We start from the raw sequence: 288,358 nt of genomic DNA, 5'->3' as shown, positions 1-288,358 counted from the left end.
TGTGCTTGGGTTAATGAAAATCGAAAAATATCATTTTGATTGACTCCTGAGGTCACTCCACATATAAATGGCCTTGACTAGCTATATAAGGACTCGTTTGCAGGATCATAAGGATGTGTTCTGTATATTGGTTGTATCTAGAATTTACTTCAGAGTCCCATCCTCCAGGATTTTTTGTGCTTGGGTTAATAAAAATCGAAAAAAAATCATTTTGATTGACTCCTGAGGTCACTCCACATATAAATGGCCTTGACTAGCTATATAAGGACTCGTTGGCAGGATCATAAGGATATGTTCTGTATATTGGTTGTATCTAGAATTTACTTCAGAGTCCCATCCTCCAGGATTTTTTGTGCTTGGGTTAATAAAAATCGAAAAAAATCATTTTGATTGACTCCTGAGGTCACTCCACATATAAATGGCCTTGACTAGCTATATAAGGACTCGTTGGCAGGATCATAAGGATCTGTTCTGTATATTGGTTGTATCTAGAATTTATTTCAGAGTCCCATCCTCCAGGATTTTTTGTGCTTGGGTTAATAAAAATCAAAAAAAATCATTTTGATTGACTCCTGAGGTCACTCCACATATAAATGGCCTTGACTAGCTGCGTCAGGACACGTTGCCAGGATCATAAGGATATGTTCTGTATATTGGTTGTATCTAGAATTTATTTCAGAGTCCCATCCTCCAGGATTTTTTGTGCTTGGGTTAACAAAAATCGAAAAAAATCATTTTGATTGACTCCTGAGGTCACTCCACATATAAATGGCCTTGACTAGCTGCATCAGGACACGTTGCCAGGATCATAAGGATATGTTCTGTATATTAATTGTATCTAGAATTTATTTCAGAGTCCCATCCTCCAGGATTTTTTGTGCTTGTGTTAATAAAAATCGAAAAAAATCATTTTGATTGACTCCTGAGGTCACTCCACATATAAATGGCCTTGACTAGCTATATAAGGACTCGTTGGCAGGATCATAAGGATCTGTTCTGTATATTGGTTGTATCTAGAATTTATTTCAGAGTCCCATCCTCCAGGATTTTTTGTGCTTGGGTTAATAAAAATCAAAAAAAATCATTTTGATTGACTCCTGAGGTCACTCCACATATAAATGGCCTTGACTAGCTGCATCAGGACACGTTGCCAGGATCATAAGGATCTGTTCTGTATATTGGTTGTATCTAGAATTTACTTCAGAGTCCCATCCTCCAGGATTTTTTGAGCTTGGGTTAATAAAAATCGAAAAAAAATCATTTTGATTGACTCCTGAGGTCACTCCACATATAAATGGCCTTGACTAGCTGCGTCAGGACACGTTGCCAGGATCATAAGGATATGTTCTGTATATTGGTTGTATCTAGAATTTATTTCAGAGTCCCATCCTCCAGGATTTTTTGTGCTTGGGTTAACAAAAATCGAAAAAAATCATTTTGATTGACTCCTGAGGTCACTCCACATATAAATGGCCTTGACTAGCTGCGTCAGGACACGTTGCCAGGATCATAAGGATGTGTTCTGTATATTGGTTGTATCTAGAATTTACTTCAGAGTCCCATCCTCCAGGATTTTTTGTGCTTGGGTTAATGAAAATCGAAAAATATCATTTTGATTGACTCCTGAGGTCACTCCACATATAAATGGCCTTGACTAGCTATATAAGGACTCGTTGGCAGGATCATAAGGATATGTTCTGTATATTGGTTGTATCTAGAATTTACTTCAGAGTCCCATCCTCCAGGATTTTTTGTGCTTGGGTTAATAAAAATCGAAAAAAATCATTTTGATTGACTCCTGAGGTCACTCCACATATAAATGGCCTTGACTAGCTATATAAGGACTCGTTGGCAGGATCATAAGGATCTGTTCTGTATATTGGTTGTATCTAGAATTTATTTCAGAGTCCCATCCTCCAGGATTTTTTGTGCTTGGGTTAATAAAAATCAAAAAAAATCATTTTGATTGACTCCTGAGGTCACTCCACATATAAATGGCCTTGACTAGCTGCGTCAGGACACGTTGCCAGGATCATAAGGATATGTTCTGTATATTGGTTGTATCTAGAATTTATTTCAGAGTCCCATCCTCCAGGATTTTTTGTGCTTGGGTTAACAAAAATCGAAAAAAAACATTTTGATTGACTCCTGAGGTCACTCCACATATAAATGGCCTTGACTAGCTATATAAGGACTCGTTGGCAGGATCATAAGGATCTGTTCTGTATATTGGTTGTATCTAGAATTTATTTCAGAGTCCCATCCTCCAGGATTTTTTGTGCTTGGGTTAATAAAAATCAAAAAAAAATCATTTTGATTGACTCCTGAGGTCACTCCACATATAAATGGCCTTGACTAGCTGCATCAGGACACGTTGCCAGGATCATAAGGATCTGTTCTGTATATTGGTTGTATCTAGAATTTACTTCAGAGTCCCATCCTCCAGGATTTTTTTTGCTTGGGTTAATAAAAATCGAAAAAAAATCATTTTGATTGACTCCTGAGGTCACTCCACATATAAATGGCCTTGACTAGCTGCGTCAGGACACGTTGCCAGGATCATAAGGATATGTTCTGTATATTGGTTGTATCTAGAATTTATTTCAGAGTCCCATCCTCCAGGATTTTTTGTGCTTGGGTTAACAAAAATCGAAAAAAATCATTTTGATTGACTCCTGAGGTCACTCCACATATAAATGGCCTTGACTAGCTGCATCAGGACACGTTGCCAGGATCATAAGGATATGTTCTGTATATTGGTTGTATCTAGAATTTATTTCAGAGTCCCATCCTCCAGGATTTTTTGTGCTTGTGTTAATAAAAATCGAAAAAAATCATTTTGATTGACTCCTGAGGTCACTCCACATATAAATGGCCTTGACTAGCTATATAAGGACTCGTTGGCAGGATCATAAGGATCTGTTCTGTATATTGGTTGTATCTAGAATTTATTTCAGAGTCCCATCCTCCAGGATTTTTTGTGCTTGGGTTAATAAAAATCGAAAAAAATCATTTTGATTGACTCCTGAGGTCACTCCACATATGAATGGCCTTGACTAGCTGCGTCAGGACACGTTGCCAGGATCATAAGGATATGTTCTGTATATTGGTTGTATCTAGAATTTATTTCAGAGTCCCATCCTCCAGGATTTTTTGTGCTTGGGTTAACAAAAATCGAAAAAAATCATTTTGATTGACTCCTGAGGTCACTCCACATATAAATGGCCTTGACTAGCTGCGTCAGGACACGTTGCCAGGATCATAAGGATATGTTCTGTATATTGGTTGTATCTAGAATTTATTTCAGAGTCCCATCCTCCAGGATTTTTTGTGCTTGTGTTAATAAAAATCGAAAAAAAAATCATTTTGATTGATTCCTGAGGTCACTCCACATATAAATGGCCTTGACTAGCTGCATCAGGATCATAAGGATCTGTTCTGTATATTGGTTGTATCTAGAATTTACTTCAGAGCCCTATCCTCCAGGATTTTTTATGGTTGGGTCGAATCAAATCGAGGTAAAATCACACCAATTCTGTTTTAGTCATAATTCATAATACTGGAGTCACATTTCAAATTTAAATCGAAACGACTTCTCCATATCAGCATTTTTATACAAAAAACGGTTTGTTCCGAGCTACGCAATGTCAGAAATAGATACAACGCCTATAGTTGGGTAGAAGTGATGTCCCTTGGTGGATGGGCCTTGGTGGATAACTAATCGTACTAAAAATTTAGAACAATTTTGCTTGGAGGATGAAACTTGGTGGATAACAAAACCGATCTTCACAAAACCGCTGTCAATCAGCTGTACCATAAAACAGACGACGAATGTAAACAAACAACATAGAACAATAAACAGATAATTAAAAGCAATCAGTGGTGTCGGTCGCAGAAAAATCAATCGAAGTTCGTTTTTATTTCGCGATATCCCAAGTTCCCTACAAACCCGTTATACTCGCGCACGATCTCCAGCGGAAGGTGCAGTGGATGCAGAAGAAAGTCCTGATCCAGCAGGTGAAAATAGGAGAAAAGTGTTTCGAAAAGATCCAAAAGTGAGAAGAGTAGCGAAGTGCGTGAACATAAATTTGGTCCTTCGAGCCGGATCTTGAAGAAAAGTGCCCGCGAGTGAACAGGAAACTGCCCAGAATAGGCAAAAAGTGAACTAAAGGTGCCCAGAAGAGGCAAAAGGTGATTGTAAATTGCCCAGAATAGGCGAAAAAATCGCAAAGAACGGCCCCGCTGAAGACGGGTAAAGCCAGAAAAAGTGCGCGAAAGGTGATTTTCGGTAGCGTCCCCAAGCGGCAAACTAGCCATTTTACGCGGTAGTGCAAACAAAACCGCATAGTGTTCCCTCCAAGAATCCACCATCGCAGAATATTTACATCGTTACAACGAGTAGTGCGTGCGAGACACAGCCAGCTGACGATAGCGTAGGTAGTGTGCATTGTTTACCTACTGCCTGAACGGAGCGCGCCGTGCTGGAACATAAAGATTTCTGAAGGAATATTTTCAAAAAAGTTTTTAAGTTTCGCGGTGAAATTTTTATTTTGCAAATTGACTGTTCGGGTGCATTTTGGATTCTTGGAGGTTGAAAAGTGCGTGAGTGAACGGGAATACGGCGCTACCGAAGAAGAAAATGGCCGACGAGAGGAAATTCAGTGAGTTGGAGCTGACGAAGCAGAATATTGTCGATTCAATGGCTTTGTTGGAATATTATGCGAAGGAGTTCGACAAGGACAGTAAGTTTGCGGGCCAAGTAGAAGCGTGGGCGGAAAAGTTGGAGAAATTTTACGACGAGTTTCACCGGACGGTGGTGAAATTGGAGATGTTTTCCACCGATAAGGAGCCAATCGACCTGAAAAAGGAACGGCAGTTGTTCGACGGTCGCTATTATGCTCTTCGGTCCTTCTACTTGGCCAAACTGGCGAAGAAAACACGTTCTCCCCCTTCTGCCAACCCCGCACCATCGAGACCAATGAACATCAGGCTTCCGGAGCTTAACCTACCCAAGTTTAGCGGTAAGTTGGAAGACTGGTGTGTTTTTCGCGATTCATTTGAATCCGCAGTAGGTTCCCGGAGCGACATCAGTGCGGTCGAGAAGATGCACTATCTGAAGGGCCTCGTTCAAGGAGAGGCAGCGCGCATTCTCGACCCTATCAAAATAAGCGAGCAGGGCTACAAGGACGCTTGGCGAACGTTGCGGCTGCGTTTTGAGAACAACCGGCAGTTAATCAAGTGTCACATTCGGACGCTTTTCGACACTCCAGCGATGCGCAAGGAATCAGCTGAAGATCTGCTTGCGCTGATCGATCGCTTCGAGCAGCAGATCTCCGTTCTGAAGAGCTTGGGTGAACCAGCAGACCGATGGAGCTCTATCCTGGTTTACCAGCTATCTATACGCCTCGATCCTTGTACGCTCCGGGAATGGGAGAACCACTGTAGCAAACTCGATGCTGACAACATCGCTTCGGTTCTGGGAGGAACCGCCGGCACATCAGAGGACACAAGCACTGGTGCGTCAACTTCAATGCCATCATACGTGACGATGGTAAACTTCCTCCAGAACTACGCTCGAGTTTTGCAAGCAGTTTCTTCAGCCACTTCGAACACCGCTCCTCCTCGCAGCAAGCCAAATCCGACATCCAAGCTAGCAGCCTTTCCAGTCGCAGCTACACAGCAAACTGCAGTATCCAGTACACCCTCTTCCAGCGCCAGCAAGCCGAAGCCGTGCGACAAGTGCGGTGAGAGTCACTACCTGTACAGCTGTCCGGAATTTCGGAAACTCAACCTTCGCCAACGGATCGATCTGGTAAGACAGAAAAACCTTTGCATTAACTGTTTGAGATCGAGTTCCCATTATGCCCGGAACTGTTCTGGGTCAAGATGCCGTACATGTACCAAGAAGCACCACACGCTTCTTCATACTGAGCCCTCTGACGACAATCCCGCTTCTGGTCAAGCCACCGGATCAACTTGCTGTGTTGCCCTCCAGCCGACTCTCACCGCAGCATCTGCGCTGCATGCTCCAAACTCACTGTCACCCCAGTCTGTTTCGCAAGCTCCCATCCAGCAACCGTCTACCTCTACCTCAATCGCAAACTTATCCCACATTCATGCGCCTTCCATGAGTTCTCAGACTGCCCTCGTATCACATACTGGTGAAGTGATTCCTGGAACCGTTTTCCTTCCGACTGCGCTAGTGAATATCCGTAACGGTAGAGGTCGCATCGTCACTGCTCGTTGCTTGCTGGACTGTGCTTCCCAACGCAACTTTGTTTCTGGGGCTCTTTGCGAACGACTGCAGCTTCCTCGCATCCGATTGCCGCATGCTATCCCGATAAGCGGAATCGGAAACACTACAACGCTGGTTGAATACCAGGCCACGATAACCATCTCCTCTCGAGTCACTCCCTTCTCCGTACAATGCTCCATGCTCGTTCTGCCTTCCATTACCGTCAAGCTGCCCCAGTCGACGGTAGAAGCCCGCCACTGGCCGATTCCAAAGCACGTGGAGCTTGCAGATCCAACATTCGCTGTTACTGGCGACATCGACATGATTCTGGGTGCCGCCCATTTCTTCCAAATTCTTCGATACGGCAGGATATCACTCGGGGAAGAGTTACCGCTTCTGCAGAACACAGAGTTCGGTTGGGTCGTCTCCGGAGAGTGTTTATTGGAAAACCACGATCACAGCGATCCACGCAAGTGCCAGTTCAGTAATCCCTGCACAATCGATGAATTGGTCAACCGATTCTGGCAGCTCGAAGAAGTCCACGATGCAAAGGGATGGTCTCCGTCGGAACGATACTGTGAGGAACATTTCTTGAAGAACACCACCCGCAACTCCGAAGGCCGCTACGTCGTCAAGCTGCCCAAGCGTGACGAGCTGCTTTGGCAGTTAAAGGACAACAAATACAACGCCACCCGCCGCTTCTTCTCTCTGGAACGATCACTCGGTGCGAGTCCCGATAAGAAGGCGATGTATCAGCAGTTCATCCACGAGTACGTGAGATTGGGACATATGCGGGAGATTGGCCCCGATGAAATCGACGCGCAACCGCAATACTACCTTCCACACCACGCTGTGATGAAACTCGACAGCACCACTACAAAGCTTCGTACCGTATTCGACGCATCATGCCGCTCGAAGTCCGGTATCTCGCTGAACGATGTCCTGCTTCCTGGTCCCACAATCCAGGACACTCTCGTGACGATTGTCCTCCGTTTTCGAATCCACCAGTTCGTGTTATCTGCGGACATTGAAAAAATGTACCGGCAGATTTTGGTCCATCCCACCGACCAACCGCTGCAGCGAATTCTCTGGCGCGACGATCCCGAGGCTCCACTGAAGAGCTACCAGCTCCGCACCGTCACATACGGCACAAGCAGTGCTCCATTTTTGGCAACTAGGGTGCTGCAGAAGCTCGCCGATGATGAAGGGCAACATTTTCCGCTGGCGGAACCCGCTGTCCGCCACGACTTCTACGTCGACAATTTGCTGTCCGGTTCTGACGATGCTGAATCTCTCGCCGTTACCTGCAACCAGCTCATTGCAATGCTCGCATGCGCAGGACTTCCTCTCCGACAATGGTCTTCGAATTGTCAAGCTATTCTTGATACCATTCCGTTGGAGCTCCGAGAGACGAAAACACTACTCGATTTGGACCACGAGTCCTCCGTGACTGCACTTGGCCTCCGCTGGGAACCGTCGACCGATTTTCTTTCGTTCAAGACGCCGAATTGGAAGGAATGCACGGTTCTGAACAAACGAACGATCCTCTCTCAGATCAGCAGTCTTTTCGACCCCTTAGGTTTGATTGGACCGACCATTGCAAAGGCGAAAATCATGCTGCAGAGTCTTTGGAAGCTCCATCTCGACTGGGACACACCCGTGGCTAACGGATTCGCTCACGAATGGCACGAATTTCACCAGAAGTTTTCAGCACTTGCCCACCTTCGAGTTTCTCGCCATGTGTTACGTCCGGGTTACGACCGCTTGGAGATTCACGGGTTCAGCGACGCTTCAGAGTCTGCATATGGCGCATGCATCTATCTCCGGTCAATACCTGCCGAGGGCCCTTGTACAGTTCGCCTGGTGATTTCTAAGTCCAAGGTCGCTCCGATGGGGACTCAAACCATTCCACGCCTCGTGCTATGCGCAGCTCAACTCCTGTCCAGACTTCTTAAACAAGTTCAGGACAGCATCGACATAACCGCCACCACATATCTATGGACCGATTCTTCCATCGTCTTGAACTGGATATCCGCAACTCCATCGACATGGAAGACGTTCGTAGCCAACCGAGTGGCTGAAATCCAAGAGCTGACGTCTCACGCCGTTTGGAATCACGTCCCATCCGAAGACAATCCCGCCGATCTCGTTTCTCGAGGAATGGACCTCGATGAACTCCTCGCTAGTGCACTGTGGTGGAACGGACCGCAGTGGCTAAAACCAATATTCGCTCCTTGGCCAGCGAAGTACGTCGTCGTAGCGACCTCAAACTTAGACCAACCGGAGGTCCGACAGACTATTGCCCTTCCGGTCGTGAGCGTAGAACCGTCAGATATCGTCGATCGCTATTCCAATCTTCGTCAGCTACTTCGGATCGGCACACTTCTTCGGCGTTTCGCCGCTAACTGCCTTCACCGGAAGAATCACCAACCAATTCTTGTCGGCCCGTTGACGGCTCTTGACATTGATCGCACTCTGCTCAATCTGGTCCGTCGCATACAACAGCAGTACTTTGCCAACGAGATACGCCAACTTGAAACCGTCGGAAAAGTAAACCGTAAATCCAAGCTACGGTATCTGCACCCGACACTCGTAGACGGCATTATTCGTGTCGGCGGCCGGCTTCACAATGCTGCAATACCTGTCGACGGAAGACACCCGATCGTCCTCCCCAAACATCGTCTCACCGACATGATCGCCACGAGAGAACACCATAAGACGCTCCATGCCGGTCCCAGCTTACTACTATCCTCGTTGCGCCAAAGATTTTGGCCCCTCGGCGGACGGAACTTGGTTCGCAACATTGTTCACGGCTGCATGGTATGCGCACGTGCCAAACCCAAGCCGTTGCAGCAGCTGATGGGGGATCTGCCATCTGTTCGGGTCAACCAGGCGTACCCGTTTCAGAATGTTGGCGTTGACTTGGCTGGGCCAATGTACGTGAGAACGTCACTCCGAAATAAGAGATCGCCATTCTTCAAAGCCTACATCACCGTATACGTATGTATGGCTACCAAAGCCGTGCACTTGGACCTTGTGTCGGATCTGACCACTGGCACATTCATTGCGAGCCTGCGAAGATTCGTCGGCCGTAGAGGAAAGCCTGCGCATATCTACTGCGATAACGCCACGAACTTTGTTGGAGCACATCGAGAACTGGAAGAACTGCGGAAGCTTTTCCGAACTCAAGTTCACCAAGATGCCGTAGCAAACGAATGCGCAGACAACGGAATACAGTTCCACTTCATCCCACCTCGCTCTCCCACATTCGGTGGAATCTGGGAAGCCTGCGTGAAATCCGTGAAGACCCTGCTTCGCAAAATCCTCGGAAATGCTCACCTAACCGAATCCGAGCTGCAAACCGCATTGATTCAGGTCGAGTCAATGCTAAACTCTCGCCCAATCACGCCGTTGCCGGACAATCCATCCGATGAGCTGGCTCTGACTCCAGGACATTTCCTGATTGGTCGTCCGTTGAATGCGGTACCTGATCCAGATTGCCGTGAAGTTCCTGAATCCAGGTTGTCTCGATGGGAACGAGTACAACAGCTAACTCAGCACTTCTGGAGTCGTTGGCACAAGGAGTATCTCGCCACCCTGCAAAGTCGCTACCGCTGGACAGAAGCCATGGACAATCTAGCCGTTGGTTCCATCGTCGCTCTCAAAGATGAGAGAGCACCGCCGTTGAAATGGCCCCTGGGACGCGTGCTCAGCGTTCATCCCGGCCCTGACGGCCTTGTTCGTGTCGCCACCGTGAAGTCGACCTTCGGCATCGTTCAACGCGCCATCCCGAAGCTCTGCTTACTTCCAGTTGAAGTAGCGCCACCCATCGTAGCACAGAGTCCCGCACCAATTAGCAGCCCTACGTCAACAACGCCAAATGAAGGCCCTTGCTCAGGGAACCGAGCCGCCGGACGAGATCCCGGCCCTTGCTCAGGGAACAGAGCCGCCGGACGAGATCCCGGCCCTTGCTCAGGGTACAGAGCCGCCGGACGAGCTCCCGGCCCCTACTCGGGGAAATGAGTCGCCAGACGAGATCCTGGCCCAAGCTCGGGGGTATCGAGCGGTTCGTGGTTCACCTGTAAAGAACCAAGCCTCGCCGTGTGGGTTCCTAGAACCCCCGGCTGGGACTTGACTCAAGTTAAGTACCCCATCCTAATTTGTCAAACCAACAGTTCGCGTACAGATGTTCCTCCTTTACAGCACACCACTCCCGGACAGTATCTTGCAGTCGGACCCGACGCACCTCGAAAAATCATCCTGGAAGCTGTAAGAAGGCCTGTACCGACAAGACGAATCCAGATCTTCATATCCCGTTGAACGTCAGTCATCGCAAGAAGCTCGAACTTCCGCCGCTAATGCCCGTTGAATTCCTTAAAATTTCATTGGCGGCCGGAATGTTCAATACTCACCTCTAATTCTCCAATACGAACCTGAAATGAAAATGAAATTTTATGTTTTGTATATACTTGTAAATACTTACCTAGATTTAAGAATAAGTGAACTAAACTAACCCTAGAAACAAATGCAATGTAAAGATACTTACCATAAGATTCATACTTCAAACCCGTTGTGCGAGCATAAGGCAGGAATGGATTCTGCATCACAAAACCGCTGTCAATCAGCTGTACCATAAAACAGACGACGAATGTAAACAAACAACATAGAACAATAAACAGATAATTAAAAGCAATCAGTGGTGTCGGTCGCAGAAAAATCAATCGAAGTTCGTTTTTATTTCGCGATATCCCAAGTTCCCTACAAACCCGTTATACTCGCGCGCGATCTCCAGCGGAAGGTGCAGTGGATGCAGAAGAAAGTCCTGATCCAGCAGGTGAAAATAGGAGAAAAGTGTTTCGAAAAGATCCAAAAGTGAGAAGAGTAGCGAAGTGCGTGAACAATGTCCACACTGGATCGTCTCGTGGAACATATGGACCAACAATGAAAGTGAAATTTCTGCAGAATGCTTTCATTTCTGATGCGGTCATTCTTCCGCTAATCGTTTTTCCCTGCTTTTTTCTGTTATATACCTCTTCAAAATCGGGCATTCGACGTAAACCTACATCTGCAGACGTCTTTGCTATAAAGCTAATCCTTGTGTTTAAAGTTGTTTTACTTAGAAATTGTTTTTCATATATAAAATAATGAAGAGCTGAAAATAAACCGTATTTGCACATCCCGTTACTAAATAAATCGTGCATCCCATCAACACTAGGGTTATCGATTACATGGAAAGATACTAGCTGATTGAACGCCGAATCTCCAACAATTCCGGTCTCCGAATGTTTCCCAATGGCGACATCCTCCTCATAATTCACAGGGTTCCGCAAACATTCATCACACTCTACATTATCTTTCTGTAAGTTCAGTCTATGTCTGTGGCAAAAACGACAATAATAATTAGCGTTGAATCCACCCGACAATTGTAAAAGTGTGTGAACTCCAAGGTTATCTCCCTGAATTAAGCATAAAATGAATCGCACTTTGACAAATTTAGAATTTAGTTTGAAAATCAGTCCTTCATTCTCGAGATTCTTGAACGGATCAAGTAACTTTTCCACAAGTTTATTGACACCTGCTAGATTTATAGAAATTTTTCTGGTAAAACCTGCAACCAGTATGTTACAAAGTTTTGATCTAAACATATCAGGAAGAGTCGGAAAGTTGTAATAGATTCCGCATACGGAATCTATCTTATTGTGTGAGCTTTGCGCGTCGTTAACTTCGAACTCGTCAGCATAAAGCCAAACTGGTACGATAAAATTGTTATCGTCTTGAACATAGTTTGATTTAACACGCTTCCATACGGATCCATTCACGAAATGTGCTATTTTATTAGATTTTTCTAAACCATCTGTATATTCAAGTGTCTTTTCGAGAATATCACCTGTTTCGAAAAATGACTTCACTTGAAAACAGATTGGATTTAGCACCAAACACGATGCTCTGCTGCTCTCATTAGTTGAGGGGTGAATCTTGTTTTGTTCGAAAACGAATATTGCAGGTTTTTCAAAAATGTTCAATGTTTTTAAATGAGCAAAAAACTTGTAATCCGTATCAATAAAATTGAAAGCGGTCTTGAATTTTGTTAAATACTTATTCAACTCATACTTTGCTTCAATGCCTAGAGTATCAATATTCAGGTCTTGAATCCTCTCCACAGACCGTGTAAAAAACTCTTTGGTAGCCTTTTGAACATCTCTTACGTCTTGTCTGGTAAAGTTATTCTTTCGGTGCATGTCCAATGTAAACCGTATTGCTGATTGTTCAATGAATCTCAAATTATCGTTATGTACATCATTTTCGGCGGCAGTAGTAGCTGTATTCAGTCTAATTATTTTGGGAGGTACGACAGTCTCTAGTTCTGTTTCCTGCTTTTTGTTTGCTTCGTTAGGTTGTATAATACATTTGTGGTTCCTAACGTGTTTCTTAAAACGAGATATGTTGGTAAAAACTTGAATGCAGTTATCAAAAGGACACTCAAAGCGATTGTTCTCAGGAAGTTTATGAACATTTTCTATGTGGTGTAAAAAACTATCTGTTGAAATATAATTGCTACCGCATCCAAAAACGTTACAAGAAATTATTCTATTGAGTGACATTTTCAAATATGCGATTAACTTATTTACAGCCATATAACTGCCCTGCGATGGCTCTGCTTCGTATACAAATTTCTCTATAAAAATCCAAACCAATTTAGAGAACCGAGAAACTGGTAACCCTAGCACCATTTGCAGTTTGAGTTGCACATCGACTCCACGCATAATAGTAGACAGCTCATAATGAAGTGTTTTATAAACTACGAAACACTGTCCCGAAGCAGTTTCCAATGAAATCCCAATCACGATCAGCTTTGGGGCCACAGGAATCTTTTGGTTCTCGTAAATTTCCAGTGTTTCTTGGAGTTTGATTTGCCCTAAATCTCTGCTGCCAGCCAGCATGAAGGTGTCCGATTGTGCGACCAACACGGTGGGTTTGAACCCCTTTGACGCTTTGACTGGAATAAGCACTGTGCTTAAAGCGTGAAGAAGATACAGTAAACGAATATCTGAAAAAAACAATAGAAGTATTGTAAATGTTTGTAGCAAATCGAGCAACTCTTATTGAAAATCAAACAACAAAGAATAAATAGAAAATCGCGACGATATTGCAGATGCTTAAAAAATGAGTTTCATGCATTTAAGGGTTAAGAACATTAGGCACCTAGAAGTTTAGCGACTTAGTCCGGTCTGACTTAACACCGACCACATGATCGCAGGAAGCATGGTAATGGACACTATTTTCGATGTGATGCGTTTACGTAGAACAAGAGAAACACGATTGTCGCTATTCGAGTATTACAGTAATACAAAAGTAAACAAACTGAGATTATCACTTCCCCACATTCTAAGCCTTTGAATGTATATCCTGACAAACATTCATTTCATTATTCGGTAATGCTGTTGAACAATGTGCGTTTGAATAACGAACAACCAATTGACACATCAACAGTGCATAAAGGCAATTTCATCATTTCATTTTCGTTAATTTTAGTACTGCTGTTACAATTATTTTAACTTAGTCGGCTTTGGTCCTTAACTAATGAATTATACCCTAATCCTTCTGCTAACATGCTCAATACCAGTAATGTTTCGATAAGAGGAACAAGAATATGCAGTTTCTTAATTCTGAACATTGCAGACAAAAAAGTGCAAGTTTATTTTTATCAGAGCGGCGAAGTCAGCTATCTATATACTTAAAGGGTCCGATTGGAACTGGAGTACTTCGATGTAGGAGTCGGTGAAAAGAAATAGCCGAAAAGCCTTCTGTACAAGTTATTTATTTTTAAATAAATTTTTCACTGGAGTCATCATTGCAAAGCAAACTAAGCGATTTTTACCAACTTAAGGCTGTCATCTGTATAGCGCTGGTCAAGATTTCATTACATTATTGAGGACGTTGACCGGCTGATCGTTCTTAAGGATGCGTTGATAAGGACTATATTCACACCACATAGTCCACGGTAAAGCATTGCATTTTGCTTGTTTGTTGTTTCAATGCAAAAGTATTAAATTTTCCGCTCTAGTCGTAGTTTTCCAAAGTACATTTTTCCTATGGAATATTTAGATACCCGGTACGTTGTACCTACATTTATTGATATGACGCAGAACTTGTGTATGTACGTCAGTACTAACAGCAATAAGCGTCTGCATCAATCTTATAGACGGATAGTCTACATCACTTACGGCCGATTTCTTCACCCTCGCTTAACGTTTAATCCAGGTTTAACGCTCTGGAAAACCCGATTTAAATGTTAAGCAAGTGTGAAGAAATCGGCCCTTAAGTATATAATTGTAAATCTACTAACTTTTGTTAACTGAATCATTGGGATTGCCTCGAGCAAGCAGCTCTCCAGGAATTATTTCTTTGGCATCAGGGTACTTTTTAATTAGATTTATCTAAGATAAATTTAAAGATGCATTAGTTATCTTAGATCCACGGATCACCGCACCGTTATCGGATCAGATAACAGGAACAAATCGAACCGTTGATTGGCCCCATCTTATCACCGAGTAGTGTAAACGCTGTCGATCAAGAAATATTTTACTCGTTCGATGGTCTTGTTGGATAGACCTGAAAGAACTCAAACTCGTCCTGATTTTACTGCACGGCGAAAGCAATTCTGCACTGGAAACGACTAGACATTTCCAGTTACGATCACTCGTTTTCTATTTTATAATTCACGCCATCAATAACACACTCCTAGAAACTGGTGTGGAGGGTGTTTGAAATTCCTTCTGAAAATCCAACAAGTTACTAGTTTGTCAATTTAGACATACATACATACCTAACACCAAAGCGAGCGCAGTTGTTTATTGTTGTAATTTATCTAATCAATTTCTAATATGTTCAAAAATCGGGTCCAACTACCAAAATTTGATTCTGAATAATTTTCTCTCTGAATCCCAGTTACAATTAAGCAATCCATGAGATGTTTCTGTTCAGCTGATTATCTTTCTTGTTTATTTCTTCTGACGTTACTCAGGTGGGCGCAACGTCCGACAAAATTGTCGATTCGGTCCAACAACAAACGAATCGGACTAACAAAAGTTGTTCGTCGGACGAGATTTTCTGTTCGCAGTAGCAAAGCAAAACAAACTTGTTGACGAAACCCGATGTATCGTCTAATAAAAGACAGGACAAGTTAAATGTGAGCAGAAATCTAGCAAGCTTATTCAAATGGTCCTATATGGGAAATCCCGTGTCAAAACATCTAGAAATCGGTTCGGAATTCTGAATGATTTGTGAATATCAGTTCATGTGTAACAATGCGAATGTTGCATTAGAATTGAAACCATTCAGAATTCCGAACACACTCTTTACAACTTATTTACTGAGAACTCGGGAGAAGAATCCAGCAGATGGCCCGACGTAGTGTGAATAGTGCTCTATTTGTTTATTGTATAGCGTGTCAGAAGAGTGATTCATGAAATGTTTCAAACTAGTGTCAGTTTCTTACCGGAAGAATTTGCGGTGTTTCTTAAACCTTGCACCAAGCGCTTCGACGAAGAGTCCTTTCCGTTCTTGTTTACGAATTGTGCCACGGGTTCATATAGTGCCTCCCACTTTTGGGAATATTCTGCCGGGTTCCCCAAACCGAGCTTCCAAAAATCAATATCCAACTGAAAGAGAAACAATCTAATTGTGGTACTGATGATTTCTAGATTGCTTTACCAGTTGGTATCCAAACTCTTCTTGCAGCTGTGGATAGTCGTTGATCAACTGCTGCGCATGACCAAATTTCCGCAAAAATTGCTTCCTCGTAGGGAAACTGACTTCCCACAGCGAAAGTACGGTTGGCCAAGGGGATGTATTTAAGCTGAGCCACTGCACTGCTGCTTGTACTTCAGCCGTTTGCTCACAAGATTCGATGTTCCCTTCGATTTCGGGAGCGGTGTGCGTTTTCTCTTTATTGGCTCTTTGACGTTCGGACTGCTTTATATAATTTATTCTGCTAAAGATCTTTCCGCCGGGATTCGTTCGGCCTGATTTTGGTAAATAGTACGTCTCCTAAAATATAAATTTTGTTGAATGTATGTTATATAAAAATTCATTCACTCATTGCAAGGAATTATGTAATATTATCGTTACGTTTTACCTTCGATTCGTGAGTGAAGACGCATACGATCACGTCGCTGAGGTCACTCAATGTTTCGACGGTAGTTTTACGCCCCAGGGATATGAGAAAGCGAGCGACCGTATCGACAACCAGTTTCCGCCCTGCGTCGGAAAGAGTGTGCGTTGTCGCGTGCTTCAGAATCTGTTTTCCAAAATCAGTTTTCTCTAACAGAACGCGTAGATTATGCGGCGAGAGAAAACAAGATTTACCGTGTGTGACAGCTGGGTATTCATCTACTTCCTAAAAAACAAATTACGTAATAATTCGATAGCCATACTATTCGTTTTGTGCGAAGGATTCCAAATATTGGCTTGAAGAGTAAAACTTAAGTACCTTGCAGTCGGCGGTACTAGGGTTAGAGTCCCTAGCGGAACCTAGCGATAGATCCAGTTCATGCGTGGGCGAGTTCCGGTTCACATGTACTTCCGCTTGCTCATCTTCGACGAATACGATGTTTTCCAAATTCTAGGAAAATAAAAAAGTGGCAGTAAAAATGATCGTAATGAAAATGGACGCAAGGGCCTAGTGGTTCAAGTTAGCATTCCGGCTCCAGTGATACAACCGATTATAATTAGAATTGGGTGTCGCTGGAGCCGGAATACTAACTAGAACCAGCATTCCGGCTCATTTCCCGGCTGAACTTATTGGAGAAATTATACTTACATTTTTCTTCCGCCAATTTGTAACCCAGTGCCAAACCAAATCGAATGGAACAGAGTGTTGTTCCGCTATTGACCTGAAATTTTCTTCCTCAAAAGCTATTAAATCTCTTAGTTGCAAATTAGCACTTTGAAAAAATTGCAAACACGCTTCTGACGGTGCGTTTGCTTCGAAATCTGCAACAAGTTGATCTTCGTTTAAAATAATGCTGCCTTCACTTTCCATGGTTACGGTTGAACTGATTTCATGAGGAAAAATTATGACATTTTCACAATAATGAGGTGTATGAAAATCTTAAGTCGCATCTATGAAATGCATACGTCATACCAATGAATTCCATAAGACGTACTTATGAAATCTATATGAGTGTGTATATAAAATATAAGTGTTTTATGAAATCGTTATTAGGTTGATTCATAAGTCGTGACTTATGAAATTCTTAAGTCTTTTTGCTTCAGTGTAGAGTTGGTCAGCTTAATCATCCCTAATTTTGCAAAGGTCGAGTTTTCAAGCAACGGATGACATGTCGTATCCATTATCATTGCGATATCACATCAAAACGTGCGGGAGAAAAAGTACAAGTGGTTGAGACATTAATAGTTACAAGGAGAATGTCTAAGATCCAGAAACCAGATTGTGCCAGATTTCACGACGAATATTAGACTTAGAATTGTATGGTGATTCTCTCGTACATTGTACCGAACGCGATTATGCACATTCGTTTTAAATCTTATATAATAATGAACTTCCTAGGCTCTGACGCACCAATTGTTCTGCAATGTTAATACACACAAATTGTGTTTTGATGTCTCAGGTCATGAAATATCTAAACGATGGCCACTGAGAAGATTACGGATCGCTTCACCAGTGGTTGAAAAGCTACAAACTGTAGCGCACTTTACACATTCAACAACATTTCTCTTTTCAAGATTAGCATATCCCCACCTCCGCTTCAATCTCTTTCGAATTAGGTTTTACACCAACCAACATAACCTCACAAAATAAGCCTGATGAACTTCGTTTGACAATTCTTGGTGGTTAGTTTACATGGAAGTTACGTGAGTTCGAATGCAACAGATGAGCACCCGTTGCACTCACACTCACGCAATTGACAATGTAAACAAACCACCGAGAATTGTCAAACATGAACTTCATTCAGTATGAGTTCATTCGTGTCGTCATCTTGTAGAACTCAATAGCGACGATCAATAAATAACTGCTACCAACTTTACAAGCCAGATAGAAAATGAGATCACTAGATTGGTTGGTTACGGTTGGCACAACTGAAGGGACCGATATACCGATATACTACACAATGTACCGTAGAATTTCGAGTGTTTCGTCGTGAGTTGGTAGTCTCGATTAGTCTCTGCAGTACGCTGGGTCCACTACTTTTTTCATGATGGTCCTTAGTGTTGCAAAATGTTTTGTCATCAGCTATTATTGCTCGAGAAGTATGCTTATCTTCAACTATGCATAACATCGTAGGAAACCAGCTACAACGCGTTTACCACATAAAGGATCTAGGAGTCGCCGCTTAAACGAGTTTGCTGAAATTTTCGACAACGTCGTGTATTCTTCACAGTTTCGTCATCGTGTATTGTCACTATTTTAATTATGTTTAGATTAGTTCATGTAGAAATTTGTCAGTTGGACTTTAAAATAGAAGTACAAATTGCATCACCTTGAAGAAATCTTTTGCAGTAAAGCCAGTCTTTGCTGCCGCGAATTATACATTTCGTTCGCTTAGTTAGACTCACAAAATAGTACTGGCAGATTTAAAAATCTGAAATAGATCTAAAGCTAAAACACTTACATGTAACACCAGGTCTATTTGCAAGTATCACCTGAAAAATTGGCAAACGTCAAGATGACATTTGTCGATTCTGTAACTACCAGCCCGAGAGCTCGGAACATATTTTCTGCCATTGTGCAGTATTGTTGTGTGTTACAATGTATTATCAGATTTTTTTTTATGTTAAATTCCACTCCATGTTGTGGTATTTTCCAAAACCCGATTTCTACTTTCACTTTTTTAAAAGAATTGCACTTTTAAAAAATTATCGAAGTTTCATTTTAAACATTTTCTAAACCATTCCTTCAACTTTTAGAATTTTTTTTTTATTGGTTGAAACTTTGCAAAGTTATAGTAATTTTTGAAAAAGAAAAGTCAAAACCGCGATTTTTTCACATTTTTTGTTTAAACCAATTTATGTATCATTGATTCAATAAATTTCGTGCTTTCACCTACACAGCTGTTTTTGCAATTAAAAACGAGTTTAATCCACCTAACAGTATGATGAGCCTTTCTTATTACTCTTATCACGCTCTTCGGATATTTCATCGATTGAGAACATTTACAGCATGATGTTTCGCGATGTTTTAATAACATGATTTGATACTACATGGGACAGTGGTAGACCTCAGAAAAACGCTTAAATGAAAAAGTGACTTTATAAGTGCTGAAAAAGTGACTTTATAAGTGCTTGACCAAAAAATGCAAAAAAAAAAATATTGCGTATATTAGAAGTTCATATCATTAATAGCGTTTACTCAAATTTTCATGGCGATATGAAATCTAGAACTGAAATTGCAGCTCTTCAAAACACGCTACCTCAACGCGATTACTTCGATATTTTCTGAAAGTAACCTCATAGTAAGCAACATATTTCGACTCACAATAGCTAGTGGTTGAAAAAAGATCTTGATTTGATAATATTTACACAAGTACTTTGTAATATTTACACCCTTATTGACAGACTTCCCATGAACATGGACAATTTTGTACCTATGCACAAAATTTCGTACACGCGTTCAACTTCAAACATGCTTCGTCTCGATGTACAAGTTCGCCTCGAACATCGAACGATGTGCAAACTCTAGTTCAAACATCCGTGTACGTACACCGGGTGCGTACACAAGAACGATTCGCACATGGCAAAAAGGGTCAGCGCTAGTGACGATGAGAGTAAGAAAGAGAAAATTGGTGCCACGAACCGATGTGTACGCACACCGTGTACGTACATGGGGTTCAGTTGTGCACGTGTTTAGGTACGAAACAGCGTGTTTGAGTTCGTACACGAAGTGTGGGTTTAATATGAGCACAGAACCAGAGCGAAAATTGTGTGCGATGTGCATATGGGAAGACTGCTTATTAATAAAAAGTGGAATTTTTTAAAAGAATTTAATTTTTATTCATTTGCCTAAAATATGCATTAGGGTAATGTGTCCAAATATGGACGGCGGCAAAATCATATGAATATTCAAATTTTCAATTTTGCCCCAATGCTTGTTCTTTATACCCTGAGTGTACTAAAAACTTTGATTGTGTTTTTCTCTAAACAACTTTTTTTGCGGTGGCCGAAAATATAACGCAAACAAATATTTTTTATCGTTCTGAAATTTTCACAATGTTTTCGAAATTGCTTTCTCCAGCGACGTACGTAGCATTTCATTTTTATTGCAATTTTTATGAAATAAGCAATTTTGTATGGATTTTTATGAAATGCTTTGACAATATCTCCGATTTCTATCGTTCTAAGGAATCGAAAAAACTTTTGGTTTTGACTCTAGGTCAAAAATTACGGAAGATAGATTTTCGGCAGTGGAGCTTTTTCAAAATAACTAGCTTGTGGGAAAATGTTATCCAATTTTATTTTATGTTGAAAACACTTGACACTTTAAGTTTTTGTACATCAAAACTAGTATTATAACTCGCGTTTTACGGGGTCTCGATTCATCTTTACATTGCATCAAGTAAAATTTCCGAAATATTCCTATGTTTTCGTGTTCTACAGTGTTGTAACCCTTGAATAAAATTTTGCCATCTTGTTTAGAGAAAATAATGTAATTTTCTAATCTTTGTCGAACCGCTACATATATAAACCCTTAACGAGGTTATCTGCTCTACAAGAGCGAAAAAATCGAGTTTTTTACTTATGGCGATAGATAAAACGAAGAATATATCACAATAATATATGTAATTTTCTTAAGATTCTAACAAACATTTTGACATTTGACACGGCTCAATGCGTTACCACAACTGAGTCGTGGATCTTTTAAGTTTTACAATAAGTAAAAATAAAAGAATACTAAGAATGTCTATCTGCCAGATCCTGTTGACGCAGTTTGCTGCTGCGTTTTGGGATCCTTTTACTTGGCGGTGAAGCCGCTTGGGGGTCATTTGGTCGCCTTCTCTCGCGTTTTCGTTCCCGTCCCGTCCTGCTTTCTTGCTGTTGACGATCAGAGTTTCTGTTTTGTTTATTGTTCTTACAGGTCGCTGTTGTAAATCCATCTTCATCGGTATTTGCTTCTTTATTGGTGATGCTAGTTATTGGTTTGGGAGCGGTTGTCGTGGTCGTTGTACCTGCATTATTGGTTAATTGGATCGTTGTTTCTGGTTTATCTGAAGGTGTCGGTGGCTGCTTGTTAGAGTTGGCTGTAGTAGACGACTTTTGAATAGTTGCTTCGGCCCATGTTTTTCCGTAGTGGGCTGTATGGCTACAGAATTGGCATGTTGGTGTCTGCCCGGGATATGTAATTAGCGTTGTTTGCTTATAGGTCACTCCATCCTTCGGAAATTTGCATTCGATAGTCATGTAAGAAGGTATCGATTTAGTCACTCGCATCCTCACGATACGAACGCCGTTGGGAATGCCGGCGAAAAAAATTCTCCAGGTGTCATTCGTAATAGATTCTACTTCTCCATATTGCGACATGATTTGTTTGATGTAATCTTTCTTAGTGCGCGGGGCCAAATCATGGATACGCACGGATACCATGTCGTTTCCCATATGCACGGGGATTTTGATTATGGTGTTATTAAATTCGACCTCGTGTTGCATGTTGTTCTTTTCAATGAAGTTTTCGGCCTGTGCTAAGCTTCTAAACGTGATCAAAACACAGTTTTTACGTGATTTGGCTGAATGTACGTAACTTCAGCGAGATTAAGCTCCATTTTCATTTTAACTAATTGTTCCACTTCCTGAACTGTGGGTCTAACACGAGTTTTATTAAAGTTGATCGAAATAGTGTTATCCCGTAGCACGGGCACTTTTGTTTCCTTTGGCAAACTCGTTTCACTCCGCAGCCGGGGGCAACGATACAATTTGTATGTGCACTGATATAGAACAATAGCTAGCTTAATTCACTGGTGCCTATAGCTTGCTATAGCGTAGCGATTTTTTTGCTTCTGCTTTGTGCGAAGTCAGAAGTTAGACTGATCTACCAGAGTTGTTATGATACGATAAATTTTCAGATCATCTACGTACATCACATTACACGATGTCAATTCGCTGCAAAATTTATTCACAAAGAGCACAAAGAGAATAGGTCCAAGGTGACTCCCTTGAGGTACACCCGATGCGGTGTCAAAAGGGTCTGAAAGTACAGTTCCAAGTCTCACAGATGCACTGCAGTTTGCAAGATACGAGGAGATCCAATTGATCAACCAGTCCGGAAATCCGATTCTCATCAGCTTTTCAACAGCTAGCTGACAAGGAAGACGATCGAAGGCTTTTGAGAAATCTACATACACACCAAACATATTGGTACTGAAGTTGTGCTGGAATCATCCCACGCGAGACTAAATCTGCTGGATTTTCTATACCTGCGGCGTGATTCCGGGTACCTTCCTTCGTGGTGATGTGCTGGATCTCGGAGACTCCATTAGCGACAAATTACTTCCATCTTGGTGGCGATGACGAAAGCCAGCACTTAAAGATCATCGAATCCGTACAAAAGAATGATCTAACGGAGATGCGGAGGCTTTGCAGCACCGTTTCGTACAAGTGAACGAGAAATATTGTTGAAGACAATTCCAAGCGGGGTATGGACTACCTTTTCCTCTTCTTCAGATTTTCAAGTAGAGCATCCCGCGATTTGGATGTCAGCACCCGCACGGATACAGATCCAGTCTCTGTAACTTCCCAATAAAAATACAGGCTCCGTAAGCTGCTTCAGAGGCGTCACAAAACCCATGTATCTCCTCTGCTACAATGTTGCTAGATATTCCAACCCACCGCGAAACAGAGAGGTTATCCAAGCCAGTCAGTTTTCTCCGATACTCTTGCCGGTATTCTTGTAGCTCTGGAAGGAGTGGTTCATCCCAAGAACACTCCTGTTTCCATAACTCTTGGATGAAAATTTCACTATCTCCCGGTGTGTTGAAACGAGTCAGCTATGGTATATTCCACGGATTATAAAATATATTTAAACAACTATTGATAACGGAGCGGTAAGTTCTGACTATTGTGTTATATATCTGATAAAATTTAGTATCATTTTCAAATTTACATCGACAGCTGTTTTTTATGTTCTGTTGGACGGCTAAGACCGATCATGGTCCATCGCCAGAGCTGTTTTTGACAAAATTACTATGCTGAGGCAGCAATGAACCAAACGATTTTGAGTTGTCGCAAAGTATCAAGTCAATGAGAACCCTGGTGGGATGATTTTTGGGGCATGGAAATATTAAACATACAACGAGTCAGTGAAGAGCGAGACATACCATAGTTTGGAATGCTTAATGTATCTCTAGTAAAGGAACCGTTTGACGGGTACCGTTTACAAAATGTCTAAATCGTTAAGGACCATCAAACAGGCCATTCAGAAACAGCGGAAATACTATCGTTCCCTATTTCAATAATTGTTTTATAGAAATTAGAGTAAAATTATCGGAATTGACTATGTATTTATTAAAAGTTTATCGTTGTATTATTAAAAATATATTTATATAATATATTGTAGTTAGAATTGGTTGTGTCACTGGAGCCGGAGTACGAACTGGAACCAGCCAGAATTCCAGTTCATTTCCGGCTGAACTTTACTGGGCAGGCCGTGTCCGTCCTCAAAAAAGCAAATGTTTCGCCTCGATGTTCAAATCTTCGTAGGTCGAATTCGACTCCTGAATGAATCAAGTCCAGTGGCTGTAGACCGTAGGGAGACGGCTGAGAGTATTGTACGTTTGGTGATTACTGCCGCGGAGTTCCAGGCTGGAGTAGTGAATCGAAAGCTGTCGGTACTGGGCTCCCATACAAACGTTTTGATGGTTGGACTAGACGAGTCTAACTCTAAAGGGCAAACACGAAATTATTGCGACACATTCAACAGGGCATAACTTTTTTACCATTGGGTAAAAATCAACCAAATTTTGCACACTTTCTCATTGATGTGTATTGTTTACATGCTGTCAAACTCGAAGTCGTGTTTTTCGATTCAACGAAAATGGAGGTGAACCAACGCGAGTCGAGAGAACAAATTCTTTCCAAACACCTGGAATTTCTTAACCTGTCGCACCGGCAGTTGGGAAAAATGTTGAACATTCACCATTCAACCGTCTCCAGAGTATTGAAGCGGTTCCAGGAGCGGTTGACGTTGGACCACGGCAAAGGAGTTGGAAGAAAACTGGGACCGGAGAACAAAAAGACGGAGGGAAAGGTGAAACGGATGATTAAAGCAAATCCCAACGTCTCAAGCCGGCTAAAAATATGGGCATGTCGCAGAGCTACGTCCAGAATGCAAAGGAGAGAGCTGGACTACATACACACAAGGTACAGAACTTCCCAAACCGCGATGAGCGGCAACAATCGACGGCTAAAACTCGGGCACGGAAGCTCTACGAGAAGATGCTGACAAAATATGGCTGCTGTGTGATGGACGACGAAACGTATATAAAGCCGATTTTAAGCAAATTCCGGGGTTGGAGTTTTTCACCGCCAAGAGCAAGTTCTATGTGGACGACAAATTTAAAAAGAAGAAAATGTCGAAGTTCGCCTCCAAATATCTCATTTGGCAGGCCATCTGCTCTGGCAGACTGAGGAGTGAGCCTTTCGTGACAAAGGGTACAGTAAATGGCGAGATCTACAAATCTGAGTACCTCGAGAAGCGCCTTTTCCATTCTTGCAGCAGCACGACGAAGCTCCGCTATTTTTGCCAGATTTGGCATCATGCCACTATTCTAAAAGTGTCCTGGAGTGGTACGAGGCCAATTCTGTCCATTTTGTTCCAAAGGACATGAATCCGCCAAACTGTCCGGAGCTGCGCCCGGTGGAGCAGTACTGGGCAATGATGAAGCGGGAACTTTGGAAGAGCAAGAAAACAGTCAAAGACGAGAAGGACATGTTAAGAAAATGGAAAAAACTGAGAAACTGGTACCGGATGACACTGTAAAGACTTTAATGGAGGGCATCAAGCGAAAATGCGTTCAATTTTACACTCAAGGCTCCATCGATTAACTTTTCTTTTGATTTTTGAAGTAAATATATGTATAAAACTACCCTAAAATTTTGGTTTGATTTTAAACATTATAAGAAAAGTGGCATGACATTTTCGGTGTCGCAATAATTTCGTGTTCGCCCTTTAGGATCGACCGATCGTCCCTCAACTGCTCAGGCCCGTTCTGTAGGAACTCTTTGCTGTTGGAATTCCACTTGCGAAGTGAAAATCCAGCTGACAGTAAAGGCTAGACCAGCTGTTGGATCAACTTCCTTCCATCGTTCACGTCGTCTACACCTGAGAGCATATCGTCCACGTAGAAGTCCTGCTTGAGCACCTTAGCAGCATCTGGATGCGTATCTTCTCCTTTCTCGGCTAAACTTCGCAGGCATTTTGTGGCCAGATATAGCGCAGACGCGGTACGGTCGTCAATTCGAAAGTACGGATTGGCCCTTCGATAGAATCTCTCCATAAGATCCGTTGTAGAGATTGATCCGTTGCCTGAACTCGGACCATTCGGTACATCTTGGCGATGTCGGCTGCTACTGCAAATCGGTGGATACGGAAGCGTAACGTGATGCTGAGGAGGTCCTCCTGAACAACGGGACAGACCATCAAGCCGTCGTTTAAAGAAATGCCCGTTGATGTTCGACAAGAGCCATCGAAAACTACTCGAAGTCTCGGGGTGGTGCTGTCCGGCTTTAGAACAGCGAAATGGGGTGAAGAAAATGTTTTCCTTGCGGTGGTATCATCGATGACCTCTTTCATATAACCGAGGGTTTGGTATTCGTGGATAAACTCGGAATACGCCGACTTTAGGTCAGGGTTAGCCGCAAAACGTCGCTCTAGTCCCATGAACCGTTTGAGAGCAGTTGCCTTTGAATCGTTCAATTTGCTAATAACATATTCCTTCTTTGGCGGTGCTAGAACAAATCTGCCATTTCGTCTCACACTGAAGAACTGTTCACAGGTAGTTTCTTCGACGGAATTGGTGCCGGCGGTTGGACATTTCTCCAATTCCCAAAATCTGGTGAGCTGCTCTTGGATCTCCGCCGTCGAGCACACGTGAATCAGTGAGCATGGCTCGCTATATATACTGTTGGGAACTCTTTCCAAGACTATCCACCCAAACACCGTATTCTGCAGAGTTGGTCCTGATGGTGTAGCCTTTTGTCGCTCATCTTTCAGCAAGTCCATCTAATATTTAGCTCCAGTAATCAAATCGATCGGGCCAGACTTCTGGAAACTGGAGTCAGCTATCAACGTAGAATCTGGAAGATCCCACTCGGCAGGATTGCAACTCGTCGTCGGAAGTAACACAGTCAGCTTTGACAGAACATGGAACTGAATCTCTTCATTGAATGGTAAAGTGATCCTAGATCTGCACTAATCAATTTGGTGGAAACCGATCGAGCTAATCTAATCCCTTGAACCGACAAATAGGTACTGCATGGAACTGCAACTTGCTTGCAGAACTATAGCGGTCATTAGACAGTGCTGGGAACACGAGTCTATTAGAGCTCACACCAGAGTCGTTCTGCCAGAACGATCCTTGATTGTTACGAGAGCGGTAGACAGAAGTAGGTTGTGTATAGGTGTGATGGGGAGTTCGACATAATTTTGACTTGTAATGGGCGTGTTGGTGGTGTGGTGTTTGTGAGCCGTGAGCTGGCAGTTGTGATATCTTGCGTACCCTCCATCCTCGATTCCTACTCTTTCTCCCCGAGTCCAACCCCCGGTTCTCTCACTCATCTCATCACATCTCACTCACTCTCTCAACTTAAGATACCACATCCTCCCTTTTGCAAACAATTGAAAACCAATTTTATTTCAAAGATTCATCGATTTCTTCGCACAAATTTAGATATCGCTTCGGACACCTTATGTCCCTGACACTACGTCTCTTGCGGCTCGGTTCCTCAACATCAGCGTTTTGTTCGTACGGTATAGACGAAGTTTCTACTTCATGTGAGTTGTGTGTTCCCTGTTGCTCCTTTTCCTTAGCGTGCAATGGTTCAGACTTCTCCACTTCCGTCTGTGTAAGATCTTCGCACCGTTCAACATATTTCTTCAACATCTTGACGTTACGTTCATACACCTTATCGGTAGTCACATCCTTTATCGTAGCTCTTCCAGCTCCTGATAGCTTTACCACTTCATGCTTTGCGTTTTTATAAATTGTGTCAGCCTTGTCCCTCTTTTGCTGCATTACTAGCACCATATCTCCTACCCGGATTTCATTCGCTCGTGCACCTCGTCTCTTATCTTCCCTTGCATTGCGCTCAAATTTAGCAACTCGGTCACGGTCCCGTAGCTCGCCATCTAGGTACTGTGCTGAATTTACTTTGATGTTAGGCAGCATGCCTCTAACCGCTCGCCCGAACATCAATTCTGCGGGAGGTACTTTCGTCACGTGATGGGACCAGGAATTATATGCGGCGACATAATCGGCAAGGGCATCCTTCCAATTCTGTTTAGTAAGCCTGGCTATGGTTGCAACTTTGTTTATTCCTTGCATGCAACGTTCAACCAGACCGTTTTCGGTTGGATTAAGAGGAGTACTATGAATAAGTTTGATACCCCAGATATCCTTCAACCAAGACCGCAATTCAGAGCTATTGAATGGTGGCCCATTATCAGCTTTCAGTGTCTTTGGTAAATGATAAATGTTGAAAATTCGCCGTAGGACCCTTTTCATCGCTTCAGTATCTGTCTTTTCCATAGGTAATGCCACCAGGAACCTCGAATAGTTGTCTGTAAGTACTAACGCCTTCCAGTTCATAGTATCCGAACATGAGGCAAAATCCATGGAAACGTATTCCCACGGATTGTTTGGTAGATCTGTCAATGTAATGGGCATTGGCTTACTGCTCGGAATGACAAGTTGGCATTCAGGGCAACTCTTCACGAATTGTTCCACGTCGCGATCCATATTTGGCCACCACAATCCTTGTCTCAAAAAGTTTTTTATTGTGGACATTCCTGGATGACTGCGATGGGCTATAACAAGAGCTCGTCTACGTAGAGATACCGGAAGCAACAATTTCTCTTGCTTTAATATTACATTCTCTTGGACATACATGTCGTGTTGGAATGGCTGGTATTTGATAATGCTTGGTGGCCATTTATCGGTCTTTTCCAACCATTGAACAACTGTCTGCAACTCCTCGTCTTTCAATGATTCCTCCTGTACCTGTGCTGTGGTTAACGCTAGGAGCTGCTCGTTGATGTTATTGATGTTCGCATCGACTAAACACAGTTCATGGGGTTCTTTTTCCGCTCCGAATTGCATATCGTTGCGCTTCCCTCCAATCCGAGATGCTGCATCAGCAATATTGTCTTTGCCTGATACATGTTCGAAGTCATAGTTAAAATGGTCCATTCTTAAAAACCAACTTTCTGCCCGTGACATAATCCTTTTACCTACATCTTTTCGCTGTTTTGTCTTAACCATAAACATAAGTGCTTCGCTATCCGAACGCAACGTAAATTTACATCCAAGCAGGTAATATGCAAACCGTTCCATGGCCCAGACAATCGCTAGTGCTTCGCGATGCAGCTGCGGGTATCGACTCTCTACTTCCGTTAAACTTTTCGACGCACATGCTATTATTCGACGCTCCCCTGACACAGCATCCTGTTGTGTTAAAACAGCGCCAAGCCCCCAAGGAGATGCATCCGTATATAGTACTGTTCGATCATTTTGATTGAAATATCCTCGTTTTACCAAGTCGTTCTCAGTCGCATTTTTCAAATCATCGAATGCTTTTTGTTGTATCTCGGACCACTCAAACCTAGTATTGTGATGCAGTAGATCACGTAGAGGCTTAGTAATGTGTGAAAATTTTTTGATGAAGGGGCTAATGAAAGTGAGCATACCCAGAAAACTTCTAACTTCAGAAACATCCTTTGGTTTCTCGAACCGCATTATATCTGAAATCTTCTTCTGCGTCGGTAACATGCCCCTTCCGTCCAGAGTAAATCCGACAAACTCAATCGTTCTCTGGTTATACGATGATTTCTCTTCATTTATAGTTAAATTGTGGCTTTGAAGCACACGTTTCACTTCATCCACGTTTTTCTGGAGTTCTTCCAAAGATGGGGCGAATACCAGAACATCGTCAAGGTATACAATGATGCCCTTGCAATTGATCAGCATCATCTCCATAACCCGCTGGAACAGTTCTGGAGCACACGAAAGCCCAAATGGTAATCTTTTAAAGCGCATCAAACCGTTAGCGGTCATAAACGTTGTAACGTGACGAACATCCTCATGCAGTTCTACATGAAAATACGCATCTTTCAAGTCTAATTTAGAAAAGAAAAGAGAACCATTGTTGTGGGGAATGTCTGCCCATATCTTGTCTAGCGATGGCATTGGATATGGATCACGGATTATAGCCTTGTTAACCTCCCGATAATCAATAACAATACGAAAATCTTTAACGCCTTTCGGTACCAACACCATGGGCGACACAAATGTAATTGTGTCAGCTTCCTTATCGGCTCTTTCGATAATCCCCTTCCTTTCCATGTCCGCAAGTCTTTTGTTGATTGCGTCCTCAAATGCTTTGGGAACATTGTAGCGGATTATCTGCTTCGGTATAACAGAATTGTCTATTTTAAATCGAACTCCTCCAACAGGTAACTTTGGAAACTCATTTCGTTCTGTACCGGAGATAGGTTGTGAATCGTGCATGTCATTTTTCGTAGTGTAGGACTCGGCAATAGCGTTAACACTTCCTGCCTTTGGATGTCCTATTTGAATCAAGTTCAACTTTCGGGACGTTGGATATCCGAGTAACGACAATTTTGTTCCATTTACCACGAAAAATTTATCCAGCACTCTGAATTGATTATGGCCTTTGACCGCAATATATGCATTGAACGAACACACAACGTCCAAAGGCCGCTGATTGGCATACCCTCTTAGAACTTCCTCTGGATGAACAATCAAATCTTGAATAACTGTATAACAATTGCGCTTTATCATCTGCCATCCGTGGCTCGTTACTGTATTCACGGTGGCGCCGGAGTCTATCAAGAATACGAAACTCTCGGAGCCAATTACACATTCTACAAGTCGTGGATCATTGTTAACGTGGGAGCCAATGTGTGATGAATGATGGGGCCCAGTGATTAACTACAACATAAAAAAGAAATATAACTATCAGAACAACTCATACAATGTTTATTCTTATTAACCAATGCACCGGAAAATGTAAACATGTAATGGCAAAACTAAATAGTATCTATGACTACCTCATTAATTTTCCCTGCTTTCTTTTTCAAATCGTCAAAATTATCGGGTTTGGAATAATTGCCTGATGAACGACATAACTCTGCGTAATGTCCAATCTTGTTGCATTTGAAGCATCTCACTCGAAATGCTCTGCATAGCTTTGGCTCATGCCGGCGACCACAACGTGAGCAGCACGATATACCGTAATCCTTGTTACCAAAATTGTAGCTGCGCTTTCGAGAAAATCCAGTAGTAACCACGTCTGGGGTAGAACGATAAGGGGCGAAACGAGCCTGCTTGAATCCAGACCTCTTAACTAAAGAGTTAACTGGCTTCCACTCAGATTCATGCAAAATATCTTTTGACGAGTCCGTTAAGTGTTGCTGAGTAGATTCAATACCCGATTCCAGGGCCTCCTTTCTTATATAATCGAGATACTTGCCGTGGCTAATTATTTTCTCGACACTGTTTTCAAAGATATCAGACATTTCGTATAGTTTCCCTGCAATTTCAGGAATTGATCGTCGCAACAATGCTTGGACCAGTTCTTCTTTACATTGTTCCGGTGTAAACTCGCAAAACTGGGTTTGGGACTCCAAACGTAAAACCCAGTCCGCAAACGCCTCATCAGCCCTCATTTTCATTTCGCGAAATTTCATTCGCTCTTTTGTTGTATCGCACATCTCGTTGAAATACTTGTCCAAAGCCAAGATGATTCCCTTGTATACATCTTCCGCTGAATTTTTCTGATCGCTCGTAATTCGCTTCTCTTGAGTCTCAATTATACTGAGGAGATAACTGCCTGCGAAAATCTTCAATCCCGTTAGCCTGGTAGCAGCATTAACCGGAGATTTGCATGACACAATCCGTTCAAATTGGTCTCGGAAACGATACCACTCAGCTTTGCGTTTGTTTGTAGGCAATGATTCGTCAAATTGTCGTAATGGCCACGATCCTGATAACCATTCTGATTTGGTCCTTTTACTGCCAAAATCGCTACAGGCTATTTGTTTCATCGAATCCGGGGCGGCATTCGGGTCAGCTGAAATTTTTCTCGGCCAGGGAACAACGAAATTTTCTGTGACGTCATCACCACCAATATCATCTTCAATCTCCTCTGCGTTTACATCAGTTTCTTGCCAGTATCCGCTCATTACCTGAAATTATGACGAAACAATTAGTTTCAATCTCGCCATTATTTATTTTCAGTACTGAATTGGGCTTACAATATACGCTGAATATTAAAATAGTACACGAAGAAAAACAGTCGGCAATTCGTATAAACACAAAAAAAATCCTGTCTGCAAAATGGCGTCCAACTAATAGGTTCAACAACGAATAACTGAATATCTCTTCTCGTCGGTCTGAGCTGTGATCGTAACAAATACTCAGTACACTATATTAATATAATATCGTCATAACTGGAGACAAAAAAAAGCCCTCAATAGTGTGAGTGGAATGCTTTACATAACACTTGCTATGCGACAACCGTTTTTATATCTATGCTACTCTACTTTGCTCTTTTTAGCATTGTCTATCTTTCGTGAGAACAGGGGTTCCAACAGTACAGCCTTGCGACAGTATTTCAGAGGCTGTCGTCTTCTTTTCGCTTCGACAGTTTGATGACCGAATCAAGCACGACAGCTCTCAGTAAAGGACTATCCGCACTACGACGGGACGGGACGGCACGGCACGACATTTTTAGCTTCGGGTTCGCTCGGGTTGTTGATGTGATGGTGTTAGAATCGGTTGTGTCACTGGAGCCGGAATACGTACTGGAACCAGCCAGAATTCCAGTTTAGTTCCGGCTGAACTTTACTAGGTGAGTTGGCCGTTAACGGTGCGGGAAACGGTGGTTTTCGTTGGGAATAGATTCCACAAAAAATATCTGTACAATCAACGCACAGCCTTCTCCAATGCTCCGTAAACAACCCATTACCTGTCAGAAAAAAAAACACACCAAAAAAAAACAAAGCATCCTCGATTATCAACGCGTTTTCTGTTTACCATTTTGGAGGACCGTCTAGTACTACATGAATAAGTACCTCTTGAGCCATGGAAAACTCGTGAGTCCGCCGTCTCAATTAGTCTCTGGTACTACCTTGAGGAACTCCGGAAGTGTTTAGAAAGGATTTTGAAACAATATCGCCAATTTGAGCAACGACTTCACGGTGTACGAGTTCAGGAATCAGGAATCAGAATATATTGGCTTAAATGGCACGTTCCCCGTATGTAGTCGGGGATTTGCGCCTTGCCCTGTGTTTTCATCATTTCCTGAGCAGAAGGAAAGGATAAGGAGGTGTGGGGAAGTAGAATTAGAAGGGTGGGAAAAATAACAGCACAAAACAAAAATAAACAACAGGTAAGTTAAACTCACAAGTAGTTACCGTAAACCGGGGTGACTTTGATCAGCGGGGTGACTTTGATCACTCGAAACTTTTTCCCTAGATCGCTTATTAAACCAGAATAATCTACCGAATCATTTTAATTTGAACTGATTTTTACTCTAAACTTATAAAATACTGATTTGTTATACTTTTTGAGTATATTGTTCGGTTTTTGGGTACAAACACTACAAAAAACCGAAATTTGACTTTACCTTATTTTTACGAAGCTTCGTAAAGTTTCTATTTTTTATAAAATAAATAAATCTCAGATTTGAGCAAAAGTAATAAATTATAAGCGAGTTTTTATTTTCCTTTAGATTGGTATGTAAAAACTTTATTTTTAAGAATTTGTTTATTTTAAATACATTTTTTGTAAAACTAATTGGCAATTATTTCAAATTATTTTAAGCTAAAATTCGCAACATTTTTTTATTGTTCAATATTCCAACGTGTTAGAATGGATGAAACTTTTTGTGCATCGATAAAGCACTGAAATAAAACAATTTTAGCAGTTTTAAAGGTTTTCAGAATCTTTCATTCTAGTTGGACACGAATTATAGGAATTTTGGTTACTCGAATTTTACAGTACATTGAAATACTTTGTATAATACCAATTAACATCTATTTAACAATGAATATCTTTCCAGAATCAGTTTAAACAAGCATTTCAATGAAAATCATTGACTATGATAACTTAATGTGGGTGAACATGTAGGTTATCAAAGTCACCCCGGAATACGAAACCGGACGTCAACTTGAAATCATTTTTGGAAAAATAGCTGTAAGCGGACAATTTTAGGTAAAACCATCCAATCTTATTCTCCATACATCAGTACATGGTTTAAAAATATTAAACTTGAAAAAAATGTGTTACGTCTAGAAATATGTAATGATTACTTCGAAAAGTGATCAATGTCACCCCGGTTTACGGTAACTTGCCTGCGAATAAGCCTAAAGCTCTTTACCACATTGGATAAGAAACTTTAGTATGTCTCTGAGTTTCAGTCGTCCAAACATGGTTTCGTCTATATAAGGACGGCCGAAAACTCGAAATCGCAATTGCGCTACCGCTGGACAGTTGCATACCAGATGATATGAGGTTCCGTAGTCGGATTCACAAAGATCACATGAAAGACTCAGTGCGCTGAATAGTTCCCATGTGATAATTGAGTTTGCAGTTTGCATCCCTGGTGAGCATGCCGCAGTGGAGCTTCGAAAAATGTAGAAGATTTTTCTAAATCACTGGGCACGGTTGTTCTAGAAATGCCTTTGTTTGGCGACACGTATGTAGATTTCTCCAATAATTGCGGTGTTTGGACAAAGCCAAGGACCGTATTTTTTCCCTTATCCAACTTGTCGAAATTGGCAGCGCGGGCTCAGGACCAACGAAGTGAATCGCTGAACCTGCCCTGGCCAATTCGTCAGCCCACTCATTTCCAGCAATACCGCAATGTCCGGGCACCCAGACAAGGTAGATAGTGTTGACAATGCTTTGTTCTTCGATTTGGGTTCGGCACGCGATCACTAGCTTGGACCGTGATTTGTCTGAGCTAAGGGCCTTGATTGCAGTCTGACTATCGGAGCAGAAGCTTTTAACTTTGCCGGACAAACTCAGTTGAAGGGCCGATTGTACCCCGCACATAATCGCAAATATTTCTGCTTGGAATACAGTACAGTATCTACCTAGTGAGTGAGATTGTTCCAATCTCATTTCACGACAGTAGACACCAGCACCAGCACGTCCCTCCATCAGAGAACCGTCAGTGTAACAGACCACTTGCGTTTGTTGTTGTCTTTCCATAAAGCCAGACAACCACTCCTCTCGAGAAGGAATCTTCACATGGAATGTCCTGTAAGGAAAACTACAAGTGAGTGTAATATCGCTGGGAGCAAAAATATTTACACCCCATGTAACCAGTTGTGACCACAATTGTGTATGACTGGTAGAAAGATCAACATGGTTACTGTTCCAAAGCCCAGTAACCTGCAGTCTGTATGCACATGATAGTGTTTCTTGTTAGAGGTGAATGTGTAATGGTTTGATATTTCGAAGTGCCTCAAAAGTAGCAGTCGGAGTCGTGGTGAAAACACCAGTCAACGCCATGAGCGCCATTCTTTGCAGATGGTTTAGCTTTGACTGGACTGTCATCACATCTCCCCTCTGCCACCACATAAGGTATCCGTATGACACCATTGGACGTACAATTGGTCGGTGTTAAGTCAGACCGGACCAAGTCGCAAAACATCAAAAAATGAGTTAATGATAGCACTGGATAAAGAACTTCTTCATCTACGTTCCACTTTGACCAGATTTGAAATATGAAACAATTAACAAGAATTATGGTAAAAAATATTTTCCAATTATAATGTAAAGGATGCTGCGATTCAAACTTTAAACGCGTTTTTCTCGAAATCAATGCACTGTCACTTAGTCCGGTCTGACCTAACACCGACCAATTGTCGTGTAAATCCAGTAGATGTATTTAGGTTTGAGACCTCAGGTCTTTCAAAAAGTTCGTCTGCACTGTCCGAAGGCCATGCACGCTTTCTTGACTCTGAACTCAATGTGAGCAGACCAATTCAGTTTGGAATCCAATATAACTCCAACGTATTTGACTTGATCTGCACACAGTAGCTCAGAATCAAAGAACTGCAAGGGACGAACCCCGGTTGGTATTCGCTTCTTCGTGAAAAGAACCATTGAAGTTTTGCTTGGGTTAACTGATAATTTCACTTGTCGACACCACTGTTCGACAGCTCTTAATGCCTGTTGCATTAAGTCAATGATGGTTCCGATGCAAAATCCAGTAATTAGTATTTGGTAATCGTCAGCAAACCTGTAGGTTGGAAATCCAAGCTCATTGAGTTTCTTCAACAAGCCGTCAGCTACTAAGTTCCATAACAAAGGTGACAGAACGCCGCCCTGAGGACAACCGCAAATACTCAACTTCCGTATCTCAGCCTGTCGCAGTGACGAGAAAAGTATGCGGTTACTAAGGATTGCGTTTTTCCAACCCGAGATACAAGCAGGTATCCCATGACCGCGCGTCACTTCCAGAATAGACTGGAAGGACACATTGTCAAAAGCAGCCTCAATATCTAGGAATACACCCAAGCTAGATTGCTTGAGCGAGAAGGCTTTCTCAATGTTGTAAACAACATCGTGAAGCAGAGTGATCGTGGATTTCCCACACTGATATGTATGTTGCATTTTGTGCTGTGGATATTCAACTAAACTAACGTTTCTGATGTGATGATCGATTATCCGTTTCAAAGCTTTCAGAAGAAAACAACTTAAGCTGATAGGCCTAAAACTCTTGGCTTCTTCATAGCTTGAGCGCCCCCCTTTGGGAATAAATCTAACAGTTATTTCTCGCCCTGCTTTCGGGATATACCCGGTAGCAAGACTGGAAAGCATAATCTTTTTCAAGGCATGTTTAAGAATATCAAATCCCTTTTGTAGTAGCACGGGAAGTATTCCATCTTTTCCGGGTGATTTGTATGGAGCAAAGCTGTCAACTGCCCACTTGACCGATTCAGTGGAAACCAATGTGCGTGCTAACGCCCATGAGTCCGAATCACCAGAATGAAATCTGTGAACATTGTTCAACTCCGGATCGATACAACCTGGAAAGTGTGTGTCGAAGAGACAATTAAGAACATCTTCTATCAAACTCTGTTATCAGTATCTCATGATTAAGTCTATCAAAAGCTGCATTTAGATCTGTGTAAATAGTATCCACCTGCAATTTCCTGAATATTTGTTCTGTGCAAAATAAAGTGAAGCGACCGAACATCCGGGAAAAAACTGTGCTGAGTTGTACTGATGTAAAGTCGCTGTATCCACAGCATCCAACAACCATGAGTTTCCATTGAAGTACTTCCCGGAGGAAGCGCATCGTGCTCCATATTTTTCTAGACACCATCTAAAAAGCTTCCGGTTTTACTGTAAGTTACAGTGCAACGAAGCAGGGACGTTAGGGTTGTGAGATTTGTTTCATATAAAGGTTTGTCACTCTAGGGCATGAAGGGTTGATAAGTGCTCATAAGTCATCAAAATACCCACGTGGAGACAAATAAGTAACAGGAATGCGTATGGGCAAGGTCCGTTGTGGTTTAGTGGGAATTTAAACTGGTTAAAGACTGTGGTGAAATTAATTATACCGAACAGGGTGAAAGTAGGTCATCTTGAGTAATACATCAGACAATTTTTCAATTTTATCAATTTTATTGGCTTTGTCACTAATTTTACCATCATCACATCTCGCTCTCATCAAGTTTCTGTATCTTACTCTCATACCAGCAAATAGCTTGTATAATTTATCGTTTTGTTTTCTGGCTGTTTTCACTTCCGCTACAATGTCTGCAGATAATCACTATCATCTAATAAAGTAGTAGTACACAATAGATATAATTTCCTTATGTCCCATGTTAGGGATTTCCTTACTTGTTGGCTTATTTGATTTTTGTTTCTTTTTGAACAATTTTTCAATTTCCTCTTGGCCTTTGTTTGATATTTTGCTTCGGCACATTCGACATTCGGCAGAGTGGAGGGGAAAACAAAACGTAAACCTCCCGCGGGATGAAACAGACAGTGGAGACGAAGGGAGAGTGCGGCTGGATGAACTAAGTAACATTAATAATATTACAATACGTACACATGTAAAATTACACAGATCAGAAAAGACTATTTTCTTCGGTGGAAATTAGCCAACCACCCTCCCAGCCCAACAGGGCAGGGAACAGTGATGGCCAGGGGGGTTAACTTTGTTCTGCTTGATTTAATAATCTATGTACATGAACAGCAGAGAAACGGATCAACATTTACACAGTTGTATGTATACAGTATTAGCAGCTCTGCGTTAAATGTAACACAGTCAGTAGTGAGACCTTTTGATTATGGGATTATAAACAAGGGGGTGGAGTGTGTTCGTGCGTGTGGAGAACGCGACGAGAGAATTTCATTTTTCGTGATTCAGTTCCAAGAGTAAATACTAGTTTTGAATTGTTTTGTGTTTGTGTTTTTTTTTGCTTCTCTCACTTCTAAACGCATTTATTATTTACAACCTAACGGTTCTATTAACTACTACTGATCGAACTAAACAGTAAAATAAAGATAAAACAAGAACTTGCTCTTCGTAAAGTGGATCGGATATCTTCCTATTAGGTATAGTAACGAATGTTTCATTTTTTTGGTGGTCAAGTTGTCTTTTTTCGGGGGTACTTAAACTTTCGAGCTTGTCTACAACTAGATTTTTCTTTCGTTCAGCTTGCAGCTTACGGTTTACTACAAATACATTAGTATAATACACTACACGTTTAAGAAGGGATTTGCGTGCCTTATTAAGTATGCTTCAATTTGTTATAGTTTTGGAAATTTTTACACTCTAATTTCAAATTTGATTGGTGGAAAAGTGTGTAGTTTGTATCTTGTTTGCCAACGGACTGAGAATTATTTCCTTCGAAAGCTTGAACAACTACGATTTTCTTTATATACTTTTTTTAATTTATTAAATATTAAATCACTATATGTACACGGAAAATAGATATATCTTTATAATATGAACAGAATGTATCACCTAAGAAAATATTTAAACTATGAACAAAGGCATATAACACTAGTTAAGGTGACAAAATTTACAACTATTCTTTGCTACATTCTACGGGGAAGCTGTACAACAATTGCATTTTACGATACTATGTTTATTTTTCCCTTCCTTTCTCTCCACGTGGAAGAACTAAAACGTAAGTAATATTTCCTACTGGTTCTGGGGGAAGCGTTTCGCTTCGCATGTCTTTTGTTTTGCTTTGTTTGCTTACTAAAAATCAATCCATCAAAGCAACCTTGGAGAAATTGATTGAAAATCAGTGTTTCGAGTTGAATACTAGGTAGGTACAGCTGCGTGCATTTACGGTTGTGAACAGTTAATAGTTAATTTTGTGCTTTCAAATAGTTGAGAGCTGTTGGTGTGGTTATTGTCGTCTTGAACTTTACGGAATTGGGATCCTATCGATTTTGGCTCACACGTCAAGGTAATACTATTCGTAACAAAGAACTATTCGGTAGCGGGTAGAAGCGGTTCCGGTTGCTAGGAGTCAACGGGAAATCAACACGCGAAAATGGATGCTGAGTTAATGCAGTTTTGTGACATTTTTCGGGAAGGGTTTTGTTTTTTCGCGTTGATCACTTTATCGTTTCTCTCACTGATTAATTAGTTTTTTTCTTAATTGAAAACGGGAAAAATACAGTAGTAAACATCTATCTATCTGCGAACGGAATGATTGTGAGATTTTATGGTTCTCTGGTTTTCTTTAATTTACGCATTAGTAATGTGTTTATTTTTTAATATTTTCAATATGTCGTTAGTGGTTTTCTCTTTTTTGTGCTTTACTACAATTGTAATTTGTACCATTGGTTTACTATATATTTTAAAGTATCGCTCGCTCATTCACATTGTTTTTATTTATTCGTTAGTTGCATTTGTTTTTCTCTTTTTAACACGTTCATGAGGATTAGTCGTCAAGATGAAACGTTTTCTTCTGCCCTTGTGGTCTACTTCATTGTGCAGTACGTCATTAGTGTGGATGTGTCTATTTGCTATCAAATGTCTTAAGTTAAATACATGTTTTTCTTTTGAGTATATTTTTGCATTTTTGCGCACCTTTCGCTTATTTGGAAAAGTAGTGCGCCAAATGTTTTCTGTCTAATATTTGGCATGGCTTGATTGGTGGAATACACGAACTTGTTGGTTCCGGAAAACTGTAGACACTACGAACAGCGTGGTCATTTTGGCGTAGGACTACATCTTTGTTCACGATGGGGAAATACACTTTGCAAATTCAACAAACATGATACGTAACCAAGAAAGATGTTCTGAATGTTTATTACTTAGCCAATTCATGATACATGTTCGATATGTTCACTAGACTGGTTCAATTTTTGACTTTTAGCTCCACCAGGCTCTACTGATTCCTTTTATGGCCTTTAGTAATTGTTCAAATTTTGGTACTGATCGGTTGTGTATACGGACCCTCCAAAAAATTCAAAGTTTATATGGAAGTTTGTATGGGAAATCGGTTAACATTGAAAATAAATTCTTAAAAGATCACCTCATCAATCAATTAATCAGAACACTATATATTTCTAAAGGTATTCTTCTACTGAACACATTCGTGGAACATTGTAAGTTTATAAAAATTCGCTGGAAAAAGTTATTAACTAAAGAAGAAGCATGACTTCAAAACAAGTGGATTTTATTATTAATCATAGCAACCCTGTTTGAATAGCTGTATCTGATATACGTGAGCGGTGGGTGGCCCATCTAGTTTGCACTTGTAGAACGAGCTATTCGGCCCTATTCTGCGCGGCGTGTGACGTGAGACGACTAATCTCACCTCACCCTACGTGACTTTTCTCACCCAATTCTGAAGAGTCACTTCGGGTGACGTGAGACGCCCATTTAACCGCAACGGGGAATCTCACCTCACTCGAGTCGACTCTCAGAATCGGGTGAAAAAAGTCACGTAAAGTGAGGTGAGTTTAGTCACCTCACATCACACGCCGCGCAGAATAAGGCTGATTGTTTATTTTTTACTGTTCCGGTGAGTATTGAACTCGGAATTCTTCTCTTAAACACACCGCGAACTTGACAGTCTGCTTACTTCGATGCCAATGCCTTAAGGCCGCACAAAGCAACAGGGAGCACCAGTGATTTGCATAGAATAAGTTTTGTACGTGTCTATAGGCTACTGGGCTATTGAATTTTAGCTGACTATGCAAAGAATGGAAAGTTTAATTCGCAGCCCCAATACACCTTTTTAATAAATTCGTCGACAACCTTGTACCCTACGCTGTCGCTTTCTATTTTGGAACCATTACAGTTCGGACAGTCAGTCGGATTCTCACTGCTTCCCTTTTAAACGGCACAAGCCTCTTAGACTGCTCTGCAATCAACACCAGTGATACCAATGTTATCCACGACGGCAAGTAGCATATAAGATGTCTTGATGGTGGTTCCATTTCTATGCTCATCACTTCTTCGTGTCGCACCTTCGAGCGATCAAGAGATTAGAGAGTGCATCGCCTAACCATCTAATAACGTAACAAAAGAGTTGGATGTCTCTTCTGCTATTTTGACGTTTGATTTTGATCCATCCAGCGTTATACGAAGCAGAGTAATCAGTTTAGTCGGAGAGCCTTACTCAATCATTATCTGTGACAGTTCGTTTCGTTTCATTTAATCATTCGACCCCTTGTAATCCAAAGAACAACTGTGCTTACGAATCTTACGGTGGTGTATTTATTTTTGTTCTTTGCTGTGACATGTAGCCACTGCAAGCATTCGGCTTGTAACCAATTATCCGTCGCTCTTTGGCATGCGGTAACGAAACAGCCTATTCGATGGTTTCCAGTTGTAATACCCAACACTTTTGGATTTTTTGCTACTTGAAAAAGGGACCTTCGCCTGTTTCGATTGCGAGCTATGAAATGCATAGTAAAGCAAAGCACCTCGAAAAGTTTGGTGATATTTGCGTTGCAGACACTCAGCTCGTTGGTTGCAGAATGACGCCGGTCTGCATATAACGCTTACCGGACATCACTCTGAGGTTAGCCAAAGCCTTATTAGGAGTCTTATTTTTTCTGGACAACAATATGTGAATTTCCTGTTTCCTGTGGTTTTCATTCTATTAGACTCCAGCCATTGAAATGAAATAGAGATTTGTTAAAAAATCGTGATTAAAGAGGAAGGAGGATTGACATTTGTGACATTCATTGGAGAAATTTTCAAAACGAAATTTAGAGTCGTTACACCTATCTCGAGTGCAGCGAAATTTCAAAATCAGTTAACTATTTCTACTTGTATTTACCGAAACCAACATTCAGATTCAACGCGTCCCTCATTCATTAACTTTTCAACTGACTGAAATTTCATGTAGAATCGAATGCTTGAGTGCAGAGGAAATAAAATTTCCTTCACCAACCAAAGCATTCATTTGTTATTACGTGAACAGTTTGAAGGCAGAAGTTGGCATTTTCTACATTTTCGAGCATAAGTGAACTGTGCAATCTATATCTGGTGCACTTTTGTTCAATAATTCCTCTCAGAGCTAGCATGGGATCGGATCGTAGCAATCATCGACGGCGCACGCAAACAATTTTTGCTCCCGTCAAAAAATTTAATTTCCTCGCGCTTCCTTAGTGAATTTAAAATATTTATAATATTTGTATTTGTTTCCGATAATACTAAAATAATGTCAATTGCGCATTTCGCTCGGATGGATTCGTAGTAAAAAATCAAGCAGAAAGTGCGCGTTCGGATCGGCTGTACAGCGAGAAAGGAAATCCACTAGGTTGTCCTTGAAACAACACTCAAGTCACAGAACTTCAATCTATACCCCAAAAGTGACATCGAAAGTATTTTTGGAGCGCAGGATGTTGGGCCGGTTTGGCGTTCCGGTTTTTGGTGAGAACGTTTCATATTTTCTAGAATTAAGAATCCTTGCTATCTAGGTATATGTTTTGTGTCTCAACTGGACTCCGCATCGTTCGCATTGATATTTACTTAGTTTTCAGCTCAGTTAATTATTTGTTCATAGCTAGCAGATCCTAGTTTCGAGTACCGTAGCTTTGCGATGTGCCCCGATTAATTGAACTTGACAATCGTAGTTTATTGCTATAGTTAGCTGATTGCGAGTGTTTTTGTTGTTTTGAGCCAAGTGGAAATAGCAATGACCTCTCAGTCAATTTTTAGTATCGGTTTGGTCTATTGCGAAATATACGGTACAGTTATTTGTGTTTTCCATCAATGCTCAACGAACGCGGAAGGTTTCTGTTTTCATGATTCTGTACTGCCAATTAGGACATGGAAGTCCTGTATGGATTTTTGTCAAAGATGAGTTGTCTGTTGGTTTGTATTTTTATGCTTTTTTTATATTACTACTAATTAACCGATTTCGCCAATTTTCTCTATTGTTTCAGAGAGCGAGTAAGGGCGCTATAACCTTGGCTCACTAGCCAGGGCAGGGCTAAATACTTCTGTCCCATCCCAGGAACCTAGGACCAAAGGAGTGACATTAACCCTCTTAGCAAAGTTACTCCCAACGATTTATCAAACCCCCATCAAATTGAAACGGTTGTGTACGGTTGTCCACGTTTCTTCCTTATTCAAGGTTCAAAATAATCCGTTGATTAAATTATTTATTGAATGAATAATTTGATTGCCGTAAAATTTTGAATCATCTTTATTTTGTACGCTGCACAGTTGGCCTGGCCGCTTTAATGCTTGTGTCATATGTAATATATGCCACAAACATTAATAATGACAAGAAAAATTGTGGACGAACGTCTGCAAGTTTCCAGGATCCCCACATGTATTGGCTGTGTATGTGTAGACTAGACTAGACTAGATAATTCCTCTCAGAGCTAGCATGGAAACAAAATTCATTTTGCTTCTGAAACCGAACATATGCGAACTTGAATGTACTGTGTCGGGAGAACGAATGACGAAGGAAACGAACCAAACATTCTTCACGGCGGGCATGAATTGAATTTCGTTTCTCTTTCAAGTTCACACAGGGATGTCAATTTTTTAAGCTCTGCTTATCTTATATTCCACTTGATAGAAAATAGATACAAAATTCTTGTATTAAACTGATTCGCAATAAAGGAAACATTAGTTCGCGAAATTTTGTGAACCAACAAATATCACTTATTCTAATTCCTAAACACCCCGCAACTGTGGGAAGAACCACACAAAGTACATCATGAATGTATAGACGAATACAGTGCGAACATCGATCGCGGTTTTATGAATGATTTACGGCTATATTTGTTTTTCAAAAGTTGCACAGCAATGCAGCATTTAGACTGACCAGACCGGATGACGCGTTTCGTAGCTACTCCAAATAAAGTAAAACTGCATAAGGGAAAAACCTAAGCCTGGGTAATCTTGAAAAGAACAAGGTTTTTTTCCCAAAGTGCTTTTGTTCGAGGACAAACTTGCAAATAACCAATAGTGTTCAGTGCTCGTTACCCAACAAGTCCAAGCTGACAAAGCACGTTTAGGACCAACATTCAGTCACTCTGAGGTTAGCCCCAACTTTTTGGGTACCATTCTGATTCTAGAAAATCTGTTTAAATTCTTAGATCGTTGAAACTATATTTTTGCGCCAACTTTTTAAAAATTTACATGGGATTTCGCATGGAAAAATTGACTTTCACAAATTAAATTCCTCAACGAGTTGTCTCCTAAAAGTAAATCGATATGTGGTGACCTTGTTCGTGGATTGTTGATTGTGGTGCATAGCATTAGATTTGAATTACCAGCCCAATTGCCTTTATAACATTCCGGTTAGGTCTCAGACATATGAAATAAAATTGTTTTTACAATCTATTAGTGACAAACGGTTTTACACATTATTCGTGCCAGTTGTTAAGAAAATCTGTAGCATTCAGTCGAGTGAAGAGTGATGTTCACATTTTTGCTTTGCTATCCTCTGGATTGTATTTCAATTTATTGCATCTCTCGTGATTTCTGTCTTTTCCTTCGCATTCTGTAAGTTTTCACTGCGCGCCGTGCCCTTGCTTAAATAGACTCTCCTGAAAAGACCCAGCAGATGGTACAATGGATATCGTACAGGATTCGTTGTCAAACACTGTAACATCCCGTTTAAAATCATACATACTGAACTCGCTCGGACCATATCGGATGATCTGCTAAGTATTCTGAATACATCGAAAGAACTGACGCAGAAATATTCAGCCTTGATAGAGAGCGTAAGTTCGCCCAGATAAGCTTGTATTTGTGGTATTCTGTCCAAAGCAAGCAAACGACGCTACTAACGACAAGCCTTTTATGAACCACTAACGCGTCTATATGCCCGTTCACAATGTTGAGATCGATGATGTGGTCACCTCTTCTGATTTATCGTGTATGGATCTTCTGATACATATGGTTGGCAATTTCAAGGGCTCCTTACTCCAGTACGCGAATATTTTGAATGATAGTCATAAACCACCTTCTAACTCGTGCCGGGTGATCTTTGATGGATCTACTTTGCGTTTCTTCGACAAGGATCATCTGCCTGTGCGGCTATTTTAACATCACCTCATGCATTGCAGCATGGCGCTAAATAAAAGCAAATGGGTCATTGTAGCGATAAGGCACGGTGCGACAATTGCACAGAGAATCATGATTTTGATTTTTCATAAGAAAGCTCAAAGCGCTCTTATTGTTGAAAGAATCTACATGATCTATAAAAAAATACGCCAACTTACCGGCAATTTTGTGACGATCTTTGCTACATCTTTAAGGATGTGGCTGCTTTACTTCCATTGTCCACATATCTGTCTCACTTGGCGTCATTGCGGTTGAAGTTTTTGTGTTGTGCAACTCATGCACGTTTGTTATTTATTCTTTTATCAACTTTACATGTGAGAACAACATTATTTATTGTTAATAAATTTGAATAGGACTGACAGGGCCGTACCGTGGTCTTGTGGACCTTTGGTGAAGTTGCAGATTTGCGCTATTTGGTGTTTCCATTGGCTTTCTTCTCAGTTCGACTTTCCAACAATAATAATGTACCTGGAAATGGCACACTTAACGCGAATTTTTTCTGACTTATCCTGGCCTACCTGGTAAACCGCATGCTGCGGACCTGGTGTTTATGTTGATCAAAGAAAACCCCAGCTCTCTCGAATCAGGATGACCCCAAAACTACCGTGTTAGCTGTAGTACCGTCGAGCGAATTCATAACTGCTGTCAATCAGCATTCATAAAACTGTTTAAAAAGCCGCATATTTTGCCAAAACCAAACTTCTGAATAGCATTTAAGACTACTTAAATGCGTATCAGGTTAAGACGCATTTTGTTTGCTTATTGGTTGCCTGGGATGTTTTCTCATGAATGTCAAAATCTATGTCAAGATGGATTTCAGACAGTAATCAGTAATTGAAAATTTAGATATCTTTGGATTTTGTGCTCTAGAAGCATATGTGATTTCTGAAATTTCAAGATAACTAGAAATCGGAATAACAAGATTCCAAGAATTCAGCGATTCAGAGAAAAAACTAATCATTATTTATCTTCAAAAATCGTAGAAAAATAGAACTTACAAATTAGATTAAATTGAACAATTAATTCAGTAATCTAGGATTCTTAGAACAAACCATTTCTGATATTTTTCCCAGAAATAAATTACTTTAGTAACTCTGCTTCAAGTAAATCTTGGAATCTCAAAATCTCATTTGGTTACTATAGGTATTTATAATTTGAAAGAATGAAACAATCTGTAATTCATGAGCCAATAATTTCAGTAATTTTGAAATACACAGGTCTATTTCGTGATCTGTCCAGAAATATTTATTGCTGAATTTCAAGAAGTATAATGAAAAAAGAAGTGATTGTTAATAATTTCCAAATCATCTGAAATATTTACACAGAATGTTGCTTGTTTTTATCCTCGCCGATGAAAGATCATTTGCCCTGAAACACATATATGGGACCATTCATTAATTACGTAACGCAAAAATTGCCCAAAATTGACTCCCCCCTCCCCCCATGTAACAAATTGTCACAAATTTCTTCATCCCCCCCTCCCCTGTTACGTAACAAATTCCTAGAAAAAAATTTTTTTTCTTCGGTGAAAACATGTTACGTAACGATCTAGCTAACTCCCCCTCCCCCCTATGTCACAACATGTCACAACTTGTTGTACCCCCTCCCCCCCCTAAAAGCGTTACGTAATTTATGAATGGTCCCTATTAATGTGGCAAAATTTACGTTAAGACGGAACAAATGAATGAAAAAATGAGACAATGCTACACATTTTGACTTAGTTGATTTTCTATTAAGATTCATCACTAAATATAATTTTCAAATGATTTTATTCATTGGTAGAGGCACAGAATTGATCATTAATAAGCGCAAATGTAAATAAAGTCACAAGAAGGATTTTTCTAATTCAGTTGTTTTTCTATAATGCATTCGTCCTGATTGAACGGTTTGCTGATAACTGTTTGTCTTGTGATTCATCAATGAGTTTTTCCCTTCAGCAGTTCATGTCAAATGAGGACACTTGAAACACTGTAACCTCTTTTATATACTTTGCGATGCAGATGAAAGAACCGCATAGCCACAGCCCCATATAGTCGAGTAAAGTATTTGCAATGCTAAAAAATTTCTTTGGGGAAATTTTTTCGACTATCGAATTTTCTAAACTAACTAAACTGCGGAACAGAACAGAACCAAAAATGACCACGGTTGAAGGTTTTTACAAATCCGTTGTGAAGTAGCATGTCCAAATTTAGTATTAAACTGTAAAGCGGCGTACAGTTCTGTTTTTAACTCCGTCACGGGTCTTTAGAGATCTCAAACTTCGGGTAGTTTTCATTTTTATACGGCTTCGAATTTTGGTTTAAAGTTGGTTTCGGGGGAGGCGGTGGTCCCTTCGGATCCTATGGCAGGTTACGTCTTTGGCTCTGTCTGAAAAAGTTGCTTCATGAATGGTAATTTTCCCTTTTTTTGCGAGCTTTTCAATTTTATAGATTTTCAATAGATAACTTTTATTGTACAAATATTAAATTATTGCTATTTCTGAATCGGCTGATGCAGAAATGATTAACAACCATCTACTAATAGTGGAATTATAAGCGTGCAATCCTTACATAGTTCCGTTACGTTTAAGAATTTTTTTTTTATATTTTAGAATGACACCTAGCCCCAGATAGTGGAGTTAGTCATTTTGATGTCAAAAAACAGTTATCAGGTAAACTAGAATCCCGAACTTTTCCGCATTCCATTTTCAGAACTGCAATTGTGAGATTTTTCTTTGCACTTCTCAATTAATTAATCCTTGAGTTTCTAGATGCATAAATCAATTAATTCAAAAGTTCAAAGAGCAATGTAAAAATTTCAGTTCCAACAATGAAGTGCTGAAAAAGTTAGCAATCCAGAATTTTTATATTTGAAAGTGTTAAAATAATAGAAACGCTGGCGGCTCTAGGCGAGCTACGGAGCGGGGGAAGTGTTCCAGTAGAAAACCTTGTGTATTAAATCATTTCATAAATACTTGCTTTTGTAAATCATTATGAAATGTTAAGTTGTTTATTAAGTACATTTTTACTGATTGAACCAATATTATTGATGAATAAAACAAATACGAGAAGTGCTTAGTGCCTTCCTTGCGTAATTCTTTGCCACTGTCCATGCATGTCAGAAAAGGCGTGTCCAAAATTCAAAATTCTATTTCTCATATCGTGCATCAGACGTGCCCCCCTCCTTTACCATTCGGCTGGAGCCGCTTATGAATAAAAACCTATTCATTCCACTAAGTACGAATAAATTCAAATGAAGGGTGGATCTTCAAAGTCGTATAACCACCAATTTTTCAAAATTCGTTTTATTTTAAAATTTGAAACCCTAAGCTAATACCGTCATTTTGGCGAGAAGAGCAAGTAAAAAATTGCATTAGTTTTATTGTGAGGATTTTTCAAAAATTGCATTTTGGTAAGTGGAAGCCTATTTGAAATCCAAAGTCGTACCCGTGGAGTCGTATGTAAATTCCGTGTTCTCACGGACACTTTCGGACTTTTTGAGTAGTAAGCTCCATGAAATGTCCGCATTCTTCGTGGGTCTCCCGTGCATTGAAATGTGGTGTGCTACATAACCTAACCTAACATAAACCTTTTTGACTCAGTGCCAAGCGTCTGTTTGCCCGCATCTCTGTCAAGGTAAAAATTGCGTCATGTTTTTGAAGTAGAAAAAGAAACTAATTGTTGAAAATCGCTACAAAGTGTATTTAATTATATTGTAGCTTTAATTCACAAACACGTTTTTTCACGAAAAACTGTTTTAGGTCCTATATTTCAGGAGAAAATTAGAAATAAAAATATATAGCAAATTTAATATAAAATTTGTATTTGCAATCACAATCAATAACAATAATAAACAAAAAGTAAACAATTATTGAAGCATCTTTATTATGGAATTGCCGAAAATGAATTAAATCCTTTGAGAGGCTTATCTCTTCGACTTTCACTTCGTGACGTAAATGGCTGATGACTTTGAACTACCAAGCCCCACCGACTGATGCATGTTCAAATTTCAAGTGGTCGTATTTTTCACAATTTAAATCGAAATCATTTCAAATTTTAATGAGTGTCGTGTTACTTTGCATTGGACAAATAACTGTGAGTTTTCTTTTTTAATGCCAAAAATGGAAAAATGCGAGCGTGTTTTTGTCCTGCAAACATTGGAAATGGTAGTTATACGATTTTGAATATCCACCGTTCAAATACCAATAGCACCCCAACAATGGGGCGAACACATCGTGGTGGGTAAGACAATTGCCTTACACCCAATTCGCCTGGATTCGACACACAGGGGCCCTATGATTAAAAGTAATAATGTGTAAGTGTAATAGAATAAAAAAAAAACACATTTAAAGGTATAATCCAAGAAGTCTCAAATCTATAAATCATCGATTCCAGTGTGCGAAATCCCAAGATGTTGTATCCTAAATTTAGGGAATTTATAGCCTAAGGCGGATAATTTTATATTTTCAGTGTTCTGTATATAATTTACGTTGAAAAGCGTGCACAATTTGGGGATATATGCAGCACTTTTGATTCTGTAAAATTGCATATTTGAGGATATTAAAGGTGTTCCTATATTACATTTTGAAACGAAATTCGGATCTCAACAATGATTAACCAATTCATATATCAGTATTTCCACATCCAAATGAAAATAAACTCATAAATTCAGAATATTAATAAGTTAGCTGATTTATGAACCACGGATTTCTGAAATATGAAATTACAAGGTGTAATCCAGAATTCAAATGATTCCGAAAACCAAAAGAATCAAGAAAGTAAGATCTAATAATTTAAAGAAACATACCAATCAATTAGGGATGAAGCCGAGAGTTTTGTGATTCTGGAATGCAGGATACAAGAAAGTCCAGGATACAATGAACTCAGGATTCAACAAATTGGCACACTAGACTAAGGTGTCAATTTGCAATGTGGAATATATGTGGAAGCGTCAAAAATCATCTGGGAGTCTAATAATATCTTACAGGATTACGAAATCGCTGAGTTTCAAAGACAATGAGGAAGATATTCTTGTTTCTGGGATTCCTGGAATAGAAATAAAATTGCAAAAATATATTCCGTTAGCTAGTAATTCCATATCTTAGATCTAATTCGAAATGTTCAGAAATCTGCGAATATATAAAAATGTTAGGATCCAATCTAGAAAATGGCCTTTAAACGAAAAATCGGGAATCTGAAAATCCCACAAAAATTTACGTCAAGAATTTATGAATTTATATAGTCTACTAATAATAGAATCCAGTATTTCAATAAGTACAGAAGAATCCACATATCTGTACTACATATTTCATATTTCGAGGACTTCGTACATAGTGTACGTTGAAAACGTTAGACCAGTGATTGTCAACCTAGGGTCCACGGACCCCTAGGGGCCGTGAAGTAATCGTTGCTGGGGACCTGCGAAGAAAAAATATATTTTCTAGGTCATATTGAAATTTTAAGTCTTGTTTCCTAACAAATGACGTAGGTACATTCCACACGGTATCAAGCATGCCATGCCAAACATTAGCCCCGTTAATATTTATTTAAATGTGTCTATTTTCTCGACCAACCAAAGTAGGTCGTTAAACACTCTGTCTACAACTTGAGACCCGCTCGTGAACTTCTGTTAATTTGATTTTGATGTGTATTGGTAAGTAGCTGGGGTATACCCCGAGGTTGATGACCACTATTAAAAATATAGCAAACTGTCCGAGTTGGAGCGAGCTTGATATATTTTGAATAAAGTGCATCCCTCGAGATTAGTGTCTTTCTGCTTAGTTCTGTGTGTTCAAGTGTGTCTGTGTGCTTTTTAGTTACGTGTGAATTGTAATAAATTAATAAGAACAAACGAGGGCTTAACTTAAGTGTGCCGTTCTGTCTATCTGCGTGTACTTTCTGGAGGGTATGGGGTGACTTGTTTCGGTTTCTATTGGTAATCTGCGTTTGCGGTGAGGTTTGTTCGTGTGTATTCTTACATAGCGAATAAGTTACGGCTCCGTTCCTCAATAGAAGACTTAACCCTAGATATTGCTCCTTAGGTGCGCGTGAAGGTGATTTAATTCAACAAATTGTGCGCTCCGCTGTTGTACAGCAAAACATTAATAAACGAATGATAAAATAATAGTAATAATAACAAAAGAACGCTACTCGCAATTTGGAAATGACACCACGCACGGGAAAATAATCTCTCTTTGAGTTATCCCTCAAAGCACATGTCTTTTTGGAACGGTCTTCTGTATGTGTGTGTGTTGGTTCGGGGGTCTATAGTAGGCGTATACTCGAGTATCCAAAAAAAACGAACTATGATGGCGTCTTTTATAGGTTATGTCACAGTAGTTTTTGTTGCATTATAAATTCGAAGCTTACTTGGATGTCACACAGTTCATTGTGTGGTTCATACGAATAGCGTTCCGGCAAAGATTGCAATCCGTATTTCAGAATTCTATCACAAACTTCTATCTTACAAACGGGTGGTGAACATTTCCAACCGATAGCAGTAATAGTAATAATTCAAATCCAGGAGCTGGTATCATTCGTGGAGGTTCTTGCTCAGAAGTAGGTTGTTATGATGCCCGGACAGATGCCGCACCAGCTCCTGCAGGGTCTCGAAGTACAGCGTGCAGAAACAGCAGGTGTACCGTCCACCCGCTTCCGGTGCGTTTATAATATTCCGATGCACCGAACAGAGATGTTTCAGCAGGTGAGCTTTCTGCTTGAACATCGCCACACACAACCGGCAGGCGAACGGTTTCTCTCCGGTGTGAACCCGTAAATGCGTCTTCAGGTTCCAACTCATACCGAACGTCTTCCCACAGTACTCGCAACGGTACTCCCGCACGGTTGTGTTACCACCCATGCTTCCCGCACTGGCGACACCTCCTGGTCCACCACCAACTCCGTTACCGCCGCCACCACAACCACTGCTCCCGGATCGGGCATTCAGCTCGGCTTGGCTGTTCTCGAATTTCTGTATCTGCTGAATCAACTCGGCCGGACTGGGTTCCGCATTGGGACCACCATGAACGTACGATATCCCTAGTAGTTCACCGGGTCCACCGGGTAGCCCGGCGAGAGCAGCCGTTGGCCACGGATACACGAAAGGTGCAACGGCGAGCTTGTTATCGGTGCTCGGCGGACGTATCCGGTTGTTATTGTTGTTATTGCTGCTGCTGTTGTTGTTATTGCTAGCATAGTTACCCGGGTTCGGCATGTCGGTTGGTCGCTGGGACCCGGGGGAACACGGACGGATGTCTGGAAAAGGGAAGAATTCATTATTAATCAGTTCTAAGCGCGCATACAGCGGACAATCAAAATTTCCCTTGATAAAATCCAAATTAACGCTTCAATCTGTTCCGTACATATTTAGAGTGCTCAAGTCTCAATGTGATATTCAACTGACAGGCTGTTTCTCACTCGACTAAGTAAAGCATTTAACCCTCAAAAAGGCAAGGTGTCTCAGAGGCCCGGCTAGTTATAGTCCTCTAGTTTCAATGAACTTGAAGTTGAAATGCAAATGATCGAGCGTTTTCGGGCTTTCGATTTTCTCACTGATAAATCAACAAAAAAGAGGCTAGGGGGTGTGTGTAGCGTAGTTGGTAAATCGATTGCCTTGTACGCCGCGCACCTGGGTTCGTTTCCCGACCCCGCACATAGGGTTAGAAATTTTTCCTAAGAGATTTTTCTAACCCGAAGAGGCGAATGACCTTAAGGTTAAAACCTCTATAATCGAAATAAAAAAAGAGGCTTTTCATTTCATTGGGTCTTAGGAGCGTTGATTTTTGAAGTCATAATTTTAGCTTGCCTTTTTGAGGGTTAAAAAGCTTAAACTCTACTTCCGTTGGGATTTCAACGGACCGATTTGTTTAGTTCATGACCAACGCTAGAACTAGCTTCAACTTACCGGACAGGTACGTGGGCGGAGCGGGCAGGAAACACTTCCGATTCCTGAGATCATCCAGTCCCAGATAGCTCGGTACGAAGGGCGGATTCTGGGCGGGTGAATTGTGGAAACCTGGTCGACGCTTTCGCCACGTCGTCGTCGGCCGTCGCGTCACGACATAATTGTCGGGTGTTTCCGCATCGGGTGTTTCGGCGTCGGGTAGTTCCGCGTCCGGGTGCATGTAGTACGCTTTTCGTTTGGTACGGAACGGGTCCAGGAATCGGGGCGGTAGAAGATTCTGCAACAGTGAAATACCCATTGTTAAATTAAAATTCCGAAACATTTTCTCAAAAGACGGATTACCTTAGTCGGTGCATTTCCTATCGTTTCCACGTCGATGTTGGCGTCATCCGAATCAGCATCCTGCGTTTTGACAATGGACAAATTTACCGGATCCGAAGAACTTCTTCGATTCGCGATTGACTCGTTCAGTCGTTCACGCTGTTCCGCACTGTCATCTCCTTCGCGATCTTCAACGTCCAGTTCGTAGTCTTCGTCATCTTCCGGATCTGGATCACCACTCCCACTCAGTCGGCCACTTCCAGCGCAGCCGCTGATACTGCCGCTCAAATTCGTCGGCGTTGGTCGGTCACCGCTTTCGCCTGCTGCCGAACCTGCTCGTCCTTCCGGCCGTTCACCTCCTCCCGCATCACTACCATCATTCCCACTCCCACCTCCCGCATCCTCGTCCGCGTCGTGTCTGCTGATCTGATGGTGCTGCAGGTTGTTGTTACTCTTGATGATCGCTTCATCCACCTCGTCCATAAACTCGTTTTCGTCGCGATCGCCCTCCTCGGAACTGCCGAAATTCCGCTCGCTTTTGACGCTGATTTTGGGAGTGCTGTTACCGGAAAGTGATTCCTGACTTCGCGATCGCCGCCTCGAGTGGTGACTGGACGCGATACCCTCGTTCCGGTTGATGTCCACGTGGGGTTCGCCTTTGCGGGATTCTAATTAAGAGTAGAAAATATCTTAGAATTTGATCCGACAGTATAACTTTTGACACTCTTACCGTTTTCATTGGAGCCATCACTATTCTTCCATATACTGGCCTTGATCTGTAGCAGCGCTAGCAGATCCTGCAGGTGGTGGTATTCGTCGACGGATCGCACGTACACCTGGCCGGAGTAGAGAAAATCCAGCAGGAGTCGGAAGTAGCACACCTGTACGCCCGGAAAGTACACCGTCGTGATACCATCGAGGACTGGCGTATCCTCTAGAATCATTCTGAAAGAGTTCAGATGGGTGCGATTAGGGCTAGGCTCATCCGGCTCTGACGGGCAGCTGAGACAGTATATACGTACCTGATCAGTGGACTGGCCGCAGCCAGTACCAGTTTGTGGGCGCGAACCGTCTGCTTGCCATCGCAGATCAGCAGAAGGTCTGTTGCATGCTCACCCCGGAATGCTGCACCGATTTCCTGGAGTATGCACTCGCCGTGTTTGTTATAATGCAGCATCAGCATCGTAACTGGAAGGAGGGGAGAGGAAAAAGAACGTTTAAAGACTTGCCGAAGAATCGTTGGGACGTCTCCACTGAAAAATTTCGTTGGAGGTGAAAGTGCATTATTTGGTTGTCATGTTTTTGTCTGAATTCCCCATTAAAAAGATCCGCTTTTATCTCATGCGGATCAAGTTTGTAAATGTACATAAATTTAACTGTTTGATCCCACGCTGTTATAACTGATCACCACTATACAAAGACCAAAAATCACCGTGTTTTGACGCAATTCTCTATTTGATTTTATATCACTGTGTATGGCTAAAGTTTTCTCTCTTATGGAACGAATTTTCGAAAATATGATAACTTTATTACCGTATAAGGCAACAGGGAGTATCAGCACAATATATGTAAAATATGAATATTTTACAGTACTGACAGCTATATGAAGGATTTTAAGTTTTCTATATTACTCCAAAATTAGTAAAGATTGCAAAAGTGAATATCAGTATCTACTATTAGAAGAACGTAGAATATTGTGTTAAAGGGCGAACACGAAATTATTGCGACACAGAAAATGTCATGCCAATTTTCTTAAAATGTTTAAAATCAAACCAAAATTTTAGGGTAGTTTTATACATATATTTACTTCAAAAATCAAAAGAAAAGTTAATCGATGCAGCCTTGAGTGTAAAATTGAACGCATTTTCCCTTGATGTCCTCCATCAAAGTCTTTACAGTGTCATCCGGTACCAGTTTCTCAGTTTTTTTCCATTTTCTTAACATGTCCTTCTCGTCTTTGACTGTCTTCTTGCTCTTTCGAAGTTCCCGCTTCATCATTGCCCAGTACTGCTCCACCGGGCGCAGCTCCGGACAGTTTGGCGGATTCATGTCCTTTGGAACAAAATTGACAGAATTGGCCTCATTCCACTCCAGGACACTTTTAGAATAGTGGCATGATGCCAAATCTGGCCAAAATAGCGGAGCTTCGTCGTGCTGCTGCAAGAACGGCAAAAGGCGCTTCTCGAGGCACTCAGATTTGTAGATCTCGTAATTTACTGTGCCCTTTGTCTCGAAAGGCTCACTCCTCAGTCCGCAAGAGCAGATGACCTGACAAATGAGATATTTGGAGGCGAACTTCGAATTTTCTTCTTCTTAAATTTGTCGTCCACATAGAACTTGCTCTTGCCGGTGAAAAACTCCAACCCCGGAATTTGCTTAAAATCGGCTTTTATATACGTTTCGTCGTTCATCACACAGCAGCCATATTTTATCAGCATCTTCTCGTAGAGCTTCCGTGCCCGAGTTTTAGCCGTCGATTGTTGCCGCTCATCGCGGTTTGGGAAGTTCTGTACCTTGTATGTATGTAGTCCAGCTCTCTTCTTTGCATTCTGGACGTAGCTCTGCGACATGCCGATCTTTTTAGCCAAATCACGGCTTGAGACGTTGGGATTTGCTTTAATCATCCGCTTCACCTTTCCCTCCGTCTTTTTGTTCTCCGGTTCCGGTTTTATTCTAGCTCCTTTGCCGTGGTCCAACGTCAACCGCTCCTGGAACCGCTTCAACACTCTGGAGACGTTTGAATGGTGAATGTTCAACATTTTTCCCAGCTGCCGGTGCGACAGGCCAGGAAATTCCAGGTGTTTGGAAAGAATTTGTTCTCTCGACTCGCGTTGGTTCACCTCCATTTTCGTTGAATCGAAAAACACGACTTTGAGTTTGACAGCATGTAAACAATACACATCAATGAGAAAGTGTGCAAAATTTGGTTGATTTTTACCCAATGGTAAAAAAGTTAAGCCCTGTTGAATGTGTCGCAATAATTTCGTGTTCGCCCTTTACTATCTGCTCCTAAGGTTCCTGAAATTCCGGTCAGGTGTTGACAGAGCCGTAGCGAGGTCTACTGGCGCCCTTGGCGGAGTCTCAGTTTTGCGCCTCTTTGGTGTTTACTTTGGTTCGACCTTCAAACAATAATTTGTGTACATGTGAATGGAACATCTACTCCGTACTTAATTCATGTTTGACTATTGTTCATAAATATTTTGCACTCTACCGAATATCAAGTCAAGGAGACAATTTTAGGAACTAGTTGGTGGATTGTTGATTACGGTGCATATCATTAGATTTTAATTACCAGTCAAAGGGCCGTCACAGCATTTTGGTTATATTCCAGGCTGCACCCACTCATCTTTTTGCACAAGCAAATGAAACAAAGATGCTTTTATGATCCATTACTGATTAAGTTTTTCACATATTCTTCGCTCCAGTTTCTAATAAAATAGGTTGCATCCAGCGTTATTCCTTTACTATCAAATTTAGATTGTTCGTCTAATTATATCCCTCATGATTTCTGTCTTTTCCTTCCTATTCTTCAGTTTTCACTTTGCGTCTGGCTCTAGGTCTGTGCTTAAATAAACTCCCCTGAATTGACCCAAATGATCCTAAAATAGATGTTGAAAAAGATTCGTCGCCAAACACTCCGAGCATTCATTTCAAACGCATTGAACTGGGTTCGACAATATTCGATCTTCATTCGGATTAAAGGTAGTTCTGAAGTATTCTAATATTCCACAAGAAGCAGAAATATTCAACTGCGTCAGATTTTTGCAAGTTCGCCTAGATAAGCTCAAAATTTTTGATATTTTGTCTAAAGCAAACCAATAATGTTACTGGCGACAAGACATTCATGAATAACTAACGGGTTTATATGCCTGCTCACAAAGTTGAGATCGATGGTGTAGTTATCGTTTTGAACTTGGTATGCGTCAATCTACTGAGAAACGGGATTGGATGTTTCAATAACTCCGTGCTCCAGCGAGCGAAGATTTTGAGCGACAATCGCACCGGGCGGGACTGATTTGCGTCTTCCTCGACAAGGATCGTCTGCATGATTGTCTGTAGATGTGCGTGAATAATCGCCATCGCATGTTCTTTTTATGAGGATCATCGCGAAGGACTCGAGCGTTTGTATGTTAATGTGTTCGATCGCGTGTGCTAGAGTGTATGTAACTTCGGATGTATAAATTCGGATTTATAACCGTGAGGCCATTCGCGTATTGGTACGGGTGTTTTTGAATGATCACGGGGACCGTGAATCTGATACTTAATTTTCAATGCACGGTTCAGATGCTCGAAGAGAATGAGTTTCCCCATATCATCAGAGTTCCCGGTCATGACGCCATGTCTTGTCTAGGCTGCTAAGACCGAGGGTAGGGACTTACGGACGGGGTCTATTTATGATCGCCCGTACACGGGCGTTTATAGATCCAAGATTGGGACCGCGTTTATAAGTTGCTACGTGCAAAAACGTCCATTTAATCACCAGAGTACTTATACTTATATATTTGCGAAATTGCGGGCTTTGGTGTGCGGATGATCGCAATGGACTCAAGCCTTTATATGTTTACGTGATCGCGCGCACCGTTAATCTAATGCTTAACTTAAGTGTATCCCTCATATCACTAGTGCTCCCGGTCATGTCACCCTGACACTTGTTGGCTAGTGTATAAGAGCCAACTGGTCCTGGTGGAAGCATGGATATAGGCTACTAGCACCCACGCTAGGGGCTTCCTGACGTGACGGATTCATGATTGCGTGGGAACGCGAGTTTGTACATTCGTACTTGAGATCGCGTTTATAAATTCGCAGGTGCTAAAAACTTCATCACAGTGGCGATTTTATATTTGCAAGATCACAGATGATGATTTGTGTGGAATTTGCATGTTCACGTTTGTGACTAATGTTCTATTATCGCGCAGAGTTCGAGCGTTTGTATGTTCACCAGTTTGATCGCGTAGGCGACTGTGTAGTGTGTATGTAACTTCGCTTGTTTTATATGTTCCGTTTGTATAACCCTGTGCTTTTGAATGTTCGTGCGAACCACGATTTTGAGTGCATGGTTCAGATCAAGAAGGGAGTCAGTTTCTCCATATCACTAGAGTATCCAGTCATTGTGCCCTGAAGCTTCAAGTGTATATAAGATTTTGTGACGAGACTGAAGGCTTTCGAACGTGAACGATTCACAATCAAGTTGGAAGGGCTTTGATATAATGGTATTTGAGACTCCGTTGAAGGATTCGTAAATGCTAACATATTGACTTGATCGCATGTGCCCCCAGATTTGTTGTATCGCGAACGGCACAAGCGATTTTAGGTAAACGTGTTTGATCTCGTGGGTGTTTCGATGAAGCGGATGCTAGTTTGTGAATAACTTTGCGTGTTTGATTTCGTTTATGTAACCGTGCAGGTGTTTCCATATTCGCGTGACCTTTGCAATGTTCGCACGGGTCGTCATTCTGACAGAGTGAGCTCCCCGTTCTCACTGCAGTCCCCAGTTATGATGCCCTGAAACTTGTTATCTAGTGTATATAAGGTCCGTATATTAGAGCTGGAGCTCCCGGACGAGTACGTTCCATGATTTCGTGAGAGTGGGCGTTTGTATGTTGTCGCTTGAGACCGCGTTTATAAATTCGTAAACACAAACACGCTGATTTAATCCTCGGGAGGATTTTATGATTGCGAGATCATGGGCGTAGGTATGAGTGATTGATCGCGTTTACGCTCGAAGTTGTATTACCGCGAAAGGCTCGAGCGTTTGTATGTTGCATTATATAACAATATTTAACCATCAATGATGGGATATTTTACGAAATTTTCGACCAAAAAGGCAACCACTTCTGAGTGCGGCTCGAGGTGTGGCGTCTATCTTTTAAACGAACTGCATTCGGCTTCGGTTCGTTTTGCTATTTAATTCAAGGAATACGTAAAATGCTGATGTCGATCTTTTTACCGTCCGAAGCCACCAACCCAAACACTAGCGGAACGCTTTTTAAGTATACATTTTTGAACTCGACTACCAAATCTTTCACCGGAAGAGAGATTTTGGGACGGCGAACAGGAATCGATGGTAAACATACTCTCGTTTTCACAGCGCTCAACTGGTAACTTTCGGAGTTATCATATGCATTTTTCCATGACCTGGACTTCATCCAGAAATCTTCCTTTACGATCTTCCGTATCGTAAAATAACTGATCTCGTATTCTTTCGTCTCCTCATTGAACGGACTGGATTGACCAGAATCTTCCTGTTGATGACACGAATAACCTTCGGATTTCGAGTGAACCTAGGAAAGATGGATGGTTCCGGGATAGTTCTCCTTTCTTTTCGTATTTCCTATTATTTTTTTTATTTTTTTAAATCTTATTTCAAAATCTTCGGTAATTACCGAAGCGAATTTTATTGGTTTTCTGCGACATTTGCGCTCATTAAAAATCACGAATACGCTAATTTATTTATTTGTTTCTTTGTCTCGTTACATTAACAAGCATATCAAAGCCATTATCCACCATCCCATGATTTCACGGCTTTGTCGTTCGTGAAAATGAGATGCCCTAATACTTCTTCGGGTTCAGATAGGTGCGGTTCGTGCTACACCATTCAGAAAAGTTTTGAAGATCATGTTGTAGAAATATGCCATCTTCAGAGAGAAGAGAGAATATCATGACAGTCGTAGAGCATTTAGCACTAGATGTACATCGTTGAAGTACAGCAAAAACATCAACGATTGCTAGTGGCTTCCTTGAGGAATTCCTGAAGTGGTAATAAATGTAAGTGCCTGGCGACAACGACTACTTCTCGGTCTGTAAAATAGGATCGAAGACATTTCCAAACACTGCTGTTTATTCCAAATCTCCTCTTATCGAAAGGCGATAGATAAATCGGTGCAAACAAGGCCGGTTTGAGCGCTGCGTTCCTAACCTCTGCTATGTTGGCAGTTAAATATAGCAAGTTACACATTGTTGTGCGTCCTGACATGAAGTCATGATAATGGTCACTTAGGTATAGCTTGCAGTGAGCCTGAAGAGCACTAAATGAAGTTATTCAACTATTTTTATTGACGTCTCACTTATTTTCCTTATAAATGGACTGTGAACATGTTTACAGATTTCCAGCAATATCATGTCGGGACAATACGGAGTAAAATATTCAATCGCCCATATGATCGATTCGGTTGTCACAATTCTACGAGTAAATGCCCAAGAATCAGAACTACCTGAAAATAACTCAGGGGTAGTCTTAAGTGATGGCTCCGTACAGTCTGGAAAGTGTATGTCAAAAAGACAGTTGAGGTACTACATCTTCGTCAGACGAGTATTCACCCTTAGCAGTTCTAATCGTCTTTCGATTTCGAAAATAAATTATTGAATCTACTAGTTTCGTTGAGACTTGAGACATTTGTGCAATGGTTTTTCCAACCACTTCGCTCAGAGGATCGAAAGGCATTTCCGTATGCTTTGTGAGCCAACTTAAATGCTTTCGACCCGTCCCTGCGCCTGTGATTCCAAGCATCTCTGCCTCGCTTTCTTATCGATCAAGTTCGATATTCTACCAAGGGGAATAACTCGAAGCCGACAAGCCTCTTGGTACGCTGCTAGTATGCGTGAGTTTGTTTTATCCGCGACCTCATCCAAGTCACTTGAAGATTCAATCGTCGGAAGATACCCATGAAACCTAGTCGCCAAGCCCTCTTCGTAGAGGTCCCAGTTCGTAAATTTGGGATTACGATATGCGACGATATCTAGCGAGACTTTTAAATGATCAAAGAAGATGTGCTTATGAGCAGATAACGAAGGTTCGAGCTACGTTAGGTACGTGTCAGTTTACCAACTCATGCGTAATACTGTGAGAACAGAAGAGTTACATTTAACACCCCTTCTCTGCCAGCTCGTGCAAATGTTGGGCAATTTCCTACCTTAAGTATGTGCAGACGTGTACTGCTTAAGTATTCCATCAATTCGGTACCTCTCAAAATGATATCTGAGCTGCCCTAAATTATATGGTGGGCATTTGCATCAACGCTGATTATGAGGGGAAACCCATTTCTGCTACAGTATGATACAACCCTTTTGAAATCATCAGAAGGTGATGGTTCATTATGCGGCAAATATGCCGTACAATAGAAGTATTTCTTGTTTATCTTATCAACTGAAAATGTCTCTTGATTGTCGAGCTTATTTGTAAAGGGGTACTTTTCGGCTTATCAGTCGTGAATTAGACAGTGAAAACAACAATATTGTTTTTATTTCCAACGTTTCGATGGGTTTAATCCACCTTTATCAAGGATTCTAAAAAGAGTGCGTAGTTACTGGAGTGTACATATATAAATGATTGATTTTATAGATTTTTTATGTTAGATCGGTGTGCAGCCATCCGTGTTTTGAGCTGGTTCGAAGTCATGCCCACATAGGAAGACTCTCAGCTTTTACATGGTACCCTGTAAATAACATTGCTCAGATTTTCCTGGGCTATGTTATCCTTGATCTTGCTAAACAACAGTCATATTGACCGCGACAGCCCGAATATCGCGTGTTGTTAGGTCGGATATAAGATATGCGTCAACAGCAGTATTCGCAAGTATACATGCACGAGGCATTTCACGTGGATTCGTCATGCCAATTTTCTTGAAAGCTACAAATACGGGGTTAAGTAGCTTGCCAACATAGAAGTTTCTTTTATGGAATTATGGTGCTTGAATCAAAGCTATGGAAGCTTTTTCTTCCGGGAAGCACGTTGACTTATAATCACCAGTAGCGAACCCCGAAATGCGTATGCGTAAAAGCGTAAAAGCCAACTGTCAAAATTCTCTTTGAGAAGGAAATTCTAGACAAACCGTTACTGGCCGCACACAGTTCACAGCACTTAATGAAAGAGAAAACTTTTCTCTTTTGTTTACTACCAACATCTGTGATGACCGAGTAACCGTTTGTCGAGAAACGTTCACTGTATCAGAGATGTGCTTAACACAGCAAGGGTACGACCCATGATACTCTGCGTGACTGGCATGTTTTAGTTCTGCCCGCTATTCAGTCCTTGGCATGAAGAAACACCTTGACTTGAGGACTTCTATTTTAAGTCGCCTTTTACGACATGGGAGCAGGAACTCAGTGGATCATTTCTTGGTTGAGAAACTTCAACCCGCCAGATGCCACACGGCTTGTAGGCCTCTTTTGGATTCCAGCCGTCAAAATTAATAAACATGATAATCAGCATGTCGACGCTGACACTGGACACAAAAAGATATAATAGTTTTTAAATATTATATTCTTTTGACATGACTCGATTCGTTAGCTTTACTGAGCCGTGTTTTTTATATATTTACAATATATGTATGTATATGTGTATGTAGTGTATATGTATATAGGATATAAAATATATTTTTACTGAATGTTCGAATCTTGTGCGCGCTACTTACTGTTGAGTGTGGAGATACTTTTACACGGCGGGGAAATATTTGATGCATCATCTGCTGCCACCTGGTGATCTGCCAGTCTGTCTTCTGAGCTGTTTTGGGAGACGTCCATGTTGTCGTCGTCGACAGTGTGATTTTGGTCGGATGTTTCTACCTGCTTCGTGTTTTTGCATATATGTCTGGTGTATTAGTTTTGTTTTTGGTTATATTAGCTGTTGATTTTGTGGTATTGCACACAGTCATGATCATTGGCTGAGTAGGTGTTTGAGTCTTAGCAGAAGATGTCGATGGCTGAACGTTGGTTTTTATTGCAGTTGATGAGTTGTTTTTCGTAGTTTGCCAGTTTTTTGCTGAACTGGCTCGTATTTCCCTGACTCGAATAGGTGCACAGCGTTATTTGATTATGGATAATGCCTTCAAGTTTACCTGTGATGGTCATATAGGAAGGAATAGGCTTTGCCAGCCTCATTTTCAAAGTATCGGATATTATTTCTCCGTATGTCGACATTTGGTGTGTAATGATATGTTCGGTGGTATACGGTGCAAGGTCGTGCAACCGGACTTCGACTGAGTCATCATCCATATAATTGGGGATTTTGAATGTAACGTTGTTCGTTGTTCGCCGACATGTTGCATGTTGTTGCGCTTTCTGTCTTACCTAACTTGTTGAACGTTGTCAAAACCGTACTGCGTACGAAGTGGAATTGCATTTGGGAGACCTCAGGAAGTTTAAGTGCAATGTTCACTTTTAGTAACCGTTCTATCTCACCAATTTAGAGGTCTTACACCAGTTTGTTAAAAGCGGCCCGCCCACAGAAAATTCTCAAGGGTTACGTTTCTTAATAAAGAAGGTATTGAAAATTGCAAACTATGCACTATGGTCCCAAAGCTGTATTTAGGAAGACAAAACTGTTTGCGCCAAAACCGTTGGTTTTAGATATATAGTAGGGTAAAGTGCCTATTTTCACCATACTAAGCAAAGTGCCTCACTAATTCGTTAATTTCTCGCCCTACAATCAATGGGATGCGAAAAAAATTACATCAACAGCTTTGCTTCGTTGTTAAGAACCAATATAATAACACACCATTTGACTCAATGCGTTGAACAAAGATGGCAGACACCGCTCTAACCAACGGCTTCAAATGGGTAGGGTGATAATAGAAACATGGCGCAAATGGGCTCATCACCCTATCTTCGGCAAACTTTGTTAGTACTTTCTTGTCGATTTTTTTATATTAGTTGGATTAGGGTGGTCCTTGTGGTTAGGGTGTTCAAAGTATCAACTTCTTAGATATGTAACATTCAGCTACATAATGTTCTACAAAGTTATAAATCAATCAAATTGAAGCAACTTTTCTTAAGAAACTATGTGGTTATCTCTAATGGTTCATGTGCTATGATTTTTGTAATATTTAAGGTGGGGTGGCTCTTTGAAAATTGGTTTTCTATTAATATCGTTTTATGTGTTAATTTCTCGCTAATACTTTGTTCTAGAGGTTTTTAGAACTTTTGTAAATACACATTTTTGCCGAAGCAATGAAGTTTCTCTCTCTTTTGTTTGCATAGTTACAGGCGATTTTCAAAACAAAAATGATTTTTTTCAAAGAGATTGAACGTTGAAAACGTGACCCCTTGAAATCACTATTTCTCATTTGTCACTTCATACATTGATTTATCGTAAATAGTTTGTTTGCAGCACTTTTAGAACTTTGTATGGCGAATATTTTTGCTGAAGTAGCAAAGTTATTATCTCGTCTATTTGAAAAGTTATGAACGATTTTTGTTGAAAAATACGCCATTTTCAAAAATTAATTATTTATTTTGCAGAAATAACGCTTCCGCAGTTTTTTTACCAAAAACTACAAAAGTTCCAATCTTTCAAATGAAATTAAAAGATTGAAAATCCATTTGCAATGTTGGAAGATATATAACTTTAAAAAAAAAACCATTTTTGGTTTGAAGATCGCCTGTAACTATGCAAACAAAAGAGATAGAAACTTCATTGCTTCGGCAAAAATGTGTATTTACAAAAGTTTTAAAAACCTCTAGAACAAAGTATTAGCGAGAAATTAGCACATAAAAAGATATTAATAGAAAACCAATTTTCAAAGAACCACCCTACCTTAAATATTGCAAAAATCATAGCACATGAACCATAAGAGATAACCACATAGTTTCTTCAGAAAAGTTGCTTCAATTTGATTGATTTATAACTTTGTAGAACACTATGTAGCTGAATTTTACATATCTAAGAAGTTGATACTTTGAACACCCTAACCACAAGGACCACCCTAATTCAACTAATATAAAAAAACGGCAGAAAAGTTCTAAGAAAGTTTGCCGAAGATACTATATATCTAAAACCAACGGTTTTGGCGCAAACAGTTTTGTCTTCCTAAATACAGCTCTGGGACCATAGTGCTATGAGATTTCTTTCGGAAGCCTGCAGGGTCAAGTCTTGTCGACTTAGCTGAACAAATTGGGACAATATCTGTTATCGAGAAGGAATCTTCAAAAGACCTTACTATCTGCTGGTTCTTGGTAGTGGCGGATTCTTGTTGCAGTGGTTTGTATAACTGTCCTGCTCAGGTCTGCCGAAAATATCGCCACCTGCCGAGACGCGAAGCGAACCAGAGGTGCCGGCCATAATGACTTACATCTCTTTATAACCACCTACGCAGGGTTGCTTATACTTCTTGGAGTTACTCGTTCCTACTTATCTGCTAGTTGGTTTCCCGACGGCGGAATTTCACTCGATACAGAAATGCCCGTTTTCCAGAACCATTTAGCACTCGGCCACTCCGATGGAGAGATTACCAACGCTGATATTTCAACGATATCCCGATTTCCTTCGACTTTATGTTGTTCGATCTTTGTTTTTCTCCTTAGTTACTGTTGCTAGCTCGCTAATCGACCTTTGCGATGTGACTGATCTACTCACAACTTTAGCTAATATGGAAAGACGTGTCAAGCAAGACGTGAACCGATCCGGAAATGCCGATGAATTTGACTAACATCCCATTACAGCCATCCTCGTAGGGTTTAACGGTTTGTTTTTAGAGTCACTGAACTCAAATGACATTTTATGTATCAAAACGGCATGCAGAATATTTTAATGTAGAATACATTTAAGGTTTCAATATAGGGGTCCCGTTTCAAAATATCGGCTGCGGCGCCGCGTCAGATTTTGAACGTTAATAACTTTTATCATACTTAACAGAATGATTTGATTTTTAGGCCAATTTGTTGAAAATTTGTTCCTCTATGCTGTATTAAAATTTGAAGTATGTATAACATGTACTAATAACAAAAAAAATGTGTTTTGAAAAATCTTTCGAAAACGACTCGGAAAAGTGAAAATTTTCAGCCCATCCCGCACAGAGCCGTCGTTATGGTAGACCAACCGAACAATAAAATAATGAAAAGTTTATATATAGGTCCACTACATGTTTGTTCGTATGGTTATTCGCATTGGGTTGCTTGACGAGAGCACTTGGTGGGGGAAAGACGGCATATTCCTTTGGTTAGGCCATTAGAAGCCGGACGGAAAGGAAAGGCTCATGCACGGCACGAGAACGAGGGAGAAAGCGATAGTAGTGCTTATTAGCGCGATTATATAAATATCTGTCGGTCGGTTTTTCTCATCATTCGTATTCGTTCAAGCACTAGCAAGCAGCCAGTCCACCGAAGAAAAGCAGTCGGCGATGACGACGGCGGAAAAAGTGCCCTAGCTACTGGTGACTCATCGCAACCCGATCAGGAACTGTCGACCTGCAAGAATTTCGCCCCAACTAAAGGGCAACAGAGTAGGCTATCGTTCCAGCGTCTGGGTCGTGAGATTGTGCAGGACTGCAAAGTCGAGCTACGCTTACAAAGCTCAGTCGTAATGATGCCCCGAGAAGCCAACGATGCCTACTTGGTCGGTTTGTTCGAGAATGCAAAACAGTGCTTTCTAGCTCACCGTGTCCGCGGGGAGTGCGTCTGAATTATGCTCCCGCAATAAAACAATAAACGGTTCTTTACAGGACCAATTAATTGTGTTCTAATAAGAGTTAAACTGAAATTTACATTTTATGGTGTATAACAAATAATTTTCAGAAAGCAATATATGAAATACGATGTGTGGAAAGAAAGAAAGAGAATTTAAATTATCCTCTCGCTCGTTTTCGTGCACTGCTTTTCCATTCCTTTCTGCTGCTACTACCATCATAACTAAAACGAATGTGCGTGTTCCCCCCTAAGAGAAGAGACGACAACAGGCTTCTTGCTCTTCTTAATTTTCTCGACTTGGCCCTGCCGTAAATCGGAAGACAACAAGCGTTCATCGTTGCCAGATTCCCTTTGAATGTTTATTACAATTGCCGAAAATAATTCAATATCAATTCTTCAAAAGGGCTAATGAGATTTTTGTAAACAAACTTATTTCGCTCATTATTCCGTTGTCGAGTTGAATTTCATGAAACATTCACATGAATCAACATCTTTACCCTTGGTAGAAACAATTTCAAATATCTTCTGTGTTGAAATTATAATAAATTAAGAGAAATCAGCAAAACAAAAGTTTGTTTACAAATCTTATTAGCCCTATTCAAATGTTGATATGGAATTGTACCTAAAAGATCGCACCTCTACCAAGAATTTACAATGCTAGCTGCATTTAAAAATTAAATTAAATATTTATTCATGTCTCTCTTAACTATATACGTAACTATATCGTCATTCAGGTCTTTTATTCAATTTGCACGAAATGTTGATGCGTATGAAAAATAGCCAGAATAGATTCAGCAGCACTGTTTTTCATCCTGATTGTAAATATAATGAACGCTCTTGATTGGCAAAATGACCAATCAGAAGCTGGTTCAATATTGAGGTTAGGACTGGATCAAATTGGCTACGCGATTGTCTTCTCTTCTCTTAGGTTCCCCCACTATCTCATGACCAGTGTTGCCACAATTGCATGTCGCTATTACAATTTGAATTATTTTATTGATCCTCTCTAGTATTGATAAAATATAGAACGTGCAAAGTACACTAGTCGCATGCTTTTATTCGAACTTTTTGGCAGCCTCCGTTGATTAACTGCATAAATCGATTTGTTTGTGCAGCTCCTTGCTAGTAGCAAACTAAATAGCCTTTATCAGCGCTAACAAATAACACGAAAGAATTTAAATTTGTGAAAATCTTTTCCTTCCTTCTTTTCAAATCTGCAACATTCTTTGAAAATATTGTTTGAATGTTGTTATTGAAAAACTGAACATGCAAGTTTGCTAGCACTGGCCACTAGATTGAAGGCGATGGAAAGACAGAATATTCGTTTTGGTTATGCTAGTATTGGTAGCCGAACGGAAAGGAAAGGCACAGGAATGGCACGAAAACGAGCGAGAGAGCGATAGTAGCGCTTTCTCGTGTGTTCATATATGAATATTGGTCGGTCGGTTTTTCTCATCATTCGTATTCGTTCAAGCACTAGCAAGCAGCCAGTCCACCGGAGGAAAGAAGTTGGCGATGACGACGGTCGGAAAAAGTGCCCCAGCTACTGGTGACTCATCGCAACCCGATCAGGAACTGTCGCCCTGCAAGAATTTCGCCCCAACTAAAGGGCAACAGAGAAACTAATCTGTGTTCTAATAAGAGTTAAACGGGCTCACCGTGTCCGCGGGGAGTGCGTCTGAATTATGCTCCCGCAATAAAACAATAAACGGTTCTTTACAGGACCAATTAATTGTGTTCTAATAAGAGTTAAACTGAAATTTACATTTTATGGTGTATAACAAATAATTTTCAGAAAGCTATATAAGAAATACGATGTGTGGAAAGAAAGAAAGAGAATTTAAATTATCCTCTCTCGCTCGTTTTCGTGCACTGCTTTTCCATTCCTTTCTGCTGCTACTACCATCATAACTAAAACGAATGTGCGTGTTCTCCCACCATCTCATGGCCAGTGTTGCCACAATTGCATGTCGCTATAACAATTTGAATTATTTTATTGATCCTCTCTAGTATTGATAAAATATAGAACATGCAAAGTACACTAGTCGCATGCTTTTATTCGAACTTTTTGGCAGCCTCCGTTGATTAACTGCATAAATCGATTTGTTTGTGCAGCTCCTTGCTAGTAGCAAACTAAATAGCCTTTATCAGCGCTAACAAATAAAACAAAAGAATTTAAATTTGTGAAAATCTTCTCTTTCCTTCTTTTCAAATCTGCAACATTCTTTGAAAATATTGTTGGAATGTTGTTATTGAAAAACTGAACATGCAAGTTTGCTAGCACTGGCCACTAGATTGAAGGCGATGGAAAGACAGAATATTCGTTTTGGTTATGCTAGTATTGGTAGCCGAACGGAAAGGAAAGGCACAGGAATGGCACGAAAACGAGCGGGAGAGCGATAGTAGTGCTTTCTTGTGTTTTCATATATGAATATTGGTCGGTCGGTTTTTCTCATCATTCGTATTCGTTCAAGCACTAGCAAGCAGCCAGTCCACCGGAGGAAAGCAGTTGGCGATGATGACGGTCCGCAAAAGTGCCCCAGCTACTGGTGGCCCATCGCAACCAACTACCGATCAGGAACTGTCGCCATGCTAGTATTTCGCCCCAACTAAAGGGCAACGGAGCAACTAATCCGCTGGCTAACATTCCAGCGTCTGGTTCGTAAGGTTGTGTATTACTTCAAAGTCGAGCTACGCTTACAAAACTCAGCCGTAATGAAGCCACTGATGCCTACTTGGTCGGTTTGTGGGAGTGGGCGTAAATTACAATAAAAGCAACGGTTCTTTTCAGGACCAATCAATTGTGTTCTAGTGAGAGTTAAACTGAAACTTTTATTTTAAGGTGTGTAGCAAATTTTCAACAAGCAACATAATACGTTGGGTGGAAAGAAGTAGCTTGCACACGGAACAAAAATTTAAATTATCCTCTCGCTCGTTTCGTGCACTGCTTTTCCATTCCTTTCTACTGTTATTATCAGCATTACCAAAACGAATGTGTTGTTGCATGTGTTTAAGAGAAACGTTGAAGTCGCATGCTTCTATTCAAGCTTTTTGGCAGCCCCCGTGAACTAACTGCATTAAATGATTTTTTGTGCAGCTCCGTGCTAGTAGCAAACAAAATGGCCCTACCAGTGTCTGATTCGTGAGATTGTGCAGGATTTCAAAGTCGAGCTAAGCTTATAAAGTTCAGCCGTAATGGTACCCGAAGAAGCCAGTCTTGTCGTTTTGTTCGAGGCTACAAAACAGTTCGCCAGGCACGTAACTATCATGCCAAAAATATCCAACGATCCAGCGCATCACCATCAACACCAACGCCGATACCAAAGGTTCTTTTCAGAACCACCATTATTACCATAGAGAATTATTTGAAAATTTCCCATTCAAACGTGATTCTGTTGAATATTATTAGATTTAAATTAACGTCTCGAATTGAAATCACGACGCTCCGGTTATGTGACAGACATTACCCACCCATCTTTTTTTATTGTGAACACGACACCCCATTTCAATATTTCTGAATGAACAGAAGGTCGAGTTTGGAAAGTTTGTAACTTTCATTGTACGTAACCAAATTACACAATGTTCGCACTAATGATTCAGAAATATGATCAGGAATCTTCTGTTAGATTTGTAAGTATGTATAATTTACATGAATAAAGAAAAATTGATTTTCAGGAATCAATTATTATCTGTTCTTCCATTGGCCAGTACTACGCGACTTCCTCATGCTAACAATTAATTTCATCGTTAGCCATCTCCCTCACCAAGGCCAACAACGCCAACAAAACCGGTCCTTTTCAGGACCACCATCATTTTTGTAAAGAATAATTTGAAATATTCCTCGCCCAAATCAGCTTTTGTCCGAAAATCCTAATGAGTATCAACATATTTGAAGAACGTGTTCCTTATGTATTCTACATCTCTCCGGTTATGTCGCAGACATTACCCACCCATCTTTTTTTCTTAACAGGAAGTTAGTAAGTAATAACTTAAGAGGTAGAGTGTTTTCAGCAAAGTTGATGCTTAGACCTCATGTAGTTGCCTCAATGTAATTCGGAATAATACCGCTAGGGTGGCACTTCCCTTAACTTTTTAACGGGACATGATAGAAAGATGGTATCTTTGAAGAAGTTTTATAAAATTCTATTTCAAGCAACTCTTCTGAAGGTACTAACTGTGTAGGTTCTAAAAGTTTTGAGTTGAGCGGCATTTCTTGAAAGATAATATCAATAGTTGATTTTTACCCAAAACATTTAGTTTCAGTACAATAGTATAGCTTTGTTCTACATTGTTTCTTGCTATATTCTAGGAATCAATTAACTATGATATTAACTGCCCATGAGCGCAAATCAATCCCATGAAGATAGGAAATCCCATAGAAAATGGGACGAATATGCGGTTAAATCGGAAACAAGTGGACTAAAAACATATTTTTTTAAAAGAATGTATCAGAAAAGAAGAAGAAAATCAGGTATTTTTACACCAGCTTCAACTTGCCCACTTTATTGTATCGATTTTGTTGGCTATTTTCGGCAAATTTGAGACTAAGAGAAACGAAAGCAATGAAATTGAAAGACGGATAGGTATTCTAGAGCGAATCAATTATAAACTTAGAACGGAAAACTAGAACTAGGCAGGCTCATATGGGCATGATCGAAAGGAAATGTGAAGAATTCTTTGCCTTATGCAGAGTAGGAGTTGGGCGTTGCACCCAAGTCTACCGCATGGTCTATGGTAGAACATAACTCATCAACATAACTCATCATCATAAAACATGATGATGAGTTATGTTCTACCATAGACCATGCGGTAGACTTGGGTGCAACGCCCAACTCCTACTCTGCATAAGGCAAAGAATTCTTCACATTTCCTTTCGATCATGCCCATATGAGCCTGCCTAGTTCTAGTTTTCCGTTCTAAGTTTATAACTGATTCGCTCTAGAATACCTATCCGTCTTTCAATTTCATTGCTTTCGTTTCTCTTAGTCTCAAATTTGCCGAAAATAGCCAACAAAATCGATACAGTACAACTTTGCGGCAATTAAAACATAGCAACATACTTGCCCACTTTATGTTTGGGGTAGCATTTTTGAGCTTGGTAGCAACTCACTAAGATATATTTGCCAGCGGTAACTTGCGGTATCCCCTGTACAGCACTCTAAATGTAGAATATGTTTAAAAACCTTTTTGCAGGTCATTTCATACAGTTCTATCATCAAGCGGCTACAAATAAGTGTAGTGTTGCCAATTTTGGACTAGCGTTAGCCTGGTTCAGTAGTCCAGTGCCATGTTTCTGAAGAGACTAAGTCGAAACCCCTGGACATATATTGACTAATTATTACTTTATTCTATACTATTAAAGAAGGATACTGAATTATTTGACAGCTACAAGTAATACTTTCAAGTTCATGTTTTATAGTAAAAGCAGTACAGCATTATTGGGGAAAAAATTGGTAAGTAAATCCTTTCTTGATCATATTTTTCTTATCTCAAAGATGCAAATACCTTTTTTTAAATTGTGCACTGAAAGACCTCGGTTAAGAAAAATTAATGTAAATAATCAGAAAGGCTTAAGAGTCTATGTCTAGGGACAAAAGGATTACATTTTAAACATAGCTGTTTTTTAAAGAAAGAAAAAAAATATGTCCCGATTTTGCCAATATCCCCATTTTGTTAGCCTAAAATACGTTAAGAGTCTGATAAAAACGGGTCTTTACTATAAAAATTAATCTCATGAATAACGAATAGAAAATAAGAGATCTGTTCATTCTGTTCATAACTTGAACAACATATTTTCAATTTTTAATAATTAGTCAAGGCACTGTGTCAAAATGCACGATTCATTTTTGAAAACTACCGCTACTGAATTTTATCAATATTCACTCTGAACGGTGCAGTCTAGCCGATAATTTATTTACATAAACAATCTCGCTAAAGCTAAACATCCTCTGACCGCTGTAGAAGGTTTCCCGCTTTCGAAGCTGTTGAAATCGTTCGGTCAACCGTCGGCAGCACTTCAAACGCGCCCGCCAGAAAGTGGGTGGTATTTCTAGAACGACCGACGTGTAAAATAGCGAAAGCTTCACTCTCATTCCACCTCTGCCCTGTTTAAATCTCTTGCTCTGTCGCACCCACTGGCATCATCCTTATCGCGCAACTACATACCTAGGCGTAATATACGCGGCACATGCTCAGAAGGCAACCGAACAACCAACCAAAGCAAGCTTTGCTCGTACGAACGTGTTGATAGATGTTGTCCTCAGCTGGTTGGTTGGTTGGTTGGTTGGCTAGTGGCAGACGAAATCATCAGTGATTCCATCGGCGCAGCAACGGTGACTTGGTCCAAGGTTTCGATCGAAAATCGAAACCCTCACTTCACCACCCGGTGAAATCTAATTAACAATTCGTCCAGTGATCCGATTTTACTGCCGTCGACTGATCGTCTATTTAGAAGCTCATTGTTTCGAGCTTTTATTTTCGGTTGATTGGTAACACTAAAAAAGAGCACTCACATCGAAAGATCGCACCACCGTGATGTCCTTGCGGTCACACCGTAGAAAGAATTCGATTAAAATTCGAAAGCCGATTCCGACTCGACTATTGCGCGAACGCAGTGTTAAGATTTATTTCCTTGTCGGTGAACAAAGCGCCATGCGTCTCCACCGAACAGTTCGATCAACAGCAGAGCGAACAGGCAAGACCTCGCGCCACGCTTCGTGATTTAGCGAAAGTCACCGTCAATGTGCGGCAATCGACTATAGGTAGGTACCTAACCTGCTGCTATTATTACCGAAGCTGGTTTGTACAGAAACAGATTGGAACGCTCAGATTGCACAACCTTTCAGCGACTCCACGATCCTCACGTCCTACGTGGTGTGGCAGGTACCTACATATACGTTTTTTTTTCTTCAAAACGGGAAGGAGAGTGACTCACGGTCTGCGGTATACGCACATACAAACACGCATACATACCCGGGGAGACAAGCGAAAACAGTAGGTATCTAAGAAGAGCTGAGTCAAGTCCAAGGTCAGCCAATCCAAGCGCGGTCTCTTTCTATATGTGTGATTTAATGTTCGTCAAGTGGTAATGGCTGTGACTACACAATCGATGCTGTGGGGGGGGGGGGATTCGATCGTTGGAAGGGGAAGTGGAATAGAGTATGTGCCGAAGCGTGGATGGTAGCCTAGAAGAAAGGAATTTGTGGTGGGAATTACGTGTGAATTCGACAAGCACGAGGCGCAATACGCTCTTCGACTGGGCTACACTAATGAGATCGATATTATTGTTTTTGCGTCGATGTTTTTTTGGATGCCGAAAAAAAAATTACTGGGAAACGGATTTCAAAACCCGAAAAACACGACTGGAAGCTGGATGGCGAAGATTTGGCTGGCAGATTATCCGAATGGGAATGAATAGTCAATATGTTGCTTCTGTTTGAGATTGATTTGGGTAACGGGGAAAGGAGTACATATACTCATTCTGCGATCAAATTGAAATTGAAGAATATAGGGGAACTGGTTATTTGTATGTGTGTGTCTGTATGTTTTCTGTTGACATGTGATTATCTCAGCAATAGCTTAACCGATCCTAATGCTCATGCAAAACGTCATATTTGATTAAAACAAATGCGTTTGAACTCTACGTAACTTCAAAATTTTTCGAGCGTTTTGAAAAAGTTAATTTCATGCATTTCATTCGAAAAATATGGAAAAATGAATTTTTAATATAAAACTTCAATCTCTTAAGGGCACGTGTTACTATAGTTAATTTCGCAAAATATTTTTATGACTTAATTGATTTTATGACCGCAATTCCAAGATCGCAAAAGTAACTGTCATCCAATCAATACGTTTTGCACAAAATAAAAGTTGATAATATCCCAAATCAAAGAACGTTCGGATAGATATCCAGAAATTTTGGATTTAATTTGATTCCTTGCTGATACCTATGGATTATTATGTTTCTGTGCATTTTTATTTCAATGCGGATTTTTTTAATCATGATTGTTTTCAATAGAATTTTCATAAATTGCCAGATTTTTGATTGCAAATGCTTGTATGAGCAATTCCTTGTAGGACAGCGAATGCCTTACCTAGGTTGAAATGTGATTGATGGTATTGCAAACATTATCAAGCCACAGCAGATAATTTGAGTTAAATTTATTTTTCTAAACTCCTTTTATACTTCTAGAGTATTTGCTCTTTCATAATGCGTGATCTTTTGAAATTTCCGATCTCTGATGGTTTATGAACACACAGATTATCAAATAATCCACTTTGCCGTGAGAGAATAACTTATTCGAAATGGTACGATTCATACTGTACAAATATCAATCTATTTATATTATACATAAGCCATCATTTCGCACCGAGATGTAACATCCTGTTTGATTCACATTTGAACTGTTACTAATTTAAAAAACTTAAACTTAAACCCTAGTTTGATCTGAAGGTTAAGAAAAATCCCTTTCGAAACGTTAACCATTGATGGCGAAATAAATATTGTTCCAAGATATCTGTCAAGTCAGATGATTGTAAGCCTTGTTCTAAGTCAAGTTTCAGAAAATGATTTTTCATTCGTATTGCAGAGCTTTTTAAAATGATAACTTTCAAATGTGTTTTTTCTTATCCATTATGATTTTATTGCGATCATATAGAGATTGGCCAATAACTCGATGCGAATGCACTTTGCAACATCTCCCCCTGAAGAACCACGAAATTTGAACCGTCTATCTTCTCATCTCGCACTGTACAGAAGCTGAAAATCGCTCCACCATAACTATATAGCAGTAGAGTAAGCGATCCTTTCTACCTACCGAATTGTTACTTATCCAGTGCACAAACAGTATACTATCGTTGCCTTCGGCAGCAGCGAACTAAACTAGCAACAGTGAATGAGTTGAGTAATTTGTAGGTTCTAAATGAAACTGAACTATCTCCATCCGACAATAAATATTTATTTTTTATATCCTTCTTAATTCGTTCGAGCTCAACCCTACACCAGAGATCGATTTAGCACCACGAAGTTGATAAGCTTCTTCGTATAATGTTACTATGAACGAGTTTGTAGTATACACGAATTCATCCAAGTCGTTTAGTTGGCCAATTGTTGGAAAATAACCATGAAATTTAGTGTAGCTACACAAATTCAAACTTGTATTTGTATGTATTTTTTGCCTTACTCCGGTATAGCACCAGGTAAAAGCGAAAAACGCTATTAGATGATAATTCGCGACTGCAGGATTGTTACTTTCAAAATTTTCTGCAGAGAGGAATTGTGATAGATCGTCTTTACAACCACCACTTTGAATTTTTCCAAGAATTTTTTATGAGATCAAATATTTATCAAAATATATGCAAGAAACAACAATTTAATTCATTTGAGATAGACAAAAAACGTTCTCCATTTTTTTTATCATATTGTAGACAAAAGTACAACCTTTCAAATGCAAACAAAATTATCCGTTTTTGTTTGACCACTTTCGATGTTTCAACTTTTGAAAAACGGAAAATTTTTCTGTGATAATCATGTGTATATTTTGAACCACACAAGTTTAAAGTTTCCTTCTCCCAGCAAATGCTCAAGTGCTCATAACATCACTTTTATGAGAAAAATTACATTAAAAAAGTTACTGTTGGCGCCCTCTATGCGGCCACATGTGGAACTGAAATATTTTAATCTAAAAATGACTCGTATTATTTACTATAATTCTTCTGAATATGCTATTAAGCTAAACCTAACCATTATTTCACAAAAATGTATAGTTCGTGGGAATCGACTACTGATACACAACCACGCACTGCTAGGCCCCATGCAAAACTGACTCAGACATCACTTCGTTAAAAGTTTCATAGCTTTTTTTAACGAAGCCGGATTGACTAGCAGTCTTCAACAAAGTTGTAGACAATTAAATTATTCTTCTTATTTTCGCTTACAGTGATAAAATGATGCATTCAGTGCCACCTAACGGCGAAAATGTGAGCTGGTGGGTTTTCTCCATGTAAATTGTCGAAAAATCCCTCACAAACTTCAGACACGTTGGTCCGGTAGCTAGACTTGTCCGATTTGCTTCAAAGTAAATTCAAAGCTGTTTGTCGGATAAATTAAATTTCTTTTTTTTTTTTCACGTTATCGGAATTGATTAGGACCATAAATTGTAGCCGATATAAATTGCAATCATTTTTTTGTTAAAAATATATAGATCATCGCAATGAACACAAAGTTTTTGCGAACTAAGCGAAATTTCTGTATTTTTACGTAATTTCGTGATTTTTATAGATGATATAAAATTGTGTTCGTCTAAAAATTGGAGCTGATATCAATTGTAATCCATTTGGGTATAAAAATGGTTTACATAGCTTTGAGTTCAAAGTTATTTCCTAAACAATAATTTTTTGTACTTTTACGAAGCTTTTAATATTTTTAGAAGATATTGCTTCTTCCAGAAGTTATAGCTGAAAAAAAAGATGGGTGGGTAATGTCTGCGACATAACCGGAGAGATGTAGAATACATAAGGAACACGTTCTTCAAATATGTTGATACTCATTAGGATTTTCGGACAAAAGCTGATTTGGGCGAGGAATATTTCAAATTATTCTTTACAAAAATGATGGTGGTCCTGAAAAGGACCGGTTTTGTTGGCGTTGTTGGCCTTGGTGAGGGAGATGGCTAACGATGAAATTAATTGTTAGCATGAGGAAGTCGCGTAGTACTGGCCAATGGAAGAACAGATAATAATTGATTCCTGAAAATCAATTTTTCTTTATTCATGTAAATTATACATACTTACAAATCTAACAGAAGATTCCTGATCATATTTCTGAATCATTAGTGCGAACATTGTGTAATTTGGTTACGTACAATGAAAGTTACAAACTTTCCAAACTCGACCTTCTGTTCATTCAGAAATATTGAAATGGGGTGTCGTGTTCACAATAAAAAAAGATGGGTGGGTAATGTCTGTCACATAACCGGAGCGTCGTGATTTCAATTCGAGACGTTAATTTAAATCTAATAATATTCAACAGAATCACGTTTGAATGGGAAATTTTCAAATAATTCTCTATGGTAATAATGGTGGTTCTGAAAAGAACCTTTGGTATCGGCGTTGGTGTTGATGGTGATGCGCTGGATCGTTGGATATTTTTGGCATGATAGTTACGTGCCTGGCGAACTGTTTTGTAGCCTCGAACAAAACGACAAGACTGGCTTCTTCGGGTACCATTACGGCTGAACTTTATAAGCTTAGCTCGACTTTGAAATCCTGCACAATCTCACGAATCAGACACTGGTAGGGCCATTTTGTTTGCTACTAGCACGGAGCTGCACAAAAAATCATTTAATGCAGTTAGTTCACGGGGGCTGCCAAAAAGCTTGAATAGAAGCATGCGACTTCAACGTTTCTCTTAAACACATGCAACAACACATTCGTTTTGGTAATGCTGATAATAACAGTAGAAAGGAATGGAAAAGCAGTGCACGAAACGAGCGAGAGGATAATTTAAATTTTTGTTCCGTGTGCAAGCTACTTCTTTCCACCCAACGTATTATGTTGCTTGTTGAAAATTTGCTACACACCTTAAAATAAAAGTTTCAGTTTAACTCTCACTAGAACACAATTGATTGGTCCTGAAAAGAACCGTTGCTTTTATTGTAATTTACGCCCACTCCCACAAACCGACCAAGTAGGCATCAGTGGCTTCATTACGGCTGAGTTTTGTAAGCGTAGCTCGACTTTGAAGTAATACACAACCTTACGAACCAGACGCTGGAATGTTAGCCAGCGGATTAGTTGCTCCGTTGCCCTTTAGTTGGGGCGAAATACTAGCATGGCGACAGTTCCTGATCGGTAGTTGGTTGCGATGGGCCACCAGTAGCTGGGGCACTTTTGCGGACCGTCATCATCGCCAACTGCTTTCCTCCGGTGGACTGGCTGCTTGCTAGTGCTTGAACGAATACGAATGATGAGAAAAACCGACCGACCAATATTCATATATGAAAACACAAGAAAGCACTACTATCGCTCTCCCGCTCGTTTTCGTGCCATTCCTGTGCCTTTCCTTTCCGTTCGGCTACCAATACTAGCATAACCAAAACGAATATTCTGTCTTTCCATCGCCTTCAATCTAGTGGCCAGTGCTAGCAAACTTGCATGTTCAGTTTTTCAATAACAACATTCCAACAATATTTTCAAAGAATGTTGCAGATTTGAAAAGAAGGAAAGAGAAGATTTTCACAAATTTAAATTCTTTTGTTTTATTTGTTAGCGCTGATAAAGGCTATTTAGTTTGCTACTAGCAAGGAGCTGCACAAACAAATCGATTTATGCAGTTAATCAACGGAGGCTGCCAAAAAGTTCGAATAAAAGCATGCGACTAGTGTACTTTGCATGTTCTATATTTTATCAATACTAGAGAGGATCAATAAAATAATTCAAATTGTTATAGCGACATGCAATTGTGGCAACACTGGCCATGAGATGGTGGGAGAACACGCACATTCGTTTTAGTTATGATGGTAGTAGCAGCAGAAAGGAATGGAAAAGCAGTGCACGAAAACGAGCGAGAGAGGATAATTTAAATTCTCTTTCTTTCTTTCCACACATCGTATTTCTTATATAGCTTTCTGAAAATTATTTGTTATACACCATAAAATGTAAATTTCAGTTTAACTCTTATTAGAACACAATTAATTGGTCCTGTAAAGAACCGTTTATTGTTTTATTGCGGGAGCATAATTCAGACGCACTCCCCGCGGACACGGTGAGCCCGTTTAACTCTTATTAGAACACAGATTAGTTTCTCTGTTGCCCTTTAGTTGGGGCGAAATTCTTGCAGGGCGACAGTTCCTGATCGGGTTGCGATGAGTCACCAGTAGCTGGGGCACTTTTTCCGACCGTCGTCATCGCCAACTTCTTTCCTCCGGTGGACTGGCTGCTTGCTAGTGCTTGAACGAATACGAATGATGAGAAAAACCGACCGACCAATATTCATATATGAACACACGAGAAAGCGCTACTATCGCTCTCTCGCTCGTTTTCGTGCCATTCCTGTGCCTTTCCTTTCCGTTCGGCTACCAATACTAGCATAACCAAAACGAATATTCTGTCTTTCCATCGCCTTCAATCTAGTGGCCAGTGCTAGCAAACTTGCATGTTCAGTTTTTCAATAACAACATTCAAACAATATTTTCAAAGAATGTTGCAGATTTGAAAAGAAGGAAGGAAAAGATTTTCACAAATTTAAATTCTTTCGTGTTATTTGTTAGCGCTGATAAAGGCTATTTAGTTTGCTACTAGCAAGGAGCTGCACAAACAAATCGATTTATGCAGTTAATCAACGGAGGCTGCCAAAAAGTTCGAATAAAAGCATGCGACTAGTGTACTTTGCACGTTCTATATTTTATCAATACTAGAGAGGATCAATAAAATAATTCAAATTGTAATAGCGACATGCAATTGTGGCAACACTGGTCATGAGATAGTGGGGGAACCTAAGAGAAGAGAAGACAATCGCGTAGCCAATTTGATCCAGTCCTAACCTCAATATTGAACCAGCTTCTGATTGGTCATTTTGCCAATCAAGAGCGTTCATTATATTTACAATCAGGATGAAAAACAGTGCTGCTGAATCTATTCTGGCTATTTTTCATACGCATCAACATTTCGTGCAAATTGAATAAAAGACCTGAATGACGATATAGTTACGTATATAGTTAAGAGAGACATGAATAAATATTTAATTTAATTTTTAAATGCAGCTAGCATTGTAAATTCTTGGTAGAGGTGCGATCTTTTAGGTACAATTCCATATCAACATTTGAATAGGGCTAATAAGATTTGTAAACAAACTTTTGTTTTGCTGATTTCTCTTAATTTATTATAATTTCAACACAGAAGATATTTGAAATTGTTTCTACCAAGGGTAAAGATGTTGATTCATGTGAATGTTTCATGAAATTCAACTCGACAACGGAATAATGAGCGAAATAAGTTTGTTTACAAAAATCTCATTAGCCCTTTTGAAGAATTGATATTGAATTATTTTCGGCAATTGTAATAAACATTCAAAGGGAATCTGGCAACGATGAACGCTTGTTGTCTTCCGATTTACGGCAGGGCCAAGTCGAGAAAATTAAGAAGAGCAAGAAGCCTGTTGTCGTCTCTTCTCTTAGGGGGGAACACGCACATTCGTTTTAGTTATGATGGTAGTAGCAGCAGAAAGGAATGGAAAAGCAGTGCACGAAAACGAGCGAGAGGATAATTTAAATTCTCTTTCTTTCTTTCCACACATCGTATTTCATATATTGCTTTCTGAAAATTATTTGTTATACACCATAAAATGTAAATTTCAGTTTAACTCTTATTAGAACACAATTAATTGGTCCTGTAAAGAACCGTTTATTGTTTTATTGCGGGAGCATAATTCAGACGCACTCCCCGCGGACACGGTGAGCTAGAAAGCACTGTTTTGCATTCTCGAACAAACCGACCAAGTAGGCATCGTTGGCTTCTCGGGGCATCATTACGACTGAGCTTTGTAAGCGTAGCTCGACTTTGCAGTCCTGCACAATCTCACGACCCAGACGCTGGAACGATAGCCTACTCTGTTGCCCTTTAGTTGGGGCGAAATTCTTGCAGGTCGACAGTTCCTGATCGGGTTGCGATGAGTCACCAGTAGCTAGGGCACTTTTTCCGCCGTCGTCATCGCCGACTGCTTTTCTTCGGTGGACTGGCTGCTTGCTAGTGCTTGAACGAATACGAATGATGAGAAAAACCGACCGACAGATATTTATATAATCGCGCTAATAAGCACTACTATCGCTTTCTCCCTCGTTCTCGTGCCGTGCATGAGCCTTTCCTTTCCGTCCGGCTTCTAATGGCCTAACCAAAGGAATATGCCGTCTTTCCCCCACCAAGTGCTCTCGTCAAGCAACCCAATGCGAATAACCATACGAACAAACATGTAGTGGACCTATATATAAACTTTTCATTATTTTATTGTTCGGTTGGTCTACCATAACGACGGCTCTGTGCGGGATGGGCTGAAAATTTTCACTTTTCCGAGTCGTTTTCGAAAGATTTTTCAAAACACATTTTTTTTGTTATTAGTACATGTTATACATACTTCAAATTTTAATACAGCATAGAGGAACAAATTTTCAACAAATTGGCCTAAAAATCAAATCATTCTGTTAAGTATGATAAAAGTTATTAACGTTCAAAATCTGACGCGGCGCCGCAGCCGATATTTTGAAACGGGACCCCTATATTGAAACCTTAAATGTATTCTACATTAAAATAAAAAGATGCGTAATGTAGATGTTTCAATAATCGAGTCAATGTCGGATTACTGTAATCGGACTATGGATAATTTATTTCGTCAATCAAGTGTAGACTACATTATACAAATATTAATTGCTTATATACTATCCTGTAAACTATTTCTATGTACTATGATGCCGTAAAGAGTTGAAAAACTGTTTTAAACTTGTTCGGGGCATGGTAAGGTCAATACTTTCACAATGCTCGTTATGCACAGCCATCATCTGGTTTAGTGGTCCGAATTTAGCATAGTCTGTACGGTGATGACCTATCGCGAACAAATTTCTATTGCGTAATTGACGAGTAGGAGCATATAAATTTAATTTTGACAATATGTAAGATGAGTCAATACGCTGCATGACGATATCGTTTAGAAACGAGATCATAGCATAGTCCCGACGTTCTTTCAATGTTTGAATATCTATCAACATACAACGTGCTTCATAAGATGGAAGAGGGAATACTGTCCATCTTAACTTGCGTAGTGCATATAATAGAAACTGTTTTTGGATTGACTCAATTCTCACTTCGTGTTTTTTTTTATGAATGGTGACCAAACAATACTACAATATTCTAAAATAGACCGAACATATGCTACGTAAAGAGTTTTAATTGTGTAAGGATCTTGAAAGTGATATCCGAAGCGTTTTATAAAATTAAGCATATTACTAGCTCTATGAACAATTGTGTTGAAATGTTCCACAAATTTTAATTTTTTATCTAAGATAACTCCTAAATCTCTTATTTTATCGCATTTCTGAACGGTTTGATTACCTAATGTAATTGACACGGAAACCGTGATTTGTTTTCTGCTAAAAGTCATGAGATTACATTTTTTAACATTTAACTCCAGTAAACATTTACAACACCATGTATAAAAGATTTGTGTTTCATTGTGAAAAACATTATAGTCATTGAGTCATTGAGCCATTTTCCAATCGAATCTGGCCTGTATTCAATTTAGGACAATCAAATCTATTTTTTTCTTTATCGCGGTTAGTCAGTTAAGTAACATTGGAATTTTGTTAGTACAGTGAAGACCCGAAAATTGATAGTAGTTTGATGGGCGCTAGTAGACGAACCGAGTTGAATTCGAGTAAATTCTTTCGTGAGCATATTTTTCTTATCTTAAAGATCCGAAATATGCAAAAAAAAATATTTTTTTACTTTGCACTGTTAGACCCCCTTAAGGGAAATTTAAGCTAGATAATCAGAAAAGGTTATGAGGCTATATCGAAGGACTAAAGAACAATATTTTAAGATCTTCGGTTTATTAAAAAGAAACAAAAATATATATCCCAATTTTATCAATGTCCCTGTTTTATCAGCCTGAAATTCTTCAAGGGGCTGATAAAAACGGGTCTTCACTGTATTACTTTCGACCAAACAACTCTTGCATCAAAACCAGTCGGGTCAATAACAGTTGGCATTCGACCAAATGACCCGTTCGGTCAAATGACCCGTTCGGCCATATGACCCATTCGGTCATATGACCCGTTCGGCCAAATAACCCGTTCGGCAAATAATCTGTTCGGCCGAATGATCCGATTGGCCAAATGATCCGTTCGGCCAAATAACCCGTTCGGCCAAATAACCCGGTCAACCAAATGACCCGTTCGGCCAAATGATCCGTTCAGCCAAATTATTCGTTCGGCCAAATGATCCGCTCGGCCAAATGATTCGTTCGGCCAAATGATTGGTTCAGCCAAATAACCCGTTCGGCCAAATAACCAGTTCGGCCAAATAACCCGTTCGGCCAAATAACCCGTCCGGCCAAATAACCCGTTCGGCCAAATAACCCGTTCGGCCAAATAACCAGTTCGGCCAAATAACCCGTTCGGCCAAATAACCCGTTCGGCCAAATAACCCGTTCGGCCAAATAACCCGTTCGGCCAAATAACCCGTTCGGCCAAATAACCCGTTCGGCCAAATAACCCGTTCGGCCAAATAACCCGTTCGGCCAAATGAACCCTTTGGCCAAATAACCCGTTCGGCAAAATAACCCGTTCTGCCAAATAACCCGTTCGGCCAAATAACCCGTTCAGCCAAATAACACGTTCGGCCAAATGACACGGCCAAAACGGCATTCGGCATAGTGTTAGTCGGTCAAACAGCATTCGGCTAGATGGCTTTCAGTCAAATGACTGGACACCATAGTGTATAGAATGGTTCTAGTGGCTATAGTGCAAATAATTAATGCAGTTTATAAAATAGTAAAATTAATTAACATACGCTTATGTCAAATATATTAAAAAAAGATAACACAATGGTTATATTGAGCATAAAAAATAAAATGCATAAATGTAATATATCCAAAGCAGAGTTAAAAATATTCAAATTCATTGAATGAAAATTGATCACATTCAGCCGCATTCATTTTCAATATTCTGTGACGCATCTGAAAACGTCAAACGAACAAACCGCCCATTCATCCATGCACATTTGCATTCGTCTCCGATTATTACACGAAGCGATTGTGCAGCAACGAATCAAACGCATCAAAGTAGGCCCCTGGCATAATGTAAGCGATGATGATTGTTGTTTGATATGCTTTACCGGCATTTTGAAACATTTTCCTAGATAATCAGTCAAATGAATAAATTGTTCGATACTCAACTGAATGAATACTATGGATATTTGAATGAATGTTTTTTCTATGCACCGTGAGTCGCAGCAGGTTCATTTTTAGCCGTCAAAAAGATCTTCGATTATTTTTAACTCTGATCCAAAGCATTAGTGAAATTGAGTAACACGATTAAAATGGAAATAGTGCACCCAGGCAAAACGATAAGATTTATCTTATGCTGCATAGAAAAGTAACAAAACTATGTTTTCATAAGATTAACATGAAAAACATGCGGCTTTTATGATTATCTTTACATTTTATAAGGTATTGCATATGCCAGTCATTTGAATTTCATAAGAGTATCTTAAGATTCTCATAAACATAAGAGAAATGTTTAATACTGTCTTATGAAAAATCAAAGATGCTTTATGGAACATGAAGTCATAGCAAACCGTTTTGACAAAATAAATGCCGTTTCATAAGATAATTTAATGATTTACATAGCTGCTACTTGTGGCTAAAAAATATACGATATTCCTGTGAAATTCGCTGTAGTTTTTGCCTGAGTGTATATATACTGTTAAAGGCTAATATAACGATTGAGACGAATATTTTTTAAAAAATTCAATACCATCCCTAACAAAAAATCGTTCACAGACTATTAACTACAAATATTATAGATATTAGAATGATCCGGTCCAACAGCATTCGATCAAACGACCTTTTCGGCCAAATAACACTCACGTAAACAACATAAGGCTAAACGGCATTGAAAAGAACGGTATTCGGCTAAATGACCTTGGGACGACTGATATTCAGCCAATTCACTCTTTCGGCTAAATAGGAATCTCTGAACCGACTTTATATTGAACACTCAGTTGAGCTCAACAAGTGGCAGCACGGCCGTGTAGTCAGTAATCTTTGTAAAACATATCTCGATGGAGTATCGTTTGTTTACTGATTTCTAGCTAAAGATTTTCCAAGTTGCAGTTGACACTTCTGCCTGCATAGCTCTCAGAAGACATAAATTTTAGTTAAGTGCTCGATTGAGTAAATTGTGAGACACCATCAACGTGAATAAACTTTAAATTAAGATTTCACTGAGAAAGCGCCTCAAGCAGCAGTCATCTTTGAAACCGAAAAAAGCCGAAATTAAAAAAGTGATTTTCACTTGAGATGGTCGGGTATAATTTTTTTTGAACCCGACCCCGACCCGAACCTGAGAGCTTGAAAATTGAAAAACCCGAATCCGACCCGAACACGAGAATAAAAATTTTGTAAAACCCAAACCCTTCCCGAACCCGAGAATTTTAAAATTCTAAAACCCGAACCCGGCCGAACCAGATTTTTTTAAATTTTGATTATAGAGGTTTTAATCTTGGGGTCATTCGCCTCCTTTTCGGGTTAGAGAAATCTCCTTAAAAAAGTCTCTAACGCTAACGAGGTTGGGAATTGAACCCAGGTGAGCTGCGTACAAGGCAATCGATTTACCAACTACGCTACGCCCTCCCCCAAACAGAAAATGAAAAATTTTAGAAATCCGAACCCGACTTGTCTATACGGAGGATCAACCAAAGATTCCGAAGATTTTTAATTTTAGACGCTCGAGCTGGGTATTACAGGCTCAGCTAAGAATAATAGAATCCTTCGAACTTGAAGTAGCACCGTCCGTGTGGAGTTATATCTGCGTATGGCAAAACAAATTACTGGCGAGCGGAATTCGCATTTACTCTTGTTGAACGTCGAATTTGTAATGTTCTGAGAAACTTATAAATCGTCGACATCTTAACTAGAAAGTAGAATAGATCGGCGGCCAACTCATGGGGAAACAAAAAGCTTAATGATGACAGTTTGGAACAACCTTGCCCGTCGTATTTACCCATCCATCTACATAATCTACAGGAAAGTCATTTCTCTTTTCATGAATATTTTATGCCAACGGTGTGCAAGAAACGGCCTTTTTCAGTTTTTCCTGATAAATTTAGTAAAAACTGTTTGTGCACAAGGACACAAAACCTTAACCAAACTATCTTAGTTGAATCTTAAGTAACAATAAAATAAAACTAACATATTTCAAATTTAAGGGGTGTGGTATAAATATATCAAATCTTTGGTGAAAAAATCTACAAATGTATTCTATGAAGCCCGACAACTTTCGTACAGGTGTGTAGTTAGGAAACTTAGAAAAAGATATTTCAGTAAAGTGGCACTTGTTTACCGGTCTGATACAGAAAAATCTTACTTATAACGCAGCCACAGTAATGATAGTTAGCGTATCTCCACCCTGCTACAAATAAATGATTTATATGATTTCAACAGGCAAATTGTTGGTAAAAATAAAACCACAAGGGGCAGCTCTATGGGGTTGCACGAACTGTAGACGTAGGCCTATACTACGTAATGTAAAATATTTATTTTCTTAATACATTTAGAGTAATTATAAATCAAATATATTTCTAACGTATAGTTTAAGCACAACCAATTAACATCGAATGTTACATATTGAACCAAACCTTCTTGGTTATCAGGTCACTTCATTTGTAATAGATGATCGAATCCGATTAAACTTATTTAAGAAGATCTGAAGAAAGAAGACAGAAAATGGTGACCGAACTAATATCTGGAACTTAATCTTTGTAAAAACTTTTCGATTGTATGTGGTAAAAAAGCTGGACCAGTGAAGAAAAATCAAATTTTAGAAAATATAAGCACATTTCATGTAAAGACCAAGCTTTTTAGTTATATTTTGCCATTAATGTAACTTTCCTTAGGAAGCATAGCAATGTAGCGAATGCACAGTGTTTTAAAACGTCGTTTTCGTGCTCAAAATTAATAGCGTCTAAACCGTTGACTTTAGAGATATAGTTTGTTCAGAGAAGTTGTTGTTCTTATGATTGCGCATCCACAGGAGTATACCGTTCAGTGATTAATTCACCTATAAGTGATATACGAAATTTATTTTCCGAACTAATTAAGATAGAGACTTTGTGTCTTCGGCAAAGTTGTAGAAAATGTTATTACAAAAAAAAATTGCTGAAGACATCATATATCTATCTTTAGTAGTTTACGAGTTATGGAACATATTATATGGAAGACCCCTTGAAATTAGTTTTTTCATGATAACTTTTTTGACATTCTCGTATCTACTTGGAATCTTCCACAAAGTTATTTGCGGTATCGAAACACATATTTTTGCCGAACATAGTCACTTCTTATCTGTTGAATTTAAAAATATATTCCAAATTTTATGATTTTTTGGGGGTAGCTTCCACCTTAAATAATTCGTTAAGGAGCAAAAAGGAGCAAACAACATTATAACATACTGAAAGTACTAGCTTTTTACTTTCATATAGTGGCCCGATTGTTAGTCGACGCGATTCTCCCCGAGTGTTACGTTCAATACAATATGCCATCGTAGTGGTATAAAATGAAATATTCAAGCGCACTGCGACAAACAGCTTCATGTTTTATGGTAAATTGCATGGCATAGTGTTTGAACGGATAAGCTCATTCACGTGCAGGACGGCACTGGCTAGCGTACCTCCACAGTCAGCGTACCTCCACAGCCAGTAACTCAGCTATACTGGTTGTGAAAACACAAAGCGCTGTGATTTGCTCCGCCTGCCGTTCATCAGGCAACTGAGCTTGTCCGGCCAAATCCGTTCTTTAAAAGTCGATGATGACGTCATTCACAAAAGCGTAGCGCGCTAGGTACACAAAACTGTCGTGCCGGACGTGGGGAGCTATCTTCTGTGTGTAAATGCACGATATTTTGACTAGGTTGTACATTATTTAAACTTTTAATGTCATGATATCAAAAATCTTTGGGTTTATCTATTGGAATCTATTCATAGAAGTATTTCCGGTTTAAAATTGGACCGCTTTTCGTTACATACCATTTTTGTTGAATTTGCCAAGTGACCCCCATATCGAAAAGAAAGACGTAGTCCTACGTCAAAAAATATGATATTCCATGACTAACGCTGGTGAAATATTTCACGTACAACATCCAGAATTCAACAAGCCAAACAACAGACCGCACGAAATGCGCAGCACGTAACAAATTGTCATAATTTTCCATGAGCTTTCAGGTAGCGAGAATCAGCGTGTTTACCTCACGCACCAACACAGATGCTCCACTCTACCGACCGTGGGAGACTTGTGAGTGATGATGAGTAACTTTCGAATTCCATCGAATTTGATTCTTAGAACATCAACAACAATTTATCTGTAGCTTTCAGTTGGAATGGTTTCACTTCCGCTTGGATCACGGTTTCACTGGAATTGAGCTGATAAATATTTCTTCTAATATGTTACATACTAAAAACAAAACTAGTCGTATCCGTTTATGTCACCCCCACACCTTACACTGAATGAAGAGTGATGAAACATTTTGCTTCTGAGCTACTATAATGTAGTCATCCTCTAGGGAGAGATATGCGAAGACGAAGATATTGAGCCAGTAAAACTGTCAAATTTTTGAGCCAGCCGATACAAACCCGCCATTATTTGGTAGCACTGTTAGCTTTTAACAATGGAATGAAAGGTTCCCACTTTGTCAGTTCTTTCCTCCGCACATCTCTGACTATAAGGATAACTACTATATTGTAGATTTTAAATGCTGGTCGTAGTTCCTATACCGGAAGGACTTCACATGTGTTAAAATGAAAACTGTTTCTGTCCTTGTATGTGAGGCTGTTCTTTCTGCGGTAGCTACGACGTCACCGTTACCATGTTTTATAGGCTATCTTTATTCACCATCACGGACAGTTTTGACGTTTTTTTTTGTTTAGAAGTCCTTTCGATGTGAGTTCAATAGACGGAACCTAGTGACCACATTAAACTATCGCGGAACAGCAAAGTGTCAACATAAACGCAAACCGGACCGACCGACTGACAGGCTGTATGAACTTGAACCTGACGCGGTTAAGTTTGTGGATGAATCACCGACCCGAGCGACGGGGGGCGGCGCCGACCACGGTTGTGGATATGTGAAATTTCTTTCACCTCTACTGGAAGGACACAGCCCAGCGGATTTGGCAGTAAATCTTCAACACGCTCCGACTAAATTCACAAACCGTTGCCGAAAGGTTGTGTTCCTTTCATATGGAAATTGCATATCGTATAGTAGTGTGGTAAAAATAATAATAATAACAGCATTAATAACGGTAAAAAGGAACACGCGAAATAGGGTGAAACATGTAAAGTACTTCACTGTTCGAAGCACTGCTAAAACAAACCGGGAGAAAGGAGTTATTGCGATGCTCAAGGTCATCGAACACTGTTTTATGTACATACTTCCCTGTTTATTCTCCGCTCGCTTTCAATGCACTCGGCATCCTCATCAGCGTATGAGCTGTACCCACTCTCGCGCAGATGCCTTCCTCCCTAGTGCAAAATATTTCACCGGAGGCGGTATGGGGTCTGGTGCGATTCACGATGATGTGCTGGGAAAGCGGATGCGACAATCGTTTAGGGTAAGTTGGAAGTTATTTCATCTCAGAGATTTTTTCTTTGAAAGAACTAAAAAATAGCATTTGAAGGTCACTGTCAAAATGGTTCAAAAACTAGATTGTTCGGTTTGTAAATTGTAATGACACCTAAAAAGCATTTAATCAGCATGTGTCGTTCTTAGGGATCATCCGAAAATTGTGTCACACATTTAGTGAGTAAGTTAAAACGTGTGTTTTAGATTCACACATTTTTGAACTCACGTAATTTGGACTTCTGCTTTGACGGTGTAGAAGGTAAAGTTCTGATCTCATAAACCAGCCCCAAACCAGAAGGATTTTTTACTGTCAGTAGCATCGTAGCACTAGGTCTGGAATTATCCTATACACTAAATATCGACTGCAAATTTATCGAAACAGATGGTCAAGTTCTGCAGCTTCGCTTTCAGTTCTTACCGGGTTTGTGTTGGCTCAACTTGTTCGTAATTGAACACTAATTCACATCGTGTTTTGATACATTAACCTTTGACACTTTCCCGTTTTTCATACGAATTAGAATTTGGATAAGCGGATACGATAGTCCCCTAGCAGCTACGATACTCGGTAAATTATGAATACATAATTATAATTACAAGCAGCTCTGATGCTGCGGCCGCTGGAAGGGTAGGTGGGGCAAACTCAATTTGTTGCGCACTTCAAAAAATCATAATGCAAGTAACGAAAGGTAAGGGGTGCCGAATTCCCTCTTTGCAAAACTACCACAACTGGAAATATTGCACCCTAGCTTGACCAGCGGTCATTACCGTGCAAATTTTCGCATTTCCCGGAAGATTTTCCGGGGAAGGAATCGGTTCAAATTATTACATTTTTACGGTCAGTTTTTGGGTGTGCCAAGGCGATTAACAAAATCGACCAGCAGGAGATCACTTAATTTAAAGTTTTTATACTACGTAGAAAAGGGTTTCATTCTTTCGCAGTAAAGTCGTTGGAAGTAGAACCAAAAAAAACTCTTGATCTGCCATAAATGCAACAAATGAATAATCATCAAAATACACCAAACCAGTTGGGAATAGAAGGCTCTGCTTTAAAGGCGCACAAAAAATCCTAAGCATGACGTTTCACGCTCCGATCCTTTCAATCACCCGTCAACTTTCGGTGCCCGTTTCGCTCGTCGTCGACGCATTGAACATGTGCGCGATGCGACGCGACCCGAACCGACTTTCACGTTGTTCCCCCACCGATCAAATTTCTACACAAAACCCATCGCGGGAAACGGGTGTGCCGGCCGCGTCTCCTGCTGCCGCTCCTCCAGGTTACGTACTTCACTCTGGGTCCCCATCCACCACTTATCGCGCCGGTTGCGTCGTCGGTCACACATTGCAAAAATTTTCAAGGCCATGCACTCCTTTTTTACGTGCCATTCACTTTTCGCGCTTCATCCATCCGGCGGTGGTGCCTGCCTTCTCTCTTTCTCTCTTTCATTCGAGTCGTCTAACCTTCATTGCCTGATGGTAGCCATATATATGTCTGTATAATACCCGGACTCTCTTCGGCATTTTTGCTTCTTGTTATTCTCTTTTCTTCCTGTTCCTCCTCCATCATCTTTCTTTATTCCATTTCTTCCACTTTCTGTCTGGCGCAGCTTGTGCAGATCTGCTCGCTCGCGAAACCGATCCGATCCTGGCAGGCAGCGCGGACGGACGGACGGACGGAAGGAGCTGCAGTCTGCTGAACCCCGCGCGTTCATGGTCGCGCAGCCCGTTTTTTTTCCCCCGCTGCTCGTTTATCCCCTTGGATCCGAAGGGATTTTGGTGCGGAATATGTGAGCATTTTGCAAACTAAAAACAGAAGAAAAAATCAAGAGGAAAAAAGCAACAGACGGAAACCGGTTTGTTCGCTGCCGCGCGCGCGTTTAGATTCTTTTTTTTTCTGCGCTAGCAGAATCGGCTGATGAAGGAGGTAAAAGTGCTCTCTTTGTTGGCGGGGCGAGTTTTTTTTCTCGTTGGCAGTGGAAATGGAGAGGAAAAATTTTAGTTGGTTGCTATTCTTCTGCGAAAAATTTGAAGGATCGATTTTGAATGTTGAATTTTGTGCGAAATTGAGTGGTTTACATGGTGAAAAAACTAATAATGCTTTTCGAAGCTAGTGTGTAAAGTATGCAACGATAAATGTAATGACCCGTCAAAAAAGATTTCAGACAATTCAATATATTTCAATTCCATTTCCATTGAAACGGGAAAGGATCATAGCTAAGAGCTTGTTCAGCATGTACTGTTAGAAAAAATCAAAACTTCATTTGACGTAAACAATAACTACGTATAGCGTACTGCGTAGGATAATAGGATTTTACATGTCCTGAAGTGACAATTTTTTATATTGTGTAAAGTTGCATGCGATAGGTGTAGTGTTACCATCGTACACTAAGAATTGTGGTAAAATTTGGTGTGTATCTCGGCATACTTCTCCATTAGCTCCTTTACCCACCGAAGTCCGATGGGCAATGAATTAAAATCGGGCACCAGTCGCAGTTCTACCTGGGACGTCAGCATAGCCCAGGGATTGCATAAGGATGTGAGCATTGGGCCGGAGTCCCAAGGGTTGCGGGTTCGAATCCTGCCTCTGGGATGTTTTTTTTTACCATAAGAACAGCACAAACATTATCCGGATCTAACGAATTGGTCTATTTAACTACTAGGAACCAGCGTGTACCTCCAGTTTTCTGGTGGTTCATCTTAGCTGAAAAACATTAAATGCGATGCTTTCGCCAACGGTACTAAATCCGAGTTTTACGTCTGATGGCTTAGCCGACTTTAACAACTTAATAGAATGAAAAGGCAATTACGAAGCATGGTAAGTGTTTCGGCTTCTATTTTCGGTTGTTTATATACAGTTGTAATTCCTTAGTTTTACCTTCGCAATTTTACCTGACAGATGATGATTCTACTGACGAACACCAAAAAACTTGGGAGGCCTAGAATGCCGTTATTAATACCTTCACCATATATTTACGATTGTTTGTTTCAAGGGAGCCCGTCATTCGAACACTTATCACTAGTTTATAAGACAACCGCTTAAAATTTTTCCTACTGGTCAAAGTTCTTTCTTCATTCTGTATGATGCATTTAAACGGGCTTAGCTTTTTAGACCATAAAGACCGGTGTTTCGTCAAATTTATCAAATCCGATCAAAATTGTCGATTGTTCAAACGCCTCTTCAGAGAAAGCAGCCTGGCTTTTCCATTAACTTCGCTTTGGGAAATAACGTTTCGCTTATCAGTCCGCAGCTACAAATTGCTTGTCGAACAATGTAAATCTTTAAGTCGGTCAAATCATACGAATCTTCGATTTCTACTGATATTTTGGCCGAAGCTTGTAGATTAGAGTAATACGAAAATAATCATCGCTGAGTCTAGTTCCTCCAGCGTAATCTGCTCTAAATTTAAGGCAAATCGAGGAAGTCTAGCTACCAGACCAACGTGTTCGTTATTTGTATGGGATTTTTTGACAATTTACATGGCGAATGCGCACTATGTTGCAATTTCACAGCTAGGAAGCACTGTATGAATCAATTTATCACTGAAAGTGAAAATAAGAAAAAAACAATTTTATTTTCTACAGCTTTGCCGAAGACTGCAAATCAATCCAACGTTCTTGGTAGAAGTTATTAAATTTTTAATGGAGAGCTGTCTGACTCAGTTTTGCTGGTGATGAATCAGTAATAGATTTCCGCGAATTTTGTTTATTTGAAATAATTAGTTCTACAATTCACCACATAGGAAGCGCTAACGTCTCAACAGAAAGAGATTGAAATTTTTTGTCTTCTACAAAGTTGCAGAATAAGCTTTTTCCAGTAATCCCTGTGAGGATGTCCATATTCTATCTCTCTTGCTTGAAAAGTTACTATGCGGTGAAATATGGAACTCTAAAGTTTTTAGCCAGAAGATGCCAAATGCACTCAGCAGTGCGAAATCCTATCCAATGCAAGCAAATGATATTACTGATGAAAAGTAATTTATAAAGGGCTACTGTGTCTACATCCTCGCATACAAAGTAGAGCTCGACGGAGTGATCACCAACCAGTTTTTAATGCTCCTTAAAAGCTGCTGTTAGCAAAATATGGCTACATTACTACATGTTCATAAAAAAATCCACTGCTGTTTTACCTTTAAAGTATTGTTTACTAACACGACTTTTTAAATAGATTTTTGAATGCTGGTTAAGAACAGTAAAGCATGCAGAATACTTATGCACCCTTTTGTAGAAAAACCGAAGAGAGCCACACTATTCACCACGATAAAACATTATGAGCTTTTGGCTGTACAATACCAGAACTCTCTTCGGTATATTTGCTCGGTATATTCCTCCTTCACCTCCTTCTTTATTGCATTTCTTCCACATTCCCTCTGGCACAACTTGTGCAGATTTACTCGCGAAACCGATCCACCCAGAGGACGAGTGCGACTCTGGACATCATTTTATTACTGCAAAAAAAAGGCTAAAAATATTCTCTTTGTTGCCTACCAAATATAACGACTCGAGGAAGTGCTGATACAAAGCCTAAGAATCCCGCCTCTGATCCTGGTAATTCTAGATCAAACGAGGTGCTTCCAGGAACACCAAAAATGTAAAATGGTTCAAAATTTCAACAAGAGATAAAGTTGAATCTCTGGGATGGACTGGGTGGGCTTAGGTTAGGCACCGTCCAGTTTATGTTATTGCGGAACTTCTACCGACACCGAGGAGAGACTTCAATTTCCATGGTATGACATGAAGCTGCCTTTTCGATTTTTTAAAATTTCAATTATAGAAGTTTGGACGCCTGTTTTTTCGGGTTAAAAAGTATGTGCGAACTCAGATAAACTGCGTACAAGGTTATCGATTTACGAACTACGCCGTGCCCGCGTCCTGTCTTCTCAATGATAATCAATTTAGCTCACTATGTTCTTACTATTTCTATGAAATTAGGGCGATAGTTTGCAATAATTTTCGCTTATTTTCCAATTTGAAATTCTCGTGTCGCACAACTCAAACAACTTATTTATTTTTTTACACTTTAAATTGGAGAACAACACCATTTATTTTGAATAAATCTGGATCGGGCTAACAGCGCGGTAGCGTAGTCTTCTGGAGTTTTTCGTGAAATCTCGGTTTTGTACCCCTTTGGTTTTTGCACTGGCTTCCATTTTCAGTTCGACTTGCGAACAATAATTTAGTGTGTACCTAAAACTGATTTTGACTTATTTTATGACTTATTCCAATTATTTTATGAAATAGTTCAAGATTTCAGCCCCTCCCGCACCCATAGGGTTGAAGCCCTTGGCGGGGGCCAACCGCACGCTACGGGTCTATTTAGGTGTTCGGAAGCCACCTTTATCTAGCTCGATCATGTGTGACATTCAGTGCGGAAACGTTCAACAGTTTAGCACAGAGGTAAAGAATCAAGCTGCATAACAACCAGGGTGGCCAGATAGAATTCCTTAATATCGGTAGGGTCACTAAAGTTTATCGGTTGTTATCGGTAGGCCGGGTTGTTGTCCCAAAAACTTAGTGTTGACATCGTTGACATAGAATTGTAAAATACTGAAAACACAGATCTCAGACCAAATCCAACCCAAAAAAAGGAAAGTTGAGTAGGATGTGTCCAAAATCAATAAAAATCGGTAGTTTTCGGTAGGTATAACAAAATATCGGTAGTTTTGCCGTGGTCGTCTGTGAATCGGTAGGGAAGACCAAAATCGGAAGGACTACCGATAAATCGGTAAGTTTGGCCACCCTGATAACAACATAAATTACGTGGTTGTGTGCGACAAGACTAAAATCAAGATGCACATATATATATAGAGGGTGGGATAATCGAGAGTCGACTACATGATCTGGCACCACTCTTTTGCAATCGATACAATTATTATCAGAGACAATTCTGAGTCAGACATTTCATGCCTGTAGGTTTCGTTCAATTTGATTTTTTTACTTCTAAAAAGTTTAAAGCCCATTTTATGAAAACAAAGTTTTTAAAAATTTCGTGCACCATTACAAAAAACTATAAATGATATGTATACAAGTAAAACACTGTTTAGATAATTTACTTGTGCACAGAACTAAAAAAAATATTAAAAATCTAGAACTTTATTTAAAAAAATGACTAAACTTCTTTAAATTTCTACGCCGCTCACCGGGGTTCAATTCCCAACCCCGCACATAGGGTTAGATTTTTCTATAGAGATTTCTCTAACCCGACAAAGAGGCGAATGACTCTAAGGTTAAAACCTCTATATTAAAAATAAAAAAAATGCCTTAAATTTCAGTCTACAATCACTATAATAGTCTATCTTGTCCAGAAAAGCCTTCTAAATAAGGAACTAATACACTTTTTTTTGTTTCAGGTAACAATTACGAGCTGAACTGCTACGCGAGATTGTTTATAAATCTGCCATTTTTGATAAAGAATACGCAAAAGACAATTTGTTTCTCTTGTTGTTTCTATGATCAAAAACAAAGCCTAAGAAACTACTTTTTTATGAGCCACTGATAAGGAGGTGCTCTTAAGAGATTCGTGTCCTATTTCGGCAAAGTAGAAACCATTACAAAGGACGCATTAAAAACTACTTCCCAGGTATTTTAAATTGTGTTTTTGTGGTGAGCATGTGGGTTAATAAACTTATTATACAGAGTGTACGCATCATACAGAGTGCACAAATCAAAGATAAATCAATATGTATCAGTTCTGTGAACAAACAGCACATTGCAGATAATCCTGCTCAGAAACCGCCGAGGAGTCTTCAATAACATTTGTGGCTGGCTTTCAGACAATAACGACATCTTCAAAAGCTGCGCCAAGTACCTCAATATCGACAGCCAGTACCATTAGTGAGGAAGTTACTACCAAAAACGGAAGGTTTATAGTCATGAACCAGATGGGGTAAGAAGCAAGGGAGAATTTCTAATCGTGAATATCAAGGTAGAAATCACGATAATTGCACGGATGTGTACAATAGCGAGAGATAAACGAACGACCTTGCTGCTGTGTGTGCGCGAATGTTACCGCGCCGCATAAAAAAGTCTTCAGGGAGATACCCATTTCTATGTTAACTGTTCGTGGCGAACCTAGAAGAAAACTTGATGAATAAATTAGTGTTAGCATATACGTCGATATTTATTTTTAATAAAATAAAATTTAACGGAGACTTTGAAACCCACCAAAAGAAAAAGATGTGTGAGTAAAATCGGGAACATAGCCGGAGAGTGTCGTGATTGCACATAAGTCTGCCCAGTCAGGTCGTATCTGCTAAATTCCAAATTGTAAATTCTTCCCAGTATACCGAAGTAGAATTTCGAAGCAGAGCAGATGCTCCATTGCGTTCAAGCATTTACCTATTAGGGGGGCAGTTATTTTTTCGATGTTGGAATTTTGTTCAACGCCGGTCAAAAAGTGAATCAAGATATCAAAATAAAATGGGCGACATTTGAGCGACATTGAACCATAATAACACTTGTCCCAAAGAGATTGAAGTTTTATATGAAGACTACATGTAATTTTTTATATTTTTTTAGTAACGTTTTATATTAAAATTCATAACTTTTTTCAAAGTGATCGAAAAACTTTGAAACTTGGTAGAGTTCGAGCAAATTATGAAAGGTTTCAAAAAATTGTTTAAATTAAAGAAAGAAATCCAGAACAACTCGAAATTTGAGTATTTCTATAACACAGCATTTAAAAAAAAAATAAGAATCCGAAAACTATCTGCTTGAAATCTTGCACCATGTGCTCAATCATTCTTTCGAGCATTTTACGAAGGAACATTGTGTCTATTTACCAGCCCACAAAGTAGACATAGATGGCGTGTTCAATGATGAGATTGTGACAGATGCGAATACATGCTGGAATATGGGGTTGGGAATGATAAGCGATTGAAAATTCAGTCTTATTCGTGGGGGACAGAACCAGTATGCCTGTTTGTTTGTTTATATCGCGGAACATGAACCGCCTTTTTTGCAAAAAATTGGATCACATAGTCACACTCATTGTAGAAATAAGGCTGCGAGAAGCATAAGGATAATTCTTATAGTAGGAATGCTGTGAAGTCCCACGTACAAACTACGCAGAGGTAAACTGAAACGTTGCCCTAAGGAACGGGCTAAGCGATCTTTCGCTGAATTACTAAAGAAAGCTAGGCCATCTACTCTAACGAACGTCATTGCTCTCTTGGTATCTGATGACCAACAAGAGGGAACATCTACTGTACTGGAGTGCCTATAGATCCCCTCTTCACATTTCTTTTCCTAAACTTCTTTGTAAAGATTATAAGGTGTCCCTTGGGGGAATTCCAAGGGAGGCTCTTGAAATAATATCTTTTGGAAGCGGTCAACACGAAAATCCGTTTACTTTCCAAATTTTAAAAAATCGTCAGCATTTCTGAGGCATTCAGCACTTATCGAGAAAAAAAATCAAATGTAACTTGTTGAAAAATCTGCCAAACTCTGCTAAAAACTCTTGTTGTATTTATTTAATAATTTTGTTGAGTGTGTATCCGCCATCCAAAAACCAGGAAAAGTCTCCGATCACAACTCACATCGGCCGAATGAAATGCTCTCCTGTGCCGGACGTTGTTCCGGAAAATTATCCTGTTCCATCGCGACTATTGGCTTACTGTCAGATACGCAACTTGAATTCCGCAACGGCCAAGAAACAAACTTTGAACCACTTTTTGTTGAATTTGTTGCCCGGAAGCACATGTACATCTCGCATGGCGATTCGTTTCAGCTACATGGGTCTCCCCCAGAGCTCATGTTTGGGCTCCCTCTCATACAATTTTCAAGTCAACGGTATTGATGAATGTCTTGACGACTCCTGCACGTTAAGGTAACTTGCTTACGATGGTGTGGTTTCTTTTCACGAACCCAAATCTGTCGCAGCCATTGCAGAATGCCTTGTACAATTAGTCTACGCGCTGGGTATCGAATTCTCCACGCATAATGCTGAGCTACCTGTATTTTATAGAAAGCGTGAACCAGGACAACTCCAATTTTTGGGTCAAACTATCGCTCAGGTCCTCACAGTAAAATATGTAGGAGTCTCGACTGGAAAGACACGTAGGGATGCCATATTAAGCATCTGAAACAGAAGTGCCGGTAATATGGTGGAGTGCCATCCCAGAACACCAAGCCTTAGTTCTATCAAGGTCAATACCTTTGATTAAACATGGAAAGCTCTCGTTGTGTTTTCTGGGGGAAAATACGGGAGCTCCTGAGACTTTTTCTGAAAAATCTTTCTAGATTACCTTGGCTTGGGCTACTCCATTCTGAGCAACAAGAGAACGGGCTCAACATCTAGGAAAGACCAATTAGTTTCAACAAATTACTCAGTATTAATCATCAGAAGTCTCTCGAAAGTTGACACACTTCGAGGGGATGGATGTAGGACGTGATTTTATTTTTTATCATTACACGCTGGACGTATATCCCCGACGTGTTGGGATCGTGAATAGTGGTATCTGCGCATGTGGTGACGGCTACCACGATATCGACCATATTGTCTGGGCGTACGCCAAGTATCGTTCCACCAGGCTTTGGTTAATAGATAGGACTTTTTGTCATCCGTAGCTGACATTGACTCTAGCGCCAAGTAGATGATAAATCGAAAAGGAAAACACTACTTGTGTTTCAAAAATTAAAAGAAATAGAATATTGGTTCGGTTCAGTAAACTAAGACCTCGGGCTATATGTAATAATTCTCCTTTGGGAGAAAAAATGATGTTTGTAATATCCATAGCTTAAGTATGTTCAGGATTCTTCGTTTGGAGTGTTCTGTTTCTATTCTATTCTAACCCTTACACAGTTAGTATTGAAAAGCATCCAGGAAAACACTGCAGTTATTCTGTAGTGTTTTTCTTGTCAATATTAATATTTGAAGCATATTTTCATATATCGCAAATATTAAAGCGGCCAGGCCTACTGTGCAGAGTTGGGTTTGAAGATGTTTCAAAATTAGACGGTAATTAAATTATTCATTTAATGAATAATCAAATTAACGATTTGTTTTGAATCTTAAAGGAGGAAGAAACAAGGACAACTGTACCGACCGTTTCAGTTTAAAATGGATATAATAAATCGTTGGGAGTGACTTGGCTAAGAAGGTTAATGTCACTCCATTGGTCCTTTGAGATGGGACAGAGGTATTTACACTTTGCCCTGGATAATGAGCCTAGGTTAAAGCGCCTTTACTCGCTTTCATTATTTTGAATGTTGTGTTACCGAACAAAAAGCTACTGACAGAGTGGTTATTTGTTCGGTAAGGATAACGGTTCTTTTAAGTACTGGTAGAAAATTCACGATCGTTCAATATGGAAAATTAAATTTAACCGTCCAAAATTGCCAATGTGACCAGGACCACATATTACAGTCTTTATCGCAGGTTGATTCGCCAAACAATTTTTTATATATTTCAACTACCAATATTTCTTTTCCATTGTTTCGATGGGTGTGGCGAAGTACACCGGATACAGGTAGTTACATTTTAAAATTAGGGTAACAATACTTATATTTTGTCTTCCATTGCTAACCACCCTCTAGACGCCGAAAGCCAATACGAACCACACCTCTATTCTATCCCACTAGATCCTGTAGGAAAACTGTTGATCTTGATCCTGGAATCGGGATATCCAACTCTTTTATATCGTTGATCCCATGATCCAATCCAAACGGCCATCCTGCCTCACAGAAGGACCGCGACACACCGGTCCTGGGAATCGTTTTAAAATTTCAACCATCCTATTTTCCAGCAATTGATGTCCAATCGATCGAAATAGACTTAATAGCGGGTATCGATATGAGCATCCATTTTTCAACGGAACCATGCGGCTAGTTAGGCGTTGACCTCTGTATCACTTTGCTCCATAAAACTTCACTCCAAGCGCCTTTAATATGCACACACAAAAAATTGCGGAAACTAATAGCGACGGAACAATTTGCCACTGCCACTTTATCCGGATTCTAATGCTGTTCGCCGTTCACGGTACAATCAAAAATTTACAGATGCTACTAAACCGAAGGGAAATTTCACCAACATTTTGAACCACAAAAATTTTTACGTCAGATTCAGACAAGGCCTACTATCTAATCGTTCAGGATTCTTCGTTTGGACTTCGTATAATCAGCACCTCACACTAACTTAGCGCCAGATGTTTTTCTATATTCTGAATAGTATCAATATTTTTCCCTTAGTTTCAACAAAATTCAATAACATATTTTTTGTTATTGAAAAACTGCACATCTGCCTCAAAAATATTTCAAAAGGCTTTCCATTGTTTTAATAAAATTCAATTTTACATCGAACTGTTTTAAGCTTTAAGATAGTCATAGAATTGTTCTTCTTAGTAAAAAAACTATAAATCTAATTTAAAAATAATAGCCGTAGTTTAAAGAAATCTTAAATCTTAAAAAATGGCACCTTCAGGCCTAATGAAATTTTTCTCTTTTAATTAATTTCTGAACCTTCCGGGTCGGAACTTAAATTTTCTAGATAATCTTGCTTCTATTATTTCAATATGAATCTTTAGAAAAAAAAGCAAATCAGTAGAATACAATAAAGGTATTGCATTTATTTAAAAATATATAAAGATTCCCTAAGCCGCAGGACAAGACACTTAACAGCAATAAACTATTTTGGATTTGAAAATGACATTTTCTGAGTATAGGGAGAAAAATACATTGCTGTCCACTCAGACATAACAATGCGTATTTACCTCGCGGAGTACACTAAGTACCATATATAAGGAAATCAGAGTCATGTTTTGTAAAATAGTTTTGAGTTTTGTGTCGTTCGGTATACGGCTCCACTGATTAATAAAATTAATCGAATGTAGAGTAATATCTACACCGATTCTCATTTAGAAGGTTTAGTTGAGGTTTCCGTACGTTTATACAAAGTATTACTTTAAACCCGCTCATCGTTACAATCGGGTTGATACAGACAGTCACGCAAATACCTTTCACCTTCTACCGTTCTCTCCACCGAGAAGTTATCACCTCCAATTCAACCAAGACACGAATTACTACCAAAATTCAGACAGAAAGTCAGTTAGTCAGTCAGCGCCTTCAATCCAAAATCCCGACGACCGAAGCCGTTGTTGATTGACTGAACAGGCTGACTACTGGCTGGCTGGCTGTCTGACTGTCTGCAGATTGGGCGTCACCGGACACGCAAAACTAGAGCTCAGTTCTGACGTGCGGCCGGAGTAAGTTCCTACCAGAAGACAACCGGAGGGAAAAATCAGATCCGAAAACAATGCCGTCATCACGCAATGGAGCTCGTCCGTTGCGATGTCGTCTTCGTCGGAACAGAATATGAAATAGAACTTTGCAATGCAGTGAGTGATTTGTACCTAAACGAGGTAGAATGGGTGTTTAGGAGAATGTTGGAAAATTAGTGACGATTTGAACGTATTGTGTTGTTTCATTGTCGTCACAGACTTTTTATCGTTTATCTGTCAAAACTCCTCGCGAATTCTCCCCTTGTCATTGCTTTCATTTCGAAAAACATTTAAAGAAATTGTGTTCCAATTTATTACTTGCTCGTTAACTTTGAGAACTAAAACAGCACTAAGAATAGTTTCTCAAAAGTCAAATTTAGACACTCTTGGGTTTTGCACTCACTCTATTATTTTTTGTCAAAAACAAAATGTCATATCCGGCTCAGTAAGGATAAGGTAATTTTGAGTGCGTTGAGGTACTCCACGAAATAAATAAATTTCTATTAAACTTGAGTATGCTCAACCCAAGGTTGAGTATAATAAACCATCATTGTTGCATATCTATTCTACTTGAATAAACTCCCAAGGGAACGAGTCCAAAAATATTTTTTATCGTTTTCCTGTCAAAACTCACAACCAAATAGCTATCTCAAAAAAAAAACATGTGCAGCGAAAGGGAACACTGCATGAAGGCTGCCCAAATCGAATAAATTTGCGCACAGCAGAAATCAGAACAAACTGTACAAAAAGAAATGTGCAAAATTATGTGATCGGTAAAGAAAACATGATTATTACGAACAACCGTCTGTCTGCCAAGAAGAGTATCAAGCAGAATCGAGCCCAATATATTCCGAAAAAAAAAACTTCTTCCCGTTCCTTCTTTCGCCGTCCACGTCCCCATCATCGTTGGTTCGCCAAAATGTGAAAGGAAAACATTAGAACGAGTTAGAAAAGAAAGAAGTAAACAACGATTCGTGAGGGGGGAAACCAACACGCGGTTCGAATCGAAGAAAGAGAGAAAGATAAAAGTATGAAAGATAAGGGAAAGGTGGACCGGGCGGCGGCGGCTGCGAAGCGAAACGGCCAAACAGGTAGCTAGCCTTGTTCTTTTGACGTTCCGAGGAGAATTTCGTTCGTGGCGGCGGTTGCCGTCGTCGTCTCGGAATAATTTTCGCGAAACATTCGTGGAACCGGTTTCGCATGAAAGTAAAAGTAGAGAAGAAATAAAGAACATGAATAACTAGTTTTTTTTCTTTTCATTCGGTACGTGGTGGAAGATTCTTTCGGATGTTCTTACCGCCTGCTGTCTGATGGGTGATGGGAACGAGTATATTTGCGTTCGAATGTTGTTGTTTTTTCCATCCTCTGCTGGACGCTTGATATTCAAATTTTTTGACTAATGGTAAACCAATTCTTGGAAAAACAGATCGCTGAAGCGTAAAGCAGTCGGGTGTTTTGAGAGATAACTTCACGCATTACGTCAGAAAAAACGATACTGTTTGACAGTTAAACGCTCTAGTCTCAGTTTCGAGCACGACTGCCCGAAGAAGCATAATTAATTATGACATCATTGCCCTAATTTACAACGAGCTATTCATAACCTCTATTGCTGGCTGCTGCTCAACACAATGGCCAGTGTCCTTCACATAGTTTACCGGTTTTCTTTTGCTGTATTATTTCTATTATTTATGATCGTTTTTTAGGTAACGTGATACCGATCGCCCTTTTCGGAATCAAGTTTCGTGCCCGCTCGCTCGTCCGTCGCCGCCGTGGAAAGAGTTGACACCGCTGAAGGTGAAAGACGCGACTAAATTGACACACGAAAAAAAAAAAAAATGAAAAGAAATAATTATGTAATATGGCTGCTGCAAGCCCGATGAATGCGTAAACCTAAGCGACCGTCGCATTGTTGTCGTTGTTGGTTGTTGGTTTTTGTTTCGCTACCGACAGTGTGATTGTCATTCCGTGCGGTGGCAAGAAACCGGGCCGGGCAATTGACCCTGAAATTTTCGTAGAGTTCGCTTTGGAGGTTTTCATTGACGCGTTTCTGGATGCTCGCGGACGAAGGAGGGGTGCGGCAAGGGCATTCGCGCCGGACAATTATGGACACCGCGGTGATATGGGAAATGTGTGTGATCGGATTTCGAAACGAGAAGTTATCGGCGGGGGACACACCTTGCAAGCGCAGCATGTGTTGCAATCTATGGCCGCTAATAATCAATTGGATCTAAGCGCGTGACTATTGCTACATCCTTGATTAGTATACTCATTAACGATGAAGAAAAAGTTCGTATATAAATGAGGTATATTAGTTGGTTTTTTAGGCTTGCAAATGTAATAAATCAAAACTGATCGTTTTAATGTCAAATACCTTGACTAGTCTCCGAAATACTTTCAACTCAAACCGGTGAAGGGTTAACTAACTGTAACAAAAAAGCTATTATTCATGGATTTTTCTCAATACAATTAATCGAACCAACAGGAATTCCCATTCTTACCGAGAAACCACCCTTTCCCTAACAGAAAACCATTACAGTTTATCGTTTTTTTGCGCATTTTAATTTGCATCTAATCGCCGGCAGTGGCAAATCATCGAGCGGCGCTGGCAGGCTCATGTCCGGCCGTTCATTCGGCAGTAAGTGTGGGAAAAAGAAAGGGCAAATAATCCAAGTGATTGTTGTTTAGAACACATCAGCCGCAGCAGCTGTCTATGATTCTATTCTATAGCTGAAACTGTACAGCGTGTGCCTCTGTGTGTGTGAAGAAGGGATTGAAGCGAAGAAAACACGAAATGGGGGAGATATCATTCCCCGCGCCTACCAACCTACCCTCCTCCTAGCGAAAACTCGTGCAGTATTGAGATCAATCGAAACGGCTCGTGCATCGATTCCGGATATTCAACAAACGTCACTTAGAACTCGCGAGCACCCCACCCCGCGGGGGGGGGGGGGGGGGTACTTAGTTGGTGGATATGCAAATTTATATAATATATACAAGATCGCAGATAATCCAGTGGCGACCATTTGACGGTTTGTGTAACCTACGATCTAAGGAAAATTGTGGGAAAAGAAAACAATATGGCAAAAAATGGCGTCGGGATAATTTCTATTATTTTCTACTGAAACACGATGTGATCTTAGTAGGCAGGAATGTAAGGTTCACATAATATCTGCTAGTAGAATGGCTATTCAGCCGGCCCACGAAGATTTTTATCGTTTTGCAGTCATTAAATTTCGTTTCCATGTTGAAGCTTTTCAATCAAGTAGTGATAGATCTGATTTAGTTAACCCTTTCATGCCCAACTTTTTTCTAGTGCATGTAGGGTTTCAAAACTATTTTTCCTTTGAAACGGTGGGGTCAAGAAACACGAAAAACCTTTTTTAATAAAGGTAGGTGCTTTCCTTGCAGTGCTAGAAGCAGCTCAATTTTTACCTTTCAATGCTCACTACAATTTTCCTAGATTACTTACAATAGTCCAACTGCATGGAAAACGTAGCCAAAAACAGTCTAAATTGATAAGTTTTATCAGTTTTCATTAATATTGCAACATAACGAAGATATATGAAAAATTCATTTTCCGTCGTCAACGTAAACGGTCCCTGGCAGCACTGCTCCATCGGAGTTCAATCAGACTAATTGCAATAACTTCAGTTCTAGAGCTGATCCTTGTAACTGTTAATACTCAAATGAAAGCCAAAAGTCACATTTATTAGCCTTACTTGTTTTTGGGAGCAAATCCTGCCTCAATCAAAAGTTATAGCTGTTTAAAAACGTTGTTGTCCACAAACAACATGGGCATGAATGGGTTAATATAGTAACAAGATCACGTTTATATGTGAGGAACGTGATTTAACCTACAAATATGCGATTACTGTTGTTGAAACAACGACAACTGGCAGCTATGAATAGATTCCATCATTCTCCATCTCAATAGAATATGATAATCGTGAAACTACTTCCATTTATTCCGATCGGTGCTTATATAACCCACCGGGAGAAGGTTGGCTTCTAAAGCGCAGTCACACGCGTGTTCAATGCAAACTTGACGCCTCCGCAGCAGATCTTTAGAGCTCCGAATAGAATTCAAGAATTGCTGTAATCGTTTATAGCAGAAGGTGGAGGAGGAGGCACTCCCACTCTAGGTGCATCATTGTCATTGCTTGTTTTTCCTCGGTTCGCAAATACGATAGAAGGAAATTTGTGTAGGCCAACAGTATCCATCAGCAATTAAGAATACACTAAGGCAGTTTATAGTTTTGCGTCTTAATTTTTGAATCACGGTTGGTGATTTAATTGATAAATTAGTAATCAGTCAACTTACTGGTTAAATTGGAACCAACTGAAAGTCTAATTTTAATTAAGCGGAGGTTCTCATTCGAAACCTCCAAAAAATGATTTTTTCTTTGCATTTAGTGTCTATTATATTGAGTTACACGGGTTTTTCGATCCGCGCATCGAAACAGTTTCTACAGGCTATTGGTCGATTGGGACGCTCTCGGCTCGACACGCGTGCCTCAGGTAAAAGCCTTTTCATGACATCGAATAATTTTCGTTGTTCGAAAAGAAGTCATAATATTTTCATACTACATTATCGGAAATGTTCGCAGCTGTTCGGAATTTTTCAATCCGTAAAATGTGTGAGTACTAGATATAAATAACGAAAATAATGGATTTTATGAAAGAAGAAATTATCTGCGCAATGATTGGTCCGTGGCTATTCGATTATAGCTCATACGTATTAAAGCGTTTTATCAACGCCAATAACACAGCATAAATAAACACAAAATGCGACAGCATAGTTTTTATTTCGATCGTGAACCGACAAATGGGTCTAAATAACAAATGGGCCTAAATAACAATTTGAAAAATATCTTAAAGAGGAGTAAAAATACTTTATAATGAATATAAAAACTCATTTATAAATGTTTCACACCTAATGAAAATCAATAAAAAACAAAACGGCGAATCCGACTTTCAACTGTAAACAAACCGCCAGGCCTCTGCATTTCTAATGTAGTGTATACAGGCGAAATTGACAGCATCATTGTTTACAAGGTCCGTAAACAGAATCGCCCTAAACAAAAACCAAATGCTTGTTACGCCCCGGGAGAATAACAAATTTTCCCCTCAGACGAGCACGGCGAAAACCACATTTGATTTTTGTTTTCTGGCGACACTGAGAGTCGTCAAAACAAGAGGGCGACTCGAAAATGGCCTAATCAACATTTCATAACAACACTCGGCGAAATATTTTTTTTTCAATTTTATCAACGAAAACGTTATTATATTAAACATTTTAGTTATGCTTCCGAAAACTAGTATTGTTTTAAAGTGTTTCAATACATTTGAAAGCGCAGTATGCAAACACTGCTAAAATACGATTTAGTTTTCTGAAGCAAATTTTCAAAGCAATTTTTCTCGATTAGATATCATTGCGACTACGGCCCTTTAGTCGATTCGTGATGGATTTGTCTGCGATTCTCCAATCCACGTTGAACACTATGAATTGTTTGGAGACAGGATATTTAGAAGTGACAGGATGCTTGTTTAAGATATATTGTGACAGAAGCGCAAGTAATTAACGTATCGTGTACAAAAATTCTTTCAAACATACTACAGTGAAGACATGATTTTATCAGCCCACGATTTTGTCTACCATCGATTTTATCAAATGATGAAAATTGATAGTTGGTAGTTTGATGGACTCTAGCAGACGAACCAAGTTGAATTCGAGTAAATCCTTTCTTGAGCATATTTTTCTTATCTTGGAGATCCGAAATATGCAAAAATAAAAAATCTTATTTTCTTCGAAATTTTGCACTGTCACAAATTTTGTTTGTGTAACTGTAGGATCTTACTTTCTTCTAGCCTCTAAACCGTACACTGAAAATTAAGTATCAGATTCACGGTTCGCGCGCGATTATCCAGGAAAACACGCGAATATGCGAAAGGCGCACGGCTATTAAATCGAATTTATACACGCGAAGTTACATACACGTAAGCACACGCCACGCACACGCGAATAAACACTTTAGCATACAAATGCTCGAGCCCTTCGCGATGATACACGGGATCGCGCACATATCCGAACCGTATAATGAATATCGCATTTAGAATCACGGCCCGCTGCAATTAGCCTTAAGCAGTGTTTTAGTGGGCAACGTTGCCTGTCTCGTTTTCAATTGTAGTGTGTGATTCTGACGGGGAGCCCTTTCGAGAACCTTGCTCTACAAATCCAGTAGGACAACTCTCGAAAAAAATAAGATTTTTAAACATTTTAGTGCCACAAGATTTTAAATATTTCAGTTCCACAAAATTGTTACCATCATAGAAATACACCATTTTATTGAACCGAATAATTTGATATATTGAACAGTTCTTGAGTTATTCTCATTTATTGTTTTAAGTAAGGCCTACCTTGTATTCCCCCCCCCCCCTAGGTTGAGGGGTTTAACGGTATTGCAGACATCATCAAGCATATTGCGTGCATCAGTGCTAAAGAACCTCTGACAGACAATTGTTTTAAGATGGTTATTGCATTACGCCTCGAAAGTAATGCATCGAAGAGGCCGACAGAGCCTATGGGCCTTTTTCATGTGTGGAGTTTTTTCATATTCCGCCCCTGCTCAAACAAATGGCCACTGGTCTGTACGCAGGTCGATGTGAATTGATTTTTGCTGTGGGTCGTGTTTGCAAACATTATTCCACAGCTTGATGGCGAGGTTGTTGGACACGGCTCGCAGTGTTGGTCATTGTGTGTCGATTTATCGGTCGATTTCGTCATCGTGCTAATTATTTGCAAAAATATAAAAGTAGAAGCCTATTAGTGTTAATAAATTATTGTGCTCATTTGAAAGTTTACATTCAAGTTTGTTATGAATATATTCATACCAAATTCGTTACTGATACTTTTAGCACGTACCAGGCCACTATTAGTTGGGTAATTGGAGTCTGAGATGATTATGACTTAGATTGGTTTAGTTTTCGATACAAATATACTGAATAAAAATTCAGTTTGGACAAGGAAAAGTTTTTTCAAATAACTTTTTTTTCCTTGAAAGTGCCCAACTTGACGGTAGGTACGGAACATAATTACCTATCTTGGATCAAAATTTCATCCAAATCAAAAATGGGGTTTTTTAGTAAATCGACTTTAAATTTTTAAGATCGATTTTTTTCAGTGCAGGAGCCGATGGAGAATTTTTTAATATTTTTATTAAAAAAATTGACTAATTTTGTGAAAATCACTCCTACAACATTTGTTGTAGGATTTGTCATTAATAGACTATAGCCATTTGAAAAAAATGGTAAAACAAGTTTGACCCTTTTTAAAAGACAGTGTAGTTCATTTTTGGAACAACAAAATATGCAAAGTGGCTTTTTGTGACAAAGTCTTCATGTAGAGAAAGTTTCATTGACATCTGAGAGGGTGCCGCCAACATTTGTTCGAGTTGGCGCGAAATTGGTCATTTCAAAAAATTACCTAAGTGCTAGAGGTTTTGTCTTGCTAATTTCCCTTTTTGGTCCACTGTACATTGGTCCAGTAGCTGGATTTGTCCGATGTGATTTAAATTTGTAGCAAACATTCCTAACGGGACTAGACATCGATTCATGGGGAATTGAGAGCTTTATTTATAAAATGTTTATTTGACCAACTAGAGAACTGATCCACATGGCCTTTAATGTGCGTGGGGAATACGCATGGTCTTGTCGGAGTGGAACGATAACTGTTGAAGCATGTATGAGTGTTGAGAATTGACAATTCGCGGAAAAAATCGAAAACCAGTTGCCAATTTGCTACAGTCATATCAGCACGAAGAACAAATATTTTATTGTCATATTCATTGATTTGCTTCTAGTCCATGAAATCGTCAATCAAATATATTCATTATTCTCATAATAGTGAGAACTTTCATATAGTTTGGAGTAGTATATTAGTGTGCCCAGAAAAAAATAATTCTGGAAAACTCAATCAGCCCACCCCTGAGTCAATTCCTAGTCCCACCAGGAGTACTTGTACCAAATTTGAAGCAAATCGGACAAGTCTAGCTACCGGACCAACGTGCCTGAAGTTGGGGATGGGATTTTTCGACAATTTATATGTAAAAAAAAACCTCTAGCTTGCATTTTCGCCGCTAGGTAGCACTGTATGCATCGTATTATCACTGTAAGTGAAAATAAAAAAAGATAATTTAATAGTCTACAACTTTGACGAAGACTGCTAGTCAAGCCAGCATTGTTGAAAGAAGTTATTCAACTTTTACCGAAGTGATGTCTGAGTCAGTTTTGCATGGGACCTAGCAGTGCATGGTTGTGTATTAGTACTCGATTCCCACGAACTATACAATTTTTTGAAATAATTGATAGATTAAACTGAATAGTATGTTCAGAAGAATTGTAGTACATGATACGAGTTATGCTTTGGTTGGAAAATTTTAGTTCCACATGTGATCGCATAGAGGGCGCCAACACTAACTTTTTATAGAAGAGAGATAGAATATCAAGATGTTCAGAAGAATTATTACAAAATGCCTGTTCTACAACTTTGTAGAAGACACCTAATTTCTATCTCTCTCCGTTGAAAAGCTAGTGTTGGCGTCCTCTATGCGGTCACAGGAGGAACTAAAATTTTCCAGTGTGCGCTAAAATCTTGATCTTTTATCTTTTTAAAATAAGTGAGGTTAAGTCATGAAATAAGTCAGGATAAGAGTATCATTCCCAGGTACACACAAAATTATTGTTTGATAGTCAAACTGAAAAAGAAAACCAAAGCAGATAGCAAAAAGGAGCATAACTGAGACTCTACCAAAGGCGTCAGAAGACTACGCAACTGACTTCAAATTTCAACAAAAATAGTGAAAAATATTGCGAACTTTTTCCGCTCGTTTATCAGTTTCATAGGAATAAGGAGAACGGAAATGTGGTCATGGTCAGTAAAGCAGGCCGCCTTTTCAACCCTCCGGAAGTCGCGTCAATGGCCTACTGAACGAGCAGCCGCAGGTGCTCTAAGATGATTTCGCTAAGTTTTCAGAGCAGCATGCACTTAGTGCACTAGCGCGACTGCAGGAAGGTTAAAGCTGTAGCAAGGATCGTGGAGTAAACTAGATTATTATTATTATTAAATCTTCGATACATATCGTACAGATTACACTATTGCTAATGTCAATGTTAAAAAATAGATCAATTATCATCGAGAAGATAACCCCATGCCGCACACCAACTGAAGTCTTCTCGATGCCGGGACGAGTTCCGTAATATCACAAAGTTGTTGGTTCCCAACCTAGGTCTAACCAAACCTGCACTAAGTTGAATCTCTGGTGGGAATGTCACATGGTTTTTGGTGTTCCTGGAACCGTAGGAAACACTTTGTTTCTTCTGAATTGACCAGGTGTTGCTGGCTTCGGATTTGTGGCAGAGTTTTTTCTTGCTGATATATTTAGCGGCCTTTGAAAAGAGAAAAAATATTGTTGCGAGGACTCATTTGTTTCTAATAAGTGTAATACTGCATGCAGGACGCGCGCAAATAGTCATGACAGGCTCGAATCGATAACTACACCATCTATCTCAACTTTATGAGCGGGCATGTAAACGCGTTAGTTTTTCATGAAAGTTTTGTCACCAGTAACGTTATTTGTTGGCTTTAGACAAAATATCACAATCCTGAGCTTATCTAGGCGAACTTTCGAGATATCTGGCACCACTGTATTCTGATTCTCAATCTTGCTTTCGAATGACGTTAAAGGTTGTATCAATTCTGATTCGCGCGGAATATTACAATACTTCGCGGACCATCTTTGATCCGAAAGAAGATTGGATACGGTCGAATCCAGTTCAATATGTTTGTTTTTAAATGTAAGTTCGGATCTTTGGCGACGAATCCATTTTAGGATCATTTGGGTCAATTGAGGAGTACACTTAATATACGGTAGAGTGCCGATATTTATGATCTTCCTGAAATTTCAAATCGGACACATCTCTGAAGTATTGGTACCTTGAAAAAAGTCCCCAAGCAAAATTTTAGCGCAATCAAAAAAGAATGTCATGAAGCGTCGAGATCTAGTATAATGTTGAAAAAATGTCTTTGTGGTACAAAGAATATTTTTGAATTGAGATGGGACTTGAGTTTGGAAATGCAGTTTTTATTTGTTTTAGAAATCAATGAAATGTCGAAATCTGATGTCAATTCGAAAAGAAACATAATTTTTTTATTTGAAAATTTCAGTTTAAAAATTAAAAATACCAGAACATTTTTTTATGAGAAGATACAAGATCCGTTGTTTCATGCAGTTCTATGACATTTGGCATAGAAAATAAATTGGAAGCAACCTTTTCAAATCCCAGTATCAACTCAAATCCAGGATTTACAAGCCTCATAAAGGCTATTTTAAAACTAAATTCAGGGGGACAGTAGATTTCGACGTTTCATCACATCCTAGGCCATTTAGCATAAATAATTCGAATTCAGTTCTAGAATAATCTAAGAGTCCTTTTGGGTTTTTTTCATGGGTAAAATTTTTTGCAATTTGGCCGGCTTGCGCAACCCCTTAATCGCGTTCAATTGAGCTAAACTTCTTTTTTGTTGTGGTGCGTCCGGTTATTAAATTCGATGATCACCCATTTTACATACATGCCATTGGCACTCTAAAAAACAGTCGTCCGAATAGATGCTCCCTCCGTCGCCTTCAAACACCTAGCGCCAACTGATTTCCTAAATATACAGTAAAAGATTTGTGGCTGGAATTTACATGACATTAACGACAGTTAAGCATGAATGAAGCAGGGAGTAGGTGGGCCATTTCCATGTACACAAATTATTATTTGAAGGTCGAGCTGAAAAAGAAAGCCAAAGTAAACACCAAAGGGGCGCAAAACTGAAACTCCGCCAAGGACGCCAGAAGACCACGCCACGGCTTTGGTGACAGTTTCAAGTGTAACCTCGGAATAAGTATATTCGGCCTAAGTTTGAATTTTCTATTACGACTTTCAATAGCTTGGGGGACATCACGCTAGACAATGGGTTCCGTCGATCCGGCGCTAGCTTAGTCCTGTCACTAAGTTAGTGTCGGATGGTGATGAGACGAAGTCGTAATTCCATAACTAATTTGACTTTCAACAAGCCTACTGCCGCCATAACTACAAATTACTTCCATTGATCAGCAATCGCCCAAGGCTAAACGAACAAGCCGTATTGGTACCTCAGGTTCGAACCGAAATCATCCACCCTGCAATTAAACCCTGGATGGAACCCGGGTGATGTCACGCAACGTGCGATTGTATCGAAGACACTGTACTTTTACCCCCTCACTTTCACGGGCGGGAGTGTGTATGAGTGTGTGACAACAACTGCCACTGCCGTCACCACCGGCGCTCGTCACAATCTCCCAGAGTGGCAATTATTACATTCAGCATCAAGATCAAGGTCAGGAGTGGAAAAGTAACATCGAGAGAAGTGTGTTATATAACAGCACCGAGGATGACTGGGCCGGAGCTACGGGAAACGGGAAGACAGACCCGAAGTTATCTCCATCATGTAGCATCGCGAAAAGTTGCTCAGCTCGTCGCGCACACCGGGACCGGACCGCCCCTCGGACAAGTGAAAGGAAACTGCTGCTCAGGGTCCGCGGGGTGGTAGGTTACGAAACGGTTGGAAATGAAACGAATTCCACGTGGGAACTGAGCGGTCGCGAGAGGGCTGGGGGTTGTAATTTTGAAAGTACATTCTACTGTTGTTTTCGCTGCGATTGTCTTTACATTCGCTATTTTATTTATATAACACATTTCCTCAATTTCCCACCACGGCTACGGCAGCGGTGTTTTGCGGGGTACGGTCATCATCTTGCAAAACAACTCCGGAGGCTCTGGAGGGCCCACTGCATGCGGGTTCTGGTGTGGCGGGGGGGGGGGGGGGGGGCTGAGATTCGCTTGAGCTCATCGATGGAGTCGGGGAAGAGATGAAAAAGTAAGATATAGAATTACTCATTTCCATTCACTTCCATGTATACCTACATAGAGAGCGCGAGATACGCCGAGACTCACTGTTCGTGACGGGAGGTGGGCGGCGAGACGGGTTTGTAATGCGGCTTGTTTGTACCTTTTTTGCATCTAATTACTCATTCTATCCGAGCGAATGGTTTGGTTGTTTTGCGTATGTATACACAGCTCTCTCACATGTGTTTATTTTTTTGTTGCAACAGCTTCGGTAAGAAGCAAGAGGTGGCAACAGAAACAACAAGTGCATTTAGCGTGATTTGTTATGGAAAACGATTACACCAGGAAAAGTGGCTTGCACGGGTAGGAATCGATCCGATAGAGATCTCGACGCCACCACGAAGGGAGCTTTGGGACAAACCGTGCGGACCAGTTGCTGGTGATTAGTGCATGCTTGATTAATGATGATCACATTTAATTTAGCATTTCAATTAATATTTTAGGTTGCTGTGGGACGAGTTGAGGCTCTGGAAGCATTACATTGTATGTGTTGTAGGTATATGAATATAAACATTTTCATTCTCAAGATATACATCGTATAGTACTGGGGAATTCAATAAATCAATCCGAAATAGGTGACTTTGTCTCCCGTAATATTATAAGTATTAGGGTGGGGTAAAATGATCATTTTTTCAGCACCGCACTTTTTTGGCTCCATTTGGGGTCCCAAGTAACTGTGCAAAATTTGGAGTTGATTGGTTTTGACCCGGCGTAGCGCATTGCGTTTGATATTTGTATGGAAACTAGAATGGGAAAACCTACTTTTTTTGGCATTTTCTATTCTACAGACTACAATTCTCCCTGCAGTATGCAACTAATTAGATAGAAGTATAGTCCAGGATATGCTGAACTACTTTGCCGAAGGATGTATCGTGTTAGAATGTCTCTAAAACAAGTTATAGTTGTTCAAAATTCGATAGCTCGAATTAATTGCCAAAAATCGTTTTCTTTGCCAACACTGCCAGTGAACAACTATAACTTGTTTTAGAGACGTTCTAACACCATATATCCTTCGGCAAAGTTGTTCAGCATATCCTGGACTATACTTCTATCTAATTAGTTGCATACTGCAGGGAGAATTGTAGTCTGTAGAAATGAAAATGCAAAAAGTAGGTTTTCCCATACTAATTTCCATACAAATTTCAAACGCAATGCGCTACGCTGGGTCAAAACAAATCGACTCCAAATTTTGCACAGTTACTTGGGACCCCAAATGGAACCAAAACAGTGTTGTGCTCGGTTCATATGGTTACGATTACGTTTTTGCCTTTCTCATATAGAAAGGTTATGCAATCACTCTGAAAAACGTCAACCTAATCCCGGCCCGGAGGGCCGAGTGTCATATCCCATTCGACTCAGTTCGTCGAGATCGGAAAAAGTCTGTATGTGTGTGTGTATGTATGTATGTGTGTGTATGTGTGTGTGTGTGTGTGTATGTATGTGCGTATGTGTCAAATAATGTCACTCATTTTTCTCAGAGATGGCTGGACCGATTTGCCCAAACTTAGTCTCAAATGAAAGGTGCAACCTTCCCATCGGCTGCTATTGAATTTTGGATCGATCGGAATTCTGGTTCCGGAATTACGGGTTTCAGAGTGCGGCCACACAGAAATTTCTCATATAAACTATAGGAAAAATTAAAAACTGAATTTTTATTTTTGATGCTAAATGTGTTCAAGGTGCATGAAACGTCGAGATTTGATGTAAACTCGAAAAAAAAATTTGACTACGATTCACTTTTTTGGATTTTGGCACATTTTTGCCTTTCTCATATAGAAAGGTTATGCAATCACTCTGAAAAACGTCAACCTAATCCCGGCCTAATTTTTTTTCAACTCGTTTAGGGTTTCTGGATTTTAACAGGAGCGTAGTTGATGGTTTACGGAGAGGGGTTACACCCCCCTCTACTGTTCGCGCCCCTCCTTTAAAAATCTCCTTAAATCACCCCTCAGACCACCACCCCATCCAGCCCTCATACCCCTCCCTTTCAACCCCATCATCTTTAAACCACCACTATATCACAAAGCATACCAATTTAAGCTGGGAAGTCGTTCGTTCATGGGACTTTCGCCCTCCTCACATACCCACCCCCGCATGACAAAATGAGTTAGCAAGCAGATAACATTGATCTAATGCTGATTAGGCTAATGAAGTATGATATTTTTTGTTTCAAGTGTTTCACCGTCGACACGTAGCTCATCAAGTTCGTGGCTGGCATGCCATTGTGTAAAGGTGCAAAGTGTACTAAGAATGTAATGGACATTTCCACAATTATGTTGAACATAAAAAGCCTCCGTGCCATAGTTTAGAGAAATGAGAAAGGCACAATTGCACCTCTAGGTGGATTAAAACAGGTTTTTCCATATAACAATGCCCCACCCTAATAAGTATGTGAGTAAGAAGGGTGCGTAAAGGGGTTAAATAGACGTTTCATGTGTTCCAGAAATCAAAAGATGTTCAATCACAAAAAAGCGTTTTTGTCAAGTCGATAGTTATGTTTTTATGAAGATTGATCGGCTTCACTTTAGCAATACTCTGAATATGATGCTCGATTCGCATGAACAGTTTTTTTTTTCAACCTGTTGGTTTTACGGAGTTTCAGCATCGTTGCCAATCTTTTTTTCTTATATGCCAAATTATAAGTAAAATGTCAAATGTTTTCTATATGCTAAATTATACGCAAAATGTCAAAAATGGAGTCGAAGGAAGAATGCACAAAAAACAAATGTGTGCGACCGAAATGAAAATCCAGAGTTATCCATTAGAGAGAGCCTGCAAAAAAAGCTCGGATTTCAAAAAGTATTGTATATTGCGTTCTAACATCCTTCTATTCTCACTATTAACTACACATAAAAAATATTTTGTAATTTTAAGTTTATTTTTATGCACATATTTGGAGCAGGTAAAAATAAGTTCCACCAGAAATACACACGACTTGTCGTGCTTTCCTTAACGAATTTTATTATAATTTTACACGTGGATTGAAAATTGCAGTTTCTTTAAACGGAAAACCACTTCAACGTATTTTTACTCGAATACTGCTGTAAAATGAATGACATGTAATATTACACGAATGAAAGTGTAGAGTTGTATGCTGTTTGATGCTCCAATTGATTTTAACGTAATTTTCAATCAAATTTTGGATTAAATCTTTGTATGTATGTATTCGTATTGATTTACATGTCGTTTAATTTTTTTTTGTGTGTATCACCTGAAAACCGAAATCTGAAAGCAAATTTGCATTGCGGAATTACAGTATGGATGTGATAAAAGTCCACCCCTTTCTGCTCGTATCGTCGCTCTGGAATCATCGACAAGGAATAAACAAATAACTACTACTCGCCATGATAAGCAAAACATAACGGATAAATAGCTGGTCCGTAAACTGCTTCGTGATTATTTGACAAAATATTAATGTGTCGTATTATCTACGAAATATTTTTAAAGATTTTAAGCAGTTGCTAGTTTTAAACGTCCATGCAAAGAAATAAGGTTGTTTACTATTTTTGAACAAAACGGAAGTCAAATCATCCGAAAAAAATATTGAGTGTGGCAGGTCATTTGCAGGTGTAGATAAAAACAATGCTTTGTAACAATCTGAACTATAAACAAGCATATCTACCAAAATTAATAACGGAAGAAGCATCCGTTGGCGTCTCTAAGCGTTCACAATTCGCCACCATTGTTTTAGCCGAATTTATCATCTTGTTACTACACCACTGAACTGAAGAGGCCAACACTTGGACGGCACACGAATTGACTTTTTTCGGAACATTTCTTAATCGAAAGGTGATAAGCTCCATAAGCCTTATGCCAACTATGAACTTGAAAGGTTACTTGCAGTTTACTTACTAGAATGTTTAGGTTTGTATACAGAAATATATGAAAAATCGGCAAAGGGAAACAATAAATTCAGAAAAACAACCAACATTGCCTAAGACTGCAAATTGATTCGATTTTTCAGTAAACAAATATTCTTACATAAAGTTATATATTGCCTCTCTTTCTTGCATATGCTCTTGCACGTGCTTTCAATAGGATATTTAAAAAATAAATGTTGTTTTTGTTACCAAATTTCCACAGATATTGCTATATAAATTTGAAAACTCTGAGTGCAGTAGAGCTATCGGTAAAGGATCATATTTGGCATTGGATTTGCGAGGGTTATTACCATTTACATTAGCAGTTTTCCGAAAAAAGGTCAAAATTGTTGCCGATCTAGGCCAATATTCCTAACTGGCCGAAGCTGCGTGTTATCGAAAGATAGTGGGCTCTAGTGAAAAAGGGAACTGTGCAATTAGCTAGCTAAAGCTGTAGAAGATTTTCGGGAAATGGGAAACAAGGTAGCAAACATCGTTACAACAAGGTTAAACTTTGTAAGTTTGAGTAAAATCGCCAGTCCGCAAATTTAGTTTGGATTCTCAGCAATAATTTTATGATTTGGCTTTTTAAAGAAGTGATTTGCTTATACTTATCTATATTAAAAAAAATTCAAATGTAAATATTGCATTAAAGTAATAAATTCTTGGTTGTACGGATTTGATCACGAACATGTCTCAAAGGAAGTCACATGAACACAAAACACTACATGAAAAACCTGTTTTAACCCACCTAGTGGTGCACTTGTGCCTTTCTCATTTGTCCAAACTACGATTCCATTGCTGGTTATGTTAAATACAATGGTGGAAATTTATATTACATATTCAGTATGATTTGCACATACATATAATGGATCGACAGCCACGAACTTGAGATGTTATGAGGAAAAAGAAGAAAAATACGAAAAGTTACTGAGAAAAACTAGTAAAATGAGTGAAAATAGTGAAAGGTATGAAGGGTTAGAAAAGTAAAGAGTACAAAAATCAGAATAGAAAAAAATAGTAAATAGAATGCAAGAGTAAAAGTATTAAACAGAATAAAAAAATAAGTAAGAATATAAAAATGGAGAATAACGGAGTAAAATTAAGCCGAGAAATGAAACAGAGGTATAGAGAATAAAGAAAGTCGAGAGAGTGTGACTGGTAAAAATTGTAAAAACACCATGGAGGGTACAGAGTAAAAAATGGAACAAGCTAAAAGAGTCAAAAGAATATGAAAAGTAAAAAAAAAGAAAAAAAGGAGTAATATTACTAAAAATAGTAAAATGTGCAAAAAAATGGTAACAATAGTAAAGAAATAAAATTAGTATGCCGAGTAAAAAATAGTGGATTGAGTAAATGGAGTTAAAAGAGTAAAAAAGAGTAGATAAATAGTAAAATAAATACAACGAATTGAAAGAGGAAAAAGAGTCAAAGAGTAAAAAAGTGAAAAAAATATAAATACTATCTAGCTTTTGGCTTCCTATGATCACTCGTTCCAACTTACTAAAAAGTCGTGAAGGTTGTTATATAATTTTTTTAGATATTTCCAAAATTATTCCCATATTTTTTTTAATTTTTTGAGAATGAAAATGACATCGTGTTCGCTAATATGCTAATATTTTTTTCCTTGTAATGTTTTAATAAATTTGTTCAAATGAGGAACATGCTGACTTCAAATATACAATAATCTTAAAAATTTGAAATGGTCACTATTTTTTAAGTGAGTTTTTTCATGATTAGTTAACTGTACCGTCAAGTCACCAGTCACCGTGCGTTTAAGCGGATTTGGCGTGACTTCAAGCCCTGTTTTTTTTTTATCAAAATGATAACCGCTCTCATAGTCACTGTAAAAATATCTTCATAATACGTCACAATTTAGAAATAATACAGAACTATTAGCAACAAAACGAGAATAAGGAGTTGAGGAAATTTCTTTGGAACATGTTATAGTCACCAGTCACCGTTATATGTCTCCATGAAGTGTGTATGAAGGGATCCATTTACCGTGCATTTAAAATTTTGATTCAACTTTATTTAGAATGTTTGAATAAAACGATGAAATGAGAGGATCTGTGGTTTCAGGGAACTAGTTTTGTCGATTTCGTGGTTTTGAAACTGCACTGCGAATGGAGCACGTACGGCAACTGGCGACTTGACGGTATTACCTTTTAACAACCATTCAAAAATTATTGCTGACCAAGCCAGAGTTTTATGACAATGAATGGTCATGTGCAATCGATTTACGAGTGGACATGTAATAGCTCAAAGAGTAAAGAATTTCAAATGGGTGAACGAGCGAAAACATAAAAAAGGGTTGACAAAGCAAAAAGATAGTAAACGCAGGGAAAGAGTAAAACGAATAAAAAAAATTAAGAACAGCGGAAATGCAATAAAAAAGCAAAAATAGGTAAGAGAGTAAGAAAAGTAAAATGAACAGATAAAGTAAAAAGAGTAATAAGAGTAAGAAGAGTGTGTAATTTGAAAATAGGAAAACGAATAACAAGAGAATAAAAAGAAAAAAGCAAAAAGAGTACAAGGATTACAAAGAGTAAATTGAGTAAAAGAAGTGTGAGAGTCAAATTAATAAAATGTGTGAAAAGAGAAAACCGATTTGCGAGTTGGCGTGGAATTGCTCGATTAGAGAAAAACGAGTAAAGAGAGCGAGAGAGAGCAAAGTGTTCCAAGAAATAACAAAGAAAGAGCAAAAAGGGTAGTAATCAGAGCAAAAAGACTAAAAAGTGCGACAGTATTAAAAAAGAGTAGACATAAAGAGAACAGAGTAAAAATAAGGTATAAGCCAAAGATAAAACGAGTAGGTAATGTAAAGAGAGTATAAATAGGAAACAGAATAGCAGTGGTATAAAGAGAAAAAGGATAAACAAGTAAAACGGGAAATGAGCAAAACAAACTTGAAAGACTAGAGTAAAATGAGTGAAAAGAGTAAAATTAGTAAAAAGTGCAAATCTATTTGCGAGATGGCATGTAATTGCTCAATTAGAGTAAAACGAGTAAAGAGGTTCAGGGGGTAAACGTCCAAACAGTGAAAGTAAAAGTAAAAGAGGTAGTAAACAGGTACATACAGTAAAATAAGCAACAAAAATAAAAATAAATAAATTTACGTCTTTAAGAACAAAAATTAAAAATAGAGAAAATCTAGAAAGCAAACTGATTTGCGAATTACAACGGAATTTGTTCAATTAGATAGAAATGAAATAAGCAAGTCAAGGTGAATTGAAATAATTGAAATAATTGAAAAAATAGAGTAAAACGAGAAAAAATAGTAAGAGCAAAAAAGCAACAATAGTAATAAGAGTAAAAAGAGCAAAAAAGGTAATAACGGTATAAAAAAATGAAATAGGAAAAAAGTAAGAAGAGCAGAAATACAGTGAAACCCCGTTTTTATCAGCCCCTAATTTTGTCAGCTTTTCGACCCGATTTCGTTAACCAGCCAAAGTTATGAGACTATGTATACGGAATAATGTTAAATATTTTCACAGCTTCGGTTTAAAAAAGAAAATAAATAAATATGTTTTGTCATTGCCCCTATTTTGTCAACCAAAGTTACACCAAAGGGGCTAATAAAAACGGGTCTTCGATGTAGTAACAATCGGGAAAAGATTTTTTTTAAATAATAATTAAATGAATCAAGAGCAATAAGAACTAAAAGAAACGAAGATGTGTCCAACCGATTTGTGACCTAACAGGAAATCGTTTTAAGATAGTAAAGATTAAATAGAGTATAGACGGGGAAAATTGTACCCAAAATCGTGAATAAACTGCCATGAATTCTGGAACCACCACATTTTTACGTTATGAAAACAGGACTATGAACAAAAATCATGAATTTTATAGTTATGTTCAACTTACCGTCAGTAACGCTGTAGGCATTTTTGTCAGTGGAGACATTTGTTTTTGTTTAGTGAACTTCAATCACGTTTTCCACCATATCATTACCAAATCGAATTTCTGTACGTGAACCAGTTCACAACTTTATGAAAAATATTCACGATCGTGAATTATTTTACAAAATCAAAACATATTTTCTCGTGAGCTATTTCACGAAACTCGGAATATTATTCAATAATTCTTTCATTTATCGTCAATGATTTCGAATATGTTAAACACGAATAAATATCCATGCTTGTAAAATAGTTCACAACATCATAAATGATATTCATTTATACGTGAACTAGTGCATGATTCATAGTATAATAGTCACGACGAACCATTCATGCTCGTGAAATAGTGCAGAAAATCGCAAAATATGACCATCGTCGATTCGAACGAAACTTTGCAGGTGTGTTCGCTGTATGAATCTCCATGATATACTCTGGCAATTGGAATATTTTGATACAAGAGTAATTTTTCAAAAGGGCGTAAACGTTTCTACGTGCATGAATTTCAAATTTTTTTGCTCGATTACTGTATTTTATACAGCAAAACTATCTGAGGGACAGGAAATGAATACTTCTGTCCGAAAAAAATATACACTGAAAAAAATGTTGTCATTATTCAAAAAAATAATAATTTATGATAAAAATTTAAATTGCGAAAAAAACCCATTTTTTAAAATTTTTTATATTTTGTTACCAAAAACCTAAAGAGAAAAGAAACATTTTGATTGTGATTGCATGATGGAGAAAAAATTGGTAAAAAAGTTTTTCTAACAATAACTTCGTACTTGTTTTTAAATTTCATACTAATTGACATACAAAAGTGTAATTTTATTACAGAATATAATTCTAAGCATCATTTAAAATCAAAATGCATTTAACAAAAATCTTCCAAAATGCGATAGTTTTCGAGATATTTGAAATTTTGCTACTTCAAAAACAATTAATTCGTGTAATTATGCTCTTTTTAAAAGTTATTCGCGTTACCCCATCAAAAAATGTCAAAAATTTAATGTTTATCGTTTTAAAGGCGTAAAAGCAACCTTTTTAGTGTATTTGGATCCTGGAGAAGCTTTCAATAAAAAAGTTTTCCTAACAACAACTTTTGACATTTTTTATAATTCTTACTATTTGCAGTCAAAAATACAATTTTCTTTTTGAATATGATTCTAAACGCCATTTTAAATCGAAATGCTCTTAACAAAAATTTTATTTTAGTTCTCGAGATATTTTAACTTTTGTTTTAACAACACAATTATTTTGTTTTATTACGACCTTTTCATAAGTTAGTGGCGTTTCTCCATCAACAATAATAGGTTTTTCAAAAGGCCCGTAAACTTTCGTGCAACATTCTCTTTGACATCAAGGCGATATTGTAAACCATTTGAAAGTTACATGAAAGTAACCAAAATATATTTCAACCATAGGGTCTGTTGATTAAATTATATAGCTGAATCATATGTTGGTTGTTTTCATGTAATTTTAAAATGTTTTGAAAAATGACACAAGATTTTTTTCAGTGTATATTTTTTTCAGACAGAAGTATTCATTCCCTGTAACTCGTTCTCAGATAGTTTTGCTGTATAAATACAGTAATCGAACAAAAAAAATTGAAATTCATGCACGTAGAAACGTTTACGCCCTTTTGAAAAGTTGCTCTTGAGTCAAAATAATCTTATTACCTGTGGAAAATATTTAGTCTTGCATGACGGTGAAACGTGTAGTTTCATTGGAATCTAAGATGGTCGGTCACGATTTTAAAGATTTTCGGACGGATCTTCGTGGAATTCCTCATATGCTTTATATGTGAATTTAGTGCTATTATAGGGCAAATATAGAACCAATATAATGTTAATGTAATGCGTATACCATTGGGGATGGGTATGGTGTTAAGCATTGAAATGTATCATTTGGATGGTTGTAATCTGTTGGTACAAAAGATGAGGAGGTTCCTTGCCTGCTGGAGTGTGAGTTGGATAGTACCTAAGGTCCAATGAAATATTCCCTGCTGGAAAAGACATAATGGTCAAACGACTATTTGCTATACATTTGAACACGATAGGTAAAAAGAACACGAAAGAATCCAGTGCTGAATTTTGAATTTTGCTGAAATTGGGATTTTTTGAGCGTCATATTTAAATAAGTAGCTTTCCAGTTGATATGAGTCATCGGCAGCCCGTTTTAATCTCATCAAATTCTCGCATTTAAACTAATGAATTGACACTATCACCAATTTCATTTGAATATACAAGCGATGCTTGGTGATATTAGTTACTTTTTATATGTTTGCATGAAGAGGGATACAAACTCTTGGTTCAATATCGATTCCTCAAATAACTAAGCGACGAATCCCTTCTTAGAACAAAGTTGGCAAAAAACCTATCTCGTGTTTAGATTTCGACAACTTAACCCGCAGTTCTGACCACTATCAAACAGAGCTCCTCATTCTATCGGAATTGCCACGGATTGTCTGAATATTAGCCGCATATAAAAATTAAATTTAAAAATTCAACGTCCCCTCTCATTATAGCTCTGAGAAGACCGTATAAACCTCCTACCCAATTACATACATTCAATGACACAATCCCTCCTGCAGCATTGCCTTTGAATTAAGACCCTCTCCCTCCGCCAATCACGTCAACAGCAATCAAAACATCACGACTTGAAAGTATGTACGATTCTCATCAGAAGCGAATCACGTCATCGCCTCTCACTACATCGATCGTGAGCTCGCATTCCTGTTCTTGTGTTGCGCCTCGCGCCAATCGGATAATTGCTGTTATTTCCTCGGTTCTTAGTTTCCTTTGCTGCATGTCCCATCGGAAAAATCTGAATCATTTAAACTGGCTGCTGCTGCTGTTGCTGCAGAAACGCTCTGGTTACCCTCGGGAACCTTATCCAGATCGGGAGTGGGCTCAAACCATTAATAATGCAACAGTGATCGAGATGCAAATTTGTAACAAACACAAACCCCCTTCTATTCAGCATTGACATTTAGTGGTTACATTCCAACCAAATCGCACAGAATGATTAATTATTAGGTACCTACCTCCAAGCATTTACACGGTTGCGTTTTGCGTACTGCCCAGCTGTATCCAAGTATCCAAGAAGTCGAGCACGGAAAATGGCTGGACGGACGATGCTGGTACCCCGACGACACACACGCTGAGATCTGTGTTCTGGTACGGCTAGGATCGTGGGGGGGGGATCTAAATACAATCGGGGTTTTGGATTTGGTTACTGCTTTTCTCCGGCTGGCCACCGCGCAGGACGAAGAGGGTTTTTTTTGTTGGTTGGTTGGTATGTGTGTGTGTGTTCAGGGTTCGGGGAATGTTTCTACAACTGCCGGTGATGGGTTCTCGGATACAGTTCCGGGTTGAAGGGTCCTGTAGGGTAACGTGGCCAACGCGGATGTGATACGGGGACGCTGTAATTAGAGAAGCAGAAACGAGAAATACGGATTAGTTGTAATTATTGCCGGTTTTGTATAGATAGTTGCTGTATGTAGAATGAGCGGCTTGGCAGGTGAATGCTGATTTGAAATAAATATTCTTCTAAAGGTAATGTGTTTGCCACCTGATGCCTGCGCTGATGGGTGGGGACGGTGGGTATGGGAGTTGGGGATGTTAGAAACTGGTATCGTTGCACATTTCACCGTGTCAGGTTTGTTCCTATATTCTTGCCAACAATCTAGTCAGTCACGTTGCAGTTGAAAGTTTGCCGCAAGATCGTGGTTGTGAAAGGGAATGCTGTGAGTGATGATATCACATTACGATGCTACAACTAATTGCGGCTTCGTCTAAGCTATGCTATGATAGAGCGCAGCGGGGCTAGAGGATTGGTTAGCTGTGAGGTTCGATAGCAGGTTTGGTTCAGGTATAGATTAAATGTTCGGTTCTCGCGAAGCAATAGTTGAGACGGATTAATGTAGAGAACAAAAACCGCCACCAAAAAACCCGAAATATTTTTTTGGTTAATGATTTCTGAACCAATACCTATCTTAATCTAGAAGCTGATTGTCCCTGAAAGGATGATTTTAATTAAATCTTATTTGGTCGGTGTTAAGTCAGACCGGACTAAGTGACAAAATATTGATTTCGAGAAAAACGAGTTTAAAGTTTGAATCGTAACATCCTTTACATTATAATTGAAAATTAATTTTTGTCATAATTGTTCATTATTGTTACATATTCAAAATCTGGCAAAAGTCGAATGTAGCTGACGAAATTTCCTATCCAGTGACATCATTATCTCATTTTTTATGTTTTGCGACTTAGTCCGGTCTGACTTAACACCGACCATTTGTGTATGAAAAGCACAACAACCAACTCAAGTAAATAAGGTTGGATTTAGCAATTCGAATTTATCTCATCAGTAACTGGCATTGTCTTGGCAACCAGTTAGATACTGAATAAAAAAATAAACTTCATTACTTTCAGTTAGGTATTATGCCCTTGACTTACGAATTTGGTTTAATAACAAAGAATTTTCCTTCAGTGAGTAACTTTGCATAGTTCCAGTCGCTTAGTTTGCATTACAAAAATAAGATCTTGTTTTCTCATCTGTTAACCAGAGCTTCTGCATGCTTTTTGCATGCTTCCTGAGAAATCACTCGGAACAAGTCAGTTGTTTAGTCGTTCACGTGACTTTTTTGATTTAGTAGCTAACTGATTGCCAAGACGGTTACTGCCAGTTACTGATGAGATGAATTCGCATCGCTAAATCCAACTTTATTCATCTACTTCAAATGTTTCTATATTTTGCCTTGCAGGGACCGAACTAATGTTCATAAAAGGTCGGTACGCTTCAAAGTTGGCAGTTCTGAATTTGCACTTCGGCCTCGCTCCATTAGTATCGTTGCAGGCCAACTTGACCACCAGATAGACGCTAAATCCAAAAATGAAAATACTACATGTGCTCGCAACTAAACAACTGGTCACGAGTGACGTCCCGGAAGTACATAAGCTCTGTTTTCTCATGAGAAATTTAGCGAACTTGAAACTTGATTTCGTCTAGCAAGCTCTTGCGTAGAACTGTGGTATATTTTTCCATTTGTTGGTCAAGTCGGTCCGCCACGGTACTGATGAGATGAAGTCGGTAGATTTTGTCACTCATCCACAAAATTGTTTAATCCAATTTTCTCCTTAGGAGAATATAGTGTAGTGCTACACATTGGCAAGCTAGCCATCGCCAGGTTTCGATTTCACTATATTTCTTATCAGCAAACTACGGAACGTTACTCGTGTTCAATAATTTGGTGGAGAACACAAGTAGTGTTTTATTTCTGCAGTTAGCGTATATCCGGCGATCAAGTCGTTCTCAGAGGAAGTCGACATTCGAAATAATAAGCAGGCGTTTCGTTTCGAAAACACAGTATTTTTGTTCGCGGCCCTGCTTTCGTAATGTAAATATGTGATTTTTCATGAATTCATGGCAATTTTTTTACGAAATTGGAAATAAATTTTTGCCGTATAAGATTATGAAAGTCTGGAAAAATCTGAAAAAATTTAAAAAATCAGCCAATGTGTATGGTTTGACTTGTCCAGTTGCAGTGGCGGATCCAGGGGGAGGGTATTGGGGTCCGGAATTGTTAACTTCTTGAGAAATTTTAAAATAGTTACTATTTCAAATTCATTCTAAGTTCAAAATCCTTCCGAACCCGATCCGACTACCAAAACTGATTTTAATTAAATGATACCCTATTGCGTATTGTACAATCTACAATGAACATTTCAAAGTTGATATTTTGGACCTCCGTTTTTTTCTGGATCCGCTCCTGTTCAGTTGCGAAAAAGTTGGAAGAATCTAGATACACCTGGTGGATCAGGCACATAGCCGGAGATTTTGAAAATTTAATTTAAGAAAAAACACGTTTTCCGATGACTCTAACAAATTTGTATCTCGTTTGGTTTGAACAAATTATAGAGAAAATGTTGAGGTAGATTTCTATTTCATACCACCAAAGACACCGTTCAATGTGTAGCTTTCTGCTTCTGCCCGAGCCAGTGGGATGCGAAACACAAATACAGTTCCTTTCATATTGTGTTCCTTTTCGAAAGAACACAAGAAACTTACTTTAATTCTTGCTGTGATGATCTGTCGAGATGAGTGAGTCGCAGAAGCAATTAGTGGTGCTCCTGCCAAATACGGAAGCTATTGACTTCCGACTTATTGTGTAAGACCGAACATTCGTGATATGAAACATTTGCTGATGATGAACATCGAGGTTAGGCTTACGGAAGTCGCCGCTGTGGATTCGAGGGAAAACGTCAAAAAATCTGATGTTTTTGAATTTTACCGGTAACGAATCTATTTTTATTTCCAACAAAGTGTATTTTTTTCAAAATTGATTGAAGAATAGTATAGATATATGTACGAGAAAATGATAAAATTTAATATGAATGACAAAAAGCCCTATAACTCCAACTTCTCGTATTCGAACAAAGGTCTCCAAGGTTTCGTTCGATTTCTGTTTCTCATCAGCTTAAAATGAGCTCCTGCGGGTCATCATGCTTGACTAGGGGTTTGCTGAGGAATACAAGTTGCGTCTTCGTTTTCCGGTGCTAGCGTAGTCCTGTCACTAAGTTAGTGTCGGATTCTGATGAGACGATGTCGAAACGCAAATGCCATAACTAACATACTCCAATATCATCACTTGAACCACAAACAATTACTAAATTTATGGCAGCTGTTCAGGTAATATTGACGGCAAAAGCTGCGTCAAGTACCTCAAAATCAACAGCAAGCAGCATCATTGAGAATGTTCACACTCGTGACCCGTAAGGGCCAGAACCAAAGAAGAAGTCAGAACAAGTTCGCGAACATGAAGGTAGTAGCCACGATGATGACATGGAAGTGTAGGCGATAGAAATGAACGACTGTCTAGACGTCTTTGAAGAAAAAATATTTTCCTGCCTAGTAGCCTATTACTTGATCTAGGGAATCTCACACAGTCCCAGTGGTTTTGCAAGATTATTCAAAGTCAATAAAGCTAACTTTCGAGGAGACTGGGAAATATTCCAGAATATAACAATGAAAATTACTGGTCTGCTTTTTGCCATTATTTGAAGGTTCTAGAAATTCTTCTGAACTAGGAAAATCAGTCTGTTATATTTTTAATTCGTGAGTTCAACGATATAAAAAGAATCAATTTCATTAAAAAATTAGTAGACATAGAAGAATTTGAATATTTGAACAGATAACTAAATTGTTGTTTTCGGTTCTGGGTCATTTGGCTGAAAACCATCTGGCGGAATGCAGCGTGGACGAATGCCATTTGGACGAATGGGGCATTTAACCGAATGCCGTTTGACCGAAAGGGTGATTTGACCGAAAACATAATTTGTCCGAAAGGGTAATTTTGCCAAAAGGGTAATTTGGCCGAAAGGGTAATTTGGCCGAAAGGCTATTTTAGCCAAAAGGGTAACTTTGTCGAAAAGGTAATTTGGCCGAAAGGGAAATTTGGCCGAAAGGAAAATTTGGCCGAAAGGGAAATTTGGCCGAAAGGGTAATTTGGCCGAAAGGGTAATTTGGTCGAAAAGGTAATTTGGCCGAAACGGTAATTTGGCCGAAAGGAAAATTTGGCCGAAAGGAAAATTTGGCCGAAAGGAAAATTTGGCCGAAAGAAAAATTTGGCCGAAAGGGAAATTTGGCCGAAAAGGTATTTTGGCCGAAAGGGTAATTTGGCCGAAAGCCTATTTTGGCCGAAAGGCTATTTTGACCGAAAGGGTAATTTGGCCGAAAGGGAAATTTGGTCGAAAGGGTAATTTGACCGAAAGAGTAATTTGGCCGAAATGGTAATTTATCCGAAAGGGTATTTTGGTCGAAAGGGTAATTTGGCCGAAAGGGTAATTTGGCCGAAAGAGTCATTTGACCGAAAGGGTCATTTGGCCAACGGGGTCATTTGTTCAAAAGTGTCATATATCCAAAAGGACTAGCCGAAAGGGTCATTTGTCCAAAAGGGTAATTTAGCCGAAAGGGTAATTTGGCCGAAAGGATAATTTGGCTGAAAGGGTAATTTGGCCGAAATGGTAATTTAGCCGAAAAGGTAATTTGGCCGAAAGGTTAATTTGGCCGAAAGGGTAATTTGGCCGAAAGGGAAATTTGGCCGAAAGGGAAATTTGGCCGAAAGGGAAATTTAACCGAAAGGGTAATTTGGCCGAAAGGGTATTTTGACCGAAAGGGTATTTTGGTCAAAAGGGTAATTTGGCCGAAAGGGTAATTTGACCGAAAGGGTAATTTGGCCGAAAGAGTAGTTTGTCCGTAAGGGTAATTTGGCCGAAAGGGTAATTTGTCCGAAAGAATAATTTGACCGAAAGAGCAATTTTGCCGAAAGGATAATTTGGACGAGAGGGTAATTTGGCCGAAAGGGAAATTTGACCGAAAGGGAAATTTGACCGAAAGGGTAATTTGGCCCAAAGAGTCATTTGACCGAAAGGGTCATTTGGCTGAAAGAGTCATTTGAGCGAAAAGCCCCAACGGGTCATTTGGCCAAAAGGGTCATTTGTTCAAAAGGGTCATATATCCAAAAGGACCGGCCGAAAGGGTAATTTGTACAAAAGCGTCATTTGTCCAAAAGCGTCATTTGTCCAAAAGGGTAATTTGGTCGAAAGGGAAATTTGGCCGAAAGGGTAATTTGGCCGAAAGGGTGATTTGGCCGAAAATGTAATTTAGCCGAAAGGGTGATTTGGCCGACAAGGGTAATTTGATCGAAAGGGAAATTTGGCCGAAAGGGAATTTGGCCGAAAGGGCAATTTGGCCGAAAGGGAAATTTGGCCGAAAGGGCATTTTGACCGAAAGGGTGATTTGGCCGAAAGGGTCATTTGAGCGAAAAGGTGATTTGGCCGAAACAGTCATTTGACCGAAAGGGTCATTTGGCTGAAAGGGTCATTTGAGCGAAAAGGTGATTTGGCCAAAAGGGTGATTGGCGGGTCATTTGGCAAAAAGGGTCATTTGTTCAAAAGGGTCATATACACAAAATGGTCATTTGTTCAAAAGGGTTATATATCCAAAAGGGTCGTTTGGCCGAAAGGGTCATTTGTCCAAAAGAGTCATTTGTCCAAAAGGGTAATTTGGCCGAAAGGGTAATTTGACCGAAAGGGTGATTTGGTCGAAAAGGGTAATTTGGCCGAAAGGGTAATTTGGCCGAAAGGGTAATTTGGCCGAAAGGGTAATTTGGCCGAAAGGGTAATTTGGCCGAAAGGGTAATTTGACCGAAAGGGTAATTTGGCCGAAAGGGTAATTTGGCCGAAAGGGTAATTTGGCCGAAAGGGTAATTTGGCCGAAAGGGTAATTTGGCCGAAAGGGTAATTTGGTCGAAAGGGTAATTTAGCCGAAAGGGTAATTTGGCCGAAAGGGTAATTTGACCGAAAGGATAATTTGGTCGAGAGAGCAATTTGCCCGTAAGGGTAATTTGGCCGAAAAGGTAATTTGGTCGAAAGGGTAATTTGTCCGAAAGGGCAATTTGACCGAAAGAGTCATTTGACCGAAAGGGTCATTTGGCCAAAAGGGTCATTTGTTCAAAAGTGTCAAATATCCAAAAGGACCAGCCGAAAGGGTCATTTGTCCAAAAAGGTAATTTGGCCGAAAGGATAATTTGGCTGAAAGGGTAATTTGGCCGAAATGGTAATTTAGCCGAAAGGGTAATTTGGCCGAAAGGTTAATTTGGCCGAAAGGGTAATTTGGCCGAAAGGGAAATTTGGCCGAAAGGGAAATTTGGCCGAAAGGGTAATTTGGCCGAAAGGGTAATTTGGCCGAAAGGGTAATTTGGCCGAAAGGGTAATTTGGCCGAAAGGGTAATTTGGCCGAAAGGGTAATTTGGCCGAAAGGGTAATTTGGCCGAAAGGGTAATTTGGCCGAAAGGGTAATTTGGCCGAAAGGGTAATTTGGCCGAAAGGGTAATTTAACCGAAAGGGTAATTTGGCCGAAAGGGTAATTTAGCCGAAAGGGTAATTTAGCCGAAAGGGTAATTTAGCCGAAAGGGTAATTTAGCCGAAATGGTAATTTGGCCGAAAAGGGTAATTTGGCCGAAAGCATGATTTGGCCGAGGGTAATTTGGTCGAAAGGGTAATTTGGCCGAAAGGGAAATTTTACCGAAAGGGTGATTTGGCCGAAAGAGTCATTTGACCGAAAGGGTCATTTGGCTGAAAGGGTCATTTGAGCGAAAAGCCCCAACGGGTCGTTTGGCCAAAAGGGTCATTTGTTCAAAAGGGTCATATATTCAAAAGGACCGGCCGAAAGGGCCATTTGTCCAAAATCGTCATTCGTCCAAAAGGGTAATTTGGTCAAAAGGTGATTTGGCTGAAAAGGGTAATTTGGTCGAAAGGGAAATTTGGCCGAAAGGGTAATTTGGCCGAAAGGGTAATTTGGCCGAAAGGGCAATTTGACCGAAAGGGTGATTTGACCGAAAGGGTAATTTTGCCGAAAGGGTAATTGGCCGAAAGAATCATTTTGCAATAAGGTCACTTGGTCGGGCGGATCATCTGGCCAACAAAGGGTCATGTGGCCAAAAGGATCATTTTGCTGTAAGGGTCATTTGTTCTAAATGGTCATTTGACCACAAGAGTCTTTTGGCTGAAAGGGTCATTTGGCCGAAATGGTCATTTGGGCATAATGTTCAAGTCATACTTTTTCAATAAAAACTCCTAACTTTGAAATGAAAAAAGTTTAGTAGTTGGTGTTTTAAAGCAAATGATACGCCCTAAAGAAATCTTTAAGTTGTTCAAAGGGTACTTTAGTATAAAATAAAAACTATAAAAGTTACAGAAATAAAACCGTTTTTTTAAGGAACACCCTAAAGCATACATTTGGATTTATCGTGCAATGGAAAGTATAAAAGCTAGAGCTTGCATATCTTCAGTAAATTTATCTAAAGTGTGCTGCTCTACAACTTCAGCGAAAACAGTAAAGCTCTATCTCGAACGTTAAAAAGTTCAATTTTATTTATTGCTAAAATTAGAACCACTATAGCATCTGTTTAAACAAAAAGAAGGGCCTAGCAAAGTACAACAACTTTGCCAAACATATTGCAAGGCTAATTCATTTCATTTTAGCAAAAAAGTTAAAATTCCTGCTAAATTCACATTCTGGACCACTGTGCAATGTATATATTCCTATATACAATATATACATTCAACAACAAAAAAGAAAAATATCAATAAAATTGTGACATTGGATTAAATTACTTTTGGCCAACTTGCATTCGGCCAAACGACGTTCGGTCAAACGGCATACGGCCATACGGAAACTTCCCCTTCGGCCAACTGGCGTTCGGCTAAATGATCCCTTCGGTCAAATGACCTATTCGGCCAAGTGGCAGTCGGCCAAATAGCGTTCAGTCAAACAGCATTCGGCTAATCGGCTTTCGGCCAAATGACCTGACATCGTTGTTTTCGCTTGTCGGGTCGAATATACTGCGTAAAAGTTTTTAATGTCAAAGAGCAAAACAATGTACAGGGCAATTGTGGAGCAAGGTATCAAGGTTGGACAGAGAATGGGCGAAAATCGAAAACGAAAAGAAGCAGTTTTTTCCACACCGTGTGTTAGATCTTCATAAAAATCAATCAGCTTATGTAGAATGTTGTTACAGTACTGCTGAAGGATTTTTATGAGGATCTAACACACGGTATGGAAAAAAACTGCTTTTTCGTTTTCGATTTTTGCTACTTCTCTGTTCAACCTTCAGATCCGGTTGAGCACCAAGACTCCTTCCTAGCTGGATCTCTGATCTGCCAGGCTAGAGCCAGGATCTTGAAAATAGTATCGTTTGAATAGAAAATATCACAAAATTGTGTTAGTGTCATGCCACAGCACTGGTAATGGTGGAAATAGGCCCAGATCAAGAAAATAGAAGTTGAACTGTTTCTCCGCATCTACAAATCGCTTGCCCGATCAAAATGGTTAGAACTAATTTAGACATTCTGTTCGTTCGAACATTCAATAGATATTTTTCTACTGATTTTGAATTAGCGTCTTCCAGGGGCCGATCGAGAAAAAAAAATCAGTGGGGATCTAAAATTTCGATTTTTAAGTTCAAAAATAAAAATTAAAAATTAAAAGGTATTGGTGGAAATGTTCCATTGTAGTACCGACCATAGCCAATTCGATACGGAATATGAAACTGTTTTCCTTTTTTGCTTTCAGATGATTCATTTCCAAGAAATAATGACACTCAACAAACAAATCGGACGAGTTTGAGCAGCTGTTGTCAGAAACGCCATGATAAAAAAATAAAAAAATAAATGTTTTTAAGTAGTTTAATATATGTACCTGTAAAAAGTTTAATTTTGAAATATTTTTGGAACAATAATTGGAATTTAAAAAAAACACGTTTTTTTTGGAGACCTGGCCTTAAATGTTCATTGTAAAATGCGTAATATGTAATAATCTCATTTAATTAAACTCAATATTGGTGGGTGAATCAGGTTTGGAATGGAAATTTTAAGCTTAGAACGAATTGAAATAAATCTTAAGTTAAAAAAATTCGGGGGTTCCCCTGGATGCGCCACTGGTGTCTTCTACACATTGTAAACGTGTAGCCTAGAACACCTTCAATTTTCTAGCACCGTCAGGGATTGTCATATTCCGTTAGCGCATAAATACTTTGAACTCTTCAATTTCCATTGTTGTAACTAGAGTACTTGTGAAGAAATATAAAAAAAAATCAAATTCAGAATCAATAATTCGTCGTTGTACTATTATAGCCTTTCTTGTATCAGAGAACATATGTTTATTGTCTTAGGTTTGATATTGTTTTGAGTAGGATTTTTTTAAAATTTTAATCAATTTCTAGTGACTATCTCAACTTATCATAATTAATACATTTAGGCAAGAGTTGTTTAAACCACTTCCGAAACAAAATCTTGGCTGTGGGCTTGCATTGCACACACGTGTACGGTAAAGCGACTGATGTTCCCGTAGTACAGAAGCTCTGAAATGGCCTAAACTGAATCGAAAAATATTATAGTTGAATTAAGCGGAAGACATTTGTCTTAAGAGGGTTAATCGAAAAGTTTTTGGTTGTGCAAAGAAACTCGAACTACAATATTCTGACTTTTTATAATAAGTATCTGCCCTTCAGCTACAATTCGGCTTCCCATGGAGAAATAGTTGATTAAAACAGAATGTTGATTTAATGAGCACAAAACATAAGAGCCTTTTATAATACTAATCAAAGATTCTTATGCTCTTCTGAGTACATATCATACAAATAACATAATGAGATAAAAATGATCAGGCCCAATAATTTTGATAGCTTTCTGTAATGACCTTCCGATCGGGTACCGATCGCAGCGCTCCATCTTTCCCACAACAATCTCCCAACAGCGAAGACTGCGGCACGCTCTGCTCCGCGTCAGAGGCTACAGCGGAGAGCGGGAAAATAGCGTCGCAACTCTCTGACACACGGTGGTAATTATTTCATCAAGATTCAATTTCCTTACAATCAAAACAAGCGGCACGATTTTCGTTGTTTCGCGTCGCTTTTTTGCCTTCTCTGCCGGCGCTCGGATGGGAATGGCTGCTGCATTAGCAACATCAACAGCAGCTACAGCAACTCGGCTCAATTACTATCATTACGATCAGTGCCACCCGTTTTGGACAGCAGCAGTGATGGAACCCAACAGTTTGGCGAGTGGGTGCTCTTACACGGTTGCGGTGTCGTCGGGGAATCGGGCACGGAAGCCGCACGGCCGCGCAGTGTCCTTGGAGGAATCTCTGGTTTACCTCCTCCTCCGGAATGAGCCCCCGTGAGTAAACATGGAAGCAGAACAGATGTGTCAGGCAACATTAATTTCGTCGAATGATCTTGGGGAATCTACTGCGCGCACTGTTCTCTTCGCCGCTGTTGAGTGCGCTGCTGAGCCTGGCAGTTTTGTGGTGAGCGGGAAATCATGGGCAGTGCTTTTTTTTTATTTTCAACGTCTCTTGCGATCGGAGCACGAAGTGATCGTTGTTTACCGGTGTTGCATTCACGGATGAGACAGATGATTTATTCCTTCCGAAGGAATGTGGAAGTCGAGCTAAGGAGTGTTTGCTAGCGGTGAAGGTTAGGTTTGAATGTTCCTATGTGTTTACATAATGGGATATGATGCTTGGCTGGAATTTCGATTTGATCGAAATCAATATTTTTGTTTTTATTATAGAGGTTTTAACTGTAAGCTCATTCGCCTTTTCGGGTTAGAGAAATTTCTTAAGAAAAATCTCTAACGCTTTGTGCGGGGTTGGGACTTGAACCCAGGTGAGCAGCGTACAAAGCAATCGATTTACCAACTACGCTGTGCCCGTCCCTTACTATCAATTAAATATACTAAATCGATATACAAGTTTTAACACCCCAGAGGAAATATTTACACTTATAAATTACATTACACAATGATATGAAGATTTGAAGCGTAAACCCAAATGAAATGAAATCTGCAATGGAGATAAAAAAGTCTGTCTTAAACGGTCTTACAAAATGACATTATTCACCAAAACAAATCAGAACACTTGTTCTCACAGCCGCGATTTATGTAAATATCACTTTCTCTCGTAACACAAGTACCCCCAGCTATTTTCCCAACATGTGTAATCGCTGCTCCACAGAAAAGCGTTGTAGCATCTCATTCAGCTAAAGCAAACACCTAAACGTCTTACGCAATTTGGAACAAATTTTATCTCTCAGTAGGCAAACAATGGGCTGCAACACGGCTTGCTTGAAATTTGAAATGCGCTGTGAAACCTCTAGTTGAGTGCGCAGTTGGCCATATCTGCAGCCTGCCAACCGATCGCTGCTACGTTGCTTGTAGGCTCCCATCCAATCTCCATTGCCTAGCCTACCAAAGTAGCAACCAGGTGTGCGGGAAGAGAGACCAAACCAAAAAAGAAGCAGGAAACCACCACCACCTCAGCTCGGCAGCAAATGTCGCAATTTTTACACGCATTCACGCATGTCTTATCATCGGCTACGCGTTGGAGTGGGCTCTCGGATATCGGACGGCAAACGTGTCTTTCGAGTGGTGCGCTAGGTGTTTTGTGCATGTCTCGAATGAACCACAGCCGGGTTCAGATTAGGGTACGCACAAATGGCCAGTGTGGCTGCACAAATCGTCGCACTTTTTTGCGGGTTGATTTATTCGACGACTTCCGAAAGTTTGGTTTCCTGATGAAGAATGCGCACGTGCGTGTTGGATACTGTTCTTGTTTATGCAAAACCGTTGCATGATAATTGTTGCTGGGCAGTAGGTACAATTGGCACGTGGAATGTACTTTGCAATTTAAAGTCGCTCGGAAAAACAATTCCATTAGCCCTTCACTTGCTGGGTGGGTATGTTAATCGGCCCGGTTGTGAGGTATTGGGGTATTGACTTTTCGATCTTTGGCTCCCACTAGACGTTGTACAGATTCAACTAAAAAAATAGCTTTTTTCGAATTTATCTCATCAGTAACTGACACCAACTTGGGACCAGTTAGTCAATAAATTCTAACTAGCATCAAATTGGTGCTAGTTAGACACTAAACTTAAACGGTTCACACAATATATGTGAACGCCTAAAGCTGCAGCTGGTCCCAATTGAAGTATCGGCTAAAGGGTGTCCCACATCAAATTGCATCACGGAAAAGACTATCGAAAATCATCTAGTGGACCCACTAGTAACCTTTTGGCATATTTATTTCATTCAACTTCAATACCATAACCGCAAGCTCGTATCTTACGCTTAACTCCACTCAATAGGTTCTTTTTTTATTTTGATTATAGAGGTTTTAACCTTAGTGTCATTCGCCTCTTATGCATTAGGTTCTGTACAACATCTGGCTACAACTTCTTTTGTACAGACACTCACTTTTTCTTCATGTCTTCCTCAGATTTGACCTCCTTAGTTCATGTTCTTGGGTACGAAAGTGACTCCGTTGGCTTCGTACCACTCAAGGACAACATATGAATAGGAGCACGAAGCAAGATCCGGTCACAAGATCGTAAGGCCCTCGTATTGCTTCAAAAGAAGAAGCCGGCGATTCTGTAGACACTGCTTGAGGTAGATCTCCCCGTTTACAGTCACGAACGGCGCACTTAGTTTGCCACATGAGCAGATCGCTTGCCAAATCATGTATTAATTGACAAACTTTGAATGTTTCGGCTTCCTTTTTTCCTTCGGAACATCAAACTTATGCTGGGCGATGAAGAAGAGTAGCCCCAAAAGCTGTCAGTAGTCCCCCTTGAAGTAAGTCTCATTATCTGTGACGAGACAACGAGGCTTCCTCAGAATCTGGGTGTATAGTTTCCGGGCTCGTGATTTTCCCACCGTATTTTGCCGTTCGTCACGATTTGGAGCCTTCTGCACTTTGCACGTATGCGGTCCCTTCCGGTCCCTGGCTGTCTGAACGAAAGACTTGGACAGATTCAACTTATTAGCCTGACCGAAGCACTGGGATTCCGCTTAAATGCTTTTATTACACGATTGCGATCCTGATCGATAATAGAAAATCCATTCTGACCGCATTTCTCCTTCCGTTCGATGCTCAGAGTTTGGTAGTAACGTTTAATAACACGACTTGTCGTTGACTGTACGATTCCGAGTTGTTTTCCGATGTTCCGATGAGAGAGTTGAGGGTTTCCCAGGCTCTGGCTCAAAATCAATTCGCGACGTTGCTTTTCGGGTGACCCCAATTTTTCTAATTTTCGAAAAATTGACAGCGATCAAAATACAGTACAACCAATACACTCTAAACTACATCTACCCAATTTTTCAAGAGAAAATACCCAATGGGCTGTTTTCCGCAGCGTTTTTTTTTTCGTGATGCAATTTGATGTGGGACACCCTTTAATATAGCACCGCAGCTCCGCACAGGGGTTTCTTTTCGCTAAAACCGAAATTATTCAGAAGAAAAAGATAAAATGTACATCAATGATGTCTTCTGCGATATTTAATGATGATTCAAGACCTTAATGTTTGTGTTATGGTCATAGTGATTAATCCCTATAGAAGTGAGATATTTGTAAAAAAAATTCAAGGTACGAAAAACCAGATTAAGTCTTCAGAAAACTTTAAAAACTTGTTTTTGCGAACAACTTTACTGAAGACCGAAACTCTCGATTTATAGTACACTCGAAGTTATAGACCGTTCAGCATGTTTCAGAAAGTTATTTGTTTTTGTAAGATACGAATCTTTCCAGAAGAGATTATTGGTCTATCTCTTGCGACTAGAAGTTATTGGGTAATGTTTGATAAAATTAGCCAAAGTTTTAAGATTGATAACGAGTAAGACGGGTAGCCAGTTGCAATTAGAAATGCTACATCAACTCTATAAAACTTAATAAATTTCGCTCGTCTCTCGTTGTCTCTATTGCACACATGTGTACTCTAAAGCGATTGATGTCCCGGTGGGGCACAAGTTTTGATTTTTACAGAAAAGGTTCCAGTAGAATTACATATGATTTGAAAAAATTAATATTTTTCAAAAAATGGCCAATATCTTCGAAAATACTCGAGATAGGTGCATGAATAAAAGTTGTGTATTTTGACGATTGGAAGAACTTCATGAAATATATAAAACTTGCAGGAATGATAATAGACAAGATACTTAAAAAAAATCTTTTGGAGGTCATCCAAATATAATGAGCGTTTAAAGAATATACTTAGTGTGTTCAGCAAATATATTCGTGAAAGCAATCTCAACAACTTTTCCGAAGACATCAGATCCTTTCTACAAACAAAAAAAAATATTGAAAAATCTCACTTTTAGGGGGATTAGTCAAAAAAGCCATAGTACCAAATAATAGACCTTGCTATTTTTTATACGTATTCCGAAAACCCTACTGGCGTAAACATAGCCGTTTCGAAGTAAATATCCAATCAATATTTGAAACACATTTTTTTTTAAATTGTTGAATTGCTTCGAAAATACACGAGATCAACCAATGGTGTGATATAGATCCATGTTGATATTTCAAATTTTTTTATGGAACATACCCAACTTGTCTGGATGATATTTCAAAAGTTAAAATAATGAATTAAGTTTGCGGGTCATCCACAAACAACAAGCAATAATGATGAAGATATTAAAAATAAAGACTTTGTGTCTTCAGCAAAGTTGTTGGAAAAAGCTGCTTGCACAGTAGACTGCCCAGAAAAATAATGAATTTTTGGAAACTCAATCGGCCTACCCCTGAGTCGATTTCTAGTCTCACCAGGATTCCGATTTGCTCCAAATTTGAAGCAAATCGGACAAGTCTAGCTATCGGACCAACATGCCTGAAGTTTGTATGGGATTTTTCGACAATTTGCATGGAAAAAACCCCACCGCTAGGTGGCACTGTATGCATCGTATTATCACTATAAGTGAAATTATGATAGATAATTTTTTTTGTCTACAACTTTGTTGAAGACTGCAAGTCAATCCGGCTTTGCTAAAAGAAGTTATTAGACTTTTAACGCAGTGAGGTCCGAGTCAGTTTTGCATGGGGCCTAGCAGTGCATGGTTGTGTATCAGCACTCGATTCCAACGAACTATACATTTTTGTGAAATAATGGTTAGATTTAGCTGAATAGTATGTTCAGAAGAATTGTAATACATAATACGAATTACGTTTTTATTAGAAAATTTTAGTTTCACTTGTGGCCGCATAGAGGGCGCTAACACTAACTTTTCATAGAAGAGAGATAGAATATCAAGATGTTCGGAAAAATTGTTACAAAATACCTGGTCTTCAACTTTGTAGAAGACACCTAGTTTCTATCTCTCTTCGTTGAAAAGTTAGCGTTGGCGCCCTCCATGTGGTCACAGGTGGTTTTTTCTTACGGAAAATTGATGCTGAGCACGAGCATTGTGTTGGTTTTTTGATATTTTCATTTTTGGAAAAAAAAAAATGCGAGCATCAACATGAAACATACGCTTGGGGGCACGATAGGTCAGCCGTTTGGGGGCACTTTAGGATACTACGATAATGTAAATTTGAACTATTTATACAGGGAAATTGTGCTTAATTTCGTGCGAAAACGCCAAAACCGAAGTGAAGAGGACGCAAAGAACGCAATTGCTCCTGCACAAGATGGCGCCTGTATTCGATCAGGCTCTAAACAACTCAAGGTTCCGTCCGAAACATTACGTGCTCGGGTGAAAGGAAAGTACTCGTCATCAATGAAAGCGAGTCAAATATTTAGCGTGAAGTAACAATATAAAAATTTGAGGTGTTGTTGAAGTAGATTGTCGAAAAAACATGATTGAAAAAGAGAAGGAAAAGGAATCAAAAAAATGCTCCACAGCGAAAACGTGATTCGTCGCACAGCTAAGCAACCACGTTAGCCGGAATGCACAACTTCAATTCCACACTCTAGCGACGACGAGGACATCTAAGAAAATATTTGCAAGTATAAGACCAGAAACAGGTGCTGAAAAAACACGCCTTTTCAGCATTTCCTTCTGCGGTTTCAAGATTAATCACCTCATTTGCCACAGCCTCATTTTCTGACCTGAATGACGTCAATGGATTGCATTTATTATGTGTTATTAGTTTTTAAATGATCTGCAGTATTCATACTCTTCAAATAAAAATTTTCTAGGTTTGTACATTGTTTTATTTAACCTGGAATATAGTGACCTATCGTACCCCAAGATTTTGAAAACTTCGTACCTTCGCCTTAGTGGATTTAGATCGAAAAATATTTAGCCATGTATAAAATCATTATTTCCAAAACGTTGCCAGATGTATAACCTTTCCAACGAGTGCTTGTTTGTCAAAATCAGTGCAAAATTACCATCGCACGAGCTCGCCAAAAAACTGACCTACTTCACCCCAATCTACTCTACTTGCAAAAAATTTGACAAATATATTCCACTTTTAGAGGACGAGGTACAGTCAGGCTAAAAGACCGGCAAACCACAAATCTGTCTAAAAAGTGACAGTTGACGTTATTGAAGTCAGTTGAGGTTAATTTCCTGGTTGTAATTCCGAATGTGACATAAATCTGACTTCGTTTGACACATGTGGTGCACACAGTAAAAAAATATTGGTAAAAGTAAGAGTGTTCCGCTCTTAGCAAAAAACAACCAACGCCAACAATTAGGTTGAAAGTAAAACTTTTAAATTAATCAAGAATAATAATCAAAGTAAAAGTTTTCCTTTTAAGCAAATGAAGAATAGTACTCAAAACAAAAGTTTTATTTTTAAACTAAGAGTATACGTTGGTTGTTTTTTGCTAAGAGTGAAACACTCTTATTTTTTCCAACATTTTTTTTCTGTGTGTGGGCATTTGACCCATATTATTCGGAGATTTGTGCTTTGCCTTGTCGTCTCACCACTTTTCTGATGGGAAGGGAAATGAAAAAAAGTAGGGAATTGACAAAAGGACAGCACAGTTCAAGCTCATCACGAAACAGTAAACAGCATGGATTTTTTACTCCTGAAGGAATAATGAACCCTACTGGTAAAGCCTATAGCTCTTTACCACACTGGGTTAAGAACAATAGCATATGCTTGAGTTCTAAGTCCCCGTACATGGGATCATCTATGTATGCGAACCAAAATCCGGTTACGAAATTGTATGGCAGTTATATATCAAATGGTATGAATTTCCGTAATATGACTCACAAAGATCATACGAATAATACTCAGCACGCTGAATAGTAGCCATTTGATAATTGAGTGTGCAATGTCCAGTTAGTGTCCTAACTAGAATACTGAAATTGTGCTTGGAAAAATGCAACATATTCTTTGACATTTTGGGACTCACCTCCGGCAGAAAAGTTTTTGTATGAACGCAAGTTTGGAAGCTACTATTCTACAAGCAAAAGCCCAAGAATTAGAACCACGTGACTCAGGGGCAGTTATCTGTGATGGCTCAGTGCAGCTAACTTTTCGAGTCTAAAAATTTCGGCATCTTTTTCTAGAAGTACGCATAACTCGAAGCGAACAAACCTCATAAATACTATTACTATGGGTGAGTTTGTTTTATCAATGATCGCATCCAAGTCCCTTGGAACTTCCATCGTTCAAAGTACCCGTAAAACCAATTCACCAAGCCCTGTAGATTTGGGATTACGTTATGCACGACTAGGGAGATGTTCAAATGATAAAAGATGATGGATTTATGATCAAATAACGACAATTCGATATCGTTCGGACGAGCTAGTTTGCCAATGCATGCGTAATACTATCAGAGCAGAGAGTTACATCTAACATCTTTTCTATAATGTTTCAAAGATTTTCTTCCATTTAATTCCATTATGTTTTGGAAGAAAATCTTTGAAACATTACGTACATTCCACTAAGACCTCCGTTCGCGTATATATTGTATATCTTTTCTATGCTAGACCGAGCAAATGTTGGCCCATTTCTTCTATCGAGTATATGCAGATTTGTACTACTTAATTATTCCATCAATTAAGTGCCTCTCAATTTCATATTTGAGCTATCCTTAATTATGTGGTGGGCATTTGACCACTACTGACTATGAGTCGAAGCCCATTTCGCCCACAGTATGATACAACCAATTTGAAATCATCGGAAGTTTATGGATAATTATGCGGCAAATATACCGAACAACAGACGAATTTCATGTTTAACAGTCATATCGACCGTGATAGCGTCAATAGCACTATTCGCAAATATACATGCAAGAGGTATTTCACGTAGATTTGTCATGCCATTTATGTCAAAAGCAACAAAGACGAGGTTAAGTAGCTTTCCAACACAGAAGTTTCCTTTATGGAAATATGGTTCTTGAACCAAAGCTATGGCATGGCAGCTTTTCCTTTCTGCACAAGGCGGGATATGTTGCTGTACGTTTAAAGAGGAACGAACAATGGGGTGAAAATCGAAAACGAAAAGAGCAGATTATTTTCCACACCGTGTATCAGATCTTCATGAAAATCAATCAGGTTATGTAGAATATTGGTAGTTTTTGTGAAGATCTTGTGCACGGAGTAGAAAAAAAACCATTTTCTATTTTCGCGCCATTGTTCTTTCGTCCTTAAGCTGAAGATAGCTTTGTACTACTAACCATGGTCGATCAGAGCCCTGGACATTTCATCACCAGCACTTAGAAGATACCAAACACGTTGCGCAATAATCGCCTATAGCAAAACCCGCAATGCGTATTATGGGTTTGTGACATAGACCTTGCTGAAACTGCAGACTGCTTGCCAAATTCGAGATTTTGTTTGTTTGAATTTATCTCTAGCGGGACAATATCAGGCACTCTCGAAACCGTTGTGTGCACTACCTTCTGTCGGTTTCTAACTTTGGGTTGGAATAATGTCAGACTGAATTTTTTTACGTTTGTTTGTCTGAATTGTCTAGCTCAAATTTATTGTTTTTTATTCAATTATTTGATAAGGCACGTTTGCGTTAGCTTAAAGGTGCCATTTTTTCTTTGTTTTACATTTTGAATTTCTTAAAACGATGAGGTTACACATTTAAACAAATTTGTTTTGTTTTTATATAATAAAACTAAAGAAATTTTACAGCTAACTAATACATATACAAGAGGGGATAATATAATATTCGTAAGATGAGGGGAAGGGGTCATTTTGCGTGTTTTTGTATAATAGTGCCTTTAGAATTTTTAGAAGGGACATTATTGGAGCAATTAATTATTAGCTAAGCGAAACATTTTACAAGCATATTAAAGCCAGAAATAACGTTAATTTTATTAAGATTAGGGGGACTAATTAGGGCTATTTTTAGGTAGTGGTACTGTTCGGCGTTTCTTAAGGTGAAGATATGTGGAAGCCACGTTGCTAGGCACCGGCTCGCTTGTTTACATTGAGAAAAACTGAAATCTGAAGTGAAAATTCAAACGCACAAATGAGAGTTTCCACACATTTTCCTTTGATCATCTGCACATTGGCAGAAAGTTTGAAGTTTTGTTAGTAAACGATTAAAGTTTCGCGAGTGTTTTTGCAGTGGTGTGTGCATAAAGTGCATTTGAAAAAGTGCAATGAAAACGAGAAGAAGAAAAATAAGAGTGTTTCGAAAAGAAACCCCAAGTGAAGAGGGGTGATATTTTCGCACAAAATAGGAGCTACAGATGGCATTGCGTCATAAACTCGGATTGATTGTATAGGAAAATGTTCTAGCTTCCTTAAGTAGCAGTTTCGTGGCACACCAGCAAGGTTAGTGTGTTGAAAAACGTATTTTTATATTTGCTCATGTCAGATACATGGTTAGGAAGGGGAGAGGGGTATGTGCGGCGTAGCAGCTATGTTGTGGCTCACATGTATAATGTCCTTAACGAGATTATATATTGGCCAACTAAAACTAGAAGACAGGGAGACACATAAGTTTGGGGAAGTTATTCAAGGGGGGGGGGGGGGGGATGAAGTCCTACATCTGTGTATCTGATAGCGTTTTCGTTTTTACCTGGTGCTACACCGGTGTAGTGAAAAAAAAGAGATAGACTGATTACACCCAAGTTTGAATGAGTGTAGCACCGCCTACACCGCGTGTAGTGCACGTCAAAAAACGAAGACGCCATGAGATAGTGGAGAGAGGGTGGACAAGGCTGACAGGGGGTGAAGATACAGATTCGGGGGGTCTTCCTAGAGCCGGCAGGGGTTCCTCTAAATGATTTCGTAGTACGGCTCAGATGCGGATCGGCAACACACCGTGTTGCGCGTGTGATGTTGTGCTATAGGTCTCGTGTTTGTTGGGTCATTCGTGGTTCAAGTCTATGTTCTAATCACCAAATCAACAAAATATAAACATTACAATGTAAATCGTATTTCAGTGAGCTTTGGTTATTCTGCGTCGTTTAGAGAAGAATTTAAGAATATAAATGATCATTTATCGTGGATAGCATCGAGAGCTTGAGCTTGAGCTTGTGCAACCACCCCTGCCTGCTACTCCGTTATCGATCGGGACTAGCTGAAGTTGCACAGGGAATCAGTAGATAATTATGCTTGGGATTAGCGAAACACCTTTCAATGTGCAACTCCTGGTAATCCTAAAGTGTTTCTGATCAATACCGGCGCCGGCCAGGCCCGAACGTAGATCGCGGAAGGAAAGGGGAAGGAATTGTTAGTCCGATACTTGCTTTTGCTAGAGGCCGTATATACTACTGCGCACTCCACAAGTAACACGGGAGGAGGATATTTTTGTTAGTAGAGTATAGAAGTTGGATTACTTCTTCTTTACCGACGCCAGAGAAGTGATTCCACTACCTGGACTAGATATCGATCCACCAAATTCGTGGACCGGGAACCAACGGCTTTACTTCCCTTCCGAAGGAAGACGTGACCACAGATTTTTTCACCTCAGAAAAATTTCAACGACCTCGGCTGGAATTGAACCCAGACCAACTGGAATGAGTGGCGGTCACGCTTACCACTCAAACACCGGCGCCGTCTCATTTATCGTGGATAGCATCGAGACTGGAAATTCTTAAAATATCTGATGGTAGTGTGAACGAACGTCAATCAAAACAGAATATTTATTAATTATTCTTGTATTTTGTTCGCATTGTATGTATCAAAAGGTATGATACTTCACACATAGACTTTTGAAATAGTTGCCGTTGTTTGTTTTTTTGTGGTGCATTCGTGTCGTATTCTGAAATATTAATGTTCGCCCATCTGTCAATGAAAACTGACATCTATTGACTTATAATAGAATATAATAGATGTTATAGTATTTAAAAGGATAGCCGTGCACATTCCTTGGAACATAATATGAAGCACGAAGTTTTTTTTTGTAGGCCTGAACAAGGGAGTTCTCACACTACTCCATCGTTCCTCTTTATCGGTCAAGAAACTCTTCATCCCCAAACAACGCAAGGTTCCTATGAAAGACAGATTCCTATTTTTCATTCTGTCAGTATGCTGCAAACTGCTCATACGGATATTTCTAACCTTCAAATGTTTTCCTATTCTTTCTATTTCCATTACTTACAATAAGTTTTATGTGACATAATAATATTGATCGAATGTAGCTTTTTTCTGTTGTGAAGCTTAGTTCAGTAGTATCCAAGGACCCGAGTAGTTTTACGACGGCCCAGCAACTGGTTGATCTCTAGTGATGTTTCTGGAAGCAAGCTCCAGTTGGCTGATGATTAGAAGGCACGGAACACTTGCTTTTGTGTCTTAGTAACCAAACACCTGGAATTAGGTAAAATCCGGGTTTTTTTTTCTTTTTTTAATGGATCTCAGAGACTCGTCTGGTTACAATTCTCTAGTTTGAATGAACTTTTAATTAGACACAGAAAAGACCGAGTATTTTCGGGCTTCAAATTCTCTCACTGATAAAACAACCAAAAAAAGGCTTATAGTTTCACTGGTTTTTAGGAGCGATGTTTCTTGAAGTCCCGCGATTAGCTTCCTTTTTTTAAGATTCAGCAGAAATTGAATAATTTAGATCATAATGTGCAAGAAACGTGCAATGCTGGAGACCAAGTTGGTCTGTCAGATACTGATGAGACAAAGCCGAAAAGCAAGAACATGCAGAAAATCATGTATTTTCGTTGTAGGGTATAGGTTATAGACCCTACAACGAAAATACATGATTTTGCACATGTTCTTGCTTTTCGGCTTTGTCTCATCAGTATCTGACAGACCAACTTGGTCCCCAGCTAGACTGTAAATTGAAAACGGAAAACTACTTGTGTCTACGTGCAAATGACTACAGTTTTGATTGCTGATGACGGTGCGCAAAATAAGATAAAGTTTGGTGCAGGTGCAAATTCCTTGCCAGACCAGCAGTTTCCGACCAAATAAAACTTCTGTCCGGGATCCTGCCAAGAAATCCGTCTTAGTATAGAAGATCCACCGGAAGGTGTTCTCTGTACTTCGTCTGAACCCATTCGTACAACTTCCGGGAGCGAGTTATGCTCACTAGATTCTGCCTCATCGTCGTGTTTAGTTGCTTGGATGCACGGAAACAATGTTAACCTATCTTCAAACGAAATATTTCTACTTCGTAAACGATTCAAATTTGTCCTAGAATTTACTCCAACTAGTAATAAGCTGCTGCTTGAGTCGACAGAAAATATCTGTTTATGCTCCACTTTTTACCAGTAAGCAGCGGATATGAAATATATACAATAAAGAAGGTAAATACTATTTCCGACAAGGTGTAAACAGTACAATCTTTAGATTAACTCTCGCTATGAGGTTGTTAGAGGCACAAACAACAATGTAATTATTTCGGTTCAAACTTGAAACAGTAAAAAAGAGAAATCACTCAAAAATCCAATTTTCCAAATCAGAATAGTCACTAAAATCGAAAGAAATGTTCCATCTCTAACGTTCTGCGACGAATAAAAGTATTGAACAGAAAAAAAAACAAGCGAGGCCTACACAAAAAGCCAATAAATAACATCCATCCCGTCTGGATTACGCAAACAGCGCACAAACTAGGTAGTGCCGATTTCGAACATAGAAAAAAACTAATCTCACATTCCAGCATCGATTGCAACCTTCTCGCGCCCTCGATAACCCCTTTCCACTGACAATTTAGCGAAAAATTTCGATTATTCGTGCCTATTGGACCGTAACAGGGTGTGGTGATAGTTCTCGCTGTTCTAGGTGGCATCCCCCCTCCACAATACTCTTCCATTTCGGCCTCGTCATCGTCGTCATCGTCGTCCATGGCGGAAAAGTGAATGCGATCTCCAGCGCTCGGCTGTTAGCCTCCGCCGTGCCGCGCAGCTTCTAGATAATAACAATAATAGTTAAATCTTTTGTTTTATTGTGTTCCACGAGATGACAATATCTCGATAGCCGGAAGATTGGCCGAGAGGGCGGGGCAGGCGGGAGGGAGATAGAATTGCTTAGCTCTGTCAGCCAAAGTGGCAATCTTCTCTCTTCGGGGCCCCCCTGGCTGCTGCCCCCGTGTGACCGTTCTGTTGTTGCACTGAGCGGTGCTGATGTTGTTGTACTGAGGCTGGTCGTTATTGCCTCAGTTCCGAGCTAGAAGAATGACAATTGGATCATGAATGGCGGCTGGCTGTGCCCTTCTCGCCGCGGAGAAGAGAGGTTATGTAATATCGCTTCGAAAACGAGTTTCGCGTGCTTATTTGTTGGATATGGAGCTAAGCTAGTAAATCTTTGCGCGGGTATAGAGCTAGTTTTATTGTAACTCCAGTTCATCAGCTAGTTCGTCCGTTCGTCCGTCCGTTCATCCGTCCGTTCGTCTATCAACCGACAATGGAGAATGGGACAGTTAGTGGTTAGAAGGTTGGCTCTACATCATACATTTATTTTGTGGTTGAAAGGGTTGCTCTTGAAAGAAGGAAAAAATGTCGAAATGCTTTCAGAGTGTGCTGGTATTGTTACGTTAAACTTTTGTCTACGATCTGAGCGTTGTAAACCATTTATTCTTGGATAGAATAAATACTGAATCTGAGATTTTCCACATTAGCCGATGCGAAAAATCTGTTTTATTTTTACCACATTGTCAATTCATTTTTATTCACTCCAAGTTTCGTCCAAGTAGTACTCTTGTCGCCATATTGAATTTTTAATGAATTATGAAGCTCATTGAGTAAGTCGATGAAATTCTATTTTGCAGAAAAGGATACATTATTCGTATGTTGTGCAAAATACATTGCCATGATTTCTGATCCTCAATCTAATTCCTTTACAGATTAAAAGTAACAACTGTTAAATACTGTTCGCTGCATGAAAAAATGTGTGCAATTAGTAACGTGTAGGTATTTGTCTGGATTCGTGCGTTAAAATACACAAAGCGGAGGAATCTTGCTTGCACTGCTTCAATTCTGTTACTCCAAATGCTCGTATAAGGACAGAAAATGGCTTCTGAAGCTCCCAGTACAGACCGAACAAGTGAAAAATGCAGTGCCCGCAGACAATATGGATCAGTAAACTCGTTGGCGATTCTTATTATGAAGCCAAGGTTTCTATTTCCCTGTGCTATAACGTGAGAGTAATGGTTTCTGAATGTCAGTTGCGGGTCCAGGAGTACACCAAGGTCTCTGACAACTGACACTCTCTCTAGCAGTTGGCCAGCAATGTTGTAGTTCCAGAGAATTGGATTTTTTCTGCGCGAGATGTTATAGAGCATTTGGACGCACTGAGAGCTAACCAGTTACAGAAAGCATCTAGATGTCGCTGGAGTTCGATACAGTCCTCTGTTGACCGCACAATGAGAAAGAGTTTAAGATCATCAGCGTATATAAGTTTGCACCCTGGGGATACAGCATAGCAAACGTCATTGAAGAATAAAGAAAAAAGCAACGGTCCGAGATTGCTCCCTTGAGGTACACCCGATAACTTGACGAAGCTATATGACACATTACTTCCTAATTGCACAGACAGAGAACGATCTACGAGATATGATTTAAGCCACCCTGTAAAATTTGATGGGGCACCCAGCCGCTCGATCTTTGCCAGAAGAATCAAAAGCAGCTTTAAGATCAGTGTATATGGTGTCTTCTTGTGATCCATCTTCGATGTTTTTAATGCAGTATGATGTGAATTGGGTTAGATTGGTAGTTGTTGATCTGCCTGCAAAAAAGCCATGTTGGTTCTTAGATATGTATGCTTTGGTCTCACGAAAGAGCATATTTACTCCTAACTCAAACAACTTTTGCTTATCACTTTTTTTTTCAAACGGGAAACATTACTGATTTTTTTCCAACACAGGGAAAACACTGATTGCGACAGTGATCGGTTGAAGATTAGTCGTAAAGGTGTACACAATGCACTTAAGCATCTTTTCAGTATGATGGAAGGAATCCCATCTTGCCCCACTGCACAGTGGATCCACTCCATACAAAAACTGCACATAACCTCAAAAGTAGTTTAAAATGACTGAAAATATCATCTAAGGGTAATTTTAGTGCGCTGAACTCGATTTTGATTAAACTAAAAAGAAAATTAGACAGCCTAAAAGTTTTTTTTTTAATTTCGCGAAAGTGAATTTAGTTAACTTCTCAAAACAGATACTTTGTAAGTGAACTGAAACATTTTGATTTCCTAGGGTAGTCCTTAGTAACGATTTAGTTCAAAATCTGGCGAATAAAAAATTATGTTATTTTATACATTTGTTTGTACATCCAATCTGAATACCATTGTAAAAAATTCATCCCTTCATAGCTCTTTAAGAGATAATTCTGATGTACTAATTGATGAACGTATGCTTTTAGAACGGTTATAAAAGATAGTATATCTTAAGGTGGTTGATAGAATGCTTTAATTTCTTGTTTTAACGGTTCATTTATTTATAGTTATCGCCAAAGCTATTAAAAGGTGACTGGTTTATCTGATTTTGATGAAGATCTCAAATCATGTCCTACTTTGCTCTAGTCACAGTTGCTCATACGATGCATACTGCAGCTAAATCGCTTAATATATCTCCATTGATTTTCAATTCCAATGATGATATGAATATCTCTCCATCAGTGGCGTAGCCAAGGGGGGGTTTTGGGGGTTAAAACCCCCTCCAAACCAAAATATTTGAATTGAAGAAAAAAGTTTGATGCTGACTAGTTTATTAAATATTCAAATAATAATTTTGAAAGTTTGTTATCTGTTCATTACATTGAGAGCCTAATGTTTTAAACGTTATGGGGACTTTTTGTAAATTGTGAGAATGGGATCTTGTAACTAATATTTTAGTGAGGATCCTCCTATAGTTGATAAATCATGTAAATATCAAGCAAAATAGCTCAATAAAAACGCCTACATAGGAACTGATGAAAAATAGCGTTTTATGCTTGTCTCTAACAGGTCAGAATCGGTTTTTATGTGCATTTATATAAAGTGCCACTAGCTAAGATTGGTAATGAAAAAATTGAAATTTTTTCACGTTTTTCGCTATTTATTATGTACATTTGGGTTTCGAATTTAATAGCGCCAAGATTCCATAATTTGGAAACTCTCAGCTTTTTGAGGTTTAGTATTTAACAGCATAATTTTGTTGATTAATTTATCCAGTTGGATGCATTACTAATCCCAATCAAATTTAGTTCGAGAATCGAGACTTAGTGTCTTCAGCAAAGTTTTCAAGAATGTTTTTGCAAATAGCTTGGTTGAAGATATGAATGCAACCCGTATTTGTGAATTATAGGCCATATTGCACTACGAATTCCCTTACTAACGGTTGTAGGCGGCAACAAAGAATTTTAGAGAACACCTTGTAGATGACGTTTACTATCCTAGTATGCAAAAGTGACTTCAACGCCTCTTTGGTCAAATTTAACTTTTTCATATTTTTAAGTTCACTACGAAAATTCGCAGCTTTCAGTGCAAACGACTTCAAATGAAAAAAAAATTACCTGTTGAAATGCGAGAAGCAAAGTGGCAAAAGCATACTTTTACGCGCACCATGCAAGATTGTAAATTAATTTCCTGAAAAATATACTGGATGTCGTTTACGTCACCTTTGCATACAAGAGCAGTTCAGTAATGTGATTAATCGGTAATTAGTTGCAAAAATCCCGCTTAACACCATTTTTATAGATGGGACATACTGCCCTACATCCTATACTTCGGTGAAATCTCCTCCTTCCAGATCTTCAAAGGCACCCAGTGGAGTGCTCTAGCCAATTCCTCTACTCTGTGTTTGAGTAGCTCACATGACAGTTGATCATTGCCAGCGGTTCAACCGTCCTATTTTTTCATGAATCTTAGGTAGATCCGGAATCTGTCGTCGACTGCGCGCGTCTCCAAGCTGATTCTTGCAATACTCTTGTCGTCTACTGCTTCGCTATTTAGGTGTTCATCATAATATACTTATCAATCGTGAGAATTTCTGCACATTATTTATAAAGTGTACAGACTATCCTGTGCAATAACCGGTTTATACAATGCCCCCGGTCTATCAGGATGTTTATGTCACCGATGACGAGCTTATCATTCCGCCATAGGCAGCTATCATAGACATGCTCCAGCTGCGCATAAAATGCATCTTTCTCGGCTTCATGAGGTCAGTGCACATTGATAATGCTCTAGTTGATGAAATGGCCTTTGATCCACACTACACACATCCATTCGCTGATCGTCTGCCACTTGATCACGCGTTGGCGTATTTTGCCTAGCTCTTGTGCCGTCGCTCGATCCCCGCATTTCCACACCTTCTGCCCCGTCTATTAAAGCTCCTCCAATGCTACGGTTTCGAAGTTGCGAGTTTTAGCATGAGCTTGTTAGTGAAGTGGTGTTTTGGGCCACTCGTTGAACTTGACCTAAACTGTCTCGTAGTCCGCCACCCAACATAACTGACACCTGCGACAGGTACTAAGTTCTGCCTACGGTAGGGTTATAGCGCCCATGCCCGTTCACACCATCCCATTTCGCTATTACTGCAGAACACGGTAGTACCCAGTCGATCGCGGCCTACAGATTAAATGTCATCAATAGACCCGCCAACATTTTTGAAAAATCTAAGATTTTCGTCAAAACCCCCTCCAAACCAAATTTCTGGCTACGCCACTGTCTCTCCTTATGGGTACTGACTTGATTTTTCGTGCAAAAATATCCTGAGCATACTTTGCACTGTTTGTGAATGCTTTGAAATAGGGGCCTGAGCGTTTTTGCATAAAACTCTCGTCAATTTTGGAGCGAATTATTAAGGGAGGTTTTGAATTTGATTGCTGATTGTGATAGATTCAATAGGAAATTTGCACTTGAAAATAAATGTTGCATCACTGGCCAATAACTAAAAATCGGGTAGAAAAGAACACTTTACACGCTCACGACCAATACCTACCAAAGAGATAGGATTCATGGAATGATAATTATAGTTTCAGTTAGTTTGCATCGTTGGCTTCTATTTATTTGAATTTTTCTATACTGCAGAAACACGAGCCATAGTTACAAGACGGATAAGGCACACTTATATTTGTATCAAGGAAATCGCCCCAAACCCTGAATTTTACAAGCAGCGTTCAGAAAAAGAAATCCACCAGTGAATAATACCAAACTTCATGAAATCAAAAAATACCGTGCGTCTCTATAAAAAAAATAATTTTACCAACGACCAACTGTCAACCTTCGGCGCAAAACGGTGCAAGATCACATTATGATTTTTGAAAACTCGATAAAATTCTACGTCGCTTTTACCGATAAAGAGATGACACTCTGAATGTAAATAAGTCCGCGTTAAACAACATAGTTATATTGATTTCTTTGGTAACTTTTTACATACTCATTAGTTCTCAAATCGAAGTGCACCATTGAATTCCTGAAATGATTTTTTATTAGAAACGTATATATGTGTTGTTAAATTATCATTGTAGTGCCCATTAAAATGAGATGAATTAGAATAAACAAAAACTCTTTGTCACTCTTGCAGATTTCCAAGACCCTACATGATTTTAAAAAAAAATGTAGCACTTATATTTTTCAATCGACTGACTCAAAAATTTGGCGAATACAGCTTTAGGTAGAGTACATTCAGGAAAAATTATAAAATGTATGACAATCGACAACACATTTTGGGGGTCTTGTCCAGCCCGGCTCCACTGTGCACAGTGGTCGGAAACGCCAAAAACGTGAACTTAATTCACTAGAGGCCAAACCATCGAATATATTCACAGGGTGTCTGGAGGAATTGTTCGTATGAATATTCCCCACAATCTGATAACACTTGAAATTAGGCATGGCTTACTATGATCGAACTAAAAAAAATAACTTTTTATACTGACGAGGTAGAAAGTTGTTGTCTTCGACAAAGTTTTAGAAATGCTCATAGTGAAGAATTTTGTTGAAGAACTTGAGCTTGTAGGACTAAAGGTTATCGATTTATAATGCGTTTTTTATAGCAACCCCCTTAAATCTAGATTTTTTAATATAACTTTTTTCATTGTGTCTTTTTGTGCAAACTATGTTCAAGACAAATGTGTAGGTATTAAAACTACATAATATTGTCGCCGACTGTATGTAAAAATACTCATTCGTTTCAAAGTTATGGAAGATTTTTACATTTTTTTAAACCAACTTCAACTACGTATAAGAAAGAAAGGTGCAAACCAAAATGCACGAACAGGCACTTTTTGCACTATCCAAACTATGCACAATAAAGGTAAGAAGGTGTGGTGCGTGGCACTTTAGAACCCTATGAATAGGGTAAGTTTACTTTATCATGTTTTTTTACTTTTTTCATACAAAGATCAGCAAAACATTTTTTTTATGTTTTTTTGCCCCAATTTTTGAAATTCTTGGTTTGATATTCAATTACAATTATACGAGCATAAAAAATGACATAGTTTTACATTTGATTTTAATTTTAATTATATTCGTTGAATTTTGCGAGTCACGTAATTTTGCTCCACATATGGCGTTTGTTTAAAATGTTGAAGGGTGTAATTTAATAGCACTGCGCATGGAAAGTACACTTTTCATGTAAAATTAAACAGAACACGGTTATATTTCGTCATGTTCTCAATTACGGCTTGTTAGATTGTGGCAAATTTGGAATTACGTCAACGATAAATTTCAGATTTTTTTGGTGTATAATCATCGGAAGGTTAAAATTGGGCAGCTGAGTTTTTTGTGTTTCATGGCCTCAACCAGTATTAGGGAAAAATCGTCATGGGGAGACTTGACCAGGTTTTTAGTTAAACCTACCTAAATCCCTAAAAAAAAATCTATCTTCGAAAACTCATTTAAATGTAATGTGCAAAAGTATTGTGCGTATTCATGATTTTTTGTTAATTTACTTTTTCAAAAGTTATAAAAGTTTTTCTGTGATCGTTTCTTCTGGTCAAGTCTCCAATCAGTGGGCACGACTTGACCAAGAGAATTTTGAAGTATCAGAACAAAAAATAATGACATAAAACACGCTTTAATCATTTTTTTCCACATTGTCGACGTTCTTAGTACCAGTAAAGAATAAAAAAATACATATTTCAAGAATTTTGAATTTTAATGCAATTCCATTTGCGGATCAGCTGGTCGGTGTTAAGTCAAACCGGACTAAGTGGCATTGCATCGGGTTCGAGTTTGAAGTTTTAATCGCAGCATTCTTTAAGTTATATATTAAAATTATGTTTTGTTATAACTCTTGCTTATTGTAACATATTGCAAATCTGGTAAAAGTCGAATGTAACTGAAGAAATTCTTTATCCAGTGCTATGATTTTCTCATTTTTAGGGTTTTGGAACTTAGTCCGGTCTGACTTAACACACGAACAACTGTACTGATAACATTCCATGTTCCCACGTCACGAACTCAGCCATATAACCACAAACTTTGTTGACTAGTACTACAAAGATACAGACTGGTGCTTAAGGTGGGATTTTTTGTGACGTGATTAACATTAACAGTAGGTACCACAAAATAGTAAATATCAGAACTTGTATATTTTCCTTCAGCTTACTGCCACTTGGTCAAGTCTCCCCATAAAGTAAACAAACTTCGAACGGAAGTCAGCAGAAAGAATAAGTGGGGCCGATGTCGGACCAATGTAGAGCCACCGCCGAACTAATGTTGGACAAAATTTGCGAGTAGCTCTGTCGATTGACACTACATAGAATCATTGCCCGTAATACTCGTCTCCAAAATAGCCTCGGATTGTACCTAGAGGATCTCATTCGTATGAAGGCTAGTATCCCGAGCAAATTCTTGTGGGTTCAAAAAAGAAAAAATACCATTCATATGGTTCGTTAGAAATTTTACAATCATCAAAACACCATAAAATAGTCTCAATAACCCATAAATATACCAAAATATGATTTTTAAATGGAATCTACCAGACCATGGCGATGTTTACGACGCGGTCGTTGACTTTAAATTTTGTTCAATAAGACCGAGTTTTTGTGAATACCTTCTGAAGGTAACAATGCAACTTAGGCTTACGGAAGTTGAATAACTTTAGTATCATCATCTTCGCAATGCAGTATTAATATCATTCAACACGTTAGCGCAAGCCGGAAGATTAGTTTACAACTTAAAAAACGTGGTTGAATGTGACAACGTTGGAATTAAGGTTGAAAATAATTATATAGATGTATGGCTTCATGACCTATCACCCCGTACTCCTCCTAAACCAATTTCAAAGTACATTTCGCAATTCGTAGAATTAGAATCCGTTACACCTGATACTTGGAGAAAATTCACCTATCAGCGTTTTTGCAGTGAGGATGCGTGTCGAAGAACCTGTTCCCTCCTGCTTGACTAAAAAACTTAAAACTCACGGAACTACAATTAAACAAACTACACTACGCACCCATGAGGGCAAACTTTCACGTGCAAGTTCTGAAATCAAACAGCACATCATGGAAAACCTTGCGCGGAACCAGCCAAAAACAGAGTTTTCAGTACCAATGCCTGAACCATAAACGGTGGCCAAATTTGTGGCAGCTGATAAGACCGTAATGATAACCGCAAAAGAAGCATCCAGCACCCCAAAATGAACTGTAAGCCACTGTAAGGCAAGGAAGATAATAACAATGACTATGGGTTTACACTGGTCTACTACGAGTGCAAGAAGCAGGGAAGAACATCTGATCGCGGGCACGAAGACAGCTTCAACGATGATGAGCTGGACGTGAAAAACAAGAGAGAATTAAATGACCCCCCTGACGCAGTACACCAGCAGACAAATGTTTCCCCCCGCGAAAGAAGTACTCCGTTTGCAATAAAAAGTTTCGCGCAAGGCGTACAATATTTGTACAATAATATTTGTTTGTATTTTTCATTTTACATATTGTAAACGTATAAAAGGTCCACGGCTCCGTTAATGTACCCTATGAGCCATGTCAAATAAACGAATTAAAAAAAACCTTTAATTTTATTTTTAAAATAAGGAACGTGAAGATCGAAAATAACGGAATGCCACAGAATCAACACAGTATTGATTGATTTCAAGCATTGTGAGTTTCGGTCGTCTATCTGCGAAATTGCACTGAAATTTCTCATGATTTTCGCCGAAGGTGGAACATTACAAAACATTACATCATTACGTTGGTCGTATTCAGGAAGTTAACAACATCGTTAAACTTAATGGGTCGGAACAATGACACCACGTACTATTGTCAAATACTTAGCATAAAATACTGAATGTCGTTAAACAAACAAGCTCCAGTTTATCGTGAATTGATTCCAAGACAGTTTTTTGTCATCCTAACATCCTCTTTAACATCCTAAATAAAAAGACAATCGGTTTTTTTCAAATTTCTACACTGGTGTAACCCCTTAAATACTCGTGACTAAAATATCACGATAACGCGAATTAAACTTACAAAAATCGTTGCTTAAATCCGGAAATCATGAACATAAATCATACAACTCGTGACTAAAATATCACAAATAGAAATTACGAAAATAGTGCCCAAGATCCTGGAATCAAGAACACCGTCTAGTTGTCGGCTCTTTCAGTTTATATAGTTCATACAAACCAGTGTATCCTCAAGAATCATAACAAAAACTAAACATGTCCAGAAAACAATCAAAGTAACCCAACCAAACCTTGGAATGTAAGGCCATGTATAAATTTGGGGTGAACTAGTTTTTTTTGGAATTTCAGGAACTTGGTTACGGTTTTTGTAAATTGTTTGGTTCACGAAATCGTGATCTTCGTTTCATGAATTTATGAACGGGTTGTTTTTCTACGTGTGGTGTCATAAATATGAACAGGCCCGTAGTCAGAATTTTATTTCGGGAGGTGAGGAATTCCACGAAGATTCGTCCGAAAATCTCTAAAATTGAGGTCGACCATCTTAGATTCCGATGAAACTTTACAGGTTTAACCGGCACGGAAGACTAAACATTTTCCACAATCAATAAGATTATTTTGACTCAAGCGCAATTTTGCAAAAGGGCGCAGACGTTTCTACGTGCAATAATTTCAATTTTTTCTTTGTTCGATTACGCTATTTCATACAGTAAAACTATCTGAGAACGAGTTACAGGTAATGAACACTTCTGCATGAAAACAATATGCACTGAAAATTTTTTGTGTCATTTCTCATAAAAACAAAAATTTATGATAAAAATTCAAATTGCAAAAAAATCCATTTTTTTATATTTTGTCAACAAAAACCTAAAGAGAAAAGAAACATTTCAAATGTGATTTCATGATGGAGAAATTATTAGCAAAAAAGCTTTCCTAACAATAACTTTATACATGTTTTTAATTTTCATACTAATTGACATACAAAGCTATATTTTTTTTACAGAATATAATTCTAAGTATCAATTTAAGTCAAAATGAATTTAAGAAATATCTTCCAAAATGCGATAGTTTTCGAGATATTTGTATTTTGTTCCAACAAAAATAATTAATTAATGTAATTACATCCTTTTTAAAAGTTATTCGCGTTACCTCATCATAAATTGTCAAAAGTCTAATGTTTATCGTTTTAAAGGCATAAAAGAAACTTTTTCTGTGTATTTGGATCATGGAGAAGCTTTTAGGAAAAAAGTTTTCCTAGCAACTTTTATTAATTTTTATAATTCATACTATTTGCAGTCAAAAGTAGAATTTTATTTTTGAATATGATTCTAAACGCCATTTTAAATCAAAATGCTTATAACAAAATTTTTCTGAAATGTGGTAGTTCTCGAAATATTTAAAATTTTGTTTTAACGACCCAATTATTTTACGACCTTTTCAGAAGTTATTCGCGTTTCTCCATCAACAACAATTAGTTTTTCGTAAGGCCCATAATATTTGTTACAACTTTTCCATTGATATTAATGCGATATTGTAAGCCATTTGAAAGCTACATGAAAACAACCAAAATATAATTCAACTGTATAGTTTAGTCATCAGATCCTATGGTTGAATAATATTTTTATTGTTCTTGTATAGCTTTCAAACGGTTTACAACATCGCCTTGATGTCAATGGAAAAGTTACAGGAGATGTTATGGGCCTTACGAAAAACGAATTGTTGTTGTTCAAGAAACACGAATAACTTCTGAAAAGGTCGTATTAAAAACAAAATAATTGTATTGTTAAAACAAAACTCAAAATATCTCGAGAATTACTACATTTCAGAAATTTTTTGTTATTAGCATTTTAATTTAAAATGACGTTTAGAATCATATTCAATAATAACACTCTACTTTTGACTGCAATTAGTATGAATTATAAAAATTTGTCAAAAATTGTTGATAGGAAAACTTTTTCATTAAAAGCTTCTCCATGATCCAAATACACTGAAAAAGCTTCTTTTATGTCTTTAAAACGATAAACGTTTGACAATTTATGATGGGGTAATGCGAATTACTTTTAAAAAGGACTAAATTACATGAATTAATTGTTTTTGTTGAAGCAAAATCCAAATATCTCGAAAACTATCGCATTTTGGAAGATATTTGTTAAATTCATTTTGATTTAAAATGATACTTAGAATTATATTCTGTAAAAAACACTGTTTTGTATGTCAATTAGTATGAAATTTAAAAGCATGGTTAAAAAAACTTTTTTGTTGATAATTTCTCCATCATGAGATCACATTCAAAATGTTTCTTTTCTCTTTAGGTTTTTGTTGACAAAATATAAAAAATTGGAAAAATGGGTTTTTTTGCAATTTGAATTTTTAGCATGAAGTTTTGTTCACTCCCTGTAACTCGTTCTCAGATAGTATAACTGTATAAAATAGTGTAATCGAATAAATTTTTTTTCGAAATTATTGCACGTAGAAACGTCTACATCCTTTTGAAGAATTGCCCTTGTATCAGAATATTGCAATTGCCAGAGAAAATCATGGAGATTCATAAACCGAACACAAATGTAAAGTTTCGTTCGAATCGACGATGGTCATATTTTGTGGCCGGCCGGTTTCTCATGGAATCCCTCAGGTGCCTTAAATGTAATGCATACATAAATTATTAAAAATTAATTGACTTGAGATAGAAGCTTTGAAAGTTTTTAGTTTTCAAACTCATAAAATCCAAAAACCCTAAAAATATGTTCTCAGATATATGTAAGGCTGTAGTAAAGAGTAGGAATATTTAGTTTTAATGTGATTTCTTTTATTTATTTACGCGTGTTATAACAATGGATATTCACAAATTCAACGAATGTCGGAAAATGCCCAAAGTTCTGGTCTGACAAGCGATTTCTGGATGTGGCAAAACAGTTAAACTCAGTTTTGGCCTAATTCTAATGTCACTAGATCTATGGAATCACGCGAATATGATGCTAATCATATTTCATGATGTTATAAATTTGAAAACCAAACTGCATTCAAGGTGTGTACTTTGTGTACAATATAAGAGAAATAAGGGAAAATGTGATGAATCTCTTCGACTTCGACATGCTATTGGAAGAAACGATTAGCAAGGTATTTAAATATCATATCACAGATTTTTTTTGCATGAAAATGCTACTTTGAAGCTTATGAATTGAAAATATCGGGCGCTGGTAAAATCGTGTCTTTGCTGTATTTCGTGCTCGGCAAATAGGAATAACTTTTTTGTCGAGCACACTTACGTTCGAAGCTTGGTATATTTATTAAGCACACAGGACACTAACTTACAACAGAAAAGGTAAGCTGTACAGTTTTTTAATCTTTGCCAGATTATTCAATAATAATTAAACTGCTGTCAAATAAATCATGTCTAAATTCGCAGATAGCGCAAAGAAAAAAAAGCAATTGCGTTGTACATTACTTCACTTGATCCTATGTAAATACTCAGGCTCAAAGAGTGTGATAATATACCTGAAAATACAAGAAGAAAGCGTAAATTAGTGACAAACATTAAAATTCATTTTTTCTAAATTTCATTTATACAGATGAATAAAAGACCCCTAGTATCTTCAACAAAGTTTTTTTATAGGAAATTTTCTAAAACTTTACCGAAGAACCCGTTCTGAATATAAACATTTCGAAAAAAAGAAATATTAGAAGTCGTTAGATAGTGAACGAACCATTGATGTGACAAAGTAAAAACCAGTGTTCCGAAACATTACTGAAGACACTACATTATTGAAATGCAATGTTCTTGAGCTTTTCGCCGATCTGTACCTAATCAAATTAAAAATAAAACTTATCCTAGTCAGTTGCTTGAGGTTTGTTTTGTACACTCACTGGTAGTTTGCCGAAAAATTACGAGTTTTATCTATTACAGTTGTCGTCTCTAATAACACACGCACACACCACACCTTTCATCGGTTCGTTGAACCAGTCTGAAGCTGATTCTAAATTGGCCTGCATTGGCGTAAAATCTCACCTTTCTCTTATCTTTGCAAGTGTAAGCGCGTGGTATGACAAAAGCACAAAACTAAGTCGAGAAATTGGCGGAAAAAAAATTTTTCGTCCACTGTTTGTACAACCCGAGCTGATAAGCGCCTATCGGCTTAGATACGTCACGCCAGAAGAAAAGCACGTGCTGAAACGCTGTTTTTTCAACATCGTCTTTCTCTTTCGGGACATCTAGACTTTAACGATTTTTTTCCGATTAAACGTAATTGAATGCGTAATCAATGATGTCACACCAATCGAAAAAAGATTCGCTATTTAACGCAACTAAAGAGTCCTGATTCCATGGTCGTAAAACCGAGCCAAAAAACAATTAGTCAAAGTGTCAGGGAAGCTCACATGTCTCGCCCCATTACCTTTTGTTTAATCGAATCAAACGACGCCCAGCTGTTTGACCGACGTAATGTGGTGTGTATTTCGCTTTTTTTCCTGTTGTTTTCCCGAGTGGAGTCCCACGGTCGATCGTACATCATATTCTCACAACCATTTATCAACCAAACGATGACAATTCGGCATTTGGCTAAGCCGAAACGCCTTGTAGGAACAATGTGCATTACGTGACACGATCGCATACGGCCAATGCATTTTCTCCGCCCTGTCGCCGCGCTCGCGCGCTGGTGGCACTTTGGAGCGCGAGGGAACCAGGAAAAGAAAACATTATTCAGGTTAAATATGTTGGGAGTAATTACTCAAATAATAATTCACAAAGCAGCCCCATCATCATCAATTGGACCGAGTGAGATGGATAGTCCAAGCGGTAGGCAGCTCGCTAGAGATAGCCAATAGTACATAGGGTGCAGCGAAAGGCACTCACCCGACCGTCCCCGATGGACGGACGACGCGCTGTCGGGTGGTTGGTTTGACGAACAAGCAGATTGCACATTCCGCGTGTGAAAATCATCAGAAATAATAATTTATAATTAAATCATTTTCTTCTGCCTTAAAATTTGTCACCAGAATAGTGGTCTACCTACCTACCCAGCGGCGATGGGCGAGGAGGGCTGGCGACGGATAAATCATGCCAAATCACGTCTTTTCTCCCGTCCGTGGCTGATGGGGGGGGGGGGGGATTACGACGGTATTGCGCGCGAGAAGCGACTACTGACATGATGGGATGAGTTTTGCGTGGACAATTTATGATTTTAGTTCTCTAATTAATAATAAGACGGCTTGCCTTATTCTTGATCCCACCATGCCCGGTAGCGGCAGTTACCGAATGGCACGATTTCACAATATCAGCCGAGAGGGTAAGGTAATACATACACTCGAACACCCGGTGGTTGTCACGATGCATACTCGATTAAGTTGGCGATGGTGTTTGGGGAGAGCGGGTCATGGTACGAGAAGCAGCGGCTTCTGGCCCCGTTATGGAACCTGCTCTTATCTGACGAGAATGGTGACGGTGTACGTGGAGTAGGGGAGGGATGTTTAATTTTTCATTTCACTCTCAGTGAAGCGTGCGCCTTTCATTTCGGTAGCGTAGCTAACTGGAGTCGGTGGGGTGTCGTACAAATATTGGTGTCGGGAAAAAATTATTTCTATTAAATTTGGAAGGCAGAAGCGGTTAAAAAAATAATCGAAACATTTGGGCTAGTATATATTAAGAAATGAGCCTTCTATTTGATAATATTTGAATTCCTTCAATTTTTTAGTTCTCAGTTCCATCAATTTTTCACTTCCATCGCAAAGAAAACCTTTGCATTTTACGAATCAACTTTGTTTCGGTCAGCTTTCTCCAACGAATCAGGAAAGAATTTGGGTGGGAAGCTAGAAGTAAGAGCAATGCTACTAAAAGCAATTAATAATTTTGCCGACGAAAACTAAAGTTGGTCTCTTTCCGCAGTGGGTGCCTATCACCTACGCCAATTATATCATCTGGACCTTAGATATCGGTCTTACAACACACGAATCGGGACCAACGGGTCTACTTACCTCCTGACGGAAGGTGTGACGACAAATTTTGCACCAGAGTAAACCCCAACGACCTCGGCTGTGATTGAACCTAGACCACTGAGGTGATCGAACCCTTCTTATGTTTCCCTTCCAGTATGATAAACAAAAGGGGAGGAAAATTAAAATAACGTTTACAACTGTAATTGACACTTTTTTATGACACAAGATGAATACTTTCATCTCAACCTTTTAATGCCCATGTTGTTTATAAACAACAACGTTTTTAAACAGCTCTAACTGTTGATTTGGGCAAGATTTCCTCACAAAAACAAGTATGTTTAATAACTCAGAATACCACCTTTCTTTTGAGCACTAACAGTTATAAGTATTACCACCACTACTATAGTTACTGCAATTAGTCTGATTGGATTACGCTGGAGCAGTGCTGCCAGCGATAGCTTTGATTAATGAAGAAAAATTAAATTTCGATATTTTTTTGTTGTCTTAAAATATTGCATGGAATTAAACTATTGGAAAAATCCCAGGAGTAGTTTATTGAGCATCGTAAGGTAAAAATTGAGCAGCTTCTAGCACTTCGAGAAAAGCACATATCATGAACGAAACAGGTTTTCCGTGATTCTTGACTCCAACGGTTCTAATGAAGTTTAGTCTTTTAATTATATATGGGCTAGTAAAAAAAATTGTAAATGAAAAGGTCAACGGAATTTAGTTTTAACACGACATCAACGTTTTATCAACATTAGTATAAATCTGAGTCTCGAACAGATGTACCCTGCATCGTCAAGTGTGATCGTTAGCTGCCTAGACAATACTGGATATGTTAGAATACAATGAATCAAGTCGAATGATAAAGCTCAAGAGCAGTAAATTAGCATTTTTGGGGTTTTATATTAGCACACTTTTACGGTGAAGTGTACGGAAGCAAATTGGTGTTTTTTCCAGGGTTTTCGCTGTTTATTTTGGTGCTTGCTGACGTATCTGATAAATTAGTTTTTTTTTTCAAAATACATTAGACAGCCGGTCGGTGTTAAGTCAGAACGGACTAAATGTTATTGCATTGATTTCGATAGACGCAGCATCCCTTGCGCTATACTTTGAAATGAATTTTTGCCGTGAGTCTTGCTTATTGTAACCTATTTTAAATATGGTAAAGTCGAATGTAGCTGAAGAAATTCTTTATCCAGTGCTACAATTATTTCATTTTTTAAGATTTATTTACTCGGTCTGACTTAACATCGGTTGAGCTTCAAATACTAAATTTGTGTGCCAATTTGCGTGTTGATTATTCAACCTTGTTTTTAACACTTGGCAGTAAAGGTATTATCATTTTTTTGAATTCACAGAGTTCCTCCCTTCATATGTGACAAGTTTCAAAGTAAGCACTGAAGCCTGATGTTTTTGACTTTGGTACTATGGGAAAATATGAGGAAAATTATATTCAATGCTTTAACTTTTGAAGTACTCCTCGGCGAATTGCAGATCATATCTTCTAAGGAAACAATCTTAATAAGTAAAGTAGAGAAAGTTAAGGTTTTGGGATATTTTGTTAACAAAATCTCCTATTTTTACCACACCCTTTTAAAAACTTGCTCTTGAGTCAAAATGATCTGCTGTCCTGTAGAAAATGTTTAGTCTCCCGTACCGGTAAACTGTCTAAAGTTTCATCGGAATCGATAATTGTTGGTCACGATTTTAAAAATCTTCGACCTTGATGATATTGTTATTGGTTCGCATAACTGTTGTTAGAACGATGGATTGTTTTGTTCTGAAAAAAGTACGTACAATTGTTGTTGAAACTACAAACTGTACAGCAAAGCACATATCATTTGATAATAATAGATTTAATAATTATTTCTACGACATACATCGAACAACTCATGTTGTCAATAAGGAAATAGATATTTTCAATAAAATTCTATTTCGTTGAATGTATACTAGGGTGACAGGAAAAAAATGACCCCTATCGGCCTACCTCTAAATCGATTCCTAGTCTCACCAGGAGTACTTGCACCAAATTTGAAGCAAATCGGACAAGTCTAAATACCGGACCAACGTGGCTGAAGTTTGTATGGTAATTTTCAACAATTTACATGGAGAAAACCCACCAGCTCTCATTTTCGCCGCAAGGTGGCTCTGTATGCATCGTATTATCACATTAAGTGAAAATAAGGAAGCTAATTTAATTGTCTACAACTTTGTCGAAGACTGCTAGTCAATCCGGCTTTGTTAAAAGAAGTTATTAAACGAAGTGATGTCTGAGTCAGTTTTGCATGGGGCCTGTTGTGTATCAGTACTCGATTCACACGAACTAAACATTTTTGTGAAATAATCGTTAAGTTTAGCTCAATGGTACGTTTACAAGAATTATAGTAAATAATACGAGTCATGCTTTGGTTAGAAAATTTTAGTTCCTCCTGTTATCGCATAGAGGGCGCCAACACTAGCTTTTCAACGGAGAGAGATAGAAATTGGGTGTCTTCTACAAAGTTATAGAGCAGGTATTTTTCAGTATTTCATCCGAACATCTTGATTCTCTATCTCTCTTCTATGAAAAGTTAGTGGTGGCGCCCTCTATGCGGTCACAGGTAGAACTAAAATTTTCTAACCAAAACATAGCTTGTATTATTTAATACAATTATTGTAAACATACTATTCAGCTAAATCTAACCATTATTTCACAAAAATGATTAGTTCGCGGGACTCGAGTACTGATACACAACCATGCACTGTTAGGCCCCATGCAAAACTGACTCAGACATCACTTCGTTAAAAGTTTAATAGCTTCTTTTAACAAAGCCGGATTGACTAGCAGTCTTCGACAAAGTTGTAGACAATTAAATTATCTTTCTTATGTTCACTTACAGTGATAATACGATGTATACAGTGCCACCTAGTGGCGAAAATACGAACTAGGGAGTTTTCTCTATGTAAATTGCTGAAAAATTCCATGCAAACTTCAGGCACGTTGGTCCGGTAGTAAGACTTGTTCGATTTGCTTCAAATTTGGTGCAAGTACTCCTGGTGGGACTAGGAATCGACTCAGGGGTGGGCCGATTGAGTTTTCAAAAATGCATCATTTTTCTGGTAGTCTAATGTATTCATACTGTTTAGTTCGCCATTAAGAAGTGGTATTAGAGGATTATTTTTGGAGTAAAAATTCATTGTACACATATTGTTAAATCTTAACCGTTACGGAAATAAAAAATTTTTTCCTGTAAATTGCATGTTTGTTTTAATATGCGATTTACTCGCAAAGTATACTTTGTATTTCTATGATTTTGAAGCCATTAGAAAACTGATTAAATTGCTACCAATGACGGTCCATTTATATTTCAGCTAGGAGAATTTAGTAACCTTTTAGAAGTACGTAATTTGTTTGTTTATTGACTTTTCGTTAATTTTCCCAAAAAAACTAAATAATGCACAGAACAGTTGCGATAATGAGACAATGTAATTCTTAACGATCTGTTATTCGTTCTGCAACATCATATCTTATTTCCTTTTTCTCTAAATTCATACCTGAACGTTTTCTGTAGTTTGCCGTTAAATGTTATACTCCATATTTTTATAAATATTTATAGATTTCTCTATTACAAACAATCAATCATATCACAAGATTCGTTCAAAAAGTATTCGGCCCAATAGCGTTCTACCAAATGACTTATTCGACTAAACGACCCTTTCGGCCAAATTGGCGGACACTTTTTTGTTGTTACTATACCAATCACCAAGTGTTGCCTTATTTACAAATTAATTGTTAACGCATGGCACTTTTCTTAGAACAAACATTCCAACGCAATATACAAACCGTTGCCATGTAAGTGCAGCTGAATGTTAACGCACAATAGTTTACTGATGACGAATTTGTTCACAATTATCCGTTCCTTTTCGTGGAATCACCGAAGCTAGTTACGCGAGTAAATCCTTACTATATCGCTACAGGTACAGGCATAACCGCAAAACCCTTTTGGATTTAGTATAACTTTCCCGTAAGGGGGTCTTCCAGCGTAAAATTTAAAAAATGACATTTTTCTTTCTCCATATTTTGCATCTTTAGGAATAAGAAAAATGTGCTAATGTGTGGATTTACTAGAGTTTGGTTTGATTCGTCTGATAGAGCCCATCAAACGAATTTTCAAGTAAGACTGACAAAATCTTGGTAAAAAGCTGATAAAATCGGGGCGGATTTGCGGACTGACAAAATCGTGTTATCACCGTACTACCGAAGCATGGTGATGATGTTTGAATGCACCCAAACTGTGTTAATTTTAAAATATAAGGTATCTTCGAAAATTTCTTAGCATTTCTTTTTGGCTTTTTCTCATTGTAGTTAAATTGGGGTGGTCCTTGTGGTTTAAGGGCTTAAGCTACAGGGAAGACCCGTTTTTATCAGCCCCTTGTTGAATTGTGGGTTGACAAGACGGGGAAATTGACAAAAACGGGCCATATATTTTTCTTTGTTTTTAATTAACCTAAGCTCTTAAAATATTGTTCTTTAGTCCGTAGACGTAGTCTCATAACCTTTTCTGATTATTTAGTAAAAAATTCCCTTAAGTGGGTCTGACAGTGCAAAATTTAAAAATAGAATCAAAATTTTAATTTTTTGCATATTTTGGATCTCCAAGATAAGAAAAATATGTTCAAGAAAGGATTTACTCGAATTTAACTTGGTTCGTCTGCTAAAGCCTACCAAATAGATTTTCGTATCAGGCTGGCAAAATTGGGTGCTGATAAAATCGGGTTTTTACTGTATTTACATTTTAGATAGGCTAAATTAATGGTCTACAATGTTCTACAAAGTTAAAACAAAACAACAAATTAAAGTAACTTAGCTGATGAAATCGGATGGCTATGTCCAATGGTTCATGTGTTATGATTTTTTGAAAGTAAATGTTAGAGTGGTTCGTAAAAACTTAAAGTTCTTTTTAATGCTTGCATTTGTTGCAAATGGTTTGTTCTAGAGATTTTAGAACTTATTATGCTCAATAATAGCGTTAGTAATATAGAAAGGGCTAAAATACCAAGCTGAAATTATTCTACTAAATTCAAAGTTTTCGTTAAATCTTACAAACTAGCGAATTAAGTGCTAAAATACCAAACTCATTGGATTCCTGACAATTTTGCAATGCAAATAATTCCATTTAATTAAAAAAATTTCACAAGTACTAGAATTATTTAACATTCAAACGATTTTCCGTATTTTCTCGGTGTGCACCGGTTGTCCAATCAGTACACATTTAACGAGTGCTGCACCTAGCACCTTCAAACTAAAAGCCAGCATCAAAAGAAAAAAAATCATGTGAATACACAAGCAGATCCCGTAAGCCTCAGAAGCAAAAAAGAACTTTCGGCCATGTTACAGCGATGATGACATGGATGTACCTACGACAAAAAAGGAAATGACAGCCTAAATGACCCCCAAGTGTTTAATTACCAAAACAACAGATGATTTTCGTCGAGAGAAAGTGATCACCACGTACAGTGAAAAACCTGCTTGTATCAGATCCAACACAATCTAATTTCTGCTTCTTTTTTCAATTTTATAAATTGTAAATATACCCACGACTCAGTACGACTAACGCATACGGCCAGTCAAAGGTGGATTGAAATTGACTGTGTACGGACATATTAATGAACATTGTATATATACACTAAAACCTTCATTTACAAACTCTTTTTAACGTAATATTCGATTTGCGTAGTTTTTATACGAGTTGAATACGAAATAACAAACCCTTTTTTTACGAACCACTTCGTAAAAAAGGTTTAAGTACGTGCAGTACCGTATGAACTTGTATACAGGTTAACATATTCATAGCTAACTAGTACTAATAAAAGCTGAGTATTTTCGAAATGGGGTTGATGAGTACATGACGGAAATAGATGCATGAAGCCATTTTGGGAGCCGCAGGCGATATTTCGGTTTTGATTAATTCTCTATAACCTCAGCAATTCGGGTATTGTTGGAAGGGGGACGAAAAGTAGATGATGGATAGCGATGTCGGACGCCATTTTGAAAACCAAAATGGTGACATCTGTATACGAGTAATTCTTTATAACCTCATCAATATAGCCATTTTTGGAATAGAGTTGACGAGTACACGACGGACGGAAATCTAAGTATGAAGCCATTTTGAAAACCAAGATGGCGACTTCTGGTTTGGATAAATTTACTATAAGTAAAGGTGGAAAAGTAGATGATGGATAGCGATGTCGGACGCCACTTTGAAAACCAAAATGGTGACTTTCGGATACGATTAATTCTTTGTAACCTCATCAATATAGCTATTTTTGGAATGTAATTGACTAGTACATGACAGAAATCGAAGTATGAAGCTTTTGACTTCTGGTTTGGATAAATTTACTATAACCTTAGCAATAAGGATATTTTCGGAATGCGATTGACGAGTGCCTGACGGAAATCGTTGTCGGACGTCATTTCGAAAGCCAAACTGGGGGCTTGCGGGTTAGATAAATTTTCTATAACCTCAATGATGACAATATTTTCAGAATGGGATTAACGAGTAGATGGCTGAAATCGATGCCGGAAGCCAGTTTGTAAATGACATCCGGTTTAGATAAATTATTTATGACCTCCAAATATGAGTATTTTTAGAATACAAGAATTATGTAATAGATGTATAGGTCTAGATATAATGATGATAGGGCATCTCAATCGGAAGTCGTTATCGTGGTCTTTAAAATGAGGTCACTTATCGATTTCCATCATATAGTTGTCAAGTTGATTTAAAAAAGTGCTCTGATGGTTACGATTATAGAGAATTTGGCAAACCCGTCAAGGCCATTCCAAAAATAACCATGTTGTTAGGGTTACCAAAAAAAATTTGTAAACCAAAAATCGCACTCGGATCTCAAAATGGTGTCAAACATCCATTTTCATCATCTACTTCTCAAGACCGTTACAAAAATACCCACATGGTTATGTTATATTCATTAATATTTGTGAACTGCTTTGACTAAACGATTTGAAATAAGAATGTAAAGCAAAATTTTTTACGAACGAAATCCCAAATAACGAACACTTTTTTTATAAACTAATCCAATTTACAAACCCCCGGTTTGGTTCGTAAATGGTGGTTCCAGTGTACTACATTTGTTGCGTTTTTCGTTAAATTTTCTAATAAATCGCTCTTCTAAAATTTATCAGCTTATCAGAAAGGATTGCCGGTTTCGGTAGGATCGTTGCAGTATTTTTGCAATAGTCCTATACGCAATAAAATCTTACTAAATGCAATACTAATTTTCACATCGGAATCAAGACAACTTGCTTTGCTGGTTTTTTGCCACCGCTGCAAATTATTTTGTTCAGAAATGTAATTTAATCTCAGAAAATTTGCTTCGCTCAATTTCTTAATGTTTCCGCAATTGAACAAATAAACCTAACGCCAAGAAAAGTTGGATTTTAATGTTTCGTGCTACACACGTCAGTAACTGATACCAACTTGCTGCCAGTTAAACGATATATTCAAATCAAGTTAGACACTAAATACAAACAGTTGATACAATGTGTGTGAACGTCTAAAGCAACTGACTGGTACCGAGTGCTAAGCACAGAAGCTCTGGATCGCTGACGAGTATAGGAAAACGAATTTTCTTTTGACATGAGAGCCAAAGCCTGCGAAAATGCAACCTTTTTTCCCTACGGAAAAAGTGGTTTAACCAATTTACGAATAAGGGGACAATACATGTGAACTGTTTGGATTTAGTGTCTAGCTGGCGCCAATTTGATGTTGGTTTGGATATGTCTAACTACCAACAGCAAGTTGTTGTCAGTTACTGACGAGTGGTATACGAAACATTAAAATCTAACTTTTTAAAGATAGATCATGTGCGCTAATTGGTTAATCCGTTTTTTGTCCTTGGGAAAAAAGGTCACATACTTACGTCAAGCTTTACGCGAGTGTATTATGATGCTAACAAGACTCCGATTCATTTCTAAAAGATTAGCTTCTAGATCTCGAAATCTCAAAAACATTCTTAGAGAAAAACACAAACTACTTCTACTAAACGACCTTCTGACTTGATAGGGGGAGGTGGGAGGGGCACGTGGCCCTTAGTGCCCTCGCCTGGAGCCGCCAGTGGATGTGTTGAAGACAAAATCAGTGCAGAGTCTACGCCAGTTGCAGCAGTTGCTTTCATCAGGAAAGTTGAAATTGTTACAGTGAATATTTTCACAGATCGCTGTTTGATGGACCAAAAATAATTGGATCCATAAGCAGAGATTCTTATGCGCACTCCACAGCGACAGTCTCAAGGGACTAAAAATCTCCTTCAGATATTTGAATGGCGCAATTGGAAGTACTGGTTAAGGTACTGCCTAGTGGCATGTTTCAGAAGAGCTCGTAGAACTTGCCGTGTTGTGACAGATAGGTATAATAACAAATTTTACAAATATGAGCAAAAAATTGACAGATCGCCGAATTTACCAAACCATCAAAAAGTGATTTTGTTATAAGAAGACAAAAACTTACGTATCAAAACTCAAATTAAAAATATAGTACCAACTGTATTATCCAGGATTTCTTAACAAACAATACACCAATAACTTTAGGAATTCGTTAACCTAGAATATGTGCGAAGTCTCTTCAGATGTGTTTTATTTCTGTTATTTAAAATTACGTTAATCAATGATTACGTCATCCAGAAATCATACACTATTCTATATTTCTCCTTAATGGAGAAATTTTTTGCCAAAAACAGTTTTTTCTCCATTAAGGAGAAAATTGTTTAAAACTTCCTTTAAGTCCTGCCACTAAATTAGTGTCGGATTCTGATGAGACGAAGTTGAAACGCAAATTCCATAACAAATTTAGTTATAGGTTTTGTGCTCTTTAAGCGCAAAGATGGTTTTGAACAATTTTCTTCTTAATGGAGATTACCTAAAACTTTCTTTTCATCAGCTTAATCAGAACACCTTTTCTTGCGGGACATCATGTAGGACTAGCGGTTTGTTCAGAAACACAAATAGTGTTTTAGTTTTTTTTTTGAGCTAGCGTCAATCCGGTGCTGGTTCAGTTCTGTCACTAAGTTAGTGTCGAATTCTGATGAGACGAAGTCGAAACGAAAACTGCATAACTAATTCAGAAATCATTAATGATATTTACGAAGCCACAAATCTTTGCTGTGCTTTTTTCTAATGTTTGAGTAGTTATCATTGTTGTCATGTTTTTACTTTTTTTTGCTATCACAGTTCCGATGGACCGACTAAACCCAAAAGCAGAAACCCTAACTTCGCCACCGCTCACACACCCGGCAGCAAAGCAACTGGACCAAACTTTTGAGCGAATATCTACCTTCCTACGTACATACAACATCGCCGGCAGGTGGCATCAGTTTGTCCGGGAGACGACGCGGGATGTTGTTTCGTTTGCACTTGCCTACTGCGGCGATTATGGTTTACAGAGGGCAACGCAAATGCATTGCAGCGCACTATACAACACAACAGCAGCAGCAGTAGTAGTACAGTGAAGACCCGTTTTTATCAGCCCCTTGGCGAATTTTAAGCTGATAAAACAGGGACATATATTTTTCTGTCTTTTTAACAAACCGAAACTCTTAAAATATTCTTCTTTGGTTCTTAGATATAGCCTCGCTACCTTTTCTGATGATTTACATTAAGTAACCTTAAGCGAGTCTGACAGCGTAAAATTAAAAAAAAACATCTTTTTATTTTTGCATCTTTTGGATCTCTAAGATAAGAAATATATGCCCAAGAAAGGATTTACTCGAATTCAACTTGGTTCGACAGCTAGAGCCCATCAAACTACCAACTATCAATTTTCATATGAATCTGATAAAATCGGGTCTCCACTGTAGTAGTTAGTAACGGCGGAGCAGGCGCTTGGACAAACAAACGTGGCTTTGCTTCTTCCGCCTCTTCGCCAAAACGAAACGTGCGAGTTCCATAATGTGATGATGATGCTAACATCACTGGCTGAGCTGTGCTGATGCTGTTTACTGGAGATTGGGTTGAGAAAGCCCCGCGGTAGGGGCGATGAAAAGGGAAGAAAAGATTTACCCTAGCAAATGCGGAGGCAGCAGTAGCAGCAGCAGCAGCAGTAACGATTATGTCAGCGCTTGGTGTGAATTTTGTAATAATTAAGGTCTTTGTTTTCCTTAGCTGGTTGCACTCGAGCTCTCGTTCCGTCACTCGATGCACTCGCTGCGGCGACTTTGGAGTGTTTTTCTTTATCTCCTGCCACCCACCCTCCATCGGCAGTGCGATGATGTTTGTGCAATGATTCGCAAAAAGTGGGCTAGTTCGTGAGGGGGAGAGTATAAGTAGATCGACTTGATTGTTTATGGAGCGCTTGGGTGAGACTGTGAGCGAATGAAAATATGTATGCCAGTTTCTTGTTAGGGTTAGGAAATATAGAGTCGACCCTAGTTCTAAGAAAGGGCCGGAATGTTCTGCCGATTGTGTCCGCTTGTTCTTTGTGATTCACATAGGATCGATCAGAATGAGAAGCTTCATTTTCTAAATAGCGTTTGGTTCCACATCCTTTCTAACAAAAAACGGCCAAAAAGCTGTGGCAACACATTGTAGTGCTAGAAAGTCTCAACATTCTATTCGTCGTTATGATTACTAAAAAGACAGCACAACAATAAAATTGATATTTATCATACCACTCGGATCGCAGCCAGCTGGGCTCCGATAAGCGATCTTGCGCGCACGAGAGAGAGAGAGAGAGAGAGAGAGAGAGAGAGAGAGAGAGAGAGAGAGAGAGAGAGAGAGAGAGAGGGAGAGAGAACAGATAAACCACCAAGCTAATTTCGCACGTTCCACGAGACGTAATTCAACGCAGCAAGCCAGCCAAGTGCCGGCCAACTGCGCTGAGTGACAGCAGTGGATACAGCACCCGGGGGAAATTTGTAAACAATACGCGAAAGGCGAAAGCAAACGGGGGTGAAACTTCATCATCAGGTAGTCGAACAGCAATCACGACTTGGCGCGAAATGTTACCTCATTTGGCACAACGAACTGTTTGCTTGCATGCGGCAACATCAACAACGGCCGCGGCGGCGGCGGCATTCCGGTGAAGTGGCGTTACACAAAAGCGCGGGAAAAGACCCCCCGCCTCTCCGGCGAATCGGCGGCAGTAACGAAAAGAATTACCCAATGGGCTGAGACATTTCCCTCTAATTGATTGCAGAGCGATGTGATTGTTCTTATTTCATAATCAGTCGAATGGGTCCAAACGCATGGGCATTGAGGGAGGGGTACAGCAAGGTACTAAAGCGGCTACTTCTTCGTCAAGCATGGAAAGACATCAACTCCCGACTAGTCGACAAGAAGTGTCTATCAATTTTCCAAAAAAAGTACTGATTCTTTCGAAACAATAGCAAAAACACTGACACGCCAAAGTTAACGACTCCCAGGAGGGGGTAGAGGCGACCGAGAACCAACACGGTCACATCGGAAATCGTACAATTTATGACTGTTTTCGCTGGATGATGACTGACTGACATTCGCGTTGAATGCAGAGCCTGGCGAGAAACACTAAGCAAGAAAGATAGTTTAAGCAAGTCAGCCAGTCGTCGTCGTCGTCGTCAGTGTCAGTGGGTGTGAAATCGACTAAGTAAATGACTAAGTACGGGGGACTGGGGTTCAGCGAAGAGCACCCTCTTGAAAGCGTGTTTCGTTTTTCCAACTGCTCCGATACGGCATGGTTCGGGGGGAGCTATTCGTTTTTGTAAGTACTCTAACCCATAGAAGATAGAAGTAAACAGAAGCGCACAGACAACGAGCAAAATACTCGGCTCTGTTTCGACCTAATTTTTTGGACCGAGAGAATCGGCGCTTCATCGTCGTCGTTCGCCGTCGAGTGGAGTGGAGTGTGTATTGCCACCGTTCAGTAAAGCGTGTCCAATAATGCGGAATCCACCACCCATCGAATGACTTGCTGTGGGCCACTTTGCCAATGTTCTGATTATGATGGGTCCGATTTTGGGCCTGGCTGGGGAAGGGATTGCAAGAAATTTCGGGTGGGTGTTATTCTAGGTGGCGTTGATGGTATTGGAATTGAGTGAAATTTTTATGATAAATAGAGCTATGAGCGTGATCTGAGATCGATAGATATTGTTGGATCTGCAGTGAAAATTTACATTCATCTTACATTAGGGATTACAGCTCTATTCGTAACTTGCAGACTATCAATTGCCTTGCTGTTCGGATGTGAGGATTAACAATCCTTAGAGCAGCCTTTTTTAGTTGGCAGCTTAAAGCTAGAATAGTATATTTTATTAAATTTTAATTTAATTGTGTAATATATAGTCTTACAAATTTTGTTTTTCCTCCTGCAGCCCCAAAAAGGCTCTTAAAAACGGTCAGCAAATCGCGTTCGCCGGGTTTTTGCTAATCTGCGGTTAGAAGTTTCAAGAACACTGTTAACTTCTTTAAGTTTTAAGCATGTATGTCTACACTAACCTTATTCTCAATTATCTTTAAACGGTCTACACCACGTGGAGGTGTTCCGATATTCAATCACCTGTACATATCATTTGCATGTTAGATTAAGGCGATATTTGTATATTTAAGTTTACTTATGTATCTTAAGATAGTTTTAAGCGATCCTGTGATACCGAAATAGCGTTAAGATTAGCATTAAGAAATTATTAATATTTAGTAGATTTAACAAATTGTAGGTTTAATTTAGGTATTCCAATTGTTAGCCTTTCTTCACCTTCTATCTGTTCAGAAATGACAGCTTGTCCCGTCATCAATTTTCTCTACACCGTAAACTGCTTGTACGTATTGCTGTGTATAACCTACCCAGTCCTACAAACCAGGGGGCTGGCTACCACAACAATCCCCGACCCGTAATCCTGTTCCGGCTCCTTTCACCGGATCAGCGTTACCCTCAGCAATCTCCAGAACCGCCAGTTTTGCGACCGGACGTTTATAGGTACCGCTGTTTGTTCGCACGATCGCCTGTCTCACTCGTCCGTCGCTGGACATAATCGGTTTCTCTATGACACCCCGCATCCAAGATTTCCGTCGATCTCCTTCTACCACGTACACTAGATCACCTTTCTGCAGCGGGCGAGTTTCTGTAAACCACTTCGTCCGACTATTGATGCTGGGAACATATTCCCTTATCCACCGCTTCCACATTTCATCTGCTAGTAGCTGAGATCGCTTATATGAATCTCGCAGAGCATGTGCGACGTTCGTTGGTACAACAACCTCCTGTGGCTCGTTGGGAGATGATCCCCGAAGGAAAGTATTTGGTGTTAGTGCAGGCAAAGGAGACTCCTGCGGAGCGAATACCAGCGGCCGACTGTTGATCATATCCTCAGCTTCACACAATGTAGTTTGAAGAATTTCTTCGGTTAATCTCCTCCCGTCGTTCAGAGCGCTCATCACCTCTTTCACCGTCCGAACCATTCTCTCCCACACTCCCCCCATATGGGGAGCAGCAGGGGGGTTAAAATGCCACTGCGTCCTCGCATCCGTCAGCTCTTCAGCGCACGCCTTCTGCACGTCACGGTACAGCTGCTGGATTTCTTTGCTCGCCGCACGAAAATTGGTCCCGTTGTCCGAGAAGTATTCTGCAACCGATCCTCGGCGACAATTAAAGCGCCTGATGGCCATCAAGCACGACTGGGTATTGAGGCTGTGAGCCACCTCTAAGTGAATGGCACGAACGACCAAGCACGTGAAAACGACAATCCACCTTTTTTCCGCGCGCCGTCCGATCGTTACTTCTACTGACCCCAAATAGTCGACCCCCACGAATGTAAACGGTCGCTGGTATGGTGTGAGCCTTTGAATTGGTAGCGCAGCCATTCGTGGTACGCTTGGTCTATTCTTGTGGACCTTACACCAAACACAATGTTTCTCCACATTAGCGACGACGGAGCTGAGCTTTGGAATCACGAACCGTTGTTTAATTTCACTCTTTACCGTCTCCCTGAAGGCATGACCACACTTTGCATGAAAATATTGTACCAGTCTTGCCGTCACTGCGTTATCTTTGGGTAATACTACAGGGAATCGCAGATCGAACGGCAAAAACTCGGCATTTGCGGTTCGTCCCTCGAGCCGTAGAACTTCGGAAGAGTCCAACAGTAGCGTCATCTTGTGGAGTGGACTCGATCTCTCCAAGGGTATCCATTGGTCTTGTTCCAATTCCTGATTTTTTCGGAGAGTTTTTATTTCGTCTCCGAACGCGTCACTTTGAGCCATCCGGAACAGAGCTTCTTCGGCTCTCCGATATTCTCCCTGCTGTAGTCCAACTCTGGTTGCCGTTAGCGCTCCCCGGATCAGCTTTTCTTGATTCGCCGTAGGCTCAAGGGTTTCGATAGATTGACCACGGCATTTTCTTCGGCAATTGGAGATGAAACGGTATAGACAAGCTACCGTTCTGATGAGGACATTCCATTTGGAAATTCGATTGGTGTCGATGAAAGGTCCGGTCAGCACTATGTCGTGGAAGAGAAAAACCGCCCGCATTTCTGTCGTCGTGTTTGCTGGAGGTAAGACTTGCTGTGGCCACGTTTCCGGTGCTTGGTAAATGAATTCTTGTCCTCTGAACCAGGAACTTCCAGGCTCCATGGAGGGCATACGTCCCCACTTGGTCAAGCAGTCAGCGATGTTCAGTTTCGACGGAATCCATCTCCAATCTGACAGGTTTGACAAGCTCAGTATTTCCCCGATCCGAAAACCGACGAACTGTTTATACTTTCGTTGATCCGACTGTATCCACGACAGAACTGTCTGCGAGTCACTCCAAATGAAAACTCGATGTATTTCAAGTGAGTGGTTTTGTCGAATCGCCTTTATCATTTGTGCTGCTAGCACTGCGGCCTGCAGCTCCAGTCGCGGTATCGTTAGCTGCCTTAGTGGAGCAACTTTAGATCGAGCCATTACTAAAGAACAGCTCACCTCTTGGTTGACGACAATTCGCAGATAACCTACGCAACCATACGCATTCTCACCAGCGTCACAAAACACGTGCAACTGGATTTGGCCGTAACTGTCTGAGTGAAGATTCCCAAAATAAGACCGGGGTATTCGCACTCGTTCTATTTCCGGTAGCATCTCAGTCCACTGTTGCCATTTGGCATTAGAATCATCGTCGATAGGCTCATCCCAATCACACCCGGTCCGCCAAAGAGCTTGAACCAACATTTTGCCCAGCACGGTGAATGGAGTAAGCAAACCCAACGGGTCGAAAAGAGACATGACGATGCTCAGGATTTGACGCTTGGTCGGGCGCATTCCGGAACTTATGACTTCGTCCTGAGCCGGAATTGAGAAAGACAGCACATCCCATTTCGTGTCCCAGATGAGACCCAGTACTCGCTCCCGATCGGTGACCTTGTCCTGGTGAAAGTGTATCGTTCGCTCCTGGTTCGGTTCTTTTAATTCCCGTAGAACCTTCTCCGAATTCGATGCCCAATTCCTGATTTCGAACCCTTCGAGTGGATGAAACGGCCTTCGAGTGGATGAAATGCACCTCTTTGGCACGCTTTACGGCTTCTTCTTCTGAGTCGACGCTGTCGTAATAGTCGTCGACATAATGGCGTTCCACGATAGCCTTCGCTGCATCTGGAAACTGTCCTGCATACTCCTCGGCATTTAAATTTTTGACAAATTGTGCCGAGCACGCAGCGATGCCACATGTTTTTTGAAATGTCTGTAGAAGAATAACTAAAATGTCTGTAAAAGTCTGTAGATGGTTGTGTAAATCCTAGTTACACAAAAATTTTACTTTAAAAATAGATTGAAAGTAGAATTCTATTGTGAAGGAATCACTCGTATTCGAAAACAGTTATTCTAGTGCAATTTTACTAAACACTATTACCCTTTTAAAAGTCTGTAGATGTCTGGCTACGTCTGTAGGAGACTTTAAAAGTCTGTAAAATGCAGACATGTCTGTAAATCTGGCATCGCTGCGAGCACGGAGAGCTGGTTGACCCGAACGTTGCTACGTCCATTACGTAAACCTCGGGAGGACGACTGGACTCAAAACGAAACAGAAAGCGCTGAGCCTGTTTATCCGCCTCTCGTATGCGCAGCTGGTGGTACATTTCGCGCACGTCACCGCCGAAGGCAACACTCTTTTCCCTAAATTTGCATATCACTGCTGGCAGCGAAGTAAGTAGATCGGGACCTTTCAATAAGTTAGAGTTTAGTGATGTCCCATTGACTGCGGCAGCAGCGTCCCACACCAACCGGACTTTATCAGGCTTCTTTGGATGAAGCACCACGTTCAGCGGTAAATACCACACCTTGTTCGTCGCTGTCTCGCCCAACTCTGCTTTTGTTGCCTTGTGGCAGTACTCTTTGCGTTGATACTCCACGATTTGCTGGAAAACGTTTTGCTGTAGTTCCGGATTTCTGGAAAGCCGCCTCTCCAACGCCTTCAAGCGACGCACCGCCATCGGGTAACTGTCTGGAAAGTCAGGAACATCGTTTTTCCATAGCAGTCCCGTCTCAAAACGATCCCCTACTCGAACGGTTGTTTTCTGCAGAATATCACGCGCCCGTTTATCTTCGTTGGATTCAGCAAGGGGTACCATCGATGTAGAGAGCTCTTCCAATGCATATTGTGCTCCAAGCATCTCATGCAACTCTTGGTTGCTCACGGTATGAGTGATGTGGTGGTTCACGAACGCTTTTGCCGATGACACCGGTTTATCTGGTCCGTACACTGTCCAGCCTAGCGCGGATCGGACGGCAATCGGTTCTCCTACTCCACCTACTCGTGACTCCAATGGCGCGAACAAGTGTAAATTGTCCAGGCCAATAATTATTTGCGGTGCATCGGCGTCGTAATCGTTTGCAGACAAGCCTTTCAGATGCTCGAAACGATTCGCCAGGTCTTGAATCTTGATGCTCTGTATTGGCAGCATCAAATTCTTTACCGTACGAACACCCTTCAGCTGGTGTTTAGTGTTTGATCCTCTCGGGGAGATCAACAAATCCAACCGTCGAGATTGGTCCTCATGCCGCTTCACATTCGCTGTCCAGTGAACCACCAATGGTTCTGGAACACCGTCAGCATTCAACTTGTCTGCTATTGTGCTCTCCAGCAATGTTGCAGATGCGCCTTCGTCCAAGAAAGCGATCAAATTTACAGACGACTTGCCATTATGCAAAGTTATCGGCAATATGCGAAAAAGGACTGAACGGTTTGAGCGAAGATGAGTGTTGCATTCGACATCAGCCACCTGAACGAGCTCTTCAGTGCGATGGAGCAATGGATGATGCCCACCTTTGCAATGGTCTATGTTACACCGAACATTGAACGTGCAGCGAGTTCGGCCGTGGTCACACAGGCATAATGAACAGAGCTTATACTTCTCTACTAACTTCAGTCGATCTCGTAGTGTTAGTTTCTCAAAGTCGTCACAAAATCGCACTTTGTGGTCCGTTCTCTTGCAAACGACACACGGTCTTTTTCCTTTGGGAGCCGACGTGGAATGAGCTACGTACGGCTGGACGTTTTGTGCTGAATGGGTGTGCACAAACTCCTTCTTTCCCTTAGGTTTTCCGACCTCTCTCTGCCCCTTTGTTTCTAGGCCACTAAATTCGGCTACTTCCGATACTTCTGATACGATTTCGTTGGTAAAATCAGTAAACAGCCTAAGCGGAGTCCCTCTCTTGCCCCGCTTGAAGCGTACCCAGTCCAGTTTATACTCGGATGGTAGCTTACTAACCAGCTCCTGCGCTAGCATCGGATTACTCAGATGATCATGTAGTCCAGCGGCTTCGAGATGATCACATAACTGTTTAACAGTGATCCCGAAGTAGAGGAAACTTTCAAGTCTATCCAGACTTGGTCCTGGAACTCTACGGACTTTAGCTACCAGCGATTTCAGTAGCTTTTCCGGATTGCCGAATAACTAGCGGAGATCCTCGATTACCTCGGGAACCGACTCTGGCAGTAATAAGCGACTCTGCACAGCTTCTTTCGCCAGACCCTGAAGGCTGTCCTGGAGTCTCTTCAGGTTGTCTGTATTGGTGAATCCACAAGCTGCTGTAGTAGTTTCATAGCAACTTATGAAGAGCGGCCAAACTTCCGCTTCCCCTTTGAAGATAGGAAGATGTTTTGACACTGCATGTCGCGCGGCTAGCTGTTCCGGAGTTTGTCCTCTAGCTGGCCCTGCTCGCTGAAACCCCGTTCGGTTCTGTCTTCGGCGATTTACAAGATTCCGAAGAACGGTTTCTTCCTCCTCCGTTAATTCCTGCTGCAATATTGAGTCTTGTTCCTCTTCCTCATCTTGCTCCTCGTTTTCTTCGTTGTCCAGCAACAACGACCGTAGAAATGCGTTCCCCTTTTGATTATGGGAAAACTTGCTTTGGTGGGAATTGCCAGTTGAATTCAACCCCGACCCGTTTAGCATTAGCGTTGGTTGCTTACGATCAACTGTGCCCGATTTCCGACCGCACAAATCCCCGGGCGCTTGCTTGGGTATTGGAAATTCTACTTTATTTTTCTTTACGTCATTTGCTTCGGTTTCTGATGGATTGCATCCGGCCCGTCGCAGGTCCTTTGAATAAGCCCCTCGTGGATCCGTTGGAATGGACTCCATCCACATCCGCACCTTGTCGGAGGTTCCTTCTCTTTCGATAGCGCCTTCTTCTTGGTCGCCTTCGGGCAGGCAAAATAGCTCTTCACGAGCTCGCTGGAAGTTAACTCGGAGTTTTTTTCTGTTGCTCCAAGAACTCCCGTTCGTCTGCTAACTGCTGCTCCATCAGTTTCTTCTCCTTCGCCAGCATTTCCTTTCGCTGTGCCTTTCGCTTTTCTAAAATTAAGCGCTCCATTTCGAGTCGCTTTTCATGGATGATTTTCTTCTCTTCTAACTCTGATTCCAGAGCTTTCTGCTGCAACTCCATCTGTTGGAGGGAAATTTCCAAATTCGCACCTCTACCGGATTCTGAGCCACCATCGCTCTTTGTGCCGATCTTCTTCGTCGGCCCCTTCTTACTGGGCGCCTTCTTGTCGGTACGAATCGGTACTTGCAGCAGGGTGCTGCATTTCGAACAGTTCCACGACGCATCCTTCACCGCTTCGGTCACACCGGCACAGCGAAAATGGGCCCACGAGTCGCAGCGGTCGCACTGGACCATATCGTCAGCGTAATCATCATCGTCGCAGTGGATGCAGCTTCGACCAACAGCTTCCGCTGATTCCTTCTCATCAGCCATATTTGAGGTTAGATCCGAAAATTCACCAAAATTTCTTTAAGTTTGTTCGGATGTGAGGATTAACAATCCTTAGAGCAGCCTTTTTTAGTTGGCAGCTTAAAGCTAGAATAGTATATTTTATTAAATTTTAATTTAATTGTGTAATATATAGTCTTACAAATTTTGTTTTTCCTCCTGCCCCAAAAAGGCTCTTAAAAACGGTCAGCAAATCGCGTTCGCCGAGTTTTTGCTAATCTGCGGTTAGAAGTTTCAAGAACACTGTTAACTTCTTTAAGTTTTAAGCATGTATGTCTACACTAACCTTATTCTCAATTATCTTTAAACGGTCTACACCACGTGGAGGTGTTCCGATATTCAATCACCTGTACATATCATTTGCATGTTAGATTAAGGCGATATTTGTATATTTAAGTTTACTTACGTATCTTAAGATAGTTTTAAGCGATCCTGTGATACCGAAATAGCGTTAAGATTAGCATTAAGAAATTATTAATATTTAGTAGATTTAACAAATTGTAGGTTTACTTTAGGTATTCCAATTGTTAGCCTTTCTTCACCTTCTATCTGTTCAGAAATGACAGCTTGTCCCGTCATCAATTTTCTCTACACCGTAAACTGCTTGTACGTACTGTGTATAACCTACCCAGTCCTACAAACCAGGGGGCTTAATACCACAACACTTGCCTTCCTACAGATTACCTAACTCCGACCGATTGTTTGAACAACGTTTGTCAATGGACGCCCAATAAACCGATTACAAGAGAATCATCGCGACCACCTTTAACGATATATAAAGAACAGGATGGATAATGTTCAAGAGCTTACTGAACGGATGGCCACCGACTCATCCATTCTTCTAACAGTATTACAGAGTTGGATCAAGTAGACGGTATTGGTCTGGGGTTTGCCACAAACGTGAAATTCCAGCAATAATACACATTTGATTGCACTTTCCTAAGTTTCTCCCTAGAAATAAAACTAGAATAAAAGCAGTTTGTACTTGATGAAAACAGTACCTTTAACTTTAGTAAGTCAAGAATTTGCGTGTCGACTTCATCTCATCGGTATTTGGTAGATCGACTTGACGACCAGAAATAAACTAAATCCAAAAAGGTGATAGGTGATGAAGCCACTATATTTGTTTTAGTTTCTTAGAAGGTTTGGTTTTCGGTAATTCCGTGCAGGGTTTGCCGTAGTTTGCAGTACTAACAAGCGGCAGACTAATTGTCATAAGTACACAGCGTGGTCTGAGCACAAGAATAGCCAGGTCGCAGGGTTACGAAGGCAGGAATAGGGTGCTTCAGCTGCATGTTTAAAATTTGAAAAGCGTTGTCAATGCTTGGGAAGAAGCTCCTCCATGGGGGTGGGCGTAGCGTACTTGGTAAATCGATTGCCTTGTACGCAGCGCACCTGGGTTCGAGTCAGACCCCACCCATAGGGTTAGAAATTTTTCATAAGAGATTTTTTTAACCCGAAGAGGCGAATGACCTTAAGGTTAAAACCTCTATAATCGAGGTAAAAAAAGTTCCTCCATTTATCATCTCTAATTGAAAGAACTTCTCCATACTGTGACATGAACCGACGAATAGTGCTACCGAGTGTATGTGGAGACAGATAGTATAGTCGTACCTCGATTGTGTTATCTTCATAATACACGGGGATCATGACCACTCTAATAGTGCCACACTCGACATAAAAGCATATGTAGTTAAGAAAAATAAACTATTTGGCTAAGGAGTTACTTTCGAATCCTATCAGTACAACATTACGTACATGGTGAAACTGGATAGAAAGAGAACATCGGTTTGTTTGAGACACATTTTATCTTTTAGCAAGTGCTCCATTTATCGGTCTGGTCTAACTTTAGAAGCACGGCAGTGCAATGACGTCGCATAGAAATCTTCTCACTATTACTGAAGGTCACTTCGATCGATTCGATCTTCACTGTCGGAACGAGAATAGCGATACTTTTCTCCGGTTTGCTATTCGTAACAAATGTCTTCGCTGTATGAAAACAGACTGATATTTTATAATTTTCCGTCAACTCAAAAAAAAATTAATTTTGCGCTATTGAAAAAGAATTTAGTTATTTTTTAAATATACTTTATTTGTAAATGGCATTCGAATTCTTTGCGGTATGTAGAAACATGGTTTCGGAGTAGTGGCGAATTTAAATGCTCGATATGAATTTTCTTCTTGGGCAAAAAACTAGATGATATTGACGAACAACCTTCAGTCGAAGAAAATGTACCAGTCCAGAGTGGTTAGATAGTCTGAATATGTTTCAATACATTACTTTCGTTTACTAAGGAGGCATTTTAAGTACATTACTCCACCAAGGTTCCTGACTTAGATTACCGGGTTCGTTTATACATAGTTTTCGTTGAAAACTACTTTCGCAAGCTGCTCTTACAGGACTTACAAGGGAAAGAATGAGATGAAATTTAAAATGCTGCCCCTATTAATAGAATCGAGTAATTCTGACGTTTCTTTCGAGTTTTCGAGATTGTATAAACCATTTTGTCAAGTAGAGGTTACAGTGTACCATAAAGTGAATGAACCATTTTTTTGCGAAAAAAATCTAATCAACGGTGACCGACAAAAAAACAAAAAAGAGATAAATAAGAAAAGAAAAACGAAATAAGAACAAATGAAAATAAATAAAAAAGAAAAAGGTTAAGGAAAAACCAACGAGGTAAAAGAAAAAAAAAGGAAAATAGTCAAAATTAGACAAAAGAAAAAAGAGGGAAAGAAGAAGTTAAACGGGAAAGTGTGAAAAGTAAAAAAAATTAAGAAAATTAAGGGTATAATTAAATTGAAAAAATGCCGGAAGCAGAAGAAAATAAGATGGAAAGAGGAAAAAATGTTAAAATGAAACAAACCAATAAACATGATACTCAAAGAGAGGAGGTTGAAGCAAGAAGAATTTAGAAGGGAAATGCCAGTAGGAAACGAGTAAAATTGAAATAATGAAAAAAATAAGTAAACAATTCGAAGAAAGGAAATAAATACCAGAAGAAAAGCAAGCAATATGAGAGACGGCAACGAAACAACGACGAAACAAATCATGAGAAAACGTAGAACATGTAAAAACAAATGAATGAAAAAGTGAAAAAGAAAGAAGATAAGGAAAGAATGAAAGAACAAATGATAAAATCAAGTAAGAGAAAGGAGAAAACTAAATAAAGGTGAATAGAAAGTAGAACGGGAAAGTAGAGAAAAGGGGAAAAATGCGACGAAATCCGGAAGCAGAAGAAAAAGGAGAAACTAAAACAGAGAAAAACAGCAAAATGTCAACGAGACAAAATAGGAGGGAAAAGGAAACAAAGGAAAGAAGCAAGAATAAGTTAAGGGGAAACATGCACGAACTGAGAGAGGAAGAAGTCGTACAAAGAAAAAAAACAGAAGAGAAAAAAAGAACAGACAAAAGGTAAAATATGAAAAGTAGAAAAAAGAAAATGTGAAAAAAAATAAAAGATAAAAGCAAGAAAAGAAAACGGAAAGAGAACTAAGGACAAATAATAAGAAAAAAGGTATAAACTCAAAAATAAAACTGTTGGAAAAGATCGAAGGAAAAAAGACGAAAAGAGTAAAGAAAGAACAGAAATAAACGAAAAGTACAACATAACAAAAAGAAAAAATGAGAAAAACTTAAAGAAAATGTCAAGAAGACTAATGGAACAAGGAAAAGAAAACAAGTCAAACAAGAAAATAAGAAAGAAAGCAAGAGAAAAGAAGGCAATCAAGAAAAATCAGAAGATGGAGAGAAAGAGAAAAAAGAAAATAGAAAGTAATGAAAGACATAAAATATAGAAAGATGGGAAATAAAAAGTGATAATGGAAAAATAAACAAGTATGATGGGAAAAAGCAGAATATAAAGTGAAAAAATACGAGGATGAAAAATGCAAAAAGGAAGCAAAAATAAAACGGACTGCAAAAACAGAAGAGAAATAATGAAAAGCATAATAAAACGGATTAATAGAAGCACGAAAAAACGCGAAAGGAAACATGGTTAAGGAAAGGAGGAAGAGAGGATAAAATGTAAATACGGACAAATATAATTGAAAAAAGCAAACAAATATATTAAAGGTAAATGGGAAAGAAGACAAAAAGTAAAAAAAAAGAATCCGAAGCAGGCGAAATATGAAGTTAGAAAAAGTGAACAAAATCTGGAACAAAGTAGAAATGCTCAACTGAAAAAACGAAAAAGAATTAAAAAGTAAATAAAAAATGTAAGTAGTCAATAAAAGGGAAAGGAAGTAAGACAGGAAAAAGGGAAAAAAGAAAAGAAGATGAATAGAAAAGGTAAAAAATACAAAACAAAAACAAAAGAAAAACCACAGGCAGAAGTTAAAAAAGGAAAAATGAAACTTGAGAAAATTGAAGTAAGGAAATTCCACAAAATGTTGATAATAAATCAAGAGTGCGAAAATATAGAATATAGAAGAAAAACAACAACGAAAAATTAGATTTTTACATAGGTAAAGACAATAAACGTAAAAGGTGTAAGAGTACAAATGGCGCACAAATAAATTATAAGGGATATGAAAATTAAAAACATCAAAAAATAAAGTAAAAAATGCAAAATGATTCTTTTGCAAAAAAATGAACGAGAAAAAAATGGAAACAAAGAAGAAAACGATATAAAGACAAACAAAAGGTAAAAATAAAACAAAAATGGAACAGTTAAAAAACAGTAGGAAGTAGAGAAATAAGAATAGTAGAAAAAGGGATAGAAGTAAAAGCAAAATTGCAACAAAAAGACAAATGGAAAACGAGAGGAAGAAATACAGATTTTTGAAACGGCAAAATTGAAAAAGTAAACAAGTAAAGCAAAAAATCAAAAGAATCAAAAACAAAAGAAGAAAAAAGAAACAGCTAAAATAAGTAAAAGGACAAAAAGAAAAAAAGAAAACTGGAATGAATAAAAACACCAAATAGTGAAACAAAATGAAATAAAAGATGAAAGGAAATTAGACAAAGCAAGAAATATAAAGCAGATAAACATGAAACAAAAAAGCGCTAAAGAGGTGTTAGAATGAAATAAAAAAAGTTCTGAAAACCAAAAAAAAAACAAATAAGGAAAATATGCGAAAAGAAGAGAGAAATGTACGTAATAGAAAAATAAAATAGACGAAGAAGGAAGAAAGGAGATAAAAAAAAATACAATGAAAATATAGAAAAAGGAAACAGATAAAATATAAAAAAATGGAAAGAATAAATTCAAAGAAATTTAAGGTGAAGAATGAAATTCAAGACGGAAGCAAAAAAGGGAGTTAAAGGAAGAAAGCCAAAGTGTGACCAAAAACCGTAAAAACCGAAATAATAGAAACGTGCAAAAATAAGAAAAGAAGGAAGGCAAATAAAACAAAAAAAAAACAAAATGGAAAGAAAGAACTTAATACAGACAAAGTAAATGGCATAGGGCAAAAATAATAAAGAGAAACGAGAAAGAAGTGAAGTAAGTGAAAACTGAGGAAACCGAAATCGGCAAAAAAACGAGTAACATAGGAATAAATAGGAAAAACGCTAATTTAAAGTATACGAAACTAATGAAAATGATAATAGAACAAGGTAGAAAAATGTGCTATCTCAAAAATGCAAATGACACATTCCTTCGTGACGTTTACAAAGATTTGACGAAACTTCATTCGACAAATATGTTATTACTTTGTCACATGAACGCCTACATCAAAACTACAGATTCGGAAAGTAGACCAAATTTCACGAAAGATTCAATCAACATGAACAAAAATGTGAACTAAATATAAATATATTAATGAAGTAAATAGAAGAAAAAAATTAAGGAATAGGAAAAATGAAAAATAAAACATGTGGAACAAAAATTTAAAAAATTTAGACAAATAAAAAATCCATTGTTTTCTACAATAATAAGAAGATATACAAACAGAAAACAAAAATTATAAAGAAAAAAAGTAAAAAGAAAAAAAACAGATTAAGGTAAATCGGGGAAAAAAGAAAGGAGAATAAGGCACCCATTATCTAAACAAAGAAAAGAGAAAAGAAAAAGTGACAGAGGAAAAATGGAAAAATACTAAAAATAGGAAAAAATTGTATTAAAAAACAGGAAAAAAATACAATAGATGTTAAAAACGGGGACTATGATGTGCAATTGGATGGGAAATAAACACGAATAGGGTAAAATAGGAAAAATTAAAACAGAGTGTGAGTAAACGAAGGAAGTACGAAATAGGAAAAGATTAAATAAAAACAAGAAGAAATAAAAAATGAAACAGTAAAATGAAAACAGTTGAAAGATGCAAGGCAAAAAGAAAATCAACAATCCATCAAGAAAACAATAAAAATTAAAAAGAAAAAAGAAATAGTGTCAAATAAGGGTTCAATACTTGTATTTCACCGAATAAAACCAAATTACAAACATTAATTTGTGTAGATATTGTTATGCAAGATTTGACAATATAGAAAGTACCAGTTAGGTAAACAGCGGATGGGAGCGTAGACATTATAAATGTATTGGTTGATCCCAATCAATCACTTCAATCCCCATAATCCATTCTGCACTAGCCACATCAAGCATTATTACTGCAATGGGTAGCTGTATGGCCCGATTCCCTGTATGGTATCTGAATGGATGCAAATTCTTGCAATCAAAATTCTACACTCGCTTGAGTTACGGGTCCGACTGTCTACAGTTCGGTTCTCCAGCACCGTCGATCTCAACTTTGTAAGGGGATACATACACGCGGTAATCCTGCGCAAAAGATTCGTTGCAATTTGACTGCGTTAGACAGGACACTCCAACCCAAAGGATGAACTTATGAAATTTCGAACGCGATTGAAAATCTTTGCTTCTGGTCTTTCTAGTGTTCTAGTTTCGGAATAGTATGTTTTTTATAGTCCGCGATTCTTCAATAGAAACCTTCTTGAGCAGATTCTAGTTTTTCTTCATGGCCGGAACAATCACCATTCAGTGGAAATTCACCCATCAAAAGTCACTTGGTATACCCATTCAAATGCTTACCCATGCAACGGCCTTGCAGATTCCATAGGAGTTTTAGGCAGGCAGGCATTTAGGCCCTGTTTTATTTGTTTCGCACGTAGATATTTTCGTAATTCCCGAAAAACTGTGTCTTCCTTTATACTGACGATATTAATCTTAATCCTGAGGAGATCAATTTTGGAATAAATGAAGAAATTCTTCACGCAGAATTAAAAAAGCCAGAAAAAACTTAATGTAAAAGCATCTGGCTAGGTCTTTAAACTAAGTGACGCTATTTCTAAACAGATTTGTAAACTGATTCGAGATTTGAGTGTTGTCTGCATACTTACGAATAAAGGTGATTTAAGATTATGCAACCTTACCTGAAAATAAGAAGAAAGATTTTTGTTAGCGAAGTCAAACTATAGTCTAGTAAATATTTTAGACTTCGTCTCATCAGTACCTCGCAAACCGACTTAGCTAAACCTTATATGGATAGAATACTTATGTTAACAAGCAAACAACTGGTGACGGATGATGTCCCGAAAGCACAGAAACTTTGATTACTGATGAGATCATACCGAAATTAAAACATGGTTCGACTATAGCGATCCAATGTTTTGCATTTTGCTATATTACATCCTAAGAAGTAAATTAGATTTACATCAGTTTTTGCATGAAGGATACAGAACCTGTAACTTATTTGTTAATCAAATTTATCTTAAACATAAATTTGCATGCATTGTAAGTAAAAGTCACCTTTGAAGTACTAGTAGTAAAATTGATTTTTAGTTATCTCTTGCATCTTTTGCACATGGAATTTACATTTAAGTGATGTAGCTCGTACTTTTCAACTTTGATATAAATATGTTCTTAATATTTTTTTAAATTTCAATTTACATTGGTGGTGGTATTCTTTACCGATTTTACGGAATTATGTTTTGAAATGATTGCACCTTCTTATATAAAAATGAAACATTCCCTGATGATTACGCTGTTCCAATTATTTCTGCCCGCCTGCTTACCGAATCCATTCTAATCTAACAAATCATTTTTTCTTCTCGGTAAAAACGCATTGTCAGTAACAATTGAAACCATCGTTCGTACTCTCCTCAATCGAAATCGTGCCAAACCTCACGCGCCCGTTCGACAATCGAAGCGCAATTACCTACCACACCGTAGAGGTGCTCTGTCAGATGCTGTCGGAAATCGCAACATTTCATCATCGATGTACCAGGTATAAAATATTTACCTCTCAATATTATCAGAATGAATGACACACCGAATGTGTCAGATTGGGTTTTGATTCTTGTTTTTTTTCTCTCTCTAACCTAATCATCGTCGTCGTCGTGGGTGTGATTGGATGCAGTTGGTGCACTTTACCTTCCGCCACGCTTTGGTGTTATTATTCTGATTGTTTTTTTTTCTACGATTACTTCTTGTCCTGATGTCAGATCTACGTAAGAACTGTTGCGGCAATCATTAGTAGGAACTCTCGGCAGCTGCTCACTATGACTTTAGATTGCGAAATTCATACTCGGTGAGTCGAGTGTTGTGTGCTGCGCACCGTGTCGAAGGAGGACCTTTCCAATCCAATTCAATGGTTAATTGAGTTATTCTGTATGACTCCCACTCAACACGAGAGTTCACCATTCGCTGCCGTTTTGCCCTTTGCAAAACCGCGTGGATGTGGTTTGTTTTTATCGGAGACGGTGGTGGCGGTGGCGGTTGCCGTAATCGAAATTGATGGTGATGGTGATGATGCGTCGAAGATGCAGCTGGACCGGGTTTGAAGATGGAACTGGCACAGCATACTCGTACTAGAGCAACTCATTTTTGAATAGTTTAATCACAATCGTGGATATACTATACTAGCAAATTGTATGCAATTAAGTTTTTTAAATCGATAACTGGACATATTTCGTCAGGATGATGTACCCTTTTTTTGCCAACGGGCTGGATGGATTTATGCTAACTTAAATAAGAGAAATTGCACTACTAGCTGCCCTTCAAAACATTATTACTTATAAATTTCATTTAATATCAGTTCAATTGATTTAACTTGGTAATACTGGATAATATTGGTACGACTTCATACTCTGTCGTATTTTCGATAACTATTCAGATCTTGTTATTGGGTATTAATTATCGAATCCATACCAGTACAAACACAATCGTAGTATTGCATCTCAAAGAGAGTTTCAAAGAGTAGGCGGAAAAGATCTCCCGCTCGTATTTACCCCGATGAAACAAATGCGGTACTTTTCCTCGTTCCGAAAATCAGCTGTCGCCGCAGTCGTAGGCCTTCAAACCGCATCACATGGCACTGCTCGCCGCGCGCGCTATCTCCACAGAACGCCTTGAAAAGCAGCAAAGATAGTAAAAATTTGTTTGTTTTCAAAATTTGACCCACCACCACTCTCCACTTGTTAACCAACTCCACACCCCCATCGCACAGCGATGTCGTCGAATCGTGCGTGCTATGTATGTAAAGTGTGAAAACTTCCACGCACTATGTATGTACCTACTATCGTTCCCTAGCTAGCGCCGATGATGGCCTTGCAGACCCCTACCCTCCCATTGTCTGCCTTTTGCCACCTTCCCGCGCGGCAACGTTCCTTTACATAAATAGTAAATAGTGCGTTTGATAGCCATCGGAACACACATGTGTTTGTAGTACTAGATCTAGGAGTTTGGCGGTGGTGCTTCACATAATAATATGTGTCACCGCTGTCAAGCCGGGCCGTGGTAGTTAACTATTTACTGTACTCTACTCGAACTCTGTAGGGCAGCAGCACACTTCATAGAAAGCGGTTTGACCATGAAAGTTCGAAACACAATTGACACTGCGCAATCGGCTGAGTGTGTTTGTGTGTTTGTTTTGTTTCAATAACGAGCTGGGACCGAAGAAGAAGAAGACGACGACTATTATTAGGCATGTGGGTAGAAAAAATGATGGTTTAGGTTTAGTAATAGCTAGTAATCGGCCCTGCCCTTTTCGATTTTGGAGGGATTGTGCAATTTTGACGCTCTTGTGAGATTTTCGATACATTTCGGAGGCGTTAAGCATCTGTTGAAAGTACTGGAAACGTTGTATATAAGATTAACATAAGCATTGGGTTTAACTATTGATTTCGTTAAATAAACGTAGGCCTATGATAATGACCGATATTTTTAAAATCTGTGGATCCAGCGACTATATAATTTTCCTGAGTTTTATTGACGGTCGCTATATTTTGGGACAATGTCCTTATTAGCTTCGATGATTAAATTTAATTTTTTTAACCATTAGGCACTGTTAATTTAGTAGAGCTATCGATGTTTCTGTACAAATCGGTCAGAAATCGATAGTTTACTCCGGAGAGAAGCAAGATATTAGTGCTATTTCTCAATGATAGATGCTACATCTTCCGATAAGGAGATCGTCTTAACACTGCAGGACCCACAGCAACCTTCTTTCACAGTGCTAAATTGATCAAGTAGGACTCGAGAAACGAATTCTGAATAATTCCACAAATCAAGAAACATGAAAATCCATAAAGGAAACGATCCATAGTAATTTTTCGTGTTAAATTGAAAAATATTATAAATATAAGAACCCGAAAGTTTTCTCATCTTTAACTAACTTTCTCAATTTAAATTAAAAAATCGGTTTTTTGGCATTTCGTCGCAGAAATTCTATATTCTCTATATCATCAATAGTTTCTGTTGCTTCTATTTTTTCGAATTTTGTATTATTTTATATTTTTTTATTCAGTTCGTTTATTCAATAGTCACAAATGCGTTAGCTTGGTGGTGCCAAATTCTTTTTTTTTACATTTTGAATATCTTAAAACTGAAAGGCTACAATGCACAAATATTTTTTAAATATTGAGAGGAACATTTTTTACAACTATCTTAAACTAAAAATACGATTCGGTATACAAGATTGAACAATAAATATTTTTACCAACAAAAATTTTTACGGCTATGTTAAGACTAGGAATATAGATTAATATAAAAGAAGGGGAACAAATTTTTATGAGAAATTTCACAGCTATCTTAAAACTAGAAATACAATTAGATATACAAGATGGGAAACGAAAAAAAAAATTAAAAGGTTAAAACTAGTAATATAATACAAATTGGTTTTTGTAACAGCAGCAGGAGTTGAATCAGGAACAGGGGGAGTAGGCGAGCAGGATGACGGGGAAAGAAGAACAAAACGTGCAAATTTTCAGGCAAAGAACAGTGGCATGAGTTAGAGCCTCAGACTGGTAGATGCCTAGGATCGGGTTAACGGCGGAGAATCCTTCAAGAGTGATCAGACCATCGACCTGCTCTCGCTTTGACTTCATTTTTGCAGGTGTGGTAAAGGTGCCGGCAGTCACATAGTGGCACTCTGGTGCTCCGAAAGGAAGGACAGGGAACTTCTAAAAACGAGAAATGAAGGATATGGGCTAGATTAGGATATTTGTCAATTTAATAAAAAGGTAGATAAGAGACTTATAGGGAAAAACGCGACTTACCATGTTATCCCGAATTGGAACATCGGGTGGTCTACCTTGGGCCCGGAGGGAATCCTTTAACTGAGACCTGGCGACACAATACCCGGCGCACACCCAGACAACGTGTTCGATGTCGTGATAGCCCTCGTCACAAACGCACAGACTGCTCTCTGCAAGCCCAATACGCCGCAAATGCGCATTCAACGTGTAGTGGTTGGACATACGCCGGGACATTGCACGTATGAAATCTCGACCCACATCCATACCCCTGAACCAAGGCTTCGTTGATACCTTTGGGATGAAGGAATGTAGCCATCGTCCAAGTTCACCACGAGGTGTGCCAACTGTTGAGCGTCCTCTGACGACAAATACTAAAAAATTCGTTGAAGCAGATTGTTCTTTCGTATATGTCACCATTTAATGCGCCCACCTTTGCTAATGAGTCGGCCTTTTCATTGCCCGGGATAGAACAATGAGAGGGGACCCAAACAAAGGTAATCTGATAAGATTTTTCAGATAACGTACACACGGACTCCTGTATCTTCCCCAAAAAATACGGGAATTGCTTTTTAGGTTTCACCGCACGAAGAGCCTCGATAGAGCTGAGGCTGTCCGAAACGATGAAGTAGTGATCTGTGGGCAGAGTGTCGATGATCCCAAGGGTATACTGAATAGCAGCTAATTCGGCAACGTAAACTGAAGCAGGATCATCGAGCTTGAATGAAGCGGTGACATTATCATTGAAGATACCGAATCCAGTGGACCCATCGAGATTTGATCCGTCAGTGTAAAACATTTTGTCGCAGTCGACTTCTCGAAATTTATTATAAAATACATTGGGGATCACTGGCGGGCGTATATTGTCCGGGATTCCACGAACCTCTTCCTTCATGGATCTGTCGAAGAATACAGTAGAATCAGAAGTATCTAGGAGACGGACGTGGTTGGGAGTATACGAAGAAGGAATGATGCTCTGTGCCATGTAGTCGAAGTACAAAGTCATAAATCGGGTTTAAGAATTAAGCTCGACTAGCCTCTCGAAGTTTTCAATCACCAACGGGTTCAAGATGTCGCATCGGATGAGTAATCGATATGGGAGTTCCCAAAATCGATTTTCAGCTGTAGAACGCCCGCCAGCACTTCGAGACTCATCGTATAGGTCGAGTGCATGCAACCCAAGGCAATGCGCAAACAACGATACTGGATTCTCTCCAGTTTGATGAAGTGTATGTTCGCAGCGGAGCGGAAACAGAACCACCCGTACTCCATCATCGACAATATCGTTGTTTGGTATAACCTGATCAGGTCTCCTGGGTGGGCACCCCTCCAAGTTCCAGTTATTGTCCGGAGAAAATTGATCCTTTGTTGGCATTTTTGTTTCAGATACCTAATGTGACATCCCCAGGTACCTTTAGAGTCGAACCATACCCCGAGATATTTGAATGTAAAAACCTGATTGATCGTTACACCCGTTAATAGAAGCTGGAGTTGTGCCGGCTCACGCTTCCTAGAAAAGACAATCAATTTAATTTTCTCCGTGGAGAACTCGAAACCCAGCTGAAGAGCCCAAGCAGACAAATTGTCCAAGGTATCTTGCAATGGTCCTTGCAAATCGGCAGCATTTGGGCCCTGTAACAGAAACCACCCCGTCATCTGCAAGTTGCCTTAGCGTGCATGAATTGGCAAGACAATCGTCAATGTCATTCACGTAAAAATTGTAGAGTAGGGGACTTAAACATGAGCCCTGGGGAAGACCCATGTAGCTAAATCGCGATGTTGTTAAATCGCCATGCGAAAAGTGCATGTGCTTTTCAGACAACAGGTTTAGCAAAAAGTTATTTAAAATCGGTGAAAGACCATGCCGGTGCAGCTTCTCCGACAGAATGTTGATAGAAACTGAGTCAAAAGCCCCCTTAATATCCAAGAAGACTGATGTCATCTGCTCTTTGCTAGCATAGGGCATTTGGATTTCTGTAGAAAGCAACGCAAGGCAATCATTCGTCCCTTTGCCTTTGCGGAAGCCAAATTGTGTATCTGACAGTAAGCCATTTGCTTCGACCCAATTGTCGAGCCGAAACAGGATCATTTTCTCCAACGTCTTCCGAATACAGGACAGCATTGCAATCGGTCGATACGAGTTGTGGTCGGAGGCTGGTTTTCCTGGTTTTTGGATGGCGATGACCTTCACTTGCCTCCAGTCATGAGGGACAATGTTACCCGCAAGAAACTTGTTAAATAAGTTCAACAAGCGCCTTTTTGATGTATCAAGCAGATTCTTCAACAAGTTGAATTTGATTCTGTCTAACCCTGGGGCGTTATTGCTGCATGACAAGAGAGCAAGTGAGAACTCCACCATCGAAAACGGTGTTTCGTTCGCGGTATCGTGAGGAGACGCGGCGCGGTACGTTTTCTGTACCAGGACAAAGTCCGGACAGATCTTCTTGGCAAAAGCGAATATCCAGCGGTTTGAATATCCCACGTTCTCGTTGGTACTGTTTCGGTTACGCATACGTCAAGCCGTACCCCAAAGAGTTCTCATCGTTGTTTCTCTCGTTAACCCGCCGACGAACCGGCGCCAATAACTGCGTTTTTTTGGCTTTCATTAGACTCTTCATTCGCCTTTCTAACGACGCGTACTGTTGATAGATAGCGGGTTAAGTCGTCTTCCTGGAGGGCCTTATATGCAGTGGACTTCTCCGCGTACAACTCTGAGCACTCTTTATCCCACCACAGGGTGGTAGACCGTCCATGGGTATTCGCGCTGGGTACTGGTTTAGTCTGAGCTTGATTCGCACTGTCGAGAATCAAGCCAGCCAAAAACCAGTACTCTTCCTCCGGAGGAAGCTCTTGAGTGGATTTGATTTTAACGGATATCGCGGTCGCGTAACTCTTCCAATCAATGTTCCGTGTGAGGTCATACGAGACATTGATAGTTTCCGATGGTCTTGAATCGTTAGCAATTGAAATCACGATAGGCAAATGATCGCTTCTTGTTTTAAATTTGACCTTCTGTTTTTTTTTCTATTTCATCCAGGTTTTCAAATTCTTTCTATATTTCAATTTATTCTTATTTTTCATTTTTTATTGCATTTTGCTACATATTTTCCTTTTCTTATTTTACAATTATTGTTTTTTCTTTAAATTCATCTTATTTTTATTCGCTCCATGTTTTTTAATTCGTTTCATTTTTTCATGTTTTTTCGTTCTATCGTTTTATTTGTTTGTTTCTCATCCGTTTGCTCAATTAATCTCATTAAATTGATTTACTGTTTACACTAAACTTTTATTATCCATCTTTTTTTTTCTAATATTCTAATCAACCTATTTCAGAATTTTCTCTTTCCGTCCTTTTTATATATCTTTCATTTTTAGATTTTTTGCATTTTCTTAAGAAATTTTGCTTTCTATTTTTTCATTTTAATTTTTTTCGTGTTGTGAATTTTCTATTCTAACTCCTTTCTAACCCTTTTATGTTTTCTATTTTGTTTATTTTTGCATTTGAATATTTTTCCATTTCATCAAATTTTAAATTTTTCCTCTTTTTTACTTTATTATTTATTATTTTATCTATTTGTCATTTTAAATTTTCTTTTATTTTTAATTATTGTAATAATCTTATTCGCTAACATTTACCTTATCACCCATTCAAAACCATTTTGATTTCACATGTTTTCTATGATTTCACTTTTGTTAGTTTTTGGGCTATTTACACTTTTTGTTTTCTGTTTTATTTTTCTTCAATGTATTCCGTCCAATTGCTCCCATTTATTTCTATTTTCATATTATTCCATTGCATTTACCAATTCTGAATTAGTTAATTAAAAACAATTTGTTGACTTTTTGATTTTTCATAGATATTTAATTTTTATCTACATATTGAATCCATTTTTCTTCTTTATCATTTCTGCAATTTTGAAACTCTTTTTTTAACATTTTTCCCATTTTGCTGTTTTCATTCTTACTAAATTTCAAACGTTTTGTATTATTGCTATTTCTACTTCTAACTTATTGGAACCAATTTTTCATTTCTATATTTATTTGATTTTTTGTAACAATGTTTTTTTTATATTTTTCTTTCTATATTCATTTTTCTTCTTTCGGCCGTTTTTCTGTTTCCCATGATTATGATATTTTATTTTTCATTTCGACGTTTGCCATTTTACAATAATTTTTCTTTCTTCACTTTTTATCTAATTTCATTTTCTTCATTTCATTTGATTCAATTATTCAAGCTGTTTCATTTTGCTACTTCTTCAAATTTTTTACGCATTTTTTAATTTTAACTTTTACATTGTATTAAAGTTGTCCATTTTCTGTTGTTTCTCCGCTTGGGGTCTTCTTTATTTTTTTTATTTTGGTAGGTTTTTGACTATTTACTTATTATTAATATTTTTCCATTATTTAAAACAAAATTTGTTCAGCTCTCTTATCTTGTTCAATTTCGTCTATTTATTATTTTTTCCTCGTTTGTTCCTTGTTTATTGTTTTAGTTTCGCTGTCGTTAAATTCTACCTCCATTGAATTCTTTCTATTTTTGGTTTAATTGTCTTTTTCCCAATGGAAAAAATGGATTAACAAATTTGCGCATATGGACACAAGACCTATCTTTGAAAAGTTGGGTTTTAATTTTAATCCACTCGTCAGTAACTAACATCAACTTACTGTCAGACGATGTATCAAAACTAACACCAAATTGGCGTCAGTTACACACTGAATCCGGTGTCAGTTACTGATGAATGGAGCACGAAACATTAAAATTTTAATTTTGCATAGTTAGGTCTTATACTCTTATGCATTTTTTCCTTCAAGAAAAAGACCGGTTGCATACTCGCAGGCGTTTGGCTCTCATGCCAAAAGACAGTTCGTTTCCCTCAGCGACCCAGAGCTCCTGTGTTTGGCTAACCGGAACATCACTCGATACCGGTAAGTTGCTTTAGGCGTTCACACATGTTTTGTGAACTGTTTGGATTTAGTGTCTAACTGACGCCAAGTTGGTATTAGTTTTGATACATCGTCTAACTGACAGCAAGTTGGTGTCAGTTACTGACGAGGGGAACTATTGAATATTTGAAAAGTTTAACGATCAAAATTTGGTCGGTATAAACTTGACGCATGTCTTTGCACAATATTCAAAAAACTGAAAAACCCTCATTTTCCTATGTGCAGAAAGATGCTTTTTTGATTTTGACATTGGATCTTCAGTTATAAAAGTGTAGTCCAACTAAGAGGAGCAGCACAGTGAAATTTTGTTGCGTATCGCCTGAATCCAAACTACGTGCACGTCTAGTTAACGGGATCGTTTAAAATTGCCAAAACAACTGTCACCAGCGTAATGGTAACCGGAAGGGAAAAGTGACCTATTTATTTTCAAGCATATGAAGCTATCGGAGTTCACACAGAAATATTTGCTTTGGCAGGCTTTCTGTACCTGTGGTTTGAAAAGCGTAATTTTTATTGCGATCGAAATCGCCAACCAGGAAATTTACCCGAAACAGGGCACGAAAAACCGTCTGCTACCTTTCATGAAGTAACACGATTGTTCCATGCTAAAGGGTGTCCCACATCAAATTGAATCATGGAGAAAACGCTGTAGAAAATCATACAATGAAATATAACCCATTAGTAAGCTTTTGGCGTATTTCATTCAACTTCAATACCTTAACCGTACGCTCGCACCTTACGCTTAACTCCACTATATGTACAACATCTGGTTGCTGCTTCTGTACGGAAACCCACTTTTTCTTCATTTTTTCTTCAGATTTGACCTCTTTGGGATCCTTCCGTAGTGCCTGCTTCATAACTGACAAGTATTTATCGATTGGCCATAGTTCCAGTTCGTTGAGGAGGGGTGCATGACCACGAAAGTGACCCCGTTCACTACTTTCCACTTCAGAACAACGTTGAAATAGTGGCACGAAGATAGATTTGGGCAGAAAATCGGTGCGCCCTTGTGTTGCTTCAACAAAGGAAGCTGGCGCTTCTACAGACACTCATTGGGGAAGATCTTCCCGTTTACAGTCCCGGTAATCATGAACGGCACACTCCATTTGCCATATGAGCAGATCGCTTGCCAAATCATGTATTTATGACAAACTTTGAATGTTTCTGCTTCCTTACTTCCTCCGGAACATCAAACTTGTGCCAAGTGCTTAAGAACAATCGAGAAAAATCCAGTGTAAACAATTCACTCCAAACTGATTCTACCCAAATTTCCAAGAGAAAATCCCCAATGGGATATTTTCTACAGCCTTTTTTCCGTAATGCAATTTGAAGCGGGACACCCTTTATGTATCTTGCGCACAAAATGCATGCGTCTTCTCGATGAACGACAATTTAATTTTTTTATTCAGATACAAATTTTTGTACTTTATAATTAAATTCTTGAAAATATGGTTTAAAAATTAGGATTTAATATTAAAACTTATTTTTTCTATTAATACTATAGGGGGATTACATTTTGACACACCTACAACTTAACAAAGAATTCAGATCCATGTGCAAAAAAAAATGTTAATGCAATTATATTCAGACTAAAGGATGTAGTTACGAATATTTTCAAAGACTATATATGTAATTTGATATTTTTTGAAAGAAGAACTATTATTTAATCAACAATTGAAACAAGCACATCAACCAAATGAGAAGAGCTAACTAAATTTGAATATCTATCGTGTTCAAAAATATGTATATGAGAGACATATAGGAAAATCGAGGATAATCAGCACATTTCGGACTAGAACAAGACGGAAGAGATTCGTCGGAGATCTGGCGCAAGGGTACTAGTCGCACGACCAGAAAACATGTTTAATGTCACGATAACCGTCACCATAAGCGCAGAGCGCTCTCCATGACCCGACTACACCGTATAGTGACTGGACATGACCGGAGATATCACCCGAATAAAGTCACGAGCCTTATCCATCCTGTTGAACCAAGGTTTGTTGATCCCTTCGGGATTCCTAAACATTCATTGTTCCACGAAATTTGTCAGTTTTTGAGCGTCCTCTGACAACAAATACTCAAAAACTCGTTAAAGCTACGCGATCTTTCGCAAATATCACCTTCTAATGCCTAATTGTACACCTTCTCATTACCCGGAATGGAGCAATGCGAAAGAACTCAAGCTAAGGTAATCTGGTATTATTGTTCAGATCAAGAACGCAGGAACTCGCAAATACAAGGAGTGCTTTCCATGCTTCATCGAACGGAGAACCTCCCTGGAACTGTAACGTTGGGTCGTTGATAGGTAAATATGAAACCATCAGTTTTGTGGGGAAAATATTTGCATCTTTGCTGTCAGATGAATTTGTGTGTTTAAAGAACAATCTTTTCATTTATATACGGTATTCATCGCGAAACGTCTGTTGTTTGAATATGGATCTACATGGAATGCTATTGTCGCCTAAAAATATAAACAACGTAGGGCCTAGCCACCAGATAAAACATTGTTTCTCTCGTTAATCCGTCGACGAACCGGTGCCAATAACCGCGTTTTTCAGCTTTCATCAAGTTGTTCATTTGCATTTCTCACGTCGGGTATATTCGATTTAAAATTTAAAATTTAAAGGGTAAATTCGAGCGATCCGACATTCAAAAAGTCCTAATAATTTTCACGTACCAATTCAGAGCACCGTCCACTTTTGTTCGCGCCGGGTACTCGTTTTGTCTGATCTTTAATCGCAGCACAGAGGAGTAACTGGGGTCGAATCCTGGCCAAAACTATTTATTGCGGCTATTGCTGTTATTATGCCTTAATATGAACTACAAATGGAAAATAACTGGTTTTTGGGACTATTTGGCATCTATCCACTTACCAGTGCAGGGGTCAATTTTCTAGATCCTCCCGAATACTAGTATTTTCGAGGTGATCTTTGTGAATACATTTGTTTTTTCCGCTGCATGATTAGTTGGTCAGTGGAAAAGGAAGAAGAAAAGGGATACCTGTGCACATATTCATAAAGATTCATTTTGCTAAACATAGTTTTTGACCTTACAGCATTTTGGCGTACCTCAAATTAGTAAAAATATCAATATTTTCAAATCGCTTGGAATTTGTGGATCGGAAAAGATCGGAAGAGATTGAATGTTTTTTGAATAGCCGGAATCTTGTTTTGTAATGTAGTTTCAGCAACTTTGCCGGATCTTGCCGTATAATGTAACTTTTTTATCATTCAAATTTGGAATAACTTGTTTAAAAAAGGTGTTTTTAAAGCTGGTCCAACAAACAGCAACACTACTATTTTTGGTTATTTTTAAGCGGAGGTTATACAAATAGTTGTGTTCTATTACGTTTGTTCTAATATTGCCTTATTTAATACAGTCATCATAATTTGAAAGCGATTTTGCTGGATATATAATAAAAAATGATTAAAAACCCTTAAAATATCACCATTTTGCATCCATGCAAAAAATCTTTAGCAATTTTTGGCATACTCTTTATTTTGTCACAATATGCAGTATGCTTTTAAGTATCTAAAAAAATATAACTAAATCGAAAATTTTTTTTTTGTTATTGGCCAAGAATTTGTTCTAGTTACTCCTCTGTGCGCAGTGTCCATAATCAAGGGGAAAATGTACTTTTGCATATAAAATATTTAAAATAATCCATAAAGAATTGTAAGACGATCCATAAAAAAGTTGTCCATGTTTCATAAAAAAAACTGAAAATCCATAAAACAGTGTGAATGATCCATAAAAAAGGGTGATTTGATCCATAGATTATGTAAAATTGAACCATAAAATGGTCGCAAAAGAGCACTAAAATAGTAATAAAAGAGCAATTAAAATCAACCAATGCCCCATAAAAATATTGGAAATGTTCCATAAAATGATACATTTTGCGCCATAAATTAACTGACATTGATCCATAGAATATTAACAATGTACATTAAAACACGTCGATATGTTCCATAATATCGACAAAAATGTTCCACGGTATTACAAAATGGAGCAATAAAATGTCAGAAAAAGTTCCATAAATTTGATGAAAATGTTTACTAAATAATTTTTCTTGGTACATAGAAGATGTAAAAATGAACATTAGAAATGATTCATATATCGAACGTTAAATTATTGTTCATGGATATTTACAAAACGATCCGTAAGAAAATAAGTTGTGCTTAATAATTCTCATAACAGTAACAGTGTTTTAACTAGTGAGCTTATACTGGGAGGTAGCGTGATGCGGCTTGGCCGCATATCCGAGGCCAAGGATCCGAAGCGGCGCAAAGTCGCTGAGGATCCGTTGGACGAGGCATTGACTAACCCGTAGCTGGAATTGCAAGCAAACCTGTGGTCCTCTCGTTTGCCCGGTTTACTTAAACATAGGGGCTATAGATAGTTAAAAGCCGACTGAGCGGCAGCGAAGTCGGACAGTGCACTAGAAAGCGATGTGGCGTAGCCACATTAGTCAGTGTTCGTGTATAAAGTGTCCGTTTTCGCTTCAGATAGTTATTCAGATAGTATTTGCGACTTATGCCAGCCCGTATCAGTGGTCTAAAACCTCTCAGCGCTCTAATATTATAAATACCCTGACGTTTAAAGAGTTGCCATAATGATTTCAGGTTAGCTAAGGTCAGTTAGCTGACTAGTGGGATACGGAAGCTGAAGTTTAACTGTAATGTATGCATTGTTTGTTGTAGTTTGACATTACAACCAAATGTAATAAACTTTATTATTAGTTCGAATATCAAAAATTTCGCATGAATTCATTAAATTTAATTTTTTTTCTAGTGCATAAGCACATATTAATGGATCGTTTTACATTTTCGTTTCTATGGATCGTTTTGTAAATATCCATGAACAATAATTTAACGTTCGATATATGAATCATTTCTAATATTCATTTTTACATCTTCTATGGACCAAGAAAAAATATTTAGCAAACATTTTCATCAAATTTATGGAACTTTTTCTGACAATTTATTGCTCCATTTTGTAATACCGTGGAACATTTTTGTCGATATTATGGAACAAATCGACGTGTTTTAATGTACATTGTTAATATTCTATGGATCAATGTCAGTTAATTTATGGCGCAAAATGTATCATTTTATGGAACATTTCCAATATTTTTATGGGGCATTGGTTGATTTTAATGGCTCTTTTATTACTATTTTAGTGCTCTTTTGCGATCATTTTATGGTTCAATTTTACATAATCTATGGATCAAATCACCCCTTTTTATGGATCATTCACACTGTTTTAAGGATTTTCAGTTTTGTTTTATGGAACATGGACAACTTTTTAATGGATCGTTTTTCAATTTTTTATGGAATATTTTTGTTGTTTTAGCGGCGCAAACTTAGGGCTGCCATAATCAAGCTAGTCAAAACCTTGTACGCCTCCGTCGGAGGAATTTCTTGTTTTGATTCGATTGACCAGATGAACAACCCCATGGCATACCGTGGGAGTTGAAGTCTTCTAGATCCAACTGAGGTGCGATGTATAGCAGGGGCGGCGAAACACTTTACGCCCGAGTGGGTAGAAATAATAGGATGAGGGGTCCATTAGTAAGGATTGTTTCCCTTTTCGCAATGCACACGCTTACATTACATTCACATTAAATCACGTTCGTTTATGCAAATGGAATTGTGGTACATCGATGTTTTCAAATGTGTGTAGTGCGAGACACATGCGTTGCGCATCTAAATTTTTTTAAATGGTTCAAAATTTCGAGCGGGTAATTACCCACTCGGTTATTTTCGAGTGGGTAGTACTACCCATACTACTCACGCTTTCCGCCGGCCCTGATGTATAGGGAAACAATGTCATGAACAACAATATCTGGTACCGAGGATTTACTATTGAAATAATAGCGCATGTTGATCGCCAAAAATGTTCCTTCATAGTGTTTTCTCCGCCCTGGCGAATATTGTCAAAATTGTGGAAGATCTACGGCGGAAGTTAACCAAACCTGGGAAAATGATGGGACTGAAATATAGGGACACTTGGGGTTTTTTGATGTTTCCTGTGGAAATTCCTGCTAGTTTTTAAGATTTCCGAGATCACAAGGAGCCACTTACTTTGGTTTTGTAATAGCATCCATCAAGAGAGACTCTCAGGTCTTTACGAGGAAGCTTAGGAGAGGAAATGATTTTCCTCTTATGAAAATTTATAGTCATGTGCCTAGATGTTCCCTCAATAGGGATTGTTAGACTCTCGCTCTTTAGTGCACAAGGGAGCGAAGAAATTGGTCGTGGGCGGCGGCGTAGATCTCCTCTTCCTGGAGCAATCCTTAAATGAATGCTTCAGTTTTCCCCAGCATAATTTGTACTCGGGATATGTCGGGAGTTAATGCGGAGTCTTTCCACAAAAGGATTTTTTTTAAATTCTCTCCGCATTTTTCACACCGTGCCTTTCTACAATGAGTAGCTGTATGGCTCGATTGTTTGCAATGACGGTACAAAAAGGCGAACAGGTAGACGAGCCCCGCTCGAAAGAACAGATCCGGCGAAATGCTCGGAATGAGACTGATTAAAAATAAGTTTTATTATACTTCTCGATTTTTGCTTAATCTCATTGCTTGCAAACCAGAACTATCACTGACTGAAGCAAAGGGGTTCTGGAACCACCCCACATTTCGCAATAAAGACCCCTGTCAGATATTACACCATTAATCTCTACTTCCCAGGCGGGTACGTATACAAGATAAATGTTAAATGGTTGGCTTCGGTCCGGAAGTGTTGTATTAGATAAATGTAATTCCTTATTAAGGCCAATTGCAGTGGGCCGTGATTCTGATAATCAGATTATAAGTACTATAGCCAAAGATAAACTCAAGATTATTAGGTCCTATACCAACCATTAATAAAAGATGGTTCAGTAACCGTGAACCGGTGAAAAGATGGTTCAGTAACCGTGAACCGGTGGTTCAGTAACCGTGAACCGGTGAAATGAACAATATGTATTCTGTTTGTTGATTTTTCTCGGCGAAATTAAATTTTTAATTTCACCGAGAAAAATCAACAAACAGAAAACATAACAATTTTGCGGTGACCAATAAACCCTAGAACTTAACAATAGTATGCTTTTGCTGCCCCTTCGTTTATAGGCGTCGATAATATTTAGAATGCGTCAACAAAATGCTATGGTTACGAATCAAATCAATGTAATAAACAATCTTTTTAAAAGAGAAACACGTTTTGTATATCGGCGTGTAAAATTATTATTACAGCTATGCTTACATCCCAAGGCCGGGACGCCCTCAAGAAACTCCATAAAGATGTACGTTTCCCAAGTATTTGCACAACTTGTGCTGGACCTGGCTCTTATTAGAAGTCGAAAAGGGACTCGTGGCAATCAGAATAAATCGGCTCATTTTTCACATTTCTCACGTAGTTCGGGAATCAGGCTGCGCGGTCCAAAACTTTTATGAGAGTTTGGAACAATGCTAATGGGTATTTTGGTGTGAAAAGCAGGATTTTGGTAAATGAGGTGCACTTTGCGGTGCATTTAACCATGAGGGGCAAGATCCTGAAATCCGGGACTGTTCAGTCTATTACGGGACGCCTGGTCACTTAAACAGAGAGTGACTCGAATCTCAAAACGAAATCGGCATTAGTCACATCAACTAATTACCGAACATTAAAAACCTCAAAGTTTGTTTATTTTCCTACCGAAAGTTTGCTTGTTATTTTCGTGATAACTAATTGTCATATGTGCGATATTTGCCATAATTATTTATTGGTTGTGTATACGACTGTCGGATTTTTGGGGGATCCCTGAGGAAAACAAAAATACATTGTCGAAACGTAGGAGAGAAGGTAAAAATCTGTCCACAGTATTTTAAAGACTGCATGCCAAAAACCCTTATATATAAAAATCCGACAGTCGTATACACAACTAATAGTCATAGATACGACGCAAATATCGACGTTGTTTCGTTGTTGCAAAGTTTCGCTTCAATTTATTTTTGAGCTGTCACACTGACGGTGAACCAGGTTCATCGAGGGGTCGAATTTTGATGGTACATGGGAATCATTCGACCACTCTATCTTGAGTTTTTGTTTGCTATACCATTCACTAAAGCAACCGGGGTGGAGATTACACCATCAATCTCTACTTCCCAGGCGGGTACATAGACAAATTAAATGTTAAATGGCTTGTCTTCGGTCCGGAAGGGTTGTATTAGATGTATATAATTTCTATCGAAAAAGAGACTTATCGGCATTATTTTTGCCATCGGAGAAACATTCAAATCGATCTCCATTGAGCCAGAAGGGATGTCGGTGGTCGGAGATACCTTCCCATTAGTTAACACTATTATGCGGACTTCAGTACCCACGAAATGAAGGTTTTATCGGAGGGAACAGAAAATTAATGCAACAAAATTTGAAAAAATGGAGTAATTGGTACTTAGCTATGGAAATTTTGTAGCATCAGTAATCAACAAATACATTTTCGCTGAGCCGTCGCTCAACAAAGATTGCCACCAGCAATTATCAGGAAATTTTCATTTTCACTTACACACGCCATGTCTGAACTTTCGACACTACGGGTAGAAATCACTCCAAATCTTACTACCCACTCGGGAAAAAAGTGTTCCACCGGCCCTGATCATTAGGCACTGTTAATTTAATACAACTATCGATATGCTTCTGTAAAAATCGGCCAGAAATCGACCGTTAATTCCGGAGGGAAGTAAGCTTAGACCGCTGATCTCAGGGCTGTTTGCCAATGATTGATGCTACATCTTCCGCTAAAAAAATGCCTCAACACTGAACGATCCATGGCAAAGAATAAAAATTTGACGACGCAGTTAGATTCTGTCAGTAAGCATGACTGTGGAAATGTATCCCAGACTCGATTCAAAATTTTACTACGTTTCAGTTCGACTCATTAAACCTTGTCAGGTGTCAGGTCAATCTAAAAACGCCACGGGTGCATCGTACTTGCGTTGTAGTCTAGACTTTTTAGCTGTCACTTTCAAGAAACAAACGGAATTACGTCAAAGACTCGCACGGTCCAAACGATCCACCCATTACGTCATAGCAGTCAAATTACAAATGATAATTTCGCTCGCCGGTTACCTCCAGATATCGGTGGCGAAAACAAACCCCCGCCGGGCATACTCCCAATTTGGATGCGCAAATAGCTTGGTGTTCCAAAAAGCTCAGAAAAACCTCTGCAACCCCCGGTCCGCGACCGGCCCTCGAACGATAAGATTTTCCCAAACCAAACGAGACGCGTGTCCAGCTGATAACTAGTCGAGGAAAAGAAGAAGTGTCGAAACAGTGCTCCAACAGCAGTAATCAACAACAACGCATATCTCCTGTTGCCCCAAAACCGCCCCCAGAGCGAATCACGTGCTCGGGTGGTGGCGTTAGGTGTTTGCGATGATGTATGGTGGTCAGGGCAGGGTACTCCGTGACCCAAGCGTTCGAAAACTGCGACCATAGGAGAGGGCTGCGTTATCTTTACTACCATTCAACTGCGCCTTTCACACCCGAGGTGGCGGGCTGAGGGGTGTTGAGCAATAAGTTCGCGGCGCATAGAGGAGTAGTTGGGTCCAAATTCGGGTCAGAATCGAGTAAAATGTACTTGGCTATTTCTTTTAGTATTTTGAAGCCTCTTTTACCATTTTATCCGTTGTGTGCCCTTCAAACGGCTTTACAAGACCAACAGAGTACCTAGGTACCTGCTACTTGGTAAACTTAATAGATTTGGGCGCTTTTGGATGTCTTGGATTCAGCAATTCATCCACTTTCAACCTCTGTGGTAAGGATTTGGAAGAATTCATCGGGAATCCCGTTTTCCGGATGTATTGTCCAGTACTGGTATTCAATTCAATTGCATTCTCGTAATATAAGGTAGCATTTTTTTAATTATCTCAGAAGTTTGATTCTTATCAATACGAGACCTTGTGAGGTTTTGACCTTATAACGGTTCCTGCACCAGAAGAACGATTTCCGAGTCAAACCATCAAATGGTCTTATAACGATGACATTCAATCTTCGGATGCACTTGGAAGAATTTTGGCCATCCAACAAATCTGATTCTCCCAGTGAACGCTGCCTGAGTAAAAATTCTAATCGCTGAATTTTGACCAAGACTTCGATCCAGTTACTCCACTGTGTGCCACAATCGTCGTCGTTATACCTGAGTGAAATTAGCCAGAAGAAATTTCGGCGGCAATCTTTGCGCCCGCCGATAAGGTGTAAAGCTGTATTGCAGAACGGTGAACACGAGCCTGCGGTGAACTAAGCGGGCATATCACCGGAACAGGGCGCCTTTCTTTCAATTGATACCCCTCGTCGTGGGTGAGGTGGGCTAATGTTTCTGGCTTTCGATCGACGACGGAGGGTGCACCCGCGCGGTAGGCAGCGTTGAAATTCTTATCATTCTCGATGGTGTGTTTTTTTGTTGTATGTCGCACTTTCAAGCTGCGGTATTGTTTTGATATCTATTCGGCGATTCGGTAATCCGTGCCAGATTGAAAGTATACAGGAATTTTTTAATATGGGAAAAACCCATTTTTAACGTCGTCAGTGCAGGTTTGTTCTTCGAAATGGATTTGAACTGATCTATTGATAGAAGTGAAATTATTTCGGCTTTAAAGTTGATTACCCTTTTTTGTTGCTGAGTTCTTCGTTGCAATCGATAGTTACCTGCAAGGAAAAAAGAGAAACAAAACCATCCATTAATCAATCATAATTAAGTCAATAGTTTATTTGGACAAGTTTTATAACCCAACTATCTCACACACCAGCTCGCCACTATCTAATTAACCTTCGCGCATGCTCAATTGTATGGTGAGATAAACTTGAAATTTCGAAAATTGAATGTCCCACACGCCATAGGGAGGCCTCTGATAGGAAGAAAACCTTTACCGCTCAGGGCCGCACCTTCGTAGTTCTTGATAAGGAATAAATAGTAATGAAAAGAGTCGAACCTTCAAAAATGCGTACACGTTACAGTGAACCGAAAGTAATCCAAGGAAATCGAAATCTCTATCTCTTTCTCTCTCTCTCTCTCTCTCTCTCTCTCTCGATCTAGGTTGGACCGGCTTTATCAGTGGTAGCGCAGCAGCTAGTGGCTATTTCACAATATGCGATTGATGGCGGTCGGCGTTTCACTGAGCTTTTGGAGTACTACTCAGGGTTAAATATTTTCGATTATGACACACTATTGTTTCATAACTGTGGTGGATGGTAGTATTTCAAATTACGTTCCAGGTTAACAGAAGAGACACCGATCTGATATGTTATGATGATCAAAGTTCCAGTTGAACTACTGTCGATGGCTTCTTATGGCACGGAAACTTGAAATGGAGGTGAATAAATATGACACAATTGTATTTTTTTTTATTGCATACCATTTTCGAAAACAGCTACAGCCTTAATCCTTAATAATTGTTTGAATAATTTTGAAAAACCTCGAATTTTTTTTTTCAAGAGTTGTCCTACTGGAGCTGCAGAGCTAGGTTCTCGGAAGGGCTCCCCGTCAGAATCACACACTACAATTGCAGACGAGACAGGCAATGGCGCGCACTAAAACACTGCTTTAGACCAATTGTAGCGGGCCGTGATTCTGAATGTGATATTTATTGTACGGTTCAGGTATTTGCGGGTGTAGGGACTTCGCGATCACGTGTATCATCGTGAAGGGCTCGAGTATTTGTACGTTAACGTGTTTGATCACGCGTGCGTTTGTATGTCGCGTGTGCTAACGTGTAGGTAACTTCTATATTAAAACCGTTTGCCATTCGTATATTTAACGTGAATCTAATACTTAATTTTTCGTATACGGTTCAGATTGTTGAACAAAGTGAGTTCTTCCATATCACATCACCATGGAACGTGTTGTCTAGTGGATGAGCTTTTGATTGGTATAACTGAATGTATGGACCTAAGTTGCTACAATGGAGGGTAAAAATTTCCGGACGTGACCGATTCATGATCGCGCGCGTTTGCGGGTTCGCGTTTCAGACCGCGTTTCTAACTTCGTAAGTACTAAAAATTTCACATTGTTACCGGAGTGTTATAAAGTTTGCTCGATCGCGAACGTAGTTGTGCGTAGATGATCACAAAGAACTTAAGCCTTCGTATGTTGACGTGTTTGTCGCGTGTGTGTGACTTCGCGTGAATAAATTCGATTTTGTAAACTTGTGACCATTCACATATTCGCGTGTGTTCTTGGATGGCCACGCGGACCGTCATTCTGATATTTAGTTTTCGGTGTACGCATCGTATTCTGACAGGGAGTGAGTTACCCCATATCACTAGAGTTCCCAGTCATGTCGCCATGGAACGTGTTGTCTAGTGGAAATGGCAGTTATTTTTTTCTTAATTTTTCAATTTTATTTTTTCTTGTTCTTTTTTTATTATTTGACATGAGCCTTGACTGATGGAACCGAGGATAGAGACTTCCGGACGTGCCCGATTCATGATCGCGCGATCGCGGAAGTTTGTAGTTTGACGCTTGCGATCGCGTTTGTAAGTTCCAGTGCTAAGACGTCCCCCTTATCACCGGGGTGTTATCATATTTGCGAGATCGTGGGCGTAGGTTGCTTGGAAAATCGCGAGGGGCTCAACCGTTTGTATGCTAATGTGATTTTGTAACATATTTGCATGTGTTCTTGAATGGTCGCGCGAACCGTGAGTCTGATATTAAATTTTTGGAGCACGGTTCGGATTCTAGCAGAGACTGGGTTCCCTTATATCGCTAGGGTTTCTTTTCATGTCGCCATGAGACGTGTTATCTAATAGATATGAGTGTATTTTCTTAATTGGTCTAGCTGAAGGCATGGACCTGGGTTTCTAGGATCGAGGACAGACTACCGAACATGACCGATTCATGATCGCCTGCGCGAGTGCATTTTTGTAGGTTCCGGCTTGAGACCGCGTTTGAGAATTTTTGAGTGTTAAGACGTTCACTATCACCGAGGTGTAATCATGTTTGCGAGATCGCGAATGTAGGTATGCGTGGGCGGTCGCGAATAGCTCAAGCGTTTGTATGTTAACGTGTTTTTCGCGTGTGATAGCGTATATGTGACATCGCGTGTATACCCTTGATTCTGTGACCGTGGTACCATTCACATATTTGCGTGTGGTCCTGTGAGCCGTGAATCTGATACCAAATTTCAATATGCGGTTCAGATGCTAGAAGGGAGTGAGTTCTCTCATATCAATTGTAGTTCCCATGTCATGTCGCCATGAAACGTGTTATCTGGTGGATATGAGCGTCATCTTTGACTGATCCAGCTGAAGGCGGGTGTAGAATGGTAGTATAGGAATCGAAAAGAAGAGATAAAAGACAATAGATGTAAGACGTAATAGATTAGACAGGTACAAGATACATCATTACATGACAAATATACATTAGTACTTCCAACACTACTAATACTTGAGAAACCGACCAGCACACATAGCACATCCTTTCTCAATTATCTATTTCTTTTTGGTTGATTGTAGGTTGTTGGTTGTGAGCTGGTAACTAGAGCAAAAGTATAGGACAGAAAAAAGGCTCACATCAACCCTCCCGGCCTCCTCGATACACCACTATCGAGGCGTATTGTAATCAACATCTTGAAGCGGGCTTCTTATATAAATCAAATCCTTGATAGTCATGATGATTGCTGGATTATTAAAATGAAAACTAATTGACCTATAGTAGTAGAACTTGGTGCAAATAGAAATGGTGAAGGAGAGAAAGGAGCCGCGTTGAACAAAAAAAAAGGGGAAGGTACCGTCAGAGACATAATCGAAGTGAAGTAGAATACACTTTTGGTTGTTAATTCGAATGCTGCAATTTTTACTATCTTCTAAATGGTTTTATTAGAACCGGTTATTTCGGTATTTCTTGAGGGAATAATGAAATAACGGTACACGAATATCGAATTTTCTTCTGTGGCCAAATAAATTGTTTCACTATCATTAAATGCCCTTTTCAAGATTACCATATTTTCGAATATGTGTGAATATTTTAGATTTCGATGTACGTGTACCGATATTTCTGTATTTTCATTAGAAAACTGAAATAACTGCTTTTAATATAACCTTTCAGAAGATACTAAAAATTGCTGCATTCGCATTAACAGCCTAAAATGTGTTATACTTCACTTTGGTTATATCTCTGACATTGCCCACCCATCTTTTTTGCATTTCGCCTACAACTACCTGCTCAAAACATGCATCCAAATATACCCAAGTAGAAGAAAATCGATAGCCTGGTCGTATAAGCCAGTCGTCGTATGTTGGAGTCCCAGTCAGAAGGGATTCTTAATGTAAGTAGCCACTGCCATCTGCCTATAAACAGTCTTTCCAAATGAACATTGAACACCATGTTCGCTCTAGTTCTGCGCTCATCTTAAACCCACATTTCGTGTGCAAACTCGAACCCACTAATGCGTACCAAAACACGTGTACATGTTCGTCTGCACAACTAAAACCCCATGTACGTAGACGGTGTTCGTACACACAGGATCGTGACACTAGTTTTCTTTTTCTCGCACTCATCATCACTAGCGTTGACTTATTCTGTTTTGTGTGTGCCTTTCTTGTGCATGCACCCGGTGTACGTACACCGTGTTTGAACCTAAGTTTGCACATTCGTTCCGTATTCGAGACAAACCGGTACACAAAGGCAAATCATGTTTGAGGTTGAACGCGTGCATAACATTTTGTACACAGGTGCAAACTTGTCGATGTTCATGGGAAGAAAGCTTATAAAACATAACAGCCTCCATATGTGTTATTGTCGATCACCTTAAAATTGCAATGCGTTATTGAAACTAACCGATTTGTTAAGATAATGCAACTAAAAATACTAAATCTTCAACAGCGTTTTTCTCAGCTTGCAGAAATAGAGCACAACATATATGCCTTAAAATGCAGAAATGTCTTGTACACCAAGAATCCGCTGCAAAGTCTGTCGATAAAGAAGAACAAGAACAAGTTTCGCTACGGAAAAAAATGAAATAAAAAAATTAATAACAAGACAAATTTTGTTTGTTTTGTAATAAGGTACACTAAACCGTCGTCGCTGATTGAGAATGCCAACAGTTCGTTGGCTGTAGGAAAAACACTCAGCCGTTTATGATTTTATCATTCTTTGCATAAAATGATAGATTGCCGCCATTGCTGGTTCAGCACAATTCAACGGAACAATCATTTTCAGAATTACTCTTAAAACAATAGTCTGTATTATTACCCGCTGAAGAACGTTCCATGCCAATTTTCAGAAGGTTTAGAATTAACTCGTATCACATGTTCAATTCTTTATTATGTTTCAGGAATCGTACACCCTGATGAAGGGTGGCAGTTTTAACATTTCTGTTACGACCAAGAGTTAAAAGCTACAATTTTCATAATATATGTAATTATACAAACGAAACCATCGGTAGTTACTACAACGTCCTAGCGTGTATGACGAAGCGGTTTGGTCGCATAATCGAGGTCAAGAAATCGAAGCGGCGTGAAGTGGACGAGGTGGCTGCCGACCCGCCGTCGGAAACACCGGCCCCTTGCAAGCAAACCTGGGATCCACTCGTTTGTCTGGTTTACTCAAACTTAGGGACTTTGAACTGGTTTAGGTCCGACTAAACGGAGCGACGTTGGACAGCACATAAAAAAGCCTTCTGGCCTAGTCACATTAGGCGATACTGTTTATTTTTTTATTTCTTTTCATCACCTTTTTTCGAGAATTGTCCTACTGGAGCTATAGAGCTAGGGTCTCGGAACGGCTCCCCCTTAGAAACATTCAATACAATTGCAGACGAGAAGGGAAATGTCACCCACTAAAACACTGTTTAAGCAAAATTGCATCGAACTATGATTCTGATTGGGATATTAAGTATACGGTTCCGATGTGCGGGAGTAGGGACTTTACGATCGCATGGGAATGAGCGTTTATTTGTGCTCGCTTGAGACCCTGTGTATGAGATAAGAATTTTGAATAGAAAGATTATAAGTACTATAGCGTCCCATATAATCGGGACGTTTTTGTGTACGCGAAATCTTGGGCGTAGCGCTGCGTGGACGATCGCGTTTGCATGTTAGTCTTTGTGTATCGTCGCGAAAAGCGCGAGCGTTTGTATGCAAACGTGTTCGATCGCGTGAACGTTTGTATGCTTGTAATAACCATCTATAGACAATTGTCTATCAGAAGTTTTTTAAAACTGTAGCAAGAAATATGCTTGATGATGTTTGCAATATTGTCAAATCCGTCAACCTAGCGGAGGAAAATTTGTAGGTTAGAAGTATTTGATGTACATATCGGAAAGTGGGATATTTTTTATGTGGTCTGCTATGGAGATCCGCTCTTCACTATGCCTTGCGACAAAATAAAAATATCTGCATGCCCCACTGATCTGGAAATCTCGTGATGATAGCTTCGTTCCTTAGCACATAAGATCTTAGTATCGCACCTTCGAAAGCAATTTTAAACAATAGATTAGAGAGTGAATCATCCTGTTTCAATCCATCTAACACTACAAACGAGTTGGATATTTCTCTGGCTATCTTACCGCTTGATTTTGACCCATCCAGCACTATAGAAACATTATATAAATCAGCTTAATTTTGTCGGAAAACCTCGTTCAAACATTATCTGCCACAAATCGTTTCGTTTCACTGAATCGTACGCCGCCTTAATATCCACAAACAGATGATGAGTCCGCAAGTTGTATTCCCGGAATTTATCCTAAATGTGTCGTAGGGTAAACATTTGGTCCGTCGTTTATCGTCCTTCTCGAAACCCTCGCGAGGCCCCGCTGACAAAGAATTCAACCAACGGGTGCAGTCTGCTAAACAGAACACGAAAGAGTACCTTCTAGGCGGTATTGAGGATCCACAAACAGTTTCGATTCAATGTGGTCCTCGTTAGTAAAATAAGAACTTATGTGAAAACCGGGACATTAGTCTCGATCACTCGTTTACTGTACACATAAGTTGTGTCATTTTTTGGATCTTGTGTCTAGCTAGCGGCCCAGTCAGCTGTTAGCTACTGACGAGGAGAATCCAAAACATGAAAATATGACTTAATTTCATTACACTCGAGTTTGCGGCCCCTCTTGAAGATAGTGCATATGAAGCCATCCAAGCAGTCCTATCTTCCACCCATAACATCCCCATCTCGGAGTAGACTGCTTCTTACAGCCGTTCACTCCTGACTTTTAAAAATTCAGCTGGAATTATGTCCTTCTCAGCGGCCTAACCGTTATCAGTTCTAGGATAATTTTCCGCACTTTCCTTAGTCTGGATGAATCCAAATCTTACCCATCATCCCAAATCTTCATTCGGTTTGTGCTTCTTCTCTGCTAGTTTGTCCATTCAATAGTAACTCACAGTGCTCCTTCCATCTGGTTGTTGATCGCTTTGTAGAACTTCCCCGAATCATTACTCGTAAAGCTTCGCTCTGCCTCAGCGAGCATCATTTCGTCGTGCCCACGTTTCTTACACCGATGAAGATTTCTCTCAGCAGCCCTCAGCTCACTATATCGTTCCCTGACGTGTAGCCGCTGCAAACATTCGGCTTCTAGCTTGGTTATTTCGTCGTCGCTCTTCGGCACTCAGTGTCGAACCAGTCTTTCCACTGCGGTACCCAACGCTTCTGTGGCTGTTGCACTAATCGTCTCACGGACCTGTTGTTACGCAGCGTTCAAATTGTCTCTTGTTGGTCGATTTTCGATTCGTTTATCGAGGTTTCTCTACCATAACCCCCGAAAACACCCTCAGCCAATAGTCGCATGGTTCTCTCACGTCTAAAGCCGGTTATCCTGGACAGTCTTGCGTGAATCCAACACGCCACTGGGCAATGGTCATACTGAACGTTCGGTTTGGTTCCCGACGTCAATGACATCGGAGATATGTCGACCGTCTATAAAGAGAAGTTTTGCCATCCGGGTGCCTACAGGTCCGAACATTCTTCTGTGTAGAATAGGTGCTACAAGTAACCATGCCCCAGGCTGCGGCCATACGCCGTTGTCGTTGATGGTTGTCACCATGTCAATAGCTAAACGAATGAATTCTTCCTATCCGATATGTGCATTTGTATCCCTGATTATGAGTTTTACGTCATGTTTTGGACATTCCGTAGGTCTTGTCTAGACCCTCATAGAATTTATATTGAAAATCAACGGATTTTTCGTTGGTAGGCGCGTAGGTATCGAACAAGATATAGTTGAAGAACTTGGGCTTTATCCTCAACACGCAGATACGATCACTCACCGGTCTCCACCTAATGACCCGTTGCTGCTGCTTACCAAGCACTACAAAACCCATTCTGTGTTCTGTCTTCTCGCTACCACTGTGGTTGATATGGTATTCGAACGAGGCTTTATTTGGTGGAATTCTATGCGACCTTCACCTTTACTTTTTGCAGTTTCCGAGCAAGTAGGGCGGCTTTCGCAGATTCAAATATAGTTCTAACGTTCCAAGTACCATGTTTCAAATCAGATTTAAACATGGCGGTGTCCTTCACCGATTGTTCTGTCTTGTATCTTCATTTAGAATTTTCTGGGTTGTTAGGCTGTTTATTCGGCATGCTATCTTACAACGGCAGCAACACTTAGCCTCGTAATGGAACTGTCTTGTTGAAAATGGCTGACAATGTACCGCATTTCTATTTCAACCCCCCGTTCCGGCACAGACGCTGTTTAGGGCCGCTCCTAATATGGAGAACGTCGATGTCCTCCTTCCCTGTCAGTATACGACCGGGGTTTGCTACCCGATCTTCATTAAGGTTGCTCGTACCTCGGTTAACGTTAACACCCAGCTACCAGTACTTCAACAGCGGGATCAGGTAGGAATTTACTACCAGAACGTGCAAGGTCTCCGTACCAAAATTGACAAACTTTTTGTAGCGGTCTACGACGAATGTTATGTCGTCTTCGTTTTGACCGAGACATGGTTGAACGATAAAATAAATTCTCTGCAATTATTTGGCCCGAACTACACCGTTTACCGCAACGATAGAGGTTCAGCTAAAACAGGTAAAAGGTGAGGTGGTGTTCTTATCGCTGTGACTAATTGGTTGGCATCTAAAATAATGGATGGCAATGACAGTTATCTTGAACAACTGTTGGTGACCGTTATCAGTGAAAACCGCATGATCTGTATAGGAACTTGATCATGATCTCAACGTTATTGAGCTACATATCGAGACAGTGCTGACTACGTGTAGTAAGCTCAAATCACACGACTTTTTCTTGATGTTCGGTGATTATAACCGACCTGGACTTGTCTGGGAGAAAGCTCCCGCGGGATTCGTTTACCCTGATCCGGCTGACTCAACATTCTCAAGATCTTGTTCCACTCTTTTAGATGGCATGTCGTTGCTGAATATAAGGCAGATAAGCACTGAAACCAACAAGAAACATTACCATCCCCTGCTGTTTGCTGTTGTAGATTGTCCGCAGCAGGTGCAATTTATCGAAGTGCCTGACGATAGAGCATTCCTTTTCTAAAGGTGATTTTAACGCACTTAGCAGTTCTCTGCGAAACATCGATTGGTCACCGGCACTCAAGGATGCAACCGACATTAACGCTGCAGTGGATACATTCACAAGGATCCTGAAGAATTTATTCAGCCTACACATTCCTGCATCGCTACCACGCCCTAAGTCGCTCACAAATTGATACCGTATATACAGACCTCAAAGCAGCTTTCGATTGCGTCGACCACACGTTACTATTGGCAAAAGTGGAACGACTTGGTATGGCTTCCAATTATGTGGATTGGATGAATTCGTATCTCGCATCCCGCTCCCTGTTTGTGAAATTGGGAATCAATGAATCATACTGTTTCGTAAATACGTCCGGCGTACCACAAGGCAGCAACCTCGGCCCGCTGCTTTTTTCCATATTTTTCAATGATGCGTGATATGTAATTCCTCCAGGTTGTAACTTAATTTTCGTCAAAGATCTGAAATTTTTCTTGTAGTCAGATCAGTTCAAGGCTGTTTGGAGGTATAGAGATACATAGATCTTTTCGAAGAATGATGCGCAAGAAATTCGCTGATACTCAGTGTGTCAAAATGTAGCGTGATCACTTTCACTCGGAAGAAGCATCCAATTGTTTGGGACTACAACGTGTCCGGTGAAATTCTGTGCAGAACGACAGTAGTGAAGGACCTTGGAATGCTGTTGGATACAAAAATGACCTTCAGAAACCATTGCTCCAGTATCGTGACAAAAGCTAACAGGAATCTCGGGTTCACTTTTAGAATTGCCAACGAATTTCGTGATCCGTATTGCTTGAGAGCACTTTATTTTTCACTCGTACGGTCTATTCTTGAAGCGACGGCTGTAGTTTGGAGTCCTCGCACCGAAATCTGAAGCAGCAGAATAGAAGCAGTACAAAGAAAATTCATGATACCATGTATAAGTCACAACTTACCATTCGTTTTCGTGAAATAGTTCACGAAATCATAAAAAATTCATGTATTCGTGAACTGGTTCATGATTCCTAACATATTAGTCACGATCGATCCGTACTCGTGAAACAGTTCACGAAATCATGAAATATTATTAATATATTCGTGAACTGGTTCATGATATCTAGTATAGTAGTCACAACTTATTCGTTTTCAAGAAAAAGTTCACGAAATCATAAAATATTATTCGTGTATTCGTGAACTGGTTCATGATTCTTAGTACATGATTTACGATATATCTAGTATCCATCTGCGTGCTTGTGGTATTTAGAAGATATTCCTAATCATTTACAACTTCATGCAACATGGGTATGAAATTTTTAAGTGAACTTTTTCACAAAATTTGGAGTATAATTCATGAATTAATTTTTGTTCCATGCACTTTTCCATGAAATACCTAGCTGCTAGCGACCAGTAATAGGTACGAGCAGTTGATATAAAAAAACTATTAGAACCTCGAACATCGTTATTCATTTGATAAGGTTCATTGTGATGTCCGGACAAAAAAAAACGAAAACTGCACTGAGAACCCCAAATAGTGTGCGTGATATAGTTCACAGAACCAGATATCGCGAATGAGTCTTATTTTAATTATCCAGCTTATATTGTCACGTTATTCCGTTATTAAAAAACCGTTAGTAACCAAAAAGTAATAGATCACGACAAGGCGAAGAGAATTTACGAATACCATGATAAAACTGCTGATATCAAGAACATTAGTTACATTACTCTTTGAAAGTGAGCTCTAAAATAAAATATCATGATAACATGAACAGAAATTACGAAAATCGTGACTAAGATACAGAAATCATGAACACAAATCACACAATTAGTGACAAAATATCTAAAATCATGACTAAGATCTTGAAATCATGAACATGAATTGCTCTATTCATGACCAAAATTTCACGATGACAGAAACAGAAGTTACTATAATCTCGACTAAGATCCTGAAATCATGAACATGAATCACTCTAGTGATGACTAAAATATCCCGATAACGTGAATAGAAATTACGAACATTGCAACTAAGATCTTGAAATCATGAAGTTTAATCCCGCTAACATCATGAGAATTCACAAGAATCGCGAATAAGCTCTTGAAATTATGAACAATGTTTTACTGTCGGCTGTATATTCCCAAATCATGAACAAGAATCACAATAAAAACTAAACATGTCCAGAGAATAACATCCAACCAGTAACCCAACCAAATATTCTAATGTAACGCCATCTATATATTCGGGCGAACTGGTTTTTAGAAAACACAAATAGTTTCATGAATACGAGGTTTATTATTCATAATTTCAGGAACTTGGTCACGGTTTTCGTAAATCGTTTAGTTCACGAAATCGTGACCTTTTGTTCATGAATCTATGAACGGATTTTTTTTCCGTGTGTGAGATCTCTTAATGATAGCTCTGTCCATTTGCTGTATGATCAGCATCAAATTTTCAACAAACGATGATTGTACTCTAGACTGCCCAAGAAAAACTTTTTTTTAAAACGCAATCGGCCTACCTCTGAGTTGATTTGTAGTCCCACCAGTAGTCCTAATTTGAGCCAATTCAACAATTTACATAGCCCAATAGCTTGTATTTTCAACGCTAGGTAAGTCTGTATGCATTAATTTATGAAATTTTTAATGTAGCGATTAAGTTTTGCATGGGGCCTAGTAGCACATGGTGGTGAATCAGTATTCGATTCCCACGAACTTTATTTTTACTCAAATAATGGTTGGGTTTGACTGAATAGTATGTTTGGAACTATTTTAGTACATGATATGAGTCATCTTTTGACTACAAAATTTTAGTTCCACATTTCACCGCATAGGGGCGTCAAAACTAACTTTTAAAGGAAGAAAGATAGATTGCGAATATGTTCACAAACATTAATGGAAAAGGCTTGTTCTACAACTTTGTAGAAGACACCTTATTGTTATCTCTTTCTGTTGAGAAAAGAGTGTTGACGTCCTCTGGTGAAATGAAGAACTCAAATTTTCAAGTTGAGGGATGACTCATATCATGTACTAATATTCTTTCAAATATATTATTCAGCTAAATTCAACCATTATTTCGCAAAAAATCGTGGGAATTAACTACTGATTTACCACCATGTGATGTTAGGCCCCTCGAAAAACGGACTCAGACATTACTTAATTAAAAGTTTAATACCTTATCCCAAGGAAATTGAATTGTTTTTCAGTCTTCTACAAAGTTGTATACGCAGAAATTATCTTTCTTATTTTCGCTTGTAGTGATAAACATTACTTTTTTGATAGTTCGGAGACTTGGATCGAGTCGCTTTTAAATGCTAACACGTTGTAAATAAATTCCCTGAACTGTATTTTTTTCATCCGATGGCTTCATGTTCAATTTCTGAAAAACTATGCCAAGGATTTCAAATCGCTGGAATGTAAGATTAACGAGCGAATCATTTTGTCTTGCAAGATTCTTCTGCTCTGCAAGATTCCCTGGTCAATATGCATTGATATCTACTTAGGCTATAAAACGATTGCGATTGTGTCCCGGGATCATATAAATAACACAGTGAGAAATATTTTCATATCATTTTGATAACTTTCGGTTACACTACTGTGTTCGGGTGTCACTAGTATTCAGATCGATGTCGCCAAATTGTGCTTGAACTGAACTTGAAAAACATAAATAGATTCACCACGCAATATTTGTAATAAAAATAACAATGTCCAAATTGATTACTTTAACATTGAAAGAGATATTAATAGTGAGTGCCAATAATATGATTTATCAACTATTTGTCACTCTCTACACATGAACCATGAAAGCGGATTTCAAAATTTTTCAAGCCATAATAAGACATATTTTGTTAGGCAGACGAACTGAATCCGCCTATGCATCACAGTTCCACGCCAGATCAGCTGGCATCCCTGATATTAGTTGAAAGTTGATGACCATCACTCGATCATGCACTCCGATAGTTGACAGTTGTGCGACCGACTCAGGAAGGAAACGATACACACATGGTCAACACGCAAAACACGCTCGCGCCTACTAACAAACACATACAGATCGCATCGCTCGCGGTCATACGCGATCGGTCGATCAATCATGATTGTGGAACACGGTGCGTGTCGGTTTCCATGGTGATTGTGGTGGTGGTGGTCAGCTCCACCAGGGGAACTAATAAATATACGTAACACTCGTCATCATCGCTGACTGGTCGGCGAAGTTCTCCGCACGTATCATATCTACCCTACACTAGTTTTGACGCTGCTGTTGCGACTTTGAGCTTTCAAGGTCGCCGCCGCTGCCGCCATCACACATTGGCTCACAAATTAGAGAGTGGCGCGCGCGAACGACGATCACCTTCCTCCACACCTCACCAAGTGCCTTTCTCTTCCTGAGCACCTTGGTCGCGTACGGCTACCGACCGACCGCCGGTAAAAATTGTTTATTATTAGTTTTTGATATTGATATTGAATAACATATCCGCTGGCTGTGGCTGGCGCTGCGACACGACTAACATACAGAGCCGCGATCGACGACGCTGGCTAGCTACCGCCGATATTCGTTGGGTCACAGTTGGAGTGGCCTCTGCGATCGCGATCTGCGTGTTGCCGAGTTTCCCTTCCGTTTCGCTTTCCAGTTTTGGCCTGTCTAGGTTATGCAATTCCCCCGCGATCGGTAGTCGCTCTTGCCGTCGAAGCGCTGTGGTAAGACCCATCGCGGGGCATTACGCGGCGAAGAGAATTTTCCTTTCCACGAGCCGGGCTCAACGGCGGCAGTGAAGAGATGTTGAAACACGCATCCAACCATTAAAGCTTCTTAAAGGTTGGATGTTTGCTTTTGGAAAGTTGACCGTTGCTCGAAAGTGACAGTTTTACTTTAGAGCGACCAACCGACGGACTGACCGATCGACCCTGTTGGCCGTTAATGGCAGCTCAGGCAAAAGTTCGAAGTTGATCGCATCGAAGCTGTTGGTTGGCTGTCTGGTTGGTTAGTTGGTTGGCCGTTTGTAGGTTTATGGGTGTGTGTGTGTGTGGCCGGCGGGGCTTACATCAGCTGCTCGTATTTCACGTGTCAGCGCGCGCTAGTCGCTAGTGCGAAGCGCAAACGCTGAAATGGAAAGTGATTACATGACCGAAATTAGGCCAAGTGAAAGTAGTTCTCGCTGTTACTGTTACTGGTGCTGTTATTGGTACCACAGTTGCTCTATTGAACGCTATGGCGGTATGTAATTCGAAAGGTTAGCTTGTAGTGAGCTGGGCAGGGAAATGCTCGTGCATATAAATTTTAAATTACTTGAATTGCCGACTGGTTAAATGGTTTTTTGACACTTTGTTATGAAGTTGTTTGAGAAACGGACATGATTAACGATGTCTGTAAACTGTTCAGACCAATTGTGAATTCAAAACTGGATATATTTCACAAGTTAACAACTGTATGTCAATAAATTGAAATATAGTACCTTCAATTAAAACAGTTTTTTTTTTCTGATATCTGATTATAAGTTTACTATTAGAACTACTAGGCGAAAAACCCTCGAGTGATAAAATTCATTCACATTTCTGTGATCTTCAAATCACGATGTCGTGACATAGTTTGGTTATGAAAATTAGGATGTCGCCGGAAAAAAAATCCATTAATCATGAAAGAATTCCACAATTAAATACAGGCCGTTTATTACGAACAATTCCTAGTTTGTAATTTGGTTGTTGTCCCGGCTATCTCAGGTCCATGAATTGGGATTGCTTTCATATCGTGATTCTAAACCAAAATTGGAGCACTCGTGCTAAAATTCTACTAACCACTAATAATCCTTCCTGACAGGGGTTCGAACATATGAAGATTGGCTTATGAGACCAGAGCGCCTGATCATCCAAACTGCCAGGCCAGAACTTTATGCAATTCAGAAACATTTCATTCCGCGCGAAATAACCCGAAAAATATGTCCCCCCTTAATCGACATTTATGAATTTGAACCGATTTTGGTGGAATCAGTTATCTAATTCAACCATGTGATACGTGTCGATTGAATTACTCTTCGGTTTATCAGACCGCTCCCTGCTCTGAAGATTTACCGAAAACTTGCATTTTCCTTCGTAAGTCAAGCATTTGGGTCTCCTCAATACCTGGCAGAACCGATTCAGGCGACAAAAGAGAAATTCAAAAAACGAGGCATTCGAAAGCAAAGAGTTGGTCATGGATGAAGTCCCACAAGCACAAAAGTTCTGATTACTGATTAGACTACCCATAAAAACATAAGAACCCCATATGGGTTTTTGTCGAAAATGAGTTATCTGTTGGATTGTGACGGCACCGGTGGTTGAGTGGTAAGCGTGACCGCCACTCATTCCAATTTGCCTGGGTTCAATTCCAGCCGAGGTCGTTGAGATTTTTCTGAGGTGACGTCTTCCTTCGGAAGGGAAGTAAAGCCGTTGGTCCCCGGTCTATGAGTTTGGTGGATAGATATCTAGTCCAGATAGTGAAGTCACCTCTCTGGGGTCGGTAAAGAAGAAGTGATCCAACTTCTATACTGTTACTAACAAAAATATCCTCTATGCTATATTTTTTATTTGTGTCTCATCGGCATAAACAGAACTTCTGCTCGAACGGGACATCACGTTTGATCAGTCGTTTGATTGAAACACATAGTGTGTTTTAGTTTTAAGGGATTTGCGTCAAGCCGGCGCTAATCTATTCCGACAATGTGTTAGTGTCGGTTTCTGATGAGGCGAAGCCGAAACGCAACATAGTATGAAAAATATCCTCCTTCTGTGATACTTGTGGAGTGCGCAGTAGTATATACGGCCTCTAGCAAAAGCAAGTATCACTAAGCACTAACCATTCCTTCCCTTTCCTTCCGCGATCTACATTCGGGCCTGGCCGGCGCCGGTATTGATCAATACTTTAGGATTACCAGGAGTTGCACATTGAAAGATGTTTCGCTCTTCCCAAGCATAATTATCTACTTATTCTCTGTGCAACTTCAGCTAGTCCAGATCAATAACAGAGTAGCAGTCAGGGGTGGTCGCACAAGCTCAAGCTCAATGAGTTATCTGTTGGATTGGATTCTGTATCACCACCGAATCACAATGCACAAATAAGATTACCAAGTTTGTTTAGAAAATATCGAAAAAAAAATCAATATGGGATTATTATTTTTAGGCTTTCATGGGCAGTAGAGTACAGTGAAATTTTCGTTTGCGCATTAGCTCTGGTAATATTTAGTTTAAAACAGATTGTTTTCTTATTTAGATTAACGGCACTAAGTTCAAATGCGGATGAGACAAAATTATAAGGAAGTAGTCTTCTTAGATTTTACATCAAGCATTAACACGTCAAGCACGTACCAAAATATTCCCACGTTTCTAGATTAAAAAGTAAAAAGTGTCTTTCTCAGCCGGAGCTCGATTTGCTCTTATTCGAGGCATAGTTAGAATGCTATTGATTGATTTTCATGATAATTTTATCAACGATGTACAATAAAACAGATTTTTTCGATTACGATCGCTTTTCAAGGCTTTCTCAGTTAAAACTTAAATTGGCGTCATACATGGATTTCTGGAATTTACTCGACAAACTTGTTCGGGAAATACCCCATTGCACAGTGGTCGAAAATGCAAATTTAGTAGAAATTTTAACGTTTTGCTAAACCTGAAATTCTGAGATTTATTGTGGGTTTGGGAGAGTTTTCGTAGTTTGTGAGTCCATTTTTTGTTTAAACAGCAGTTAGGAAGATTCTAATTTGACAGATATCATACAACTTCAATAACAATTCAATCATTCTAGATAGCTTCATACAACCTTCAGCAAAGTTGTAGAACGACTAATTTTAGAAAAGTTTGCTACTTTTCATTTTACATGAAAATTGAAATCATATTTTAGAAAGTTTCTTTTAAAAACCGATTTGTATGTATAATTTTTATAGTATAGATTTAAAACTAAAGTGACCTTCAGTCAACTTCAAGATGGTTTCAGAACGCATAATAATTTGTTTCAAGCCTAATGCCAAGTCTAATTATTATGGTTTAACAGTTGAACACTTTTTCGTTAAAAATGTTCAATTTGGAATTCCCATATCACAAACTGGGGCAAACGAAAGAAAATTTGAAATTTCATGATCCCGGAGGAAAAAGTTATGATGACGATTTTTTTAAATTTTACAAAGCATGCAATTTTCAGAATTGAAAGTACCTATATCTTGGGTCAAAAATATCGTAGTTGGTAAAACCATTACCTTGTACACAGCTCAACTGGGTTCGAGTCTCAACCCCGCACATGGGGCTAGAAATTTTTTTAAAGAGATTTTTCTCATCCGAAAAAAGAGGCGAATGGACGTAAGGTTAAATCTCCTAGCAATGAAACAAAAAATAAATACTTATATATTTTCAAAAATAGGAACTAGAATTTATTGTGTTAGAAGGAAATGTTTGTCTTCAAAAACAATGAAAGTCATATAAATAACATGTGTTATGTAACCCTAAATATAAATATGTATAAATAACATGTTAGCAAAAAACTGTAAAAGTAATGACAAAAATAGAGTTTTACCTAAATTAACCCTTAATAATATGTTTAAATTGTTTTTGCGATGGACAACATGAAATGTATAGTTGCATTCTCATGAAAAAATGTTGCGCTGTACAAGACTTTTCCATTAATTTAAATAGTGTGAGGGTGGTTCTAAGTTTGCTAAAGTCTGCAAATTAACGTTTTAATAGTTCGAACACTACACTGTCTTACACAAAATTTCAGAAAATCATATTGCAAGAAAAACCTTGTCGAAGGCACTGGAGCTCTATGTCTAGTACTGTTCATTTTGCAAAAAATACACCAAACAACAAAAAAGTATGTTAAAAATGGTTTAATTTATACAACTTTTGCTTGTTTGATTTTTTGTTCGGCTGTAGAAATACTTTCAGATATTTTAAAGGATAGCAATTTGTTTCAAAACATCAAACCTCTAGCTTCATTCGTTAGAAAGTTATAAACTTTTTTTTACAAAAAAAAAAACAAGTAAATATTACTAGATATAAAAAAATATCGTGGTGATGTATATTGAAAAGTATGGTGGTAGTATGGTAGAAACGATATTTAATATTTAGTATCCTAATCGAAGATATTTGAGAAAGTTAGGGCAATCCGGGGCTATTCGGAGCTACCTAAGCAAATCGCCCTTTTAGGTGGGTAGATGTGAAAGAATTTATCAGTCAAAGATCCTAATTGTTAGTTTGAAACCTCAGCTCCATTTGGAGTCATAAAAAACAATTTTCATCGCTCCTTGGCAGCGCTAGGCAACGATTAGAAAAACTTCACGTTTTTCCAACCTTTTACAATCTAGGGAGGAATAAGTCGGACCGCCCTGCGGGGCAATTCAGATCGTTAATTTGTTTTAGTTATTTTTACAATGGAATTGTGTTTACGTATGAATCTTTTATTTGAGAAACCCTTTAAGAAGCAAAAAAAAATGCTTTCAAAAAAATAATGTGGTTAGTCAAAGTTGTCGATCGGCGCATCATGTATTTTCTTTGCTGTGGTTTGTGCAATTGTGTGTGCAGCCGCAAGCCGCTGAACGGTGGTTGATGGGATAGAGGGTCCGAATAGTCCCATACGCTCAATTCGCACAAAAGTGGTGAGCGTCATGAAAATATCTGTGTTTTCACCCAACAAACATCATTCCATAAAATAGCAGTAAATTTTTCCATAATGATTTTTGTTTTGAAAATGGCAAAAAAAATAAACGCGAAGTATTTTGTTTCTAAAAAAACTGCAGAATGAGAATCATCTGTCAAAAACTATGTTTCAAAATGGCGCTTTCACGAATATGTACGACAGTCAAGAAGTCTTACGGTTTTCTGAGAAATCGAGGGGGTCTGATTACCCCCACGGTTTGAATAGCCCCGGGTCCCCCTATATTTTTATGTCAAAATTCTCACTGTGGAACAAAAATAGTTTAATAGTTGTTGTATTGGAACAAATTATGTGCCCTAAAATAATCTTGAAGTTGTCCAAAAGATACTTTTTAGTGTGTAATAAAAACTATACAAGTTAAAAGAATAAACTTGTTTTTAAGCAACACCCTAAAGTTTGCTGGAGTGGAGTGGAAAGTATGAAAGATAGAGCAGGTAAGTCTTCAGCGAATTTGTCTAAAATGTGTTATTCCACAACTTAATCGACCAATATACGACTAATGGTAGACCAATGTCGAAACAAAGTCAGAGCAATATCGGACTAACGTTGGGATCAATGTTAAATCAATATCCGATCAATGTCGAACCAATGTAGGACCAATGGCGGACTGCAGTTGGATTAGTGTTAGATCTACGTCGATCTAATATCGGACCAATGTTAGACCATGCTCTATCTCAAAGCGTTAAAGAGTACAATTTTAAATATAGCCACAATTAGAACCATCCTAACCGCTGCATAATCGAAAAGTAGTTCTTTGCAAAGTACAACTTTTCTAAATATATTATAAGGCTAATTTTTTAGCTTTAGATAAAACTTAAAATTTCTGCTAAATTCACATTCTGGACCACTGTCGAATTTGTCGGACCAATGTTGAACCAATGATGAGTCAATGTTCGACCAATGCTAGACCAATGTCCGATCAATCCTGAAACAATGTTGGATCCATCTCGGATTTACTTCGGATACATGGACTAATATCGGATTAATGATAGATCGACGTTGGATCAATGTCAGGCCATTGGACTAATGTTGGACCATTTTCGGATCAATGTCGGACTGGTTGGACTAATGGTGGACCAATATACGACTTACGATAGATCAATGTCGAAACAAAGTCAGAGCAATATCGGACTAACGTTCGATCAAAGTCGAACTAAGATAACTGAAGGACAAATCTTATATCAATATCGAACCTTCGTCGGATCAACGTCGGACCAATTTGGGATCAATGTTAAATCTATATCTGTTTTGTGTCGAACCAATGTAGGACCAATGTCGGACTGCAGTTAGAGCAGTGTTAGATCTACGTTGATCTAATATCAGACCAATGTTAGCCCAATTTCGTACTAATAATGAACTATCAATTATGGACCAATGGCGGATCAATGTCGAACCATTCTTGGACCAACGTCGGGGCAAAGCTGGATCAATGATGGATTAATGTCGTGCCAATATCGGATTTCTGAACTAAGGACCAAGAACGGAGCACCAATTTTGCACCAACGTATGACCAATATCGGACCAAAGTTGGATCAATTTCGGACGAATTTTGGACAAATGTCGGACTAATTTTAATCCAATGTAGGACCATTATTGGGTTTATGCTGAATCAGTGTTAGATGAACGTCGGGCTAATATTGAACCATCGTCGAATCAGTGTTGGACCAACGTAGGACTAATATGGACTACCAATGATGAACCAATGTGGAATCAATGTCGGATAAATGTCCTACCAATGTTGTACCGACGTCGGGCCAATGTTGAATCAATGAAGAGCTAACTCCGGGCCAATGACGGACCAATATCGGATTAATGTTAAGTTAAAGACGGAGTAATGTCGAACCAATTTAGGACTATCGTCCGGCCAATTTTGGATGCTCAATTTAAGACGAATTTTAAACCAATGTTGGACCAACGTCGGACCAATGATGTGACCAATGTTAGCCCAATGTTGAATCAATGTCGGGCCAATGACAGACCAATGTCGGACTAATGTTGGTTCAATGCCAAATCGATATTGGACCAATATTGGATTAATGTTGGATCAACGTAGGACCAATCTAGACGAATGTCGAACAAATGTCGAATCAATGTAGAACAAATGTCGAACTGATGTGCAATATTTTCATATTTTTTTTTGTTCGATTACTGTATTTTATACAGCAACACTTTCTGAGAGCGAGTTTCAGGGAATGAATATTTATATGCGAAAGAAATATACACTGAAAAAAATGTTGTGTTATTTTTTACAAAAACAAAAAAATTGTGTTAAAATTTAAATTGTAAAAAACCTATTTTTTCTAATTTTTTATATTTTAGAATCAAAAACCTAAAGAGAAAAAAAAATATTTTGAATGTTATTGTATGATGGAGAACTTATCCGTAAAAAAGTTTTTCTAACAATAACTTTATACATTTTTTAAATTTCATGCTAATTGACATACAAAACTGTAATTTATTACAGAATATAATTCTTAGTCTCATTTTAAATAAAAATGTATATAACAAAAATCTTCCAAAATGCCATAGTTTTCGAGATATTTGGAATTTTGTTCCAACAAAAACAGTTAATTCGTGTGATTATGCCCTTTTTAAAAGTTATTCGCGTTACCCCATCATAAAATGTCAAAAATCTAATGTTTATCTTTTTAAAGACGTAAAAAAAACTTTTTCAGTGTATTTAGATTATGGAGAAGCTTTCAATAAAAATGTTTTCCTAACAACAACTTTTGACATATTTTTATAATTCGTACTATTTGCAGTAAAAAATACAATGTTCTTTTTGAATGTGATTTTTAACGCTATTTTAATTCAAAATGTTAATAACAAAAAAAATCTGAAATGTACTAGTTCTCGAGATATTTAAAATTTCGTTTTAACAACACAATTCTTTTGTTTTCTTATGATCTTTTCAGAAGTTATTCGCATTTCTCCATCAACAATAATAACTTTTTCAAAAGGCCCATAACATTTGCTGTAACTTTCTCTTTGACATCAAGGTGATATTGTAAACCATTTGAAAGCTATACGAAAACAACCAAAACATGATCGAACTATTTAGTTTAATCATAAAACCCTATGGTTGAATAGTATTTTGATTGTTTTCGTATAGCTTTCAAATGGTTTACAATATCACCTTGATGTCAAAGAGAAAGTTACAGCAAATGTTATGGGCCTTTTGAAAAAGTTATTATTGTTGATGGAGAAACGCGAATAATTTCTGAAAAAGTCGTAATAAAACAAAACAATTGTGTTGTTAATAAAAAATTTGGAATATCTCAAGAACTAATACATTTCAGAAAATTTTTGTTATTATCATTTTTATTTAAAATAGTGTTTAGAATCATATTCAAAAAGAAAATTGTATTTTTGACTGCAAATAGTAAGAATTATAAAAAATATGTCAAAAGTTGTTAGACAAAAAAAAATTGTTGAAAGCTTCTCCTTGATTCAAATACACTGAAAAGGTTTCTTTTACGTCTTTAAAAAGATAGATTTTTGATATTTTATAACTGGGTAACGCGAATAACTTTTGAAAAGAGCATAATCACACGAAATAATTGTTTTTGTTGGAACAAAATTTCAAATATCTCGAAAACTATCGCATTTTGGAAGATTTTTGTTAAATACATTTTGATTTAAAATGAGAGTTAGAATTATATTCTGTAATAAAATTACAGTTTTGTATGTCAATTAGCATGAAATTTAAAAACATGTATAAAGTTATTGTTAGAAAAAAATTACCGATAAGTTCTCCATCATACAATCACATTCAAAATGTTTCTTTTCTCTTGAGGTTTTTATTGACAAAATACAAAAAATTAGAAAAAATGGGTTCTTTACAATTTAAATTTTTAACACAAATTTTAGATTTTGTGAAAAATGACACAAATTTTTTTTCAGTGTATATTTTTTTCGCACATAAATATTCATTCCCTGAAACTCGTTCTCAGAAAGTTTTGCTGTATAAAATACAGTAATCGAACAAAAAAAAATTAATATTAATGCACGTAGAAATGTTTACGCCCATTTGAAAAATTGCTCTTGAGTCAAAATAATCTTACTGATTGTGGTAAATGCGTAATCTTTCATGCCGATGAAACGTGTAAAGTTTCATAGGAATCCAAGATGGTGGATCAGGATTTTAATTATTTTCGGACGGATCTTCGAGGAATTTCTCCTATGTTACACCTATGTCTCTCCAATGCACTATGGTCCCAAAGCTGTATTTAGGAAGACAAAACTGTTTGCGCCTAAACCGTTGGTTTTAGATATATAGTATCTTCGGCAAACTTTCTTAAAACTTTCTTGTCGATTTTTTTATCTTAGTTGAATTAGGGTGGTCCTTGTGGTTAGGATGTTCAACGTATCAACTTCTTAGATATGTAAAATTCAGCTACATAATGTTCTACAAAGTTATAAATCAGTCAAATTGAAGCAACTTTTCTGAAGAAACTATGTGGCTATCTCTAATGGTTCATGTGATATGACTTTTTCATATTTAAGGTAGGGTGGCTCATTAAAAATTGGTTTTCTATTAATATCTTTTTATGTGATAATTTCTCGCTAATACTATGTTCTAGAGGTTTTTAGAACTTTTGTAAATGCACATTTTTGCCGAAGCAATGAAGTTTCTATTTCTTTTGTTTGCATAGTTACAGGCGATTTTCAAAACAAAAATGGTGTTTTCAAAGCTATATATCTTCCAACATTGCAAATGGATTTTCAATCTTTTAATTTCATTTGAAAGATCGGAACTTTTCTAATTTTTGGTGAAAAAACTGCGGGAGCGATATTTCTGTAAAATAAATAATTATTTTTTTGAAAATGGTGTATTTTTCAAAAAAATCGTTCATAACTTTTCAAATAGACGAGATAATAACTTTGTTACTTCAGCAAAAATATTCGCCATACAAAGTTCTAAAAGTGCTGGAAACAAAGTATTTACGATAAATCAATGTATGAAGTAACAAATGAGAAATAGTGATTTTAAGGGGTCACGTTTTCATCGCTCAGTCTCTTATGGTAAAATCAACAAATTTCTCTCACTTCATACATTGATTTATCGTAAACACTTTGTTTGCAGCACTTTTAGAACTTTGTATGGCGAATATTTTTGCTGAAGTAACAAAGTTATTATCTCGTCTATTTGAAACGTTATGAACGATTTTTTTGAAAAATATACCATTTTCAAAAAAAAAATATTTATTTTACAGAAACAACGCTCCCGCAGTTTTTTCACCAACAGCTAGAAAAGTTCCGATCTTTCAAAGGTTTTTAAAAGATTGAAAATCCATTTGCAATGTTGGAAGATATATAGCTTTGAAAAACACCATTTTTGTTTTGAAAATCGCCTGTAAATATGCAAACAAAAGAGATAAAAACTTCATTGCTTGAGCAAAAATGTGTATTTACAAAAGTTCTGAAAACCTCTAGAACAAAGTATTAGCGAGAAATTAACACATAAAAGGATATTAATGGAAAACCAATTTTTAACGAGCCACCCTACCTTAAATATTGCAAAAATCATATCACATGAACCATTAGAGATAGCCACATAGTTTCTTCAGAAAAGTTGCTTCAATTTGATTGATTTATAACTTTGTAGAACATTATGTAGCTGAATTTTACATATCTAAGAAGTTGATACGTTGAACACCCTAACCACAAGGACCACCCTAATTCAACTGAGATAAAAAATCGGCAAGAAAGTTCCATGAAAGTTTGCCGAAGATACTATATATCTAAAACCAACGGTTTAGGCGCAAACAGTTTTGTCTTCCTAAATACAGCTTTGGGACCATAGTGCAATGTCAGACTAACGTTGAACAAAAATCGGAGTAATGTTTAAACCTATAAGGAATTCCACTAAGGTCCGCCCGAAAATCATTATAATCGTGACCGATCATTTTTTATTCCGATGAAACTTTACATATTTTTTTTTAAATCTTTGTTTACTTTGTTTCAACGAAAACAATTATTTCTGTTGATTACAACATTTTCATAAGCTATTCGCGTTTCTGCATCAAGATCAATAAATTTCTCAAAATGCTCGTTTAATTTCCTGTAACTTTCCTTTTGACATCATGGCGATATTGGAAACTATTGCTATACGATAACGATGCATATATTATTCAACTATAAGGTCTGATGCTCAAGCAATATAGTTGTATATTTTTATTGTTTTCAAATGGTTTACAATATAGCTATCATATCCAAAAAAAAAGTTACAGGAAACTTTGTAAGCATTTTCATAAATCATTTTCATTTGATGGAGAAACGCGCATAACTTGTGAAAAGGTCGTAATCGAACGAAATAATTGTTTTTGTTGAAACAAAATTTTAAAAATATCACCAAAACTACTTGATTTTCGAAATTTTTGTTAGAAGCAGGAGTTAGGAGTGTTTTTGATTGCAAATAGCATGTATTTTAAAAATATAATTAAAGTGGTTGTTGGGAAAACTTTCCTAATGGTAGCTTTTCCTTGATCCAAATATACAGAAAAAAATTCTTTTTTATGCTTAAAGCGATAAACATTTGACTGGTGAAAATTCATGATGGAGAAACGCGAATAGCTTTTAAAAAGGGTATAATTTCGCGAATCTATTGGTATTGTTGAAACAAAATTCCAAATATCTCGAAAACTGTCGCGTTTTGGAAGATTTTCGTGAAATGCATTTTGATTTGAAATGACATTGAGAATTATTTTCATAATAAAACAATAGTTTTATACGTCAATTGGTATAAAATTTAAAAATGAGTTTTAAATTATCGTTAGAAAAACTTGAAGATTAATGTAAAGAATGATTGTCACATTTTTCTCGTCATTGTTTAACAGGAAATTTAACACAAAGTCAGCGCATGATGATATTTTCCTAGTTTTTGGCAGGCAATTTCTTCAAATTTAGTACTTTTTACTTCCTAGAGCATAAAACTAGATTCTAAGAATAGGGCAGGATCAGATAGTTAATCCAATTTGATCCCTGAGGAGATATTGTAAAAATATCCCTCTGGTGCATACGAAGTTTGCCATGTTAATTTCTCGAGTAACACATGATTAGGGCCCAAAATGCAACTGTTACAATACGATTTGAGTAAAAATACCGGACCATCAAACACAGCTGTCGAAAGATAATAACAAAGAAAAGTTTTCTTCTTGTACTAATGTTGTATATAATCAGCAACTGGCCTTTTATCCGGAATTCTCTTCAAGGTGAATTTTGCCAGTTCACCGTAACGCTCTAATCATATGTTACTCTAGAGTTATATTTCATTTCTGCAAATCAAACGCAAAAAAAAAACAAAAAATCCTCCAGGTGACCAACTCTATGATACATGTAATTAAAAATAAAATCAAACCTTCTTGGATGTCGGCGTTGTGGGTAATGGTGGCTTGATACAGTGATGCTCAAAATTTGTAGAGAAACTAGGTCACCTAAACATTCTACTGTGTTTGCTTATCTTCTTATCTTATTCCCCCAAAATAAGTACCTTAATCCGAATCGAACCGACGAAAACCAGTTCAACTACAGAAGTTTCAAGTGAGTCTCGAATAAACCAACACCTTACTTGAATTGCTTTTCTGATTAGACAAAACCTAACCAATGCATGTAAGAGAGAAAAAAAAACGGCCCCCTTAACATGTGGAGGCTGTAAATATCAATGTTTACTTTTTCTCCAAAGATAACCACCAAAAGCGCGTGCGTGACAACTAGTTTGCGACATTTCCCCAATTTTAATTGTCCAAAACATCACACGAAACTTTGTCCCTCGTGCTGTGTTTTGTACTTTTAAGGTATCGGTATCTCTGTTAGGTACCACCTCAAGGTGGACCAGTACATTTTCCGGCCTGCTTTGTTTCACGGATTCTCAAAGTCGCTATCTATTTGGCAGGCACCACCACCATCGACGAAAACTGAAAGCTACGTTTAGCCTAACTACACGTACTAGCTAAGCTAGCAGCAGTTCCTTCGCCGTCACCTAATTGAGCCCTCATCATTAATAGAGCATAATTCCGCGGGCGCTGCGCGTGTGTATTATCGCTGCTGCTTAGGTAACGCTATCGAGCGTCACGTCGTCGTCGTCGTTGTCGTTGAGCTCGGCGATCGCGATGGTGTGGTGTGGTGTGCCTCGAAAGGTGCCATACAAGCCGATAATTGGTTGAGGAAATAAGCTCCGCTGATTGGGGTGAACTTGAAAGTGCCTTCAAGGAGAGGGTCAACCTGTTGCTGTATCGTATAGTAGCTAACGCGCCGCGCGGTGTTAATTAATAGTTAGTTGACTGATACCCAGCGATGGCGGGCGTCAAGTGTGCTGCTATAGTCAGGTGAAACTGTTTCGAAAGGCAGCAACAGAATGCTCCGTTTCCTGATGGAACGTTAGTTGGTACAATTGGAAAGGTTTGAAAACTGTCGGGGCAATACACAGAAAGCAATGCATGATTAGATAGCTTTTCCGGTCTGTGTTTTGACGCAATCGAGGACAGAGCATTCTGTTTGGCCCATTAGTTCCTTGAGGAATCTAATTTTGTCAAAGTGTAATACTGTCGTCGAAGCACTGTTTGAAAAGTCTACCAAAACAAGGATTGCCTGTTGTTGCGAGCGACAGAATGTTGTGACGACAACTTTGAAACTTTTCTAATTAGGCCAGACGCAGTGTCAGTGCCGCAACATTCTGTTTGACCTTAAAGCACTCTATGCTATATTTATCCCTACCCTAGCGGAGGAAAATTTATGTGCAACGTATTACAGGTAAAAAATGTCTCCGCTAAGGAGAAATATGGCATAGTGCATATTACATTAGCAATTCTAGTCAAACCAAGTTTCGAATTCATTAATTCTCATCAGCTTAATCAGAACTCCATTCCTTGCGGGATATCACCCAGGAATAGGGGTTTGCTCAGAAACACAAATAGTGTTTTCGTTTTTGGAGCTAGCGTCAATCCGGTGCTAGCTTAGTTCTGTCATTAAGCTAGTGTCGGATTCTGATCAGACGAAGTCGAAACGCAAATTCCATAACTAATTTAGACATAAGGCGTGCTGCTTCAAATCAAAAAAATGTGTTGATGCAAATTCCGGTAATATTTATTAGATAATCGTTGGCGAAATCATATGTCGGAAACCCAAGCTCATGAAGTTTCCTCAACAAGCCATTGGCGACAAGGTTTCATAAAAGTGGTGCCAGCACATCATCTTGAGGGCATCCATAGACACTCAGTTTCCTTATCTCTACTTATTTAAACGATGAACACAGATGTCGGTTGCTAAGCATTGCGGTGTATCCAGAACAACTCTGCTCAGAAACCGCTGGGGAAAGCTCATCTACGAAAAACATCCAATTCACGGTCTACGATATCACTACCTTAACCGCGACTATTTGTGAACGCTGTTCAGGCGACAAAGACAACTGTAAAAGCTGCATCAAGTATCTCAAAATCATCAAAGCACGAACCAAGAACGGGGACGGCTCACACTAGTGACCCAAAAAGGTGCGAAGCAAGGAAGACCAGCTGATCGTGAGCATCAAGGCAGCAAGCTCGAGAGAGAAATGAACGGCCCCCATGACGCCATTGTGCGATGAATCAAATGTTTACTCGCCGCGTGAAAAGCTCTCCACGCGCAATGTCATGTTGCGCGCGCAAGATCTAACGGAAAGCCATTAATACTAATTTTATGGTTATCGTTTCTAACATTATGTAAATATTTAAAAGACCCACGGCTTGGTTTAGTTAACGCACTGAAGCGTGTCAAATATACGAAATATAAAAAAATGCTACGCTATATTTCACCCTAAGGAGGAAAATTTGGTAAAAACCAAAATTTCTCACTAGGGTGAAAATTTGTTGGTAAAAACCAGTCTTTGTACAAGCCGGCACTAATCTATTCCGACAATAAGTTAGTGTCGGGTTCTGATGAGGCGAAGCCGAAACGCAACTAAGTATGAAATAAGGATTTGTGCCCTCCTGTACAAAGACTGGTTTTTACCAACAAATTTTCACCCTAGTGAGAAATTTTGGTTTTTACCAAATTTTCCTCCTTAGGGTGAAATATAGCGTAGTGCTTTCGCATAGGCCTGCTAAGCCAAGACAAGTTTCGGCTTCACTGTGTCTCATCGGCATAAACAGAACTTCTGGTCGAACGGGACATCACGTTTGATCAGTCGTTCGATTGAAACACAAAGTGTGTTTTAGTTTTAAGAGATTTGCGTCAAGCCGGCGCTAATCTATTCCGACAATAAGTTAGTGTCGGTTTCTGATGAGGCGAAGCCGAAACGCAACTAAGTATAAAAAAATGATTGGAACTGAGAACAGGGTTAGCATATTTATACATTGTACCGTAATGTCACTATTAGTATAGCAACTTTTGACCACAGCTATTATTTCACAGAAGACCGATTTTTGGCTGTTTTTGGAAAATTTGATATATTTATACATGTTTTTGTAAATATTATGAACGGTATTGTTATGACACAAAGAAAACTAAATTTGAACATATTAAGCATTTCTCGGGACCTGACGGTATGCTATGCATTCGAGTCTGAACGAGATCAGCCTCGTTCGGTCTAGCCGAAGGTGCGAAAGAGATTGCTTGCAATAGTTGCTTCATGATAATGTACCACATCTACGTCTCCGCTCGTGACGTGGAAATAGACTGCGCACAGACGATCAAAAGTATTTACTGGCTTTCAGTGATGTTTTCCTGCTTAGATGTCTTTAGCAAAGTTTCATAAAACTTGATAACGCATCTAACCCAATTAGCTTCTTAGTTTTTCCAAAGGTGGTACTCTCATTTTGGGAAATCGATTTTGTCATTAAGCAATAGATTTTTTCCTTTAGCAACCTTATATAGTAGTTTTTTAGAGTACTTTGCTAAAGAGACTATTTGCCTTTATATTTAAACGAGCAATGTACTTTGATATATTGGTAGTGATACCCCAAAATCAGTTTTTTGATGTTTTATCTACCCAATTTCTGCCACTTAGATTTATTCTAGAGATTTTTAAAACTATGCGTTGGTAGGGATACCTTAAAAATAGTGTTTTGACATTGTAATTGTATTTTTTCAATTTTTTGTTTATCGCAAATAGAAACCTTCAGACAGTAGCGAATTACCCTTTTTTGCTGAACACACGTATTTATTTTGATGTCAAATTTAGGATATTACAGAATTTTTATTTCTAAAAAGAAAACTAAAAAGTTCGAATCGTTGCTTTTTACCTACTTTTATAACACATGATTAAAAAATTAAAAGCCTTTAATATTGGTTTACACAGCTTTACAATTTTGCAAGAAATCATTTTGAAAAAAGAAACCATTTTTAACTAAATTTTTCTTTTATTTTCCAAATTTTATATCAAAATATATAGTCATGTAATTCGCTAATGTCCAAAATTTTGTGAAATTAACATTATCGATGGAAATTTATTGAATGGATAAAATGGAAAAAAAACTTATTTTTAAGCGCTCTCCGGTAAAAATGTATAGGCATACAGCATCTCTAGCAAAGTTACTCCAAATCAACTGATATTTAAGGTTGTGGAGGAAAAAATATTGTCAATCGTTGAATGAAGAAAAGGTTTTCAGAAATGGTAATACACCATTAAGAAAAGCTAAAGTGTTTATTTAGATGCGTTATTAAATGTTAGGATGCTTTGGTAAAGATCCTCAATCAAGAAAACGTCATCTAAAGCTAATAAATACTTTTGACCATTTTTTGAGGGTTTTGGTTCACTGTGCGGCGTGGTCACTGTCATGGTTCTCACTTGTTCAGGGACGGGATTAATCGATTTAAAAATCCCTTTCTTCAGTACCAGTAAAAATATTCGAATGCAAGTAACTGAATTCAGTCTCGATAAACAAAGACAAAAAGAATTAAGCTAAGTCAGACTCGTTCCACGGAAGCTTCACAGGATCGGCTGTACCTATCCACGAAATAATGGGAAGGCTTCATATACAATTCCGCTTGTGTCAACCGCGCGTCATACCCAAACAGCTGGACCATATGTTCAGCTACTGTAATAATAAATAACGACTTGGTGAACGTGGTGAAGAACATGATGATTATCCCCACCGAAAAAAAAATACTGAAAAAAGCATTTACTGTGGGAAGAGTCCTCATGAAATGATCTCACATTCTGTGCACAAGCTGCACTGGGGGGAACTCAAACGTTTATTTTACCCTCCGGAAGTCACGCAGTGCACTGAGTGCAAAATGCTCTGTAATTCGGGAGAAATCGTCTTCAAGCTTCAGGCGGTCGCCTAAATGTAGACAATGATGTGACTGTCGGGAGGTTAATAAAAGCTCACTCTTTTATGAAAATATTGATCGGTGATTCGCTACTTGTTTTTTTTTCATGAACCTTCCATCTTCAAATTTTATTCTCAATTGACAAGAACTGTACAAATATGCTTTGGCCCACGCAACACTCTGGAGCTTGATGAGAACTTGAACTCGAAATATGTGTGTTGTAATGTTTGTTTCCCCAATTACTTCAATCTATTGCTAAATCAGAATTTTAAAAAATTCATGAGCAAATGAATAGTAAAGAAAGACAAGTCTGTCTTTACCAGGAGGTAAGCTGGTGGACTTGAGTGATTCGTAGTTATGCTGCCTAAGCTGGACCCCATCAACAGAAGACAGAAGTTAAGTCCGCAAGATATTAAGCCTGTTCTAATGACCTTATCACTTCCAGTTTTCCGATCTGTATACTTCACATCCTTGCTCTCACTTGAGTACTATGGCTCTAAATTTTCATAACTTTCCCTACTCAGTAATCTGTAGCTAATTGAGTGTCGTTAAAATGTAAAATATGCATAAATGAATTTCCCAAATAAAAATCGACTTCCCAAAATGGGAGTACTTCCTTAAGGAAAGTGAAGGTTCTGATTGATTTATATGCGTTATCAAGTGTCATGAAACTTTGCTGAAGACAGTTAAGCAATATAACGTCATCTAAAGCTAGTAAATGCTTTTGACCGTTTTTTCTTGAGTTTGGGACCACTGTGCGGCGCGGTCCCCGCGACGGATTTCACTAACTGAGCGGACAAGATTAATCAATTCAAAAATTTCTTTCTTTTGTCAATAATAATCAGACTTCCCATAAACATCGACAGTTTGTGTCTGTGTATGAAATTTCGCACACGCGTTCAAACTCAAACATGCTTCGTCTCGATGTACAGATTCGCCTCGAACGATGCGCAAACTGTAGTTCAAACATCCGTGTCCGTACACCGGGTGCGTACACGAGAACGATTCGCACAAGGCAAAAAGAATCAACGCTAGCGGTGATGAGAGTGAGAAAGAGAAAACTGGTGCCACGAACCTTTGTGTACGCACACCGTGTACGTACATGGGGTTCGGTTGTTTGGGCGAACATGTGCACGTGTTTTGGTACGAAATAGAGCGTTTGGGTTCGTACACGAAGTGTAGATTTAATATAAGCACAGAACCAGAGCGAACATTGTGTACGATGTTCATTTGGGAAGACTGAATATTCGAATGCAAGTAACTGAATTCAGTTAAGGATAATGTAAAAACAAAAAGAACTACGCTAAGTCAGAATAGTTTCAAATAAGCTTCACTGGATCAGTTCTACCTAACCACGACATTTTAGTAAGATTTCGTCTATATGCCCACTTCTGTATGTGTTCAATGTATCAATAAACCACAATGTGTAAAGCATGAGAAGGAACATGAGGTTAATTCTTGCTAAAATAATACTGAAAAATGCATTGATTATGGGAAGAGTCCTCATACAATAACTGTCGGAAGTCGCGCAGTGTACTACGCAGTACCTACTTTTATAACACATGATAAAAAAATTAAACGCGTTGAATAATGGTTTACCCAGCTCCACAATTTTGAAAGAAATCATTTTGGAAAAACCATTTTTAACTAAATTTTTCGTTTTTGTTCCAAAATTTACATCAGAATATATTGATGTGTTACGTAATTCTCGTAATTCTAATATCTACAACTTTGAAATTAACAAAATTTGTTGGAAATTTATTGTATGGATAAAATGGCACGCCTCCGGTAAAAATGTATGGGCATTTTGCATCCTTAGTAAAGTTACTCCAAATTAACTGTTATTTAAGGTGGTGGATGAAAAAAATGTCAATCATTGAATGAAGAAAAGGTTTTCAAGAATGGTAATACATCCTTAAGAAGAGCTAAAGCGATAACCGATTTAGATGCGTTACTAAATCTTAGGATACTTCGGTAAAGACACCCAAGCAAGAAAACGTCATCTAAAGCCAGTAAATACTTTTGACCGCGACGGATTTCACTCGCTATGGGAACAGGATTAATTGATTTAAAAATTTCTTTCTTCTGTCAATAACAATCGAACTTCACATGAACATCGACAAGTTTGTACCTGTATACAAAATTTCGTGCACGCGTTCAACCTCAAACATGTTTCGTCTCGATGTACAGGTTCGCCTTGAACTCAAGCGAACGATGTGCAAACTCTAGTTCAAACATCCGTGTACGTACACAGGCTTCGTACACGAGAACGATTCGCACAAGGCACAAAGAATCAACGCTAGCGGGGATGAGAGTGAGAAAACTGGTGCCATGAACCTTTGTGTACGCACACCGGGTACGTACATGGGGTTCGGTTGTTCAGATGAACATGTGCACGTGTTTTGGCACGAAATAGCGAGTTTGAGTTCGTACACGTAGTGTAGATTTAATATAAGCACAGAACCAGAGCGAACATTGTGTACGATGTTCATTTGGGAAGACTGAATATTCGAATGCAAGTAACTGAGGATAAGGATAATTTTTTTATATTGTAACGACATATAATTAGCAAGGGATTGGAAGGTGAAGTATTTTTCAAATATTAAGAGCCATAGTACTCAAGGAAGAGCAAGGATTTGAAGTAAGAACCGACAGCAAAGGTCATTAAATTGACTATACGCTTGTCCGGACATGCCGCAGACTCGGGTAATTCGCATTTAATGCCAAAAGATCCTGACTCCTGCGTTGCAGAAGACAAAGAGTTAAGTAGCCGGGAAACTCTAAGCTTCTTTATTGACCCTACTCCACGATTTTCTAAACTTTCTTACTTCAAATCCTTGCTCTTCCTTGAGTACTATGGCTCTTAATATTTGAAAAATACTTCACCTTCCAGTCCCTTGCTAATTATATGTCGTTACAATATAAAAAAGGAAAAAGATTGACTCACTATATGTCTTTAATAAAAAAAGGAAAAAAAGTTAAGTATAATGAAAAAACAAAAAGAACTACGCTAAGTCAGAATAGTTTCACATAAGCTCCCCTGGATCAGTTCTACCTAACCGCGACATTATGGGAAGATTTCTTCTATATGCCCACTTCTGTATGTGTTCAATGTATCAATAAACCACCAAATTCTTGCTAATACGAATACTGAAAAATGCATTGATTAAGGGAAAAGTCCTCATAAAATAACTGTCGGAAGTCGCGCAGTGTACTGAGTGCACAATGCTGTGGTAATCAGGCAAAATCATTTTCGCGTTCTGACGGTCGCCTAAAAGTAGATAATGATGCGACTGTCGGAGGGTTACTGAATGCTCAAAGCGCTCCTCTACGGAAATATTGAATAATGCAACAGCTCTTCAAATTTTTCACGAATATAAGTTATGTGCTCAATTCAGATGTACTGTAGAAAAAAAAAACAAATTATTAATCCAAGAAAACCCTCGAAGATTAATGAAAATTTGAGCTCCGCGGAATTATTACATATTTTTAATATGTTTCCCCGAGCACTAAAATCTACTGCCAAATTAGAATGTTGCTAAAACCATAATAAATCAATTCATCGCTCAGAAAATCTTTCACCGGTTAAACAGCAACTCACGTTTGCAACAAGGAAGCCATCTGGAGCCTTTGAGTTGTGTGGCGTATTTTAATGGCATCCATGTTTCAACTGTGTTTCGTGTCCTGATTGCCTTCTCCATTTTGCGAATACTGTGGAACGAACTTAACTGTGCCACACATAATAAAACTGTATTACAGAAAGTACAATACTGAGAGACAAGAGCTTGTCATCGAAACAACCAGTTTATGTAGAGTAATGTGTGCAATTCTAGTTTGAATAAGTCTAAAATAGAATAATTATCTGCGACCATCTCCGACTCAGATAAAAAATTCTAAAGCTCGCGAGGTTTTTTTTTATTTCATTATTCTCATTTCGAGTGTATCATAATTTTTAATCATTTGTCCTAGAAGAGCCTTCGAAAATTGACGAAAACTTGAGATGGCGCTAGTTGTGTACGTATTCGTTAGTAAAATGTGTAAAAGTTTGTTGAATGCTTCAATACACTACCAAATTGAAATTTTACTCAATTGATATAACCTCGAGCCTTCTGTGCTGTTTGCAAATGATATCTTCGATCGAATCGGACGAGGTAAAGTATTATTAGAAGTTTCTATGAAAATGTAAGGAGTGTATCATTACCGAGTACACTTTTATTATAATATTAATCACTATGTCATAGTTCTCCTTAGCGTAGAAATTTTTTGGTAAAACAATTTTTTCGTTGCTAAGGAGACAACATTTTTAAAACAACATTTACGCGTTAAGAGCACATATCCTATAACTAAATTAGTGGAATTTGTGCTTCGACTTCGTCTCATCAGAATTCGATACTAACTTAGTGTCAGTACTAAGCTAGCTCCGAATTGACGCTCTGTGCAAGCAGCAGCTTGTTGAGCCAAACCAAGTTTCGATTTCATTAATTCTCATCAGCTTAATCAGTTCTTGCAGGACATCACGCAAGCATTTGCTCTGAAATACAAATGGTGTTCTCGTTTTTTGGAGCTAGCGTCAATTCGGCACTAGTTTAGTCCTGTCACTAAGTTAGTGTTGAATTCTGATGAGACGAAGTTGAAGCGCAAATTCCATAACTAGTTTCATAATATTTATGTTCTACCGCAACAAACCCCACTTAGACACCCAACAAAAACATTGCAGACGTCGACCTAGATCACCAATCTGAACATTAGCTGACAATCTAATTTAACAAACGCCCGCATTCCAAGCATCTTCCACCGGCAAAACAGCGGTTCAAAGGCCACTTGCATGCACTCTATCTTTGATCTAATTTCACACCTCAACTGATTCAGCACACACACACACAGGGTTCGACCGGTCCAGCTGCATTTGTGCAAATGCCACGTGTTGCTTCGCAGATATTGCGCATAAATCATCGCACGTACGACGACGTCCAGCCTCTTACTCCTTCGACACCCGCGAGATTGCATTGCACATATGTACAAATGTGTACCTATCTAGTATCTCGATGCGTCAGAGCAGACTCTCACTCTCGTTCGGCTTTACCAACCCGGGCGCAGACTGTGTGTGAATCACATCTCGTCATTATTCAGTGCTGTTGCCACCAGGTTTGCCACGGACCGACTGCCGCGCCACGCCGCCCGGAGTTTCCCAGTCTGAAACTGTGCCACCCCAACAACGTATGGAAAGATCAGTTCATCTCTTTCCGCAATCCGTGACACACAGCGAAAACTGGCTCCGCTTGCCTGCTCGGTTTACAACATATACACACACTTTTATTACGTTGAATGAAAAATAACAACATGGAACAGTCTGAAAAGGCAACAGCATAATATGCGTCCCTCCCGAGCAGAGCTCCCTGGCCAAACACTCCCAGGGTAACATAGTGCAGTACTTACTATAGTTTTACGATTTTTCCTTTGGCCGGCGTTCAATCTCTCGCATTGTTCCAGCATCTAGGTCTACGAGCACCCTTTCGAAGGAACGGGCGGCGTACTGGTGGGTGGTGGTGACCGGCGAGGCACTTCCCGCTTATACCCATCCACAACCAACCCAGGCCCAGCCCGAAAAGTTACGCTCCAACGAGTTGGAAGTGAACGAAAGCGAAATGAGCGAAACGAGATTATGCAACAAGCATAAATTTTGTACCACTACTCAACCACCACCAACATCATCATCGAGCGGAGCAGATCTACTTCACGGCTCGACTTCATAATAAATGCCATTTACGCGAGACCAACCACCACCACAATCAATCCGAAGAAAAGGCAACAACATCAACCGAGTAGAGTTGGCATCGGAGAGTTTGGAGCACTGCCTCTCACTTCCTCCTTTCACCATCATCTCACATCGGTTAACGACGGCGCGGTACTGGTGAAGCAGCGGTCACTGTGACGATGAGTGACGATCGAGCACCGGCTGACCGACCGACCGATCACAATACTTATCCCAGCCGACGACGCTGGACGATGATCAAGCCACAGACGGGTGCCGCGTTGTGTTTGTAAATATATGGCACCCAGCAGGAGGAAGGAGGCAGCGCCACTCCCGCTGGACGACCGACTCTTTTGGTCGATCTGTATAGTAGGCTGACAAAAAGTACTACGTAGTGAGGGGGGATAGTTACAGAGGTTGCCTCACTGAGTGGTAGTAGTAGGCGAATTGGGACGATAGTTCACCGCATTCTTGTCTGACCGCACAGCCGCGGTTCGATTCGTTTTTTTTGCGCGGCCCATTTCACACGTTTGATCTAGTTTTCGTTTTCTTTCAGTTGGATTGGATCTATTGTGTTTTTCTTCTCTGTGTGACTTGGTCATTGATCACTGCATGTTGGTCGCAAAGCCGTAATTAGGAGGACAGAAAAATTTACGCCTGAATAGTCCATTTTGAAGCTGTGTCTTCGGGAAAATTTCTTCATATATTTGGAAGCTATATATCACTGTCCGGCGGAGAAAAGTCAACCTGAATGTGATAAAACAACATATTGCTTTTCGAAAAGTAGTAGAAAATGAACTTCAAAAATCTATTGTTAGAAATTTGGTGTCTTCAACAAAATTATTGAAAATTCTGTTACAAACAATTTTGTTGAAGACATAATTACTTTATGTGTTGATGGTATCGAAATATTAGATTATTAGCTTTTAAAACAAGTTAATTTCATATTATTGTTCGCGTAATTGTTTGAATTTGTTATATCAAAAAATCTAGAAAGTGCATTCCCACACTGAAAACAAAAATGTATTTTTTTGTAATTTTATGCAGCAATGGGTAGTACGGAAACTGACAATCTGCTCAAGATAGACTATTCGGTTGCCTACTTGATGAAATCTCATTGTCGCATCTCTTTGCTGTTTACTTTGGCTTTCTTTTCCAGTTAGTTTGTGTTTATATTTTTTAGAAAATCTTTCGAAAGCAACGTGAAAAACCGATATTTCCCAACCTATTTCGAGCAATATCATCAATAGGGATCACCAACAGCACACAAAAGTTTTGTGAAATATTAAATATAAGTGCAGATCTGTCTGTAATTTTTTTTCAAAGTCATCAGTCAGTTTGAAAGTGATGGACGAAGCATTTTTTAGATGCGGTAAAATCTGTTTTCTATGTATTAAAAGGCGACGGACGAAGAATTCACCCCGCCTCTTACTCACAACAATCCGAAGAATTCATTTGAATATTTCTCCCTTCACAAACCGTTAAATGCATTTCCGGGGGTTGGAAACTTAAAAAATACTGGAAAATCTGATTTCCAAAAGATTCGACCGGAGTTCGTTTGTGCTTGGCTGTCGCCCATTTCATGGACCAATATATTCTCGAAAGTTCCCTCTGATAAGCTCAAAAATTGCGATATTCCGTATAATGCATATCCCGCTTCTACATACCGACTCGCAAAGTTGAGATCGACAGTGTTCTCACCGACCCGAGTTCGCTGGTTATAGGATGGCTCGCTCCAGTGAGCGAAGATTTTAAATGTCAATCGCATTGAACGAAACAGAATTCTCTGTCCCTTCAAACTTGTATCGAGGTACCTTTGGTGGGACTGCTACATCTAACTACATCTTGTTTGCCAAGGTTTGTGTGCTTGTTGTGTTATTTGTACAGCACGTCATGCACAGGCGGATTAACCATCGTAGCAATAAGGTCCGCTGTGGTAAGTGGGATTAGAACGGCTCTTGCATTGTGAATGCTGAAAAGTATGCCTATTGTGGGGAGAGTTCACTTCATCTATACCTTACCCCGCATACAAACAACACCCGGACAATCTCAAGCGTTCTTTTAGAAGACGCTCTAAGCACTCTTTGGCACAATTACTAAAGAGAGCTACGTCGCTCACTATGATAAATCGATTTGCTATTTTGGCTCAAGACTGTGACTCTTACGATTTCCTTCCCAACAAACCATCAATCGTATAACAAAGTAGAAAAAGACTCATAAAGATGTCTACAAAGAGTCGAAATCGTTATGACAGTCGATTTTAGTTTGCAGAAATTGATTTTTGATCGCATTTTACTAAAAACATGATTTGAATACGACCTTTCATACAAAATCGCATTGATGTTCTAGTTAAACCATGGAGGGTGGGCGTAGCGTATTGGTAAATCGATTGCCTTGTACGCAGCGCACCTGGGTTCGAGTCCCGACCCCGTACATAGGGTTAGAAATTTTTCCTAAGAGATTTTTCTAACCCGAAGAGGCGAATGACCTTAAGGTTAAAACCTCTATAATTGAAATAAAAAAAAACAAATAGTTAAACCATGTTCGATCGGAGCTGGTCGAACAGTACTGACAACTTATATGCATAGAGCTGCAAATATTTAAATCATCAAAAATCGTATTTTTGCTCATATCTGATCGTGTTTTATTTCTTAATAAAATCATTATGGTCATTCATATGTGTAGGAATAGTCAGTAAGTAACATAAACATATGTGCGACTTCGATATACATCACAATGACTTCAAAAAGTTATATACGACTTAATATATCACATCATATAAGAAAAACGATTTCGCGAAATTACTTATAACCAATATCATATCTTTGAAATAAGAATGCTGCATATATGGCGAATGTTCATCGGAATAGAGTTTCTCTACTTGAAGACAGCATATGATTGCGAAATATTGCTCCGCTTGTAATAACTAAAATAGTTCCGAGCAGTCAGTCCTGCTATACAAACCAAACGTCGCAAGTTCGAATTCGATCTTAATAGCAAGGAAGAGGGGTACTACGGCATCGGTTCGTTTTTTCTTCCCAGAGCACGCTTTTACGTATTTTTGTTAAGTTTGAGATGATTGATGTGCCCAATTACTGTTTTTAACATTTGATCTTCTTTGCCGACGAATCAGAGTTAATCGTATATAGTGTTCCGGAATCGTATACGAGTTATGGATATCGCATATAATCTGAGATTGTTTCGCATATCCAATCGTAAATACATCCTCTGAAATCACTTTCATACTAGAAATAATCGCGCTTAACGTGTATATTGTTTTCAGAAATCGGCAATTCTAATAGCTATGTACGTATATCGCCTCCAGTTTGGTACGCATATGCCGATTTTGTGCATTTAGTGCGACTTTTTTGGTGGTATATAAACACGTATTATTCAGTTGCAACTTGGATATACCTTCAAAATGGCTGTAATGACAGCTGTTATTGCTCCTAAAACTATACTGCCTATGATCGTAAATCAGACCCATAAAGATAGGAAATCCTATTGAAAATGGGACAAATATGCGATCATGGGCAGTATATTATTGTCAAAAGAAAAGTTACAGGAAATTTCATGCGCATTCTGAAAAACCTATTGTTCTTGATGGAGAAACACGAATAACTTATCGAAAGGTCGCAATTAAACAAAATAATTATTTTTGTTGAAACAAATTTCAATCATGAAATCACGAAAACTACTACATTTTTTAAGTTTTTTTGTTATGAGCCTTTTTATTTGAAATTGCATTGAAAAAAATAGTATTTTTACTGCAGCATTAATTTTCAAAATATATTCAAAGTTGTTGTTAAAAAAACGTTCTTGTTGATAGTTTCCCCATGATCCAATTAAGTAAAAGAATTTTTTTCATGTTTAAAACATTTGATTGTTGATGGTTTACGACGGAGCACCGCGAATAACAGATTACCTTTTCGGCCAGATGGCCTACTTTTCGGCCAGATGGCCTGCTTTTCGGGAAGATGGTCTGCTTTTCGGTTAGATAGCCTGCTGTTCGATCAGATGGCCTGATTTTCGGCCAGATGGCTTGATTTTAGGCCAGATGGGCTGCTCTTCGGCCAGATGGTCTTCTCTTCAGCCAGATGGCCTACTCTTCGGCCAGATGGCTTGCTCTTAGGTCAGATGGCTTGCCCTTCGGCCAGATGGCCTTCTCTTCGGCCAGATGATCTGCTGTTCGATCAGATGGCCTGATTTTCGGCCAGATGGCTTGATTTTCGGTCAGATGGGCTGCTCTTCGGCCAGATGGCCTTCTCTTCAGTGAGATGGCCTACTCTTCGGCCAGATGGCCTGCTCTTCGGCCAGATGTCCTGCTTTTCGGCCAGATGGTCTGCTCTTCGGTCAGATGGTCTGATTTTCGGCTAGATGGTCAGTTTTCGGTAGTTGGCTTGCTTTTCGGCCAGATGGCTTGCTCGCGGCCAGAAGGCCTGCTTTTCGGCTAGATAGCTTGCTTTTCGGCTAGATGCCCGAGAAAGTAACCATGGGTTGAAACACCACATAGCCCCATGAAAAGACCTTAAACATGGTCCGTGACAAAATTCACAACCATCAAGGCACCATAAAATGGTCTCGATAACCCATAAATACACCAACATATGGTATTTTATATGGGATCTACCGGACCATGGTGATGGTGTTTTCATGGTTTGAACCCATTTCAAACACCCATGTCAAACCCCATGACCATATGGGTATTATTGGCTATTCGTTTGCTCGGGTGGCCTGCTTTTCGGATAGATGGTCTGTTTGACCAAACAATTTTTTCAGCCAGATGACCTTTTCGGCCTAATGGCCCTTTCGGCCATTTTTTTGGGATTTTTTTTTTGGCTATTTACATGGAGAAACCTACCAGCTCGAAGTCTTCTACAAAATTGTTGAACCAATATTTTTCAGTAATTTATCTGTACATGTTCATATTTTTTCCCTAGCATGGAACTAAAAATTTCCAGCCAACAGATGACACATATTATTTACAAAAATTTCTCGGAGCGTACTGTTTAGCTAAACTCAACCGTTGTTTCGCAAACAAAAATGTTCGTGGAATACTGCGACTCAGGCGTCACTTCGTTAAAATTTTGATAACTAAAGCTGGATTTATTCGCAGTTTTTACGCAGTTGTAACCAATAAGTTTATCTTCCTTATTTTCACTTGTAGGAATAAACGGATTCATACAGTGCCACCTAGCGATGAAAATGCGTACTAGTGGGTTTTCTCCACGTAAACTGTTAAAAACCCCGCACAGTGTTCAAGTATGTTTGTTCAGTAGTTAGACTTGTCCGATTTGGCTCAAATTCGAAACACCTGGTGGACGTGGGTAGCGACCCTGGGGTGGGCTGTTTGGGTTTTCCAAAATCCTCTTTTTACTGGCCAGTCTATTGAACACTAACGAATCATTTGACAGCTCGCTCGCTTACAGTTCGAGAGTAGGAAGAAACAGATCCATTTACGCTCCCGATGATTCGTTTCGGGTGTATGGACACACAAATTTGGAAAATTATTTGGCCTAAATGAATAATTTCCACAAATTCCGAGTGTATGCCAAATATTTTTTTTAAGATAGAGGGTATGCCAATTGCATGACTTCAAAAGATAAACCGCGGAAAGATTTTCAAAATAGTGAACTTTACAAAACCAAATACTTTTACGTCCTGTAATAGCGCGTAGATTTGAATATTTGTTGTGTTTCATAATCGGAAAACATATATCTTGTTCGGCAAGCATAATAAAATTGTCAGCGTGATGACTTTTTTTACCTGAAATCGGTGGCGCGGTGCACACTTCTAAAAAATAAAATGTGTATCGACAAACAGAAAGTGCCTATAATTTAGTTCCATCATATACGAAATGTAGTACAAATAATAACCTTTCAAAAGCGATTACTTTTAGGTTTTGTAATAGCGCGTACCTATCATGTTTGCTAAAAACCTGCTGGGTAGTTACTCGAAACAGTAGATTAAAATTCGGCAACGCAGTTTTAGACAAAAATTGTACTAGGTTGTTGCATTTCAAAATCCAAAGAAAAACTATATTTTGTTCGGCAAGCAATATGTAACTGCAGATTCAAATGGAATGCTTTAATCAATTTTGGATCTATAAGTTGAAATAACGTTTATTGTAATAAAAGCGTAAGTCTTTTTTCGCACGGTGGGGCAGGATACTACTTTCAACGATCAAAACTTCTAGCGCTCTGGGTATTTATCATGGAGATTTGGTACCTTTGAAAAAGTGGTCATTATTTTGATATATTTGTTTTTGATCTAGAAAAGTAAAAATTCGTCTAGATGGTTTCGAACTTTTTATAGTCATCCTAGCAAAAAACTTTATTCTGCAAAGTTACTGATGGTCATCGCATTTTTTATATAAAATTAGATGATGCATATAATCCATAACTTTTGTAGATGGCGCTGTATGACAATTTATGGAGAATGCTCCTAAAAATCGATTTTGACAATATTTGTATGCATACTTCTCTGAAATAAAATATATTTTCGCTAAATAATCATGAATATACAATAAAAAGCCAGTCGCTGAGTTATTCTTATGATTGTAGCATCCTTGGGGTACATTTTATAAAAAAAATCGAAAAAGGTATGTTTTACGAAAGTATGAATAACTACAGAAGCGGTAGATGGCGGCAGCAGGATTATTGCTTATGACTAGTGAATAGGGCATTGCAAAAAAAAAAATGAATTCTCAAAGGCCCCCCTCTCATATTGTGACAAATGTCAAAGTAAGCTCAGATACCAAATTTCACATCATTTGGACAATTTTAGACCCCCGCCCACTTCGCTTGTTTTTTTGTTTTTAAATTGGTACTATGGGAAAATATGGAGGAAAAATACATTAAATGCTATAACTTTTGAAGTAGCAATCAGAAAATTACAATTTAAACCTCTTTTGAAAGGAAATGATCTTAATATTTGAATGGAGATATTTTTGTTTCTAGGAAAATAGGGGAAAGTTGGGGTACTGGGTTATTTGGGCCCACAAAAATCCCATATTTTTAATGATTTTTCTGCTCCGTGATGCAAATTATACATATTTTGTAGTTATTCTAATGTGAAAAAATCTCAGAAATCGAACGGAACCCTTTTGACCTTAGTCCGAATACGAGAAGTTGGGGTTATAGAGCTATTGCCATTCATATTAAATTTTAACATTTTCTCATGCATATATCTCTGTTATTCTTCAATAAATTTTCATAAAATGCAACTTGTTGAACGTGTAAAATTCTGAGGAATAAAACAAAAATAAAAACTTAAGAAGTAAAATTCAGAAACATCAACTTTTTGATATTTACGCTACAAATCTCTTTTTTTATTCATTATTTGTCCTAATACCTCAACTTCCCCTATTTTTCCAGGAATGAAACTTTTCTCATGTGATCCCTAAGCATATTTTACACTAAAAGCAGTAAATTAAATAAGAATTTTGTTGTTAAGTGGAGTTAATATGTGCGATTTTATGATAAAAATGTGAAATCGACACTATATGTCAGATAATTTGATATTCCTGAATTTTACCGGTAACGAATCTATTTTTGTTATAATTCTTAGGATTTTCCACGTTCAACAAGGTATAGTTTATGAAAATTGAGTGAAGAATAATAGAGATATATGCACGAGAAAATGATAAAGTTTAATATGAATGACAAAAGGCCATTTAACCCCAACTCTTCGTATTCGGACAAAGGTCCAAAAGGCTCCGATCGATTTTTGAGATTTTTTCACATTAGAAAAACTACTAAATATATATGATTTGCATCACGGAGCAAAAAAATCATTAAAAATATGGGATTTTGGGGCCAAAATGACCCAGTACCCCACTTTCCCCTATTTTCCTAGAAACAAAAATATCTCCATTCAAATAATAAGATTATTTTCTTTCAAAAGAGTTATAAATTGTAATTTTCTGATTGCTACTTCAAAAGTTAAAGGCGGGGGTCTAAAATTGTCCAAATGATGTGAAATTTGGCCTTCGAGAATTAAAAAAAAAATTCCTCTGCTAGTGAATATCATGGATATTAGAAAAACGAAGATATACAATGATTGAAAATTAGTATTTTACACTAGAAAATTCACCCATTTGATTAATTAATAATATGTGTAGCTCTTTCGAAAGACTTTCTTATTCATTATTTCGGAAGTCTTGGGGATAAAACTGCTTTTATACTGAAAAATTGCTGATGATCTATTTTAACTTTTGCTGAAATATCGTACAGCGCCATTTTACATACACTTTACACTATAGAGATTTTCGGAAATCTTCGCATCTTCGGATATCTTTGAAAATGTCAAAACAAACAGCTTTGTGGAACATCTTTCTTCGCTAGGAAGTTGCTGCCGAAAGATAAAACTGATCTAGATAAGCTTGAACATATCTAGATCAAAATAAAAATAATGAGATTATAACTTAATTGAAGTTAATTAAAGTTGCAGTAAAGTTTCTGTAGATATCAAACTTCCAAAATATCTAGACTTCCTTCGTCGAAAGTACCAATTTGTCCCAATATTTCCCATTAGAGTGACAGGAAAAAAAATGACCCCTATCGGCCCACCCCTGAGTCGATTCCTAGTCCCACCAGGAGTACTTGCACCAAATTTGAAGCAAATCGGACAAGTCTAGCTACCGGACCAACGTGCCTGAAGTTTGTATGGGATTTTTCAACAATTTACATGGAGAAAACTCACTAGCGCGCATTTTCGCCGCTAGGTGGCACTGTATGCATCGTATTATCAGTGTAAGTGAAAATTAGAAAGATAATTTAATTGTCTACAACTTTGTCGAAGACTGCTAGTAAATCCGGCGTTGCTAAAAGAAGTTATTAAACTTTTAACGATGTTATGTTTAAATTAGTTTTGCATGGGGCCTAACAGTGCATGGTTGTGTATCAGTACTCGATTCACACGAATTAAACTTTTTTGTGAAATAATCGTTAGATTTAGCTCAATAGTATGTTCAGAAGAATTATAGTAAATAATACGCGTCATGTTTCGATTAGAAAATTTTAGTTTCACATGTTACTGCATAGAGGGCGCCAACACTAACTTTTCAACGAAGAGAGATAGAAACTTGGTATCTTCTACAAAGTTGTAGAACAGGCATTTTTGAGTATTTCCTCCGAACATCTTGATACTCTATCTCTCTTCTATGAAAAGTTAGTGGTGGCGCCCTCTATGCGGTCACAGGTGGAACTAAAATTTTCTAACCAAAGCATTACTTGTATTATTTACTACAATTCTTGTAAGCATACTATTCAGCTAAATCTAAACCTTATTTCACAAAAATGTATAGTTCGCGGGACTCGAGTACTGATACAAAACCATGCACTGTTAGGCCCCATGCAAAACTGACTCAGACATCACTTCGTTAAAAGTTTAATCACTTCTTTTAACAAAGCCAGATTTACTAGCAGTCTTCGACAAAGTTGTGTACAGTTAAATTATCTTTCTTATTTTTACTTACAGTGATAATACGATGCATACAGTACCACCTAGCGACGAAAATACGAACTAGTTAGTTTTCTACATGTAAATTGTTGAAAAATCCCATACAAACTTCAGGCACGTTGTTCCGGTAGTTAGACTTGTCCGATTTGCTTCAAATTTGGTGCAAGTACTCCTGGTGGGACTAGGAATCGACTCAGGGGTGGGCCGATTGAGTTTTCAAAAATTCATCATTTTTCTGGGCAGTCTATTCCCCAACTATATAAGTTATGGAGAAGAGGGAACCCGGGGCTATTAGGACAGTTGGGGTAATTCGGGGTAATTTTCTCAGAAAATCGTAAAAATTTGTCGCTGTCGTATATATCGTGGAACCACTATGCAAAAGCATTAATTTTGACAGTTGAACCTAATTCTTTGGTTTTTTGTTGAAAAGGAGATGCAACGCGTTTTATTTTTTTGCCGTCCTCGAAACAAAAATCATTATAAGGGTAAGGTGAAAAAATAACAGGCAAGTGTTTTGGAAAGCTTGAGGCTCTTATTTGATGGAATGATTCTTGTTTGAGTGAAAACACCGATATTTTCATAACGCTAACCACTTTTGTGTGGGTTATTCGGACTCCCGATTCCATCAAACACCGTTCAGCGGCTTACGACTACGCAGGCGATCGCACACGTCACGGAAAAAATATACATGATGCGCCAATTGACAGCTGTGACTAACCAGATAAGGTTTTTGTAATGCATTTTTTATTGCTTCATAAGGAGTTTCTCCAAATCGTCACCCAGCGCTGCCATGTGTCCACGTAGTGGTGCAAATGAACTTTTATGGCACCAAAATGAAACTAAGGTTTCAAACTAGCAATTGGGACCTTTGACCGATATTTTTTTCAAATCTATTCACCTAAAAGGGCGATTCGCTTGAGTAGGTCCGAATAGCCCCGGGTTCCCTAATATATGGTTTCGGAGTGTATATCGAAACTAGCAAAAAATCAACATTATATTAGAAAACGACAACATATTTTTTTTCAGTGATTTATGCATGCACAAATGGTAATTTTCAACAAATTGCTGAACAGCGCCATCTATTTACATTTTGGAGCATGGAGTCTTTAGAGCATATGTCGCAAATGCCAACACGTCCAACTTGGCTGAAGAATTTTTTTGTTGAGATGCGTCTATCAAAAGTTAGTTCTTATCTAGATCAGTTTTCAATGGTCTAGATAAAAATCAAAACTGTCAAAATAAGCTTCAAGTCATGGATGGCATCTCTGCACAGCCAGCATCACTGCCATGAACTTCAAAACAATAATTTTGGATCGAATACTTCAATATTAATTCATCAAAAAGACTAAAGAGATTTTTGTAAACAAACTTGATTCGCTCATAATGCCGCTGCCGAGTAGAATTCCATGGAAAATGCACATTAATCTGCATCTTTACCCTTCGTAGACGCAATGTTTTCTGTGTTGGAATTGCAAGAGAAATCAGCGACACAAAAGTTTGTTTACAAATCTCATTAGCTCTTTTCAAAAGTTAATATGGAATTAAAAGCTGTATTTAGTTACTAAGTGTCGATTTTATGCATCATACGGTATCTTATTATCCCGCAAGATACGAAACGTCGTGCGAAATGCTTGAATGTTGTGCATAGCGCCGAAAATAATTGTTTGTTTGGGGCCTTATAGCTATAACGCGCCAAATATGTAGGTCGCTGTCAAACTTCATATATTGGTATAGGGTTGCCAGGAAGTTGCACCAAACCATTTCTACGCATACGTAGTGGGTATTTTTCACAGACAAGGTCTACATCGGTAAAAATAGCAAGGATTGATAATTGTTAGTTTAGTGATTTTTAATGTAGAATACATTTAAGGTTTCAATATAGGGGTCCCGTTTCAAAATATCGGCTGCGGCGCCGCGTCAGATTTTGAACGTTAATAACTTTTATCATACTTAACAGAATGATTTGATTTTTAGGCCAATTTGTTGAAAATTTGTTCCTCTATGCTGTATTAAAATTTGAAGTATGTATAACATGTACTAATAACAAAAAAAATGTGTTTTGAAAAATCTTTCGAAAACGACTCGGAAAAGTGAAAATTTTCAGCCCATCCCGCACAGAGCCGTCGTTATGGTAGACCAACCGAACAATAAAATAATGAAAAGTTTATATATAGGTCCACTACATGTTTGTTCGTATGGTTATTCGCATTGGGTTGCTTGACGAGAGCACTTGGTGGGGGAAAGACGGCATATTCCTTTGGTTAGGCCATTAGAAGCCGGACGGAAAGGAAAGGCTCATGCACGGCACGAGAACGAGGGAGAAAGCGATAGTAGTGCTTATTAGCGCGATTATATAAATATCTGTCGGTCGGTTTTTCTCATCATTCGTATTCGTTCAAGCACTAGCAAGCAGCCAGTCCACCGAAGAAAAGCAGTCGGCGATGACGACGGCGGAAAAAGTGCCCTAGCTACTGGTGACTCATCGCAACCCGATCAGGAACTGTCGACCTGCAAGAATTTCGCCCCAACTAAAGGGCAACAGAGTAGGCTATCGTTCCAGCGTCTGGGTCGTGAGATTGTGCAGGACTGCAAAGTCGAGCTACGCTTACAAAGCTCAGTCGTAATGATGCCCCGAGAAGCCAACGATGCCTACTTGGTCGGTTTGTTCGAGAATGCAAAACAGTGCTTTCTAGCTCACCGTGTCCGCGGGGAGTGCGTCTGAATTATGCTCCCGCAATAAAACAATAAACGGTTCTTTACAGGACCAATTAATTGTGTTCTAATAAGAGTTAAACTGAAATTTACATTTTATGGTGTATAACAAATAATTTTCAGAAAGCAATATATGAAATACGATGTGTGGAAAGAAAGAAAGAGAATTTAAATTATCCTCTCGCTCGTTTTCGTGCACTGCTTTTCCATTCCTTTCTGCTGCTACTACCATCATAACTAAAACGAATGTGCGTGTTCCCCCCTAAGAGAAGAGACGACAACAGGCTTCTTGCTCTTCTTAATTTTCTCGACTTGGCCCTGCCGTAAATCAGAAGACAACAAGCGTTCATCGTTGCCAGATTCCCTTTGAATGTTTATTACAATTGCCGAAAATAATTCAATATCAATTCTTCAAAAGGGCTAATGAGATTTTTGTAAACAAACTTATTTCGCTCATTATTCCGTTGTCGAGTTGAATTTCATGAAACATTCACATGAATCAACATCTTTACCCTTGGTAGAAACAATTTCAAATATCTTCTGTGTTGAAATTATAATAAATTAAGAGAAATCAGCAAAACAAAAGTTTGTTTACAAATCTTATTAGCCCTATTCAAATGTTGATATGGAATTGTACCTAAAAGATCGCACCTCTACCAAGAATTTACAATGCTAGCTGCATTTAAAAATTAAATTAAATATTTATTCATGTCTCTCTTAACTATATACGTAACTATATCGTCATTCAGGTCTTTTATTCAATTTGCACGAAATGTTGATGCGTATGAAAAATAGCCAGAATAGATTCAGCAGCACTGTTTTTCATCCTGATTGTAAATATAATGAACGCTCTTGATTGGCAAAATGACCAATCAGAAGCTGGTTCAATATTGAGGTTAGGACTGGATCAAATTGGCTACGCGATTGTCTTCTCTTCTCTTAGGTTCCCCCACTATCTCATGACCAGTGTTGCCACAATTGCATGTCGCTATTACAATTTGAATTATTTTATTGATCCTCTCTAGTATTGATAAAATATAGAACGTGCAAAGTACACTAGTCGCATGCTTTTATTCGAACTTTTTGGCAGCCTCCGTTGATTAACTGCATAAATCGATTTGTTTGTGCAGCTCCTTGCTAGTAGCAAACTAAATAGCCTTTATCAGCGCTAACAAATAACACGAAAGAATTTAAATTTGTGAAAATCTTTTCCTTCCTTCTTTTCAAATCTGCAACATTCTTTGAAAATATTGTTTGAATGTTGTTATTGAAAAACTGAACATGCAAGTTTGCTAGCACTGGCCACTAGATTGAAGGCGATGGAAAGACAGAATTTCGTTTTGGTTATGCTAGTATTGGTAGCCGAACGGAAAGGAAAGGCGCAGGAATGGCACGAAAACGAGCGAGAGAGCGATAGTAGTGCTTTCTCGTATATGAATATTGGTCGTTCGGTTTTTCTCATCATTCGTATTCGTTCAAGCACTAGCAAGCAGCCAGTCCACCGAAGGAAAGCAGTTGGCAATAGCGACGGACGGAAAAAGTGCCCCAGCTACTGGTGACTCATCGGAACTGTCGCCCTGCAAGAATTTCGCCCCAACTAAAGGGCAACAGAGTAGGCTATCGTTCCAGCGTCTGGGTCGTGAGATTGTGCAGGACTGCAAAGTCGAGTAGTGCTTTCTCGTATATGAATATTGGTCGTTCGGTTTTTCTCATCATTCGTATTCGTTCAAGCACTAGCAAGCAGCCAGTCCACCGAAGGAAAGCAGTTGGCAATAGCGACGGACGGAAAAAGTGCCCCAGCTACTGGTGACTCATCGGAACTGTCGCCCTGCAAGAATTTCGCCCCAACTAAAGGGCAACAGAGTAGGCTATCGTTCCAGCGTCTGGGTCGTGAGATTGTGCAGGACTGCAAAGTCGAGCTACGCTTACAAAGCTCAGTCGTAATGATGCCCCGAGAAGCCAACGATGCCTACTTGGTCGGTTTGTTCGAGAATGCAAAACAGTGCTTTCTAGCTCACCGTGTCCGCGGGGAGTGCGTCTGAATTATGCTCCCGCAATAAAACAATAAACGGTTCTTTACAGGACCAATTAATTGTGTTCTAATAAGAGTTAAACTGAAATTTACATTTTATGGTGTATAACAAATAATTTTCAGAAAGCAATATAAGAAATACGATGTGTGGAAAGAAAGAAAGAGAATTTAAATTATCTTCTCTCGCTCTTTTTCGTGCACTGCTTTTCCATTCCTTTCTGCTGCTACTACCATCATAACTAAAACGAATGTGCGTGTTCCCCCACCATCTCATGGCCAGTGTTGCCACAATTGCATGTCGCTATAACAATTTGAATTATTTTATTGATCCTCTCTAGTATTGATAAAATATAGAACATGCAAAGTACACTAGTCGCATGCTTTTATTCGAACTTTTTGGCAGCCTCCGTTGATTAACTGCATAAATCGATTTGTTTGTGCAGCTCCTTGCTAGTAGCAAACTAAATAGCCTTTATCAGCGCTAACAAATAAAACAAAAGAATTTAAATTTGTGAAAATCTTCTCTTTCCTTCTTTTCAAATCTGCAACATTCTTTGAAAATATTGTTGGAATGTTGTTATTGAAAAACTGAACATGCAAGTTTGCTAGCACTGGCCACTAGATTGAAGGCGATGGAAAGACAGAATATTCGTTTTGGTTATGCTAGTATTGGTAGCCGAACGGAAAGGAAAGGCACAGGAATGGCACGAAAACGAGCGGGAGAGCGATAGTAGTGCTTTCTTGTGTTTTCATATATGAATATTGGTCGGTCGGTTTTTCTCATCATTCGTATTCGTTCAAGCACTAGCAAGCAGCCAGTCCACCGGAGGAAAGCAGTTGGCGATGATGACGGTCCGCAAAAGTGCCCCAGCTACTGGTGGCCCATCGCAACCAACTACCGATCAGGAACTGTCGCCATGCTAGTATTTCGCCCCAACTAAAGGGCAACGGAGCAACTAATCCGCTGGCTAACATTCCAGCGTCTGGTTCGTAAGGTTGTGTATTACTTCAAAGTCGAGCTACGCTTACAAAACTCAGCCGTAATGAAGCCACTGATGCCTACTTGGTCGGTTTGTGGGAGTGGGCGTAAATTACAATAAAAGCAACGGTTCTTTTCAGGACCAATCAATTGTGTTCTAGTGAGAGTTAAACTGAAACTTTTATTTTAAGGTGTGTAGCAAATTTTCAACAAGCAACATAATACGTTGGGTGGAAAGAAGTAGCTTGCACACGGAACAAAAATTTAAATTATCCTCTCGCTCGTTTCGTGCACTGCTTTTCCATTCCTTTCTACTGTTATTATCAGCATTACCAAAACGAATGTGTTGTTGCATGTGTTTAAGAGAAACGTTGAAGTCGCATGCTTCTATTCAAGCTTTTTGGCAGCCCCCGTGAACTAACTGCATTAAATGATTTTTTGTGCAGCTCCGTGCTAGTAGCAAACAAAATGGCCCTACCAGTGTCTGATTCGTGAGATTGTGCAGGATTTCAAAGTCGAGCTAAGCTTATAAAGTTCAGCCGTAATGGTACCCGAAGAAGCCAGTCTTGTCGTTTTGTTCGAGGCTACAAAACAGTTCGCCAGGCACGTAACTATCATGCCAAAAATATCCAACGATCCAGCGCATCACCATCAACACCAACGCCGATACCAAAGGTTCTTTTCAGAACCACCATTATTACCATAGAGAATTATTTGAAAATTTCCCATTCAAACGTGATTCTGTTGAATATTATTAGATTTAAATTAACGTCTCGAATTGAAATCACGACGCTCCGGTTATGTGACAGACATTACCCACCCATCTTTTTTTATTGTGAACACGACACCCCATTTCAATATTTCTGAATGAACAGAAGGTCGAGTTTGGAAAGTTTGTAACTTTCATTGTACGTAACCAAATTACACAATGTTCGCACTAATGATTCAGAAATATGATCAGGAATCTTCTGTTAGATTTGTAAGTATGTATAATTTACATGAATAAAGAAAAATTGATTTTCAGGAATCAATTATTATCTGTTCTTCCATTGGCCAGTACTACGCGACTTCCTCATGCTAACAATTAATTTCATCGTTAGCCATCTCCCTCACCAAGGCCAACAACGCCAACAAAACCGGTCCTTTTCAGGACCACCATCATTTTTGTAAAGAATAATTTGAAATATTCCTCGCCCAAATCAGCTTTTGTCCGAAAATCCTAATGAGTATCAACATATTTGAAGAACGTGTTCCTTATGTATTCTACATCTCTCCGGTTATGTCGCAGACATTACCCACCCATCTTTTTTTCATTTGGGCGATGGTTCAAAAATAATCCAATCGTCAGGTCTATCCATCTTAATAGAAAGATACACACTCGTTCTCCATTGTTTCCGTGCACCATAAACAAATAACTCCAATTAGTTCAATGCATGTGTCGACAAAGTTAGTAGTAAGTCAGTCACGCATCGGTTACAAGCGCTAAAAAAACAAAAACAGCTTCTCCCCATATTACTAGAGCACTCTAGTTAGAGTGTGGCCAAGAGGCCATGACGTATCCAAACGAACATGAAATTTGACGTATTTACAATAGAAATACGTCAAATTTCTGCTCGTTTGGATACGTCAAACGCGTCTTGGCCGCACTCTAACTAGAGTGCTCTACATATTACAACAGTCGAACACTCTTCTCGCTTTTTCACTAACTCTTTCTCTCCGTCTATTTTGCAATTTCTTCTTTCGTTCCACCTAGCTCAATATAGTATCAGCTCCAATGGACTTTATGACAAGAGCAGTGCGAAGTGATCAAAGGAAAGAGCGAAAGAAAACCAGGTGTTGTAAAGTGTGCATAGTACTAGTACCTACATACTGAATAGTTGGAGTAGTGTGCCATGTCGAAAAGGAAAGACGGAAAGAGTGAAAGAAATAAGACGAAGAAAAGAAAAGTATGTACACAAAATGTGACAACCAGTTGTTGAGCCATTCACAGGCACCAACACTACGCCGCTGCCGCCGCGGGAGTTGGAAAAAATGTTGACGGTGGTTAAGATCGAGCGAGAGTGCAAGTTTTGCAATAAAATATAGCTCCAAAACGTGCGAGAGAGCGTGGGTAAAAATGAGAAGGATCGCGCACAGTCCTCTGGCGGCGTCTCTTTCACTCAACGGCTCACATTACATCATCTATTCTCTATAGTGCGATAGTCATCAGGGCTGGTTCGTCGTTAGAGGGGCCACAGCAAATTGCTACACGCCGCCGCGGCCGTCTAAGCTGATTGAATGCGGGAGCGTCACAAATTTGACGGTTGCTACGATGACGAGTGGCGGTCGTTCGGCTGGTCGGTTGGTCGGTCAATTGATCGCTCGGTTCGCGTTGGAGGTGAAAGAGCAATCTTTCGAAAGGCGAACGGCGCTAATTTCTCATCTACTGGATAGATGAATGAGTGTTCGAGTGGGTGCGGAAGTTTGATTGGTTTTCGTTTTTTTTTTAGTTCAGTTTAGAATTTTATGGTTCATTCGTGGTTTGAATCCGACGTTTTAAAGATCAATACATTGCCTTTAAATTAGGGTATGCTTTTTGGTTAGGATGTTAAGCATTATTTTCAAAAAAAATCATTGTCCCGCGTGAGCAATTAAAAATCTTCCAACTAGTAATTCAAGAATACAACAAAGTAACTACATTTGCCGCAAAGTATTTGTTTAGAGTGTCAATAAAGCAACCCTTTGGGGAATGCCGGATCACATTAGCTAACATTGTCCTCTGGGAGAGACAGGCTTCCATAAATTTGTTTTACTTCAGTAAAAACTAGCTCCGCCATCTACTCCCATCAGTCATTCTAGGCGGATGACGAAAGCGTAAGATCGTGAGAAACACAGCGCCGTACACTTGGCGGAAAAGTGTATTGCAATCAACAGCTGCGCCATGGCACCATGACTAAACTTGGATTAGGTTACTGCAATATTGGTAAGAAAGAAAAATGAAATGAGTGGAGAAAAAAACTTCCACTCAAAGAGAAAGATAAAGCGAGAGAGAGAGAAAAAAAAAATGAGAAAACTGCTCGGATAAATGCGAAATAGAACCCACGAAAGGTATGGCGCAATCATTTTTCTCATCATAATGAAAGACAAGTTTCCATTACTTTTTTGCGTTCTCTCGCTCTCTTTCTTTCCCTCTCCCCAGCTTCCAGTTGCCACCTCCGACACGCCCCTCTGCTGCTGCTGCTGCTTCTGTTTAATAGGGCTTACACCAGCGATGCTGACAGATGTATGCACATACCTACTTAGATGCCTATATGAATGTACACCGCACTTCATCGCACACTTTGATTTGCGTGGGAGAGAACCCGTTTGACGTTTGAAATTGATTCGGTGTATGGGCGAATAGTCCCCCCGTTCAGGTGGTTGTGAGTGCGGTTCGAGGAGGAGGTGAGGGTTCTGGTGAGTAGGAATGCATTTTTTTCATATTAATTGTTTAATAATTAATTAGAATATTTCAGAGCAACGATATTCTTGAGTTTGAAAGAGGCGGGATATTCTAGGATATTTAATACTGTTTCAGTAAAAAATTTAACCGTCTCAGGAGCAGCGGTGAATCGTCAGTAAATAAGGTTTTGTTTGATTCAGTGTATTCTTACCGATTAATTGTTTACATCAATCGCTCCAGCTATTTATAATTTTTGACGAGATTTGTGAAGTTTTATCGTTGCTTATCTTATCAATCGACTGAGAATTTTGTCTATACCGTTATTATTGTGAAGTGGAAAAGTATTTCCTGTTTGCTTTTGTGTTGTGAAAAACAACGATGAACGCAATCGAGTGAACTTCTGCGACTTAACCACCAAAATTTTCCACCGAACGCAGTGCCATCTATTTCTCATCCGCACGCATTTTGGCAAGAGCATGCGATCACTGCGCGAAAACCGTCAAATCGGATGACGACTTTATCGAATGCATTGGTTTTTGTAAAAATGGAGTGCAGCTACGAGAATTCTTCCGGAAAACCCGAATTTATTTTGGATGTGCAAACGTGTCAAGCTGATGAAGTTTCGCGACACCGTTTTTTCGTTTGAGTGTGTTATCGCTGGGAAAACAGCTGACGTCTGTGCTGAACTCAAGGCCGTGTTATCCAAAAATAATCAGCAAATTTCGCGCCTCGCTAGAAAGGTTTCAACAGCTACTCCAGTCTGGCCAAATCGCGGTACTTCTCGACCACCTCAGAAGCGTCGTCGCGAGGATGGCCCTGATCCGAGCAATATTTTTGTTGGCGGTCGAAAGGTAGTCGATAAGAGCAACATTGTTACAGTTCCACCTCCCGCGCCGCTGCTCTTGTTGCATTGGAGATTGTCGAGAACATGCCCAAAGAAAGGTCTAAATTGCAACGAGGAGATAAAGGTTACTCCGCTGTTACAAAAAGCATAGGCGTCAGTAGTATGAACTTCATATCCTTCAAAGCTGGAGTTTACCCAAAGTACCGTGATGCAGCTCTTAACCCCGATACCTGACCGCAAGGCATACTGTTCAGGGAATTTGAAGATAGCCGTATCCAGAACATTTGGTGCCCGCTGAAAGATTTTCCTCCGCCTTCAGAAGAAGCATGTACCAAGGAGTTTTTATTCTCAGGTGACACGATCCTCAAAACCGCCGATCAGCCATCACCTTAGAATTCTAATCACCTTGGCATGTACTTCTCTAATGCAACCCGGCCCATAAACGACCCTGCAGAGGACTCCGCACGGATTGGTAATGCCACCATACCAAGCTACACCGCCATTGTACTATGGAAGCTCTCAATCCCCCACTACAGTCGAGGCCTTGCCGCCAGCGTTTAGCAGTCGTCCCGGTCCTGTCTGTGTGGGTGGATAAGGGGTCTTTTAAGCCGCCTTTCTGGACAAGTAGTATACAAATTGTCCCGTTCCTGCACTCCGTATCGCGGGGTTCAACGCATACCGGGACGCACCGCAGTTGGCACTGTGGAAGCCCTCGATCCCCCGCTACAGTCGAGGCCTTTCCGCCAGCGCTCAGCAGTCGTCCCGGTCCTGTAGGTGTGGGTAAAAAGGGGTCTTCCAAGCCGGCTTTCTTGGCAAGTATTATACAAATTGTATCGATACAACGGTTAAACTGATTCGTACTTCTAGCTCATCGTCTGACATCGTAATCTACTATCGTCCAGTTTCTGCTCTCCGCATCGCGGCATCGGGATTCAACGCATACTTGGACGCACCACAGTTGGCACTATGGAAGCTCTCAATCCCCCCGCCACAGTCGAGCAATTGCAGCCAGCGATCATCGGTCGTCCCGGTCCTGTTTGTTGGATGGATGAAAGGGTCTTTCGATCCGCCACAAATGCCAAGTATACATCTGATCCAAACACTTCAAGCGCTGCTGTATTCTTCGCTTCCAGCAATTTGCCTTTTGTTCCGACATCTTGTGATCAGATGCCAACCATTTCCCTCGCCGACGACGATCGTCGTATTCTGTTGATTGAGGATGCCACGAATCCTCCACCACAGTCGACCAAGCGACCGTCAGCCGTTCCGCTAATGTTCGTGGGATTAACGAAAGGATCACGCTCAAAACGGCAACATGGCTTCACTCTCTGCTGAAGCTGATCGATCCTACTGCAACATCGAGGTTTACTACCAGAATATTGGTGACTTAAACTCATCAACGGACAACTATTTGCTCGCGACCACGGGCTGGTGTTACGTCATCACCTTGACCGAGACAACCGTACTCAGTCTCACCAGGTGCTTGGTTCAACATTCGATGTCTACCGCTGTGACCGTAGCGCCCTCAACTGCCACTAGACATCAATTGGTGGTGTACTTATCGCCGTTCGACAAGCTATAAAAGCCCGAGTGATATTACTGCCATTCTTGCAGCTAATTCCAAGCTGAAAGCATCTAGTTCACCGGGCCCAAATGGCCTTTCCTCGATTTTTGGTCAAAAGTGTCTTCGAGCTATCACTTACTACTGGAATATTCCCTTCCTGCTGGAAAGCAGCCAGCATGTTTCCAGTTCATAGAAGGGGAACAAATCGAGTATCAAAACTATTCGAGCTAATTGTTTTTGGCCATATTTCACAACATACGTACTCGATGGATTTGCTGACGGATCGCAAACCGATGCTATTTACATGGATCCGCATTAGCCAAGCTAGACAAACTCGGTATTCATGGACAACTTCTGCGCTGGTTTCGTTCCTACTTCGATGGAAGGCAACTCCAAATCAGTATTCAGGACTGTCTATCTGCACCATTCTTCGCTACATCCGGAAACCCACAAGGAAGCCGTCTCGGTCTAGTAATATTCCTCCTCTACTTTAATGACGTCAATATCAAATTACAAGGACCCATTCTTCCACCAACGACATGAAATTTTTTCGACAAATACGGGATAAAACCGATGTCGAGTTTCTTCAGAGTGAACTGGAGAGCTTTAGTACGTGGTGTGATCTAAATATTCCAAGACACTCTCCCGTGAAGCATCTCGGAGTCATGGATTCGACATTAACGTTCAAACCACATACTTCATACATTGTGGATAAAGGCATCAAGACAACATGGGTTCATCTTCTGAATAGCGAAAAACTTTGGGGACGTATACTGTTTAAAATCCCTCTATTGCGCGTTGGTTCGCTCAACACTACAATATTGTTCGGTTGTTTGGAATCCGTAACACCAGAACGGCGTTGACAGAATCGGGGCCGTCCAACGCCGGTTCATACGCTTTGCACTCCGACATCTTCCTTGGCAAAACAGACTTGAACTACCGAGCTACGAATACAGCTCGACACTCTAGGCATCTTGTGGAACTGCCCTCGAGCCCTGTTTGTCTCAGACTTACTGTCTGCCAGGATGGAATGCCCTACAATCCTCAGACGCCTGGATCTTCAAACCTGCATTCGAACTCTACGCAACAACTCTCAGAGCGCTGTTACCGGACTTCGGCGTATTTTTAACAGTATGGCGGTTTTTGACTTCAACCTGACGGGGAATTCCGATAAAAGCTAAGATATTTTCCTATATTGAAATGTAATTAGTTTAAGCAACCACCATTGAAGCCAAGGGGTCTATTAGTGAAGATACAACAGAAAAACAAATAAGCTCTATATATAGTAAATCGCTACTCCCATTGAGGACTGCTGGACCAGGACTAAAGCAGCTATAAGCAGCACTGCGGAGAGCGTCCTGGGATACTACAGAGAAGTCGACGGAATGATTGGTTCGTTGGCGAGTGCCAAGAGATATTGGACGAGAAGAATGCAGCACGCGCAGCGATGTTGCTTCAAGCCACTCGTCAGAACGTGGAGTCATATCGACGGAAGCGAAAACAGCAGACTCGTCTTTTTCAGGACAAAAAGCGCCGCCTGGAAGAGTCTGAGAGAGAGAGGAGATGGAGCTGCTGTATCGCTCTCAGGAAACGCGGGCGTTCTTCAAGAAGCTGAATGACTCTCGCAACGGTTTTGTGCCGCGGGCCGAAATGTGTAGAGGCAAGGAAGGTGGCATTTTGACGGACGAACGTGAGGTGGTCGAAAGGTGGAGGCAGTACTACAATGAACATCTGAATGGTGCGCGGGCGGACAATCGGGCGTTCGAGGACGACGATTATGTCAGTGTCGCAGCCGACGGGGATGTACTGGCGTCCACTATGAATGAGGTTAACGAGGCTATTCAACAGCTCAAGAACACCAAGGCAGCTGGTAAGGATGGTCTAGGAGCGGAACTCTTCAAGGTAGGTCCGGAGAAACTAACGGAAAGCATGCACCGAATAATCGGAAGAATCTGGGAGAGAGAACAGCTACCGGAGGAGTGGAAGGAAGGGGTCATCACCCCGATATACAAGAAAGGCGACAAATTGGACTGTGAAAACTACAGAGCGATCACAGTGACAAATACCGCTTACAAAGTGCTATCCCAGATTCTGTACCGGCGCCTATCACCGCTGGTAAATGGATTTGTTGGGAGTTATCAGGCCGGTTTCATCAACGGCAGTTCAACAAATGACCAAATCTTTACTATACGGCAAATCCTCCAACAATGCCGTGAATACCAGGTCCCGACACATCACCTGTTCATCGACTTTAAAGCCGGATATGACACGGTGGACCGTGTGGAGCTATGGAAAATGATGGACGAGAACGGCTTCACTGGGAAGCTGACAAGACTGATCAAGGCTACGATGGATGGTAAGGTGTTGTGTCAAAATTTCGGGTGGCCTTTCCGGTCCGTTTGAAACACGCAGGGGACTAAGACAAGGCGATGGGTTGTCCTGCCTGCTGTTCAATATAGCGCTGGAAAATGTAATGCGAAGAGCGGAGTTCAACATGCTGGGCACGATTTTCACGAGGTCCAGACAGTTCGTGTGCTTCACTGACGACGTGAACATAATCGGTAGAAACAAGGAGACGGTAGCAGATCTGTACACCCGACTGAAGCGCGAAGCAGCACAAGTAGGACTGAAGATAAATGTGTCTAAGACGAAGTACATGCTGGCTGACGGAACCGATCGCGATAGGGAACGCTTGGGCAGTAGTATTACGATCGACGGCGATGAGTTCGAGGTGGTTGACGAGTTCATCTATCTAGGCTCATTGGTGACTGCGGACAATAACACCAGCCGGGAGATCAGAAGGCGTATTATCTCTGGAAGTCGTACTTACTATGGGCTCCACAAAACTTTGAGATCCAGGAAGCTTCACCACCGCACGAAATGCGCCATGTACAACACACTGATTAGAGCGGTGGTTCTCTACGGGCACGAAACGTGGACAATGCTTGAGGAGGATCTGCAAGCACTCGAAGTCTTCGAAAGAAGGGTGCTGAGAACGATCTGTGTTGGTGTGCAGGAGGATGGCGTGTGGAGGAGAAGGATGAACCACGAACTTGCGCGACTCTATGGTGAGCCAAGTATCAGGAAAGTAGCTCAAGCTGGAAGGGTACGGTGGGCGGAGCATGTTGTGAGGATGCCGGACAACAACCCCACCAAGTTGGTTTTCACCGCCAACCCGGCAGGTACAAGACGGAGAGGAGCGCAGCGTTCCCGGTGGCTGGACCAAGTAGAGCAGAACCTGGCGAGTATCGGGCACCTGAGAGGTTGGAGACAAGCAGCAACTGACCGAGTGACGTGGCGCAATATTGTGGAACAGATTAAATCATGTTAATATGATGTATAATCAGGAAATATAACCGTGTTCCAGCCGGACCGGAAGGTACAACAAGCGCTGAAAACGTAAGGCAACGTAGTGAAATCTTGCCACGTCTAGGGCTGGAAGGTCGGTAAGACCGGCCAGGTTGTCCAAAAATATTTAGCTAACATGGACATCGTCGTGAGGAAGCAGAAATAAAGGCCGGCCAAGTTGGAAGCGCACACGACCACTCAGAATCAGGGGCTGAAGGTGCTTCTCAAGGTTGTTTGCTTTGTGGAGTACAACGTAGTGGGGATCATAGACGGCGAGACCTACTTGACGCTTGACGGTAATGACTGACAGGGGGCTGGTTATTTCACGTCTCCTAGGAAGGAGGGGAACAGCGACGATAAGTATATTCCCCACACGAAGTTTCCGAAGAAGTTTCTGTCATGGCTGACAATCACTGAGGAGAGGCTGTCGACGAATTTGTTCAAAAGCGGGTTTTCGCAATTTCCAGAATCTTTTTGTTAGTATACTGCTTCTTGAGGTTGACAGACGAGAAAAACTGCCAGAAGCAGAATGTTGGTGTCAGGTACCCGGCAGCTATATGAAGTTCTACACCATATTACGCCTAAAATTAAAGAAGAAGTGCCTGCTAGCTGGCTAGATGGCCTCAAATCCTGTCCCGTGTTCTGTTCAACAGATTGAGACCGCTTGAGCAGTCCTTCGTCGGCGAATACCAAACCGGTTTTCGTGAAAGGATCAAATGTTTACCCTGAGACAAATGTTCGATAAATTCCGGGAGCACAACACTCAGATACATCATCTGTTCGTAGATTTCAAGGCGGCGTACGATTCAGTGAAACGAAATAAGCTATGGCAAATTATGCTAGAACATTGTTTTCCGACGAAACTAATATTCCGTATAACGCTGGATGGATCGAAATCAAGTGTAAGGGTTGCGGATGAAATTTCGACAGCCTTCGTAACCTTGGATGGATTAAAGCAGGGTGAAGTATTGTCGAATCTACTGTTCAAACAAAAGGCGTATTGCGACTGTGAATAAGGCTTATTATGGACCTCGTAACCAGTTCCGCAGTCTGTGAACGAAAACGAAATTCGCTGTGTATACGACCCAGATTCTCCCGGTAGCTTTATACGGTCATGAAGCATGGACGTTGAAGCTAGCCAACCGTAGAGCGTTCGGAGTATTCGAGCGTAAGGTGCTGCGAACAATATTCGGCGCTAAGCAGGACTATGGAATCTGGCGGCGTCGCATGAACCCTGAGTTATACCAAGTATATAAAGGGACGGATATTGTGAAGCTGATACAATATAACACGGCAGATTGCGGTGGGCTAGACACGTGGTCCAAATGCTGGATGAGCGTCAAGCGAGGACAATATTCAACAGGGAACCCGGAAGAAGCCATCGGCTTCGTGGCAGGCCGCGTACGCGATGGCTTCGCGCGGTTGAGGAGGACCTTAGGGCGCTCAACGTTCAGAGCGACTGGAAGCGCTTGGTCGAGGATTGAGTCCAGTGGAGGAGAATACTCCATTCGGCGGGGGCAAATCAAGGAGCAGTTGTAGCCCATTAAGTATACTGCTTCTAGGGAGTGAAGGATATTGATAGCAATTTATAAGTACTCAATTGATTGATGACCGAGTAATTAACTGATAATTCAACGTTTCTGATAATCAACGGGATCGACCAATGAAAGTTATAGCGCTCATCTGAAAATTTTTTGGAGTCAAGCATGAGATCTTTCACTAAGTCATCAAACTTCTTTTCACCTAACAACCATGTTTCCTCCGTTCATTATTTGAAAATAATCAACATCATTCTCTTCCTCGTAAAGCGTCATCCGGAAATTTAACACGCAATATCCCGATTCCCCTCGAGGAAAATACATCCCCTGCACCGACTAACCCCTGGCGGCATTTTCCATTCACTTTATTTACTTCTCTAAGCAGACAGCGAGAGATGGTGTCCCATCGAATGCGTCGTCCCAAAAATAACACCCTCCATCCCGCATATCGTCGTTATCCATTGAACCATATTCACTGCAATCCCCCTCCTGCAACTTTCTCATTCCCCTACGCACAAACAACCGGCCTCTTTCCCATTCCTTCTCTGTCACTCACTTTCTAGTCCAGTTATCTTCTCGCTTTCCTTCCGTTCGAATAAATAAGTAAATAAACCATTTGACACAAGGACACCCTCCTGCCTCCGGCTTATGGGACACAAACATGGAAGTAAGACGAACATAAATTACAACCGAATAGGGGAAAAGTGCAGCCCAAAAAAAAAAAACACAACACTCTCTCTTTCCGTTATGCCTAATGAGGGCTGATTCCACTCTTCCTTCCTTCGTTCTTCATTCTTCTTGCAATGCACTTTTGCCGACACCCATATTTGCATTGTCCGTCCCCTTCCATCTGCCTGATGTCAGAATTACCGATAAAACCCCCGTGTGCCAACTCGGGTGGGAGAGAAAGGACGACCAATAACGGGACCAGCAGGAGCGGGAGGGGAAAATGCATGAAGCAAAACCCTTGTGGCAGTTCTCACACTCCGGTCGGTGTTCGATCGAAATGTTATCCTAAACATGCGATCCGTTCCGATCCGATCCAAGTTGGCCAAGACGTTGGCCTATCGATGATTTGTAATCGTGTGCGGAGTAGGTATTTAGTGGAGCGACTCCTTGAACCAGAAATCAATCGGACTGTGTAAAGTAGCAGCGCGATGAAGTCTGGCGAAGAAGGCGAAGGAAGCGGAAATGGTGTTTGGAAAGCGAAGATGCTTTTGCCGGTTGGGTCACGCTTTACGAGAAACAGTGTTGCAAAGCGCCGCCGATGATGTGTTTCGGTTCGAGTTCGATTGCTTGGTTTGAGATTGCATAGAAAATACGAAATGGAAAAGGGGTAAAGCTGGTGCGATTGGTTGAAGAAGGTTTACTTCAAGGATTCGATTAGCTGGTTTGTTTCGAGTGTATTTGCTTCACTCTTTAACTCATAAACTAAATCTAATTTGCTTGGACCATTAGGTTCTTTACTGAAACAGTTAACCTCACTTTTCTTGTTCACTAGTACTGTTTTCGTAAACTTAGAAATATTTTGTGGACGACTAGATTCGCACGAAGAAAATCGCAAAAAAAATTTCTAAGTCCATGTAAACAGTAAAAGCGAACTGTCAAAAATGAACACTTAGTTCATTTGTGACGTCACCGTAAAGTATTCAATATTATTTGAATACGGTGTCGTCACAAATGAACTCGAGTATTCATTTTTGACAGTCGCCTGTACTGTTTACATGGACTTAGAAAAATTCTTTGCGATTTTCTTCGTGCGAATCTAGTCGTCCACAAAATATTTCTAAGTTTACGAAAACAGTACTAGTAAACTGTCAAGAAAAGTGAGGTTAACTGTGTCCGTAAAGAAGTTAATTAGTGTTTATATCTCTTTACAATGCAGAACTTCAAAATTAATTTGAACCCTTTTCAATCTATTATTACAAACTCACAGTTTGAAAAGACAAATCACTGTTTACCGTAAACTTTTTCGCTGCCGGTTGCATTTGATGCAACTGATTCTCGAACTGTGCATCACGATTCTCGCTCGGAAGGGATTCGATTAGCAGCTCAAATCGGAACCGGTGAATGGTATGATTCATTTGTGCACCCTGTTATAAGAACAAAGAATTCAAACACAGACGTGCTAATTTCGACGGAACTGTCGAAACTCGAAAAGTTGGCCCCGTTTTTGTTCGGTTGTTGCAAAGTGCAACTTTGTTTTTGATAAAAAATGGTGCTTTTTTCACTGGAAAAGTAAATAAGAAATGATAATCAGTCATCGTTGATTTTTTTGTAATTTTATCGAACATGTGGCACCTTCATTAAGTATAAGGATGACCAGTTCAAAATTATGTCACGCAAAACTTTTCCAGAGGAAAGTGAACCATACAATTTCATTTCAATGTCCCATTGTTCTACTACTAGCGAGCCTATTTAAACCGAGATCTCATTAGCAAAGGGATGGGCGAAGAATTTTGACTGATTTCAGATGCACCAGAAGTACGTGTAAATTTTGTTAAATTCAAGTTAAATCATTAATTTATTTCAAAAAGCTCCACAGAGAAGCTCTGCAAGTCGCCTGCAATTTTTAATATTCCCTAATGATCAGTGGTTAAAGCTATCGGTCCCACGTAAGATACAGCTTGGCCATCTGCATATCATTCTCCCATGGTAACCATCTCCTCCCATCCAAAGAAAGCGAGAAATATGGAGATTCATTTTGATCAGATTTACATTTTCTTCGAGAAGAGTTTATCCTCTCTCCTTGAAGCTGGAAGAATACGCATAGGGTTACTGCTCCCTAATTCATCTTAGCTCCTCTATTCATCTCACCCATTTCAACACGTTAGTTAGAGCAGTATCTGCTATCTCTATTCAACGCATTAGCTCAAATGGTAGGATGAATAAGGGTACGTTGTACTCGACTTTTCGCTTCGCTCAAACGGGAGCATTTTACATTTTACAGGCAAAATTTTTAACTGTACTTCTTCTTAGGTACGTAGCAAAGATGATGATACCTATTTAAGCGCAATCCAGTCACTATAAGTCGAGTTATCAATTAAATAATGTGACATACTGACTAATGAGATGAATAAGGGCACGTCTACCCTATATGCAGCGAGAACTAGTTCCCTGCACTGGTTTTACACTATCGAGCAAAGAGCAAAGTACTACAGTTTCAATTGGGAACACGACATTTGGCATAGGTTTTTCAAAACCATGAAAATTAGGTGGTGAAAAGCGCATTGTTTCGAGAAATTGTCTTAGGGACGATCCATACATGACGTAGTATTTTTTGAGTGATTTTTCACCCCCCCCCCCCCCCCCAACTCGTAGCATTTCGTCACAAACCTCTAACTACCCCCTGGTAATTACGGTAATTCTCCCCCCCCCCATTGTCACCGTAAAATTTAAAAAATAAAAAATGGTGAGATAGAAAAGTGATCTGATTCACAATGAGCAGGTGACAACATGATTCGCGCTAAGTCACCTGAATTCGCGACAGCGGTACGGGGCGATTAAGAACTTGATTTAATGCAACATTCGCCAATGAGAAAGTGACGTCACGATAGTAGAAACATTTAACAGTAGTTACCACATTTTTATAATTTTTAGCTTAGCGGGTATTGACGGTGTTCACAACTCCCCACCGTTCCCTACATCGTTCAACGTGGTCCCAAATTGGTGCTAGTTACTGACGAGATGAATTCGAACGATGTGTTAAGTTAAATGAGTTTACCATATAGGGTAAAGTGCCTATTTTCACCATACTAAGGAGGGTGCTTCACTAATTCATTAATTACTTGGCCTACAATCAATGGAATTGGAAGAAATTGGTATCAATAGCTTTGCTTCGTTGTTAAGAAACAAGATAATAACATAAATGCGCTGAAAATGGTGAAATTCTCGTGTTTGAGCGCAACGAAAACCCGAATTGAGTGCCCCTATTGTTGCGCCTTTCATTTGACTCAATGCGTTGAACAAAGATGGCAGACTCTGCTCTAACCAACGGCTTCAAATGGGTAGGCTGATAATCGAAACATGGCGAAAATAGACTCAACACCCGAAATGTCGAAGAAAAATGATAAATTAAAATAAATAATTTATACATTACAAAAGTTACACCATAAAATAAAATTTTTAATTCCAATATGTATGTTTCCTTATTTAACCCATGAGCAGTTCTTTATACGATGGTTAATCTGATAGTTATATTAATTTTTCAAGGATGATTTTCGACATGCGGTATAGCACGTAGACGTGTACAACAAGGGATTTTTATAACTGCAATGGAAACTTTTTTTTCTTCTTTTCAATATGATATAAAAGATTCGCGTTTAATGATTCCATATTTGAATCTTAAGTTGTAATCAATTTTTTATAACGTTGTATTGAAATATCCAATTGTCCAAGAAATGTTTTGATTAACCTGCATAACGCGCTTAGAACTTGCTCATTCTTGATCGGGCTCAGGCCATATAGGCTTGAAATTTAATATATTAAATTCCTATATTTTTCACTCGATGTTGATGGTGCTGGTATATTTTTGTGTGAACAATCCGGGTTTCGTAAAAGTTATTCGTGTGAAACAGCGCTTAATCTATTATTATTGTTGTTATGAAAGCAGGTCAGCAGGCTGTTTTAGCAATTTTTGTTGACTTAAAACGAGCGTTCTAATCAATTGATCGCCGTAAGTTGATTTGTGTATTGGAGAGGTATGGTGTAAGAGGAAATGTTCTTGAGTGGTTTTGCGGTTACCTAAAAAGTGTACGCTCTACATCATAGGAAGCCGAAATCAACCTTGGTGTGCCACAAGGTAGTGCGCTAGGACCTCATGTGTTTGTCCTGTACATTACCGACATGAGAAAAATGTTGAAGAATGCGGAAATAAACCTGTTTGCCGATGACACAGTTTTGTTTATCATTGGTGATAGTTTCGATGAGTGCATAAGGGTGATGAACCTTGAACTATCAAAGTTTAGTGATTGGTTGAAGTTGAAAAACCCAAATTGAACATTTCCAAGACAAAATATGGTTGAGCGAGTTGCTAGCATCAAATATATTTGGGTACATTATTGGGCGACAAATTAATACTGTTCAGTTAAACCCAAGAATAACTTCGCAAAGCATAAAGGAAGCAGACTCCTGGTGGAACTATAAATCGACTCAGGGCCAATTGAGTTTTCAAAAATTCGTTTTTTTCTGGGCGGTCGAGCTGGGCAGACTCGACTATGGTCAGTAATTTTTAAGAAGGAACCTGAAATAATCCACAGGCCAATCCAAACTTTAATTACTTCTACGGACACAGAAAATCCTTTCTGATCTAGATTAGAACAAGTGACTACATGCTTACGAGTTTTGTATCTATTTTCAGCCAAAGGCAATTGATTGGACAAATGCATTAAAATGTGATAAATTACATTAGATTGGTTCAATTTCACTGTTAGGTGAATTAAATTGATTTTTAGAGTTCCTACCTAACTTCAAGTGAGTCAGAAAATCATTCAGAAAAATTCTGTCGAAGACAACAGATCGTTGCGATGGAGATACTCCACGATATTTAGGATTGAAACGTAGATGTTGGCAAAGCCGTAGCGTGGCCTTCGGGCGCCCTTGGCGGAGTTTCAGTCTTGCGCCCTTTGCGGCATTTGTCTAACCAATCTAACCGGAAAGTAATGCCAGCGCCAAGAATATTATAGTTCTGTGAAATTTTAAATATGAGCTCGATGCCGATTTGTCTCTAATATCATTCAAAGTCAGATGTTTACAGGTAACGGGTGGAGCATTTTGTCGGAAGATTTTGGGAAATACTTGAAGGCAACAGATCGCTCCGCCGGACTGGATGTGTAGACCAGTTTTTTGAGCTGACGATTTATTAGGGAATTCAATCCACTTCTATTACACAACAATTCGAAGACTCGGTAATCCGACATATTCAGCCTTATTCTGCAAGAACTGACGCAGAAATATCCATCGTGACAGTTTTCTCGATAGTGTGCCCAGATATGTTCCGAATTGTGTTATTGTGACTGAAGCAAGCAAATTACGTTACTCGCGACAAGCCTTTTATGAACGACTACAGTGTCTATATGCCCGCTCACAATGTTGAGATCGACGGTGCAGTCACCGATTCGAGTTTGTCTTGCGTGGATCTTTTGAAGCACCTAGTTGACTATGTCAAGGACCCCTTACTCGAAGAGCAACAATTTTGAATGACAATCGCACTGGGCGGGACAAAATGGTGTATCCTTTCAAACACGTGTCAAGTAATCTTTGCCTGGAGATTCAATATAACCATGCCACGTGTATAAAAAGCGTCCGAGAAATCTGAAGCATTCCCTTAAAAAGCGCTTTAATTCCCCAAAGTAACCATAAGCATTAAACCATTGCACTATATTGGCTATACATTTGCACTAATGTTGCATTGAAACTCCATTACAGCATTAACAATGCAATAAAGCTCTATATTAGCATCAATAATGCATACATGCACAGCTTTTAATGTGCATTTAGTGCCATTATAGAGCAAATAGAAAGCCATTGCTACTGTAATGATGTGGGTTTATTCGTTATGCAACTCTTCTTGAAGATTATATTCGGCATATTTCATTTCAATCGAACATATGCAATATAATCCAGGCAGTGAACGCAGCGCACTTACCGCGAAGGACAAGCCAAGGTACATCAGTTCGAGACGTACTAAAACATTCATATCATGTGAGAACGAAAAACCATTATAGATATTAATTACAATGCATTAGAAGAGAGTCAATTACGGTTTTAAACTGAACATTTTATTTTAATTTTTTTTTCCTTTTTGCTCATCATACCGAAAGGAAACATAAGAAATAGTTTTAAAACCATGGCGGACAATAACAGCCAACTGAAGCTTTCTAATAGCATTAGTAGTGCCAATAATAGGCTTTCAAATTTGACATTTGTACGCTGGTGCTATATAATAGCATTGGTGCTGAAAAAACGACCTGTCAATCTCTGCACAGTAATAGCACTATTTTTCGCCTTTTCTGGTATAATACCAGCACTATATCAGTATCTAGGGCTTCGAGGCTTCTTAATACCGCTTTATAAGTGGATTTAAAGCAGATCTTAGGCTACGTTATAATGCTTACTGGTAACTTGGGACTCATTTGCAGAAATATTAAAAAGAGCTATCCACTCACCACGACAAATCAATATGCTTTCTTGGCTTAGGAGTGTGATTATGATGATCCTAATGTACTGCTCTCAAAAATTATAGGAAGATGCGATTCCTTACAAAGCTTAAATTCTCTTTAGAGCCCTTTAAATATGCCAGCTCGAGCAAGCTCTGTCACAAAGCCGAAGTAAAGAGTTCTTGATCTTGGAAATTTGATATAAGTCAAGGAGTTTCCGGCGCTTCCAGGATCACCAAAAATCTCATGTGATATTTCAACCAGAGATTCAACTTAGTGCAGAGCTCGTTGATGACCGACAACTTGCGAAATTTGCGAAACTCTTCCCGACATCGAGTAGACTTCAATTCTCGCGGAACGCCGTAGGGTTGTCTTCTCGATTACAATTGATCTAACTTACTGCACGATCTTTGCTACAGCTTTAAAAAGAGAAGGGGCTGCTTCATTTCCCATGACCACAAATCTATACCATTGTATTTCTATGGAACTAAGTAAACAAGCGATAGTTTGTAATATTTTCGCTATTTTTTATTTTGAAGTCTTTTCAGTTGATATTTTCGTGCTGTGCAACTCGAGCACGTTTATTCTTTCATCCCCTTTTCTTTTACGAACAACACCCTATACTATGAATAAATCTGGATGAGATTGACAGAGCCGTAGGGTAATCTTTTGGCACCTTTGGTGGAGTCTTCGATGTTTACATTGGCTTCTTTTTGAGCTCGATGTTCGAACAAAAATTTTGTTTTTTTTTTCATTTTAACATTTATCCTCACTTATTATAAAGTGAATAATAATAAATTCATATATCTTAAAATCGCAATAACTTTTTTTTAAAAAATCCCAGCTAGTTACAGTTTTTGTAAAAGTTTTAAACGACACTCTGGACAAACTGTTTTTATTTTTCAGGTTAGAACTCATCCCAATTTTTGGTTCAGTGGCGCATAACCTAAGTTTGAATTTGGCTTCAAACAAACGGTTCGACAGCAGTTAGGTCCGAAACTGAGTTAGTTTCTGCCTTAAGCGAAAACGACATTAGTTTCAAACGAAAAGTAGAATGTTGTCATTGACTGCTATTAAATTTCAATGCGATCACGATCACATAGAAAATCCTGAAATAAACAAATGTCGCAAATATACTTCAAAGGTAAAAATGTGGCTACAATGAATGCTAAATTGCTTGGCCTCGTCCAATGGTTCCGGAAGGCCCGGACGAAGTAACAAAATTCCGGAATTAGTTTCAAATCCGTTTTTCAGAGACGGCTAAATCGATTTCTACGTGCTTATGCTCATAAGAAAAGTGAGTTATTCGTATACAATACCTCTTGTGTTCTTGCATTTACAGTTGCAGATATTGAAGACAGTAATTCGACAAACATTGTCTTGGTACAACAATTCCCTAGCGTAATATTAACTTTCTTAGTTATCCTAGTACTACGATCCAATTATGTCAACAGTGTAATAAAAACATAATATTTATTTTGGAAGTAGCAAATCAAGGAATCTTAGTGTAAATGAATGAGATTTTCGGATCTTTCAATTGGTAGATGTATTTTTCCGGAAATATTGAACATTGAATCTTTCGATCATTGGATCTATGAATCTTCAGATCTTCGCATATATCGGATCTTTGGATTTTGGGATTAATCAGGCATTGCATTTATCACTCAAACGAGTGAAGGCGTCCAGATGAATTTCTACTTCCAACACAAAAAAAATCATATTTCCACTTGAAAACCCACACAACTTCTCCGGATAAATACACCGTTCCATTTCTCCGGATACCCAAAGCCGCCGGAGAGGAGTGAAAGAGTTTATCACGGCCTCTATGTTGTGCTCGTTGACTTGCTGGCTTATTGAAAATGTGACAAAATATGGCGATCCTACTTCGTTGTTGGTTTTGTTGGTAATGGAGTGCATATTTTGACACGTTTGTTTACTCGCGAAAATAAAAACTGATCACCCAATTGGTGGAGCCGGAGAATCGTTGCGACTCCCGGAAAAGTTTGACATGGGATAAGTTTCTTCTCAGGTGAGTGAGTTGGAGTCACAATGCCGGGGATCAATTGATGTTTTATTTTTACATCTCTGGATACTCGTTGCATCTTTAGATTTTTGGATCTCCGAGTCCTTTGGCTTATTCGAATCGTCGAGAGCTTTAGATAATTGGATCGTTAAGTCTTTTAGTCTCGGAATCTTCGAACAGGCAAAATATTCGAATCATTTAGATTTTTGAATCAACGGGTTGAATTTTTGGGTAGTTAGCTTTTTCAATAGTCTTTGAATCTTTTAATGTAAGTTTGTTTTATCTCGAAGCTTTGAATTTTGAAATAGTTGGATCTTTGAATAGTTGGTTTATCAGATGATCAATCTTTTTGATTATCGGATCTTTGGAACTTCGAACTTTAAGATTTCCGGATCTTTTCATCGTAGTGTCCATGAATCCTTGGAATTTAATTCTTTGACTGATTGATGTATTCCATCTATCACAACCAGGCAGTAAAAACTCACATATTCACACGAAAAGTTATTGGCACTAACACAGCTTCTCCGGATAAATACAACGTGTTTTTTCTCCGGATAAATAAAACAGCCGGAGAATGAGTGAATGAGTTTATCACGGTATTCTTTTTTCGCTCGCTGCTTTCCTGTCGTTATTCCAAAACACGAAAAAAACAAGTCTATCATACTTCTTTGCCGCTTTTCTTTGTAATTAAGTGTATTTTTTGAAGTTTTTATTGATTTCCACGAAATTAATATTTTATCACCTTCTCAGGTGAGAAGGAAAAAGTCAAATAAAGACGGAGACGGAGAATTTTGCGACTCATCTTATCTCGGAAAAGTTGGACATCGGATAAGTGTCTTATCGCGTGAGTGAGAACTATTATTTAAAATACGCAGAAGAAGTCATGTTATCAGCGATGCTGACAAATTTTTCCTACTGCTTTTAGATTTTCATTTTCTTAAGTTCACATTGAAATTACTTTTAATTTGATATAAGTTAACTGATAAAAAACAAATTGACTTTGCGTGGTCGTATCTCTCAAATGAACGAATATATATCATATTTCTAATGAAGTCTTCAAAATAAAAAAAAGTTTCAGCCTTTAACATCGAAACTTTTTTTGAATAACGCGCAAAGATTCAATATGATTTTATATTGCATGTCAACTGCCAAGCAACAGAGTCGATATGCATGGACCAGTTCTTCCTTTTTGTTGTTTCAATCTCGATGAAAAGTTTGCGATTGTCTATCTACTCCAACTCCCGCTAATCCAGCATCCACAAGGAAGCCACCTCGCACCAGAACTACTTAAAATGGTTTTAAACTATCTTTTTTTTCGAATCGAGCCAAGAGACTCTTACGTCAATGATCTCGAAAGAGACGGTGGTTGAGTGGTAAGCGTAACTGCTTCTCACTCCAGTAGGTCTGGGTTCGACTCCAGCCGAAGTTGCGTCTTTCTTCGGAACGGAAGTAAACCAGCCGTTGGCCTCGGCCCTTGTGTTGATACGGCGATATCTAGGGTTCAGATAATCAAGTGACCTCTCTAGCGCGCGTCGGTGATCGGCACTCAGTGCGGACAGAGGCCGTCGGAAAATATAATATGAATAGAGAAAAAGCATTTCGAAGTCATTTTTGATTCGCGCAAATCACATGCTTCGCAGGGGAGGGTGCCTGGTTGTGGACCTCGCTCCATTTTTTGTAGGTGTAAAATTATCGAAAGACAATTGGTAAAAATACACAACCTAAGTAGTGGAGTACAAACATTTTTGGGCAACTTTTTGTCCCCGGTTGTTGACCACCTTGAAAAAAGCATTACATATGACTATTATATCGCAAAATGTGAAAGTGCGAAATCATTCCTCTAACCACCACAGACAACGTCATAGGAAAGAAATTTGAGAAAGTTGTGGTAGTATTTTAACTTCTTAGAACATTTCCGAATTGCAGGCGTTAAAGATAACGACAAATAAAATGTCCAATAAAAAGGAAAGAAAAAGTTATCGCAGAGTATTTAATTTCCAATGAAGATGGTTATTGTATTATTTGCGTGAATAAAATGCTACGAAAATGTTTCAATACCATCACCCGTGACACATGAAATGTATCACTATGCAGAACTGTTATTTCATGTGTATCCATTGTAATTCTGACGTGGATGTGTTGGGTGATTGAAATGTTGAGATTCATTAAAATTCATATATCTGCTTGCAGGAAGCTCACAATATTCGTAAAGGTTCTTTATCTATCAATTTTTATACTTTATACTTATATTTTTCTATTTATAATTTTCAGTGAAATTTCTTCAATGGACCACAACCAAGAACAAAGCTGGTCAGAAAACATCTCCTAAGAAAATTGCTTATAACTTTTTTGTTTTAAATAAAATCAATAGTTTCTTATGCGGAAAGTTAGCTATTTATCACCCTTTATAGCGGCATATGGAACTTAGCATTTAAATGATCGAAAGACAGTATATGAGCACAAAACAAAACCCGGCTCACAACCGGGGACACTCTCCTGCATAGTGGATAAGACACCAAGACAGACAGGTCTTTTCTCGAAATAATATCACCTAGTGACTGTAAGGAAATTTACATGACGTGAGTGACGTGACTTTGAGAATATAAGGGCCCAAAATTTATATTTTTAATAGCAAAGAGTTTTAGAGTTGTATACTGTCAATTAGAGTTGCAAAAGTGAGGTCGACGAAAAAGAAGCTGTCGAAACGCTACTATTGGACACTCTTAGGATTAGGAGAGACTGAACTTTGACGCTCAGTCGAAAGTAAAATCCTAGGAAAGGTTTTCATGCACTTCACAGATTTGTCCAAATACGTGAAAATTTGTATAGAGGGTCATCTCATCAGAATCCGACACTAATTAACTTCTCATCAGCTTAGTCGGTACTCCTTTTATAGCGGGACATCACGCTTGACTAAGGGTTTGCTTAGGAATACAAGTTGGGTCCCCGTTTTTTGAAACTAACGTCAATCCGGCGCTAGCTTCAACCTGTCACTAAGTTAGTGTCGCATTCTGATGAGACGCAGTCAAAACGCAAAATTCGTAACTAATTTAGTCATAGGTTTAGTGCTCATTACGCGCTAATGTGGTTTTTCCCATTTTCTCCATAGTGGGAAAAAGGAGATAAATATACAATAGTGGTTCTTGGTATATTCTGCACGATCTATCTTGCGTGCTCTTGTATAAGTTCACAACGTTCGCCAATAATTTTCATATTCATGACACTGATCATGATCTTGCAATCGTCACGTGAACTGTTTCATAGAATTTATGAACATTATTCATAGATTCATTTTTATTCCGCGAACAGTTTCATGATTGATATATAAGCCGCCGGTCTGTTTATAAATCCGAGAATCATTCAAGGGACTGAAACTAATCTGATCGCACGAAATTGTCGTTTTAACTGCGTGAATCGATAAGTTTCAATTGTCACGTTCATTTTTTGCGTACTTTATTGTTGTTGGTGAATTCAAGAAAATAATCTAAAATTAACCTCAAGCTCAATTTATAACAATTTACGATGAATCAAAGAACAGTGCAATCGTCAACTGCTCATCAAAAGCGAGAGAACAAAAAACCAGTTCCGCCAACTCAACTAGAAGCGACTAAATCCGAAACGAAAAACTCACGTAACTCACTTCCAGTGCAACTGGCCGACAGGTTACTTTCAGCCTAGTGAAAATGTTGCAACATTGCAGTACAGTGCAACCACCGCAAACACCACTACACCATCGTCGATAGAAGCACCATTGAACGAAAGGAAAAAACAATCAGCAAAGTGAAGGAAGAACGTATTGCAAAAATAAAAACAACAAGAGAAACAGTCTGTAGCCATTTGTGGTACAAAATGAAATATTAAATTCAAAACTGCTAGTTTTGCACTTTCAATAAGCCAATGACACTGCCGAGGGTTTCAAAATCGACCCATCGCAGCACCGCACCTCGCGCATCCCTTCGAAACCAACCAGGCGCCCGCTACGGGACGGGGAGGGGACACTGTGCAACTTCGATTGCTGACGATGTTCAACTAGGTTTTTTTCCTATACAAATACACAAACTTACCTTCTATGATCGGTCGGTGATCAGGCGATCCCCTTGGAGATTGTGTTGCAGAGAGTTCTTCAACGCTGGTGACGCCGTCGCCGAGCAGCGGTTGTTCTGTGGTGGATGGGGTTTGGAATTAGTATACTATTTGTCCGGAGTGCGGGGATCGGAATTCGGAGGTTCGAACTGCACACGCGCTGCTATATTGCTACTACTACTGTTGCTGCTGTCGCTATTGCTGCTGCTGCAGGAGGTAGAAGTGCAGAGCTCAGAGAATTTCACGGTCTACCGACTTGCGACGGAGAAGGTGCAGAAATTAACACCTATGCTTTCCGTGCTCGGGAAGAATTTAGAGTGTTCGTGAGGGTAGCACAATTGCGACGAAAAATGATTTCGCTGATTCAGATCGTGTAAAACAATACAGTCAATTCTAATCATTCAGAATTCCGACATTTTTAGCTACAGTTCTCACGCTCACAAAACAGTCCTGCTCTTAGAAAGTCCAACATCCGGAAGCGCACTTCCGCAAGTCGATCACTTAGCTCAAACGGCTACCACCCACAATCACTTCCGACGCCGTCGGAGTTGCGAACGTTTCCATTCACTTTCGAAAAAAAAACAGTTTATTCTCTGCACCATTCACCAGCTGGCATCACCGCGGGAAAACGGTCAACGAGCGAACAAACATGGTAAAAGATATTATATAACATTTCGTAATAAAAATAATAATGCGGCCGCTGCAGCTCGCGTTCGAAGGTTACACCATCGATTTCTGAACAGCCACGGTACGCCGCGTACGCGAAGCAGCAATCCACGGTACCCTCGGTGCCACGCGATCGCAACTTGGAAACGCAAAACGAAAGTAAAAGTTTATGCTCGCGCTGGATCCAAGCTGGCTCTGGGCTTTGGCTTCGAATGGGATCCCTGACGTTCACCAGCACCACCAACCAGCCAGCCAGCGTTTGCGACGATCGTCGTTCGCGGAGTCTTTCCGTCGTCGTTGGTCGTAGCTGCGCTTCAGCGTCACCCGTGTGATCCAACTGAACACTTTTGTGTAGTAATGCTACACAGCTTTTGCTTTGGGCTCTTCTTTCTGCGGGCTTCTCCGTCCGGTCGTCTGGTAGTTATGCTTCAACACTCTCTTTACCCGTGCACTTCTTCCTCCGACAAACCCGCGCACTCGCACGCTCGTTTCACGCGGCTTCCTCTCTTTCGATTCCGTAACCATAATCGCTTTCCGCTTCTTTCATTTACCATATCGTACTTTTCCACCTTAAATGTGCAAGAAACACACAAAACATTTGGCTGAAACTATCTCACTTTTGCTTTTAGTTGGAACTGGTTTTCATATTATTCTTAAATTTTATCACTATCGGTTCTGTAGATCCTTTGGATTCAACCCACACCTACCGAGTTATCCGGATCCTGCAACTATTCTGCTGTCAGTTCTGCTCACTTCTGCACCGACTCACTTTTTTCTTAGCGCCAAACTTCTTGTTTTTTAGTATTTTCTTCAAAACACACCTTTTCTATTCGTTTAGTTTTCCCAACAAATATTCTTGCACTGTTTTCAAAATATCTCACACCTCACCAGCGGTGTCACCCTTTAGCTTCAGCGGAAGCTGCACCTTCGAGAAGATAACGTGCTTTTCGAAACGTCATTCTGCTTCTGGCCACTCGCACAGCTACTATTTTTTATTGCACACGGAACTTGCTTCGATCCAGCGAAAACTGCTTCCTTCAACCGCACAAAAGAGTTGACACCTGTTTTCCGCAGGCGCCTACCTCGATCACTACTCTAGCTCGATCAGCTCAAGCAAATTTCCAAGTTAGAAAGCACAGCCTAACATATCATCGTCACTTTTAATCAGAACTTTCGCAATCCCGGCACCGACAACGGTTGGTTCGGATGATCCTCCGCAAAACGGACCATGTAGGAAGTGCGGGACACTCACTCGGTTCAGAACCACCAACGAACGGTTCTGTGGGAAATGGGAAGTACCAGCCACAGCAATGTGACCGCAGAAAAAGTAACGAAAAAAAGAAACTAAGAACGTCGCAACGTTGTCGTCGTAGTCGCTGTTGGTTAAGGTACCAGTACCCAGCACTGTTCGGAGCCCGCGCGCCGTGTGTGATCACCTAACGGCTGTCTACTCTCGACTACTTTTGCTTTTGCTGAATTTCCGTAGTTGAGGTAGAGGAGCAGTCGGTCGGTCGGTCGGTCGACGCGCGCTCGGTCGGTCGGTCCAATCCAATCCAAAAACCCGACGGACGTACGCGCAAAGCAAAACGAAACAGAAAGAGAAGCAAGAGCGAATGGAAATTACAAAAGCTGCGCTGTTGATGATTGTTGTTTTTGTTGTTGTTGGTGTAGCTTGTGTTTTTATTGCTACTGCTGTGTTTTTTGTTGACTCTTTCGCCTTCTCTTCTATACATACACGCTTAGGCGCAAGTCGGTGAGTGGTAGCAACAGCTTTCGGCTTTCGCGAGCGAATGTTTCTTGGCTGCTTGCTAGCTTTCCTGCTCTCTCTGGTTGTTCATTTTACGAGCTTTCATTCACTCACGTTGTCGCGGTAACCGTAGTAGCGACTGGTGGAGAATTTGTGCACGCGCAAGC

The 288,358-nt window shown here is 39.3% G+C and overlaps 3 protein-coding genes across 4 annotated transcripts; 1 reads left to right on the top strand and 2 right to left on the bottom strand.

Annotated features, from left to right (window-relative positions):
- Positions 1–4,639: 4,639 nt before the first annotated feature.
- LOC131687070 (uncharacterized) lies at positions 4,640–10,508 on the top strand. The gene is made up of 3 exons (XM_058971113.1): positions 4,640–10,066; positions 10,122–10,338; positions 10,411–10,508. Exons 1-3 carry the CDS (start codon positions 4,640–4,642, stop codon positions 10,506–10,508), a joined length of 5,742 nt encoding a protein of 1,913 aa, XP_058827096.1.
- Positions 10,509–50,939: 40,431 nt separating this feature from the next.
- LOC131693618 (transcription factor Ken 2) lies at positions 50,940–287,889 on the bottom strand. Of its 2 annotated transcripts, XM_058981564.1 has the most exons (8): positions 287,152–287,889; positions 285,760–285,855; positions 124,994–125,371; positions 54,241–54,406; positions 53,949–54,163; positions 53,240–53,886; positions 52,898–53,174; positions 50,940–52,248 (listed from the first exon to the last, which is right to left on the bottom strand). In XM_058981564.1, exons 3-8 carry the CDS (start codon positions 125,001–125,003, stop codon positions 51,527–51,529), a joined length of 2,037 nt encoding a protein of 678 aa, XP_058837547.1. In that variant the 5' UTR covers positions 125,004–125,371; positions 285,760–285,855; positions 287,152–287,889; the 3' UTR covers positions 50,940–51,526. The 2 variants fall into 2 exon arrangements, with proteins under 2 accessions (XP_058837547.1, XP_058837548.1); XM_058981565.1 differs by lacking the exon at positions 285,760–285,855.
- On the bottom strand, positions 176,739–182,509 carry LOC131687069 (uncharacterized). The gene is made up of 3 exons (XM_058971112.1): positions 181,835–182,509; positions 179,889–181,696; positions 176,739–179,367 (listed from the first exon to the last, which is right to left on the bottom strand). Exons 1-3 carry the CDS (start codon positions 182,507–182,509, stop codon positions 176,739–176,741), a joined length of 5,112 nt encoding a protein of 1,703 aa, XP_058827095.1.
- Positions 287,890–288,358: the final 469 nt, after the last annotated feature.

Source organism: Topomyia yanbarensis, chromosome 3, assembly GCF_030247195.1.
Source record: "Topomyia yanbarensis strain Yona2022 chromosome 3, ASM3024719v1, whole genome shotgun sequence".
Lineage (NCBI taxonomy): Eukaryota > Metazoa > Arthropoda > Insecta > Diptera > Culicidae > Topomyia > Topomyia yanbarensis.
Note: the sequence above shows the minus strand (reverse complement) of the source record. Positions and strands in the feature narration are given on the sequence as shown.

What these genes read in the sequence shown, in the direction of transcription:
- LOC131687069 (XM_058971112.1), bottom strand. Translation starts at nt 182,509, where the DNA reads ATGTGGATGGAGTCCATTCCAACGGATCCACGAGGGGCTTATTCAAAG. An exon ending in TGCCAGAGTCGGTTCCCGAG is followed by an intron (nt 181,697 to 181,834) that starts GTAATCGAGGAT and finishes ACTGTTAAACAG; the next exon opens with TTATGTGATCATCTCGAAGC. An exon ending in TACGTAATGGACGTAGCAAC is followed by an intron (nt 179,368 to 179,888) that starts GTTCGGGTCAAC and finishes GTTCGAAATCAG; the next exon opens with GAATTGGGCATCGAATTCGG.
- LOC131693618 (XM_058981564.1), bottom strand. An exon ending in TAGGAAATGCACCGACTAAG is followed by an intron (nt 53,175 to 53,239) that starts GTAATCCGTCTT and finishes TCACTGTTGCAG; the next exon opens with AATCTTCTACCGCCCCGATT. An exon ending in TCCGCCCACGTACCTGTCCG is followed by an intron (nt 52,249 to 52,897) that starts GTAAGTTGAAGC and finishes TCCCTTTTCCAG; the next exon opens with ACATCCGTCCGTGTTCCCCC.
- LOC131687070 (XM_058971113.1), top strand. Translation starts at nt 4,640, where the DNA reads ATGGCCGACGAGAGGAAATTCAGTGAGTTGGAGCTGACGAAGCAGAAT. An exon ending in TTGAAGTAGCGCCACCCATC is followed by an intron (nt 10,067 to 10,121) that starts GTAGCACAGAGT and finishes CGCCAAATGAAG; the next exon opens with GCCCTTGCTCAGGGAACCGA. An exon ending in AAAGAACCAAGCCTCGCCGT is followed by an intron (nt 10,339 to 10,410) that starts GTGGGTTCCTAG and finishes TCAAACCAACAG; the next exon opens with TTCGCGTACAGATGTTCCTC.